Raw genomic sequence first — 239,996 nt, 5'->3', positions numbered from 1 at the left:
ATAATTAATATTTATGAAACCGTTAATGTAATCGTCTTTGCTATGTAATATGTGTTTTCTTTCGATTGTCAACTTACTTATGTCAGAAATACGGATCTGTGATGCTTATTTGGCAATTGGCAATAACGATTAATTATTATTAATTAATTAAGTCCTTAAATATACAAATGAGCGTTACAGTAGTCGCGTATGCTGTGTAACATTTCACCTTGGTTAGCTACCAACATTATATCCTCTTGGAAAATGGGTTGGTACCATCTAACGGTCAACTATAGCACCGAGCGCTCATTGGTCAAATTAAAAACTACGCGCTGATCCAGCTTCCTTTTACACAAATCCGTTCCTTCTCACGAAATCACAGATTGCAGAAATTTAAGATTTAAGATGTTATACGTCAAAAGTTTTGCAGTTTTTTTTAGTATGGTTTTTAATATTGCTTTCTAATCGTATCCCAATCTATATTATACTCGCACATAATAATTCATTTAAAGCAATGATAAGATTCTACGTATTTTAAAATAAATTCTCGGTATTGAATTTTGGAGCGATAGCCTTAAGCTTTGAGATATAAGCTTGTAATCAACCTACAAGGAGTCAAATGTGGAGTGTAGTAACTGAATATCAATCGTGCCTCAATTTGCTGTCTCTACTAATATATATTAATTCTATATTAATATTATATATGCGAAAGTAACTCTACCTGTCTATCTGCTTGTTATTGATGACCAAACCACTAAACCGAATTTGATGAAATTTGTTATGAAGCAAGCTTGAGCTACAAGAAAGGACATTGACTATTGGCTTTTGTATTAATAACACCTGACTAACTTAACTTTGCCGTTTCATAGATTCAAGTCAATTGTAAAAAATACATTGGTAAAGGAGATTTTATATTGAAAGAAAAATATTTTCGATAAGACATTTGATAATTGATGTCTGCAGAAATTATCGCAAGAATTCATCGATAAAGTAGTCAATGATGCGCCGGCTTCCAACTAAGTCCTTAGAATGATTCGTGGGCGTTATCGTGAGTAATTGAGCAATATTGTGAGATTATCGGACGTATTTAGATTATTTTTTAAATAATTATTACTTCCTGGTTTCGATCACATAGTTCAATTTATAGCTTTAATCGTATTTTTGGAAAGGCGTATTAAATTATAAAATCATTTTAAACTTGTCTCAACTAACGCATTCATATTGTTTTTGATATTAAAACTGCTGGAAACAAACACCATCGGTTTTTTGTATTATTTGATGTGTTTAATTTTTCTTTACAATTCGCCTCGTGTTAAACGGTGAACAAATAAACCTTGTTCGACAAGTTCCAAATTATCTCCTGAAATAGAGAAGATGTTATTCCAGTACAGAGTTTTTTTTGTGTGTGTGAAATTGTGATTAAGATTTTTATAATATTACGACAAACAATAACAATGATTTTTAATAAATAAAGTAAGTATTATTAACTATATTAATAAAGCTAATATACCTTCTTTGTGTTTGTTAAATATCTGGAACTTAGATTTGTGACAGTAGCATGTTCGATTCCAATTTTTTTTTTAAAAGACCTGCTTTTTTTATGTACCTCCTTAGTCCTAGTATTTAGTCTATTTTTTATGACAAACAATAAATTATTTTTTATTAGATATAGTAAGTATTATTTATATATAGTAATTAAGCTAATAATTTGGCTTTTTATGTTATATATCTGTATATTCTTAAATATCTGAAACACGGAATTGAAAAAAAAAGTACATTATATAGATAGCCCAATTCTTTGCTGTTTAACGGTCTATGGTCTGAGGCGGGTAGCTAAAGACATAGACCTCACAGAGTAGGTATTATTTGCTTCGTTGTAGGGATTTGTGCCAACCCGTCTGGGTAGGTACCACTCGCTCTTCATATATTGTACCGCCATACCACAGCACTTAGTATTGTTAGGGACCGGTTCGAAGAATACGTGAACCAGTGTAACTACAGGAACACGGGTCAACATCGTAGAAAAAAATTATGTCCACATAAAGGATGGACAGGATTAATGATTATGTCTAAGGGCGGTGACCACTTACCATCGTGTGACTAGGTTAACAGACTGCAAATCGAATATCAAAAAGAATACTGTAAAAAAATGTATCTGTCATAAAACGCTCCAGTGAGAAACTTGCGCCGGAGACGAAGTACAGTCGGCCGCGTATCGTAATTAATACGTCAGATATGGCTCGGGTGGCGGCGCGATTGACAGTACATGCAAAGTGCAGGAAGCGATCGCCGAACCACTACCGAGCGCCGACCGCTGTCGACTTGCGCCAAATTATTTAATATTTACGATGTTTTTATTATGCGAGTCTGAATCGGCTGAGTCATACGAATTTCACTAGATTTTACGTTCCGTACAAGCAAGTTTATATCAAAGTGCTGAATTCAAATCCAACTCTCTTCAAAGGATTGTCTAGAAAATAATAATTTATTTAAAACCATGAAACCCGTAGACGAATACAGCTGACTTAGGTCATTTTGAAGTCCTCGTACAAACTGGAATGACGACTTAAATAAGACGGTGGGTAACCGCTGGCTGCAGGCACAGGTCCGGTCGCGGTTCCATTTAGGGACGACCTATGTCCAGCAAGGACCTTTAAAGGCTGAATGATGAGATACAATGTTTTTTGACAACCAAAACATTTTTTGATGTTTCATAAATGCGGCGATGCTGGTAACAGTACTATATACCACATACCGACACGATAGGACCCAGTAAATGTAGAACCGTAGTTTACTGGTTGAAAGGCAAAGAAGCACCAGTGATTTTTATGTGAGTAATTATATCTTGCAGCAGCTTGGTGGACTAAGCTCTAAACCTTTCCCAACGGTGGGTTTACAGGCCGTCACTTTAACTCCTACTAAACTCTTTTAACGGCAAGATTTGATGGCTGTAGAATTATCACGCCATATTTAAAATATAAAGGATAGTATACACGTAAAAAATTGTAGTGTTTTATGTTTAGTTACTTAATATTTATTTATTTATTTGGCAACAACAAGTAGTACAACAAAAATACACAGTAAACCAAAAGTCATAAGTAAATGGGTAATTGCCTACTTTTTTACAGGTGTTCTAAGATTACTTGGAAATTGAAATATATGTCAACATTGTAAAAAGCTAATTGATAAAATAAAACATTATAAAATTAATAAAACTAATAGACAATAGGAAAACAGTCTAAACACGGTTTTATGTGAAAATGTTAAAAATAAATTAAATTAAGTAAAATTATCGATTGTGAGTTTAAATACAATGTTAGAATTTGTAAAATGTCATAATGAAAATATAAAGTTTGAATTATACATAGGAATATTAATTATCAATTTGTATGTAACATCTTAAAACCAGGGTAACCATTTGGAATTACTGAATTATTATAGGCTATGAATTATAATTTATATACACACGTATATTATCATTAAAAATGTCAATGTCTGGATAGACCGTTGAATTATTTTCGTTCTTATTATTATAATGTAAGGAAGTTGCTATTTTATATATGCTGTTGTAGTTAATAATTAATCTGTTCATTGGGGATAGACGACCATAACGTGAATGAGCAAAACTTTCGACAAAAGGTGTGTAAACAGATGCTCTGAAGGATCTAGAAGGAATACGAAACATTATTTTAGACAGCAGATAGCAGATAGCAGATGATTCAATTGACCCATTGACTAATTTGAACATAAATGAGTTGTCTAGAACGCGTCTACGGCGAAAGTAGTTGTTATTGTGTAGAAAAATAAATATTACATTAAAATAATCAAATTGAAAATACACTTAATGTTATTTTGATTTCAAAATAACATTAAGTATATTTTCAATTTGATTGACAAAGGTAGGCTTATCCTTAAAAGGGATCTCTTCCAGTCAACATTAGAGTAACTTGTGGGATATTCTAACAATTTGATATGAAAATAAATAACATGTGCGTAAAATAAATCCTCACTAATATTGTTAAGGCGAATGTTTGCATGTATGGATTTTTGTTACTCTTTCACGCAAAAACTACTGAACGGATTTTAATGAAACTTTACAATAATATAGCTTATACATCAGAATAATAGGCTATTTACAAAGATATTGTGTGAATAAAACCTGACAACCAATCCCTAATCCCTAAAACCAGAGCGTAGCCGCGTGCGAAAACTAGTACATAACAAATATATTCAAATGATAGTTAAGACTGAGATCAACGTCCTTGTCAGTTGAGTTCGCAGATTTGTCTGAATAAAAATTTCTAGCCAATTTAGTGTTCGTAGTGTGTGTATTGATTAATAATAAAGAATGGCTACTAAGTTTCTTGACGGTTCTTTTTCATTCTGACCGACCGGCGAATGTGCAACCTTATGTCACCATCACCCATAGACATTGGCAACTTAGAAATATTAACCATTCCTTACATCGCCAATGCGCCACCAACATTAGGAAATAAGATGTTATGTCTCTTGGACCTGTAGTTACACTGGCTCACTCACCCTTCAAACCAGAACACAATAATAATAACATAGCTGTTTCGTTGCAGAATACCTAATGAGGGGGTGGTATCTACCCAGTAATTTCGTCATATAAAATGAAAAGAAAATCAAAAGAATTTTTAATGGCTTACTTGAATACAGTACTTTTTAATTTTATTTTTGATTCAAATCAAAGATATCCAGTAAAATAATGAAAAAGTATTCAACAGAGTCGAATTAAAGATGGAGAGAGATGCAGTGTAGTAAAGAAAGTTCCGCGCCGGAATTCTCCTTTAAATTATTAATATATATACAAAGTATTTACGTATAAATATTATTTAAAGTGGGATTTGTTAAATAATGGAGCGTTTTCTTCTTTTTCATGTCATATTAATAATGGCAGAAAGAGATAAAACATGATTTAACTGAAGACCCGCTAAACATCGCTAATAAATAAGGTCGTTAATTTTGAGCGATGAACAATTTAGATTGAATTAGAGCGAAACGGTTTAGACACTTGAAATGGTTTACAGAAGAGAAGCAATAAACCCCTAATTATCATACCATAAATGTTATTCCAGCGGTATTAGAATTAGCGGGAAGTGGTCAAAAAGCTGATTACGAGACTGGCACAATTACCGCGCGTTTGACGTGGCCCGGGGTCGTAGACACAATTAAGTGAATTTGCCAGCGAGTGGCAAAAACAAGGACGCTCGCTGGACGTGTATAGAGACCACACGTTACGAACGACAAAGAGACGTCGAACTGTAGTGTTATATTTCAAAAACTCACTTCGTGTCTCACTCGTGAAATATTAAAAATCCACTTATAGTCTATTTCAATCGAAATAGAAATAAAGATAAACAAACCTTAGATTTACGTATATCACGCGATTTGCTAATAACTCGACTATATTGTATTCTATTAAGATTTATGATTAATATATTTTTTATTTATAATACAACACTATTACACTTAATTACCTACATCCACTTTAATTTGACTTCCAAAATTCCGAAAACAGTTTCGTTGACGTTCAAAACGCCATTTTTCGCAAATCCATAGTGAATATCATAGATTAATCAAGCTATCATAGCTCAACCAATCACATCACGCCAATTTGCTATCAAATGTTGTATAAACGGTTTTTCTCCTCTTATGGTTGATATACTATTTTGACGCGTGTCTTTTTCAAGTATCGTATATATTATTGTCACTTTTTGACATTACACGATCGTTTTGTGCGTTGAATATCGAATTCATTCCTACAGAATAGCACTATAATTTAGAATCAAAGTTATACTAGATTTTATTAAAAGTTAAACTCTATTGTCGGATAAAATAAATATTATTAATATCATGAGTAATATTTTTTGTTTCCATTTTAAATATTTTTTATTTACTTTTGCAAATGTACAGTCAGTCTATATTTCATGAATTATAATGTAGTTATAACATATAATTAATTACGTAATTTTTATTTATTTTGTTTTTATATATTAAAACAATAATTCGAAATCGTGGTTATCCACCACAGGCAGTACAATTTGGACGGAATGCCGGCTCTCTTCACGTAAAAACTGTAACGTCGGAACAAGTCGAAATTTTTGTCGCAAATATAAGTGGAGTTTTGTAAACATTCGAAAAATAATGAAACGTATTTTTCTCGAAAATTATTATCTACTTATTGCGTTTAAGTTTTTAAAGCTATATATAACATGTCGGGTTCCAGCTATTTATAATAAAAATCTTTTTATTATTTTGTCTTGACTAATATTATAAATGCGAAAGTAACTGTGTCTGTCTGTCTGTCTGTCATGGCCAAACCAGTGAACCGAATTTGTTGTAATTTTGGTATGAAGCAAGCTTGAACTACACTTGAAAGGACATTGGCAACTTTTTTATAACTAAACTAAACTAAACTAAAGCCTGACGACCAACTCATAAAATGCAAAAGTGCGAATACTACGGGCGCCAAGATATGGTCTATAAATTGTCTGACAAAACAGTTAAGCACCCTTTTCTCCTATAGACGTCAATTCTACACATTTATAACGGTAATACGTTCCTGATTATATTTCGATCCAAATTCGACTATTCCTCACAAAAATAACGTTAGCTAAATCGTAACTAAAGGCTAATTCTACTGAAACTAAACACTGCACTCCTACATGAATATATCTTTAAAATGTAACGAAAATATGAAAAATATATACATAGACATAAATAAACTATAAACGTACCTCAATATAAAGCCTTTTAAAGTTATGAAACCTATTGACAGGGTATAAAAACAGCGTTTTTTTGTAGTCGTCCGTATCACACGAGGCGTCATGGTGGGCGAGTAGGTGTTAATACAGGCTCCCGCTGCGCATGCGCGGCGTCGACATGATCCTTTTAATGTTCATGCCGAATGTATGATATTGCGAGATAACATTTTAGGCTTAATTACAATGACGCCAAAATTAAATACTTACCGGTGATTTTAATGATATTTTTTTCTGAATGAACGACCAAATTTGAAATTTAATATTTTTTTTCCTAATAAAAGTCGACTTTAAGCGATTTTTGATCGAATTTGTCTGAACGTACGCTATAAATAAAAACTTAAGAATATTAAATATTAATGAAATTCAGATCGTTTGTACCGTGTCTTGGAGTTGTACTTTCTGAACGCTACGCAAAAAATATCATCAAAAGCGATTCATTATGTAAAATAATTCTGTCTGAATTCAGTTAAATATTGTGCTGATAACAGTAAATTAATAAATTTTGGACAACATCACATACATTACTCTGACCCCAATGTAAGTAACTAAAGCACTTGTGTTATGGAAATCAGAAGTAACGACGGCACCACAAACAACCAGACCCAAGACAACATAGAAAACTAATGAACTTTTTCTACATCGACTCGGCCGGGAATCGAACCCGGGACCTCGGAGTAGCGTACCCATGAAAACCGGCGTACACGCTATTCGACCAAGGAGGTCGTCATTGACAGTGACATTAAGAATTATTATATATAGCAAAATTATTGTAGGTATATAGTATATATTAATTGGAAATTTTTATTTTATACAACACAATATGACTAATTTCGAATATCAGTTTTTTTTCTTTGGAAATTGTATACCAAGCAGAACTTATTCATTTATTTATTAACTCTTTATTGCACCCAAACTTAAAACTAAAAATTACAATTTTGTTACACAAAAGTTGCACGAGGCATGAGGCAAGTTGCAACATACCGTTTCGTTTGACATGTTTTGATACTTATTGTCGTTCCCCTAAGAAGCGTTGCCATTGTGTCTGAAGAGAAAGGGGTCGAATGTAATTCGATAAAGTTGCAAACTTACTTATCCACATAAGAACTTGTAACTATTGTCCGCCATATCAGATTTCCAGTGACATGATACTATTATACTCGAGAGACATCCTGTTATTTGACGATACATTATTCAAGAAATATTAAAGGATAGTCTGTGAGTGATGAGCAGGATTATCAAGCAATTGTCGTAATAAAGGCTCTAGAATATCAATGCCTCGGATCAGTATAGTGGCTTATTAGTGTCAACGAACTTTAATCCTGTGATCAAACCCCAAAACAGACCTTTAAAAACTGACTCGGTTTCGTGTAGAGAAAATTTCAGTAACAGCCCAATATGACTTCATTGTACATTTAAAATGCTATTGGTAAGTTTTCGGGTAAATAAACCACCTAGTATCGTCAATGCGCCTCCTTGTAACCTAAGATGTTATACCCCTTGTGTCTGTATTCAGAATAGCTCACTCAGCCTTCAAACCGGAACACAACAAAACTAAGTATTGCTGTTACGAAACATATATCAATGAAATAATACAGAATTTCAAGACCAAGTATATAACTGGCACAATACAATAAGGACATCACAAATAATATAACTATAGAAAACAAACTGTAATTCTGATTTTTTAAATTGTGATGATGTCTGAAATCAAAATATAGAGACACTTCAGACCTAACTTCACAGAGGAATAGATGCAGCAAAAGCAGACAGTACGTCTGTAGAAACTATAAAGACTGGATATAAAGGAATCAAGTACATATCAAAGATAAAGCATAACTAATAATAACTATGCCTGAAATTGCTTTTTGGTAAGAGCACGTGATAATAATAATAAACATTACAGTAATGTAGACAGATATCTTTAAAGTGAATCTGTTTAAGTTCTTAAGAGCCTTATAAGAAACTATTAATCATTAATATTGTTTGTTTTTCTTTTTTTGCTTGTTAAAGCTTAAAACACTTTTTTTTTTTTTAAAATACTAATATTATTAGATTTACTCCATGTTTTAATGTAACAGTGGACACTTTGTTGGCTTATGGAAGACTTTTTTTGGTATCAAATGTTTGTGTAGTTATGTTGTATGTTTCCCGAAAATAAAATAAATAAATAATTATATACTATAGACATATTTGACAGTACATTCAGGTGGCACGATACAGTCAATTGGGAGGCGTAATAACTAACAATGGTACCGGTGTCACGGGCCAGACTCGCAGCCAAGTGTATTCAAATGAGCATCACCTGACAGGCTCCTGTTCATGAATAATGTCACTTGGAATACGATTAAAAGTGGTACAGATTAACTTCCAGTTTTTGAAACGCTGATTGGAGATAGTTTATTTAGCTGAGATACTTTTTCTGAAGATATTAATCTTATTTTTCATCATAAAACACATTGATGCATAATCTCAGCCTACTAAAAGGAGAGAACTGGTCTAAGTTACATTTGATTGAGATAAATGTTGAATAGAAAGTAATGGGCCACTGCCAAAGGTCTACCTATGGGGAACGTTTGGATTTCTTTCCAGCTCGCTGCTCCAGAAATGGTTGGTGGATACATACGTGGCAGAATTATATCCGAAACATTTAAGATAAACAAGCAGATTTCCTTATTATGTTTTCCATCACCACGAAACACGAAATTAATTTTGTCCGTATAATTAATTTCGTGATTCGTGTACACGAACACTCAATTATGCTTAATTTTTTTTTGTTGGTATATTTATGTCTCCGAAGACATATTGTTGCCTTTGGGGTATTTTTTTTTTTAATATCAATATGATTGTGTGATGTGACTTTGCATGTTCCGCGAGGTTATTTAGAAAAGTTTGCAAATTACATAAAATTGTTCAATAAACAAGGTCAACGACCTATCGCTAAACTTTTACAACCTTCAATCATAATTGATACAAAGATATTAAATTGTATAATAGTTTATTACGGGTCGTAATCAACGCGATACAAGTTTTACTCATTTTCTAATTGCTCCTATAAATGTGAGAGATCTTTAATTACATTTAAATAATGATTTTATGATTTTTGTCTATGTTATTAAGTAATTATAGTATACATTTCAATTGGAAATATCTTAATTATAAAATTTGATATTGATTGATTGACAAAATTATATCGGCCCGTCCGATTTCGGCCTCGGCGAGGCAGACCAACTACTCAGGACATATAAAAGTGCACAAATTTGTGCACAAACACAAGTGCACACTTAATTTCCTCATTCTCATACTCGACCGCACATCTGAACTACTTTAAAATACAGATACAATTGAAATTTTCCATCTGTCAAATCAATTAACAACATACAAATAAATCTATTGAACTCTTATAGAATAGACAATTTGAAAGTTATATTCCCATTCGAATCAATTCAACCAGTCGCAAGAAGTCCCATAGTCGATTTAAGTTCACCAGAGCGGAGTTCCTATGATTACCTTCCGGCCCCACGATCATACAGCAATTTCTAACGAAGTATTATTATTGTATCAAGACTACAAAATCTTACAAGTCCAAATGCAGGCTGAGGCCGGCGACGGCACTTCCCGAAGGCGGAATTTCTTCAACGGCAATTCTTTTTCGATATATGTGTATATATTATTACAAAAGTATTTTTGCAATGTAACATAAATTGCAAAAATTGTCGTTCTAAAAAATATTTGCATAATTTTCGCATTCTTTGAACGTGTTACAGGGTGTTACTATTTGTTGAATATTTTTGTCATATTTTAATTTTGTAATCTGTTAATTTATTTATATTTTTTGTATTTATATATTTAACAAATATGTATAATTTTAGTGTGTTAAAAATTAGAGCAAGGTCGCTTTGTTGGCGGGCGTTAATAACTGCACCAAAGTTTTACACTATCGCAGTCAATCAGTTATTATCATTCACATCTTGTTTTGGATGCAATTTGATGCTTAAATAAATAAGCTATTATTATTATTATTCTTTGAACGGACACGGAACGGACACGCCGTTGGCATCACTGATTTAGAGTATGCTTGCCCGAAAATTGCACAATCTTTTTTTTTTATGTTAGAGGTGGCAAACGAGCAGGAGGCTAACCTGATGGAAAGTGACTACCACCGTCATCACAAGACTTTAAGAAATGTCTACACTTTTTTCTTGAAGGTTTCTAGGTCATACCGGTTCGGAAAAACCGCCTGCGAAACCTAGTTCCACAGAGCGGTTATTCGAGTCAGAAATTGCTTGAAAAATCGCGTTGTTATGAATTTTCGGACATATCGGTGGTTCGGAAGAAACTTAGTTCTATAGATAGAACCAAAAACTTTTTTCATATGTCTTTATATTTTTCATAGACACTAGATATTCATAATAAACTACTACGTTTAATAGGTACACAGTTACATCAAAGTAAAAATTAATTATATCACCGGAAACAGCGCCCGTTTGAGTGCGTGTAACGAATACGTCGACGCGGGTGACACAACCGCCAGCAATAACATCGACATCAAAGAAATCACTCAAATCACATTTCAAAACTCTTTTAAGCCTTTCCATTTGTGAACAACTTAAATAAGGGTTGTAAAAAATACAATAGTCATTGCAAAAAGATATATAATATGCTTCAACACATTCGTATAAATATTTATATGAATGTTTTAAAGCAAAATTTCTTACTTGGTGTTAGGTCTTTGTGTAAGCCTGGGTGGGTACCACCCACTCATCAGATATTCTACTGCTAAACAGTCATTACTCAGTATTGTTGTGCTCAGATTTGAAGGGTGAGTAAGCCAGTGTTACACAGGTATAAGGGACATAACATATTAGATCCCAAGGTTGGTGGCGCATTGGTGATGTAAGAAATGGTTAATTTTCTTACAGTGCCATTGTCTTTGAAAGGTGGTTACCACTTACCATCAGGTGGCCCATTTGCTCGTCCGCCTACGTATATTATAAAAAAATAGTTATAGATATTAAAAACCGTGGTTAGAATGAAATTCAAATTACTTTAATAATTTTTTCAACACGTCTTTTAGTCGGAACCTTACATACCTACAAGATTAATAATATAATTTAATCTGAATGGATATTGGTCAACGGTAGTCGATGACGTAATAAGCGACCAATGAGCGTACAGAACTAAAGATTTAAATATTTTAAAATTATTTACAAAAATGAAAAATCAAATTGTCAGAAATTAATTCACGAATGTACTTAATAATTGTTTATATATACTTACGTAAATCCTTTATAATATGACTAGCGATCAGTCCCGGCTTCACACGGATGCAATTTATGTGGTATGGATGTACTTTATGTAACTCAGGCACAAAGTTGCTTTCTACCAGTGAACAAAAATATACAATTTGATCCTTTATAAGAGTAAATACAAAACAAACAAAAACTTAATCTTTTTAAATATTAAATTGTTCAATTGTACGATTGACAACCCTTAGAAAGTTGCATAAATGAAATTGATTAAAAAAATCCATTCAACTTTACCCATTAACGCCTATATTATAAAGACGGTTATTGCGTAACGAACAACGCCAACACAAAGGAGACAATTTCAACCTTAATTATAATAGGAATAATGTTCAAAATATTACAGCAAAATTATATGACAAAAGGAAATTATGTGTATTAAAACAACACGTGGGAGACAATGGCGGCGCAGTTAAAGGGTTACAATAATGGCGGCGCCTTTGATGTTACCGACTAATTTTACACCGTCTTAGCCCACACCAGAATATTTATGGACTTAACAGTTACACACCTTGCATTAAAGGCTTATATTTTTTGACACCCTTCTAAGTTAAAAATTGACGTACAATATAATTAGTTGCCTGTTCCAACTTCGAACAGATATCAAGAAAAGAAGAAAAAAAACACATTCGAATTGAGAACCTCCTCCTTTTTTCAAATCGGTTAAAAATTAGATTTAATCATTCACCAATCAATTTGTTCGTAATGTCGTAAAGTATCGTATAACACGGCCACTATTTTTCCACCAGTTTATATAAATATATCGTAATAAAAAAACTGCTTATGCACGTCTCGTTGTCCCAGATGATCAGTGGGGCTATTAAGCTTAGAGCATAGCCACTGTTGCTAACAAATATTTGTTGCGGATTGATATCAAATCAAATCAAATTATATCATTATAATTTAGTATTATGGAACTATGCAGTAGCATAATACTCCATAATACTGATGTATCGACTGCAACATTTATTAATCCGCAACAAATATTTGATAGCAACAGTTGCTACGCTCTAACCAGGGCCGGATCTACCATATGGCTGTTTGGGCTTCAGGCCAGGGCCCCGTGGATTCAAGGGGGACCCAGCTAAGTCAAGTCAAAGTCAAAAATAGATGATAATGCGAAAGAATCCATAATTTTATTAAATAAATTCGTATGGTTTGCAGCCCTGTGAGTTCTGCAATTAATCAAACCCATTTAATTAATTTAATTCAAGTCTACGTTCAGATATGTCTTAGGTGGGCCCCTAGTAGTGTTAGTTATATTAATATTATTTATTATGGACTATTTATATATTATTTTAAAATAAAAAAAAAAAAAATGACAGTGTGGGCCACGTCTTCCAAGAAGACGACAAGGTCGAAGTCCAGCGAAGATCTGCTGATGTTCAGTAAAAATATAAAATAACGCCATAATTTATAAAAAAAAAAATGTAACGTGGATGTTGTAAAGTAAATAAAAAAAAAAAGAAAAAGTAGTGTTAGCCCAGGGTCCTAATCATACGGTTCGGCCCTGGCTCTAACCGTAATGGCCACACTGACGATACGACTGATTACTCGTAGATGTAAACTTGTTCATATGGAGCTTTTTAATTAAACTTACCAGTAGATATCCATCACATATTTATTGTAAAACATTCAAGCAATTATTCGCTCAATTATCGGTTTTGCACATACGCACTTTTTATTGTTACTTGTCGAACATACTTGGATAAAAGTAGCAATATAAATCTAAGCCAATAATGCATCTTAAAATATTAATTAAAATACAAACTCACGCACACATACATAGAAAGTATTCTTGCAGGTATGTTGTGTAGTTTAATTATCACTTTTATGTTATTAGTCTTGTTTCATTAATAATTTACTATATAAGTAAATAGATATTACCCACTCGCTTTGTTGGGGTTTAAATAAAATAAGGGAATATATAAAATATAGTTACGGACGATTCCGCGTTGATTGGTGATAGGGAAATGATGCTAAGTTCAGTAGTTTTCACGTCATAGACAGGCATTTTTTTATGAATAGTATTTAAACCGCGAATCGGTTTTTGCTTTATATTTAATACAATAAGGTAACGTAACAATTCAAAAGTGATCTATGTGAATTTATTAACAGAAAAAACAACATTTATAAGTCGAAATATCAGTTAGGTATTCCTGTATGGATGCCTATTTACAATATGACAGTTTGAGTTTTCTTTTGTCGCTCGTTTACACGAGAATTCGATAAACAATTCATATTAAATTAATATAGATTAAAAATAATATGTAAGACTTTTAAAGTGCTTTAATGAGCTTCCTAAAACAATTATTATTTAGATTTTGGTCTTATACACAACTCATACGAATTCCGATTGTATTTTTGTGAATGTGAATTAGATTTAAATGAAATAACTTATGATTTATATATTTTTTTAACGTATCTTGTCAGTGTCAGCCGCGACAACAGGATATACCACGTTTCGCAAGTGACATTGGCGAAATTATCTGTGCAATCTCGGTACAATAAAAATAGAAGCCAAAAAAAAAGATTAACACGTTGAAAATTAGTGTTGGATGTCAGACACCTGACTCATTTAGAGTGGTAGCTCCCTGGGCTTGCCATTGGTGCAGATATGAAGTTGTTAATCCAATATTCGTTTGAGTAAATATATTCGTGTTTATTTTATTTTTACTTCATCTACTAAACTGATTTAAATTAGTGTCTCCCTCATTAAACCGCACGCAACTGAATGGATGTATTTTCCACATTATAACAATTATAATAATTTCATTTAATTACGGCATATCAAAAATAATTACAAATTGCTACGCAATGGCCGAGATCCGCTATAACTCTCCCCCTAAAAAGTAAATGAACTTAACTTATACATATTTCAGCGTAGCCTGCTTAATTTGCGAAGGGACTTTTATAATTAAATATTTAATAAAAACAAGTCATCGAGGAGGTGCGTTTATCTCCGACGGCATTCTCGGACGTATATTTTTGACCATCTTTACATGAACCGCGATTAATCCGCTCCACGAGTTTCCGCCGGCTCAAAAAGCGGTGGAGTCGGTTTCGTAACACTGGAAATGAGCTACCAGTGGAAAGGAATTACAAGCAATTAAGCTATCATTAAGGGTATTCACGAAGGCTGCAATTTGCCACGCACGCCGCTGCGCCCGCGCACGCGAGACGCGGCGTTGGGTAGAGGGAGGGGGCTTAAAGCTAATTAAGTGAATCTTCGGATAGACAGATGGGAAGTTGCTTTGAAGTGCCGCTTTGTGTTCGAAGTATTTCTTTGCTTTGTAATTTTTTCATCGTCACGTATAAGAGTTACTAGGTATGTCTATTTGTAACGAAACTATCTGTAATAGTATCAACATAAACAGTCAGTAAATGAGAAGTTAATTATTTTTTAACACTAATCACCCTTCCATAAAAATAAAGAAAATTGCCTGTTTGTGATCTTAAAAGACTTTTTTTAACATTACGTGATTATTTGTAGCTATCTGAAAGTTACTAAACCAACAATTGTTTTTATTTTAGTCTGTCTGTTTGATTGTCCGGAGAAAACAATAATTACAATTGTAAATAATTAGATTATTAGTTTAGCATAATCCCTGTATTGCATGGTACCGTTCAGTCTTTATTTCATTAAAATCGGTCGAGTGTATTAAAATGACTAAACTGGTAAGATCAGGTTAGGTGACTTAGTAGAACGTCACGGTATCATGCGAGAGTGATCCTGTGGCGCCCGCCGAAAAGACGAAGAGGGTTTCGCTGGTTTTTTAGTTTGTATTCCGGTGCACTAGGCGTCCTGGGCACCGGTGAGTCTCATATACCTAACTTCACGTGGGAAAATTGCGTAATGAGATTTTCCAGCGAGAAAAAAAAGGTAAAATATTAGTAACGGAAGTTGTTTGAAGCAGTTCTGAAAAGAACGACAGCTGCGATGGCTTCGAATTGGCTAACGAGGAGTGTGAGGGTTACCTCTCAACTAACTCTCGCCCCTTGAGGAAAACTCCACTGAGCAACGAGCAGCACGGTGCAGAACGTATGTTAAAACGATCCACAGAGGTTTAATGGGAAATATCCCAGACAACCCTCTTTCAAGGTCCAGGTATCGAAAATTACACCTGTGACTATAACGCGGCTGTCTTGGAAGGCAAGTCAAACAATTATAGATTTAATTGTATTTAATTGACATAACTTCGTATTTCAAATGTTGGAAAAGGGTAACTACTGAGTTTGTTGCCGGTTCTTATAAGAATTTACATTCCGAACTGGTGGTGGCTCTACGTTTAATACAATTATATAACATGAAGATTCAAAAGTACACGTAAAAGCCTACTTGAATAAAGTGTGTTTTGATTTCATTGAAGTTATTGAGTTTTCCGTAAATACATTTTCAATAGCAGTCTAACCTAGGAAGTTGGTTTGGAGTATCGTGTCTTGGAAAGCACAGTCAAGTGGTCAATATAACATGTACAAACTTATTAAACATTTCATATAGGACCTCCTTTAAAATAAAAAAATAAAAAATCGAAAATTCTATCACGCGTAAGCAAAAATAATTTCTTAAAAAAGGGCATAAGTCACGCGTATAATCGAACATTTTAATGTAGTTTTTTAATTCGTAAATTTAATAGAGATGTAGGAAATTTAAAACTAATTCCACTCTCCTTGTCTACGAATGCTTTTACATTTCGATTAGTGCACAACATTACTCGTTTTAACTCCTAACATAAAAGAACCATTAAATCGATTCTAAAACCGAGTTCGGAATTATATTGAGAAGCGAATGGTAATCGAATTGATAGCAATTAAGAATGCGTGGGACGATCGGCCGCTAATGGTTGCCGGAGATAAAACGAGTAATTAAAGAATCATTCGATTATGACCGGACGCTTTGTATCGCCGATGTAAGCCAGGAGATGAGAACTTAGATTAAAGTTCATAAGACAAATTGATTGCGTATTTTTAAAATAGTACTTCTATACTCGTATTTCAGAGTTACCTCATATATAAATACTGAATATTACCTTGAAAAAAAAAAACATATTTTTTTTCTAAAGAATGTCTAATGATCTCTATAAATAGTAATGAACACAATAAAATGCAGACAAGTTGCAATTATGCAAAATTAATTGCACTATCTATTGAATGAATGGAAACGGTTGGAAATAAAAAGGGCATCTGACGATACACTTTATAATAGCTTCTGCCCGCGGCTTCGCCTGTTTTGAAGTGTGGGGCAGATGTTAAGAACCCTATGTCTTTTGTACCCCTGAAAACGTGTAATATTAAAAGTCATTTTCAACGAACTAATTTTGGAATTTATAATATTTAGTAAAGACAGTAGGTACCTTGGGAAGTTGGTGCCGGTGGTATTATTACAAGCTTCTATGGAAATAAGTAATGGGCGGCCACCACGCCATCACAATTTTTTAGTGCAGGTATGTATATATAGTACATGGAGTACCTTGAGTTTTCAACGTAGCATAAACTTTCAGTAAGATACCCGGACCTCGTTTAATATGGGATAGGAATCCCAGTAGTAGTAATCTCAGTAGGAATCTCATAGCAGTAGATTTAGTGGGTAGGAAACCACTAAAACTGCTGCATGATCGTTTCCACATAACGCATAACTATGCTCCACTCGTGGTTTGGTGGAGCACTACTAAGAGGGATACGTACCTAGCCAAACCTCCCTCCCGCCTCACACACGTTTGAACCAGTAAAATGTAGTTATGTCAGTTTAAGCGATTTTGTAAAGTACACAAATTGGACATAAGACTTTTAGCACTAACAGTTTTGCAGAAACAATTAGTAGTAATTGATGTTAATAAGAGGGAGAACTGATGAACTCGTTTCCTTAATTACTTTTGGCTATGTTCTATGAGAACCGAGATGACGAGTGGATAAAAGGCCTAAAACTTATTCGACAAATGCTAGTTCGTATCCTTGTAAGTAGGTAGGCAGTTAGTAGATTTATTTTCCTTGACAAAAAGTAAGTGTAGTGCTTCTATATTGAATTAAAGAGTTTTGACTTTACCTTTAATAAGATTTGTTTGTTGTGATGCTTTTTCAAAAGAAAACATTACAATAATAAAACTCTTGGACTACAAAGGAGTTCAAAACAAACTCTTTGACCTAAAAGCTATTGAAATTTATTTCTGAACTTCGGTTATCTCTCGCTTTTTGACATTTCTGATGGCAATAATTCTTTCATCGCAACGCTAATGTTCGCGCGGTGGGTCGTACGGATATTCGTGTGCATTTTGTTTTTATATCGATTAGAAAATTAAAAGTTTATTCTATCGACTTGTGTTTTGTTTTGTTACTTGATATATATGTCTTTATTTGAGACTTCTTTTTGTTTTGCTTCGAGACGCATAATTAAAACCATAATTAAATTATTTGACGTCTTTTACTGAATCATGTTTCTGACGTAACGCAGTCTGACTTTATCACAGGTAACTTAAATATATAAACTAATATAAAAACCTTAATAAATTTGATTGAATTCTACTTTATTTTTCATTTTTAACTGAATAAGTAAAAAAAGTAACCGCCTGTTAATATCCCACTGCTGGTCTTAGATCTGCTTTTGAGGCAACAGTTTGGAACTTCGTTCTCTACGCTGTTCCAATGTGGGTTGGTGTATATAAATATATAACATTTGCATCCTACCTGCCTCAAAACCGACAAGTTGACACTTGCCGGTTTAGACAGGCGTGCACGGGATGAATTATTAGCTCAAATTAATCACAATGGAAAACAGTAACATTTTCGTGGATTTGATCCAACAATCTTAGACTAATATTCTAATCATCGTAATATCTCACGTCTTGTGCAATTATACGGATGCTGTTTATTTTAAATCTATGGAATATAAGTCTATGAACATAGGATTTTTCATTTCCCTAAAACCTAAGGTCCCTCCCAATAACGTGAAACACTATTAGTGATTGTGGTTCTGGCTTTGGCCCTCCATTTTGTCCTGTTATTATTAGGTTATTATTGCCCTCGTACATTGTCTAGATGATCTTTTAGAATGTTTTATTGTTGTAAATAATTGTGGGTCCGATGGCACCACACGGCGCCACATGGGCGTGACTCGGCGTTAATTTATATTGTGCGCACTGATGATAGGTTGCGCTTGAGCGTAATGTTCTCGACAAAGTTTTGAGAATAACGGCAAACCTACGAAGAATTATTCATTATTATGATATAATAGAAACATTAATAGATGTGTTCTTCTATACAATATTATAAGGTGTTCGTAGATTATCACGAAAGATATAACAGAAGACTTAATTGTAAAGAATTAATATATTATTTATCTCTTATGTGTCTTTAGTCTTATCGGTTCTTCTCGATGTACATTCTCGATCCAAAAACCACTTCCGTAACTCCGATTTACATTCTTTACCACATGGTAATTTAAATATAACAATAGATCCATACCACATACACGCGAACTGCATATTTGAAAAGTCGAGACCTGTATACATATATACTGCGTTGAACCAAACGTTAGCGCGATTCAGGATAGTGTTTATACAATTTTAACTTATAAAAGGTCAATTAAAAGGTGCTTGTAAAACTCGTGTTTAAATATAATCTTTATTTATTGTAGTTCATATTAGAAAGGGTACACCCTTAGCCAACAAAAAATATGTGCAGCACTAAAGAAAGCCTCGTCGCTTTCAGCTTTAGGCTAAAACAATTGGAGAGGGGCACAATTCTACTAATTTGTAACGGCTACGATACGTTCTAGATAAGATACTTATTCAACTTCAACTGTTCTTTACCAAAATCAACCTCAAATTAATTGTAGCCGGAGGGCAATTCTACTAATTTGTAACGGTTGCGGTATATTCCAGGTTATATTTCCAACTTCAACCGAACCGCAATTGACCAGCAACGATAACGACTTGATTACGATAAGTGACAAATTGTTAGTGGAATTTCCAGGACATTACTACATACACAATTTATTTAGAGGTTGTGTGAATATTGACATCAATTATATTTTGATATGATTGTTTTCGTAGAAAGCTAAAAAACCCCGCTTTCGTCGGAGCCACGTATGAAAGTAAACACACAGGGTTTACCTGTAGCCATCGATGAGTTCAAATATCCTTTTTGTCCCCACCTTCAGCTCACCATATCATCAGACCATACCAATTATCATCAGAATGACACATTGCAAAGTTTTCATCAGAAATTAGAATCGACAAAACAACAGGAAGTAGAATAAAATCGACTTATATATAATTTATTTATATTCCAAATTTGTTTGTTATATTATATATATTTTATTGGTAATATCAATAAATAGATAATTGTTGGTAGGGCTTTGTGCAAGCCTGTCAGGGTAGATACCACCCTTCATCAGATATTCTACCGCCAAATACTTAGTATTATTGTGTTCCAGTTTGGAGGGTGAGTCTGATATTGTTACTACAAGTACTAGGGACGTAACATCTTAGTTTCCAAGGTTGGTGTTGAATTTCTTATAGCGCCAATGTCTATGGGTGGTGGTGACCACTTACTATCAGGTGGTCCAATTACCCGTAAAAATGATGCACACGAAAGCTAATACTTTCAAGCCGACCTCCAATCGCGACACAGGTGCGGATTACGTCACGGTGACAGATATTACAATTTCACATATAACTAAATTGTTTATTATATCTTTGGTCTTTTGATATTGTTTTCAGTATATATATATATATATATATATATATATATATATAGAGTTTTGTAATCGTTGAAATAGAAAATGTACTCGGGGACGTCACGATACGCTCGTCTTGATTTCCACATCCATGTCTAATTCTATGTGATCTTATAAGTCTTATTAAAATTAAAAAAAAAAAAAAAACGAATTGCAAGGCGGACGCTACACATCCCGTTTAGTTAAAATGAAATTGTTGAGAACAACCTCTTTGAAAAGGAACTACATTAAGATGCGCTTAGACATCTCTCGATGGTCAAGTGAATAGTGAGCCAGATCGACAAATCTAGATAGACATGCTTGGTTCAGAAGCAGGTGGAAATGGGATAGCGCCGAAAATACACGACTGGAGGCAGTTAGGCCTGGGACCAACAGCTTAAAGTACTTTTCGATCCAGGGAGCGTAAACACAGCCGACATAAAAACTTCGAGAGTCTAAATTAAAAAACTATTTATTATATTCCTTTTCGAATCTAGGACCTCGGGGACTATAATCTTAATAGCTAGCTATTAAAGATCAATGAGCTAATCAATATATTATAAATAAATTATATAATATATACCGTAATAAAATCTTAATACCCAAGACGGTACATAATTGGTCGAATGTGAAAGTCGAGTATTTAATTGAAGTTGTGTTACATAAGTAAATTGTCAATTACACAGTGAATGTGGACAATTAACGTTAAATAGATCACATGTTTATTGCGATACAATAATTATATAACTATAAAGTAAGAGTTTTATCGATAGACCTCATTTGCGTAATAATAATGCAATGGAAACTTAAACTGAAACTTTGAATGTACATAAAATTTAAAATTTTGTAGTTGCGGCCAGCGTCATCGCTTGTTTTAGGAGCTGGTTCGATAATAGGCCTAAAAAAGTCTGATCTTTCTTGGAGTTCAAGCTTGTTTTGTATCAAAATTTCTAGAAATTCGTTAAGTGGTTTGGCCGTGATAAGGCAACAAACAGACGGACATACAGTGTTACTTCGACATTTATGATATTAGTATAGATTCTGTTAAACCGTAATAAACTATTAAATGTTTGTACTGAAAATTTGTAAGAAGTAGCTGGTTTCTGAATTTCGCTACCGTTTGGCTTGCCCCAATATATACAGTGTGCCAGGTTACGGACTAGATATTTTAGGTAGAAGATATATAGCCTAGATAAGAATAAGCCTATTTTTATCACAGTGAAACCCACACTTGTACAGATATGATGTTTTTTGTACACACGTAGAGAAATTTCATTAAAAAAATCAAAATGGCTGCCATTTAGCATGGAGGTGGGTTGGACCCAAATTTATACTGTATTTGTATATTAAAATAGTTGTTTTATTAGTATCTAGAATTTCGCTAGTCCATAGCCGGACACACTGTATAGACAATGAAAATATTATGATGTTGTCATTTTTGTAAATTTGTGTTTCATTGCAATTATTACGTAATAACAATAAGACGTGTCATTCGGAACTACGACAGCGGGTTTTTGGATCGTGGATGTACAGATTCAATATTTATGATTACATATTCGTAAATCCTACATAAAAATCATTGAATATTTATTTTATACCATTTAATGTCTTCATAATATTTTTGTAAACTAGTGTTTGTATTTATTTGTTTGCACGTAGGGGGTAATCTGCAGAACTAATAAACCTTTCAATTTTTCTTACTGGTAGAAAACTGTATTATTCCTGAGTACTGTAGGGTATAAATTATATTTATGTGATATAATTTTCTTTAACTATAATTAGCATCTAATAAGTACTTTATAAATAGTATGTACCTGTTGTAGTATACTTTTATTCACGAAATAATATAATATCTCGTTCATAATATCTGGGCAGTATCAATATTTCGTATGACACGATAAATTTGCAAAATTAAAAAAAATCGCTTCACCCAATTTGTTGCTGGTTTACGTTATGTCGATAAGTTGACTTAACTTTTCCCAAGCGAGAATTTTAATTAGCCAATAGGAAATTACAGATGGTAATATTAATCCAATGATATTACGCTATTTATGTGAACATACGCGTTAGTTCTTTAGCATATTAAATATTATATTAACGCGCTATGGTGAATTAAAAATAATAAATTTTATAAAATTCTAGTGATTGCTATAAAAATACTTTTATTATAATGTTGTACAAATGACACAATTTCAACTGCCGGCAAAAGCCTAACGAATACGAAGTATTTTTTTTATTAAACATAACACAGAGTATAAAATGTTAAATAGAAGTGAGATACGGCGTATATATGCATGTAAGCTGGAGGTCGCTGTCATCTTGGAGTGAAAATTTTCAAAATAAAAAAGAAGTATCCGGATGGAATTAAGAATATTTTCTTGTGTAGCATTTGAACGATTCTAACGCAAAAAAATAACTTCTGTTATGTATCTATAGTTTGTTTTGAATGCAATTAAATATATTTTTGAAAATAATGTAACGATTTTTTTTTAATTATATTCAAACTATTAATTGTTACCGCATTTAGTAGCCATATCACAATAAAAATGTTGCCATTAAAAAATATATGTATTATTGTAAATGATATTGTATTTAAAGTCAAACTCTTACTACATTTTAGAATTAAATACATTACTTTGAGCGAGTTCATTTTCTTGTTTTTCCAATAAAATTAGATAAAACATTAACTACATTGAAAAATATACAAATGACTGTTCCACTTAACATTACCGATAATACAAACTGTATTTTAATGACGCGTTAGGTTTAAAATTTATGATAACATTTGTAGTGTATTATTTATTCTGAGTTCATATCTGAATGTTGAGCTATCTGGAAAAAATTGATTGGCCACACTTCCACAGACTACGCCGAAAGCCAAATTGCCCCGCTGTCAATGGCGGTTCCGAGAATTAGGCTTGGTACATACGTGCTTCGTCATGGTATTCGCCTTAGTGTAGATGTGAGATTTATTGAAAACTCCTTCAACGTCAGTTATTCTTCTTCATTTTGATTGGTTAAAATTTGGCGTATACTTCATGTTATACTCCTAAGTTTACATTTATATTGCTATAGAATAATATGTATTATGTATATGGAGCCGAAATAGCTCAGTGGTTAGAACGTGTGTATCTTAACCGATAATTTTGGATTCAATGGCGATCACTCTCATCGAGCCATCTCGGCTCAAAGTACGTAGTACATTAAAAGTTAATCAAAAACTATCAATAGAGCGGGAATAAGTTTGAGTATAATTACAAACCAAAACTATTGACCGTCGGTATGACATGGTAAGCTTTCAATGAAGACTAATGAATACCGTCTTCTTTCTTTTATCTCAGCTTGTCAAAGAAATAAATAATCTGGATGAGAGAGAAATATTAATTAATATTATTTAAATAATTTCGTCAAAGTAATAATAGTTTTTATAGACATTTTGTCTTCATTTAATGTGGGTAGAACTGCAAATGGATCACCTAATAGTAAGTAGTCATAAAGTAGTCCTTATAGTCATGGTCCATTGACATTGGCGCTATAAACAGTTTTACCCATCTAACATTTTTAATACGCAACCAACCTTACTAACTAAGATCATGTGACCCTTGTAAACTAGCTCACTTACCCTTCAAACCGGAACATAACAATACTAAGTAATACTGTTTGGTGGTAGGTAAACCTCGTCATATATTACGAGTGTTACCTACCCAGACTTGGACAGAGTCTACCCCAATGGCAGTTAAAGTTCGCGGAAACAATTACAGAAATACGAAATAGTTTTTTGTTATGCCACAATTGTCTTTCTATTTTAGAGTTGAGTTCGGCTAACTAAGGTTCGGCTAACTATTAGATACGCGTAATTGGCAAATTTTGATTTAGGACCAGCATTGGTGGCAATTGACAAAAGCTACTGTAATTATCTTAATTTTATCCAGAGGATCGGAATTACGATTAAACGGAGGAATAGGAAGAAATACCTAGCATTATTGCCGCCATATCAAGCGCTTATGTCTTGTTCAGAATTTTGTTTTTTATAATTTAGGCATTTATGTAAATAAGTGTTATATTTTCTTGGTGGCAGGGGTCCGTGCAAGCCCGTCTGCGTAGGTACAACCCACTCATTGGATATTCTACCGCCTAACAGTAATACTTAGTATTATTGTGTTCCGGTTTGAAGCGTGAGTGAGCCAGTGTAACTACAGGCACAAGGGACATAACATATTAGCTCCCAAGGTTGGTGGCGCATAGTGTAATGTAAGGAATGGTTATTATTTCTTACAGCGTCAATTTCTATGGGCGGTGGTGACCACTTATCACCAGTTGGCCCATTTAACCGTCCGCCTACCCTACAAATAAAAATTAAAAAAAGAGATGTAATGAAATGATTAAAATGGAAAAAAAGGCGAAAGTAAAATGTCTTGTTATTATTATTCAAGAATTGCAAAGTTGCAAGCATAAAATATATTAAAGTGGAAAACATTATTACAAGGGATATAAAGCATTCAACATTAATCTTCACACACAAAAAAGTATTAGGCAAGGAATATTTTAATAATAGGGTCTTGGGAGGTGGCTCTTCCAGCTCAATTTCTTTAAAACCATGTTCACAATAGTGACGTAAGCATATTTTTTTATCGATGAAAAATATCTCAGCGCTCTTAATATCAATATCTTTTTAAATAATTTTTGAGTATCGGAGTGTTTTTTGCCTGTGATTTTATACCGGATATAGTTGGAAATTAGTTGTTTTTGCTTACATAAAAACCCGTAATGATCGCTCGGTATCCTGGTAGCGACTTATAAAATAGTTTTGTATCAAAATTATACTTTTAGCGATTTGATTGGAATTAATTCCAGTTTAAATAATTATACCACATTCGAATAACAAAAGAACTCGCTAAGATTTTTAATGATCGCTGTGTAATAATAAGATATACACAAATAAGAATTCAAAGATTATTTCCGAAGCATTTTAATAGTTTCCAACGACTAGAAATACTGGAATGGAATGTGTTTTTTTCCTGTCCACAGATAATACCTTGTTCTCTGGAAGCAATCATCTGGCACCGTAATCAAATTGACGGCACAAAAAAATATTAAAATCGTAAAGGTGGCCTTTGGACGCGGCCATTTGCGGTCGAAACTATACCCACACTATCAAATATTATACAATAAGTAGATTTTAATTCAATAAATATGTGAATATTATCTGTGAAATTTTTAATTTAACTTTGGCTTTTATTTTCTGGTTGGTTACACAAGGTCATTTAAATAGCAAGAAATCGTGACAAATATTACCAAATGTACGTATTGTTTTATATATTTGCTGTAAAAATATATTTTGGATATAGATGAAGGGGACGACCAATTAAAAGAATGGCTTGTGTGAAAGATGATATGGCTGGAAAGAATGTTACTTGTGAGATGACGTCAGATAGAGAAGTATGGAAGAATAACATGCTGCACCGACCCCACGAAAATTGGGATAAGGGCAGGAGGATGATGATGCTGTAAAAATATTTATTTGTAAACAATTTAATTGTTTTAGTGCTATCACGCGTTACTTATTTCCTTAGTTAAAGTTAAACTCTTACAGTAAAGTCTCGTCTCAATCTAACTCATATTAAATCGCATGTCACATGAAAACATAAAAACACGATACTACTTACACTGTTTATCAATAGAATTTGTAAACATTAACATTACAATAAAGTACTTAGTACGATTTACGCCGTCTTTGAAAAGGATAGCATTTGCCAAGTATTTTAATCTTGTCAAATTAATGTAAGGCACAACAGGATCGAGCATAATTAATTCACATAAATCGTCTTAAATTTATTGACATTGTAAAATTAATGAATTTAAAACAATTAGCAAAATCAATTAACTTCACTTAGAAAGCGAAAATAATATCCTATCTCTGTTTACACTTTGCATAAATTCAGTTGAAATAAAGTATATCTACATTATCTGTGATACAAATGTACAACACAGGACGCAAGCGCCGCGGGAGTACAGATAAAAAAGGAAAAAATAAAGACAAAATGGACGCACCGCTTTGTGGCCGGCCGCCATTACTGGGTCCATTGCCTCGATCGTAATTACGAGTCATTAGAGTTCTCGCTCCCGGGAAATTAATGCGTCGAGTGAGATATAGCCTTTTAATATCTAGATCGGTATGGCATGTGGCACTGTTACGTCAGTATTTATTTATAAGACAGGACAAAACTTATTTATTATTTAATATTATTAATAATAATTGCTTTTCGATTCGTCGCTTACTCCTCAACATGTTTATCTATTGGTTTTGGTTTTGATTGATATTGATGCAGATGATGATTCATCATAATTTATGGAATGAATTTTGGAAGGTCTTAGTCTGATTTTAATGATAATTCAATTAAAAATAAAATTTAAATAAATAAATAAATAGCACGCTATCGAAATGTTTAAACATCGAATCGTTAAAGGCTCTGATATTACCTACGCTGTCTAAAATTAACGTTCAATTTGATTGTAAGTCTTAATAATAATTTAATATTAATTTTTATATTTTTTAAATTTACTTGGTGGTAGGACTTTGTGCAAGCACGTCTGGGTAAGTACCACCCACGCATCAGATATTGTTAACAACGGTACTCAGTATTGAGTGAGCCAGTGTAACTTACAGTCACATGGCACATAACATCTTAGTTCCTAAGGTTGGTGACGCATTAACGATATAAGGAATGGTTAATATTTCTTAAAGCGCCATGTCTATGGGCGTCGGTGACCACTTACCGTGGTGACCCATATGCTCGTCTGCCAACCTACGTCTGCCGACGATAAGGTTTGAGCGTATTTTTATTAAAAAGCCAAAACAATCATTATGATGGTAAAATAAACAATTTAATATATGACCCGCTAAATAATCTCTTTTGAAACAAACAGGATATTAATTGTAGGCCATTTCAGGCAATAAAACTGCCGTTTACACTTTGCAGCTAGCACTTAAAGAGATAGTACGAAATACATTTAAAAATATGAGTCTTAAAGAAGTGGGGCGTGCGCGTGCTGACGGTAGACGGATTAGCATAGTACACGAGGATCGATCGCAATTTTATAATTATTGTTAAATAATGTAAATATAAACTTTAATTTACACTTTATTTATTTTTCGGGAACCAAACAGCACAATAGAACAGAGACATTAAAAAAACAATAAAATGACACAAAAAACAATCAAGATTCCACAAATAAGAAGCAGAAAGTAATTAGGGAGACAATAATAGTTAAAGTAAATTAATTACAAAAACAAAAACCAATTAATAACAGTCATTAAAAATTAAAACCATAAAAAACAATTACACAAGAAAATTAACATTCATAGATTGAATACTTTTAAGACTTAAAAGAGAACATTAATATCCATAGTATGTTTTATTGTACAGATTACACGAACGATGGATAAAATTATTTTGGGCGTATTCCGTTTTACTTTATTATATATTTTTAGTATTTGTGTATTTCAAAAGAACCAAAAGATTTTCAGATCTAATAAAAATTGTAACACACATAGAGTCACTAATAACACACAATAGCTCAGTAATTGTTATGACATAGGCCTACCTACTAGAACCAGGCTTTTACAGACCTAGAAAGTGTTAATAAATGTCATACAGACATATTAACCATTATAGAACTGACTTTATATTTCGAAGTATTTTTTTCTCGGATGTCACTGTGTTGTCTCAGTTTTATGCAGTCGATGCTCAATCGACATATTCGACCCAAACATGTTATCATTAAACCGTGTATATCAACACAAAGGAAGTTAAAAATAATTCTTCCATTAAAGTTCGTGTAATTACAGTCACAAGGGACATAATATCTTAGATCCTATCGTTGGTGGCGCAATCAGTGTGTGGAGTGGGTTACGTTTCTCACAGCGACATTTCCCAAACCACATTGGAGCGGCGTGGCTGTTGTTTCTCCTCAAGAGTCTATACGCGTAGGTGACAACATCAGGTGAAACGTCAGCTCGTATATCTAAAATTAAACAAAATAAGAAAGTGGTTTATTAAGTCAGTGTTAATTCAGACACATTAAATACGTTATGAGGTTTATCACCAAAAGTCATTAACGATCTAGGTGAATACGCATTGTACAATCATCATTAATGTTTACGTATGACAACTTCTGACATATTGATGATTAAAAAGTTCTTGAGATATTTGTTAGCAACTTATTCAGGTTACTTTTTCCACTATTCGATATTCCATTATTTACGATTTAAGGCAGATGTTCCCTTTGCTAGTCTACTATTTATCTTGTAAATATAAAAAGATAACTCTGTACTTGATACACTTTAAAAAGCCTTCGTAATAGTTTGTACAACTTCTAATACAAACCGACTCACACGATGTCTAGCAAATAATTTCAGATCAATTGACGCGTACACAATGGCTTAAATCACAGAGATAAAGTGTATTAATGAAGGAACAGGATCTCCGGACATCAAAGCGTTGAGAGTCTATCTACGCATAAAGATATTGTCACGCACGACTTGATGGACGGACAGCACAAAGCGACGCAGGCGCAGCGGCCCGCTTTGTATTTGTTGGTGCGTGAGGGTTGTCAACTTATATTTCGATAATCATTTCTTATGCAAATTATATTCTTAATTATCGACTTTACGATCGAACTATAAATAGAATATGTTTATCATTTAACAGCGTTAATATTACTTTAAGCATAAAGTAAAATATTTATTTTTAAAAAGCTATTAAAAGTAATCGATGGTAAGCATTTATAATTACGGTTATCGTGTAGACTCGCCTTCTTGATAAAGGCGTCGAATGAAGACGAGTTCGGGCAATTTTTTACGGGCACATTGCATTTATTTGACAACGCGTTTATGAAGCAGAGCATAGCGTCTATGGTAGAGACGCAGCCATTTTGATTTTGTTTATGAATAAATGTGAAGTTGACATTCAACTGGCACTCAGTGGTAATTCGCTGTCTAGTTATTGGTTTAAAATTGATTCAATATGTTTGTTAATGACTATAAGATTGTAATAGATTGTTGCATAAAAGTTAAAAGTTGTAATGAGTTTTTAGGCCGTCTTGTGTCTTTATATTTATGAATAAAATAAAAATATTTTATTTATTTAAAAACATTTCATTCACAACCCTAGAGTCCCCTTCATCAAGTAGCAGGGTCGACATAATTTGGACGATTTTCGTTCATCGCTGCGTGACGATCATCTTGACAAACTCGGTGAAAAAAATATCTAATAACCCATCGGATTACGATCTACTATTAAGAGCTATTCAGAGTTGTATAACGTCCATTTATGTATGTTTTTTACACGATACATGTTAAAAAAACCTTTTTATTGATATTAATTTAAGTACTTGTAGTTTAGAGTTTTGATTATGAGTTTTGTAATTGTAAAAATAGCGTTTAGTTTTATAAAACCAAACATTAATCATCAATCATTTAGTAACACACGTCGAGCAATTACACACTCATGATTCTAGGAGATTTCAAAAAAGTATTCCAAATTTTAAATAAAAGCTTTTTTTAAAATAATTTTTAAGTAATATTAAATTTTTAATTTATAATATAAAATTTGCTATAAATTAAGCCGTATGCAACCTTACCTGTGTCACAAGTAATTTTTTTTTACGTTAACGTGTCACTCAAACATTACGCAAAAACGTTGCAATCAAATATGACCTATTACATAATAATATACAAAATTGTTATTATTAAAAGTAAAACCTACTTCGAACACCATTCAGTCCGTTAATAACTAAACATTATATCCTTATATGCGCTCCTCATGATTTATTATATTAGCAACACATTTTAAAAACCTGCCCATGACTTATTAATAAACATAGAATAAATTTACATCCATACTTTCTCTCTATCTCTTCCTATACATACGACAGAGACGAGACACAGTTAGTAAACTTTCGTTTCATGAAACGGCAGAACGTAACGGACAGTTGAATGTATATACAACATCAAAGCGAACCGACTTATTATAACGACTTCCATTCAAACGGCAACATTACAGAATATTAATTAAAAATAACTTAATATAAAAAGGCGTTCAATGAATACAATGCAAAAAGCATTTGCAGTTGCATAAAGTTTTACTTTAATTTAATTTATTTCGGACTGGCAGTTAGACAGCTGATGGGAAGTGAGCACCTGGCCGGGCCCGTAGACACTGGCACTAAGGGATAGATACGACTTCTTATAGCTCCAATACGCTACCAATCACGGGATCTAAGATTTTATTTGTAATTGAGTTGCAACTTTAAAAGCCATCGTCCTTTGGTGGCCCAGAAACCAAGGATGTATAGCAACGCAGAGAACGACTTACGATTATTATTAGTTATTAAGGGAATTCTTACATAAATTCATAAAATAGGCGGATGGGGAAATGGTCCACCAGATGGTAAGTAAGTAAGGTCATTCCTTACATCGGCAATGCGCCACCAATCTTGGAAGCAAAGATGTTAAGTCTCTTCGGACACACAACAATCCTTAGTGTTGTTTTTTAGCGATAGAAAATCCTATGAACTGGTGATAGATACCGGACGAGCTTGCACAAAGCTCTATTACCCAGTACTTATGTAAATTTAAATAATTCATTAATACAATCAAGATATTCCGAAAAAAATAACATACACTCAAAAATGTACAAACAAACCGTCTGTGTTCGAGAAACAAAAAAAATCATGATGAAATATAAATATTCATTTGTTTATTTGAAGCAAACAAAAACTTATTCAAAAATGTAAAACATCCGAAATGGTAACTATCAATCGTATTCCTGATGACCGTGAGGCAATATCCAGCGAGGTTTTAAGGATTTTTTACCCCTTCACTCAGAAAAGATGTTTAAGAGACTGTTGGCACCTTACCGTTGGTGAAAGACTTGATCATCATCACTGCCGCGCCAAACGCGTTTATATAAAACCTATAATAGGCTATTTGACAATGCGAAAAATAAAGTATCAATTATTGTAATCAATACATTATGAGATTAAAGATGGGTATTTATTAACGAATGTTGAAAATAATAATTAATTTATTCAATAATCCATAAATAAAAATGCATTTTTTTAAACGTTTGTCACGTGACACAAAACGCTCCTGATTGGTCGGGCTTATGATGACGTCACTTGCTTGTTAACCTCGTTTGCCTACTGTATGTGGATTATATGTGCCACAGATTACAATACAGGAAAGTGACGTCACCGACCCCATTGCATCGCCATATTGTCAAAGTAGCGTTTTCGCGCGCTATTTAAATATGGAATTTTTAATTTGATATTTTTCAGAAAATATGTACTAGAATGAAAAAAACAACTTTTACTGGGCTCCTTAACCTCTACTAGATAATATAAAATGGATTTTAAAAACAAGTCAAATAGCCTATTGAACGTTAATCAAATAAAATCTCAAAAAAATGAAGCTCACAAAATGAATAAAACCAAAATTATTAATTAGAGATTATACATTATATAGATTCATTTCAAAATTAATATAAACCGATTGCTGTTATTTGCAATAAATATCTTATTAAATTATGCACCAGAAACTCGGCTACGATTGTATGATACCTTAGTATCGTTAATGACGATAAATGTCAGCGAGATAAGAGCTTTGGTCTCACCGGCTCCGCTCGCCGACGATTTGCATAATCTAAGACCGTAATCAATGGTTTTTATGCTGATTATGGTTAAATTAAGCGTGTTTTGATTTTGAGACTGCCCATTTGTTACTGTTAAAATTATGCATATTTTTGACGTTTTTTATTTTTTTTTATTTGTTCTTTTGGATTTTGTGGTCGTATATATTGTTGTATGCTTACATTAACATACATTAACAGCCTGTAAATTTCCCACTGCTGGGCTAAGGCCTCCTCTCCTTTTTGAGGAGAAGGTTTGGAGCATATTCCACCACGCTGCACCAAAGCGGGTTGGTGAATACACGTGTCAGAATTTCGTTGAAATTAGACACATGCAGGTTTCCTCACTGTGTTTTTCTTCACCGCCGTGCACCAGATGAATTATAAACACAAATTAAGCACATGAAAATTCAGTGGTGCTTGGGTGGGTTTGAACCCGCAATCATCGGTTAAGATGCACGCGTTCTAACCACTGGGCCATCTGTTATCATCTGTGTCTGTGGGCTGTCTGGGCTGTATGCTTAATAATGGCTCTTTTTTGGACTAACCAAGACGCTTTGGTCTTGAAACATTTTATGGATATTTTGGTAGATATAGAAACAACTGCATTTGTTTTTTTTTGCTTGTAGATGAGAAAATAAATTATAAAGCGTTATCATAGTACATTCCTTAATTAACGTTTAATTTTTGCTTATCTATTTTATTTACACAAAAACCCATTAAAAAGAACTAATTATTTTACTCTTTGTTAATATTACGAGTTAACTTTTAAATAATAATTGAATATACATATTTTAAAATGCATCTTCACAATTAACCTAAATTATATCTATCTAATTTACATACAAATAGAATATGTTTAAAACGGAGAATAACTCAACCTTATGTAAAATTATAATTACGTAACGATCTAATTGTAAAAATCCTTAAGATGATTTTATAATCTGTACTAAAAACAGAGAGATTAGAGATTTTTTTATAGTATATAATATAGTTATATAAATAACTTCGAAGTTGCACCATTTTAAATTTAGACTATTGATTAGCGAGAATCTCATGTTCTCTTAGTGTCTATAACACATTACACAATATAATCACAGTGTACAGTCGGCTGCGAATAATTTAAGCGGTCGTATTCGTCTTATCAACGTCCGGACGGAACACGTCACTCTCCGATGATATGTCTAACGTTCCGCCTATTATTAGTGATTCAGTGATTCTAACGGATGAACGAAAGTGGCAGCTAATGAGGAAACTGTGTTCCTAGCTTGAGATAGCTTTTAACATGTTTTTTTTTTTTTAATTATTTTGACGTGTACCTGCACTGAGGCGCAAAATATTCTGCCAATGGTATTATATGTGATGGAAATGACACTGGATTGAAAACTTTGAATTATAATTGATTAGTTATAACGATTTTTTTGCCGGAAAGCCGAAAACAGAGAACACAATCATGAATAGAAGGACAAAGTGTGCATAGCACCACATAATAAAAACTTGCCACAAGTGGCTATATTTATAGTTACAGTGTTATTGGTAATTCGACGTATTCACGTCAGGAGGTGATAGGGGTGACTATTTGCTATAATTTTAACCCCCATATGCATAATGCAAAAGTGAACTATTTTTGAGTAATCACGTTTTTTAGATTTTTTCAAAATAAGTCAAAATTGCAACTTCAAAACTTATTAAAAAAAAAGTTTCGATTAAAATATACTTTTTTCTTCTGATTTATAAAAACGATTAAACACTGGATATTTTTCAATATTTAAACAATAATTATCGGTCCAAATTTAAAAATGCGAGACTCTCGCTTGTTGAAATTATTTTAAAAATTTTAAAAATTGGAATATGGAAATATGATCATCCGGTATGTATAGATTACGAAATACGAAATTACGAAACGAAATTTCGGCGCTACAGCAATGGAAATTGTCTTAGCGGTAAATTATCTAAGACATTTAAAAAACTACTAAATAAGTTACCGTATCATGGGAATTAGTTGCCACTTATTTCTTCCGGCTACCAAAACTGAGTGATTAACCCTAATTAGTTGAAACTGAACGATATAAATACAATCTCAAAGCAATAAAATGACCATATACGATAAGAATACTTTTATTAATATAAAATAGTAGATTAACCAATTTATAATATGGCAAAACGAATGTTACTGTACTAATTTAATATTAAACTTTCACACATATAAATACATATCTACTTACTAAAAATGCTGTATAATTGATTTAAAACATTTTTTCTAGCGAAAGCATCTTTAGTGGAGTTCTTGACTATATTACAAAGACACAAGCATATTTTATACAAGCTTTTAATTGTATAAATATATATCTATAATTAATAAAATTAATAACAATAATGTAACGGGTCTTAAGATATCAATCTATAATACAAAAAAAAGTACAGACGCAAAAGTCTATTGTAAAAGAAATATAAAGATATGCATATTATAGATATAGATATTTAGGAGATTCCTTTATCCATACAATAAGGTTAGAACTACCTAATAAATAAAAAAAAAACAAAACAAAAGCGCACTAATCTGAATTAAACTGCCATGTATTTTTCTTTTTGGACTCTGACAGTGCGGTCGATATCGGCGTTAAAAGTGTTTGTTCTGTGTTTTATTTGGACTTGTAAACTAAACTGAGTAAGTAGTTTATTTATCATCATTACATATAATAAAAGAAAGTCGCTTACCGCTGTCTGTCCCTATGCATGCTTAGATCTTTAAAATTACACAACGGATTTTAATGCGTTTTTTTTAAATAGATATATTGATTCAAAAGGAAGGTTTATATGTATAATACATGCACAATATTAATATAATAGTAGAGAAACACTGATAATTTTAGAGGTTTCCAAAGTGTAAACACATTTTTGCGCTTACATTACAAATGCTTTTTTTTTTAAATATATTTCACTTCTGGACGCTAAATTGAATTGATGGATTTCTTAAACATAGCGTAAGTTTCAACAAAATAATTTTAGTTCAAACGTGTTACTTTATTTAAGCCGTCTGGGCTACCACCAACTCGTCAAATTTTCTACCTGCAAACAGCAATACCTAGTGTCAGTGTGGTCCTGCTTGAAATGTGAGTAAGTTTAACTACATTTTTTTTTAATAAAATAAATCTTGGACAACATCACATACATTACTCTGATCCCAACGTAAGTAGCTAAAGTACTTGTGTTATGGAAAATCAGAAGTAACGATGGTACCACAAACATCCAGACCGAAGATAACATAGAAAATTAATGAAATTTTTCTACATCGACTCGGTCGGGATTCGAACCCGGGACCTCGGAGTGGCGTACCCATGAAAACCGGTGTACACACTACTCGACTACGGAGGTCGTATAACTACAGGCACAGGGGATTACATTTAAGTTCCCAAGTCTGGTGGCGCATTGGATATATGTGGCATTTTTAATATTTTCACACCTCCCGCCCATTAAGTCGTTTGACATTTGTGATTTTTCAGGAGAGCGATTTTTAACTTTCATCTTTGAATTGCTCAGCCACCAAATACAAGTTTGTGATTAATTTTGGAACACAGCACTGATTTAAGGTTAGAGAATATAATAAGGCTTTATCATTGAATTAAAACTTTATATTTTTAGTAAAAACGGGTAAAAATAAAAACTTATGACTTTATTCTTCTTGTCACAGGGTCTTTCACTTTAATATGAAACGACGCAAATAATCGTAAGTTTTAGTTACGACGTATAATCCTAAATATATAATCACGCATAAATCATCGCATCATCCGTGTTGCAAGGTTTTGCGTCGGACATCTGTAATTTTTTCACAAAACATTAAAATATAAAAGACAAACAGTTTCTTGTATTATTATATTTTTAAACACCGTAGTAATATTTTTTTCTTTTTACGTTGTACGACGTCGGAACTGAACCATGGTTCACTTGTAAGCGCTCTACTAGATCAACGCAAACCCTCACCGACTACGTTCTGAGCCGAGGTGCGATCTTATAGGAGACACCCTCAGGACGAACGTCACTCTCGAGCCCAAAAGGGTTCACCTTAAGGCAGAGTCTTAGCACTCGCCCCAACGTTCGGTGACGCTGTAAAGGCCAGTAGGGCCAACAGCAATACACAAATACAGATAAAAAAAAAATCAACGCAAATCATGGCAACCGAGGACTCAACTAAGTATATAGACGCAGCGCGGGACTTTAAATATGACCATTAGCGAGTTAAAATCTCGATATTCAGAGAAAATATGAAAAGATGGTTTTCACGGATGTGTAGTATTTATATAATATTACATGATAGTACCAAAATCGCATTTTGCCAAAAAAAAGGACGTGCTTTTTGCGTGGAGGGTGTCGATTTTGTTACAGTACCAATGTCTAAAGTGGTGATCACTTACTTTCAAGTGGCTGTTTTGTCAGTCGGCCTACCTGATGACATCTTAATATTGCCGCTTCAAGCCCGAGCAAGCACAGCTGGGCTTAATTTGAGATAATTATTAATGTCATGCACTGAAGTGAAGGTAAACGTAATTAAACCTACATTTGTCACCAATCAGAATGTAAGCAGGGTGTTGTAATTATTTCCAAGCCCAAAAGGAATGAAAGCCTTTAAGAACATAACGTAGAGTTTGAACCTATTCAAATAAATAATAACTTTCATTTCTATGTAAGGCGAATTTGATGAAATTTGGTACGAAGCAAGGTAGAACCCGACAGCTTCTTGGATTTTACGAAGCTCAATCCCTAAGACGGTAATACGAGGGTTGGAAGTTTGTGTTTTATAATTTTTGCACGAGTAAAGCCGCAGGTTCAGCTAGTATGTTATAAAAATAAGGAAATAATTATTTTTTTCGTTCCTTGTAAAGTTAATAAATAATAGTAATTTTGACATACGATTTAACTTAACAATAAATTATTTTATTAAAGCTTCAGATAAAATAATATACGTCTTCAGTTATATATTATTGAATGTTAAATATATTATATTATGTATATTAAGACAAAACGACACCAACAATTTATACTACGCTAACTCGAAAGTGTGCGCACTCTCCGCTAATAATTGTTAGCGTAATTTAAATCGATTGATTTCAAAAATTGCCTTTAGTTAGCGTTGCATAAATTTGTAACTTCGTTAATTTTGTATATTTCTTCACGATTTTATTAATACATATAAAATAACATATTTTAAGCAACTTGGCACAAAAAAACGATTTTCACTAAAATTCAAGTTAGCGTAGTATAAATTGTAGGTGTCGAAAAGACATTTTCAAACAATGATTCTTCGTCCAAACCGCAAAGTTGTAAGCGAGTAGTAATTCGTAACAGTTGATATATTTTATGCGCCGGCGCAGAACCAGCTTCGTGGAACAATAATAATAATCGACGCAAGTACACTGAATGGGAAATAAATTATACCCGAAGGAAAAATAGGGTTGGGTTGTGGTCGGTATTAAATATCGATAATATCGATAGATTGTGAAAATTACAATAGTATGTATTTGTAATTAATATTAATCTTCAATAATAACATCTTCCTCATTACTTTCTTTTTTTGCTTCATTTCTTGCATAATATTGCATAATCATTATCATTGCATTGCAAAATACAGTAAATTCTTTCATAGCATGAAATGTCATTCATATATGATAGAAAACTATGTTTTATTATAAAATATTATTTGTTAAATTTTAAAATATAAACATCGATTAATGTCGATGAATTACATCACTCGCATCGCCTGCAGCGACGTGTAGGGAACGACGATCGCAATTTTATCTGTGCCTCTGCGCCTGCGCCGCTCGCTTATTAAATCCTTCCGTCCCGCCCTAATGCCGCCATTAGGGGCAATATAATAAAATGCACCGGCCAAGATCGATGAGCGGCCCAGCGATGTTATTATATTGACATTAACATTACGAACAGAAAACGATGAACAAATGACTGAATGAAAAGAAAATAATATTTATACGTAATTCATTACATATGAATTGTAATTTAATAATTAAAACGTAATAAAAGCAAGGTTACAAAGCGAACAAAGCGCTAGGAGTTTTTCAATAATGCTACGGTCTTATAGTTTTCTACGGTAATGTTTTTAACGTCTCGACACAATCGGTAATGTTACGACACTATATTTGTCACATAAAATTTATAGTTTTAAAGTTTGAGGGATGTATGTGAATAAACAAAATTAATTCTTGGAAATATTGCCTTATTGTTTGTCGATTGAATGAAAATGCTAACAAGTTTGTTCGTTTGTTTATATAATAGAAGGCGTTAATCTTAGGATATACTAGTCCGATTTGAAAAGGGAATTCTTATGTTATAATGTCTATTTATTGAGAAAGAGTATCTAAAATTATATACTATATAACATAACAGGCAGCGTAGCAGCTATAGCAGATCCGTCCCTTAAAAGGATTAAAAAGGCCAAAGCGCCAAAATTATAATTTTCAGAAATGAGGTTGACTGTTAAGTAAACCTCATTTCTTAAGTAGGTACGATATGCATATATTGTCACAGGATAGCTGACCACCGTCAATATACTATAATATCAAAGTAAACAAGAATCTAATAAAGACTGAATTATTAATAACGATGACTTTAAAATGTCTGCATTTATGTTTATAGTTATTCAATTTATATTCATCGACTGTAAATATTATAAATTGTCAAACATTAAACAACAAAAATAATTATTCAAGACATTAAGCCGACTTGAGAATAATGATCACGCTAGCTTCATTGCGAAGTTTATGCTCTATGAAGACGTAGACATAAAGTTATGGCTATGCAAGAACGGTTTTACGAGCCGCGGCGTCTCTTTGAACTAAAGGTTAGCACTTAGTGCTAGAAATAGCGTGTATTGCGTGCAGTAATAAATAAACATGACCCAATTCTTTAGTCAAATTATTCTTGTGTAATGAATTAGGATAAAGCGGCATGGTCCATACGAAATAAGTTCCGTTCGGATTTGGAATAAGGTAAAAATAAGACAGTTTTGAATATTTTTAGTGTACCTTGATTGATGAAGCCATTACCAAAACTTTAAAAAGTAAAGTATTAATGAAACCCAGCCTCACAGTTGGGAACAGAGTTTCGCTCTTGCATACTGTCATTTTATGAATCTTGATCTCTGTATCAAATGTCATGACTTGCAGCATTCCCGATTTCGTGGGTCAAAATATAGGTTATTTTCAAAATTATTTTTAAAAACATCTATAATTTTTCACACACAAATACTTATCTTGTGGAATATTATCTAAAACTTCTGCTCAAAAGTACAAACTATAACCATCAATTTTTACATTAAAAGATAATATAGTTTTTAAACAAATTTTAAATACTAGATGAACCTGCGTCTTTACTCGCGCGAAATTATAAAACACAAAATTTCAAGCCCCGTTTTACCTCTTTTTGTAGTTTCTTAAAACCTTTTACCAACGTTTCAAGTCTGTAGGTGTTATAGTTTCTGAGATTTCGTGATAAATCTGTGCGTTGTATTTCGTTTTTATATATATAGATTTGAAGTTGTATATTCAATGTTGCATAGCCCGCTGCGCTTATGACTATAACTAAAGCGACTCAACGCCGGTGTCTCAAAGATGAGCTATTGCAATTCTGAACACGCCCGTCTATTCATAGCCATTTCGCGCTTGTATCAGCATATTATATAAATAATTATAATATGTAAGTATATATGCAAGTTGTGTAGCCGTAGCGGCGATACGAACGAACTTATAAGTATATTAAGTATTTATGGTTTCAATATTTATATTAAAACATGTGAATTTTAACTGTTAGGAAATGAAATCAAAATCCTTTATTCAATATGAGCACTTATTGCTTCTATATTGATTGATAATTGTCAATTTATAAACTGCTACTGTTTCGGAAAAGAAATAACATGAAAAACCTGAGAGGAACTGGAGAAAGAAACTCAGCGGTATTTTTTTGTCTGTTTGTCATTCCAATTCAATTTAATAAAGGAATAGTCAGGAGGCGATCATTTAATTCAAAAGGTGGCTATCTACCATGTACTTAACAGGTGCGTAACCTTTTGAATACAATCATTATCCATTATTATTTTTTACATTCTTACCTCAACATTTTTTAAATTTGGCACCAGAGGCATTGTGAACGTTTCCTGGGATCCTGTTGTAAAACGTACTTACATTGCTCGGCAAAAGAGTTATTGACTCTATGCAATCGAGTTATAGACGTTATTGGTTTGCGTTTTTTCCACAGACACATACTATTACCAAATATGTATAGAGAAGCAAATGTAGACATTGTGCTTTAATTAAATTTGTTATTGTGCCTTAACAGTTCTTTAGCTTCTCGGCAATAGATTACACGATAATCCTTTTCTGCAGTACTACCGTAACGTACCGCGTAGACATCATACTGTAAAAGAAACTAAAATATACTTAGCGAGCCGTGTCAAGTCTTGGTTTTTTAACTGCAAAAGCCGCAGAGCTAAGTCTACTCGCCATTCCGTCTATACGGGGATCCCATTGCAACTTGATATCAACAGTGGGACCAATAAAATCAGCTGACTCAACTGAATCTATCGATTCCCAAATAATAAGTACATCAGATTTTACTACTTTTGAATTTCATTGCTAATATAATAAGTCAAAAGGTCGAGCACAAGACCTCTAATTCCATTTTGATATAGTTTCCGGACCAGAATGTCATCAAAAGCTTTGGATGAATCACAAAAAAATGCCAAGACATCCTGTGACTCTTCCCAGACTTTATATATTCTTAATAGGCTTGAAAACTGCGTCGGGACCCGTAAACACATATAAAAATAACCATACATATGTGGGTCGAACCCACTGTAGACGAAGAATTATATATACTTTTAATTATATTCTGTAATTGTAGACAATTTGCAGGTACATCATTAAAAAAAAGTTTTTAATAGCAAATTCTCATATCTACGAATAAGTTATATTTTATTGTAAATCGTATCCTCATATGTATGTATGTGTATTAGTAGAATTGAGTACAAAACTATTTTAAACTGTTTTCCGAGTTCATATAAAATTGGTATTACTTAATACATTTTATACATAACTCATATATCTTTATACGAACATGAACGACCGCATTGAGAGAGCATCATTTTTGAACTTTGATCGAAAAAAAACTAAAGTTCAAAATTTACTATGAAAAACTAAACACGATAAGCGGTTTACTGAGCTATATGATTCCATGTAACCAAATTCTTCTTGTAATAGCATACGTTCACGATTTTGTAAAGTATAATAAGATCGACGATCGTTTCCGATGCAAAATTTTTATTCTGAAGTACTACACTAATATAAGAAAGAATATATTACTTATTTATCCCATAATATAGGAACGCATGTACCATGTGAGTATTTCACCTTATTCGTCATTAAGCAATCTGTCGAACATAAACAATAATCCCTACTAATATTATAAATGCAAAAGTAACTCTGCCTGTGAACTCTTCACGAGTAAGCCAATTTAGATGAAATTTCGTATGGAGATAATCCCAGGAAAGGAAATAGTTTAGTTATATTACGGCAATAATCTCTTAAGGGCGTGAAAGTTTGTATAGGGAATCAATCATTTCTTAAGTAAGGAATATATAACTTATTATTGTGAATTTTTGACCAATCAGCTATATTAGAATATACCTACTTAGTTTTATAAATTTCGCGAAGGTAAAGCGACGAGTTCAGCTAGTATAATATAAACTTCATGAAACCTTTAAAACAGAAATTTAATTAGTTTAATTAGTGAATGAAAAATATTTTGAATGAGTTCCAACGTACCGAATGTCCGACAAATTCCAAGTTAGTTATTCATTACGCAACTACTTTTGTTTATCAACACAGTAAACCTTAAATTAATATAAAATTTTATAGACCTTGCTAAGATCCAGTCAGGGTAATGAACTTTATTCAAGTAAGCTTTTGTGAGTACTTTTGAATTATAATTTTACATGATTAAGTTAAATTAAAGCTACTCTCTGAGCTTATTGATCCGCGCTTTTTCAATAGGTGTATTTCGACATACGGGGCAGGATTTCATTCAACGCACGCAAGTTACCTAGTGGAGTGTTGTCCAGATGTTTGGGTAATATCGGGTGGGTTAATAAAGAACTTCGGATTTATTTTATTTCAAAGAATTGAAGTAAATTTATCATTTCATTGTCTCAAATCACAACATTTACATTCTAGATGACAACAATAAACAAAGAAAATAACAATTTAATTTAATTCCTGTAAAGCGAATAAATAGATAAATAAACATAATTTTATATTACAAATATATTTTTACACTGGCAATACATTTTATCCATTAGTAACACTACGACGGCATCATGCCCTGACTCCTCTTCCACTGGGCACCTTGTCTCCTATTGTGGTTGCCTCGTGAAGATTTGTGTTTTTCCTTTTTATCCCGGTTCATGAGGGTTTCTTTCTCCTGACCATGACCTTTAGGTTTACCGATTACGTCAATATTCCTGTAATAGAAATTAAGTTTAAATATATATTTTTTAAACTAAAGCATAAAATCAGTCTGTCTTTTTAAAGTTTTAATAAAAATTATTCAAATAATTACAGACTAAAATAAAAAAAATCTTTCATAGGAATAGATTTAAGTGTATATGATTACGTTTACTAATATGAGGAATTTATGCATTATTACCAAGGAGTCTTATTTTTTTTTAAACCAAATGCATTTAAACGCAAAGGAAAATTGGATGCAATAGTGTTTTACCGATCGTAATTAATATTATAAATGCGAAAGCGAATTTATTTATTTGATTACACTTTCACGTCTTATCTACTCGACAGTATAGACACTAAATAATCCCCCGCCCCCCTCACACGCGTGCGAAGTCGAGGGTGGAAACAAGTCTATCTACAAGAATAGTAAATAGCTAACTTGCAACTTATAACTGACAGCTATTATGAAATTTCAGTCGGCTTTAATGACCGTTTCTAAAACCATCTGTCTCATCGTGGTCCTCACCTGGCGGGCGGCGGGCGGCCCCCCCTCCCCCGCCGAGCCTGTACGTTGGCTTCTCTGCGCGCGCGCAACTCTTCTGGATTTACGCAGAAGTTCATCTTACTTCTACTGGGCGTTTCCTCTTCCACTTCTTCCGATTCTTCGGACTCCTCCTGCTGAAAAACATTTCTATACATCCTAATATTTTAAATGCGCTGAAACAGAATTACTAATTAAAGTATCGGCCGTGACATATCTATCCAGTGGTCAGAACTTGCCGGCTTACCCTTGACGGGGCCGCTGGGCTGTGTACTTACTCATATCTGACTTTCAAATATATATTTTACGAAGTTTGGTTTTACAATTGCAATTTTATTCATAATTATGATGTTCTTCTTACTATGTTATGAAAGTACCATCAACCCATTCCAAGAGAACTATTCAACGACGATTAATTTTCCTAATTTTGGGCTCTGAGCGTCCGCTACGGGCGCCGATGGCTACTCACGGGCGGCCCGGCGGGCGTGCGCAGCGCCCGCGGGGTGACGAAGGGTCGGCGGCCGTCGTCGGTGGCGTCGGCGGCGGGCGACACGCCGTCCGAGTCGTACGTGTCGTCGTACTCGTCGGAGTACATCGCTTCTTCATCGCACACCAGACTGTTTTATATTTTTTTAAATAATTATCATAGCTTCTGGTATTCTTTACATATAAAAAAAAATGAAACAACAACGTACAAAATCAATTTCAATTGAACTAATGTCTAAATCTTATTACATCTTCACTTATACCCAACCACTAGAAGACAAAAGCCAAACCAAGAACATTTGACATCCAATTGACGCGATATCATTCGACGTCGAATTCGATGTCGAGAGCCTGAATAGTCTATGATATTCATTATGGCTTTGGGAAAAAAATGCGTTTTAAACGTCGACGAAGCGATCGGAACTTTGGAAGTTAATTTTAAGTGAATTAAACTTGTTAAGTGGTACAGTGTTGTAACATAAATAAAGATATATTAATTAAGAATGTTGTTTAATGTATAACAAAGCTAAGAAAATTGGATGGAATATGTTTATATTAATTCTTATTTTTTTCAATTAATAGGCTATAGAATTAAATATACATACATACAAACATTACTTTTATCAGGACTGTACACAATTACACACACGCACACAACCTAACGTCGGACCGGCACAGTTACGATATTTGCATATCAGCAACAAAATTAATAACAAAAATTAACTCACTTGTATTTGCTGTATATATCTGCTCTGTTTTTAACTTCGGTCTTATCGTTGAGCATATCCTTTAGATCTTTGTACTTCTCCTTCTTCTTACCCACGTGTATCTTGGACAGGTCCACGTCATCTCTAGTCATGATGTCGAACTGGTCTCCGTCGAAGACGTTCAATCTCTCTATACCAGTTTCCAAATATTTCCGGTCCACTGGGTCTTCTGGTATAATTGGAAGACTTGTATCTAACCCTATAAATTATAATGGTATTTAATAAGATATTAACGTTTAGATCAAACACACTAATCTATTCCAACAACAGAAATCGTAAAGACAAATAAACAGGTATTAAATTGACGTGATGTCATTGGTCGAGGTCTTGAAAAATCTATGATATTCATTATGGATTCGCGAAGTAATGGAATGCATGAAATGCACGATAACCTATCGTAAAATCGGCAATTACCAATCAAAACAAAACATAATTTTATTTTTTAATTAGCAAGGATTGTAATATAACCGTTCAAACGTAATTAAAGCCTTATAAATTTCTTAAGGCCTACTCGACTTTCAGAAATTATAAAATTAAATACTAAATTAAAAATCGGTAAACAAGCAAAATGTAAGGAAAATATAGATAAATAATCGAACATACGATGTATAAATGTTGAAAACTGACGATCTTTCTCTGGACATGAGCTGCGACGAGCTTCTACCTACGCACTCATTAGAAGACTCACCTCGGAGAGAATCAGCTAGATTATCTTCTAAGATCGCATTGATAACTCGCTCGGCATTATGCCCGTAATGCTGTAAACATTTCAATATAAACCCATCTCCTAAATGAGGTAGGATATCCTTCACTTCGCATATCAACGACTGATCTCTGACGTTGTCTGGTATTTCGTTGTCTCTGGAAGGTCCCGGCTCATTGTCTACGACCTCGACATTGCCATTGGTTAATAATTTGTTATTATCATTAAGTACTTCCGGTATCGGATCATCAATGTCGGAATAGACAGCTTGGAGAATATAATCGGTTTTAACGGTGTCTCTGATGGTAAGTTTAGGAGATATAATTTAAGTAATTTTATTTGTATCTTAAAAACTATTTTGTTTATAACCGTACATGGCCCAATGGTCAGATATCATTAATCTTAATAATTATTGTAATCTATTTAAATTATGCGGCGTTTACCTATAACCAGCTTATAATTTTGTTTTAGTAGTTTATAAGTTTGTAACTGATATACATATAAACATAAGTTGTTGGTAAATATTCTAAAAGAAAAAAAAATGCATAATCATTATTCATAACGTTGATATTCATCTTGTTGAATTGTCAAATGATTTTTATAGGCATAACTTAATCTCTTGTAAATAGAATTTTATATGTATATTGCTATAAAAGATTTGCCTACTACTGATCTGTAATACTTTGGTTGATTATCAATTTAACATTTTCTGTGACAGTCTCTTAAAATATTTATTCGGTGAAATAAATTTAAGCGAGGCTCTCCTTTATTCAACATTAATCTCCTATACATATGCTTGGAAGTGATGGGAAATATCCTGAGGACAGATGCATACGTCGGATGTTCTGCCACCTGTGTTGTGTATCCACCGTACTCTTAAGAGAAGATGTAATCTTGGCCCAGCGGTAAGTAACTTTGCCTTTTATTAAGCTCTCAATCGTAGCGAGATATTTTAAAAGGATACATATCAGGATATGCTTGTTTCAGCAGTTCCAAGTCCTCGTGGACCTGGTAGCAAGCATGGTAGTCCTTGATCAGCAACCGCTCGGACAGAGCATCCATCATAACAGACAGATACGCTTCTACGTTGCTCGCTATATTGCCTCTATGGAACACAAAAATGGCGTTAATTTAAATTCTTCTACATTTAAAATATAGTTTATCCTGACTATCAAAACTACTTATTTTAGAAAGCTGTATTAGAAATGTAGTTTATTTTATAACGGAAGCATCTACTATGAAAGGTTTTTCGGATATTTCTAATATAAGATATTCCCTTCTTTATAGCTGAAATATCTGAAGATATAGGAGGTGTAACTTTGTATTCACTTTATAATTTATTTTGTATATTATTTTATTTATGAAAATAAGTATGATATAATCGTCCTTATTATAACAGCATAAGGACCATTTTTGTTAACAGTATTAGTGTGAAATGTATTAATAACATAAATAATTATGTAACAGTCAATTTATATGTGATTTTTTTTTCTTATCTATCAAGATAATTACTATAAAACCTTATACTACTTTTACATATCCCTTAATTCGAAATTCAAAATAACATTTGATTACTCACTCGCAATTTAAAATAGCATCCTTGTACACAGCCAGGATTTCCTTCAAAGTGTCTATCAGTTCAGCTCTAGCCAAATCTATATACCCCTCCACTTCCGTGTAAGTTACACTGGTCTCATCCCCCACTTCTATAAGCTTTTCATATAGCTGAGGTATTCCATACTCATAAAGTTGGACTATACTGAAAACATGAATTTTTCGAAGAAATAAAATAAAATTATGCTTTATTCAAGTAAAGTCAATTTACAAATTATATTTAAAGCTACCAGTTCGAAATCTTCTGAGACGAAATGATAAGAGACTCAGCAGAAATATGATATTGAATAATCATTTACATATTTGTTATATACCTACTGTATGATACTGTACTGTACTGTATAATATCTAGTCCAATGACTCAATTATAATATTAGTGTACACTTGTTGAAAGTGCCAATTAATATCAATTTTACCTAAGTATCTTATTACGTATGATATAGGCCGACAATTCGATCTCCGTCCAACCGACTAATCGGTTAGTCGGCTAGTCGGCCAAAGTTCTAATCGGCCCACCACTAATGATAATAAATGTTTTATGGCTTATTTATAGCTTTTAGTTTTAAAATATTAACAAAAGTTAATCCTTTTTAAAAGGCATAACCTTCCATATCAAATTTTAATGAAAAAGCTGTTATGAATTGTAGGGGTTACGTCCCTTGTGTTGTGCTGTCTCAGTCACCATTCAAATCAAAACAGAACACATAAAGTATTTAACAGTATTAACATACTGTTTTTACCAATATTACGTCACCAAAATGACTGACAGCATATTTGCAAAAGGGTTTGAAATTAAATTAAATTTTATGGCTAGAAAACAGAAACCTAAAACTATCTTACCTCAAAACAAAATTACTCTTCATCATAATTTCAGCAGTCTTTGGATAGACTTCAACGAATATCCTCAATGTCATTGCTGTGTCGAGCATGTGGATTATCAGGTCCCTGAGTACATTGAACGTGACTTTATCGGTGGGCTTGTTCCCTGAAGGCCGTCTGATCTCCCCGAAACCCATGAACGTTTCCGGAAGATTTGGTGGTTCATCGCTCTCATAGTCTTTGTTCACTTGTAGAATTATGTATTTGAATGCCTAAAACAACTGGTTATTTATACTTTTTATAAAGCTTTATTGATTGTAAGCCGCTTTGTATGATTACTTTCTATGTGAAACATTTATTGGCGCGTTTAGGGGGCAAAATCGATTCACACGCCGTGGAGTCAAACAATATGATACTTTTTTCTGCAGGCATGTCACCTCTAGTCTGGTAAATCTGCGGTATGCATTGAGAATTCTTGAGATCACGTCTTTTCGAATGTCGGCGATTATTATGAAAGTAAAATGTAAGCGAATATAAGTATAGTCTATTCCAATTGAAGAAGGAATAAAAATGAACAAACCTTAAATTTACGTATTTCTTGCAATTTGCTAATAGCTCAGCTATATTGTGCACTACGAACAGTTTTTAATTAATATTTAATTATTTATAATACAACACTGGTCCATTTAACAACTTACATCAACTTAAATTTTACTTCCTAAGTTCCAATAACAGCTTCGTCGACGTTCAATACACAATTTTTTCGAAAATCTACATTGATTCGATTATAAAAGCTCTCTACCTTTTATATCGCGTCTATTCAATATTAAATGTTATTTTGCTTTTTTCCTTTTCTGGTTGGAGTATATAATAAAGGTATAATAATTCTAGTGTAAAAATTTACAGCAAATCACATGGAATATGTAAATCCTTCTTTAATTGGAATATAACATATTTAAGAAATATAAGGACATTGTTTCACCAGCCAATATCAGCTCTGGGCTGTTATATATTAATACTTTTTAGAAAGTTATAATACATATTTACCTCCTGGACAAATATTAATGCTTGTACTACGTCATTCTGGTACTTTGGCTGTATCGAGAACACTGCATTCATTAAATGTGATATGTGCTTAGAGTTGTCCGCGCCATACATCAGACATAAGTCCCATAAAACTGGTATTGTGAATATAAAATTATCATATATTAGATCAGCCAGATACTCTTTGCTCATCCACTGGGTCTGAAAATATAAAATTTCAAATAAAGAACTGATGTTTTTTTTTAATCCAAAATATGCTGATAACTATTTACTACATTAAGAAAAAAAAATTGTTTTTTTTAACAAATAGTAGAATTGTCTTATTGGCTATCACAAAAAAGTTTTGAATGAGTACATATTATAGATATAGATAAAAGACCCACATCAACTGGATTATCATTTTTTGGGTGAAACCAGAACAAACAAACTAATCTTTTATTTCTAACCTCTTTATAATATAACTCATTTTCACTAAGTGCGATATTTGTCTATATTACATATAGAAATACCATTTTTATTATATACAAAAGTATTTTACAATGAAGTTCTCAACACTAATTAGTTTCATTGTCAAAAGAGGAGAAATAATCACCCCCTGGCACCCCCCTAGACCTCTCACTAGTGTCAAAAATCAGAAAGAGATCCAATGCATATTTCCTATTAATAATTAAGAGTAATAAAACCCACCTTACTCTCTTTATTTGTGATTAATCTACTAAAAATGACGAGAATTAATCTTCTTATCTCTTCATACAGCTTTTGAACATCTTTACTATCTTGGGACGCTATGTATGGAGGATTCGCTTCTTGTATAAAAGATATTACCATATCCATACACATTGGATGGTATAATATAGTACTCCAAAATCTGAAAGAGTTATTAGTTTTTTAAATATTATAAAGAAAATTTATGACTTAAAGCTAAAATATATTAGTGGTTAGACCATGTGAAATTTATATGAAGCATGCTCAATGAAATCATTTAAAGCAATTCAAAATATAATATATTCATAATTAAATATTCTTATTTACATACAATAAGTTCATGAGCACCCATAATGGCTATGTTAAAACTAGTGCAGTTGCATGGAGCAGGTGACGGTGACTTAGGACCAAGAAATCAATGCATCTTTCAATAGATTTGAAGAATCAACCAACCAAGCCAACCGCCAAGTGTCAGATAACCATTGCATGCAACCCCACCCCTTATACTCACTCTCACAAAAGTTTAAACAGTGGAAAGAGTTTGTAATTCTTGAATCTAGAGTCATATATATTATCATTTAAAACAGGCTTGTTGCCAGGAAATATGCTACTCTAGTCATGCTGTGCAATATAATAAAAAAAAGTAAAACAAGAATAATATTATGATTACATTTTTCAACATAATTTATATTTTTGTTTTATATTTCAATGTATTAAAAATACTTTTAGCTAATAATATAAATTTAGTTTAGTTTGCAAGCATTTGATAACTGCAACTAAATATATATAAGTTGTAAAAAAAATATATGAATACCTATTTTGTTCTAATTCAAGTAACCACTTGAGATTATCTAAATAAGTCTCCATTTTAGATCTCCAAGCATCCACTGCACCCAAAAGTAATTCAGCACCTGATGGTGGTCTTTCATAGAGTATCAAATCTTTTTTCTCCACCCAATAAGGATCCTGAAATCAATAAACAGCATCTTAATTATTTTTCCTTAACCAAGTAATACTTTAACTTCATATATAAAAACGGTAATTATTAAAAAGTAATGAAATTTATTTAATTTAACAAGTTGTGCAATATTATGAGAAGTCAAATAAAATATAAAAACACATAATTATGTTAAACCTGTAATAATAATGATTTAATTAAAAAAAAATACTTACTATTGCTTTAATAAGCTGTAAAACACCGGAATCGCGCACAGACACTGTTACATTTTCGGCAGGCAAATTTTCAGGATTCTGAAAGACATTTGAAACTTTATTATGTGGCAAATATAACTAAAATATAAATGCAAATAAATTAGATGTTTAATACTAACATTAAACTCGACGCGGCTGTTACTCATATTTGTAAATTATAAATGTATAAAAAGGTGCAAGATGCTAAAAGTTATGTTAAAACTATACAAATTACAAATAACTTGAAATTCTAAAAACCCTTCAACTTTAAACCTTTCAGCTTTTACTATTACTGACAGTGACACTTGACAGCAAAGTATAATTATTATTGTAATTGGTTGATAGTCCAACTTTTATGCCTATTGCCCCTTGACAAGTTATACATTTCCTATATCAAAGATATAAAAATAAGAATATATATCAAAGAAATTCCCCTTAAAATAAAAACAATGCTGCTTTTAGGATAAGTATTGTTATATACCATTTATATTACAAACATAAATGATTATACAATCTTTGAAACACCTTTTAGCAAAAATTTTGGAAAAAAATATACTTCTAAAGCTTGACACCTCCCTCATTATTGGTAATTAAATTTTGGTTTTAAATGTTTAAATAGTTACCCTATGTTATCTTATTATAAGTTAATTCACTTGGCATCGATATAATTTTAAAATTAAGTTTAATTGTATTGATAATATATTTCCATAAGATTTTACTTTAAATTTGATTTTTTTTAAATAATGCAATGAGAATCTCAATTTATTAATATCTGTCTAGAACCTGTCAATTTCAACGGTTATCAATTTGAATTGCTTATGTTTGTAATTTGTATTTAATAACAAAGAATATACAATCACATCGCTTAATTTAATGTATTTTTTATAATTTAATTATGTAGGTAATATTTTTCTAATGGTTTAGATCCCATTTTCATGCTTTCTATTCTTTTAAATATAAAATGAGAAAATCGGGATCTGATCCAAAAGTAAAGAAAACTTTGCTTCGCAATTACGAACAAAGAATTCTCAAACAACCAAAGGCTGTACATGACAGTGATTCAGGTCCTAAATTGGAAAAGCCATCGTATCAAATAGAACAAGAACTTGATCAACCTGCGCTATGCTCAAGCGAGTCACTAGCTAATTACTTAACTGATGTGCGAAAATCTGTTTCGTTACCGCGTCCCGAAGAATTAAATATTGACCAGGTTCAAATAAGTGCTAAGGTAAATATAGAATCTGCCCTCTTTTTAACATAGATTTCTTAACATATAGATTTTAATGAGATTAAAAGTTTTGTTTTGTTTTTAAATCGATCGATAAATTTAATTGTTATTATAAATAAATTTGTGATATACATGTGATTACAATATTATACGAAAGTATTCACACTCGTATATATGACAAAAGCACTAATTTTGAATTAAATTAATTTACCAAATTAGAAATAATATAATAATAAAATTTAAAAGTATCAATTCATTATGAAGTATTTTCTTATATTCAAGTTAAACATTAGATAACTTTTAAATATTTTTTTCCATTTAATTTATATTTTAATCGTATTTTATATTCATATGATTTACTTCACTTTTAATGTATGACATAACTCCCTTTAAATATTATTACTAATAAATTAATAAATATTGATATCTACAAATAATATGGTCACAAAAATAAATACACAACATAAATAAATAGATCTTTTTTTACTAATATTTTATTTATAAATTGTGTACATTTGTTTTCAGATCACAAAGAAACTTAATTTTCATTTTAATGATAGAATATACAAAAATTTAGTTGAGTTAAACACAGACATTGCAAATTTAAAAAACAGACGAGATAAAAAACCCTTTAAAAATATAACTCCCATGAAAAAAGACCTTGAACCGAATATTGATGATTTTTGTCAGGATGAGAAAGAAAATGATGTGTGTCCAGAGATACCTGTCGTCAAGCAGAAAATTAAACCTATAAGAAGATCGGAAGACGGTGCAATACATAGGCTCATTGCTTCTTTTGAAAAATTATGAAACTACTGTTTTTAGACAAGTAGTACAAGCTTAATAACACTTTTAATAATAAACTTAATTTATAATTCATTTTATCTTTCACTTGGTTGACTTTTTCCACTAAACACAGGTCTAAATTGTGTGATGTACAAAACAAAGTCCTACTCTGATAGATATATTGATGAAGCCTATAGTTTCAAAAGAATTTGTAAATACTATGCTAAAAACAAATTTTTAGGTGTGAATGACTGAATTATCAATGATTCTTGTGAAGTTACTTGTGATGAACATAATTTTGGTAGGTAACATTATTGAAGATTAGGAATTGAGTACAAACCATTTAAATGTAAATTTAATTTATCTATTAATATTTAAAGTATTATTTCGTTTATATAAATAATGAGATAATAAATTATTATTTTTAATAAAATTACTATATGTATCTCCAGATTTATGTCATAATAAAGTATAGGTTAGAAATTGATTATGGTAACATTCAATAAGAGATAAAGATGAGCGGTGAGTGACAAAAACAAAAAGTGACACTTGACAGTGAAACGAATAAATTCCCATAGCGTTTACCAAATTGACTCATTCTAGTTTTTGGTTCGGCTTCGGAACGCGCGCCGTCGCCGACTCGCTCGCTCTGTAAGAAAGAGAAGTCTTTTATATATCTCCTCTATCACCTGCATTTTGCCAATAATTTTGTTTCATTCAGCTGATTCAGACTTCTCACTTCAGTCAACTTCAGACGTTGATACGTATTGGCTGTCGACATTTTTAGTAGAGGAGAATTCAATATTTTTCATAAAGATACGTTGTTGATATAATATTATAAAATATCGCAATGGCTGGAACGGAAATGATATCTAACAGTGAAAGTAATGATAAATTTTTTGAAGGTGTCGAAAAATTAATTGAAATTTGGTTTACGCCGGTAAAGCATGCGGACTTAAGAAAAATCACCCGGTGAGTATATAGCTATATACCTGCTATTACGAAATAGAAATAAATTATTTAAAGTTTATTTTTTTACGTGACGATTATAGGTTACCGGCATATTTTCTGGCTTGTTTCTCTATTATTTATGTTATAAATCTAATAAGTTATTCTTAATTATTATTATTATACGTTTAATAATTGAGTTACGATGTGTAAGAAATACATTGTCCTCAAATAATGAAATAGTAGAACTGAATTTTACGATTGTTATTGTTATGGAAGCTTCTAGAATCAGCTGTTCAGGGCGATTGCTACCGGTAAGAAAATAATCCCACCATGAATTTCAAGGAGAACCCATTGATTAATAGAGTCACGTGATTCAATTTTTTTTTAAATATGTTCTAAATTATTAAATGCTCCTGACAATTTTTTTAAATGCAGCCTTGCTGAAAATCCTTATATATAAAATTAATAAAATCAACTTGTATAATCAGTAAATTATTTTTCCTCCAAGCCTCAGAGTTACAGGTCAACTGGCAAATTATACGAATAACACCCCAAAAACTGGTTTAACATAATTAAGTTCCCGAAACTCTCAGAACTTGTATTTATAAAAACTACACTGGCCTGTAACTGCATTTTTAACCGGGCCAGTTAAACTTTTAACTTAAAATTTGGTGAAGCAAAGAATCCTACTTAAAATGCCTAAGATTTTTTTTAAAATTTTAATTTCATGCTCAATTTTGTTTTATAATTGGAAAATAAATATATTTCCAACAAGAGTAATCCATTACAATATAATTACTTACATATTTTTTTAGTTAATTTCTAAAAGATAGTTTTTAACTTGAGTAAATGATAAATACACAAAATTGGCTAAAATATTACTTATTCTTAGTTGAGCTATTTTGATGCTGTATTTGAATTTCAAATCTTCATATATTGAGAATATTCAGGTTACCTCTTGGTTTGACATAGTTCTTTAGTTAATTTTTAATATTTGAATTGTAAAATTAGCCTTTATTTAATCAGCTCAAGAATATTAGTCTTAATACTATTATAATGTGCATTAAATCAAATTGAAATTTCCATATTTAAAATCTTTTATTATTTTATATTTTTTCATTATTACATCATTTTTTTTAAATAAATTCTGCCTTCTACTAACATGACCTGGGCTGGAGTGGAATGGTAGATAAGCATCATCTGTAGTCATATAGAAATCAAAGGAAAAATTTGAAAATCCTAATAACAGCTTTATATTTCTATTTTCTAGAAAAAGTCTTGGCCATTCCCTAATGTCAACGCGGACCTTAACATGCTGAGGAGTTTAATATAAAGATGATTAAAAAAAATGACGATTTTGTACATAATTCGTAGAAATTCGAAAAAAATACTGTCATTAGTGTTTATATTAATTTTCTTTACAATTACTAAAGAAAATTTCACGATTCTATATCGGCGCGAACCAATGACGTTAAGAGTAAAATTAGCAGTCAGTTGATAAAAAAGTACTACTTTTAGAAAAGGCGGAAAATTAAAACAAAAAAAAAATTCCAAATTTTCCGTTCCATAAGGTTGCATAAAAGTAATATAGATATTTAAATAAATAATCAGCTTAGGCACATAGTTATTAATATTCTAGAATAACTTGTACTTTTTTGTATTCTAGAATAACTAGCATCGAAACTCAGCCAACAAACAATATGTAATAGTTATTTATTATTTACAGAGTAAAAATCCACTTCAAAAGTAATAAGTTTGTTTTTATATTTGTTGACGGCATCTCGTAAATGGCCTGACGGATCTGGGTGATTTAAACCTAATTTTATTATGGTATGGAAGGTGCACAGGTGGTGGTGCCGTATATTCTTCGTTGACGAATTGTGGCAACACGCGATGTGTAACATAGCTGTAACCATGGGAGTTTCTCCTTTAGAAATAAGTTATATTATTGTTTGTGATAGTGTAACCTGTACTTTTTTTCAGACAACAATGGGAAAATGTATTGAAGATAGTCCGCTGCGAGATTATATCTTTCACGCAGAGCGAGCAAGTCGACGCCTATGTCCTGAGGTATGTTGTAGTGTTTTAAATAATACGGATATGTACATCATTTTAAAAATCGAACAATCCCATTATTAAAAAACAAGAATTTGGTGTGTTGTCATAGAATTTACCTACTCGATTGATAAAAAAGTGTATTGTTTTTATTACATGTAATGGCTATTTCAAGAACCACAATTCCTCAAAAAGTAAGGAAATGCTAAAAATATAATAAATTCGGTTAGCCCCCGTTTAGGAAGGCTCGAAAAACCAGTACCGTTTTTTGCACACCTCAAAGCGAAGCGGTTTGGTAGACGGTAGTGTCCTTTTATCTCTATAAAATAAAATCAATATTTCTTTTTAGGGTGCTTTTCTGTTTGGCAGAGATTGGCCACCAGTTTCGTGTATGCCTATTACTTGCGAGACAAAACAGTTTGTTGGTTCTCCCGATTGCAGTCCATTCCCTGATGTTGAGCAGCCAAAGTTTTCTTTTACACCCTAAGTTCTGTTACTGTGGTTTCCACCAGAGGATTCTTAGCACCCCTGTCTCATCTAAGGGACCAGGAACTCTGGGCCATCTTTTTCTTTTCTTGGCCTTTTAAGTATTTTCTAACAGAGAAATAGAATCCTAACTGACCCCATTACGTCTGCATAAGTGCTTATAGTAATTAGCATAAGTATTTAAATCGACGATTATCAAAATTGTAATCGCCGTCATATACGCGTTCGTTGTTAAGTTTCCAAATTATTCCAACCGAATTTTGTTCTCTTAGAATAGTTTTTGTGTGTTATTAAGTTTACTTGTTTCGCGTGTAGTTGAAATATATCCTTTCTTGCCATGCGACTAATTTTTGTGTACACAGACATCTTCGGCATCTGGCCAGTGATGCAAGTATCCAAACACAAACCATTGATATTAAAATTATGTGCGACAATTTAAAATGCTCATATTGATGGAACAACTTTGTAACTATCCTATATATTATTTAAAATATTGATTTAAATTTATTATTTATGCGTTATTTTTATAGTATTACTGTGATTAGATTAGCAACAAGCGAACTATTTATGAATTTCCATAATATCAAAACTGAGTAATAATAAACTCTGCTTGGGCTATTTTAAATCTATGTGGGAGTTGGTGTAAGTTCCCTTTGATCTCACTCTTGTTTATAAATAAAACTGCCTCTGACTCGTTGGTCTAGTTATAAAGCTGCAGATCCCGAGGTTCTAGGTTCACTAAGGGTCGGGCCAAAAGTAACTGAGGTGAAATGTCAGAAAATGAAATGCTTTATGATAATAGTATCTATAACATTTAAATCATCCATCAAAATAGATTTATAATTTATTTATAGATCTACTAGTTGCCGCTCGCGGATTCGCTTGAATTTTAGGGGTCGGTCGTTATATGTTGAGTATAAAAAAGTAGCCTTTGTCCTACCTTGCGGTTCATACTTGGTTCTTACCAATTTTCATTAAATTTGGTTCCGTAGTTACGAAAACCGTAACAGATAGTCAGAGTTCCTTTCGCATTTAATACATTAAGTACAGATAATAATTTAAATGGCTCATAATTAAGGTTGTGTTTTCAGGGAATAACCTTTACGTATAGTACGTTATAAGTAACGTACTATATACAAAACACTATATAGCATTTTCGGAAAATCATTGAGGAATATTATGAAATTATATAAATATTCAAATTTCTATGATTACACTTTTCGGAGTGCATCAGTTTTACCATCAGGTGTGATAATTATTAAGGGCATGCTTTGGTGTCTATAACAAATCACGACAGCATAGATGCTAGCAATATTTTGCCGTTGAAAATTGAAATGCAATTCCGATTTTCAAAACGAGCCATCCTCCGTGTTTCCAATTTGTCGAAGTCATATATTCATATAGGTTTTTCACTTGAAAGCGTAATTTAACTTATATCTATCAAAATGTATGCAACAGTAACTACTGCAAAATAAGATATCAGTCTAATGTAAAAATAAGACTAATTACGTTGCCTGAGCCTGAAATATAAAAGTGAAAAACATGAGAAAAGACAATAAATGCAAAATCAATCGTCGAACGAATAACTAAATCAAAATATCGTATATAGTCGAGACAAACAACACAACTGAACTCTGAATTGTACCTGGCAATTTATTTATCAAGCAAAACTGTTCTAAAAATATGTATATTGTCTTAAAGGTCTTTATGAATTGCGCAATAACTATAGTACGATGCGAATAGTTTTGATAGTATGACACCTTTTTTATGATATTGGTAGGCGGACGGGCAAATAGGCCACCTTATAGTAAGTGGTCACCACCGCCCATAGACGATCAGCGCTGTGATATTAAACATTTCTTACATCGCTTATGCACCATCAACCTTGGAAACTAAGATGTTATGTCCCTTGCATTTGTAGTTACACTGGCTCACTCACCCTTCAAATCTGAACACAATACTAAATATTACTGAGTGGCAGTAGAATATGTAAGGAGTGGATGTCCACCGAGTAAACCTAATATTACAATAGTTTTTGCGCAGTTCTTGTCCTTCCTCTGCTGTCCTGACTCCTGTATTTTATGATGATAATAATGTCTTTCTGATCGATTTAAGCTACAGCGATTATAAACAGTCTTCCGTTGATGGAGTGACTGTCAACCGAGATTTGTTTAGGTGCACAAGTGTATGCACTATCAACGGGTGCACTCTGTATTCCGTCATTCTAATAATCAGACGGAATCTGATATGATCAGTGAACATTCTTGCAAGTTTGACGGGTTTTCCGGGCACACGAATGAACGGAGAGTAACACTAGTAACATTCAAATGTTACCAAACCACGAGACACTTAAAGTACCTGCTGTAATAACTGTTAACTTTATACCGTCATTTCACCATACCTTTGTGTGGATAGATAAAAATGATGTAGACAGCTAGACAGATTGAAAGTACGCTGTACGAAACGACGTCACGTAAAATATTTGGCAAGAACTGTAGACTTGTGGAATGGAATGGTTTAGAGAAACACTGAACTATTTAGGGATATGCCAAACTAATTATTGATAATAATAATTTCCATTAATGAATTAGACATAATACTTTTAAATAAATTATAATTGATTTCATAACTATAATTGGTTATCGTGTGGTTATTCCTTTAATTCATTGGTTGGTTTTATTTTTTTTCCTTTTTCAAATGTACCATTCGATTTTATTTGCGTTATTCGTTACTGCGTTGTACTTCTTAGGGTCTTAGTGTGATGATTATAATAAATAAAAGCCTTATTCAAGAAGAGGTGTATCTTACGCTATAATAAACAAGTGAGACTCAAAAATTGTATGAACTGAGAGTCATAAATTTATCAAGATGAAACATGCGTCAAAGTTATGATTTTTATTCAGTAGCAATTTGTATTTCAATGGCTGTAGTCTTAAAGTCCATATGACGTGTATCGAATTCGTCACTCGCCTTTACCCACTCCTGAGGTCAGGAATATTATCAATAGGTTATCATGCGTAGTAAACTACGTTCAGCTACAGATATATCCACTTCATTGGTGTTGCCATGTTACTTAATAAACTTGGAGCCTCTCACCTTTTAATAGCTAATAATAAAAACATGCCCAATCAAGTTTTTTTCTGTATTATCTAAACTGTTATTGTTAGGAATTGATATAAAATCTTATGTAAAGTAAAGGTTTCAAGCGTAATTTTCAATTCGTCCGTTTTATTCATTGGCATGTCTGTTTTGGTTTGATGAGGAAATGTTGTGACAAGGAAATGGTTTCGGAAACCAGTTGTCTATAGGTCGTTTGTGCTTTGCCATTATTTCGTACAATTTAATATTCACGTATTCGTGTTTTGGATATTTGATAGAAATAATCAGGTACTTTATATTAAACCAATTCAATTGGCGTTTTCCGTAAGTGTCGTGCCGGAAAAAAAGACTAGTCTAATCAAGATTAGGAGAAAAATAAAATAGTCAAGACTCTTTTATAATGTATTTTGTCTCGTAATTTCTAATCATTTGAAAATATAATATTATATAATATAATATAACATTGAATATATAATCATTGTAGATTGAAGATTTTTTTACTAACGAGCAATATAATTGAAATCAATTAGTTGTTTTAATTGTGCTAGGAAAATAAATAAAACTTTAATTAAAGGCAACCTCGGGTATAAAATCAAAGTGTATCATTATTTTTTACAAAATTGATGTTTTTACTAGATCACCAGAAAGCTGTGCATAGGAATTTCAAAGAAGCTATAGTTCAAGACTCTAAGCTATAGTTACGTACTTTGGCGAATTCTAAACCTAAATACTTACGTGGTTTCTTTAACGCATTGAATTATCTGCCAAAACAAAGTCATCTAAGGTTAATATTTTATTTCAATTATTCAAGCTTGAAAAAATTACTTTGAATACGTGAATGTTATCTTATTTTTCACCCAAACTGTGATTCTGTACTAATATTTACAAACCAACATTATCTCGAGGTACAAAATAAATAGATTTTTACGCACACCAGCTGTTACGTAGTGTTTCGTAAACGTAGTCGCTTCGTCTTGACGTGGACGCTTCCCGCGTATCTCTGACGTACTATCCTGGGCATGGAGCCAAAATGTGATAGTGAAAGCGAACCAATAAAACGAACAGCTTCAATTCAAATCGTTCTGAAATGTCCTCAATCCTATAATCACAAGGAAGAAATATATCTATTGTTATCAATTGCTGGATATAAAAAGAAGTACGAAGCATACTACGATAATCAATATCTGACATCCAGCAGATTAATTAACAAATAACCAGTATTTGATGATGAAACAATTAAGATAAAATCTATGACATTATAATACACTTAAATAGCCACGAATAAAAGTTCATTTGTATTCAAAATAGTTGATAATTTTTTTTTCTTTTCCAAAAATTTTGGCGCTGTAATGTTGTCATGTTTCCTTAAACTTCTGATATTAAAGTATATCAATTTAAACGAATACGTGCCAGATATCTTTAAACACAATTTCTCCTGTCCACTGCTTCTTAGACGTCCTCGTTTAAGATAAAAAAAAATATTTATTTCTACATAATACAAGTCTTTAAAGCCAATTGTGTCTTGCGTTAAGTTATTGTTTTCCACTTTTATTTTCAGAAACACTTGCACTGCTCGAGGCTTGTTATTGTGTTGATTAGTAGCGCCACAGGTGATAAAAGATAGAACTAGTTAATACAATTTGACGCGGCAATTTTAAACGGTTTTGGAATCCCTATTTAGTTTTCATGGACTATTACAAAATGACGCGTATAAAAATTTTACTTACAGGCGAATGTTTGAGCAGACGCATTTTGCATAATGACCAATCGTACAATCTTCTGACTTCGTATATAACAGATAGACAAAAGAACATTCTATAGAAGATCATGGGTTTTTATTATATTTTTAAACTCATAGCAAAATCAGATGGGCTAAATGACTTTTATGAAAATTAACCACACATGCGCTAACAATATCTTATCTAAAATCGTTATTATTTGTAAAACTAACTCACTCGCCCTACAAATTGGAAGATCGATTTTTTTTTGTGATATAAATACGAAACCCTCTGATATGTGATTTGTTTTTGATATGTTTGGTTCTTATATACATTATCAGCCTGTTAATTTCCCACTGCTGGGCTAAGGCCTCCTCCCCCTTTGAGGAGAAGGTTTGGTATATTATGATAAAGGATATGCGTTGGTGGATAAAGGATATATGATATTGACCATTCTTTATGCAAGTGCGCCATCAACATTCAGAACAGAGATGGTTAGTACTGGTTCACTCAATTTGGTTCTTATATCCTAGATATTATTATTTACGATTATTACGTTAACGGTGGCGAAACATTATTTTGTTTTTCTTTTATATAATCTGTCACATAAAATAGATTGCCCTATCAAAGTAGTATGTATGAAGATTGCAAATTCAAATTACGAACCAATGTTACCATATATATTATTCATTCTAATTTTAAAGTCAACAAAGCATGCTGCTTGTATAGCATCGAGTCTGGAAACGTCCATTGCACTGATCAATTGTCTGAAATCCTTTATTTATGATTGTCTCAGTTGACAATGTTTCGCGTTTCATTTGATCTCATCGATCTCGGCTAGTGTGTTGACGCCTTTATACTGTTGTGATAATAGAGAATACTTGGAGACAGAGCTTTGTGCGAGACTCTCTGGGTAGATGCCGCCCCTCATCCGCATACCGTCTCACAGCCATACTTAGTATTATTACCAACAAACTTACCATCTTAGTTCTGAATGTTGATAGCGCATTTCCATAAAGAATGGTTAATATTTCTTACAGCGCCTATATCTTTGACGACGGTGACCACTTACCATCAGGTGGCCCGTTTTCCCTTCCGCTTACCTATTTTTATATAAAACATCATTCCCTATATCATGTTCGTCATTAAAAATGCATTTAAAAATAATCTTCATTAATGTTTATTAATAGTGTTATATTTATATCATCTTAATACACGAATGACCTATTGTGATTCTTTAGTGGTATCGTTTCGGACACGACCACGAGCTAAGAGTATGATTATCAGCTTGGCCTAAATGTCAATTAAAAATATCTACTATATCTTGATTTTAGAATTCATTCTAATAAGTATAATACTGATGTAAATGTAGAAATGTTTCTGATCAGATTTTATTTTTTATTTTGAACGTGCCCAAGTTACACGTTCGATCGATATTAGTGCTCATAAATACCCTTTTCGTATACTTGGTCGTATGTCTTTGAATAGGCGACGTTTATCGAAACACATTTAAATTTAAAAGTGTTCGATTCTGTAATTATGTCGAAGTGGGATGTTGGATTTTTTTTTGGTCAAAATAATCGTCTCTTAATGACCTTTATAATTATCTGTGTATGTTATCTCACCAGAGGCGTAGCGCAGTGTGTCGGTATTCGTCCGGAAAGCTAAAATATATTATCGTATCCTCAGTGCGAATTTTTTATGTATGTATTTTAAATGAAATATTATAAGGATTAAGTTTATGATTGAAGGTTTGCACTGTGCACTTCTTCTCAAATATTTTTAATATAAGAAGAGTTTGGGCTTTCAAGACGCATAGCGTAGCGTTGGTGTATGTGGTGTAATAAAATTGTTTACTCACCAAATGTTCCGTAAATCCTCTTTGAATTCATTCGACCTTCATTTCAGATTTCTCATATTTACTAAATGTTTAATGTATACTTCGTTAGACTCGTAATATTTAACGATGAATGTCATTTATATTACAAACAGTATATAATAAAATAACCAATGAATTAAATAGGTGGTGAAACGCTAAATGTTATAAATAAGGAAAATAAATAAAAAAAAAAACACAAAATGAGCCATAATATATAATATTATTCATAGAATTAAAAAAATAACATGAGAATATATTTATATTGGTGTGTAGGGCGTTCAGATATTCTACTGCCAAACAGTAACACTTTGTATTGTTGTGTTTTGAAGGGCAATTGAGCCAGTGTACGTAACTACGGGCACAAGGGACATAACTTAGTTCCCAAATTTTGTGGCACATTGACGATGTAAATATTTCTTACAGCGACAATGTTTATGAACGGTGGTGATCACTTACCATCAAGGGGGCCTTTTCCCCGGTCCGCCTACCTACATTACTTTTCCACGAGCAATGTGACGAAAATAATAACGTTATTAGGAAGTTGAGTCGTGTTCAATTTTGTTTAATGATTAATAGATTGATGAGAATGAAATCATAAAAAATGATGTACTAAATGTTTTAAACTTTTAACCTAAACTTTTAACTGTTAACCTAACTATATTTTATTTTTAATGATTTTTTTCGAAAACATTCAGTCGTCGTAATTATAAATTTAATATGTTTTTATTTTAAATGTATAGACAAACATACATCCTTTTCCAAATATTATTATTTTTTATATATACCACAATTATGTTTCAAGTGAATTAATTTAATCTGAATATATTATAATGTTAATTGAATCATGGTTAATTATGGATTTGTATTTCAAATTCGTATTATATAAAATCGGTGTGATTAAACTGGAGAAAAAAAAAGATCAATTGACATACAAGTCAAGAAATCCAGACGATGTTCACACAAACAAATCTTTGAATTTGTAACGGTTTTATAAATATAAAAGATTTGAAGAATATACTTTTAAAAAAGACACACCTACATAAATGACTTTCTGGGGATCTAAACGGTGCGTGCACCTATAGTATTTATACCATTATTTTTCTGTCTGGTCCTTTTTACGTGCCCTTACCCTTTGTAGAAAGAGAAAAATGCCTGCCACTTTAAAGCCCACCATTTTGAGGCGATTTTTTGTTTCCCTAACAAAAGAGTTGAAGACTGTCTTTGAAATTAAGTACCAGATTTCTATTTGACGCTTGAAGATGCTTCCATTAACTTTATAAATAATATTGGTATTGGTTTCATGTCTACATAACAAGCACGAAATTAGAAAATAACAATTAGCTTGTATCCAAATTCTTCCATTACAGTAAAGGGTTTCAAGTTTATTATGGAAAGTTGTTACATTACGAGGGTCGGTCGGAGATTCGGTCGGTATTAATTTAAGAGTCAGACAAAATAAGTTATTAACAGTTCCAGCCATTGAACAGTCGTAAACATTGGCCGTTTTTCTCAAAATGGCGGTGATGGCTCATAGGAATTGGACAATTATTTCACGTAAAGAGATTCTACCTTATAAAAATTATATTTCTCGTTCACTTGCATTTATGTGGCATTTTTCCTGACTGGACTAAATGGACCATCTCGAACCTAGAGTTTAACAAGCAATTAATTATTTAGAAGTTTAACATACTGACGTCAAAACACGTGTTAATGTTTACTTGATATTATTTACCAATTAGAGGGGGTCGTTGACATTTGTTATCAGTTTTTTTTATCGAGCTAATGATTATAGGATTCGATATCGAGATGTGCAATTAACACGTTCTAGTTTTTGAACACAAATTAATGTATTAAATTAAAAAAAATTGGTAAGATGTTTTTTTGTAGGTAATTTATTGTAGACACTTAATCCTACTTCTCTTTAAGAGAAGAGGCTTTTGCCCAGGCGTGGGTCGTCCAGGGATTTTACTTAGTAAATAATTGGGTGTTCTTTAACTAAAAATACCCAATTATTTACTAAGTTCATAACAATGTTTAGTGACGTGAAACATACTTTAAATTAAAATATGGTCACAACAAAAATACTAAGTAGGTCATTTTAACTACACAAAGAACCTATTATATTCGTTTTGAAATAGAATAGTAATCGATGCTTGAAGCTTCTAACTTAAGTTTTTAATTGAATGGTGGAACGATCATCTATAAATATCATATTGTACTATTAACGGAATTAGGTCACGACGCCATTTGTATTTATAAGATCGTATTATGGTTTTTTTTTCTTACGTTGTAAAGTATAGTGTTTGGTTCTATATGTCGCTACTTGACAATAGAAGTCGAAGTTTTCCCGACATATGCCGAGCGTTCCTTGATTAATAGCGTAAGTGAAATCGGTAGTTTCGAAAATAACTTAAACACTTTTATTAACTACTATCAAGTCAATAAGTGGAACATTGTTCTAGAATATTCTATACAGTTAAGAACGATTGCGCTATCGATTAAACAATCTATTAGGCTAAGCTACCTCTTTGCGTGTTATTTCAGAGTAAGGGTGACTGGAAGGTCAAGGTGGAAAGTTTCACGCATGCGTAGTGCACTCTATGCCAGATGCGGATACCGTTAAGTCGTCTAACTCACTGCATATTTCATTAAATACTGCGTACAAAGTACTAACGAAAGAAATTTTAATATAAGGGTTTTCTCTGAGTAACAAAAAATGTATCACGGTGTAAAGTTTAAAATTTAAATTTATTTATGCAATATAGACCATTACACTTGCTTATTGATAGTCAAAGGACATCTACTGATTTGGAACAAATATCGAGACCTGAGATTTTTGGAGGCTTTGTTAGTATGTAGAATCTATCCGATAAAGATAGTACAACAATACGATCTAGTATTTATACTATAGTAACTGAACCTGCGAAACCCGCGCGAAATCTATAAAACATTTAATATCCACGCAAGAGGTAAATAAAAAAAGGTTCCGGGTCCCCCAAGTTCTCTCCGCATCAAATTTCAAATAAATCGGTTCGCGGTTTACGCGGGAAGAAGTAATGGACAGAGATATTTTGCGCATTTATAATATTAGTATAACTTATTATAGACGTTAATCGCCATTATGAGTATTGACAAGATATTTGTCATTTTTTGTGTCGAGTCATAAAATCAAATCGTTTGTTAAATAAACATTTTAAATAAAGCACAATATGTAACGAAATTACATTGATGATAAAAAAGCGTAGAGCTAATACTTGTTGCCTTGAATTGTATTTAACTGATATAACTTTGTATGTCAAATGTTGAAAGAGTAACTTCTGAGTTTCTTGTTGTCGGTAGAATCTATTTTGTGAACCGATGATAGCTACGTTTAATACAATCGTGTAAAATGACGATTCAAAAGTATTTTTAAAAGCTTACTTGAATAAAATATATATTTGTTTTTTCATACTGGTGTCTTGATCAATATTCCCTGGGATTGTTCTTTAACTTCATACGAACCACAGAACCCATTTATGTACCTATGTTTATATTTGATATTTTTTTTCAAATGTTTACTGGTAATAATATCTACACATAAATTGTTGAGGTTATTTTCGTCTCAACCGCAAACATTAACCAGATAATTGTCACAAACGTGAGGTTTCCGAATATTTTCCTTTTAACATATTGTGTATATCATTAATTCTAGATGAATATAATTAATGGTTTCATAATCTTTATAAACTTTCTACAAATCACATAACGCACTATATCTATTTAAATATGTTACTGATTTTTTTTTCCACATAAATTGTTGAGATTGTTTATCTTTAATATAGAAATCTAATTAACATTTATTTTATGTTACAGAATAAATTAACACGTACATTATATATTAAACAAAAGTATATTACATAAAAGACAAGGTTCAGTGGCCACAATACAATGATAAATAATATATTAATTGTTTACAAAAAGTGGTCATGATTGGTCGAGATGTTTGGCCTTTTGCAACCAATATTCAAGGTCGATTGCCACAGACGAACATAGCCTAGTCAAATTGTGACAAGGATACGCCTAACTAAAATGAATGTAATCAGTCTGGTTTTATAGCTCGGATATATTATCTTTATTTGTTTTTGACCAACGTCTACAAGGAGTATTCTCTCAATTCGTTTCGTAGAAAGAAAGGCTGTAACGCCAAATTAGTATATTTGGGAAAAGAGGCTTAAAGTTTAGTTATGAGACGTCATTTTCCAAAAGTATCAATTTGGAGCTTTTGCCTTTCTTCGTGTAAAGGACCACGAACCTGACGATTTATATGTTTATGTAGGTATTTATATTAACGCGTTTAACTTTATTGGTGATTATTACGTTGGGTTCAGTATGGCTCCAATGTGGTCCAAGTAGACATTGGAAATTGATAAGATTCCGTTTTAAGTGTATATTCGTGCCAATTTTTGAAGTTGGAATGTAAAAAAAATAATTATACCTATTTAATAATTTATTAAATAGGTATAATTATTTTATTTGCAGACTACAGTGTACTAATAAATTTATTTTTAATATCGATGTTTTAACTTTTAAATGTCCTCGTTTCTAGGTTTCGTGGCTTGGTCGATAGAATAACACGTTTGATTTACCTTAAAACACGTAACAGTATATAATGTCCCCGATCCAGGGCAGAGGACAGCCGGCGTCTATTTACAAATTGTAAATAAACATTATATAAGGTGCGTAGACGGAACATATCGATCGATCACCTATTTCAAGTGAGTTCAGACTCCGTTCCAAACGAAATGCGTTTACAATTTTGTGATTTATCGTTAACGATTGCGTTTGCCTTGCGAAATTGGATATAATGTAAGTGATAACAATGGTATCTTTCTTAATATACTCGTTACATGGCGCGGTAATGTCTACAAGTTTATGCACGTGGTCTGATTTTAGGTATTTCCCTATCTGTGACATCTGACACAGTTAGCACGAGAGCGTAACAAACATATAAACACTCACTTAATCATTCTCAATAAACGAGTTAACTAAAGCATAATAGTAATAAGTATAAGTATTAATCAGATCAGAATTTTACATCCGCGTTATTATTCTTATCAATCTTTTGATTAAGTATCCCGTCAAGAGATCCAGCTCAGTTTCAACTTAAGAACGCATAGTGTGGAAATCAAAGAATATCGGAGATTCTGATACATTTGTAACCCCATTGACAGCGTGCTAGTTTTAGTTCCAAACCTTAGCTGTGGAACATTTGAGGGTTGTTACTGTAATCAATGTTCAACGTTTCAATGAAGTGTAAACAAAAACTACTTCATACGTCTCCAGCAAAGCCTTCAATACATAATTATCAATTAAACTTCTGTGTTTATAAAATATCTCATGCGAACAATCCTTATAAACTGGCATTATGCCGTTCCTTTTCAAATATATATGTTATATATTATGTAAATTTAATATACATATATAATTATAAAGTAGTTTAGTATAGTAGTAATAGTAAACTAAATAAACTTAAATCTAATTATTCTTTATTCAAGTAGGCGCATAGAAGCGCTTTTGAACCTTTGTTACTCTATTGAATTAGTGCTTAGAGCTACCCTCGGCTCGGAAAGTAAATTATATAAAAAGAACCAACATTTAAATCAGTTGTTACTCTATAGCACTTCAATTACAGTTTATATCGATCACATACAATTTAATTTATAATCCTACCTGGAAATCAATAAATACTGACTACCCGGCTTTTTTTACTCTTCATTTAATCTTGTATTGAGTAATATGTCTTTTACATCAATGTGTTTTTTACTTGAGACTCATATCAATTAGCCGAGTTAAAAATAACCGTGGAATCTTATTACCGGAAAGAGGAAACCTTGTCACAGGAAGGATGTATTTGCTCTATTTATAACGTTCTATACATCAACAGCCGACAGTTCTATCATTAACAGCCTGTAAATTTCCCACTGCTTTGAGAAGGTTTGGAGCAAATTCCACCACGCTACTCCAGTGCCGTTTGGTGGATACACATGTGGCAGAATTTCGTAGAAATTAGACAGATGCAGGTTTCCTCACGATGTTTTCTTCACATGAAAATTCAGTGGTGCTTCACTGGGCCATGTCATCCAATACGAGTTCAAAACAGGCGAAGCACTAAATATGTCATGTGTGTATCCGCCAACTGGTTCTTCAACAAACAGCAATACTTAGTATTGTTGTGATCCGGTTTGAAGGTTGAATTAGCCATTGTGATTTCGGGAACAAGGGATATAATATCTTAGTTCCCAACATTTGAATTTATTTGTATGTACAAAAATAATCATATTAATTCTGAAAATCATGGCAAATAGTATAGTTCAGTTCAGATATTCATCACGAATGTCTGTGTTCATTAGAACTGAAATATTAAAATAGCAGAATCATTCGATCATATAAAACCTTATGTAACCTGCAACCCGAACCAACAAATTGCAATGAAGCGCTAATCTTGTCATTCGACCCGTTCACCTTGATAATGTTAAAGCCGTGACGATTTCAAGCTCACATTTATGGTCATGTCCATTCAAGATTGTTGAGCTTGAATTTTTATATGATATCATAAATGAGTTCTTGGACATTTATTGATTGTATAATGTTACCTATTCAAATAGGTTAATTATTTACTTCTATCCATCTACCCATGTGAAGCCGGAACGGGTTGCTAGTATTACATAAATTGTTTCCTGGTTGGTTTCCGAACGTTTTCCATCGCTGAGCGTAATGTTTACAAATGTTTACCATTTTAACGACTATCAATTCGAAAATCAATTTTATGTATGTTAAGTTTTTGTTTTATATTAATAATTTTGTAAATAGTATCATTGGTGACTTGTGATATATGTAATTTATATATATGTATATCAAACCGAAATACCATATTTATGAAACTCCAGCCCTAAGGGGGTAAAACGAGGCTTGGAATTTTATTTTTTATAAATTTCACGCGGGTAAATCGGCGCAGGTTCAGCTAGAATTGTATATTATTAGGCCATAATGTTTCACTAAAATAGAAATATAAATTAAAAAAAAAAGTTCCAAGTAATTTACTAGCTTATTTTTAAAGGTTTGAAAACAGAATACGGTACAAAAGAGTAACTACTGAGTTTCTTACCGGTTTTTCTCAGTAGAATCTGCATTCCGAACCAGTGGTAGCTTAACTTAAAATAGTTTGTTAAATGACGATTCAAAAGTGCTTGTAGCCTACTCGAATAAAGTATATTTTGATTTTTTTTCTTATAAAGATGTAATAACATAGCGGAATTTCTTGCGAAGTAAATAATTAATATAAAACATGAAAAAATATCTACAATATATATAATATAACAAAGTCGCTTACCGTCTCTATGTTTACATCCTTTAAACTACGCAACGGGTTTTAATGCGGTTTTCATCAATGAACAGAGTGATTCGAGAGGAAAGTTTATTTGTAATACTTGAATATTGTACAGAAAACACACCCTTATTGCAACCATGTGAAGCCGGAACGGGTTGCTAGTTTTACATAAATTGTTTCCTGGTTGGTTTCCGAACGTTTTCCATCGCTGAGCGTAATGTTTACAAATGTTTACCATTTTAACGACTTAGTGAAGCTTGCCAAGTTTTAACTTTCAGTTAGTCCTATCAGCTTAGTATGGTAAACCAAAGTACGGTTGGCATCGTTTTGGCAACGAAGGGCACGTTGAATTCATAGACATAGAAGGCATTAATTCTATGTAAATACAAAATGAGGATTTGTTTAAATTTATTCCAACGGATAGCATTATTGTCAACGTAAGACGTGTCGATATCAGAAACAATGACGCTACGTATAATCTGAAGTAGATACTACGAAAGTTTTGCGAACATATCTCTACGACTGGCTTCGTTTTGGCAACGCATGGCATGTCCATTTAATAGACAGTGAAGACATTAATCCAATGTGAATACAAACTGGCGGAAGTTTTCTAACTTTGTTTAACACCTAGCATCGTTTTGGCAACGCGAGACATGGTCATTGCAAAGAGACACTGGACAACGTCACGTGGCTCATCCTATCGGCTTGTGTCATCTGTAAAAAATCTCGATTAATATATTCACTGAGTTTAAAATAAATTATGATCGTTTGCCAACTTCTGGTTGTAATATTATGAATTGTAAATATGCATCCTTATGAATATTATGTTGTTGCCACTAATAAATAAATTAATTAAAGTAATTATTTATTTATATATTGCCTTGAATATTATACAAAGATAGTGTATCCAGATATTTCTGGCATGCAACATTCGTTTTAGTGCGTTAGTCTAAAAACGAGATTGAAATTTGAATGTTATGAAATGAATGAATTGAATGTTTATACTTACTTGGAATATGATAATTGACAAAGCGTTGTGTAAGTTATTGTTGAGAATGAAAATAATTTCATTCAAATAATAATTATCGAAAATTATTATAATGTTTGTTGATATTGCCGATACTGGCAGCCAATAAAATAGTTTTTTTACTGTATTGACGTATTAATGCAATTTATCAGTGTTTGGTAATAAATTGGTACTGGCGAATGTATTTTTTATTCTGAATTTAAAAATTATATTATGTCATCAATACAAGGATATGAATTTAACGCTTATCATGTTCAAAGTTTAAATTTAAAGCTGGTGGAACTCTGAACCTTTTCAAAATCGCAAAACATCTTCTGATTTTAATTTTATGTATATTGGTGTAGTCGTTTTATATATTCTTCTTTATTAGTGTCTGTTCATTATGATTAATTTCCCTACAAACACCTGTGATTTCGCTCATTCTAAATGTATTTGTTAACGATAATGGCAACACTTCCAAAAATATCTGCTGCTCGGAAATTAAATTAATATTTGTGTGACTAAATATTTGTATGGTTTAGCATTTTAATATTATTATTTTTATGCTATTATAATTGTGACAAAATCGTTTTTTTTTAAAGAGCTCTAATAAATTTTTAAAAGGTAATTAAATTATTAAAAATAAAGAACTAATTTTCTCTTTTATAACAATTACGGATGTATTAGGTAACCATTATGATTATTGCCTATGACGTGATTTAAATTAACTTGAGTCGAATTTTCATCGGGCTATGAGAATATTTTTTTTTTTTTATGGAGTATTTGGCAAACGAACAAGAGTCTCATGGCATACCTCATTATGCACCTGTGTAGGTACATATTTGTACACACTAATATCTCCCGCATTTTTATCAAATTTTTGTTGACAACATTCGCCGTGACAAATATCAACTAATAAGACATAAAAATTTATGATATTTCTATCAATATATTGTGTTTTATTATGTATATAATGCTAGACGAATATAATTAACAGTTTCACGCGCTTTATACACTTTATCGCCTTGAATCAATTAGTTTACAATAAACTTTATGTATTGACAATGTTTGAATTCAAACACCTCATTAAGTCTTCAAACTGTTTCTAGGGTTGTCACCTAGACGTGACACACATTTCATAAATAAGGAATTTTATTTTAATTCGATTTTAAAATAACTTGCAATATAAGTAATGTTCATTTAGTCGCTTAAACTGGAATATTATGTTTTATATATTAGTTTAACGCCAACATTGGGTGATATAACAGTGGAAAATAAAAACGCGCAAAACGTTTTTGCTTTTTGTGGCATAATCAAATAATCTTCCGGCGTTTGTAGAATTGACAGCCCTAATTGTATTTGTTTTGCAGAAACGCGTTTTGGCCACGGTCATACAGCGTGGACGTAACACGTGTTACTTGATAGATCGCCGTTATAAGCTTGCATGTTTTTCTATTTCTATCTGTCTTGTCGGAAGTTTTGATGATATTAATGATACGGTTAACGAAGCCGTATAAGAGCCTTTGATAATGATTTTAAAGTTTATATTGAAAACTAAAAGCCTAGTGTCTTAATATTGTAGACGCGAGTTTGTATTTTTGGCGATGGCTGCGCGATTTTCGTTTCCATATATTGGCAATTTTAATGTTTATTTTTTTACGTGTCATATAAAGATGAGAGATGGTCCAGTAGTTAGGACGCGTACATCTTAGCCGATGATTGCGGGTTCATAGGCTTTCGGCATTGAGGCAGCGTGGTTAAATTCGCTCGAAACCAGTGAAGAGGAGGCCTTAGTCCAGCTGCACTACAGGGTTTTATAGTATAGTATACGAGTATAATAAAGATTAATACCGTAATTAATATTGCTATTCGTTCTAGCTGGTATAGAAGCTATTGTATAAGGCTGTGGAAAGTCACTGAGTCTATCTGTTAATAAAACATCAGCAGCTTGGAGTTCAGAAGACAACAGTGTGATGAAATAGAGAATGAACCTGAATTTGCACACTCACTAATGTGCAGGACATATTATTGAGCACACTCACATGTGGCTAGTCCCCCAGAAGCACGGCTGTTATGTCCAAAATCTGCCGTGAGGACATGGTAAAGGTCAAATCTTCATAATTCTCTCCTATATATAAATACTATACAAATTATAAAGATTACGTATATCATATGAATGTCATCTTAATTACTTTTGTATATTTTTTTTCATCATAAGTACAATGATGAATGCTTAAAAACAGTTCAGTGTTGCTAGATAACTAAATGTGATATATAATGTGAAACTATAAAATTAAATCACTTTGATGTATAAAGCGCTGCTAATTTTAAATTGTGGTAAATTTTAAAAGGATTTTAATAAGTGTAAAAACACGATAGAACATTTTAATAATATTAATTATGGTTATTGTTGAGGAATTGAAGAATTTTTATTAATAGTTTTGTTAACATTACAAAATAAATAAATCTTACATTATAATATTTAATTTTTAGTGCTGGCAATACATACTCAATTACAGTCAATATCGCATATCCCTTTCTGAAACGCGATGTGTTCGGCGGTGAGCTTCGAGTCGGTTACAGAATAGCTCTATTGATTTATGACAAAATGCATGTGTGCGTTATAAATTGAATGCTACAAACAAGGAGACCCATCGTATAACCTAATCAGTGTACCGTAGTCCGTACCTAGTGCATATATGAGACAATATTGATCGGAGCCTGCGCGCTCGCTGCACGAGTGACGCAGTTATACCATCGCCAGCCCTACTGTTGCGACTTACGATCTGATTGATGATTCCATTTCTTTTTTTTTTTTTAAGGCAAAGGGAATAATTTTTCTATTGAAAATATTACTGTTAATTTAAAAAGGTTACATATAAATTCTGCAAATTAATACTCAACTTTATTTATGTAGGTATTAGATACAATTTATTAAAAAGTTGTTTTATAGGATATGAAAATTATAAATAGGAACATGAGTAAATGAGTTTGTTTGTTACGCTTTCATGTTTCAACTACTTAAACGATTATCATGAAATAATATTCATCGGTGCTGATAGGATCATAACGTTGACCCCCACTTCCCTCACAGACGGCTAAAACTGCAAACGGTAACTATTGGAACATAAACCTAAATCCGGCTTAAAATGTAGATTCTTCCGACATGTTTATTCTACGCTATGATACAATTCTGGCTGTTTCTCCTTTTTTATAACATCTTGAGTCTCGAGCTTCAAGAGTCATGTCCTAAAGTACCAGGTTCAAACCTCGGGCCAGACAATAAAAAGTATTACGTTTTTGATCTAGACTTTCTCAGTAGCTTGGTGTTCTCAAGTTGCTATTGTAGTACCGTTTCTCGGAAATCACTTACAGTCTTACGCCTGAACTGTTTCCGATCGTGTTGGATTAGGATTATAGGACTAGCTGAGCCCGCGGCTTCACAGGGGTTGAGATTAATTTGTGATAAAAATCTTTCAAGAACTTAGGTACAACCCTCTATCCTTTACATAATCCGCTTAAGGGGTAGCAAATGTAGATTATGTCAGTCCTTGGAGTTCAAGCTTGCTTCGTACTAAGTCTTAGTCGTGAAAACCTAACAGACAAACATACTCTCACATTTAAAATATTACGTATAATATATTTGTGCACACGTTGGTGCACTATATTATATGATGAGCAGTTGGCAAGTCTCTCTAAAGAATGGCCGATGTCGGCGAAATCGGCCAGGATCTTCGTCATCATTATCATTATTGTCTATTTATTATATTATGGGTGTAATGACTATTCACAAACTTTAGAGAAGGTTATAAACAGTATAAGCTTTTAGTAGTTCATTAAACATTGTATTTACGACCTCCGTGGTCGGGTAGTGTGTACACCGGTTTTCATGGGTACGCCACTCCGAGGTCCCAGGTTCGATTCCCGGCCGAGTCGATGTAGAAAAAGTTTTCTATGTTATCTTGGTTCTGGGTGTTTGTGGTATCGTCGTTACTTCTGATTTTCCATAACACAAGTGCTTTAGCTACTTACATTGGGATCAGAGTAATGTATGTTATGTTGTCCAATATTTATTTATTTATATAAATATAACATGTGAGTATCTATTTTCTTTTTCCTATATTTGCTCTGATTTGCGAACGTACTTAAGCCAGCCTTCCTGCTATACATTATAAAGACTCGTAGCTACAACATTATACATTCCTTATCGTAATATGCCGTTAACTCTCACCGTCGTATTATCTCCGCGTGTCCTGTTACTTTCCACGTGGTTATACGACTTACGTGAGTTTATCACAAGTGATAAGCGATGCATAACGAGGTCAACCGATTCATTGCAATGGGATTAATAAGATTTAACTGATAAGCTATTGTATATATATTATCTCAGTGAATCGGATACTTTGATTTAGTTTTCATTTTTTATTGAATGTTTATGCCATTGGCAACACCAGTTTAAACAAATCACAAATTTATATTATCTATGCGCTTTGATAATAGTCCCAATAACACAATGGTTTAAGAGCCATCAGCGATGTTAAAAGACGCAGGATCGATCCTGACCCCTTGGGCTATTGTCGTCCCCACTTCTAGCACAAGCTGTAAGTTTAAATGGAGGGGTAAATAGGAATATTAGTAATGCCATTAAATTGGGGAGCTGTTACTATGGCCATTTTTAAATATAGGTACTACAAAAGTTTTTTTTTTTACATATCTTTATTTATTATGTTAAGTTTACTATATAACAAATAGCTCGTAATACATTGTTCTTCTCAAGTACTTATATACAATTTAATATTTCTCCCATGGTTCCGACAATAACTGCGTTGACATTTATGAATCCATAATCGTGATGTCACCTCGATTCAAGGTCAAAGTTGTTTATTATTCTTTAGTCCTGCCATTGGAATAAGCTATAGATCTTCGATACCGAAAATATGGGTAGAAGTGTGAGAAAATATATAAGGATGTACGGTATCTCGGCTCCTGAGTATGCATATATTATATACAGGTTTATTGGTAATTCGACGTATTCCCGTTAGGAGGTGATAGGGGTGATTATTTGCGATAATTTTAACCCCCATATGCATGATGCAAAAGTGAACCATTTTTGAGTTATCACGTTTTTTAGATTTTTTTAAAATAAGTCAAAAATGCAACTCACATTTCAAACCGGAACGCAACAAGATATGTTAAAAAGGAAATATATTTATATAATACTAGTTTCAGGCGTTTATAATATTAGTAGGATGCATCGAATACAAAAAAAATCTTGTAGTATCTAGATATGATAAAGCATCACAAATAGGCATTAAATACCCAGACATAAACGCTCAGACGGTCCACTCGAGTCAATAGCAATTGATTTGTTTCAATAAACGATAACAACGTTACGCAATGCTGTTTAAAAACTGATAACGAATGATTGATGTCTATTTAATATTTACTCATTTGAATATTAATAAGAGATAAGTATCACTTAAAAAAAAAAAATTAAAATTTAGAAGCCAGTTTTCTTACATAAAACTTAACATAATTAATAATATGAATTTTTGAAACTTGAATAAAGTATAAAAGAAATAGAAAATTTTCAAAGTACATACATGAACTAAAAAACCGCCGGTGAAAATATTCTGGAGTCAGCTACGAAGCTGACTTTCAGTCCGCACCTGTACGCATATTGTTAATATAATTCCTATATACATACTTATTTACATTGAAATATATGTACAAATAAAAATATAAATAGCTACTGCAGTCTCCTACTAGTCACGTGTTCGTTAATTGACAATGGTGGGTTTTCTCGCAACATTTCTCCTTTGAATCGCGATTCCTCTATGGAATGTTTTAGACTACAACAAGTCCACAGCTACACCACAGAAAGAATTAAAGTGAAAAGTGAAGCGAATACAAGTTCTCGGTTGAGCGTTCCTGATATCCGTTTTGTTATTATGGCGAGATGAATAGTACTGCTTGGCGTACTTGCGTAACCTTCGATTAAGATAAAAATGTTATAAACGCTTATAAAAATATTATGTATAAAGAATATTACCTATGTATGTATTCATATTTATTATTAAAGGCAACAGATACAATACATTTTCCTTACTCGTGTAATTAGATTAGCATAGTTCAAAAACGACTTATCTCCACACATTATATGCAATTATATGCAAAAATATGTTTAAACACATCTACTCTGCGAGACAAAACTCCTCTATCGTTTGGACCATGTTGTGCAGAAATGTTCCAACTCAAAGAAACTCAAATAAAAGTTATTAAGATTTGAAAGAAAAACCAATGTTATGAGAGATATCTTTAAAATATTATGTAAAAAGGTTGACTGTGATCACAAAACAAATGTCCGATTTTCGATGTAAGGTAATATTTATCACAGCGGTAATGTCTATGGTTCCTTATAGCACCGTTAGATAGACTGAGAAATAGGCCACTTGATGGTAAGTGGTCACAGGTGGTCCATAAACCCGTCCGCCTACCACATATAAAATACATATAAAAAATTCAACTGTGTAACATTTCACACTTAAGACAAATATTTTAGAATTTTGATGTCATCGCATGTCCGAGAGTTCATGAATTGGTCGCTAATATCCAACATCTAATTAAGGAATGCTCATTTTGATAAGACTCTTACGTATATCAATTAAGAAAAAAAAAATACTATCGTATACATTGACGAACGATTTCAGAGTTCAAATAGCACTGATCGAACTATTATCGGCAATTTTATTTTGGTTGTTCGAAACAGATTATATATTTATCGTGAATAAACATTATGTTAACCTTTGTCCTCTACGTTATCAATCCTAATTTTGCTACTGTTCCATATCGGTAACATTTATGTAGAATTTAGTCGAACTTTGAGGACCAGGATATTTTGTTTATCATAAATAGAGGCCTTGAACCTTCTGACTTAGATTCATTATCATCTGCGATTTTTTCTAATTCGTACAAGATGTTCTACATTATATAGTCGAATACGTTTTTTAATTTTATTAAAAATTGTATTTTTCAACTCCTAATTGGGTTTAACAAGCATTTTCGAATCGTCACTTTACTAAAAGTATACAAGTAATTTGTTCGGAATGATTGATCGTCAATGATTGTCAAGGAACTCAGTGATTACTATTTTCTACAAGCTTTTATTTAATTTCACCTGTTAGTTTATGGACCAACCTTGCAACCGAACTTTAAACCATTATTATAATGTTACATAAATAACGATTTTTTTATCTTATGAGAGTAATCTTTGCAACCTTTAAAAATAATAAAAAAAATGTTTGCGTGTTTCTGAATATTTACAGTGTGTACAAGGAAAAAGTGCAGAAATCTGAAAATTATACATAATATGTGTTACAAATGCATTATCCTATTCTCTCTACTAATATTCTAAAGAGGTGAAATGTGTTTGTTTGTATGTAGGGAGTAATCTCCAGTACTAATGATGCAATTCTAAAAAAAAATCACGGGTAGATAGCTACATTATTCCTGAGTGCTTTAGGGAATATATATTTATAGCATACAATTAGCGCTGATGCTAAGATGGGCGGGCATTAATCTTGCTTTCTAGTATTGAATAAAGTTAATCATTCCTTGTTCATGGTCATACTAACAATGTCAAACCCACAATAGCCCCTAGTCAAACATAAAATCAATCTACTCCTGTTACGCCTTCAAAATTAAATTGAGTCTGTAATTTCGACCGTACCGTGCAATCTCCATCGCACGTGACATTGGCGAAATAATCCCTCTCGGCACAAATAAAAGAAACATTAAAAAAAAAAAAAAACTTAAAATCAAGTACACGTTTCATGACATTTTCTTGTTTCTTTTGCTACAAAAAGTGACTATACTTTTATAGTAGTATTTTACTATTTTTCCGATTAAAACATAGACAGAATGCTATATAAACGTTAGCAATGAATTAAGATAGGATATCGACCGACGAACACTAGTATATATAAATATACATACATCAAAACATCAATAAGTTTTAGGAAACAAAGAAACAAGGTCAGAGTTCTTAGCCCAATTACTCTTAATTGGAAACGCCTTGGAATTAGTGCACTAAATAAGTATATGACGAAAATTATGAAACTAATGCTGTCTTGTTTATTTATCATATACAACAATAGTCAATACATAAAGTTATCTAAGTGTGGCATACATAAGAACGCAAATAATACCTCATAATAATATTGACATTACATACATAGACGCCTGATAGTTTATTTTTTAGATAAAGCTATGGAAATAACATCTTAGTTCCTAAGGCGATGTAGGAGATGCTTAATATATTTTTACAGCGCCAATGTCTTAAGGCGATGGTGATCATCTACTTACCTATTTTCGATAAAAACAAAAAAGTAATTGAATGACCATGCTTAATGGGTTTTTTTTTTCTTTTAGTGAGAGTAGCATGTTCGTCTCCCGTCGTCGTTGGATCCTCAAGACCTGCGGTAAAACAACACCGCTCCGCTGCGTGCGTGCTGTGCTGCAGCTGGCTCAGGAGACCGCAGGACACTCCCGCGTGCAGAACGTGTTCTATTCGCGCAGGGAGTTCGCAAGACCTACTGCGCAACTGAAGCCGCATGACAACTTTGATTCGGAGGTGAGTTAGTATGTAAATTTGTTTTTGACTAAGTGCACATTTACACAAGGTCCGTATTTACGAGATCGTTTATAACGCGCCCGTCGCCGTTGAGGTGTGTGTTTACTGTGTGTGCTATAAGTCTATAATTGCGACGCCATCGCCTGTGTCTTCGTTTTTTCGGATACGACTTCTGTATATTTTGTCGGCTCGGTTTTTTTTTACTGGATCTGGAGTAATGTCGTGTGTGAACGTTTTCGTACATATATACACACTACGTAATAAAAAAAAAACTTTGTGCGCCCCGTTTGTATAGGACGCGTTTTATTTTGATACTCGTAGCCTTCGATTTTCAGATGGAGCGTATCGAAAATTAAAGTGAAGTATCCAAAGCGAATACAAAACCAAAAGCGAATGAAAATTCCCGCTAGTGCAGTTCACGTCACAGCACCTTTAACGTAGATATTAACTAAAGACGAATCGTTTCGCACTACCGGGAACTTGTACGCTTTATTTGCTTTTTGTTTTATAAACTAGCTGTCTTGTTTAAATAAATACCTACACTTTACTAACAAATCCCTAAATATTTTCTAAAATTGGTTTTTTATCTATAGGCGTGTGCGTAGTGGTGAAGCGGGAACAAATAACAATGTCCACAACTTGATAGTAACTCGTATAATACGCACACAATGATCACAGAAATAAAAAGTCAGAAGTACAAAGACTACGGAAGAAGAAAGCAACAGTTCCGATAGAATCGATAACACATATAAATCACTAAAACTAAATACGAAAACAATTTGATATTAAAGGCTGGTAGACGAATCGCATCGAGCGTGAGAGATCGACTAACTAATTAGCTATGCACTCTTTGGCGACTTACGATATTACGCGGCGGCGGGTAGACGCGGAACAAAAGCGTCGCTGGGCCGATCCGCCGCGTACTACGGGTTTCGCCCGAGTACGCTTGTGTATTAATGTTTTGTGTTAACATTGCTATGAAAATAAATAAATGAAGTGTAATGTCGGTGTGTATTGTTTATGTATATTATATTATTACATAAATAATAAATAAATATCATAAATTAATAAACTAATTATATACACAATAATAATTCACCTACAAATCATTTAAAGTGAGTTTGTGCGCAACTTTTTTCTGCTTTAATTAATGTTCATTCTTCTCTCGGCAATTTAAAGGTTAGATCGAAGAGATTAAGATATGTCCACCTCTGTGCACTTTCATTTCATATTATGATATCAAGTTCAAATAAAATATAATACTATAGTTGCCAATTACATGAAACAGAGTTATTTATATGCCTTCTTCATAATTTCCTAATAAGTCATCACAAATCGTATCGCTGAAACGAATTGAGTATGAAAACAAATTTAATAGTGACCAGTGCTAATCGCCTTTCTTTATTTATTTAAGGCCAAAATATAAATACAAAAATTGTTTTGATGATTAGCCTTCAGTTTAAAGGTATATAGGAAGCTGATATTATAAAAACGGATTTTTGAGACAAATTGCATCGTGATTGACCATTCATTTTTAGCGTTACGTATCTCTAAAGGAAAATTGTAGCCCTTATAGATCTTTCCCGATCTACCCTTCATTGTCCGTCTGTCTATCCGTCCGTCAGTATAGACCCTTTTTCTCCGGAACGCATATAGGTATAAAGTTGAAATAATACCAGATACTAAATTCTGCGGTCCCTTGGAGCCGTGAAAAATTCGATCACATATTCGCTAAGGGAATAAAAAACCTATAATTTCCGTTGATCTAAAATCACGAAATTTGGCAAAGAGCAACGTCCTGTAGCACAAGCTGAGGAAAATTCCTGTTACATCAGTGTCTGTCTATCTGTCTGATGGTACGGAATACTCAGTGCGTGAGTTCGAATCGCACGCGCGAGTTCCCGTTTTTTTTTTTAATAACTTTGATGTAACTGATTCATGGTATTACATCACATCAAGCTTATTTACCGTTTATCCGATACCCCTTGACTATTTTTTTTTTGCTAAAATTATTAGCAAAAAAAATAGTCAAAATATTGCTATTAATAAGTATTAATAGTAACTGGAAACTAACGGCCAGTTTCGTAATGGGATATTAAAAGTAATAAAAAGTAAATATCATTAGCCGATACATTTATTATGATGTGACGTTTACTTTTACAGTTTTTAAGCTGAGTGCAGAATATATCAAATAATTACTGATTTTTTAACTTATTTGACGGATTCGATTTTAAACATAATATTCGTATTAATTAAATATGAATATTATAAAAATAAACAAACTTAGTAATCTACTAATAAATATTATAAAAAGGCAATCAATTGATAACGATACGTATATATAAATAAGTACAATTAAATATATCAGTGACGAACATTCCTATCAGCTAGCAAAGATCAGAGAGCAAACTGTACTAAGTTGAAAATTCTAAGAATTGATAACGTAAAAATTACAATATGTAGACTTATGTCTCGTACTCGTGTGTTTTATCATCATTTCGGGGCGACATTCAAGCTGTTGAGGCGATATGATTTAAGATGAACACGTGGATCTGTAGTGATGCCTTTGTTCTTAAATGGTTGGCAATTCAGCTCGTGATATGTTAGAATACTATACTGTAAGGAATTTTGCGTATTGTTTTTTGTAAAACATGCCTTTGTCACTGCAAGGGTGTCCACTGTCCAGTATATATTCTATTTACGCGTGCATACAAACGCCATTCTTTTCAATTATACAAATACTATCTAATTGAAGACATTAAGATATTCTCGTAATTTCATAGGGCTATATAAAAATCAACACATACTTCATTCAAGTAGGCTCTTATAAGACCCTCGTAACGTGATGTTACGGGTTTAAATTCAATATAATGCTTTGGAATGAACTCTATCCCGATAGAAGATTCAGTAGTTATTCTTTTTTTAAGTTGATAACTGTATGGATAACAACAATTAAAAACTCCGCTTTTGATATCATCTGTATGTCGGTATTGTGTAATGTAAGGCTCATTATACACGCACAAGTATATGGTCTTGAAACAATAATCTTAACTGAAATCTTAAATAATATTTTAATTTATCACAAGAATATAAAATAATTAACAATAAAATACTTTAATCAATTTTGGTTTGCTAATATTATTAAAAAAAAAAACAGTATAACAATGATACACCTGAGTCCTGATCGTATTTCGCGTTGTCTCCCGCCAAAAGTGAATGAAGTTAACAATCTGACAGTTTGACGTATGACGTTCGGAAAGTTACACTAATTCCCCTTATGTATATATAATACACACACATGTATATATCATTCACATACAAATAAATAAATTATTAAACACTTAATGTAATGATCGCTTACAATGTATGCAATTTTAATATTTTCTCGCCTCGTAAATTGGATTCGAAACTACGTGTGTACTTAACTTAATATATCTGTTATATAATATGTTTATATAACCGTTATACATGTTTTTTATCACATGACCGACAATGTGTACAATTATCATTTCATTCGTATGATTATCCTCGTATATTTCATTATGGAAATTACAACTTTAAAATAATTCTGAGGATTAAAGTAATTAACTTTATTCATGAAGTCTGGCCTGCGGTGTCTGACGTGATTAATTACAATATATACACTTGTTATATGTACATAATGGAGTAGAATTTCATGATTTTCCAGCGCTGGGGTAGCCCAGCAGTGACCTCCCGTCCTAAAGGCTTTGAGGCTATTAACGCAACCTTCCGTTAAATTATGCGATATCTCTATTATGCGTACTCGTAAATTGTATTCTAAATAAAGGAACGCGCAAGGAACTTACATGCATTATTTACGTGCCCGGAATGTCCAATTTTTATTAAGGAGGCACATTTTTGTAAAAGAAAATGCTGCCCCCTAAATTAGAGGGTGACTCAAACATACGCCCAAAATCGTCTAATTTAGTTTTGCTCATTGTTTGCTCGTGGGTCAATTAAGCCCAAAATCATTTTACGTCGATATTATTTTACGCGGCTTCGTGATGATGTCTCCTCCAGGCGTCAGGCTTTCTCTCTCTGTCTGCGTCTCCTTCTCTTGTATACGGTTTATTCACACGGAATGTTTAATAACAATTTTGTCATTGAATTATTCTCAAAAGTTGGTAATATTTTATTGTGTGTGTTATTTTATATGTATAACGAAAGCAACTTCGTTCCGATCTCGACACGACAACTCTTGTTTTTTTTTAAAGGAAATAATAGAACGTTATGCTCCCATGAGGTCATAAAAATATTGTATGGAATGTTGGCTAATAGATGCGAGCGTCGTGTTGCGTTCCTTGAATTAAAACAATTAAATATCTAAACAAACTAATTTATGTGTAATATAAGATTATATATTATCCATCCGTTTATATACTAATTGCTCTTTGGTAGGAAGCTCGTTGTACTTAGTTTTATGTAGTATTTATGAAGACGATTTTTGGATCAAACTGGTCAAAAAACCAGTCCAAATTCGACTGTCAACCAATGTCTGAGTAATTGAGAAGGCTGTTAGTACTGAAATTTATACCAACGGAATGCTCGTGAATTTAATGTCAGAAGTTCCCATTTAAAGTTCGCAAAAATAAGATCACTATGAAAACAGTTTCGCGGCGTAAGAATGCTGACACTGAAAATTTAATAATTTTCTTAAGGATTAAAAAAATATGCAAATTTAATGCTTCAACCGCTATTACGTCGACTCCTTTGTCCAAAGAGATCACTTCCTTAGTTATAAGCTATAAACCTTTCCGGTTTGTTTGTTTTTTATGGATTGTTGGTTTATAAACAGCCTAGGGATGTAAAATTTAATACTTAATATGTGAATTTTCGTCATGTTTAATATACTAAGCTAAAAGTCTTCATGGTTAAACCAATTTAAACAGTCCAATCATAACGAAGTATTCTTCGTCTTTTCAGGTTGAACTGCTGGACTCATTCTTCGGTGACGGACGCGCGTACATCATGGGCCCGGAGAAAGATTGCTGGTATCTCTACACGCTTCTACCTCTGGAAGGTAAGTCACGTTATCTTGATGGAAATATCCTTTTATCAATACACCTCTAAAGGTTTAGTAGTGTAAGTTTTTGAGCAGCAATAGTTTTTTATTTGGTGACCCTTACTGGTCATACAAGCCAGCACCGATACGGGTCAAGGAAATGTAATATGAAGACTATACATGACTATGCATTGACAGCGTTCATAGGATCACCAAATTTCTTAGCAGAGGTGAGATCGATGCAAATTTCAGTCAAACTGTTTACTAACGGAAAAGTAATTTCTGGGTTAAGTCACGTCATCCTCTCATAGCCTTAATTCCGACGTGCTAAGGCGAGGTGCATTTTCGCAGAAGGGTGTCCCGTCTTCCGTTCGACCTTCTGAGACTTCACGTGGGCTCACTTTTCGCCGCTGATTCTCAGCACTTGACTCTAACTGGTGTCTAGATCAGTAAGGCCAATATGACATGAATAAACAATTCAGAAAAAGAGTCACATATCCGTATGTCAGATGATACGTTTAAATAAGCGTTGCAATACTTGAAGCAATACTGCAATACTTGCTACTACTATCTATTGATCCTACCTATTCGGCGCTGTGATTATCCCGTTAGCCTAGGGGATTGAAATTTTCATTAGTAGCCCAAAGTCTAGAAATTGCCTGTATTTATACCTCGTGCGCATCAGAAGATGCGCTTGTTGAAGTCGCTTGTCCAGTGCCTAACGAAATTCTTGCAAGAAAAAACTGAATAAATTAGACATGACTTGAAAATTGAACCAAGTCCTCATGTCCTGCTACTTCAAGATAACGACAAGGCAATCAACAATAAAAAAAACATCTGGAGTAGCCAATATTATCAAATCAATAATATATTGTTAACAGGTACAGTTGACGCTTTGGAGAAAGAGCAACAAAACGTTGGCATCGGATGCGAGTCTTTGGAGCCTGATCAGACCATCGAGATCCTTATGTCTGACCTGGATCCCGCGGTCATGGACATCTTCACTAGAGCTGCCTCCGCGAACGCTGCTGAAGCCACCAGGGTGAGTTAACAACACAATTTAAAACAGAGTTCAATTATAATCATAAGAGATCAAACTAAAACTGATGATATAATGTTTAAGCTGATGAGTCGGGATAACAGTAGAACTACAAAAAAGGTTACGTAGCAAAGTTGGGAAAATTTGACCTTGAGGAAAGGTTATTTCAACACCTTGTTCCAGTGTCTGTTGGTGGATTGGAATTATTAACCAGTGTACTTATATCTCAAGATTAACTATGATTAATTGGCAATAGGACTTTTTGCAGGCACGTCTAGTGTACCTCCCTAGATGGGCCCACATCACATTTTATACCGCTAAACGGTAATACTTGGTATTGTTGTGTATCGGTTGTAAGGGTGAGTGAGCCAATGTAATTACGGGCACCAAGGACATAACACCTTGGTTGGTGGCGCGTTTGCGACGTAAGGAACGGTTAATATATCTTGAGGCGCAAATGTCGAAGATGGAACAGTTGCTCGTATACTCGCTACCCAATATTTCAATTACAAATTTTACTTTGAATAGGAACTAGACAAATTCTATAAATCGTAGTCATGAAATAAATATATCTATGAATTAATCAGCATGTATAAATCGTTTCAGGCGTCGGGCATCGACAAACTGATCCCGGGGATGGTGATCGACGATTACCTGTTCGATCCTTGCGGGTATTCCATGAACGGAGTGGCTAAAGATGTGAGTAAATTGACAGAATTACAGATCATTTCTAAAGTAACAAAGCCCATTTTAAAATATATTTTATATGCATGGAATTCATTTATAATAAACAGCAGTTTCTGCTCTCTGGAATCAGATATAATGAAGTTAGTAAACGATCCAAAAGAATTAAAGATTTTCTTGTCTGTTTTTTTCTGTGTAGAATTAATATTGTATATCGGTGTTTGTTATATAAATTTCTTAAGTTAATTTTGATCGTTTGATAAAATATTACAGCATATTAACTACTAAAGTTTTTTATGTTGTGTTGTCATTCAACATGAATAAGTAAAACTCATTGATTCGCAAAACCCTTTTAACTTTCCTGTATACACTAGATAGTCTCGCTGATAGTGTATCATAGCAGCGTTTCCCAAACTTCTTGGCCTTGCCCAGTAATTTTTATTCTTTCACCTCATGCTCCACTAAAAGGTTTCATTTCACCAGCTTATGGTATGATACCATACCACATCATTAGCTTGATACAGCTTAGTTAGGGCGAGTATCTTGTAATATTGTTAAAGCTTTCTCGTATAGCATTCTAATGAGTTTATTTTATGTTTACTTTTTGCTTACGAAGAGCGATCTGGAACTCCCATCTGTAAGTTGGTGTTGACACATGTTTGAGATAAACTTTTAAATATTGGTAACGCCGAAATAATAAAGTAACTCCTAGAGGTAGCTCAGCTCGAGTGAAAATATTTAATCATTGCCATTGTAGTATTGCTGTTGGCAATTTAGACCTCGGCTTATTAGAAAATATTATCCAAACGATAGATTAAATTAAAATTAAATTAAATCAAATATGAGCGATCATAACACGGGCGGCTGTCTCCCAGGGCTGCTACATGACCATCCACATAACGCCCGAGCCGCAGTGCTCGTACGTGTCGTTCGAGTCCAACGTGTCGGCCGCCAGCTACGACGCGCTGCTGGCGCGCGTGCTGGCCGCCTTCCGCCCCAACAAGTTCATCGTCACCGTCTTCGCCACGCCCGTGAGTTTCTTGTGATATTTATTGTTGACCTTCCGTTCGGTCGTTGGTTCGATCACTAGTTTTATAACTTTTTCAATGATCTACCTCGATCCAGCTTCCCCATTTCTTCCCGCCGTTCTTTATTCGTATTACTCAAATTCCCGTCGCTGACTGCATGACCACGTATTTCCCGCCAAAACTTTGATTGGGGGTGACGTATAATGCAATGTTATAATAGTAACTTGGAATGTATTAATAAGATATCACACGATAATAACCATTTCAAACGAAGACAATATACTTTTCCACCACCTTCTCCGATATATATATATATATATGCATATATCTATTGAATTCACCGTTCTCTACGTAAAATTGAAATAAAAAAGTATATAAATATGTATAACGTCGCAGAACTCCCCGGGCGCCGACGCGTCGCGCCAGCTGAAGAAGTTCTCGTCGCTCGGCACGTACTCGCAGAAGGACGCGCAGCACTGCCGCTTCTCCGGCTACGAGCTGCACTACGCGCTGTACTGCAAGTTCCCGAGCTGAGCCCGCCGCGCCGGCCCGGCCGCGCCGCGCGCCGCCCGCCCCCTGCCGCGCCGCGCCGCCCGCGAGCCGGCCCGCGACCTGGCGCGCGCGCTGGCCGCCCCCCGCGCGCGCCCGGCCCCCGCGCCCCGCGCGCGCCCGCCGCTGCTGCGCGCGCTGGCCCGCGCGCTGCTCGCGTGCCGCTGCCGCGCCGGCTGAGCGGGCGACGCCTCGCGACGAGAGGGTTAATGAAGAATTCTTCGTGTGGATGATGAGTGATGAGAATCGATTTTACATAAATGTACAAAATTAGATTTAATAAAATGTCTAGAGTGAGGTATTTCTACAATAGATTACTGTATGCTTATACCTAGGAGATAAGTATCAGATGTCAGTTTAATGATTATATTTACTAAAGTGATAAGTGATTAATGTTTAGACGTAACGCGACGGTCCGTCGCCGGTGAGAGCGCTGCGGGGCAGGGGGGGGGGGCGACTGCGGTCGGTCGGGGCGCGATAACGATTGTCGGAGATTTTAAATCAAATAAAAGATTTCTTCTCATTTAAAATGTCTTTTATTAACAAATTTGTAACATAGTACCACATACGTTTTCATATAAAAATATTATTCAAATTTACAAACAACCATCACCTACGGTAAATAATACTTTTTTTGTATAAATAAGTTCATCGGAAAGCGAATTTATGATCAGTCTATCTTTTCGAGTCATTAATTCAAAGATCTTCAAACATAACAGACATTTGAAATTTACACTATATTATATAGCTTTCGATAAATTTTCTTCAGACAATTTTTAACTGTTTATGAGTCCTTTTGAGGGACTTTACAAGGAGGAACGAATCCTCCGAATTGCTTTTCCAGATGTTTGGCGACAGCTAAGCAGAGAGCTTCCTGACGCGGCGCTGCAACCACCTGGATACCGAGAGGAAGGCCTTCGGAGTTCAGCCCCAGAGGAACCTAAACACGTTAATGAATTAATTAACTGTACAACAACCTTATCTCTACGGTTAAATAACATTATTTATATTACAAATTAATTACATCTACATTCATTAAATTAGAAATAATTAATGAGGATAGGGGCACTGAATTATTTTTAATGAAATTTAAACTTTCAATTATCTAGGAAGCTCAGGAATTGTGTATTAAAAAACGTAGCATTCGTAAACGTACTCGATCCTGTATTTTAACTGTCATCGTGTCCAAAACAATCCTACCTGAACAGCGGGAAACTTTAGCACGTTGAAGACACCCCAGATCGCGAAGTTGTACGGGCGAAGCAGCAGCGCAGCGTGCGGGGGCGCGGGGGCGGGCGCGGCCGGCGCCAGCAGCACGCCGCCGCCGCACAGCACGCGCTGCGCACACGCACACACACACGCACACGTTATTGCCATACGTGTAAAGCTGGTCTCGATTCGCTTTGAGCATGGCCATTATACTGTGTGCAAATCCGTAGTCCATTTCAATATCAGAATTAAAGATCTTATCCTGATATAGATAGTTCCGGTAATTTTTATGCTACAAACGACTCTTTAAGTAATATACAAGTCATTTTACCGGACTGACGTTGTCAAGCACAGATAAGTGCAACTATTGACTATAATATACTCTATTCCAATGAGAATAGGAAAGAATCAAAACAAACCGTTCTTTTCAATATCACAAGTGTTTTGTTGATAAGTCCGCTATATGATTTACTACAATCAGTTCTTGATTAATATGTCTTCATTTTTAGTACAATAATATTTCACTTAACTACGTAAAACCACTTTAATTTTACTTCCAAAGTAACGAAAACAGTTTTGCCGACATTCAAAACGCCATTTTTCGATGAACGAACAATTCAAATGGAGGCCTCACTAAGGATGTTCGCTAAACGAATGGTGAATGAATAAATTTATACAGATAAAAAATATATTATTTTAGTTTTAACGTACATTTCAGATTTTTTTTTTAAATATATATTTATTTAATTGGATATAATATGGATAACGAATATTTGTAAAAAAATTTAGAAAATTACATAATGTTCGATAAAAATGTTATTATTTTATATAATAAGGTATAGACAAAAAATTTAAAAGAATTAATTCATTTAAAGAAATAAAATAATCTCAAAACATAGATCAGCTTTATGCAAAGCACTACACATAATTTATAGTTTTGAAAATAATACAACATATTATTCGGAATTATCAAAAGTTTTTTTTCTTATAACTTGGCTATGTTTAAGCGAACTGTAATTGTAACCGTTTAGTATTTACGACCTTTTGCTTCTGCCTACTGACTTTTGATTTGCCTTCAACACGGACTACGCTGATTGAACATTACTTTTTCAGTTTGGAGATTAAGATAAGATGTTATTTTTAATTATATTTTTTTTTTTCAAAAAACGTAATGCTGATATATTTATTTTAAGTTAATATTATAGAATATGTCATATGTCTTAAATGCCACTTTATTGTTGAAACATAGAATGTTTCTTTTTATTAATGAGGGAAATTGTGAGTGTGTTTCTGTGACTTATCACTGAAAATAACTACCTCTTTATAAGTTAATAAAACTATTTGTGAATTACCACGATCCAAATCAAAACTAACGACCTTATTTTTATTTAAGACTAAAAATGCTGCTACCTAAAAATTTGAATATGTACCTTACCTGCAATTTATAAAAAAGATATTTAAAAAAAATTACGTAAAACCAATAAAATACATCGTTCCTTAGCATTCATTACTCATTCACTCAATAATTTTCTCCTCACTAGTGTAACTCAAATGTCATGTCAATTCAAGGTCAAAGTTGTTTATTTCCATTCTTTCCTATTCCCATTGGAATAGAGTATACGTAATTATTACGTTTGTTATAGACATTACTCTAACATAGCCTTCTGGCATCCTGTCAAATATATAGTTATCAAATACGATGGTCATAAAGATTTGATCATAAAGAATTTTTTACAAATTTGATAAATTCATAACCAAATCTAACTCTTGTTGAGTGAATTCTTAACATGACAAAATTGGTCGAGATCCATGAAAAATGGAATAATATATTTATAAATCATAAATGCGTACAATGAGATCCTCTCGCAGGCTCTCCGTGAGCTCGTCCGCCCAGGCAGCAGGCACGGGCGGCATCAGCTGGTCGTCCAGCAGCTTGAGTATCGCAGCCACCGTGTAGTCGGACTGACCGATGAGCTGGAATACGAATTTTTGAATGTTAGTCATGAATAAAATAAGGCTTTAAGTCAGTAATAAATAAGTAAATAAAATAAAATAATCATAACCTGTACTTATTACTGAGTATTCGAGTATTAGTAGTTAGTATTTAAAGTACATAACCCTATATATTAATATTTATACTATTTAGTGTTGATATTTTTTAATTAGTTTTTTTTTTCTAATAGAATTAGTCTTCAAGAATCCTTTAAGTAAAGGCCTCCACCAAATTGTGCCAAACCTCTCTTGACTTTGCAGTTTGTATCCAATTTATATAAGAGCCGAGATGGTCCATTGGTTAGAACGCGTGCATCTTAAACGATGATTGCAGCTTCAAGTCCAGGCAAGCATCATTGAATTTTCATGTGCTTAATTTGTGTTTATAAATCATCTCGTGCTCGGCGGTGAAAACATCGTGAGGAAACCTGCATGTGTCTAATTTCAACGAAATTCAACACGCATTGGAGCAGCCTGAAGGAATATGCTCCAAACCTTCTCCTTAAAGGAGGAGAGGAAGCCTTAGCCCAGCAGTTCGAAATTTACAGGCTGTTAAGGTAAAAAAAAAAATTTTTGGCCCCGCTGTGTGCATAATTTCGACCACTAAATTTTTCCTCAATAGCTCCCTGTCCAATTAGCGTACACAATAGTTGAACAATAAGCATTAATCATATGTGATGCCCATGAGTAAAAGAATCTCCAATGCTGCGACATCGAATCAAGTTCATTAAACTTAAGACAGTTGTAATGAAAATATTGTATGCCTACTAACATTAGGCACAAACACTGTATGGACTCGGCCTTTTAAAAGTAAATATTTATTATACTTATTACAACTGTTTTATATTGAGAAATCAGGCATTCAATAATAAGAGTTACTTGATTAGTAGAAATTTGGGTTGAAATGTATTTGTGAGTTACTCGTTCTTTAGCTTTTGGCGTTGCTTAGGTATTTTATTCGCTGAAGCCCGTACTTCGATATGCAGATCTTGTTCTTTATGTGAGGTCTTGCATTTATTTTTATTTTTGATAGTTCCTAAGTGTCTGTACCTTCTTCCCCAGCTCCAGGAGCCCGACGGCCTCCCCCGCGTTGTCCGTCAGCAGCTTGGCGAAGCTCTCCGCCTCGCGCGACATGGCGTGCCTCCACAGCGAGAAGCAGTGGTCGAAGCCCTCGTGGTAGTAGGGCTTCGGCGCACTCGCTGTCGACGTGGCCTGCGCGGACAGGTTCGACACCACTCTGAGGGAATATAAATATCAATACAATGCTTATCTCAAACTAATGAACAAGGGTATGAACTATTTTTGTATATAATTATACAATTTATTTTTAATTTTAAATGGCCATTTCAAGTTTAAAATTAACATTGTCCTAAAACACTTTAAAATCGAACAAAATATACTTAAACAGGCTTCAATTCTTACAAGCACTTTGGAATCTAATCTCTATTAAATTAAATCTAAAATATGTATGAGTTGTATGTAGATTCAATAAGAACCGGCAAGAAACTAAGTAGTTGCTCTTGTACAAATGTCATAGATACGTTTGTTAACATTTTAGTATCTATACTAGTGATTGGTTCCAGCTTTACACAAGTGCAATTTATTAAGAACAAAATTTTATTGTTACAGACATTAAATTAAATTTTTTAGTCGCACTTAATTTGGAATTTATGATACCATCTAATTTTATTCTCTATTAATAATAATAATTATTATTAATTTCCGACTTGTTAAACAAAAATTGTGACAGCTGGGCCAGTATGATATAAATGTACCTTTTACACTGCAGCATATAGGATCAATGTGGCTTTCTACTAGTGGTTTTTTTTAACAGAAGATTAAATTTGTAGGTTTGTATGAAGGGGACGAAGGGGGGGGGGGTCGTGTCGAGGTGACAAACAAGTTTTAAGTCTTTATAAATTGAGTATAGATAACTCTTAATGTTAAGGGTAATAACATATACTAACTTATTCATAGCCTTCCTCAAATCCGAGCATATTGGACTCACGCGGAGATCTTTAATAGTTTCCATGTAGTAGATTTGAATATCCTGGAAAAGTTAAGGAAAAATTAAATTAAATTAGATAAGCAATTAGTTCACACCGTAAAACCATGTTATGACTTTCTTTGACGAAACTCAATGAAATGTGGAATATTTTTTTCAATCAATATTTTATGCTCTTTTTTTAAATGGCATCGGTAGGCGGTCAGACAAATGAGCCGTCTGACGGTAAGTGGTCACAACTGCCCATAAATAATGACGCCGTATGAAATTTCAATAATTTCTTATAAACTCGGGAACTAAGATGTTATGTCCCTTGTTCCTGTAATTACACTGGCTCACTTACTCTTCAAACCGGAACACAATTGTAAGTATTATTACCTAAACAGGCGTACAGAACAGCGTACACAAATCTAACTCCAAATTCCAATATACTTTTGAACATCTATATTAAGATTTCACCAAACAAAATTAATGAACAAATTTAAAAATTAATGAAGATTATTGATCCATAGAATGGAGAATGTACATGTATCCAGGTTAGCACAAAGCTCTACCGCCAGGCACCTGTTCCAAACATCTCGTACCTTCAGATGCACCTCCCTGTCGAGCTGCAGCAGATGCGCTTGTTGATCAGCGACGATCGCAGTGAGCGGCGCCAGGTCGGAGCAGTGTTTGCTGACGAAGCCCACGGATGCCATGGTGGGTTCTGCGCCGGAGCGCAGTCCAGAACCTACGACACAAAACATCTTAGCAAAGATCTTTATGCAACCTCAATATGATATACATGATGTCACAGAACGTACTGTAAGAAATATTAATCATTTCCATATCACCAATGTGCCACCATCCTTGGGAGCTAAGATGACATGTCCCTTTAAATCAGAACAACAATAGTATCTAAGCATTGCTGTTTGGCGGTAATATATGGAGAGCGGGTAACCCGTCGGGCGTGCACAAAGCCCTACCAACAAGTGATTCAATTGTAAGGCTATACCTTTTAAACTCGTATGCCCCGCCGTGGGGTTGAGACCGAATAAGCCGCAGAAGAACGCCGGCATCCGAGTTGAACCACCAATATCGGAACCTAGGATAAAAAGAAATAAATAATTTAAAAAAAAAGTCTCTTAAGTGGTAATTTTGTATTACAAAGTATTTGCATATAACCACGCACACAACGATATGGGACTAGCGATTGCGGCAGCGAGGGCCGCCTCCCCTCCACTGGAGCCCCCAGTAGTGTGCCCCGTGTTGTAGGGATTGTTGGTCTGCCCGAACACCATGTTGCGTGTCTCTTGCCTGAAAATATTTTACATTACATTTTCTGAAAATTTGACTTCAGTTACCACTTGATGGCAAAAAAACAAAAAATAAAAATATTATTACAAAATTGACCTGATTTAATTAACTTTCCTTAAAAAGTTGAAACTTTCAAACCTTAAAAACACATATTAAATTTAGTAATAATATTACATAACTAAGACTATTTCACGCGTATTGTTGAATGTAACATTATTTTTAAACGCTACACTCAAAAATATGGTATAACGCTTGGTGGTAGGGCTTAAAACAATAACAGCCTCATTCAGGCTCGTTTTATTAAAGTAAGTATACTCTATTCCAACCATAAGGGGAGAGAAGTCAAATAAACAACATTTGACAACAAATTTACGCGATATCATTGATGGAGAACTTAATCATCTATATTAATATTTATCATCTTGATATTCACTATGGATTTGCGAAAAAATGCGTTTTGAACGTCGTCGATACTGTTATCGGAATGTTTGCAGTAAAATTAAAGTAAAAAAAAAACTTACCTCGCTATGAATTATTTTACGTTTTCTTTCACATTTGAGGTTTGACATGCTGACCGTACTTCGTGAACAATAGCGACGCGGAAACAATAAGGACAAGTTACCCGAGCGAAGGCTCACTCGCTACTGATCGCTCCGTCGGTTACACACACTAACGCAATTATGTGTTTACGGTTACAAACACAAATAAAGGCCACGCGCGCTCGTAGATTGCAAGAACTATATGTAGTTAAGTCCAATAGTGTTCTATTATAAATAAAGATATATTAATCCAAAAATCTTAGTAGTGCACAACACAGCTGAGGTATTAATACAAATCGTATGAAAAACGTAAATCTAAGGTTAAAGGTAATGACTATATCGTATAAAGATTTTGACTTTTTAGACAATTATTTATTTTCATATCGTTTTTAAATGGATTTATGCAAAGTACTACCCTGACACCTGCCCCCTTTGTCAAGTGACTTAATTTATTTTATATAAATATACTATTTTATTAATTTGCATAAAGTTTGCTTAAAATTTGCATAAAGAGCTCAAATTATTTATCAAGAAGTACTTGCAGTGCACAATATAGCAGAGCAAACCAATTGCGTGGAATATGCTAGGTACATAAAGATTAAGATAATTAATTTTCATCCATCTTCAGCCATCAATTATTTATCTTGACATCAATAAATTTAACACGTTAATATATTCAGCAGTAATGCAGTTTACAGTGAGCACGGTACGCCGCGCCGGTCGAGTCGTACGTTGACCTATAGAGTCAAGGCTCAACGCTAGGGTTAGGTTTAAAGAAGTTTATTTCCAAAAAGAACAAAGTTCGCTTACAAAGGAAATTTTAAAATTATAACTACAATTAAGATATTACAAATAATAATAAACAGTAGTGATATCAAACAAGACCAGTGAAATCCTCTAATATATGGGTTCTTAATCGTTTTTTAAATATATTTAGAGATTTTGAATTTACAACACTTAGAGGCAAAGAGTTATACAGCTTGGGTTGTCACTTGATTTATATTTGTCGAATTATTAAAATATATTTTATATCTTAACTTAACAGTTCTCTACCAATATGGCCGGGATGCTAATCTTAACACTAGATTACGAGTTCAAAGAAAATTAAAAGCACTGTACGTGTGTATAATTTGTATCGATAATAAATCATTTCGTGTTCAGCGTTCAGAACATAATACCTACAAGTGTCAGATTAAAACTAAAACTGAAACTAAAAATTGAGCAATGACAACTTCGATATGGTTGAAAGATCCTTATAAATATTTTAAATAAAGTATATCTTGAGTTGTAATTATAAATTGGCAACGAGACCGACAATAGCATTTCGATTATATATTTTACTAAACTAATTTTACTTTAAAGTGACAACCCTAAGTAACGCGTTATTATACTTATATATATTATAAATAAATGAAATATTGTGTAAGTTTAATACGTTACGTGTACGTATATAGTGTACTTGAATTCAGCTTCGGTTAACCGCGAGCATTGTGTAATAATTACGAAGTATATTTTTGTAAGAGTTTAAACCTCGTACGATCACATTTGTTAACAAAATTTCATTATGTAACATTTCTACTTCCCGAACCGGTGGTAGCTGGCGGTGGTAATTATCTTATTCATTGTAATTGTAATTTAATCGTCCCTTAATAAAGTTATTGATTTATTATTAAACGGTGTTATTTAATGAACTCTTAAAACCAACGAACAACAAAGAAACGCATTAAGGACACTATACTTTTAGCTGATCGTTTACGACGTTGCTATATATAACTCGGTAGTAGGTTTTTGTATAGTGAAGTTGTGTTCTGATTTGAAGGGTGAATGAGCCAGTGTAACAGGCTCCAGGGATTCGAGATTTATCCCCAAGGATAAAAAGGTACCAGCTAAGACCAATCTTAGCTTAGCTGGTTTAGGTTGTTGGCACATTGGCGATATAAGATATTTCAAACAGCGCTAATTTCTATAGGCAACTTTTCACTAAAAACTAGAACACACATCACAGACAAGGTATTGAAGAATTGCAAACAGTTGCAAATACATAAACTTCGGACAGTTGAAACTGTCGATTTGAATATATAATTTATCTTAACTTTTGCTTCAATGTTCTCTACCTGGCCAATTCTACTAATTTGAAACGGTAATGATTCGTTACGATTTTAATCCGATCCAAATTCGACTGTTCCTCACAAAAATAAACCTGAGCTCAATCGTAACCGAGGGTCAATTTTATGATTTTTGATACGATCCCGATTATATTCCGATACAACTTCAACTGTACAGCAATAAAATAAAAATATAAAAATATTATTACAAAATTGACCTGATTTAATCTTAACTTTCCTTAACAAGATATTTTTTTAAGGTTTGACCCTTAAAACCTTAACCTTAAAAACATATATGGCATTTAGTAATAATATTATTATATTATGTCTTAGTTAAAAGACAATTTTACGCGTATTGTTAAAAAAGAACATTATTTTTTAATGCTACTTTCAACAATATGGTATAACACTTGATGGTAGGGCTTTGTGCAAGCCCGTCTGAGTAGGTACCACACAATCATCAGATATTCTACCACCAAACAACAGTATTCAGTATTGTTGTGTTCTGGTTTGAAGGGTGAGAGAGCTAGTGTAATCACAGGCACGAGGGACACAATTCGTGACCAACCTTGGGAACTAAGGTCCCCAGGGTTGGTCACGAATTGGCGATGTAAGGAATGGTTAATAATTCCTACATCGCCATTGTCTATGGGTGGTGGTGACCACTTACCATCAGGTGGCCCATACGCTCGTCCGCCTATCTATGCCATAAAAAAAATGTGCCATTGATTGGCACAGAGAGCTGGGGACTAAGTATAGTGCATTCGAAAATTGGACCGTATTTTGCAGAAATGTTTTAATTCCAACATTTTTTTGCTCTAAGATAGTCGACATATATACATACTTAAGCTTCCCATATAACCTCTTGCACTAACAGTGGAATCAAGTCACGACGAGGTTATAATCGGAATTTACTTTTCACTTACGACCTTTGTACTTTGCACAACAGTAGTGTATAGGGTGTATAGACCACAGATGTTTGAATACGTATGTGATTTAAATTCATTTCGTGATACTTAGTGAAGTAATTTTTGAGAATTGTACTAAAATCTTATATCTGCTACATATTTAGAGATATACTGGACGAATATATAGGTAACGGCTTGGTGCGATTGAGCGTTGGTACTTTTAAATTTAATTAATAATGTAAATTGACGATTCAAATTTGCTCGGAGCCAACTCGAATAAAGTATTTGACTTTACAAGGGTTGTTAAGAGACTCAAAAACATGTTTTTAGCAAGCATTACACTACACTTTGTAGTCTTTATTTAGTTAAAGGCAACTCTCAGCGGACTCAAGCCCCTTCCAAAGGATAGACCTGAATCCGCCACTACTCTCATAAATCGTTGGGAAGGGAACCCTAGAAGACCAGAGAGAAGAAGAGAGAAACAAAACTTACCATTTGTTAATCTCAGGTACATTGGTGACAGCGACGGGTATAGCGCCGGCGGCGCGTACGAGACGCACGCATTCCGCGTCCTCGTCCGCGCGGGCGGACTTACGCGCCCGTACCCCGAGAGTGTGCAACATGCCTTTAACCGCGTGACTCTCCTTCGCAGTAAAAGGAACCCCTAGAATAACACTTGCCATAATTAATATATAATAAATTAAAAAAATATACACATAAATATTCACATGGGACAAATAAAGACGGCGGTTACTGCAACGGTATATACCGAATCGGTGGTAGATTTAGAGTCAATTAATGTTTATAATAGGCCTACTTTGATAAATAATCTTTTGATCTCTGACATACCACGATACTTATCACTGAAATACATGGCTTTTTCAAGGCATAACATATTAATATAATGACGATTATTATCTGTGCTCACCTAGAAACGGTTTCTTCTTAAATTCCTCTTCGGACAATCCATTTTCAATCATCTTGTCAACTTGCCGAGCTTCTTTAAGCGCTTCCTCGTATCTCTCATCGGTGACCGCATTAAGTATCGGATTTACCTGCAATACATGCCGAACTATATTGACCGAATCATTACTGCTGTGTCACTGCTGGTCCTCTTCTCCTTTTTGAGGATTTGAATTTATTCTCTTCGCTGCTCCTTTAAATTTTCATTTGTTTAATTTATTTCGGCGATGAAGGAAAACATAGTGAGGAAACCTACATCTGTCGGATGCACATCTTCCACACTTGAATCACCAGCATTGGAATATCATACCTTCTTAAAAAAAGAGACCATAAACCGGCAGTAGGACACTTACAGGCAGTTACTATACTTGAACTTTAAGGAGTAAAGGTACAAATATTATTATGAATACATAATCTCTCTCTCTCTCCCTCCCCGTGTTACGTATATCTCTATCTATCTCTGTTACTATTGGATTTATTATAATTATTAAAATCATCGGAAATTAAAATAAAGTGTACTGTTACGTCTGTAACATGAAAAACAAAGGATCACAAATACGATTTCGGTAACGTCACATGATAAAATGATAAACTAGTCGTGCAACAACCCATCCGGTGGAATGTTAACCTTAACTCACTGCTTATCGACGCAGTGACATCCTCGTAAGAATTAAACGTTAATTAATATAAAATTAAATTAAACAATAAAATAAATCAAAGTAAGGATTAAGCTTAAAGAAATGAGAAAATTCAACACACAATTTATAAGATTTACAGCACCGTCCGAAGTGGTGCTGGACAGGATATTTGATTACAAGTCACACAATGTGGACTAATGCTGTGACCCTTTGCCCTTTCTAACTTTTTAAATATTTTAATAACATAACATAAAACATACATAATTAGCCTGTAAATTTCCCACTGCTGGGCTAAGGAGTTGCTATTTAATATTTTAATAGCAACTCTTTTTTCGTAATTATGATATTTCTTTACTATATGTCAAATCATGCCATTAAAGTTGTATAACTATCTGATGAATAATTCGACACTGACGGCGGCTACTCCGACGGAAAATGAGCGTCGAACTTCGGAGGACAAGCGGTCTAACTTGTAACCTTATAAAAACAGTTTCTTAAAAAAAAAAGTGAAAGTGCAGGCAAAGAGATAATTAGAGGTCCAAACCTCGAAAACACGAAGACAAAGCAAGGTATGTAATTATTTAAAAATTTCAAAAAAGAAGCGAAACACAGACAAAAAAAAATTTTTTTTTTTTAATTATGAACGCAAAGACCACCTCAAATATCAAGTCGAGTTAGTATAATATAAAACTTGCAGCCATTCTCTTATCTTTATGTAAATCCATTGTTTATTATTCACAAGAACGATAAAGGTTAAATTATTGATAAATGCTGATTTTGCCAATTCTTTACTTTAGTAATTTAACACAAAAAAACTATCTTTATTCCAATTTTTTATTCCAATCGAAGGTATTAAGATGAACAAATGATAATTAAACAAAAGTTATTTAGACTTAAGTATTGCTATTACATATATTTGCTAATAGCTTTTTTGTATGAAATAGGTAGGTGGTTTGGCAAATGGGCCATCTGATGGTAAGTGGTCACCACCGCTCACAGACATTGGCGCCGTAAGATATTTTAATAATACCTTGCATCTCCAGTAAGCCACCAACCTTCGGAACTAAGTCATTCCCTTGTGCCTGTAGTTACACTGGCTCACTCATCTTTCAAACCGGAACACAACAATACTAAGTATAGCTGTTTGGCGGTAGAATATACATGGGTATATAAATGGGTGGTACCTACTTTTTACAGTTTTAACAGCTTCTTTTACATTCAAAATACCACTTTTTTGCAAACAATTTGAAAAGATAAATAAAAATTGTTACTATAGATCACTCAAGCTCGACCAATGATATCATCTCAATTAAATTGTCAAATATTGTTTATTTGGCTTTTGTCCTCTTGTGGTCGGAATAGGCTATAAATTCATGTGTGAATTTAAATAGGATAATAATTTATTTTGTTCCTGTCGGACAAATGTCTATATGATCTTTGTTCCATTAAATATTTGGACAATATATAACATGAGAGCCTAAGATATGTTAAAAGCAGCTATAATATTTTTTTTAGTTACTTATAACAGGTAAGTAACTTATTTATAATTTTAAGAGTTGACATTCATTTGTTTTTTTTTTTTAATCAGACTAAAAGTGTATTCAGTTTAAGGTTTTACATTAAATACAGATAACTAATAAGCAATAATAGGAGTTTAATATAACTTGATGTAATTATTACAATGTTTGTCCAAGAGTGTGTGTGTGTGTATGAACACATACATCATACATAAATCTTTAATGATCTCATTAAAGATTTACATTTTTAATGTATTTATTTTTACGATTTTAGTTTCAGATTATAACACAGTAAAATCAAGGTTTTTTATAAAATATTAGATAACCACATATATTACATATTTATTATAAATATAAATTCCATAAGAATTTTACTAATTCACACACATCTTTGAATATATTTTTTTTAATATATGTTATGACTTATGAATAAATATATAATAGTACAATATAATACAATGATGAACGATTTACACAAAGCCACAAACCTGCTTAATCCTTTCAATACATGCAGTCACGAGATCCTCCGACTTTAATTCATTTTTCCTTATTTTCTCTGCCAATGTTACTGCACTTTCCATAAGAATGGCATGTTTCTTCTCCAAGTCAGGAAGTGCATGCCGTTTACCATCCCAGTATAAAGAGAATAGGAAGTCAATAAACTGGTCTAAGTAATAACGGAATAAAAAAAATAGTTTCTTTAATAAATTTATCATCACATCTTTACATATTCTGTTTGTTTTGGATTTTCGTCTCTGAAAGTAAATAAAATAATTGGTTTTTGTCTTTATAATAACACTAAAACAATGCAAGTTTAACTTCACCAACAGAAAAGTATGTTAAATGTAAGTACTAGTGTTTTTTTTTAAATATATTTCGGATTACATAAATACAAAGGCACATCCTTCTTCCTTCAATATATATTATTTATTAAATAAATATTTAAATAAGGCTGTTTACGTAAATACGTTAAATTAAAAAAATAATAATAATCATAAATCATAAATATTTATAAAACTTACTCCTGATTTATCTTTTTTAGAAATACTACCAGAATGTTTGTCAGTTGCCATTACTAATATATTTTTCTGCAAATAATTAAATATCAAACGAACATTAAACTTATTAATATTATTGTTTTTCACTTAATACCAACACTGGTAAAGTTCTTACTATGAATATGAAACTAATTCAAGTTAATGACAATTCCGATTTCTGACGTAAAATGAAAGTCAAAGCTGCCAACTCCTAAAATACCACTGCACCACTGAAGCAATGCGCGAGTGCGTGACAGGCGAAAATAAAATTAAAATATAAAATGTATCATTTAATTGAATACCCAAAAACTTTAGAGAATTTTAAATTAATGAAAAAATATTTGTGCAATATATGAAATTAATAAATATGATCGAGATTATTGCTTACATTTGATGATTTTTATGAGTAAAATAAAATAAGCCATCTGACCTATTACTAAAAAACAATGGCATTATAATAAAACGCTGATTTGTAGAGAGCAGTATTGTGGAATGCAATGGATGAATGAATGAAAAATTAGTGTTTATTTAGATTTTTGTATCTTGATTGAGTATTGTTGTTGGCCCTACTGACCTTTACAGCGTCACCGAACGTTGGGGCGAGTGTTAAGACTCTGCCTTAAGGTGAACCCTTTTGGGCTCGAGAGTGACATTCGTCCAGAGGGTGTCTCCTATGAGATCGCACCTTGGCTCAGAACGTAGTCGGTGGGGAAATTTATTTAGATAAATGTTTCGGGTATATATACAAAAGTTTCAGTAGCAAAAAACGACCCCTTCCAGTCTCAAACGTTTCAAACACGCAGTTTTTTTGTGCATAAATGTGGTATGCGTTTGGAGTAGCCTGTAGAGTTATTTACGACGTAATGATGGCGTGCAGATGTTGCATACGCTTGGAGTGGCTATCTAGTGGCTAGCGTCGTAACGACAAACAGATGTGGTGCTACAAATGTGTTATCTTAAATTAGCATTCTTAATTAATCAATTAAAACGAACTTAAAAAAGATTTTATTTAATAATATCAACTTGTATTATATTAGTTTATTATCTACCAATTTATAATATATTTTAATTTATATATTAAATATCTATTTCATAAATTTTAAAAAATATTGCAGGTTGGTATATAATGTATTTTGTTTTTAATTTATTTAATGATTCACAATACATTAATGGCTGGGTCATTTACAACACTTTAATCTTAACCGCAAATCGCTGATTCAACCGCTGACATAATATGCTTCCCTATAACCGTTTACTTACTTGTAAGGCTTGTTTAAGGGGCTGGGTATCGCATATACCATGTATTCTGGGTAGGTATAAATTACTCATCATATATACTACCGTCTAGCAGTATTAATATATATTACTCAGTACCTATGGTTGTGCATAAGGCACAAGCGACATAACATTTGCAGAGGTGACATAACATTTGCAGAGGTGACATAACATTTGCAGAGGTGACATAACATTTGCAGAGGTGACATAACATTTCCAGAGGTGACATAACACTTCAGGTGATATATTTGCCCGACTGTTTACCAATGCTAAAAAATACCGACTTCGTCCAAATTTCAATGTTTAAATTAATGATTAATACTAAAAAAATACATAATAGAGTTTTGAATTACTTTTTTCCACCGCAGTACTCATTAATACAAATTAGCTTACCTAATATACAACTTTTTGTTTTATTTAAGGGGACTACATGAGCTAAATGTAAGTTTTATAATGCAAAAAAGTATATGATCCAACGCAGTAAACTAAATAAAAAAAATATATGATAATCTTCAGGATACATGCTAGTTATTTGCTATTTTGAAAACATGATGTAATTAATTTGGTTCGATAGAAAAAAATCACAAAGTTACCTCTAAAAAAAACTTTTAATAAATAATAACTATATTTATATACATTCAATAATTCTGGTTTTTTGTCAGATTATTCTACAAGTAATATACTACTTTATCTCTGCGTCACTTTTTTGGTAAAATCAATAGATTTCTTTTAAAATCAGATATTCTTATTTTCGAACAAATAGCGTACGCATGTGTGCGTAAACGCCGTGTACAGACATTGCCGGCCGAGGCCTGATGCTATATAGACGTGTCGATCTTTTCGTTACGAGCATCATTACGTTACGAGATAATTTTTTGTAATTTTAATTGTAAATTAATTGTTTCATGTTTTCTTATAATAAATATTATTCTTTCTTGTAGATAAATATATTAAGTTAAAATAATGTAGTAGTAATTAGGCATTTGTTTTTTATTATATTATTTGTTATAAATTTTAATTGTGTAAATATAGGAAATAAAGTGAAATGCGTGAGGAAAACTAAAAAACGTTTATATAAATTAAGCGCCGAACATACATATGAACGATATTAAAAGGTAAGAGTATTTTATTAGTAAACATTTTTTTTTTATAAATTATGAATATTGAAAACATCTATTAGAAAAAATGTGCAATCAGTTCACATAGAATCAGATTTTTCGAGCTGTTCTTCAAATATTATGATAGAGTATTTGGTGAAAGTAAGGAAATAATCAATTGAGAGTGACTACGTTCGATCCCCATGAACTCGAAGCAATTTGATATTTTTCATTAAAATTACTATGGGGCATATTTAGATACATATTTTTTAAATACATACTTTTATAATTAATAAAAATATAATTACTAACATATATTTATTTTTTACAGAATAAAGAAAGTCGAAAACAATAACACGGAAGCTATTTATATTGCGAAAGAGTTTAATTTTATCGATTTTGTTTATAATAGGAATTAAAGTTATGTATGAACTAATATTAATAATTTAAAAAAAAGTAAAGTCGTAACAAAAAAAAAATGTAATTGTTGCGAACCAGAGAACTAGAATATTTAGAAGTGTCATTTGTACGTAATTCAAAAATTGTAATTTTTAGTAACGTCCGCCATATTGGATTGAATATGGAAGCAATTCATGAATCGTGGATTGTCATGGAGACTAAATATGTGTGCCAACTTTCAGCTCCATAGCTTCAATGGAAGTGGGTGTAATATTGATTGCAAGATTCCAGGACATACGTACATACATTCATACATACAAGTGAAATTAAATAAAATATTTTAATAAAAAAATTAACACTAAATGTTTTTTTTTTGGTAGTACCAAATCTAAATATTTTAAGTTTAATTAAATCAGTTTTATTTTTTAATCATTTTCGAATAACAGTCAAAAGTAATACAAATAATTCTAATATCCTATCTATTTTTATGAGATTTATAATTAAATCTAGTATGATTAACCTAGTTAACTAATGATTCAACCAAATCGACTTGACGACATTTTTTTCTTGTAAATATTTAGATTTTTTTTTTTTTAATTGAATATATTTTTTTTTCTTTGTTAACCGATATTAGTAAAACGAACAAACACTACGCTATATGTTACCCCACGGTTACTACACTACAGGTTTCGAACACTTACGATTTTATTATATAAATAGATTATCAAACTTTTATAAAATGTTAAAAATTGGTATGTTTTAATATTTAGTATAAGAACTAATTGTGGTATAATAATATAAATAAAAGGTTAAAACTAACTGTCTATTTTATTGTGTACAAAATATAAATAAAAATATTGTAAGTTTAATTGAATCAGTTTTTTTTTATAATCATTTGTTAACTAACATCGAAAGAAATAAAAACAATTCTGTTGTCCTATCTATTTTTATGAGATTTATGATTGATCTTACTTCGCTCGGTTTGGCGCCATCTATTAGAATATTTGGGCGTAACCTCGTTACCTCGCTTAACCCTTAGTTCACGGGCTTGCCGTTTTTGTCGATTTTGTAAGTGTGTGCGTGCGATTCTCAAGGGCACTTAGCTCTTGTAGTCCTCTTAAACTACTCTCAAGATTTTTAACGCTCTTCATACACAGACACAATTTGGAAGACCTACGACGTATATTTAAGATTGTTATAGAAAAGTTATTTTTGAATAATAGTATCTGAAATCTGAATCATAGTCTACTTATCACTTGAAAATAACAACACAATACAAATAAAATATGATAGAAGTATCCAATTTAAGGTTAAGGCCACACACACAGTGATAATATCGTGGTATAGGAAGTAGCAAGAGCTTCAGGTGAATTTTCACATTGCTCACTAGCCCAGTCAAAAATAGTAACGATTTTGTAGATATCAGCATGCTCTACAAGTTTTGCAATCGACATCTTTTCAATATATACCACGAGAAAGATGAAAATAGCATATAACCAGTTACGATGACTTTATTTTTCAGTTTCACGCTCGATATCTCAATAACCATCAACGGATTACAAATTTAAAGTTACTTAAATTGTAGAGCGTAATTGAAGCAACAAAAAAGTATCGTGTCATAATTCTCTTATAACGACGCACAGCCGAGTTATTGTAAAAAAACTAAATTACCCTTTTTTCAAGATGGCGGCGAACGGATAGGAAATCTAGGTCGACAATTTCAAGTTAAGCTTTTCTAAGCCATCCTACAATGTATCCAAAAATCGGCCTTCTCGGTTTATTTGCATTTCCAAAGGTATACAATTACTGGACAATTACTGGACAATAATCATACTATCATATTTTTGGATTCGGAAGAGGTTTTGCACTTTAATTCTATATTATCTGTTTAAATCTTACCGTGGTTAAAAATGCTAAGCTACAGTAATTACGTTTTACGGTTATAATAAATCCTCCTGCTCAGAGCTGAAGGAAAACTTTGCGCGGAATCCTGCTAGTGTTGATTCAAAAGCTGCTAGACGAGCACCGTGGTGCTCTAACGCATTTTGGTTATATATTCCAAGTCTTCTTCTAAAAAGCTACCATAATATGAATGCATTAAAATAAAATTCGTACTGAAATTGTAAAATATTTATATACCTATTTTGTTCATAAAAAAATAACGTAAAGGCAGTGTTATGTTATGTCAATAAATAAAAACAAAAATATATTTCGTATAAATTTATTTTTAACAGTCTTAATATAAGCTGACAATAATTGACCTCATCGACCATAAAAAATAAAAGCAAAAATCCATTATTGTATATATGTATTTATCATATGTCTAACTTGTTTTAACTTTACAAGCTGTTACGGCGCCACCAAATTCTGTTTCTAAGTATTTCGCAACGGTTAAGCAGAGAGCATCGTTATACGGCGCTGCTAATACTTGGATGCCAATCGGTAGATCTTGACTATTCTTTCCTATAGGTACCTAAAAATATATATATATATTATAAAAAAAGGATACACATGACGCATAATTATTCAGCCCAAGAATAACGTTATTAAAAAAAAAAATTCTGTCGTCGTCAAAAAGCTTTTTACGTTAAAATCAATGTAGTTAAAGTTTATATTTTTATTTTCATTGATATTAAAAAGAGCTTGAGTCGACATATCCGTCTTCTGAAAAATATTTTTTACCTGTGTAGCGGGACATTTTAGTGCATTGACGATTGCCCAGTATGCGAAGTTGTATGGACGGAAGAAGAAAGAGTAGTGATAGGGAGCCGCTTGAGGCCCACTCGGAAATAGCAATACACCGTCATCTCCTAGCTTGGTCTGCAATTACATTTTAGTATTGACGTATAGGACTGAACTATACTGTATACAGTTTCATTAAACATACTGAACAATGTATTTATAGCATTAACAGTTTTAATTGACGTTATGACCTTTTATTATTTTAACATTATGTAAAACAAACGGTCTGCAATATATGATTGGAATATTATAGATGACTGAATTTATTAAATATTGTTGACATATTATGCCTTAAAGACGTTTTAACCAAGAACGCAATACTTTATGATTAATTCGCATATCTGAACCGATAGATCTTTGTATACTGATTTCAATATATTAAAATGAATTGAAAATTTCTAAGAGACTAATTTGTTGGAATTTACTGCTCATTATTCCATATTTCAAAACAACATCATGAGAAAATGTGTTAACTGAAATTCCGTCAGAATTTATCCACGAACAAACTAGATGAGAATTAAGCATCAGTGGAATAAACTACGAAGCCTCTTGACTTGCCAGTATTTAAAAATCTACTTACAAACAAATCATCCTTCAAGCTTTTCGTTATCTCCTCCGACCATTCCTCTTGAGGTTTTGGCAACACTTGCTTTTCTAGTACTCGTATTATACTAAATAAGCAAAGCCTGCTGAGGCCGAGCATCTAAAACAATGTTAAAAATAATCTCGTAACAATGTACGTGTCTATTAACACAATCTATTATTTTATTAACACATTTTATAGCGCTATTAAAATTATGTTATAACAATAAATTTGGTACTAAAATTTATAATAAATTACTGAAAATAATGTAATGTTTATTTGAAATTTATAATAATTATATTTATTTATTTCCTACATAGTTAATCTTACTTAGTAAAGGAATACAGGCATCCGAAATTCGTCGCAAACATTCAACTAAACGCTATTGGTTTAAATCTAGAGAGGAATTTGGTCAAGCATCGGTTAGTCACAACAACACTAATCTAACTGTCAATTTCTGTGCTAATTTTTTGTTAGAAAAGTTTAATAATGAATCTTTTTTATATGAAACTATCTATCAATGAGTTGTTTTAGTAAATCCTATCCATAAATTAGATAAGTAGTTGGTTATATCTACAGCTTACTGTATTAATATGTGACATTGGCGCACTTTTTATGTAGACCCGTTCAATCAGCGAGAAGTTCGTTATTAATAATAATATTTTGTTATTACGCCTGGACTCTCCTTTGAGTATAAGTAAAACAATGTCATTTTTATTTATTTTGTAAATAAAATAAGATATATTCGTATGAACAATATTAAGTATTTTTTCTTATAATCTTAATAAATAAAGTATTTTACTTTATAATGTTGCATTATAAAATAAACCTTTGATAATAACATTTTAAATTATTTAAAGCTTATAAATTATGAAAACATACCTTTTTAAATAGTTCTAGAACACCGTTTACTTTACCAGCGTTATTCGTTAGCATTTTTGGTAAATCTTCTGGTTCCTTGGACAACCAATAGTTCCAAATCTTGTACATATAGTTGAAGCCCTTGTGGTAATAGGGCTGAACAGTTGTGTTCAAGTTCTCATTGATTTTACAAATAACCCTGGAGAATTATATGTCATGGGAGGATTAAGTTGAATATTAAGCTCGTTAAAGTAAAAGTTAAAGTTTGAGCTGAAGACTAAGAAATCCAACTTATTTTGTAGTTAAGCTATGGTGAATATTTGGTATGGTGATAGGGCTTGGTCCAAGCCTGTCTGTAGTTACCACCCACCCATCAGATATTCTACCACCAAACAGCAATATTTCGTATTGCTACGTTTCGGTGAGTGATCCAGTCTAAATACACGCACATGGAACATCTTAATTCCCAAGATTGGTTGGTTGCATTGGCTATGTAAAGATTTCTTACAGCACCTATGTCTATGGGTGATGGTGATATAAACTACATACGTGCTCGTTTGAGATTGAAGAGTATGATCTTGGTAATGTTTTATAATAGGTATTTGAAGGACGCCACACAGTGACATGATGAAAAAACTCACCTCTGCATAGCGTCTGTCATTTCTGGTCTCAAGGGACTCACAAGACAATCCTTACTGGCATCCAAATAATAAAATTTTATGTCCTGCAAATATGAGTACGTGTTGTAAATGACAAGGGTTATAATTGTTTTATTTAATGCAATTGATTACGTAAATCGAGTAATAAAAATGAATTTGAGTATAATTGAACTAGCTCAAATAATTCGATACAAAAACTGGCTTTAGTATTTTTTAGGCAGTTGCAACTGTTAACGCATTAGAATGAAATCCAAACTCTCCTCTTTAACAACAGACGAAGCCTATTCATCCATATCAAGAAAGAAGGATATTTAGTTTTACTTTTAGGGCAATATTTTTTTATTTGAAAGTGAAATTATAAATAATAAAGACCTTTATATCTATTTTTCTGTCTAGCTTTAACAGGCTAGCTTTGTCTCCTGCGACAACTTTTGTCAATGGAGCAAGATCTTCAACGTGCTTCGATATGAACCCTAGACAGTACATGCTGTCTTCTTCACCTGTTCGATAGAAGGATCCTGAAACATAATCATTGGCTATTGAACTGAGTGCTTAGACAAGATGAAGATTGAAATTTGTATCAACTAGAAGTAGGTTCTTTTTTTGAGTACGAGTAATTCACATCAAGGGTCAGTCAGTCAGTCACTTTATGGAAGTTAAGTTGAATATCCCATTTCCCATTTCCCATTGACAATGAGCCGTAATCCAAATTAAATCTAAGAATTATGTTCAATTGTACCTATGAGAATGGCAACCTTGAGATCTGTCTCAGATTGATTGATTGATATCCATTCTCATGGATAGAGAGAACTGATCGACACCTTGAGATCTTATCTTGATGCTGCCTTTTATCAATGTTGTTACTATCGTCATAAAGTTGAGAACTCATCGTAAGAGACAGAAGACATTACTGCATTCCTATTTTTCATAGAAACTCGAATAGAGAACTCGCTTCATATCTCACTCGTGAAACATTTTTCATTCGTCAAACACACTGAGTGCATTGACCTATGTTGCTTAAAGTACCTTTCGTGTTAGTAGTACCAGCCGTGGGATGGTGGCCGAATACTCCACAGTAAAAAGCTGGCATACGCGTTGAACCGCCAATGTCTGAACCTATAGAGAAAGACAAATATATATTTGAAATAATGTAATTTGAATTTACTTTAATACTTACCCCATTTTATTTAATTCAGACAGACTTATTGCGAACATTACTGGGGAAGGGTTGGTCCAATTTACGTATAATTATTTGGACAACGATTAAATAGGGAATTTACGACCACTTAGTCATTATTTGTACAATATAGTATTTTAAACATTGTTTGTATTGAAGGACAAATATACCAAGTAAAGTCTGAACTAGTGCTGGCTTACGGACAACACCTAACGTTTTATCACAATCGGATATAGTTTGGGAATGTTTAGCAGAAAACATAGAAACATTAATTTTTATTAATTAAGATTGAGACTATTATTAATAATCCGATACTTACATAAACTTACAATAGTAGCGTAGCTGGCAGTTAACGCAGCCTCAGCTCCACTCGATCCTCCGGGAGTGCGCCCGGTGTGGTGAGGGTTGTTTGTCATACCATACACAGGGTTACGAGTTTCTTGCCTGTGAAATATCACGTTTACATATGGTAACAGCCTGTTAATATCCCACTGCTGGGAAAAATCCTTCTCTAATTGCGAGAAGGTGCTCAAATGCGGGTCAGTGTATACTTATCCGTCAAGTGATATTTTATAAAAATGAAGTGCATGAATTCAATGCTGCTTGCAATGGTGGTTTGAACTCAGAATCATCGGTTAAGATTCATGTCTTATAACTGTTTATAACTTTATTATATTATTTAAATATATTTTATTTAATTAGACTGTTACGAAAACTTTTATATTTTGTCATTAATATTGTTATTGTTTAATTGTATTATTATTTTGTTCTAAATAAATCGGAGAGATCATTATTTTCATTAAATGAATACATATATCCTGCATAAAAAAAGCGAAAATTATTAATTGGTAGAAGTAAAAGTATGCGCAGAACTTAATATAAGCAAACGCCTTGTAGAAAGAGATTTAAATTGATGATGCGCACACGGAAGTTTGAAATTTTCTTGTCTTTATTGAATGTGTCTTGTCACATGTGTATAAATATAATTATTTGTACAAATTGTTTTGAAAATACTGTGATGCCACGATATCTATTGCTACTTTGTCAAAAACATCCCACAGGAAGCCTCGAGCTCTGTGATTGTAAGTACAATCAAGAATAATATATTGTTTCTAATTGCATATAGAAGAAGCTTTAGAGTAATTCTCATTCCTCGCAGAACGAAGGAACTCCTGTGAAACTTCGGGTCTCCTTATACCAAAATATTATGTCTATTCAATACTACTACTATGACGTTTCAGTAACAACATATAGTAAATTGTAGTACTGTCTGTTTCTACTTATCAACCTATAAATATTCCCATTACTGGAGTAGGACTTTCTCCCCTGACTCTTTATCAGGACTTTTGGACTTATAGATATCACTACGCTACACCACACGTGCCTGGAAGTATTTGTACGAGTTCTGCCGATGTAACGAAATAAAGTTATAATATACATTATCACAATTTTCTTTAACATAATAACATAATCAGCCTGTAAATTTCCCACTGCTGGGCTAAGGCCTCCTCTCCCGTTGAGGAGAAGGTATGGAGCATATTCCACCACGCTGCTCCAATGCGGGTTGGTGGAATACACATGTGGCAGAATTTCGTTGAAATTAGACACATGCAGGTTTCCTCACGATGTTTTCTTTCACCGCCGAGCACGAGATGAATTATAAACACAAATTAAGCACATGAAAATTCAGTGGTGCCTGCCTGGGTTTGAACCCGAAATCATCGGTTAAGATGCACGCGTTCTAACCACTGGGCCATCTCGGCTCAATTTTCTTTACGTTTTATAAATTGCTGTGTGATTCTTAAGGAACTAACTTCGTGTCCCAATCGTGAAAAGTTTATACTTTGTGTAGGGCTTTGTGCAAACTCGTCTGGGTAGGTGATACCCATTTATCAAATATTCTAACGACAAAAAGCAATACTTATTATTGTGGTGTTCCTATTAGAGGGTAAGTGAGCCTGTGTTACTCCAGGCACATAACATCTTAGCACCCAAGATTTGGTGTATTGGTGCAAGGTACGAAATGGTTGGAAATGTTTCATTAATCACCTGGGCATCTTTTACCATAATTTAATGATTAATTTTATTAGAATTTATTGAATATAACTCTCGATCTAATTTACGTCTTGTCTAGAGAAGTTTTGAGATATTAGATAAACATAATCTTAGCCTTCGCAATTGATAGGATGTAAAAATGCGAGATTAACATTTTTTAAATTTTATTTATTGGCATAATTCTGAATCATTATTATTTTTTCTTACCATATAAGCATTTCTGGTAAATTCGTACTAGCAATGGGTATAGCACCAGCTTCTTTCAGTCTTATGACAGCTTCACTGTCTGCTGTCGCCTTCTCATTGCGCCGGCACCAAAGTCCCATTGTCAATGGCATTCCCTCTATACCCTGGCTCTCTTTTGCCGTGAATGGAACACCTGTTGAATAAGGCCAGAAAGTATTTAGTAGATAAAAGCATGGAAAATACAATATATATATATATCTAACTTAATTGTTACAAATAAATTAATTCACTTTTAATTTGGGTTTTTTACTTTTAAATAAGAAGAATTATTCAAGAATTTTAAAAATGACGAGATATTCTGTAAGACTAATTTCGAAGTTCACCTTATAAAACGTAAAAGATAATAATAAGATCGTAAAATAGAAAAAAATTATATGCGACATTGTTTATAACAATTATATCATTCAAAGGATACACGCAAAATGGCGTATCATCAAAAGTGGGTTTATACATTTCAGAAATGTATTACGAAGTGACTTATACAGAGTAGCTTGGCTGATCTTCTTACCTAAGAACGGTTTATTCGCAAATTCCTCCGAGAGCCCTTCAGCTATTTTCTTGTCAATTTCTCTCGCTTCCTTCAGTGCAGCATCATACCTATCCGCCGCTATTGCATTCAAATGTGGATTCACCTACAAGAAGAAATAATAAATTGTGATTTAACAAAATTTTACATTTGTTTGCAATGCAGTTAGCATCACATAATGTTCTTCCACTAAATTAATTTATTAGATAATTTTATTTTCAAATCAATTTTACATTTTTAAATCGTTCAGCTTTCCTAACGATTCGGAAAGTCCATTATACCAAGAAGAAATTTCTCCTCGGTAGAGTGCCCGTTTTTCTGTTATGTTATGTTATGTTCTGTATTTTATGGTATATATTTGAAATAATTTAGTTCTTTGTGTTAGTAGTCTGGGTAGTTAACAATCGCTTATTAGATATTCCACTGTCAAACAGTAACACTTCGTATTCATGTTTCCGTTTTAAAGGGTGAGTGAGCCAATGTAACTATAGACAAAAGAGAGAAAACATCTCCCAAGGTTGGTGGAACCAATGTCTATTTGTGGTGGCGACCACTTACCATCAGGTGACCCACTTACATTCCCTTGTTTACCAATATTATATTTATCGTACAAACTATTTTTGTATATCAAGTTTGTCAATAAATATTTAAATAAGTATATTCATTTAGTATTTCTACCTGCTTTATTCTCTCAATAACTGCTTGCACCAATTCCTCTGATTTCAATTCCTTTTGTTTAATCTTACTCGCTAAACTCGTTGCGCTTTCAGCAAGGAATGCGTGTTTCTTCTCTACATTTGGTATGACAGCCTTTTTATTATTCCAATAGAGAGAGTAAAAGAAATCGACCACACTGTCTAAGAAGATTCTGATATAAACGCAAATCGTCCTTAGAAGACCCATGATTTTCTATAGCTTTTGGAAAATCTGTAAAAAAAAAACCACTATAATTCTTATTATAAGTGTTTATTATATTATTATTAGTACTAGATAAAAACCCGACTTCGCTCGGGTCAAATAAATAAAACTAAATACGGTTTATCATTTATTAATTAATTTATTGTGGATAAGGTTCCATCGAGTTTACCATAACCCTGCACCAAATTATTATTTGGAACACACTTACTGAACGCACCCGATAACGTCAAACATTGAATTTTATGGATTTAATATAGAAAGATCTCGATTATACAAATTTTGGGGATATATGTTGTCGGCTAAAAAAAAACATATTTTTTAACGATCTATAATTGTGGATAGGCTTCGATCGGGTCTATTGTAGACCTACACCAAATTATTAATAACAAAATTGGCTAAATTAAACATAATCTATTTTTAATTTAGTCAAATTAAACATAATCTATGTTTAAGTTAGCCAAATTTGGGTCGATATAAACTTAACATTAATATGAGAAATAATTTCCACTCGAACATTAAAACGGGTTACTACGTAACGCTGTAATGCAGTTACAACTTCGCGGTTAAGTATTATTAGGTAACGTCATGCGCCGTGAGTCAATATAATGTAGGCCTCAGAAAAAGTTGCACTCATAAAACTCGATGTAAGTTAAGCATAATATTTACGTCAAATAGTTGCGTACACAATGCGTACGTGTTTAAATAAAACCTTTTTGTTTTGACGTAGCCATATTGTTGAAATTTTTTTATTAAGTTTTGAATATTTATTTTTACGACATATGTATTATTATTGTTGTTATTTGGATTTTTTTATGAGAAAGTTAATTTGTAACGATTAATACACAGATTTTTCTTTGTTAATTAAAAAGTAGAACAGTTAGTCCTTATGATATCCAAAGTATATAATATATTAATTTTGATTCAACTATTGTATCATATATGGATAGATTTTGGTGAAAAGCCAACTACGTATGAATTATTGATTTATAGAATTATTAATATCTGTGGTCAAATAAAAAATATTTAATGAGAAGTTAAATTCTGCCATACACATGTATCGCCACGTGGTGAAACGTACGACGACAGAAGCGTCTCCATCGAAATATTGAATAAATTTAAAAAGTTTTAATCGAAAATATTTTTGAACTTTATCTTTTTCAATTTAGACTTTCGTCCATTTTACGGACTACTACTAAGAATAAGATTTATTTTCCCATTGTCTGTTAATGTAATGAAAACGATACCATTATGTCATCTTAATTTTTTTGTAAACGGACATAAAAAAAATTGCTGCGATATATACTTTTGTCAGTTGTTTTTTTAATAATTGATATACGTCAGGAAGTATGTATAATTGTATACTCTCAGATAAGAAAATTCATATAGCCTTTAATGATTCAATTGGGATTCTTAAAAGGCTATATTATGAATTTTCCTATCTTGATATGACGTTAAGGGCTCACATATAAAATAATGTGTCTTTGGTGTTACTGTAATCGTATTATTTTATTATACGTAGTAATGCGTATGCTTATATGTGTAGGAATGTGACCATTAAGTTGTCTTAACTTAATAGCGAATCTTGACGTCTTTCGGTAAGACCGTTGGATGATATGCTCTGTTAGATGTATTGTTATGCACAGAACTGCTTGTTACCAGACAAACAAATGTTCGTAACGCACTCTCTAGCTAAAGTTGTCGAGTGTATCTTACGCAATTTTAATTAGTAATTACGATATAAGTAGGTCCTCGTAAAGTCATTGATTTCGACTGGACTCTGTCCAAACAGTTCGGTTGAGAGTCCCAACGGATTATGAGAAGAGAGAATATAGGGTGCAGTATCCTACGCAATATTTACCAACTGTTGGTTACTTTCATAAACATATATCTAGCAATAATAATATTTCCCGAAACAACAGTTACCAGTTAAATACATCGTATAAGTCATTCAGACTTGAAGGCTTCATTTCTACATTTTATTGTTATTTTTTTTAATGATAATTGTTGTTTAAAGAAGTAATTAAGAAGGAGTAAATGGTGATCTTAAGATCACAAACATATTATCAATAAATATACTTAAATTATGTTGTAATACCTACTTGCCCATTGCATATTCCATACACTAGGAGTTAAGACAAATAAAAAACATTTGACGCAATGTTATTGGTCGAAATCTTAAATACTCTATGATGTTCAAAATGGCGTTAAGCTAAGTCTAAATTTTTATCTTTATTCCTTCTAATAGAATATCATATACTGTATAATAATATTAACATAAAAAAATAACGTAAATAATTGGTTTCATCACATTTATAATTATTTAAATAAATATAAATAAATATTGGACAACATCACATACATTACTCTGATCCCAATGTAAGTAGCTAAAGCACTTGTGTTATGGAAAATCAGAAGTAACAACGGTACCACATACACCCAGACCCAAGACAACATGGAAAACTAATGAACTCTTTCTACATCGACTCGGCCGGGAATCGAACCCGGGACCTCGGAGTGGCGTACCCATGAAAACCGGTGTACACACTACTCGACCACGGAGGTCGTCAAAATATTTAAAGTCAAATTAAGTCAAATTATTTAAAGTTAAGGTTAAGTTATCTATTGTTCTTCACAATTAATTACCATAAGCAATGTTTTCGTTACAAAATTATAATCATGAAAACTAAGATGAATAAAATAGTTTATTAAATTTTGTCTATATTTAATGTTTTATTAAATATTTAACATGTTCTCGACTTAACAAAATATATGTTTATGTATAAATATTCTACGTACGTGAGTATGTAAGTGAACTCCTATGTGTAACCGATTTCGTTTTTTTTTTTTGTGTATATTTGAGTCCCTGGATAGCTAAGATTGGATCGGGAAGATGGCGCTGCGATTGAGAAGTATTTTTTTTTATTTTATTTCATTTTCAGTAGCCAGTATGCCTATATATCTCTTTCCGTCGACGAAGTAACGACGCTTACTTCTAGTATACGAATGATATTGTGTCATAGACAATCTGTCTGATTAATTATCTATACCTAGACAGACTATTTTCACCTATTGCTAAATATTACAGATCATCCAAGGTTTCAGTGCACATTCATCAACGTTGCTAGATTTTATTTTGGCTAACGCAGGATTGTGCTGTCGTGAATAAAAATTGGGGATTTTCACGGCGAAAGCGGGACAAAATAAAAAAAGGAAATAATCAGTTAATTTTATAAAACAGATTACTTTAATTGAGCTTCAAATAATATTTACTAATATTGTTGATAGAAATAGAGTCATAGATAAATAATTTATTAAAGTGAAACCTCTTTAGAATCGTTGTGATTCAAAAATAGATAAAACGAAAAAGCGTCACGACAAAGAGACAAAAAATATATCTAATAACATAGTTTTAAAATAGCTTTTTGTGTCTCTTTATCAGTTTAACTTTCAAAGAATAAAAATGCTTCTTCATTCCCTACTTACTTACTTATTTATTTATATTCACAAAATTATACTTAATTTAAATAATTCCTTTATTTTTTTAATATTATAGATGAGCATCGTGGACTAATCGCCGAAAAGCGGTACAAAGAACGTCCTGCGCGGGACATTTAAATTTTAGTCTGGCAACACTACTACCTACTCCCGAAATTATAATATTTAAAAGTTAATGAACACATATTAGAAATATAATGCCGAGATTTTTATAAGAATATTAGCAATGCCCCATTTTAAGGAAATAGGTACTACTACACTGTATTGTTAGTAGGTACTATTCCTCAAGCTCAAAGCTTGTGTTAGGAGTGGAGACCACACTAGCCCAAAGGGAATCGAACCTGCAACTTTTTACATCGCTAGCTGGTAAACTTAGCGCGTATCGCTATTGACGCTTCAATTCAAAACATCTAGTATTATCTCTTATATTCATCAGTATTATCTTTAAAACGTTTATTTAATTTTTTGTGTCTTCCATCACTTACATTATATTCGGGCTTGAACCGCGATAATACCTTTTTTTATTGTTTTCAGTTAGAGCTGTGTCATAATGTCATGGCCATGACGCCAAAGAGCAAATGGTATTTTAATGGTAAATACGGTTTGGGTAGGATCTTGTTTAACGTATTTGTCGTCAAACATAGATGATTTTGTGGATTACTTTTATTAGTGCTTATGTGAACTTAGAAAAAATATATCAATATAATTATTTAATATAAAATTTGTCTGTTAACACGTTATTTTACTGTGCACCAAAAGTCTCGTCAAAAGTCTCCTCTCCATTCAAAGAGGTTTGGTGCGTCTTCCAAAACGCTGCGCTAATGCGGGTTGGTGGACACATGATAGGTAACCGATTATTCGACACATATAAGTTTCATCACTATGTGTTCCTTCACCGCCGAGCACGAGATGAAAAAAAAAAATTAAGCTCGTACATATACATATATTCATTAGTGCTTGGGTTTAAATCGACAATCTTAGGTTAAGATTCACGCTCTTACCACCGGAATGGTCCAGTGGTTCGGTGTCCCAGACTTACTCTTAGACTTACTGTTCGACTATTTAATGTCAGTTAATTAATTAATTAATTAACTGACATTAAATGTCAGTTAATTAATTAATTAATTAACTGACATTAAATATTGCTGGCAATATTGAAATGTGTTTTAGTTAACTTTTTTATTTCGTTAAATAAAAAAACCAAAAAATTAATTATGTTTGATAAATATTTATTCCACTCTATCAGAATAGTTAATTGTAATTAATATTGGAACTTGGATGACAGGAATTTCGAGTAATGACAAAATAATAATAATAATTTTACTTATACATTGTTCTTGACCGGTTAAACGATAAATTATACATTCTATATTGTATAAAACTATACGTTCAAATATATATAGAATACAATTTACAATAAGTGAAATATAATAAATTAATTTTCTAATACTCACTATTTATTATTGGTTAATATCCAACGATCCGATAATTAATAAGAACTCTTTTGACTATCGCAATTGTAAACTATAATTAAATTAAAAACCGAAAGGACGACTGCCTACAGCACAACAAAAATTGAACTGAACGCACGCGTAAGCATATTAAATAGTTAGTGAATGTATTTATCATTCTTTCTATTAAGACGTATGACATATATTAAATATACGCGTAATACTTAAAAAAAAAAAAAAAAGAGATATATATTTAATAAGGTAGGTAATTGATCTGCATTATCTGCAAGGATCATGCCCTTCAACATTAAACGGGGATTCGTAAATGTATTTTCCAGTAGTAACAAAATATAATACATACATATTATTTTTTATGATATTATACACCTAATGGTAATTGGTCCCTGGCCATAGATATTGACACTGTAAGAAATATTAACCATCCTTAACACCGTCAATACATCACCGACCTTGGAAACTAAGATGTTACGTCCATTATGTCTGTATTCTGTAATTGCACATAAGAATTCACTTCATGTCTCACTCCTGAAATGTTGACAACCGGTGTACGGCGATAAGCCATGTTGATACATGTATCCTATATTTTTTTAAATCAATATATTAATCGCGTAACACATTCTAAAACTTCACGCTCGTGTTCTGCGGCGAGTTTAAAGTTTCTTAGAAAACTGCTTTTGTATTTTGCGGTACAACATCTATTACTATTAAAAATAGTACATACTTTTTCATACCCTGCTGACCGATTCCGGCCAAAGCGGCCAATCTCAAGTGAGACTAGCTGACTATGCAGGATAGATTATAGTATACAGAAGAGTGCGTGCAAACATGACAAATTAACATTTCTTGAATGAAAGGTTCAGAATTTGGACGGTTCAAACTAAAAATGCCGATTTTGTATCTATCTTTATCCATAATACGTTCTACTTACGCACCTGTGTTTGGACATATAGTTTGTTGCTAAAATATTTACAATACCTAATATATATATATATATATTAGGTATATATATATATATATGTGTACGTTACAGTGTGATTTTTCTTTGCTGTTGTATTAATTTATTTTTGTTTTAGATTATAAACGATCGTCCTCCCACGTATGGTACAAAATGCCTTTTGCGTTATATCCGCCTTTTGTAAAATATATATTATGTGTATGGACGTAAATACTTAAAATATTTTCTATACTAAATAGTTGGCTAATGAGTTGGATCGCTTAAGCCCAAATTCGATCAGACGGATACTGCTTTTATTATTTTAAATACTTAATATATTAATGAAGTAACTAAATAAATATATATTTTAATGCATTAAAAAAATTGCCGTCGAGACAGACGGCCGAGCCCTGGACCTGCAGTGTTTAATCCGCGATCTGGTATCTCCGAAGAACAAGACGTCACACTCGCACCAATCAGACCCCGCCCCGTCGGTTTCATCGAACCGACAGGCGCAGTCAATGAGGGAATTCCTGATGGTCAACGACCCGGGAAAGCCTAAAACACCACGCGCCCATCTAACAAGGGCCGATAAGGGTCAAGTAATACCACCAAAGCTTACAGCGCTGCAGAACGATCCGTGGGCCTGGTTGAAGATGAGGGGCGAAAAGACGCATTCCCTAGGTTAGGTTAGGAGACAGGAGACCCAGTGGTAATAGTGGCCAGATGGCACGAGACTAATGCTAGACGACAGGATATTCGCGATGGTAAAGACCATTTCAGAAGGTCCGGGGGTCGACGTACCTCTCGTGGGTTGGGAACTGCCACAGATATATATACAGATATCGTGGATAAACGGGGTACCGGGATGCGGAAAGACGACTCACATTGTCAGGAATTTCGATGAGGACAAAGAAGTGGTAGTCACCTCCACAATCGAAGCCGCCAAAGACCTGAAAGAACAACTTACACACCGATTTGGCGAAAAAGCTAAATCAAGGGTACGAACTATGGCATCCGTGCTAGTGAACGGGTTCAACGAGAGCATAAAATGTAATCGTCTTACGGTCGACGAAGCCCTCATGAACCACTTCGGAGCCGTAGTAATGGCGGCACAGCTGTTCGGAGCTAGCGAGGTGGTCCTCATCGGAAATATCAACCAGTTGCCTTATATCGACAGAGAAAATCTGTTCGAAATGAGGTACTGCCGACCAAGCCTGACAACAAACTTCACCCGTGAGTTATCTGGAAACCCCCTGGACGTCGCATACGCCATTAGCGAGGTCTACCGTAACATCTACTCTGCAAGCCCCATCGTCCACTCCCTCAAAATGGAGAGATTCACTGACGCCAACATACAATCCGACCAAACCAAAACCCTATATCTGGCCCATACGCAGGAGGAAGAGAAACTCCTGATGGACCAGGGATACGGAAAAGGTGAAGGGTCAAGCGTCATGACAATCCACGAATCTCAGGGACAGACCTACGGCTCTCTGATCGAGCACGGAGCGGGGCCCGCTGGATTGCAGTAATTAGGATAGCAAAAAAAAAAAACAACTACTATATACAGTATTTTTATATATTATCATATATTATTTATTATGGATTATTTATATATTATTTTAAATTGAAAAAAAAAAAGTGTCGGTGTGAGCCACGTCTTTCAAGAAGACGACAAGCTCGAAGTCCAGCGAAGGTCTGCTGATGTTCAGTAAAAATATAAAATAACGCCAAAATTTATAAAAATAAAATGTAAAAAAAGGCACGGGGAACTGTGAGCCCGTGGATGTTGTAAATTAAATAAAAAAAAATGGATTCAAAATAATTATTTACCGTCTATACGAATGGTAAAAGTTTTTAATCGTTACGGAACTCTTCACAGTGATTAGCCCGACACGCACTTTGCCGGTATTTTTTAATTATCAAGATGACGCGATCAAGATTTATGGTTGTGGGCACAACTTTATAACAACTGACTACTAAGTAATTATGCAATTAACTATTTTATAATTGAATTGCGTCAGAATGACGTATGACTGGAAGACCGAAAAGGGGTTGATTCGTCTCCTGCTACCTTATATTATTAATTCGGCTTGGATGTCACGCACACATCTACGCTTGACACTTACCAAACGTCATACGACATGCGTGTGCGTGTACTTAGAGGCCAACTGCTGGCCACATTTTTTTTACAACGCGTTAGTTTCGAGCTTTGACAGCATATAAATAATAATCAAAGGCTTTTGCTGTGGTTTGTTTTTGTTTTTTTTTAAATAACGTGTTTTGTGTTTCTTTCGCCGATTCTTCGCATAACCGTGGTGTTTCTTTCAGAATGATGATAAATTTATATTTCGTATCTCAAATTCACTCGTGAAATGTTGGAAGCTGACAATAAATTCTTTTATTACGCATACCCTTTATAATCTGTACCAAATGTTATAATCATTATGAGATTATTATAGTCATTGTTCCATATCACTATCTGAGATTACACAATCGTGTTCTGCAGTGAGTTCCTAGTTTGTTCTTACAGAATAGATCTACGTAACAATACGGTTTGTTTTATAAGCTACTAGCGAATTTAACTTATTTTAAATACTAACTACTGTTTTTTTTTTGTCCAATGGTTTGATACTACTCCATATAATGAAGGTACACTGCATTATGGCAGAAGTAACAACAGCTGTATATAGTCCAAGAAAACGACTCAAAAAACTCATTGAACACGCAACTGTTTGAGCATGTTTTATGATAAAGTGAGAAGCATAATATTTATAATTTTTCATTCTATCGAAGTACCTTGTTATGCTTCCCTGGATACTGTCTGAAACACGAAACCAGTTGATATTTTATGCTTTCTTAGCGCAATACTTTCATTTTGCTTAAAAATGTATTTATACGAAATCAATATTTTTATTGAGAAATGACTAAACTACATATTCTATTTATTTGAATGTGTTGTCTGATTTCTTCAGAAAAAATGTACGTACGTATTTTTTCGTCTTGTTCAAGGCCTCGATGCCTAAACAGTACACGGGCCGGCTAGTTATGTCACTAGATAAAATGATTCAATCCTGAGCTTGGGGTATCGTACCCTGTCTAACGATTTATGATTTAAAGATACATAAAACACTAGAAATATTAAAAAACATTGCTATTATTCTTTAAATTAAAGTGTTTCAGACAATCAGCACTAGTCTCAGCCCTTAGTGAAATTATTTATCTTATTATATTAGAATAAATACTAAAACCCGTTAGATCAAGTGTTTTAGCATCTTTCTAAATAATAACTATGAGTTTACTGTTATTAAGTCTAAGTCCTAATTGTTGCAGATTCCGTGATGCAACACAACAATCTTAAAAGATGTTTACATTTTCTTTTTCACCCCCTTTCCATTTATCATTGCTTACAACGATTTATCGCTCTACCCCCCAGGCCAAGCGCTCAAAATAAAAATAAATAATAAGCATTAAAATTTGCCGATCTCCTTATCTCATAACCGTATAGTGAAGATCAAAGCTTTAAAGAGTTACCTTAAAATGAATTCATATTTTTTTTACAAAATAGTTTATATTATATTAAATATATTTATTTCAAGTTACTATTTACTTTTAAAATTTTATAAAAGTAATTATCATCTAAAAACGGAACGTAGTTTCACCGACCTTGCTTTGACATTGTATTGACATGACAGCTATTGTAGTATTGCACTCGTATTTAATTTGACCTTACGACCGTGATATCAGGTTCATATTTACGAAGTGGTTAGCTAAGATACTTCGTCCGAGTCCCTAGAATATTCTTTAATTCATAAAACATGTCTAATATCGTAATAGTTAACACAAATCCTTACGAGGGACAAAAGCCGGGAACCAGTGGTTTACGTAAAAAAGTTAAAGTATTCCTTCAAGAAAATTACACTGAAAACTTTATACAGAGTATTTTGGATGCTAATAAGAATGCGATAGTTGGTTCTACGCTGGTTGTCGGTGGTGATGGCAGATACTTAGTAAAAGAAGTCGTTGATAAAATCATAAAGATATCAGCTGGTAATGGGGTAAGCTGTAAAGTTTATTAAATTCGTCAAAAATAATTTGTAGTAAATGTGAAATTTCGTTTGAGTCAAATATTTTCGTAGGTTTTCTTAATTTTTTCGTGATACTATAATAAAACTTCTATTCCATTTATAAACAAAAAAATAATTGTATAATAATAATTAATCTTTTAATTCCTACTCTATACACCATGATAACTGAAATCAGGTCACTAGTAAATATTAGCGACTTATTAATTATAATAATCCTTTGTAGTATAAAATTTTTAAGCATATTTATTTTCAATATCTTTCCTAAAACTTTTGCTGCTATGATGGATTTCAACTCTATTAAGTATATCTTTTTTAGGTAGCAAGACTGCTCATCGGTCAAAGTGGAATCCTTTCCACACCAGCTGTATCTCATATCATCAGGAAATATAAAACATTAGGTATGTGTTTTAGAATAATCATAAAAATGTAAAAAAAAAAATATCTTTGTTACAATTAAAACACAGAATATAAACCATATAGGTACCTCATAAGACACTTTGATCTCTACAACAGATCTTTTCCAGCTCTTAAGAAGTAACAAAAACAATTATTGCTTAAGGAAAATTTTAAATACAAATAAGATTTACAAATTAGAGTGTACAGGGTCATGTTTAATCAATTTTCGAGGAATTAAATCAAACACAGAAATATTTTTAGTTGCTTATGCACCACTGATCTTCGGAACTAAGATGTTATGTCCCTTTTGCGCACTAAAACTTACAGTGGCTATCTCACTCTTTAGACTGAAACATTAATATTAAGTATTGCTGCTTGGCGTTATAATGTATCACAAGGTTGGTGGTACCTACCTAGACAATCTCCATTTGTGGTAGGGCTTGTACCACTAAGTTACAAATTAGTTACTTTTGTATAAAATATGGATATATGTTACTCGTATTCACTACTACTGATATTCTCAGTTACTCAAATATATAATATTTTTCAATGGGTATGTTAAGTATCAAGTTTCTTGTACAAAAAAACATGATAATTTTATTGATTATAATCAATTTAATGTTAAATTATACCGAGTATCTGTATTATAATTGTTCTAATTATATATTTTATCCTTATCTATGATAACAGATGATGAATGTAGATGTTTTAATGTCAGTAAGAATACTTAAAAACAGTGCTTCTATTGTAAATAATGTCAAAATGAATTTCACTGTGGCGAAGGACTATTTAAATGTTCCGTGTAACACGAACACTTGAAGGGTATTCGCCTAGTGATGTTAAACCGTCACAGGATCATACTGGATCTTTTGTGCTATTAACTTATACAGTTTAATATTTAAGCTAAATGGAGGTGGTATTACCCTTTAGTTTGGATATTATGTATACATTTTTAGTATGACTGTGTCATTGGTATAGTGGCGAGTGGTATAAGACCAGATCCCAAGATTCTGGGTTCAATCTAGTGTTGCATATCGATAGTCCACTATCGATAGACTATCGATAGTTAAGGTGTAAGCGATACTATCGATATTCTATCGATAGTATTGTCACGTGTCAATACTATCGATAGTATCGATAGCTTCCCATGAGCAATACTATTGATACTATCGATAGCTTCCCATGAGCAATACTATTGATACTATCGATAGTTTTGCAAAAACCAGTAATTTCCGATAGTATTACTTTCTCAAGATAAGTAATTTAGTAGGCCAACTATAGTTTATATTTAAATGAATGAAATTAAATTTACCACAATATTTGTTTTTAGAATTAAGACATTTTGTGCGGAATAAGGAATAATGAAAAATTTAAATGTGAAAAATGTTTTCAATATTTTTTGTGTTTGATTTATGAATAAACATTATAAATACTCATAACATTAAAAAAACTTTTAGGAGGACGGTGGCATTACAATGAAATTTTTTTGTAGTAATCTTGAGTGTAGCGATTAGAATACATTACGAATATATTACTTACATTAAAATACTAATACTATAAAAAAATCGCTGCCTGTCGATAGTCTAAAACTATCGATAAACATCAATACTATCGATAGTATCGATAGTATTGATCAATACGATACTATCGATAGTACTATCGATATCCTGAATAGTTTTCGAGGTCAACTATCGATAGTCAAACTATAGATAGTTCTGCAACGCTGGTTCAAACCCAAGGTTGATTTGAATTGCTATTGTAAGAAAATGTGGATTTTAAACAATGAAAATAAATAATGTGTTAATCCTGTTTCACAACATAATCAACATCTGTTTATTATTTAACAAAATCAATAAGATATATATATTTTGATATCTCATTTTTATTTCTGCTATTTTAATTATAAATCATTGTTTTATGGGTAATTGTTGTAATGTCCTTAAAATAAAGGTTTATCTTTGTAATTTCTAATTATTAAAAATTAATCATTAATTTCAAACAGGCGGCATTGTACTTACCGCTTCCCACAATCCTGGCGGCATCAACAATGACTTCGGCATCAAGTTCAATTGCAACAATGGTGGCCCAGCGCCTGATGGTACCACCAACGAGATATACAAGCTAACAACGGCGATTAAACAGTATAAAATAGTTCCAGACATTAAGTGTGATATTGAGACCATTGGAGTGCAAAGATTTAAGGTGGGTCATTATCTAACCTTACATTGCCAATGCGCCATCAACCTTGGGAACAATTAGATCTTCTGTTCAGTTACACTGGCTCACTCATCCTTCAAATCGAATCACAACAATGCTGAATATTATTATTTAATGGTTTTTTAGAGTATATGATGAGTATTTTTGGTACCTACCCAAACTGGCTTGCATAAAGTTATTTATTTGAGGACGGTGTAGTGTGATGATGTCAGTAGAGTGAAAAAGGATTTAGCCGATAAGCTGGTTTCCAATATACGAACAGATGAGACTTTTTCGTGTGGAATTGATGAATGCGCTTAGCAATCTCTCCATAATTTCCATTTACAATTAGTGTAATAGGATTGTCAATGAAGAGTAATTCAAAGGCGTCCCAATAAAACGCTTCATGAGATTCGAATTCCCATGAGAGATGTCTGTGGTGTGTGACGTAATGACTTACAGGAAAACTTTTAACGGCTCGTTACTTGTAACTCAAAAACGATCGGTTGTTGATAGTGATTACGGTACAATGACGATTTAATAATGAAACTCTGTAGGTTCCGTACGAGATCCACAATTATGGATGATTATATTTTATTCCACTGGACCCACATGGCAAATCTGATAAATATAGTTTCGGGACTGTAAAACAAGTCATCAAAATGTATAAAACGCCGAATCAGGAGATATTTGTGCAAATGTAAATTCTGTAACGTCATGATGAGTTGTACTTCTTATATGTAAAGTCATGTAATTATGGCTGTCGGTATAAGTACAGTATATTTACTACTTCTGATCTGTGACTGGACAATATGATCAGATCACGTTCTAGATTTAAATTTTCGGGAGGAAAAAAAATAGTTTTTAAAAACCAACCCTCATTGAACTTTGGAAAATGTTGCTTATAATGTTCGATTTATAATAAAAATTGATATTTTTGAATACATACAATTAAAAAAAAAATTGACAATTATCAGTAAAGTTTATTAAGGATTTTTTATAAACATTCTATTAAAAAGAGACTAGACTTTTGTACAGTATTTTTTGTTTGAGTAACTGATAAATTTTTGCCTCACAATCCTTTTCAAAAGTGTCGTAAAAAGGACTAATCCGACATAAGGGCTCTTAACGCAGGATGAGATACTCATTCCAAATTCCTGTTAAAAGCGTGACTAAGCAGAGCGTTTGCCTTGTGTTTGCGAACACTCAGTCACGTCAGCGTACTTTATATATATTTTTTATTTAAATAATATATTATTCTAGGTGGCGGACAATGAATTCGTCGTGGAAATAATAGATCCAGTAAAGGATTACGTAGACTATATGAAGGAGATCTTCGACTTTCCGAAGATCAAATCTCTCTTGCAGGGCTCTGAGCAAAGGAAGCCGTTCAAAATTCTCATCGACTCGATGAGCGGAGGTAAGGTTAAATTAGTATAACCAGTGACTTTGACTCGAGGGTCAACTAAGATGCCCACGATACACACGTAAAAACTATACGATTATGTTCTAATTAATTACATACATCTCATTTTATAATAAAACATAGTACCGTGCAAATGGTTTAATTTATTTATAACCAGCTCAACCTGCGGCTTAACCGGTGCAAAATTTATAAAATACTAACTTAATACCCACGTTTTATCCCCTAAGGGGTGGAGTTTCTCAAAATAAATAAATAATAATAAAACCCACCCGCCAAATTTCAAGTTTGTAGGTGGTATAGATTCTGAGATTTCGTGATTAATCAGTGAGTGACATTTCGCTTCTATACATATGTATAGATACTAGGGTTACATAGGAATATGTCGATGACATAATCTCTATTTCGAATTCGGTACCCGATAGAGAATAATTTCTTGATAAATAAAGAATTTAATAGTATAACAATGAGTATATTTTGTACGCATGGCCAGTGACGGGTCCATACGTGCGGCGCATCTTCGTGCAGGAGTTGTGCGCGGGGGGGGACAGCGTGCGCCGCGCGGAGCCGCTGCCGGACTTCGGCGGCGCTCACCCGGACCCCAACCTCACGTACGCCGCCGACCTCGTGGCCGCCGTGCAGCACGGGGACTACGACTTCGGGGCCGCCTTCGACGGCGACGGTGAGGCCAACCGGAATGACTCGGGTCCTACTTTGGTTTCACTTCTTCGATCAGCAAATGACCATAATTCGATGGTTATTTTACAAATTACACTAAATTTGGAAACAATTAAAAATGAATTGTTTCTAATTTGATTTGCAATGAATTCTTATAATCATTAGTAATATTTTATAGACATGATTGCATTTTTTTGTAGTTAAAAACATGGACGCTCTCTTTTTAGTATTTAGTTTACTCGGAACTAACTTACCGTTGTGACCAAACGATAAAAGAGAAAATCAAAGAAAGCGAGAGCTCCCATAGTGGCCCCCCGGGGCGAGGCCCCCCCCCCCCCGGGCTCACGGCGGTGTGTTGCAGGCGACCGCAACATGATAATCGGGCGCGGCGCGTTCTTCGTGACGCCGTCCGACTCGCTGGCCGTGCTGGGCAGCCAGCTGCAGCACATCCCGTACTTCCAGCGCACCGGCGTGCGGGGCTTCGCGCGCAGCATGCCCACCGCCGCCGCCGTGGACCGCGTGGCGCGCGACCTCGGCCACGAGATGTTCCAGGTGCCCACGGGTGAGCTCGACTCTTCCATCCGCATTCTTCGATTGTTCCATGTATTCGCTTCAGGAAGGTTTTGGTGGCTGTGACGCTCTGATTGATGTCACCAAGATTGGAATCCTCTGGTGAGTTGACGTTACCGTGCTCTCGAGGCGCCGCTGGTGCTGGTATACTGGTCAAAACAATAATTTTCTTTTAAAGAAGGCTATTCCCACGCGTACCCGCTCGTAATGAAATCCGTGCCTCAGGCTGGAAGTACTTCGGCAACCTGATGGACGCGGGGCGGCTGTCGCTGTGCGGGGAGGAGAGCTTCGGCACGGGCTCCGACCACGTGCGGGAGAAGGACGGCGTGTGGGCCGCGTTGGCCTGGCTGTCCGTGCTGGCCGCCAGCGGGCTGTCCGTGGACCAGCTGCTGCGCAACCATTGGCAGAAGTACGGCCGGAACTACTTCACCAGGTATGTAACAAACTTAAATTTTGTACAGAAGTTGATTTGCTCAGATACACTATATGATCTTATTTAAATTTAAAAAAATTGGCGGGAAACAGCTTTCAAATAAAATGTAAATGTCAAACACCATTATAAAATTCTTCATTTCAGATACGACTACGAGGAGTGCCCCAGTGACCCCTGCAACGAGATGATGCAAGAGCTGGAGAAGAAGATAACTGAGGCTGGATTCATTGGCTCGAAGCACACGTCAGGAGACAAGACATACGTCGTGGCCGAAGCGGACAACTTCTCCTACATGGACCCCGTGGACCGCAGCGTGGCCATGAAGCAGGTAATAAGGAATTGGACCACTATAAACAAATTATTAAGAATACCATAGCCTGATAGTTAAATGTATTCCCTTGTATTCCCAAATAGAGAACATTGGAGCCCAGATGTAAAGAGTGGCAAGAAATCTTACCCAAAGATTTTGTAATGATCTCGGGGAGAAAACACCAAATTTACAATAGTTTAATTTGTGCTTAAATTGATCGTTCATTCATTATTTTGCACGGCGGTAAAGAGACACTTTACAAGGACACCTGTAGTTACCACCATATTTTATTAATCTCATCACCACCGGTGTTGCTACTGTACACTATAGATCACAAAAACATTATTGGTACTACGAATATGGTCATGTATATTAATATGTAACAACTTTTCCAGGGTCTACGTATCGTATTTGAAGATGGTTCCAGGATAGTGTACCGTCTCAGTGGAACAGGCAGCTCCGGAGCCACTGTGAGGTAAGATTATATATTAATTCATTTAGGATGATTTGACTGTACATAACCCTATAGAAGCAGACTCACATCCAATCATAGTCATTCTATAGTACTTACCCTATAGAAATATAAGCATCCGAAGAACTAGATATATTTTTGTTATTTCATAGAGGTAGGTGGTCTGGCAAACCATCTGATGGTTAGTTGTCATCACTGCCCATAACACACTGTTACTGTAATTCATCCTTGGGAACCAAGACGTTAGGGCTCTGGCTCACTCACCGTTGAAACCGAAACATAACAATACTAATAGCATATCTGATGAGTACCACCATGTCTCCAATTTTTTACTCGTTCTTAAGGTTAAGAGTTAGTTTTTGTTTATTATATTGAAATTAAAATACAATAAATTTGAAATGGAACGATCTTATTTATTAAATATTGTAAATAGTTTCGCCCGCGTGGGAGCGGAAGGGGTTTGGTGCAAGTATTAGAGATTTAAAGTGGTGGTGGCTATGATGTTCGTATACTATAATCTACCTCTGTGTCAAGTTTCATTCAGATTCGTTCAGCCGTTCTGGCGGGATTAAGTAACATCCATTCACCCATTCAAACTTTCTCGTTTATAAATATTAGTAAGACTCATTTAAAAAATTGTCATATTAATACAAAATAAGTACTAAAGGCAGCAAGTAGTTTAAAGCTCAATCCAAAAGGTAGTTAATAAAATTTAACAATTATTATGTCTCAAAAGTATCTCGGAAAATAATTTACTAATTAATAATATAATCTTATGTCAATATCAGATTATACATAGACTCGTACGAAGATAAGGACGTACTGGGCGACGCTCAGCTCATGCTGCGCCCGCTCATCCAGCTCGCCCTGGAGCTGGCGCAGCTGCCGCGGTACACCGGCCGGGACGCGCCCACCGTCATCACATAGGCACACCTCACGAGTGTCTTCCGAATCGATCGTCCAAAGTGTAAATAAGAACCAAATAAGATTTTATAATCTGTTTGAAAAACGATGTAAATTTTTTTACATTAAAGTAATACGGTACGTAACATAATCATCACCCTCAGGTCACATAGGTCACGTGTTACGTAAATAACTGGTTTAGACTAAATTAATCTGGAATCAATGATAAGGATATTAAAGTGTTGTTCAAATCTAAGAGAAAATGTCATACGCCACTATTTTTTTGCCATTTTTCTGTCTATGTGTTTGTCCTGGATAATCTTCAAAATTCATATCATATTATTTAACATAAAGTTTTCCTGAATATTTAATGACCCCCTTGATGATGGATCATTCCTGAGTATGTGTATCATAATATGAGTTTCACTAATAAACATATTGAGAGTAAATGTAACAACAAATCCTAAAAAATAGATTTGTTGATATATTGCAAACTTCAGAGCGGTAAAGTAAAAATGTTTTTACTTTTTATAATTATATTTTTGAAGGAATCATATCGTCAGTTTATTGTTATTTAATATAAGATTTGACTGAACTTGCAGCTTTGTCAGATATTTTCGTTTTGTTATAATTTTATTGCAAATAATCCCTATTTTTGAAATATATTTTTATATACAAGATTATAAACTATTTAATAAACTTGTATTAATTATGTATTTGAAAAAAAAAGACATAAGTTTATCAAAAAAAAATATTAAGTTTATTGTGATTTTATCAATGTTTTTTCCAAAGAGATTTATTGAATAATATATACAATCGTGTTTTAATAAATTGTTACTTTTTTTATAACGTTTTGAGAAATAAAATGCGTCATTTATTATCTGTGTTATTTTATTTTTCTCTTCCGGTAGTATATTTGGTGCGAGATGATTTTATCCCCCACAAATCATACTTCTTATACATGTCACAGACTTTTCCGACGCTTTACGAACATTTGTACACCTGGGACACCAGTATGATACTGAACACGAAGTCCTGACCGATTTCGGTCACACCATACATCCAATGTCAGACTTTTCCGACGCTTTACGAACATTTGTACACCTGGGACACCAATATGATACTGAACATGAAGTCCTGACCGATTTCGGTCACACCATATATTACAGGGCAGATTGTTTGCAAGGTGCCCACTATTCCTTCATTCTCATAATTTGTTGGAACGGCAAATCCGACACTGCCAGAAAGAGTTCCGGCCAAAGGCCAACCAGTTACGTGGTTGCAGAGGTACGGGAGTGTACACACTTCCAACATCCAGACTATGACTGAGAATTTTTCGGCAGAAAAACTCAATAATTTGTTATCGCCCCACCTTCCAAGCCACTAGACCAACTACACTATAAAAATCACAGTATTTTTATGATTATTGTATGGAATGTAGATGTAAGGAGACCTATTTCAAACGAATTTACCCAAAAAAGTGTCCATCGAAATGTATTTAATAATTTTCATATCAAGTTAGATCTCCGTAAACGTAATTGAATCCGATAAAAAGTAAATATTTATTTGAATTTGTTTTTACACAGTGTTACACTTAAAGCGAGTAGCTAATGGTTTTTGAGGCTCCTTTTTTGTGATTATACCTTATAACAAATTATAGCTTAAATATAAAGTCAAATTTTTATCTGAAATTATCTCTTATACAATTTATAAATAATCTAATATTTGTTATTTTAATTACCCGTGTCCATATCCAGATCTGAAATTACATAACATCCCTGAGTTTATTGCATTTATAATTGGAATTCATTTTCACCTTAATATTTATTACCGACAACACTAAACTTGCAAACAATGACACTATACTTGCAAACGACAACAGTAACATTTAATGCAATGCAAAATTCATTTTAAATGACTAATGTTTTTGTAAATAATAAAACATCAAATAACAATTAAAACTTTATTTACATAGGTATAGGGTACAAACGTGAGATCCTTTTCAATGTTATTGCAAAACGGAGACAAAATATTGAATTTATAAATAATTATCAGTATAATATTATGCAATAAAAAATTGCATCACAAGATTAACAGTCCCGAAGACTATAATGAGAGCGTAAAACAGTGCTTTCCACCAAGTCAGCTTCCCTCGTAGTCGCAGAGACTGCATCTGTAGCAAAGCCGGCAACGCGAACACGTGCACCAACCCGCTCACTGCGCCCGTGTATCTGACAACCGAACGTTATTTTAAAAATCTATATAAAAAATAAATGTTCGTCCAGTTCGATATGAATCTATTTAGGAATAGAGCGTTCCAAAACCATAAATAGTAAATACTTTTGTGACGAAAATTTGATATAACGCCCCTGGACAATGCACGTCCTGTTACCCTTTTCTAACTATCTGATTTTTTTTTTCTGCAACTACACATTTTTTTTATAGAATTATGATGTTTTTTACTATATTACGTAGGTATGCCGTCAACCTATTTAATTGGAGCAATATTTGGTCTTAACAATTTCGTTATGAATGAATTACAAAACCTTATTTTAGTTTTTTGCCTCGTCTAGGAGACCTTAGTCCATTCAGGGTCCCTGTAAGTTGCCTATCCTGCCTCATGGATAATCCGGGCCGGATTATTCATCAGGCAGAGTAAGCAAACTGATAAATTTAATTAATGGTTAAATAAGACGAATATCTCACAGACTGTGGACGCATATATTCTTAATAGTACTCATATGAAGTGCGACAAGGGTGGGGCTCCGTCGGTACCTTATGATGGTGCCGATGTCGGGGCACAGGCACGCCACGAGCACGCAGAGCGCCACGGCGACCGCGTTGACGAGCGGCGCGGGCGCGCGGCACAGCTGCGCCGCCTCGCCGCGCAGCATGAACGCCACCAGCGGGTACACCGTGATCACCTGCCACACCCGCACTCCGTTTTGTCACTAGATCGTGCTTGTTTACCTTGACCAGATGGAATCGCTTCGAGTTATTTTTTACAGAGTGAGTTTTACAAAGGGTTGAATTTGTAATTATCATTTACAAAAAAAGTTAAACGTAACGGTAAGATATTCACAGTATCTCATTTGAAGCTTATTCCACCACGCTGCTCCGACACGAGCTGGTGGACGTACAGAATTTCTCACGATGTTTTCCTTTCCCGCCGTGCACGAAATAAGTTATAATTAATACAAATTAAGCACATAGAGATTCAGTAGTGCTTGCAAAGGTTTGAACCCGCAATCATCAGTTAAGATTCACGTGTTCTAAAGATTTACAAATTAGTGATAAACCGAGGCGGCCTGATGTTTAGAAAACATTACTCTTAATCGAAGCAAAACCAAAGCAATATAAGAAATATAACTCTGCCTCTAGGTCCTTCAAAAACGTCATTGCTAAGACGAAGACATTAGAAGCGAAGCGACAATGGCAGAATTGGCGAGAGACTGGTGCGCCTCTCTTTAGGACAACGTGCGTTCTGGTCTCTCGCTAAGGCTCTCTTAGGAAATTTGTGTCAGCATTATTTTCAATCTCTGCACAGGGACGGTGAGTCACTAAAGTCACCATCAACAATCCCGCGGTGTGATACTACCATGCCGAAAGTTAAATTCCGGCAAAGTGCAGTTTGTAAAGCACGTCTTTTCTTGGATATTCATAAATCGAATGGACCCAATGGCATCACTTCAATCCTGCTACAGACATGTGCTTCTTTTCCGGCGTTCCGCATTCAGCGTTCGCATTAGGCGTCGTCCCGAACTCCTAGAATACCGTTTGGGTGCACCCGCTCCCTAAAAAAGGCAACCACTCAGACCCGTCCAATTATAAGCCCATATCCATCACCTCCTTATTCTCCAAGGTAATGGATTCCATTATAAACTACCAGCTCTTGTACCTGTACTTTTAAATATATTACATTTGCCAAAAATAACGATTGAAAAATATATTAACTCACTTGGAAAAGAAGTAACGCCCTCGCAATGGCTGTCATTACGTCATGCATCTCGAAATTGTTTAAAATATTCTGTAACAGAGTAACAAGGTATTTATCGAAATAAGCGACGACACCAAACATTAACTTTGCATTGATTACTTGAAATGAAACTATTTATAAAAGCGAATTACGTCTATAACACGAGCTGCCCGTACCGACTTCGTCTGCGTGAATTAATTATTTACCTTCTGACCACACCGCCACCACATAGTAACAGCCCGAAAATTTACCATAGACTAAAGCGTCCTCTCTCTTTGAGGAGAGGTTTGAAGCATAATACACCACGGTACTCCAATACGGGTTGTTTGATTTATATTGACATTTCGTTGAAATAAGACACAAACAGATATCCTCACGATGTTTTCCTTCACCACCGAACACGAGATGAATTATAAACACAAATTAAGCATATGAAATTTGAGTGGTGCTTTGCGGGTTCAAACCCCTGGGTTTAGATGCACGCTTTCTAACCACTGGGCCATCTCGGCTCTACCGCCACCTATCGGGTCAATCATCCACCCAGTTACCCTCAAATACACACAAAAATAAAATAAAATATTTCATCGACAACGGTCCATCCAACCGTACACAACACTTATTTATTATACTAGCGATCCACCCCGGCTTCGCACGGGTGAATTTTTTTAATAAAGAAAATATGATATAAATAATTATCTTTAATATCCTATAGAAATCTAGTATAATATAGGTTTCTACCGGTATAAAAGTTATAGAATTGGATCATTAGTTTCGGAGATAATAACCTACTAACATACAAATTACACACTGGCTCAAACAATCGTCAGACCACGAGAGAAATACAGATTATTTAATGTTTAGCGACAAATTATATACTGGATGGTATTCACAAGAGGCTCATACATAAAAGAAATAAATGAATACATACATCTTCTATACACGACTTGGAGAGCGGGAAGCAGATATAAAAGATGGCGCCCACGAGCGTGTAAGTCACTGTCACCAGCAGGAAAGCTACCGTTAGATCGCGACCCTGAAACAAAATTATACTTAGACAAGTTTTACTTATATGTAAGAGCATTTTTCGGTAAAGAACATAGGTAAATATTATTGATTTTATAAGACAATGTAGATTTGAATGTAATGAAATAATTTCACCACTAATCATTGACGCTTTTTAAGAGGGAGGAGAGAAAGGAGGGAGTAGACTCTGAAGTCGACGTACATATATTTTTTTTCATTACATGTGTTAAACTAGTTGTCGCTTGGTTCATCATCAGGTGTTAAGTATATAAAAGAGTATTTCCTTGAAGTTCAAACTTGATTCAATACGATACAAAATTTCATCAAAGTCGGTTCAGTCGTGAAAGCGTTACAGTCAGACAGAAAAATAGAGCTATTTTTGAATTTATAATATTATTATAGAGTATCGATGAATAATAATAATGATCGTCTATTGAGACTACGTTTGCCATAAAGTTACTGAAATGTAGAACAAAAGCATAACGGACTGATTAAAATATGGCAATTACAAAATGATCTTTATCTCCCAAACGAAAGTCCAGGAAATATACAAATGTTCTTGTACGCATAATATAAACATAATTAAATACATAGACGGGGTAATTGTACAAAAAACTTAATTAAAAGTATAACACCTCGCCTTATTGCTTCCACTGGTCAATCGGAACTGTGATTCAACAGGGCAATGTTGCACCATCCCACGCCCTCATTATATGTCCAGTAGCCATTTTTAATTTATATTCGTATATAATTAAGGCCTTAATGTAAATAATTTCTATATAAATACACATATATTCTACTTAACATAATAATATAACCAACATTCATTAAAAGCTGATAATATATCAACCGTGCTATTAGCAATAATAATTAAGCAAGTTTAATATTAGGGAGAGTAACATTTCTTTTAGTTGGAGAAGAGTTGTGGAGTAGAGCTAGAGTAAGAGTAGAGTTATAAGAGGATATTTCAACAAATATAGTAAATATATCCCATAATGGTAGGCAGTTAGCTGGACATAAAGAGCTAATTATAAATAGTATTAGGATCGGCATTGTCCCTTACATTTTTGTCTTGTCTCGCATTATTGCCCATAATGGTGATTATAATATTATGGATGTAGAATGAAAGTGCGAGCATTCCACTGAGCACGGCCGCGTCACTGCCCCCTTTCCGCTCCGTCACCTCCACTTCCCCCATGTTGATTCCCCAAGTCCAGCCCTTTACCATTACGAACAGTAATAGGTAGAACACCGATAGGGTTCCTGAAACGATTTTTGGCGAAGTCTTAACACTAAATGCCTAACTAATATAGATATAATATAAATAAAAGTAGTAAATGTCTATGAGTTTACCTCAATACCTGTGATGTACCAGTGTATTAATATCTCGATTAGGTTTACAACTCTTGCCAAACTTTTATTTAATATATATGTAATTATTACGACATATTTATTTGGTATAGATCCTACTCGTACATAGTTTGTTGCGTACTGTCCAACTAATGATAAACAACAAGTTTAGAGGAGATAATGTCACAACTTATTACTAATTTTATTTACTCCTAACATACAGAATGCCAGAGGACTGTGCGTGATATACCGGAAACTCTTATATAATTTGTGTGTATAGCTTTGTGATATTATTAAAAAAAGTTAGGTCTACGTATGGGTAGGTGAGAAGAACAAATTATTCAACACATATTCTAACGATAAGCAACATTTTTTTTTCTTTTTTTGATGTTATTGGAAAAGGCATGTAGTTTCATAATACCCACTCAAACTACCTACATAAAACAAGTTAAATAGTATCTTACGACAATGGCTACTTCTAAGAATATTTTATTAAATTCTAGAATGGAGAAATAACTCACCTAAAGAGTTGAATTTGGTGAAAAATGAGACATTTTTAAAACAGAGAAGTGGAAAGACGATGATAGCCACGTAAAAGGGAACCGTGGTGTGGAGACCCCAATACGGCGAGGGGTCGACTATCGGTTGGTCAGCAGGAGTGATCAGAGGGTCGTGCTTGGGACACAAGAGGCTTGCGTTGTAAACTGTCGAGTTTGACGTATTCACATCTGTAAATTGAAATAGATTAATGAATCCCAAGTAAGCACCATTTGTATTTTCATGTGCTTGATTTGTGTATGCAGTGAAAGAAAAAATCGTGGTGACACGTAGGTGCCATGCCAAATAAAAGTCCACCACATGTCCAAAAGACGTCACACGTCTAACCGCCATCGGACCGGACTGAGTAATTATCTTTATGAATACATTGAAAAGGTTCAAAACTATAAAACACATTGTTTTTAACATAATTGATAAATTGACTTTTTCGTTTTTATTAATAATTATTACTACTTATTAGTTCCAGAAATAATTTAAATTTTCACTGTTTTCCAAAAATATATTTGTCTCGTTGTACTAATGATTAATTTGATTGTCGTTACCCATGAAGTAGTTGACGGTGTGGTAGAGGAAGTTGGTGATGAGCAGCCAGTAGACAATGTTGGCCCCGAGCAGCACGAGCAGGCTGAAGGCGTGCGCCAGCCCCGCCGCGCCCGTGCCCAGCAGCGAGCGGCACAGCGCCGGCACCTCGCAGCTGTCGCCGCCTGTGCGCACGCACATGTTATGTCATGTCTCGACTGATCTACTCTACTAGCCGTTTCGTCGGATTCGCACGTTAGCAGAGCTTCATTGATGAGCTTAAATTTTACGAAAGACTAGTAATAATATTTAGGTTATTGAACTTTTCGATGTATTCATTACTTCACCTTTTCTTTAATACGTCGCCTATAATATTTATGAGGGAGATAATTTAGTATTTGTACTTAATGTTATTGCAATAAAAATTATTTTTATTAATTTAATTTTTTAAGAAGGAGATATCTAAAACGTCACAAAAGTATCTATTCGCTGGAATCCGTGCCGTTAACTCGTTTCCTACTTCCCATATCTGGTTTTGCTAACGCGATTCTTCGTTTTGGTATTTTCTTATAATTTAAATAATAAAATCAATTACATTTATTTTAAAGCTTATAAATTAATTATTTCCTATAATTAATTTATATTATTCATGACGTACCGTGGTGAACGTTTACTCTGAGAAGAATGTAAGCCGTATAGAGACACAGAGCTGCCATGAAGGCGAGCAGAAAAAGGGCGCACGGCAACCCCGCGCGCTCCACGCCCCACGCCATCGTTAGCAGAGATGAACCCATTATTGTGTTCCATATTGAGAAACTGTAATATATAATACTTGGTGTTTTTTACTGGTATAGATTGACGGACGAGCATATGGACCACCTGATGGTAAGTCACTACCGCCCATAGACAATGTCGCTGTAAGAAATATTAACCATTTCTTACATCGCCAATGCGCCACCAACCTTGGGAAATAAGATGTTATGTCCCTCACTCACTCACCCTTTAAACCGGAACACAGCAATACTGAGTACTGTTGTTTGGTGGTAGAATATCTGATGAGTGGGAGGTACCTTACCCAGGCGGGCTTGCACAAAGCCCTACCACCAAGTATCTTATCATAGAGCTTATAGCAATGGCTGGTCTATTATTTTATAATACAAAATGACTTATATTAGTGATGTGATCATAATATGAGGACTATGAGAGTGATGGAGAACACTCTTAATTTTCTGTGCAGCTGCCAGTCCTTATCATTATGTCACCAATAAAGGACTCACATGGTTACAAGAGAGCTTTGCTTATTCTTCTCTGATTTGACATTCTTCTCCATTGTTCGTTTGTAGGTTGCTAAGATGTCACTCCCGGATAAATCCGCCGGGCCCTAAAGAATATATAATAACGAGCAATAGAAAATATTTAAACCCGTAATGTTACCTTTAAATTCGCCTGTAATTAGCTACCCGGGAGGAGTAGCTAACTATACTGCACATTCGTACAATAGTGTCTATGTACAACTCTCAGATTAAAGAAAAAATATAAAAAGAAAAATTATTAATTTATTTCCGGCTAGGAACGTTGAAATTACTCTTATAATTAATTAATTAATTAATAATTCAACCTTCTTATTGTATCACTCCGTTGATTGGTAAAAACCGAGTACTTTAATACGAGTAAAGCGTATACACAGATTACGGAAAGCGACTTTGTTTTAGTTTATACGGTGTAGTACGGTTGCTGTGGTATTACGTTCGTATCCCTTGCTGCAAATTCAGGATTTTTAGAGTTTTTATTTATTCTATTAAAAAAACTCTTTATATTAAAATTAAATAATGATCTTGGTTGATTTAAAAAGTGGAGGATTTAGAGTAAACAATAGACAACGCATACATGTATACACAACACTTCGGACAGGTGAACATCGTATTTAATTAAATTATAAAAACAAAACATACATTGAATTTATGAAACGTTACTCGACTCGTTAACTGCTGACTGGAATTCAATGAGATTTAAGTCACAGTTAATAGTCATAAGACAGGATACACCCTGCATCATAACAAAATATTACAGGTTAAATGTAGGTACTACTTCTATATAGCACTGAGCTGTCACGTGAATAGTTTTTACGCACATTTTATCGTTACGATATCAAGTCTCCCGTTCTTCCTACACAAAATTGTATCGGAGCAAGATAAAATGCAAATAATTCACGATACTATATTTACGTTCATTTATCTTTTGCGTATTAATAACATGCAATGGTTTTGATTGTGTAGTAATTAAATCGGTCGTAAATCACTGCATTCCGACCCCAGACACAAAGATCGTTTATATTTCATTCCATTCGCATATTTTTTAATTGTTACTGTTATTTAAATTTCTTACAGTGCTAATAGTACATCAGGTAAACAAAAAAAAAGTTTTTGAAGAAAAAAATGTTAGTAAAAATATATTACAACAAATTTAATGCCTCTGCCTGTAAATTATAAATATTTATTTAAAAAAAAAATTACCAATGTGTCAGAACTTGAGCTGATCGTCTTATAGGTACTAGTTAAGTTAGCTGCCATCAGCAGAGGGTAAGCTTCGTGATCAGCCGTGCTGTGGAAACTTGTGCAGCTGGTCGATCTCGTCGTCAGTTTGCTGATAAATAGACTTAAAGTCAGGGTCTTAACCAAAATATAACTTAAAAGTTAGTCTGCATACTCTAATACATCTACGAAATGTCTATGGTAAAATTGCTCTACTTCCTTAATTCATCATTTAGCGTCTGTATTCATATTATTGTAGACCCTTTTTAGTTCCTGAATAATAATATTATGGAATTGTCTTTGAAACTAAGCTGTATTGTATAGTCGCTTGAAAAGCAATATAGCCGTTACAGAGAACCCTAAAGTTGATTACATTTTAGTTAATAAGACTTATTTTTAAATTATAGTTTATAAAAATAGAAGGCACATTATAATATATTATGTTCTGACAATGTAGTTAATTAATATCAGAAAACTTGTGCATTGTATATATCTGTCAAACCTCAGTGGAATCAAGATCTCACCATTGAACATCTTTTCCCTGCTGAGAGATGATTCCGGGTTAATCAGGGCCGGATTTAGGTGAGGGCAACCGAGTCAACTGCCTTGGGGTCTCAACACGAGAGGGGCCTCCACAACAGAGGTTCCGTCGAGTTAACAAATATCATAATGATACTAATTATCGTTTTAAAAGTTACCGATACAAGTAAATGCAGTACTTACTTACTGATTGAAATTAAAATATTCAAATTAATTCATAATATAATTATTAGGGTCTCCACGCCTCTGTTGCTCTAGGGCCTCCACTCCTTTGTGGCCCCAGGGCCTGAATTTTAAATCCGACACTGGGGTTAATAATAGTCAAATTTTTACTTACTCATATTTATAAATTCGTTTCCTGTCTTCTCCGCCCTCACAGTCCGAGCAATCGGAACATCCGGTGCCGAACACCCTATAAGAATTATATGTTAAATCTTATCTCACGGATAAAAAAAAAAACAATACTTTATAATATAAAATAATCAAACGGTTATTTTCAGTCGCTAAAAAAGAAAAACATAATTTAAAATGAATTTTCCTATAAGAACATAGTCCAAGCTCTAAAAAACTAAATGAAAAGTCAGCTTGGGCAAAATCACGACCGGATTAACCATGTTGGGGCCTTTCAGCCTTTTCTAACTTCTTTGAATATATTTCTACTATGACTACTCCTACAGTTTCATTTGCAGTTTTTTTTTTCAATATTCAAAAACAATATTTAACACAAAAACATGTCTTGATTTACGTATTTTCTCGATGCAATTGAATACATAGGTACCCTATAACCTATTGTAAATAAATACTTTTGTAAGCATGGTCTTTGTCAATCGTTATGATACGATTTCAAGGCGACAGCGAGAACTCCCTTGATCCCACACCCCGAGTTTAGATAGTGTAATTTACAATGTACGTGTATAACCATTAATGTTTATAAATAGACCAATCAATTTCATTTAAGTGATATGCAACAAATTAAATAAAAGGCTAATATGAATTATTTGTGTGTAAACTTAATACCTACTATAAAATTGCTCTACTAAAATTTTCATGGAGTAATTTTTAACGTTCTTAAACTTTTTGTAGTGTAAGAACAGGACCGCCTTAGCCAAGTCTGTTTCTAGGGACACGTCTATGATACCAATTACAGACTGAGACCAGCAGTGAATCGCCCAGAACATCTCTTAAAAATATTTCTTGCCGACAGAAAAAAATCGCTAGAACACTGCATGCATCAGTACCTTTGTTGTGCTTAAGACAGAATTGTTACTATTATTACTATTTGTAGTTTGGGTGATAAAACTACATGCCATTTTACTTTCCTCGGGTTCAATAGTACGTATTTTTGAAATATAGTGTATCTGCGCTCGTTTTTCGTATATTTTCTTGAATATACGTTAAACGAGCTATAGGATAAGCTTATTACGCTAAGTTACGCTTACGCTAGCGTAAGCAGCTCCTTCTTGGGGCAAGGTATTCGTTCCTATAATAAATTTCCACAGATATTATTAAAGCTGCTAATTTATAAATTTAAATCATTTGTTAAAAACATTAATAAATAAAACATAACATTATATAAATGAGAAAAGCGTGGAGCTAATACTTGTTGACTTTCAGGCAGGATAGAGGCAAATGTATAAAAATTAATCCCTATATTACTTGGTTATGGCATCACGCGTGAACGGCTAAACCAGTTTCGCTTATATTTTTTTTGATTTATGTTCGTTATTGTTAGTAGAAGGTTCTTATAAAAGAAAAAAAAATTGTAAGTTGCTCGGGACATTAGAAAATTAAAGAAAATTTAATGTGATCTTCATTCACTTTTCTAATATAACCTTTAATGCAACTGTTTGACGTAGTTGTTTGACAGTTGGTGCAATTGACAGAATGCGCACTGCAAATATCATTTATAACAGATGCATGGAACGGAACTATTCTATAGTAATAGAATAATTATTTTTTGATTTCTTAGTGCTCATTTCATAGACGGCTAGCCTTTGTAATGACGATAAATAAATCGCATGGATGTACCTAAGTGTTAGTGGCATAAATCTTAAAATCCGCGTTTTTCGCGTATGTTATAATAATAAACAATACGTTTTGAAATAAATTTTCTTTTTTTATGAACCTATAACCATTCCAATTGAATATTCATAGCAAAGGCAGGATAACGTCTGTCTGGTCAGCTTGTCTGTTTAACTGTCATAGGTAATTTACTTCCAATGTTAGAAAAAAGTAAGCACTGCGTTTCTTGCCGGTTCTTCTCGGTAGAATCTACATTCCAAACCGGTTTTAATATATTTCTGTAAAATGACGTTTCAAAAGTGTTAACGCTTACTTGAATAAACAATATCTTGATTTTGATTTTAATATCTTTTAAAATTTACATTTTAAATAAATATATGTTATTTAAAAAATGCGGCCCAAGAACTTTCAAAATCAGTAGGTATGTCTTTAGAGTGAACTCAACGCATTGTCTACTCCATACCCCATGTACGTCCCTAATTGGGTAAACAAACTCGAAATTAGTGTTTTCGTGCAGTCAATTATCTATGACAGACGGACATTTTTTTTTGTCGTAAGAACGACAAGTATGCGTGCGTTCCGTACATAGAATAAAAGTACAGATGCGAATATTAGGCAGTAAAGTCATCTTTACTCCAGAGTTCTCTTTTTCTTTTAATAACCTTTTTATAATTTTGTTTGATACACTTAATTATAAATTAAACTTGTCGAATATAAGAAAAGAAAATATAAATAGTTTATCATTAACATAATATGTTAAAATAAAGCTACCACTGAAATCAGGCTTCAAGAGTGGATCGCTATTGTTCGTAAACAAAGAAATCATTCGTTTATATTACCTTACTGTGTGACAACAGCGAGTTTGACTATTTACCGTCTTTTCTTCGTAGGTTTCCAACTTCCGAGATTCGGCTTCAAGAATGGATCGCAATTGTTCGTAAACAAAGAAGTGCATGCAGTTGGACGCCTTCAAAAAGTAGTAGAATTTGTAGCAATCATTTCAAAGCTACCGATAAATATTCTTCAAACAAAGGTCGTACACTTCTCAAAAAGAACGCTGTTCCCGTTATAGAGGTAATAAAAAGAGTAAAAAACTAAATGAAATATATATATATATATTTCTAGCCTACCTCAATAGTGACGAGATATATTTTACTTATATTGTTTTATTTCCCAGGAACACATCAATATAAATATTGAAAACTCCCCGACAAGTCTCGACAATGTCAGCATACTGGATATGGTAGATATTTTTGAAACACCCAGAATAGCAGCACTTAAAAAACGCGTACGTGAATTAACATGCAAGAAAAAACTGTTGCAGAAAAAAAACAAGGTACTAGCTCAACAAAATAAAAGACTGAAGAAAAGTGTTGCCAACATAGCCGTGATATTGAAAGATTTAAAGAAAAAAGATTACATTTCGAAAGAACAGCTTAACAGAAAAGAAATAAATTGAAACTTTTCGAAGGTGTATGATTGTTTTTTATAATATGTGTATTTCTTTCTTTTTAAACGTCTTAAATTTTTCACCTACCTTTTATACTATTTATTTGTTATATAGGCATAAATCCCGGCTACAAATTCTGTACACGTGGTTTGTACCTTCTGCCTAATGAATTTGTTAGTCTATGATGGCAACGTGCGGTGATTGGTGGCCCGAATAATATTTGTTTACATTCACACGCAATTAAAACATATTGTCTCTTTTATTGTTATTGTTTTTATCAAGCTTTCCTTTTTACTTGAAGCGAAATGTAAAATAAACGGCCCCCGGCGCGGAACACTTTTTTCTGTTGTTTAGTAAGTGTATAACATATCTATTTATTAGAATATCATTGCCTACTACAGTTTATGTTGCACTGTTTTAATCGAGTTGTAGATAAGCCTATCGTAGAGACTTTTTTATAAAAGTATCGTTAAGAATACATTTAGGCATATAATGCGAACTTTGGCAATTTGTTAATATTGATAACAATTAAGGAAAATATTTCTCTCATATTTGCGTTCTTAGCTTCGTTCGTAAGACACAGAATCTTTAATTCTTGACGTTGACAATTGAAGGTTTTTTTTCGTACATATTTTCCTTTATATTTTATACATTTTTTTCCTCTATATTTTATACGGATTTTACATACTCATACATAGATATTTTTCATACTCTGAGATATTCTAATGTATGATATAAGAACAATGTTTGTGTAATGATCTATTCACTGAATTACAAAAATAAGCACGAAGCCACGAATGTCACTGATACTAAAGCACGCAGATGTTTTAACGTGGAGGGGTGCGCCTTAAAACAAGATCCAGGTGTCTTAGTGTGCGTGAGACGGCATTAAAGTAAAGAGAGAAAAAAAGGTAGTCATGAGGACAGATGTGAAAACTCAAAACCTTGGAATTCTTTTTTAGTCTGAATAATTTCAATTTCCACATTTGTTAATTGAAATACTCAACTAATATCAGTCTTACTAACAGTATTTATAACGGGGATATTTACCATGTTTTTTATTTTTATTTGATGGAGTTCGATATTTCGACATTATCTACGAATGTCTTGTTCACGAGACTGAGTCTTGTTTATTCATACTGGTTGGAAAAGAGTGTCAATGGGAGTTGAACGGCGCTCTAGTGAAGCGTCGCGTCGATGGTAGCGCGGCAGCCATCTTGGATCGACAGTTACTTTCAAGATTTCCCGCGCACCACGTTTGCGACGAATCGCTAATTTCCAACATTATCTTTATTCTTTTGTAATAGATTCAGTGATTTATGTGTGTTTTTGTAAATGATTTATTAACGAATCGATTTTGATGACAATTGTGAATATATCTGTGTAATTGATTTGTTTAATTAAAAACTAACTAAATTTGTGGCTCGTTCATATAAAATCGTTTGAATATACGCCCACTTATCTCGAATAATCCTGATATTGCTAATAAAATGTCTATATATAATTTTTTATATAGTTTGTTTATTTATCAAAAAATATGATGGGCTACAACAGCGCAATACGTCACGCATGTTTGACGCGTACTTATAAATTTTTCCCCCACCAAAAATCACTTAACGCGGCTAAAGAAGACATTACACCAAAAAAAGTTAGTTTATATAGTTAATATGAATATGTAACAACACAATGTGTGTAAATACATCATATTGGAGAAGTTGATAACATCGACACAGATTTCAGTGTGAAGATAAAATAGGATAACTTGATGGGATATCACATTTTACACGGCTGTGATATCCTATACGAAAATACGGTAATGTTTGTCTTTTACTTATAAACAGAAACTTAAACACTGACTCGCAGGTTTCTAACTTAAATAAAGACTAGCTTTTATACATTCATCCCAAATTTCGCCCTCTTGGGTGATGAATACATTATTTAGATATTTACTACTACTACTATATTTGACGGTAAATATATGTGAGTATGGCCAATGGCGGATTAAATAAATCATCGAGACTAGTCTTTAAGCTTTGTTCAAGTTATTTTTAAAGCTTTCAAATAGATCCCTATCACAAATGCGTTTAAGGAAAAGGAAACTTAATATTTGATGAAATTCTGTCCTTCGACAGAGTAGTCGTTCTGGGCACCGGCGATTCCAACGCTTAACGTAGGGCAAACGCGTAATTCCAGCGAAAAAAAAGGTTTACTCATGATGCTTTCCTTCGCGTTCATTGTATACACAATTTAAACTCTTGAAAATTCAGTAGAGACTCCCTCGTTTGGGTTTTAACAGGTTATCTTCGGTTAAGGTTCACCATTAGGATATCTCCTTCTTTGATATTTTTGTTCCTTTTTATGGTTTTTGAATACCTACCTAAACAATTTAATATTATTCAGGTAATAACATAAGAGCGATAGCTCTACTTCAACCACAAGAGGACAAATAAACGTGTGATGTCGAATTGATGCGATATCATTGGTCGAAATCTTGATTAATCTATGATATTCACTATGGATTTATGAAATAGAGACGTTTTGAACGTCAACGAAGCTGTTATAGGAACTTTGTAAAGTGGATATAAGTAGTAATGGAATAAGGTTGTATTATAATAATTATGGACCTGGGATGAACTGTTAGTAGCTCACAATATGGCTTGGCTTTTATCCAATCGCATAGAATACATTAATCTACGGTTTGCTTATCTTCATTCCGTCTTCGTCTGAAATAGACTATACATAATTTGATATAAATTGATGTATGTATCACGTATGATAAACAAAGAAAAATGATTCAGTTTATTGAAGTGAGTAATAAAAACAAATGTTTTATAGTTCTGTTAATATATAATCACTGTGTCAACGTTTTAGGGTCAAGCGCAAATACCTACAAGAACTCAGCGTGCGTAAGGTTTTTTTTTTTTCGTATGGTACAAAAATATTCTGATTCAACCGAGACCTGTTTATAAATATCTATTTATAGACAATATCCAGTTTGCTTATACAATTATTAAGCTCTTCGTTCGTGTACTAACTATAACTACGACAAATCTAAATAATGTATTTAATTGAAATCTAAATTTTTTATTGCAATTGCTAACATTTAGAAAAAGTAATAGTATACTCCGACAAAAAATTGCAATTTTACAATTGTTCAGAAAAAAACAATTTAATTTTTGTCAGTTCACGAGACAAATAAGCAACAACACAAAATGCTTAAAACTATTTCATTTTACTCACCCATAACTGTCAACTGATTTTACCGAACTTCCAGTGGTTTCGTTGTCGCTGTTTTGAACTGAATCTCTTTTTAAACGCATTTTACAAAACTAAATACATTAAAAAAATTACACCCAATAAAATACAGTTTATTCTTGCACACGAAACATTTATGTTTATGATTTAATCCTCAATCAGAGGAAATATTTTCTTATAGGTTATAATGATGCGTCTCCCGACCAGTGGGGACATCTAATAAGAGCGACCATTAACATGTAACTGAATTACTGAACCCAGTATTTACGCAAGTTTCAAGATTAATCGTAATTATTGTAGTGTGATTTTGTCTCGACTCAAGAATATAGTTAAAGACCTATTATTCACTATCATAAGTTTTTTTAAATATTATTCTGGTATTGTTTTCAAAGTTTACTACCTGTGCCCGCGACTTTGTGCGCGTTTAAATTTTACAAAAAAGTTATTGTTCAGTTCGCAGATTTTACTATAACTTATTAATTCTGTATTAGGTAGCTTTTTTATATTAAGTCTTTGATGGAAGGAACTCGTGGTGACGGCGGCGCGAGGGCTGTGAGCGGTACTGGACAGTATTTGGATATTGCAGCGTGACTTTATTATTATGTTATCTATCATTCTAAAATATAAGCCTAAGTTATTCCTTATTCATCAGCTATCTGCCAGTGAAACTCCTGTCAAAATCGGTCCAGGCGTTCTAGAGATTAGCCGGAACAAACAGACAAAAATTGTAAAAAATGATTGTATGTGTACCGTGTATATACAAGGTTATTGGTAATTCGACGTATTCCCGTTAGGAACTGATAGGTCAAAATAAGTCAAAAATGCAACGCCCTATCTTTCAATCCCCGGGCAACCGGTGCAGTGGAAACGCTAAGACGACGCCTCCATCGTCTCCACCAGCAGCCCTTTCCCGATCCCACTCCATCTCCTTCTTAAGGTCTCACAGGCTCATGTCCTTTCCCGAGACTTTAACCATCTCGATAAAATATTTCATATAAATCGGTTCAGTATTTTTAGCGTTAAGAGGTAGATTTCAGTGGAGAGCATAAAGATAAAAAGACACTGCCTACCCAGGCAATATGCTAATACGGTTTAATTCAATAAAGAAATAAACGCAATGTCTTCATATTACAGCTGATGAATAAACTATTTTGTTGTAGTTTCATTCAAATCCATTCAGCGGTTTCCGTGTGAAAGAGTAACAAACATCCATACATCCTTACAAACTTTCGAATTTATATAATTAGCAGACCGAACTGTTTGATTGAAAGACTACAGAGAAATAGTCTGGCTAAACTTTTATGTCTGTTTGTAGTTGTGCTGTTGGCCCTACTGGCCTTTACAGCGTCACCATGCGTTCGGGCGAGTACTAGACTCAGCCTGTCTGGCTACATGTTACTTGTGCCTCTTTAAATTGACAGGCTTACAACATTAAATTTAAGATGTAGAGATCGATTACACATCTACCACATACATTATATCTCATCCCTCTAATATTCTGAGACAGAATTTTAATATTTGTTTGTAAAAATCATCAATAAGTTTCTGCTTTACTAAAATATATAAACAAATGTTACCTACGCTTTTGATTAAATATAACAGATAGTATACTTAAACATTTGAGCGACATGCTGCGCTAAGCGCCAACGCGTCACCTCAAAAGGGCCCTTTAGCCTAACAGTTACATAGACTTGAATATATATTTTTTTATAAAAGTACTGTACTTTTAGAGAACTTTAAACAAACATTAAAATTTCGTTTCGTTGGCGTATCGCTAATATTTTTTTGCTTTCTCCACAGCCATGTGTCTGTGAATTTATAATGTTGAAGCACAAAACAGTGATTTACTCACGTCCACCTTGTACTAAAACTATTAAATACTTAATACTTAAACTATACTATGCTACATTCTTGATTTTTTAGAAATGTAATCTCTTTCTCCTAAGTAATCACTCAAAGCTAATGTCTTAAATATTTTGCGTGCAATAATTTAACATTTGTTAAAATATTTTAAGAGAAAAAAAAAAGAAACAATTTAACAAAACAATACTTCTTATTATTTTTATTCCATTTTTGTTTTAACATCAAAATGCGGCAGATCCTTATTATAATTACTGATAAAGCAATTTTTTTATTAATTTTTTGATAGTATTAACAAATAAAATACGTTATTACAAACAAAATGAGATATTATATCTGTTTGTATAATCGAGCCAACAACCAAACATCATTCTTAATTTTAAACTAAACATAATACTGTACTTATAAAAGAAAAATGTACAATTTTGAATTTAGAACAGATTGGCTGACTGTCAAATGGGCCAATGGTTACTTCCAGAAGTTTTCAAATTATGAACCACTTCTTTATTTCTTTTCAATAAATCTTTTATGTGCCAGTTACTATTGTGCTTAAGTTGTTATGTCTTGTACATGTAATTAAACAGGCTCACACTCCATTTATTGTGGATCTCCGACATACATATTAGTGGTATTGCTAATGCACTTGGTTTTCATAAAGCCCCATGAGTAAAATTAAAATAACAAACTTTAGATTAACTATTCCACTACAAAGTAATTTTATCAAAATTTTTATAAGTTGTCATAATTATTTTATTAATAGGTACTAAAATATTAATGTAAATTAAACAATAAATCACAAACATCTACAATAATGTATAAAATGTAGTAATGACATGAATATCTTTGGCTAGCGCCTAATAAATAGTGAAAATGAATGAAATGTGTGAATGAATGAATTAATGATCCATGAATGAAGATGTATTTAATCACATGAATACTATTTAAACATAAATCGAAAAATATTCTATATCTAATTAATTTACATTTAAAGTTATATTCTATTTTTTAAATAAAATTATGAAATGTTTTTTTTTTAAATGAGAACAAAAAGCTGCCATTAACATACCCTACTTATAAACATGTTTAAGCTTAAAAATGAAAACATATTGCCCAGAACATTAATATGGCTTTTTTTGGTAATAGACATTGTGAGTTTACTTTTTAATTATAATTTTTCTAAGCTGACATTACTAATCTTTACAATCATTTAATTGTCATAATGTTTACCACGGAGTATTTTTTTTAAGCAGTAATAAGAATAACATTACAACGAAAGCCATAAATGAATGTTTTTCTACAGGTTATGTACACCATAAATTAATTAAAAACCTATACTTTGGAATTTTATATGTTGAAACCCATTTTTCGCATACAGGCTTTGTGTTCTTCAATCAATGGCCCACAATTTTCTTCACCATTCTCAATAATACTGTAAAAAAAATTTTAATATGAGATTGTTTTTATTTTAAATTTTAAAGTTCACTTAACACTTCTGCTGCAAGTGTCTAGAAACATGAATGAAGGAAGTCAAAATATGCTAATAGTTTAAAGCTACAACAGCCTTGGTAAGAAAGAATTAATAGTGACATGGAATCATTTATTTATGATTTAACCGAAAATTAATATGATGCAATAAATAATTAGTATAGACCACGTTTTTTTATTTAATATTAAATCAGAATTAAGATTTTTTCACGAATTCTTAAATTTGAAAAAGACTATTAATATACAAATATTATATAATTAAGGACGAATGAAAATATCAAAATAACCTCACCAGGCATCTCGCACTCTTTTTGTTTCTGGACAAGCACAGCACGGCTTAAGTTTAGATTTCTCGACGTTTGACGGCGCCGGTGTTTCAATCACTTTCACTTCCGCGGCTTTTGCGCTAGCATTCCCCATCTTATTTGCTTTTTAAATAATGATGCAATAGAAAAACACTTTCCCAAGTGTACTGTCAAGTGTCAAAGTCACGTTTTTTCTGATCGATGTAAATTGACAGATAGTCATTTCACAGATGGAAGAAGAGTTGCCAACTTATAATAAAAAAAAAGTATAAAAACACTTTACTTAAATAAGCTTATACAATTTTCCAAGCGCCATTTAACCAAATTTATAGGATCAAAATCAAAATATATAGATTCTACTAAGAAGTTCTGGCAAAAAAAATCTTTAATTACTCTTTTACAGGCGCCAGTTTTCAGATTAATGAATTAAATACAATTTAATTAATTAGCTGTGCTCCTTGGCATTATTCGAGCTTAATTTATAATAAACATGGAAAAATAAAAAACCCTATAATCTATTTAACGAAAGTAAATAATTTTAGTTATAATTACTTACTTTTTAATATTTATATTATAAGATATAGCAGTAAATAAACATGTGCGTAAACTATAACTCTTGATAGACTCAACAGATTTTGATAAAGTTATGACAAAACGATATCTTCGTAAATTATTTTTTTACCAGGAACTAGAAAAAAAACTAGGAAATAAAAAATAGTGGTTGTGATCTTGGTATTACCAGTAATTGACATATCTTTCAAAACAAAAACAAGTGACAACTTCACAGGCTTTCTACCCGAAATCCAAAGCTAGGGAAAATTACTTCATAAAAAAAAGTGTCCCAAAGATAATCATTAAGTTCATATATAAAATAATAAGTATAATCGTTTCATGATCGGCGAAGCTATCGAAGAGCACTAACAAAAAGGTCGAATTGATAACCTTATTTCGCCCAGAAGCGTTCAACGTCCACGAGACAAATCATAAAACTACGAATTAGTACAAGACTACGAATTAGTAGTAAAATGATTTATTGTTCATTTGTTCATTAATTGTTCATCGAGATAGCCCAGTGGCTAGAGCGCGTACATCTTAGCCGATGATTGCGGGTTCAAATCCAGGCAAGCACTACTGAATTTTCATGTTGTGTTTATAATTCATCAATTACTTGGCGGTAGGGCTTTGTGCAAGCCCGTCTGGGTAGGTACCACCCACTCATCAGATATTCTACCACCAAACAGCAGTACTCAGTATTGTTGTGTTCCGGTTTGAAGGGTGAGAGCCAGTGTAACTACAGGCACAAGGGACGTAACATCTTGGTTCACAAGGTTGGTGGCGCATTGGTGATGTAAGGAATGGTTAATATTTCTTACAATGCCATTGTCTATGGTGACCACTTACCATCAGGTGGCCCATTTGCTCGTCCACCTACCGTTATCATAAAAAAAAACTCGTGCTCGGCGGTAAAGAAAAACATCGTGAAGAAACCTGCATGTGTCTAATCTCAACGAAATTCTGCTACATGTGAATCCACCAATCCGCATTAGAGCAGCGTGGTGGAATGCCTTCACCTTCCTTTTTAAAGTAGATATTATAAGATAGATAGAGAGGAGGCCTTAGCCCACCACTAGGAAATTTACAGGCTGTAGATGTTGGTACTTGTTGTTCAAAGTTTCTAGCATAAACGTTTCTAGTAAAGGTTTGTAGAAGTTAACCAAGTCTGGGAGTTCACAGCCAAAATTTCATTTAACCAATTTGAACGCATTACCGGGTTTCTCATTGTTTTCTTACGATTACTTTTTACAATATGGTAATCGAATTTGCATGTATATTCTGTACTCTTATATTATTTTATAATATCGATTTGGGGGTTTACAAATATTATACATTAAAAATGCGATATTTTTACAAAATTTAATCGTACAGGCAAAACTAAAAACAATCGTGCAAAAACTTTCTTTTAAACTTTAAACAAATTATAAAACATAAATGGGCGAATGCATGACCTTAAATAAACATAACACCTAAGCTTACATAACAATTAAGCATTAAAAGTTATTATTTCATAATCACTTACATAGTAAAAAACAAGTCTTTCTAAACATCTCATAATCATACTTTAAAACGATTGACCATAATCACAAGTTCATGATTAAAAAAAATTACATATAAAAAGAAAACTATATAAAAAGTATATGGATTGATACATAAATTCATGGTTGTATAGGTGTTTTATAATGTACTATCGCATTCATTATGTACCAAAACATTACTAGAGTCTAAACACGAATTTTAACGACACTGCATTCAATAAATTAGCATGTTAATATGGTTAAAATCAAAATGCACTTATAAAATAATAAGTAAAAAAAAAATCACAAACACAATGATTGAATAATACATGTTAATCGATTAAAATGGTTCAGCTATATGTGACTATATGTACGGCGTCACTGATGTAACCGCTGAATTATTTGGTTTAAAATGCGTCCTATTTAAAAAATCAAGTCAAATAATGCAGTCCAATCCCCTTTAAATTTCCAATGCTGATATTAAATTTGTCAATCGCCAATATTAATTGTCTTATTAAAACATATTATTCAAAATATGATGATAAAAGAATCTGATAATAATTGGCAAGAATCGATAAAAGTAATACGAAAACAAAAACGATATTCTTTTTTTGAGTTACATTAAAATCAAAAATTAAAACTGCATGTGAATTTAAAATGATCATATAAAAACTTAGTCCGGATATTCTGTTTTGTTAAGATGCATATAAAAATGGGTTAAAAATCATAAAATAAAACATGCCCTCGATAATAACTATAGATTAATTTAACTAATAACTTAATACTAGCGGCGATTATGCCGGTTTACTTCAACAATTAACTTGTCTATGAATTCTATGATAAGAGATCAAAATTGTCGTATCGCTTCGAGCTATAAAAATCTATATAAAAATACATTTTTTTAAATCTCATAAAAAATCAACGCAATACCGACAAGCTCATATCAGTCACTGTTCTCAATGTTGCCAATAACAAAATGTAGAACTCACGATTGTCATACATCTTATTTTCGATACATTCTACCAGTCTTGAGATTTGTTCCGTCGAGATCAACTTGTAACTGATGTTACGATAACTTACTAGTCAATAATTAGTCTTGAGCTTGATATGATTGCTAGATATACATACAGTTGCGTCAAGTATCAAAACTGTTGATGTTGGAATATCATTTAATTTTTGAATAAACGTCTCATAAACAGTTTTGATAGTAGACGTTCCTGGATTTAGAATATTTTATAATAAATATAACATGATAACAATGTATTGTTGCGTATGAAACTAAAAGCTTCTTTATTTAATATTCGTGTCTCTTAGACAATTGCACCTAATAATAATTTTCGAAAATGTTATTTTTTTATAGTATTTTTGAAATTTCGTTTTAAACCTTACGGTATTGATCGCTTACGCCCATAATTAAATTTTTACCTGTTAATTTATTAGACTTATATATTATTTTCAGTCTCATAAGCCGTATTGTAATGTAGATCGTGTATAGATCTACCACTTGTCCTGCGCCAGCGCAGTCGTATTATATTGAGGTGGGGAATTGATGATTTTTCTCTCCGTCGATGGGGCGTTACCTTTATAGGCGCTCGACTGTTTTTGCAGCTCTGTGGATTTGATATGTATGTTTGTTGAATTTTTTTTTAAGCATCAACATAGTATGAATTATATAAGATATATATTACCCGCAATGACCAGCAGCATCTTCCTGCGAGCGCCAAAGGCTGTAACGCCAATCTCTGTAAGATCCGCTTCATTCAGCGACGCGAACGTAGACATGTCCAGTTCATGTTTCTTGAATAAATCTGAAATATTATACTTATATTATATGGGGTTCTCTGTATTATTTATTATTTATATCAGACTTATACTCGTATTTAACAAGTGGCACTTCTGAAACTGCGAACTCTTATTTGTTCTTAGAGTTAAGATATAAACGCTTTTTAAATATTAATACCGACACCAACTATATTAATAAAGGTTTAGCTACTACAGAAGGTCACGCGATAATATAATAAATCTGTTACAAAATATTTATTATATTAATTTTGTTATATTAATTTATTCGTGGTTGATTTTTAAGAAAAAAAAAAAACTATGAATTTAAATGCAATAATAATTTAATTTTAATACTCAAAATCGAAATATTCTTTATTATAAAGACTTACACCCACCCAAAGGGAGTCTTTGCCTCCAAGATTATAAAGAGACCGGACGGATCCTCTTATAGTATGAAAACAGTTTCAATATCTGTAGTTACTCCAAAGCAAAATGCCGTAAGACATAACATTATGAAAGTATCGAGCAGTATCAACATCAGTTTGTTGTCTAACTTTTCTAACCGTGCATGCTGCGGAGATGACTCTCCCTACCTGACCAGGGACGATAAATGAGGATTCCACTGAAGTTTTGAGTCTTAAAGTGATTCCCAGAAATACTGTAGTGTCAGTTACATTTAGATCACTATTGTTTACAGTTAACTTGAATTTTTTTCTTACTTTAGGTAAGGCAAAGAGTACGCATTTTGTCTTGTTAGCATTTAGACGTAATAAAAATGCGATTACCAATATATTTATGTAAGCCGATATCCCTCAGTAGCTCATACAACTGTTGGTAGCGGCATGGTTTGTTACCAGGCGGCGACGGAGCCGTTTCTACTATGTTGGGACGAACTAGATCCATTCTGTTTCGACTTTTTTCAGGCTGAAAACATAAGATAGGTTAAACAAATTCATTTTATTAATAAAAAAAAACTTTAATTCAATAGCAATCTTCTGGTTTTTACCAAATCTGGTCTACCAATGCACTATTTAATCTATTACCGTGACCATTCCTCCTTCGCCGTCACTCAAGTTAAGAGGTCCAGGTGATGTATGACTGAAGTAGAAACCCGACCAACGAGTTGTTGGTACTCTGTAACCACTGCCGACGTTCTCTCGCATGGCCTGGAAGATAAGGTTAACTTTATAAAAAATCTAAAAATTTAAATGAAGTTCTTTAAAATGTTCAATGTACTTTTTTTTTATTATAACCGACAATTCAATAAAATGTATCGTATTTATATCAATGAAATGTGAATGTATATGTAATGAATATGTAGATCAATGAAAGTTGTACATAGAATATTTTTCAGGAATATCTTCCTTAAGAACTATATATATAACTAAGAAAGCGATTTCTCCTAAGAAACTTTTAGGATCTACTTTAGTTGAAAAGTTATAAATGTGAATAGGAAAATTATGCTATTGTATGAATAGGGTCAGCGTTGATTAGCCTTACAGTATTTAATACGTATATTAGAGTTATATAATAATAATCAAGACTAAAGACTAATAGTTATAATAATATAGGAAGTTTTAGTTGAAGGAAAGAAAAATAACAGTTGATACATTAGTTGCGTTGTACCTTGTTGGCTTCAGCCTGCATCTTTCTGTAGTCGGACAGCGGCGAGGGTGACAGCTTGGTGAGGGTCTCAAGGGTCTTCTTTTCGCAGCCCACAGCACGACGGTCAGATATCGGGAGCTCGGATATTATGTTCGCTAGTTCTATTATAACATTTCAAGTTTTAATCGAAATGTATGGAGGCAATTTTACTAATTTTAGGTTTGTCAGTAATATGTTTACTCTTTGTATCAGTAATTTTTAAAACAGTAATTCGTAATATTATAATAGATATCTAAACATACATTACATTGAAATTGTTAACTCATCAGATCTCTGTTATTGGGCCCCCTCTTGTGGAGGCCCCAGGCCAGTTGTCCCGGTTGGCCTCTCCTAAATCCGGCCCTGCGTGTTGTTATAGGAATGGAACTATGTACCGTGTTGTGAGCGATCGTTTTCCGAGCACGGCGTGGGACTGTGCGTCTTGCTGATGGGCGACACGGAGGGGGAGCCGACGTTGCTGCCATCTCCTCCTATTGGTGAGAAAACAATAAAAACTCAGGCGTCTTTAATTATATTACAGACAAGAGATTGCTTAGGCCAAAATCTGAATCGAAGCTTCCGGCCGTTATAATTTATATTTACAAATCATGGGGGGTAAAGAAGATCATCGTAAGGGAAACTTTAATGTATCGGATGTAATTAGACCAGATATTCGAGCAAGATGATGGAAAAATCTTCAAACCATTTCCTCAAGACGCGAGTCCAATATCTACCAATGAGACAGGGTTTTAATATTTTATTGAACACGAAAAGCCTTTCGAGTTTATTTGGCCTAGACTAATCGCCTGTAACCATTATAGATAGTATTTCGTAAAGAAACCTGTATTAATACTTTTTATATTACCGGATATGTTTTGGGCATCAAGCGACACGGAGCTGCCAGTGAAGTTGCTTTGGTAACCGCTGCTAGCCTGTGAGCTGGAGTTCAGTAGCGATACCTGAAACACATTTTATATATCTGTAGCTAACCGTTCCGACTTCACACGACTACAATAAACGTCTATATAAGACTTTTAGATTTATATAAGATCAAATCCTCGGCTTTCCTCTAATATAATATCCAAGTATTATACATATAAACCTTTTCATTCTTTTCGATCACTCTGTTTATTGATGAAAAACGCATTCAAATCCGTTGCGTAACTAAAAGATGTAAGCGTTCAGGACGACAGGAATTAACTTTATAGTGTTTTTAATGGCGTGTTAAACCAATAAAAAATTCGAATCTTTTGTAAGTGGAATTTTACATGGGTACAATGAATATTTTAGACTCACGTGTCTATGGTGGTCGGGAGGATGTTGCAGGCACGGTGCTACTCCGCCCTGTGGAGCGCCGGAAAGCGCTTGAAGAAAAAAACATATTATAAGTAGTTCTAATTATATAATTAATGTTATAACATTTTTGACAAACGCATTTAAGTCATATTTTTAATAGCGGTTTTACCATGTGCTGTTATTTCTCTAAGCTAAATCACTGTTGTAGTTAAAAATAATATATAAAAGTTATTTTATTTAGATTTTTTTTTTTTTATTTTATGTTTATTTATTTTATAAATTAATATTATTAATTAAAAAAATGTCGAGTAAAAGTAGGAAACAAGTTTAGTGTATAGTGTGATACCACTATTGGCGTTAACATTATACATTTATAACAACAAAACTTAACATCAATAGTTAAACTCCTACGTTCGTACATATGTATACATATAAACTTATTTTAAGTCTATATTTATACATAAACAAAACTATATAAGTATACAATATATATTATGTAATTTAGTTTGTGAGCAATTTGGATAAAGTTTAAATAAATAAATATATGTATACTCACGATGCCAGGAACCGTGATTCTTATACATCACTGGACCAGAGTTTTGAGTCAAGCTCGGGAAGTGGAACTGTCCAGGACGAGGCTGTGGGCTTGGCACCATCCAACCACTTGGAAACACTGGCGGCGTCATCGCCACCGGAGACAAGGGCGTAGGGTACCCGCCAGGAGTTGGAGGATTGTGACCAAACATTGGGCTACCAAGGTTGGCGAAATTCGTTAACTCGTTCAGTTGAAGATTGTATGGAGAGCATGGCGAGTTGGTGATGCTGTTCGCGTGCGACGGGGAGAAGGGATTGAACGCGCCAAAGTTGGGCATGGTGTTGGTGATAGACGGAATATTGTAGGATTCGGGTATTTCCGCTGTAATATTTGGCTCCTTCCCGCCGAGTAGTTCGCGGCGCGCCTCGTATATATCACCTGACAGATAGTCAATACAAAATTTAATTTAATGTGGACAACAGGCGTTCAACTGAGTGCCATTTCGTCTTCATTGCTATTGCCAGTATATTTTATTTAAACGTAAGTATATTTTAATTGTACGTAACGTTTCCAATCGGTAGTTATTGCCGACGACAGCTTAATATTAATGACAATGAATTGCGTTCTAGTGGTATTCGCATATGAGAAACGATCATTACCCGGTACGTTTAGACATATTATCATTAACCACTTGCGTTTATTTATTTCCACGTGATAAAATTCGTCGCGACAAATTTTGTACACATAAAAAAATTATAACTATAACTAGCTATATAAAAAAATTGTTCGCACGTCACACTTCGAAAACATACCGCACCGATACTTCCTGGGAATGTGACCCAAACTTAAGTGCAAACACAGAAACTATTTAAGGAGTCTCAGTCTCGTCTCGTACCACGACCCTGCTATGAACAATCTCCAATCTTTCTCTCCGCACAATATCCAATATTGGAATTTGGAAGCCAATTTCTCGGTTCATTTGCATTTCTTATCCTATACGTAATGACTAGACAATACGGAAATATGCAAAACACGGAATACTATGCCTACTCGAAAGGTTCTCGTTCTACCAATTGCAGTAGTCGACTGTGCTTTCGCGAGAGGAATATGACATGACATGAAATGGTGTGAGGCGGTGTATCAGGCAGACTAGCTCGACTCACCGGCAGTGATGCCATCTTTATTTCTGGGGGTATTTAATCGACATAGAGCGATTAGAAGGCGGTTCTAGGGTATCTGCTCACCGGCGCAGCGCTCGATGCCCTTGATGACGACCGAGGCGATGCCCTGCTTGGGCTTGCGGCGCACGCTGATGTACACGTTGTGCTTGGCCATGAGCCGCGCCGCCGCCTCGCCCTCCACGCGGCAGCTCTCCTCCGCCACGTCGAAGATCACCACCAGCGGGAGGCTGCCCTGTGGACCCACGACTTCGCTTTACGAACATACGGACGTAACGACCGTTGGTTATCATCGATATTGGTTTTTTGCTTTTACATAATGATAGTTTTACGTTACGTATAATGAATAATTATTATTGTATGGCACACTTAAGAATGCTTTTTTATTCCTTACTTAAGTAAGTAAAGTTTGACTAATAGAATCGAGAAGTTGATACTAGTAGCCTTAGAAGTCACAGCCTTTATTTATATACTTTTTCATACAAATATATGTACTTATATATACCTACATATAGAGCGCACAGCATAGTAGGAATGCTATACGTGATATTTAAGTGATACAAAATAAATATAATATAATTTTATCATTTAAATTATATTAAACGTTAAATTACTAATTGTCTATAGTCTCGTCTTAAGATCTATGAAGAGAAGTGACTATAATACATATATGTCGGTATACCAGAGTTATATATGTAAATTTTATTATTATATTACAAACTTTTAACACATAATCGATATTAAAGGCTTAATATATAATCACATTAACATACTAAATTTTGTTTGACTGTATTTTTATTTGTTTATAGTGTCAGTGGTGTTGATTTAATTACAGTTTAAAAATTATATTTATCACGTAATAACGAGAGTTCCCGTATAAATAATTTTATCTATCCAAAACACGTTATGTGTTGAGGCTGCGGTTTATTGTGAGCGCGACCTTCAGACGTCAATCTGATGGATCGCTACGCATTGATTCGTGTACGCGACCGAATTCGCACTTATAAGTGTGTCATAAGGCCATTGCTAATATACATATTTTTGTGTGCGCACAATTGCAAGGAAAAAATATATTCAATACCAGTTGTTAAACTCGGTTTTGCTTACAACGTTTCTCAACTGAAAATGCGTCACATTTTTTTTTAATCTTAAAGGGGATTATCAAATATATAAATTGAACTTAATAAAAGTATTCGTGTATTCTTATTACACTATACAATAATATGGACAAAATCCTAACAGTTTAGTCAAAGATTTAAAGTCATTTCTAACCCTTTTTTATTTATTTATTTTAAATTGCTGTAAATTATTTTTTATTTATTCGGTAATTCGACGATTTATTTATTTTCATTCAAACGATAAGACAATTTGTTTGTTCAAATTACATCACTAGGGTTGAATACATGTATTTTCCACTTACCACCAACTGCTGCCTCGCGGCGTACACGTCTTTGATCTGTCCGGTGATGGTCACACAGCTCTTGCGTAGAGCGGGTATGTTGGGGTCGTCCGCGTCGGGGAACATGATCTGCGTGGCGGTGCCCTTCATGATGACCTTTAACTGTTCCGCGCCACGACCCACCACCACCGAGTGATGCATCGGCGATATCTCCAGCGTCATCTGGACTTGGGTCTGGCTCTGTTGGTGTTTCAGAAGTTTTTTTGTTAGCAGTTCCAAATAAAAACATAACATTGATATTTTAACTTAGTGGACTTAGTATTTATTGATTTCTAGGCAGGATATATAAAATGGTTGAAAAGAGTAACTACTGAGTTCCTTGGTTTTTATCGGTAGAATTTACTTTCTGAACCGGTGCAATGGTAGCTTCACATTTAATTCAACACTCTAACATTCAAGAAGTTTCGATTCAAGAGTGTTTTTATTAGCCAACTTGAAAATTCAATCATCAAACCCCAAACCCTTTCAAATTCAATATTTGCCTGTCTGAAGCATCTACATTAAGCTTTGTACAAATTTTTAAGACATATCTATCAATAATTGTAATTTATTAAAATATCCAATAATGAATATATGAGTATCGGGGGTCCTACCGCGAGCGGGCCGCACATGTAGGTCATGAGCAGCGCCGTGGCCTCCATGGTGGCGAGCACCTCCCACTGCACGCCCTTCACCACCACCAGGTTGGCGTGCAGCTTAGGCCGGTTGCGCAGCATCACCTGCACACAGACCATTCATACATCGGTCGGATGTTTTATTTATAGATAAGAAATATTCCATATTGAAGTTCTCCTGGCAGGATTTCGTCAAAGGCGGCATATATCAGTCGCTTTTCGATACTAGCCTGATGCACAATAGGTATTATAAAACGGCTACTGCAAATTTCGGTAAGTCTTGGGATCTGAACCCTGAACCTAATGAGAAACTTTAAAGCAAATCACTAAACAAACGAGACACGTTTAATAAAAGTATGACATGAATAATCAATTATTCTGGATAGAAGCCAATATTGTTGCTTGACGTTGACGAAATATATTAATGAAATACGTAATGGTGGTACAATCTTAATTTTACTCTTCAATATATAAGAGCAGACTCGCGATCGGATCACCTGTTGGCAAGTCGTCGCCGCTCCCTAAAAACTATGACTATGACAAATATTAATCAACCCATGCAACGAAAATCACATCAATACTTATCAACTTAAAAGTCTCTTGGGTCTGTAATTAAACAGGCGCCAATTCTACTAACAAATTGACACTACGAAACGAAATAACATCGTTGCCGTTCAGGCGTTTCCTATTTTACTAACGATGATGCGATTCGGTGGATTTATCGATGTCAGTGGAATTGGTATTTGGTACCCTGTCCCGCTCACCTCTCAAACCACAATAATTTGGCGATACAATCATTTTTCTCAGATCACATCAGAGTGCTAAAAAATATTGCCTACAATGCAGTAAAAGGTTTTATTTTATTATTTAAGCTAATATTTAAGGAGCAATTACATTAATCTAAAATAGCTATTATTTTCTTTCAGGTACCTTCAATTCTCCTTTCTAACTGTATTTATACATAGGATAAATTTAATCACTAAGATTTATATTTAGATTTATTTTATGTACAAAAATAAACTCATTTTAAACGACTTATTAAAAATGTTTTTATAGCGTATACTACATATTCATTGGCGCAGGTAGGCGGTTCAAGGGGTCAACATTTTTATTATTAAAGTAACTCATATAACAAAAACTTAAGTCTGAATTTTCTAAATTGTTCAATAGCTGCCATTCTCTACTCTTTACCAGCGATAAAAATGGACATGCATTGGTCGCTTAGCGACGTGTCTTCGATCGTTGACTATAATAGTATTATATAAGAAGGAACTCGAAACTCACGAGCGTGAAATATCAGAATGTGCTAAGCGTTATTGAATATAATAATTATAAAGTTAATTTCGTCGTTTGTCAACATTTCACATCTGATATACAAAGTTAATTCTTACAGTATCGTACTTTTGATTAGCGTCATTAACGTCTAGTTTTGTAACTTTATAAGGTAAATCCAACTCGCATTGGAGCAGCGTGCTGGAATAGGTATGCTCGAAACCTTCTCCTCGAAAAGGAGAGGAGGCCTTAGCCAAGCAGTGGGAAATTTACAGGCTGTTAATGTAAGGTAAATTATTGTAATCTGAGTGATTAAATTAATGTAATTGAAACTTCAAATTATTTAAACGTAATTAGTAATATATATGGTGAATAATAACAGACTAGTTTAAATAATTATGTTTATTTTTACTTTTTATCTTAGCCATTCGAAATTTTATAAATAATAAACGAGTATGCGATTATTTTAAAATTCAATTTAATTCGAAAGTTAAGTTAAATTATTTCGTTAAATATCTCGTTATCTATTGTATTTGGTTGTCCTGTTGTTAAATTTTTACATTTAGGTGTTAAGTTATATTTTCCGGATAGAAGACGTTTAATATAATAAATAAATAAATATTGGACAACATCACACACATTACTCTGATCCCAATGTAAGTAGCTGAAGCACTCGTGTTATGGAAAATCAGAAGTAACGACGGTACCACAAACACCCAGAACCAAGGCGACATAGAAAACTAATGAACTTTTTCTATATCGACTCGGCCGGGAATCGAACCCGGGACCCCAGAGCGGCGTACCCATGTAATAATATGTAATAATATGTACACACTTCTCGACCACGGAGGTTGTCAAATATCAATTATATTTGTATCTGGACTTATAAGTTTCTAAAAGGACAATACGTAACCTGCACGTTGTACTGCTCCTGTATCTGCTGCACGTAGGGCGAGTTGATGTCCGGCAGCGGCTGGGAGGGCGCCACGATCGGCAGCTCGAAGCAGAACACCAGCGGCGTCAGCGCCTGAGAAACGTACGGCGATAAAATTACATAAACTGAGGTCCGTCTTTGACTCTGGAACAGCTCATTTTGAGGGCATCTTATAAGTTTTTGTTTTGTTTTAGTAAGCAAGTATGACGATGATTTATATTTCCATGATTTTTTCTTATTCTAAAAGAATAAATAATTAGTTCTTAAGTTCGAAGTCTCAAAATCAGTGATGATTTTTATAAAATGTTGTTATTATTTTATACAGTATAAAGTACCTAAATAATAATAATTATTTTTGTGTCATAAACGCTTTCTGGGATCCTGTTGTAGAACCGTATAAATTGCGCCACCAAAGAGTTACTGACTCTATGCAGTCGAGTAACAGGAGTAACAAGTTTGTTCCTTGTACCAATGCTGTGAATATCACATTTTCCCATAAAATCATTAATATTTTTCCGTACATACACAAAATTACAGAATATATATTGAAAAGCAACAGTTAATATCTTAATTTCTTTAAATTTATATCTTATGATTCTTTAGCTACTGGGTTATAGATTGCGCGAATTATAATAGCCCTCTTTTGTAGCACAAATATAATATGGATAGCGGCTGCGTTACCCACTAAGTAGTTACTTTCGTTTATGCAAATTAAAATTAACATATTAATTATTTACATAAATAAAACAAATTAAGTTTGTAATATATATGTTTAAAAAAGGAAAAGAAAATACTGTTAAAGGCTTACAAGTAAGACTGACTTGACTTGTCAACTTGTGTGACTTTTCAAGCTGATTGAGTACAGACGTATAACTTGACGTGATACTGACTGACTGAATTTATAGATAAGATTTGACTCGTGGAAACGGTAGTTATATATAAACGAGCCCAACATGTGTCACTTATGACGTGAACATCTCACGTTGGTAACGAGCAACATTAACATTATATCCTCTCGGAAAATGATTTGGTACCACAGATTTATAGCCTATTCCAAAGTAAGTAGGAATAAAGATAAACAAACCTTAGATTTACGTATTTCATGCGATTAGCTGATAGTTCATCTATATTGTGCGCTGCTATGAGTTTATGATTAATGTAATTTTATTCATAATACAACTCTATTACACTTAACTGCTTATTTCCACTTTAATTTAACTTTCAAAATTCCGATAACAGTTTGAATATCATAGATTACTGAAGCTCTCGACCAATGATATCGCGTCAATCGGCTGTCAAATGTTGTTCTCCTGCTACGGCTGTAATAGAGTATAGAATATCGGTCAAATCGAGTAGCGCGCGCTTCCGCAGCTTCCCGGTACAAATTTCCATCCCTTTATTTTCACCAAACTAAAGGAAAGCGAAAGGATTCAGTGAAATAAAACACACACACACACACAGCAACAGAGCCGGCATCTACACATAGAGCCGCTCGAGCGGCACCCACCCGCACGCGCGCGCGCGCGCGCTCCACGCGCTCCATGTCGCCCGCGATGGACACCTGGTTGCTCTTCTCCTGCGTGCTCGTTCGGTTGGAGTCCGGGAAGTGGATGTGGCAGCCGGTTTCCTCCATCACGCGCTTTATCGTCAGACCGCCCTGATCGACGAGTAATATACAAATATAAGTATATAAAAATAAGTTACTTCTAATTTAGTCTTTAAATTTAAGCGGTACCGACCGGGAGGTACCTTTCATAGAATGATGGAGTTCTGGGGAAAGAAACATAAAAAAGTATAAGCTGATTCTCTTCCTTTTTGTGACAGGATGCTCTAATGCGACTTAGAGGGTACAGGTGTGACAAACATTCACAAAATGAATTTAAACGCAATTTAAACTGATTACAAGAAATCTTAGCGGGTTTGAACCCATTAGGTTAAATATTGGATTAAAATTTCTACGTTCTAACCTCTGGACAGGATCGGCTCTTCATTATCTTTCAGATATCTACCGAACGAGATTTTAATGTAATATATAAATACAAATTATTTTAAACATTGAAACGGTTAATTTTTTCACGAGTGCGCCAACAAATTTGGAAACCGGGATGTCTCTTATAACTTACACTGGCTCACTCACCCTACGACAAACGGACACAACAATACAGCTGTTTGTCCCTGCGATATATAGTAAATTATGTGTATTAATAACCATGTTAAATTATGTTTTACCAGTTTAATCTAGTATGCCCCACATAAACGAATACGTACCCACATTCAATTATCATGTTACTTACATAGTTTTCAAGGATAAGGTAAATTTATTGCAATTCATGGATCATTTGTGAGATTGGCTGTATAATACAATTAAGAATATCTCTATTAAGAATAGTGAGTGAACTCGATCTTGTAACGTAAGTTTGTATATAAAATTTAGACCGTAATGAGTATAGATTTAATTTCGAGAAGTTTCTCAGAAATAGACAGGTAAAGGCCAGTGACATAAAATATTCGTAATAAAACATAAGTAAAAAAACTCACCTTGCCGATAATATGAGAGTGGTCCGTGTAGCTGACGTCGATCTTCATGGTGACACGGTTACTCTGATAGACAGACATGTGCTAATTAATAAACATAATTATACAAAAAAAAACCAGATCTCATTTAAACAACAACGTAACGTTCCCAAAGAAGAAAAAAGTTTTTGGTTTCATAAAATGTCAGTATGAATTTATTGAATAAAATATTTCAAGTATAGTTATAGTTCACAGGTACATGGTAATTTATTTATTAGAATATTTTACGTTAATAGTTGAACACTTACTCTAGTATCCAGCAATTGCATAATTTTCTCCCTTGCGAGCTTAACATCATCAGGTCGACCGGCGATACGCACGTGAGGATCTATATAGATTAAGTAAATCATAATATTTTACCACTTTACACGAACATCATTATATTTCACTTTGAATCTTACCAAAAAAATCATATAAATCGGTATAATTATTGTTACGTATATTTTTAATAACTTCATAAACAAATTCATTACAACTTTCATTAAAAACCATTTTTAATTCATTGAGTATAATAAAAAACAAAATTCATGTATTACTAACGGACGCGCGAATGCATTATAACATTTTTTTAAAACGAAATAATAAACGCGCCAGACGGGCGCCGCGCACTGGTCTATTTGGCGCCATCCCGCCAAAAAATAGTTCCGATTACAGGTGAACGTTGAATTTTGAAAAATTTATGTGCGTTTCACCATGAAGACAAATCACGGAATTTTACTTTATAAAATGAATTAAAGTCAAATTGTTTGTGTTAGAAACTGATTACATTTTCTTCAAATAATTAAGATGATTTTAAAATAATAATACGTTGAAAGAAAAAACAAATGAAAAACGCATTATTTGCTTTTTTTTTTAATTACCTTTTTTTGAACGAGCTCCAATTTTAAGACGAGCAGGCCAGTTAATTAAAGTGTTTGTTTCATTCATGACCTATGAAAATGTTCATATTAATTAATACAATAATACATCGCAACTGTTACAGACATTTATAAAATTCAGCTTACCCTATGGAAAAATGCTTGAGCAGTTTGAGATTCTTCCAAATTGTCTGGAATTGTAAATATGGCAGGTAAGTTAAAATGCAACGAAATATATATGCATAAAAAATAACTGTTTAATTACCAGCCAGCATCGCTTCCAATCGGCGCCTGTCAACTCGAAATCTTTCCTGGTATACATCTTCAGCGCTATTCAGTCCAAGTATTACTGCTAATTTCTGTAAGTCTTCTGCTGACGTCACGGAATTGCTCGTTCCACTTTCGGATGCCTATTCGTACATTAGATTTTATTTTAAACTAAAATTTTAATGAAATACCTGCGTTTTATCTATGAAGAATACACTAAACCATGTTATTGATTATTATTAAAAAAATGTATAAGTGTTTCAATACCACGCTATAAATCAAAATGGCGGAACACAATCAGTTTTTATTTAAAAGATTTGAAATAAAAAACTATCCATTAATAATTTAAAAAAAATGAATGTACTCACCTCGCTCATTGTATCTTTATCGGAATTACCTTTAAACTCCGAGAGATGAGTTTTTACTGTTAAGAAATTCGTTGACGCCATTGTGGAAATATATAAATTATAAAATAATGAAATTATTTCAATTTAAAGTCATTAATATTTACAATCGATTAATGAATAAATTAATGCATAATTATTATCAAAATTTAGTAAAACTTTAATAAGTTTATCTTAACCACCTCTACTTATTGATATACCAAGCCCAACTAGCAAGAATAATTATCAAATCTCCATAAGACGTAAAAAATAATGTTTGGAGGGTAGAATTCGATTTTTTTAAATTTTCATATCAGTGTTACGTGTTATTCATGTAATTAATAAAAAATAATAAGTTTGGTATAAATAGATTACAATCAATTTAATTTATAAAAAAAAAGTTTTTATTTTAGTCACGTATAAGTCGATAATATTATTCGCCATTATAATGCACATTTACGTTTTGTTTTCACATTGTAATTTCCAACATGGAGGCCTGTCACGGATTAACCAATGAGAAGTCGTCCCGCCACCGGACGTTGGCGTCAAGACGGCGCCAACCAGTAAATTTCTTTGAACTAATTTATAAGAAAGTAGATAAAAAACAAATTACGGTTATTGATAAAAATATTATTACATTATTTTCATATATATATTATTAAAAAAAAATGCTAGTTTATAATTTATTCGTTTCTAGTCTTTTATTAAAACAAATGATAAATAAAGTAAAGAATAAAAGAATCGTACATAGTAGGTATATTTTTATACGATTATTAATACGACCAAAATGTAGAAAAAAATGGTATGTTGGTGCTCGTATGAATGAAACCATTATTACGAACGGAACGTAATCCATTGAAATGTATTTTTGGCGTTCGCCACATGAGGTCGCATTAGTCGGGTTTCTGCGCTTGCCGGTGTTGGGTCTGTGTAACTCTTGACTCGAGTTCACGTAGCTAATAATTTTAAATATTTTATTTATTAATTAAAAGTGTAGCTTTATAAGTCTAGATTAATTTAGAAGCAAGTTTAAGCTTCTTAGTGTGTTTTGATTTGTATGTTTAGTGAGTTTTTAAGTTAAGTGATTTTTAAATAAATCAACGGTGAGTAATAGAGTCAAAAGTTATTTAAGACTTATGGATATATTATTGTTATGGCTATCAGTAATAGCGAAAATATTTTGCATAGTCAAAATTCCTATCAATATATTAGTAAAGTATTAATGTGAGATTTAACTTTTTTTATTATTTAGTATTTATCATTTCGTGATTTATTTCATGGGTAAGAAGAAAACGAAACCCTATTAAATTCATATGTACTAGGTATTTTTTTTTCTTTAAAATTTTCTTATATTTAGTTTTCGGTTTATATGTATAAAGTTCAATTTGGCGTGTCGATGTAATTTTAAGGGCGTGCATACCCCCATTTAATAATAATACCGTGTAAATAAAAAATGTAAACAAGCATAAGATCGATGGTAAAGGATTATGGTGTATGAAATAGAATCAGTTCTTTGAATTAATGTTGTTGGTAATTTTCATACGTCATATATATTTTTTTGTAATATTGTTCGATTTATATTCCCTTTAAAATTGGAATAGCAAATTAATAAAATGGACATTGGCATTTCGATACTTGAAAACGTTAAACATATTTAATGAGATGTAAATACATACAAATGTAACAAAGTTACATTTATATTAGCGATATTTACATGTTAACAGTTGACGTATTAACAACCGATCGAAATGTAGTATACATTTAAATAAGGATTTAAAGAAAGTACCTACTTATGTAAAGTTGTAATTCTTTATGAGTTTCTATGCATTTGACTCGCATCCTACCGAGGCGTCTGATATATTTAAATACATAAATCATAACACTATGTATTTAATTGTATATATATTTTTTAGAAGTATGAATATAGATATTTGACACCAATATATATTACTATAAAAAGAAGTATGATTTGTTTTTTGTAAGTGGCGTATACAGAAACCTATTTTAGAATGCACATTAGTTATGAAGTTATAAATTGTAACATTGCGAGATTGTTTTATTTCAAACTATTTTTTTCGCAAACCCATAACTCCCTTATGGGTATTATTATTAATAGGATAAAACATTACGCATATATTCATACCTTATTATTATAAGACACAATTAAAAGTTCAGTAAAAAACTAGACTTCATTAAATAATACAGTAGATACGTAACATTATATTAAGAATAACTGTTATTAAATTCAGAAACTTACAGGAACTTGTCAAGTGCCGATTGATTAACATAAGATTAACATAACAATTGTTGCTGGGACATTGTTCTGTGTTATTCCTACGCAGGTAAAATGCAAAATGGCGGATTGATTGATTTGTTTCTTCGTAAACTTGTGTTTTAACGACCATGTGTTACTCATTCCATACAATGAGCGCGTTGAAACAAGTGACAGACGCATATAAAGTTACGTTAAAAACTTAACTATATTATACAGATTATAAAAAGTAGTCATAAAATGTTTATTTCTACCTCTTTCAAATGAAAATTTTACTTATCTAAGTAAGATCCTTTCAAAGTAATTTTATGTTAAAAAGTAATTATAATATATGTCTGATTATAAAGTGCATTTAAACGTCAATAGTTATTTACTTACTAGATAAATTAAAATTATGACCAATATAATTTAAGTAAGTTTGTGCACTTTACTAAATTCAAAACTAAAAGCTTACCCTCAAACGACCTTGCACTTGAATTTTTCTAATCAATAAACCTTGGACAAGCACACAAAACAAAACTAGTGACGAGCCTACATATAGATTGACGTATCATTTAACCTTGAGCATACCAAAATAAATTGGCGGGTGCGAATATTTTTTAGATCACGTTCAGCTATAACTTTCTTTCAAATAGTTTCGAATTATTAATTCACTGTGCATTGTAGTTTGTATGTTATATTTACGTATTGGCACTTGGGTACTAAGGCAATCAAAAAAAGTTATTAACCTATGTTTAAAAAAAAACCCTATCCAGACAATATATATTTTTTTAATTTTATAAAGTTTTTAGTTCTAAAACATTTATATAATTATTGAGTAAATACTTTTATCTAGTCCCCTAGTGTCAATAAAATATAATTATCTGATTTTAATCAATTTGCATAAAATGGAACGCAAAGACATGCCCCGTTATTGGCGCCAAAAGAAGTTGTATGTTTAACGGTGCTCGAATCAAAGTGAACACAGAATTAAAATACTCGATATGAGCACCTAATTTGTAAAATGCAACAATTCATATTGTTGTTTTAGTTTTCACGTGTTAGTTACCATAATAACCAACGGCCAATAATTTTTATGGATTTATTTAATTCCACTCAATTGAAATAATTTTAATTCTGGCTAATTTTTTTTTATGTCTCATCCATTTTTATTAAACTTTATTTGAACTAATTACATAATTGTCTTTATGTGATCTCATCTGATAATATAGTGCATAGGGCAACCCAGGGAAAACTTTAAAAAAGTCGTAGCAAAAAGTGTAGCATAACAATAATGCCCTCACGAGTGTTTTAATAAAATAATAAATACTACAAAACTTGGCTCTTGGCTGGTAATGGAGCTAATGAAGCGATTAATACATCAAATCTACTTTCTCGGCGCGCTGAGACATTTAGCGACTTAATCGACGTGATCAATAAAATTTGCAATCCAAACGTTGCTAATAAGGATAAATTACATACACATAATTCTTACCCATTCTAGACAATACATAGGATATGTACGAAAAATGTTAACACCGTAGAAATATTGTTTCGATTATTCGATGACTAATATAGGATTTTTTTTTCCAGTCAAGTTCATTCCAATCATGGCTAAGACCGAGAAGTCCTTTCCAAGAAACTTTACAGGTAAGAAAAAAAAAAATCGTATTATTCTTAAAAATATTTTCCACCGGTTTAAACCAGATTTACCTCGACACAAAATCTGGTTTAGAGCGGTTTTTAGGATTATGTAGCTCATTAATATGTTGAATAAATCATTGTTTAGTATTCAACATGTTAATGAGACATTTTTTATGTTATTTGTTACTATTATTTACTATAAATTTGGGTATACGTCTATTCTATATGAATTAAAAAAACAAATATAATATCATTATGACTACGACTGCTGACATGATCTAACATTTATAATTGTTATGTCAGTAGTTTGTTTTAAAATTTGTCTACAAAAAATAATCATATTTCTATATTATTTATCCGTATGCTCAGTAAATAAATGAAAAATGTCACGTTAGCAACGGCATTGATATAAATATAAAATGCGCATTTTAATAATAAAAAAATGATACAGGAAAATACGATTATTTTGAGATGAATCATAGAAATTATTATAAGAACGCAGTTGGTCGTGAAAGGTTAGATAATATGTTACTTTATAAATAAAATTTATGTTTATGTTAAAACTTCGAGAATATCCTGCAACTATGATGACGTGTTACGTTTACTCGGCAAATAACGGCATTAAAAAAATCTAAAATATTATTAAATAATAATTTGTAATAAATTCCAATTACCAGACAAGTGATCATTCGCTAACAGACATAAATTCTATGTCAATTCTTTCAAAAATGGAATATATTCGCAAACATTGCTGGCGGTAAGTTTTAAATTTAGCGTTACATCGTGCAACTCAAAAGAATTTTTGTAGCACTAAATGCTACTTATAATTAGGGATGTTAGGGAGCTCCGTAACCGTAACCGAAACTATCGGATATCCGATATATAAAAATATCCGTAACCGTAACCGAATCCGAAATTAAAGTTTCGGATAATATCGGATAGGGGCGGAGCCTAATTGAGACACGTTATGTCAAGTTGTTTTGATCGGCCGGGGGCAGCCGACACACAAGCCACGAGCATTGTTTGTTTTCTTCTGTTGTCGCCTTATCCTACTTGTAACAAACTAACTTGTGAGCAATTTTACATTCACAAATAGTTCTATAAATTGAAACAAAGGTGTTGTGTTACGTAATTAATTGAATTGATACAAAATGCGTCCTAGCTGAAATATTAAGCGCAAGTGACGAAAAAGAGCAAAATATAGGTATTGATGATGATGATATAGTCCACAATAAATTAATTGTTAAAAACGAATTGTTAAATGAATACAATACAGAGAAAAGGTTGACACTCAGTGAAAATCTACTTTTATGGTGGAAAATGCATACAGAGTACAACAGTTTAGTAAGTATAGTAAATACTTTAGTAAGACAGTACTACCTCGGTATTTTACTTTTAAAACTCCTTAAAAATTTAATATCCGTAACCGAAATTATCCGAAACTGACGGATAATCCGAAATAATTTAATATCCATATCCGTAACCAATCCGTATCCGAAATTTCATATCCATAACATCCCTACTTATAATGAATGCTCGATGATTTCCAACATAATAATAATAATGTAGCTATTAATATTTGCACAACTGTTCGCGATGTGGTGTTCACGTTGCAGTCGCGCCCGCTGTGACGTTGGTGCCTTGGCAGACGGCCATTTTGAAAATAAGCGCGCCTATCCTACGTGTAATCGCGTTTCCGCTTTTTAAGGCACAGACTGTAGATATTATGAAAGCTTTTATTAATTTCAATTTAAGGAATTTTAAAATATAGATATATCTTCATACGTCATTACATAAATTACGAATATGTCTATACGCCTTTCAAAGTCAAAACCAGAATAAGACACGTGTCAACGTAAATACACTGGAAATATGTTGGTAAACAAATAAAAACTTGTTGTAGAATGAGCGAAAATGATTCTTTAAATCATGCCAAGGCTGATCAACTATCGCGAATAGCGCTTGGCATTTCCTGCGATTTTTTTTTTTTTAAAGATACGTCAAATGTCTTTACACAGTATAAATAGTCGCATTGAGAAATTTGTTTGTCATTGACGATTTTTTTTAATATTCGCAAGCAAAAAGCAAAAAGATCAGCCAGTGAGAAGAGGCTTTTTAATGGAGTCTTAATCCATTTCAACTAAGATGTAAAAGAAAAAACAAAAAAAAAAAGGTGTTTAAAGGAATTATCGCTCGTTAGTTCGTCTAAACTGTTTTTTTACTTTCTCTTCTGTCATAAATTGCTGACCTACAAGTAACTATTTGCAAAATGAAAAAATAACGTGCAATTTACTCGTTTAATAAAAAAAAAGGTTTTGATTTTTTTTTTAACGTCAATTATTTACTCAATTGTCGATTGTTATACAAACACTTTGTTTTATAAAATGTTATCTTATAATTGTTAATAAAAAAAAGTTGTTACTGGATATTATTAATATTTTGCATTAGTTTAATACTTATTTTCATTCAGCATTAAGGTTTGGCTTTATAGATTAGGATTTCGATAACGTTTATTTATAAAAATAATATTATTATTATTATTAAATTTAATTATTAAACATAAAACACAACATACTTTCTTTTCAAAATTGTCTATGAATGATATTACTAAATATATTATCACTGTAAAAATCACTTCAGAAATACTTAATCTATGACATCAGCACTGGAAACCGCAATAACAAGATCGTAACCAATACTTTTAAATAAAAATTCCAATTCTCACTGTCAAAACAGTAATGCATATTTTTTTTACAAATAATATCTGTAGTACAAATTAAGGTTAATTAAGTACGAAATGGAGCATTAATTCTAGCATAGCTTCTCAATCAATATGGATAACATATGTGTCTTAATTCGTAATTGACATCCATTTAAAACAGATTAAAAAAAAACATGCGAATAAAATTGAAGGCTGACTGACATTAAACTGTAAGTAGATCAAATTGCCATCTGTCAAGAATTTGAGATCAGTAAACAAGAATTTAATTTGGGGCTGCTTGTTCTTATTATTGGGTTCATAGATACAATACTATATATTATGTATGTATGTACATATATATAAAAATATACCTTGTGTTTACTACTCATTATATAAATTATATTTATACTAATGTGAATTTTGATAAATTTCATTGATACTATGGTAGGATCTCTTTGTTTCGCAATTGGTAGCGAATTTCGCAATCAAATCAAAATGAGTTCTTGCCGACTAGAATAATCTCGGTAGTATCTACGTAGACCCTACATTTCGAACTGGTGGTTTACGTTTAATACAGTTTTATATTACTTCTGGTTACACAATTCGGAAAGCTGGGTAATTTTTCTCCTAAAAAATCAGAATCAAGCTTGTTGTTCTATGAGTCTAGTATTCTTTTGATATACACGTAAAACAATCCTAGACCTAAATCCTCAATGTAAACAATAGCTATGTATAGAAAATATTCGTTTTAGATTTAATTGAATCTGGTTGAAATGTAAAATTTCAAAGCGGAATTTAGTTTTTACATTTGTAAAAATTGAAAAAAAAAAAAGTAATGTTTTTTTAATGTCTCTTGCAAGTTTACAGTAAAGTCACTAGGAACGATTAAGCGCTTAGTGCTATATAAAGTATAATATTAAATGTGTAGGTGAATTTATATTCAAATAATTTTTTTTTATATTATTCTCTCTAGAATAAATAAATAAATTCGTCAAAGTATTCAGTCGTAGAATGCTATTATATCTCTCGACGTGGGCGTAACACCCACGGCGGCATATTTCACGTGGTCCTTTCCAGCGTGCCTGGTTGATGTAAGAGAAAGTATAGAAATCGTCACTGCATATAAACTGGTTGGGCTTCTAGATATCTAATTTCATTACCTAGGCTCCTGTTCAAACATATCTTTAAATCATCCCCTTTAACATTCATTTCATTTTAATATTCGTCAGTTCTGAAAAATGTGTTAAATCAATACTATACTAGTTGACTTTTATACCAAACTGTGTTATTTCGCACCTTTGAAATGTCAAATAATTCAAACAAGTTCGATTTGTTAAAGTGTGTACGAAACATTTTTAATAAAGGTTTATGTAAAATATATTTGGAAAGCATTTTCGTAGTTTTTCGATTCTTATCTAGCTTATGTATTTGAGATTAAACCGAACTCGGGTGCAGTTAGGAAGTTTGTACAAACGCTTCCAACTAATGTTCGACACGTACGGAAAGCTGTTAAGCATGTCAACAGCTAGAACCGTTAAGTGTGCTCAGCGCATTACGTGCGCACGGGAAAAGTGCATGTTAATGAAATAGTAAATTGCACAACCGTGTGAAATGTTTTCAGTGGGATTATCAATTGGGAAAATCATTGATATGTAACATTCGTGTCCAATTTAATTCATAATTATTTGCTAGTTTCTTGGTGATATGACTTTGCGCAAGCCCTTCTTTGTGCCTTTAAACATCATTACTTTGTATTGCTCTAATTTGAAGAGTGAGCCAGTGTAATAAAGAATGGTTAACATTTCTTACAGTGCCATACTATGGGCAGTGTTACCATAACACCAGGTAGGCAATTTAAAAGTCCGCCTAACGATTGTTGATAAAAAAATAACTAGCAGAACTTCGAATAATTTAAGAACTACTACATCTTACTAAGAGGTGACTTCAAGTAAACCTGGATAGAATATTGGTAAATATCAATACTTTATTTCGATTTATCCATATAAAGAGTGAGCCAGTGTAATTATAGCTACAATTCAAACATCAAAGTATACAATTCAATTCTTAGTACCGATATCTATGGTATAGTTTGTTCGTCTTGTTTTCTATGATAAACTTAAAAAAAAAAAAAAGTGAAAGTGAAGCTGTCTGGATGCGATCGGTGTCAATAATTATATGATAAGATCAGGTTAGCCAGCTGTCATTCGCCCATGTCATAAATATTCTTGTCAAACGACCGTTTACACTTGATATTGACCGATTAGATAGCGGGTCGCTTGCGGATTACTATTTAGGTCACGTGTTTGAATATATTATCGAAATATGTTTCGTTGATTTAAATTTAACACATGGGTTTTTTTTTTATGGAGTTGAGTTGAAAGTTGAGTTTTAAATTGTCAAAATATATTCATAGTCTATTTAGCTTTTGTCCTCTTGGGTGAACCATGAGGACAAAAGCTAAGTAAACATAATTTGACATCGAATTGACGCAATATCATTGGTCGAAAGCTATGACATTCGTTATGATTTGTGAAAAAATATCGTTTTTGATATCGACGAAGTAGATTTAATTTAAATAGTGAAGTGAAAAATCGTTGTATTATAAATAAGGATATATTAATAAAGAACTGTTAGTAGTGTACAATATAGCTGAGCTATTAGCGAATCGCATGAAATACGTAAATCTACGGTTTGTTTATCTTTATTCCTACTTCAATTTGAATAGACTGTGGTTTTAAGTGTTTGTTATTGTATTATGTGGTTATTTATTTGATTATTATTACTTGTCCTATATGATATGTAAATGGCATCAAAATATATCGAGTAGTCCCCATAGAATCCCCATTTTACAAGATCATATTAAGTATGTTAATTTATTTACTATTTTTAATTTTGTTCTATTGAATTAATATTGTATTAGTCAGTTTATTAAAGCCCTATTTGTTTATGTTATATTTATATGTTTATGTTATGTTGACGTAATGAGTTGTAGGTACGTCAAAATCAATACATTCAATTAACATGGAATGACTTGCATTACATAAATCTATTCATATATTATTTAACCCTAGTAGGAAATAAGGAAAAAAACAATAAATGATTAAATCTTCTATACATGAATTATAATTGAAGGAAAACCTTGATTTTTGTGAAAAATTATTGCATTGATAATTATTTAATTGTGGTTTTATGAAAAACCCAGTTAATTTTATCGATAGACGTAGATTAAGATTAACTTAGATATAGTAAAATAGTATAATATACATATATAGTTCATATATTATGATGTCACGACTTAGAGGTTTTATTATTTCCTAAATTACGGGATTTTCAAATAGGACTACTATTATTATTGATGGTGTTAAAAATTGTCCGACAGGAACAAACAGTCTGAAAACTTTAATAATAATCAAATCAAATCAAATCAATTTTATTCAAGTAAACTTCACAATGAAGCGTTTTTGAATCGTCGATATTTAAATACTACCACCGTTTCGGAAAGCAGCCTCCAACGAGAAAAAAACGGCAAGAAACTCGCATAGTTGCACTTTTCATATAAACAGATTTACAATGCTGTTTTTTACAATAATTAGTGTCCTGTGTTGGAACCCGAGCCTAAATCGAAGCGTATTTTTTTTAAAGTATTCTTTTAATGAATAATAAGATTTATTTATTAATTTAGTCTTAATAAACTTTTTATATTTAGTAAATGGTAAATTGATTATATTTCTCATCTTAAGGAAAACCCCCTGTTTCAAAGCGTTCCGTGGACCACTGTTTAAAACTGTACTCTAATTCGTGGTAACTTATCCTATGACTGCTCGAGAGCTTCAATAGTCTCTGATATTAATTGAAAAAATTGTACTTTGGAAATAAAATAACAGTGGACTTAAATAGTTAATTGGAAAACTATTGTATTATAATACATATTAACTAAGAACTGTTAGTAGTGTTAGTGTGAGCAAATCGAATGGAATACTTCGATTGGAATAGACTAGTTTGTGTTAGGTGTGGTTCCGTATTAAATCGTTCAGGATACGCATTAACGATTTCATTTCACGACCTTAGTTTATTGATAAATACGAACGAGTTTCTCTTATCTATTACTGTTGATATATAATTAAATTTGTCTTAAATGTGGCAACACTTAATGTTGCAAGAATTTAATTGAATCTTTAATAAACTTTGTTATTTAGTAATACTACTTGTAATGTAATAATACTTGGCTGAATATATCTTAATTGTGCTTCGATAAAAATGTAGGTATATTAAAAAAAATAAAAATAATCATGGAGTTAATTATTATCACAACCCCGTTCTACTTGTCTGCATAGTTGCATACATATATAAAATTTCGATCACACATACACACATACATACATAAAATTACGATCCTAGCAATTGATACAAGTATTTACTATAAGTAAGTACTATTTATAACATTTAATAATTAATAAGTAATCAATGTGTTCTGTGATAAAAAGTTTTCACTTTTCACTGTCAGACGACCGCCATATAAATTAAAACTCATTCCATTAAATTTAAGCAATATTAGTATACAATTGTTATCTATACATATAATGAAGAGTTGTACTCTATTTTTTTTTTTATTTAAGTATGTCCTCAAATAAAGTCGAAATATGTAATCGTATGTATGTATTATAAACAGGGTTAGCAATTAGCAAACATTTAGAATTTAATCGCGAGATATAACACTGCTATCTAAGATACACATATGGGTTTACTTGTTACCAACTCATTAAGGTACCTTTTTTTTAACGGTACAATTTTCAATTTATCTAAACGTCAGGGAATTAAAACGTAGTCGCCAACGGCACCTGATTCAACTTCCGGAATTATATTTACCGTGGTAAAGGTTAACAGCCGTTTGTAATGAGTATTATCTGATAGAATGTCTATTAATATTTTACCTATCATATGACTAGAACTGTAGGGAACCATATGGCACTTGTCTTGTATTTTACCATACCTACTTATTTAAAAAGTAAAGAAGCTTTGTTTTGCCCGATCTAGAAACAATGCTAGATTTACTAATCTGCCTAAATACTCAAAGCTCATTGGTCGACACTTGCGTCATGGAAGGGCCAATTATAATTCAGATTTCAGTAAAATATACGGTGAATTTTAGTTAGGTTGTACATTCGATAAGTCTGAATTTAATGAAAATTGCTTGCTTTGGATGATTTTTTCCTCTACCCGTTCTGTACACACCAACAGCAGCTGCTGCTGATTAAATAAGCTCCATATATTTACGGATATTAATGACTCATAAAATTCGGTCTAGGGCGTCTGAAACTCGCGCGGGTGCTCGCTCGCTTGTCTGTAAGTAAAAAATAGTATAAGGACGGGTTTTAGACGCCCGGTGTGTGCACGGAACTGCTTGTTCCTTTAAATCGTTTATGCTCGTGTACAAGGTGAGCGTCGGGAGTCCGAAACTGACAGCCGCGCGACGTTTTACCAGACGCCCTTAAAAAATATTGAAGAAGTTATTAAAGGAATAAATGTGACTTAATAAATCATATTTTCAAAAGACTGCAACATAAAAAAGTATAAATAGTCTATTAACGGCCAAGTACAAGGTCGTAACATTGGACATAAGGTTGTATCAGGTTGTATATCGTGATGTAGTGATAGATATTTATCTTAGAATTACATCCGGAAGTGAAGTACATATGTTCTTTTATATGTAGTCGTGTTATTGTGATTAATGATGGCCATCGCATAAACACGGTACGAGAAAAGTGAATGCTATGGATGCGGAAACTAATAAGTATGATAAACGTTTCATTGGAAATAAACTATTAGTCAGCGATATTCCTGGGTCACCATATAAGATACTGAATATCTTGTCAATAGAAAAAGTTCAAAGTTCAAGAAATAAATTTAGGTTTTAAACAATCTTTATTTCAAATTTCATTCAAATCTAGTCACAACTTTTCGCCTTTATAGTATAAGTAGAATTAAAATAACTTCTGTAACTTCGTTTTCGTTTTTGTCGCTTAGAAACATCTTAAGATTTGGCATCTAAAGCCTGAACTATGTCGTAACTTGTAACTTTGCGTTACGTTTGTTTACAGTTATGTAATATTGCTAAGAATTCCTTCGCATTGTTCATTACAAAGTTGTTAGCCAGGAGTGCCAACTTTATAATTGCAAAAATTATAAATATTTTTTATTTTAAATCTTTACTTATGACATTTTTGCTGGAGTTTAAAAAAAATTATTTGCTTGTATTTCTTATAAGATTATTTTATTAGTAATTAAATTAAAACTACTATCGGATAAATATATGATAGATATTATATCAATGCTAATAGGGAAAAAATATTATTATTTATTAATGAAGTTGCTTTTATTTGGAGCGCGAAATATAACTACAGGCACAAGGGACACATCTTAGTTCCCAAGGTGGCGCATTGGTCATGTAAGAAATGGTTAATATTTTGACAGTGCTATTGTCTATGGTTGGTGGTGACCCCATACCATCAGGCATCCCATTTGCTCGTCCACCTACTTATGTAACAAAAAAGAAAGACGAAAGAGAAAAAGATGAAAACCCAATCAAAATATATTTTTATGAATATTAATTTACTTCCTGTAACTATAAAAACCTGTATTATATTATTAAGTTACGAGAAATTTGAGTGTATGGCAACCCTATACTCAACAGCTGGTGCGCAAACTAATGAACCCTGCATCCATGATGTATAGCTGTAATCACTAAGTAGTATCATTATAATGACGAACATAATTATAAGTTACACAGACTTGCCTCAAAACGTTTAAAATAATACTACTAAGGTTTTATCTTTGCGTTAATATTCAAGAGACTTGGGACTTCGTATGGAGTATAGGATTTAACCGCGGTTTATTTAAACTACATTAGTTAATATCTAACAGTACTGAGGTTTGATTCGGCTATACTGAGCCAGCTACATAAATGTGTGACAATAAAAAAAAAACTTCAAATATATGAATATTCATAAATAGCATTTACTGAATTCCGATAGCATAGCAACCCTAACCCCACAGCTAATACCCACTCAAATGGACCCGTGATATTTATCTATAGTCGCTAAGTGCTTATACACACAGACGAATGTTTCGCACATTCGTATAAATACATAGGCTATTATGTCATTTGTAAGAATCAAATACATTTATTGCTTAAAAAATATCAATAAAAAACGTAAACACAACTTTGACAGGTTATACAAAATGGCGCCTACCATTAATCATAGTCGTATTATTTATCAAATTAGCTGAGTTTCTTTGGCACGTCAATGAAAATGCTATATACTTTGTAACTAAATAAATTATACAAAGTTCAAGGGATTAGCAATTTAAGCAAACGACAACCCTATCCATGACCCACCCTACAGCTGGCACGCACACATCCAAAACAATTCGCAATGCACGCGTAATCTTTAAACAGTTCGTTGTGTATGCATTTTAAGAGATATTGCGTCCGTTATTTTGTAATTGTAAGACTTTAACATGAACTGTATTTGGCGCTAAGAAATCCATGCTATTTTAAGGCACATTATGTAATGATATTAATATCAATAAATTGATTAATCAATTTTGATACGATAAATTCTTGAAGTAATTGATCGAAATGTGTTTTTCTTAAGGCAAAGATTATTTTTTAAAATGCCACAATATTAAAGTATTAGTTTAATATTTTGGCATTTGTATTCGCATTTGGCAGTCTGCAAAAATTTATCTGCCGGTAGTAGGGCTTTCTATAAGGCCATCGGGGTACGTACCATCAGACATACCAAATAAAAGTGCTGTTTTCCTTCATACAGAGAAATTTTAAGAGTATAATATTTACGAAAACTTCCTTTGTGCAGCTTTTTTTGATGTTATCCTTCTCACCCCCATCACTACCATTATAGTCGTCAGTTTCTATACTTCGACCTAATGGTGCTTACTACTGATTACGACATGCATTTGACAGAATCGGATTATCTATCCTTTTTTGGTCACCTGGAATAGAAGAGATAGCAATACGTTGTGCTGTCAAAGTAATTTATCGTACGGGTATCTGTGATTAATTCGCGAGTACCGTCGCGCTCAGAAGACAGCTGCTTTAAATATATGTATGTATGTGTATCTGCAGTTACGTGTGTAACGGTATTCGTGTACGCGGTATAAATAACGTATTTTACTTTCGTTTTCATTACATTCTCTGAATTTTTTTGTTTCGTTAAAATCTACCATTATTTTTTCGTGTGGATAAGTAAATACAGACATATTTATTTACTAAGGGTAGACTAATTATTATAGTTAACGTATCATATCACTTTTCGATATTTCATCTGTGGTGAGTTTCGAGTTTATTCTCACAGAATGCTCTACAGATCAAGGTATTGTATATTCTCACATTGGTTTAAATCAATCACGCCACCCTGTCGTCGTATATAGGGACAGTACTGTTATCTCACTTCCTTTTGCATTTGCGGTTAATGTACGATACGAATCAACATATTTAAAGTAAATTTCAATGAAATATTTATCTCTTTAAGTTAATTTAAAAATAAATTTCATTAAATGCCAATAAGTGTAGTAACAAAACGAAACCAGATAAAACTATAAATACTAGAATGGAAGATATATTTGGTGTTAGGGCATTCTACCTCTACAGCAATTCTCTTATACAATATAAATAACTCTAAATACAGCCACAAGTGGCGTACCATCTCAGTTTCCAAGTTGCTGGTTGCATTAGTGATATGATGAGCGATTTATATTACTTATAGCAGTAATATCAATCAGTTCAACTAAAGAAATACTTAACCAGTAAAAATGTGACGATATCAAATAATATTATTGATATTGAACGATGTTGATACTTCGTTGACACAGCTCTAGTGATGTGTAGTATAGTAAGATCTAATACCTCCCTACTTATTTCCTTTGCTTACGATCTTGTTTTTGAGAGGGAGCCAATTTTTTTCGCGACTTGTCCGCACAATGACGTTGTTCTACGATGTTGTTCGACCTTGGCGTGCAGATTTACAGCATCCGTTAATGTTGATTTGAATAATGGCTAATAATAGACTGCATTAAACGATTTAATCAAAGTATTATTTTGTTATATTTTTTTTATTGTTATTATATATCTATTGTATAAAAGGTACTCATTTATAAATTATTCAATCATATTTTTTTGGCTTTGTGCATACTCCTAATGAGATTTACTACATCTTTACATTGCCTTACTTATACCTTTTTGTTTATTTTATGAAAGTACACACGCAAAGTGTGTACTTTCATAAAATAAACAAAAAGGCATAAGTAAGGCAGACATACAGCTACTTTTGCATTAATAATATAAGTATAGTATTTTTATCGAATAATATATGAATGACTATTTTATACAAGCTGTAAACTGTTTATAACGCGTTGCGTTAAATAATGAGTTATTTATAACAGTAGGTAGTCAGTATGGTCAGCAAAAAAAATTGAAATTGTATTTCAATTTAGTTTAACATCAATATAAATTATGTGAACTTTTTCAATTACCTACTTATGTAATAAATCTGTTATTGTTTTGGCGTTATTTAAAGTTGGGAGTTGAGTTATGCTATCAACCAATGGTCACAATAATACGTGTATCTTTAATAAATGATTACCAGATCTGACTAGATTATAATTTGTGTTTATAAGTGTCGTACTTGACCAAGTACTTAAAATGTGCCATATGTGTATCTACCAACTTGCAATGGAACAGTGTGGTGGATTAAGCACTTAAAATTCTAATAAAAAATAGAGGTGGTCTTAACAGAGCTAGTTAAATCGTTGTGACCAGTTTGTTATGCAAGCGTACATACAAATATGTTAATGTCATATTTACATATGACCACATATGGTTTTAGATACAACGACCTCGTCTTATTAATTATAATTTTATCGATATTATGATTAGCGCAGCAAACAGCTGATTTTTGACTTTTACGTATTTCGAAATGCTAAAATAAATGTTATTTCGTAAAAAAATTACATTCTAAATATGAAATTCGAAATCGTTTGGGTGTTCTTAAAAAAATTAACTACTTGAACAAAAATTATTGCTATTAAATATTAACCAATAAAATTCTAATTTCATTCTAAACAAAACGACGGCACCTTATATAACTACTAGATAAACTTAAGTTCTCGCCATAGATCGTACGCACAGAAATCATATTATATGTAACTATACTTATCGAGAATTTTGACGAGTCCGATCTATGTAAGTATTATAAGTACGTATTTAAGACTACATAGTCTTCCCTAAATAAATATCTCGATAAATAACGTAAACCGAAGTAGTTAGTCAAAATTAAATCTTCTTTATTCAAGTAGGCTCACAAAATCACTTAGAATCGTCATGTAATAATCTTGTTTGACAAAATTGCGACTTTTTCATTATTATACGTCGTAATAGTCACAGCTGATAAACAGACATCGATGCGTCAATCCATAAGTTTACAAAACAGAAGGACTTTGCAGTTAAAACTCTTCCTGTTGACATTTCGCGTGCGAAATTATTTTTCCTTGATTTTAAATCGAGTATAATGGTATTTGGTTCCATCTTAATCAGCTCGGTTCAACTGGTGCAACTGTTCCTTCCAGGGCACGCCAATAAGACCGATTTTCGTTTTTAGCGTCTAACTGCCACCAGCTATTTTGTGTTAGGCCTGAGGTTATAGGCCTTTCGTGTGCCAAAATGCGGTCTCAATTCACGAAATCTACTAGCTTGCGATACAGAATAGATAACTGCTTATGTAACCTCAAAATTGGTACGTTAGAAATATTTCAGGCTATAGACACTTAAGTGATCGTAAGGTACATCGTTTTGGTACAAAAACTGCAACAGGTAAACGCATGGGCAGTTCATATTTGTGTAACTAATATTATGGTCTGTCGCTGTTTGTAGTCTGACCACATAAAATTGACGTCAGAGATAACAACATTATACATACCTACACGTTACCAATTTGATAGTTATTATTGTGTTATGATAATTATTATAATTTACGTAGTAATCTTCGCCGTCTTTAAATTTTTAACGTCAGAGTACGTCAATCTTAACTTGATTTGTTTGTACAGAAGTTTAGTTACTTATTACATCACTCTCGCCGTTGTTAGACAATAGATAGATAACGCTTACGGAAAAATATATTTATATGACGTATAGGCTGTTACTAGCCTTAGATAATTTCGGTAGACGAGTAAAATTGTTTAAAGATAATATTACTTTGAAATGTTTTGACTACAGTGAACTGTTTGGTGTAAATAATCATATTATACGGAAATAGATCTAAAAACTAAAAATATGTTTATAGAAGTTTTGACTATTGATAACCTTAGTACTACTGAACTGCGTCGTGATCATTTTTGAATTTATGCAATGAATTAAAATAATTCATAGAAATAAGATTATAATACGACAATATTAAACTATGGCAAAAAAATTAAAAGTGAAGTTAATACTTGGAGTAATTAGAGTTTGAATTAGTAATTTTTTTTGCAGGTTGTCTAACATGCGTCCAAGTGCTGAACATCATGGTACTCCTCGGGTTCATGCTCAATTACGCTCTCCGAGTGAACTTGACTATCGCCATCGTCGAGATGATCTTCGACACCAAAGACAACCACACCATTGCCAACCTTACACATTCTTTCAATGTCACACAGGTAAGACTTTATATTCCAAAATACTGGTTTCAAATTCTAGGTCGGGTTTATTAAAAATATTGAGTTGAAATATTAATACATTCTCAGTCACTCAGTGATTTGGAAGTGGACAGTAACACTTCCACGAGAGTCACACGAGACGTCTCTCCGGCCGACTAAGTGTATCTGCCAAGTCTTTGATATTGGCGAAATTATGTTAGTAAGGAAGTAATTATAATTATCAGTACTTCTTTTGGCAAATCGTCTCTTTGCCCACATTTTATAATATTTGAAGACGCTTATGATTGTGTCATATTACGAACTCTTTTTTGAAGAATGATATGATGTGATATGATATGAATGTACATTGTCTCGTTAATATTTTAATGATCTTTGTATAAATAAAAACATTTATTAGGTATAATTGAAATTGTGAGTCAGACGTTATCATTAAAACCACATCTTAATTTTTTATCAAGGATTTAATAAAGTGATCATCTTTAAAAGCAAAGCGGAATTAATTATCAGGATTAAATAAACTTATCACGGTTACATGAATTAAAATTTAAATGGTCCTCAAAACACTTGATGGATCAACAATTGCATATGCTACTTAATTTGGTACTATAAAGGTCAAACCTATGCGATCTTAACCTTTCATTTATTTTCCTCAAAAATGTTGTAGCTTGTAAAGTTTGAATGTCAAATTCTTTATTGGCCTTGTTTTGATGAAATTAACGGTATCAAGAACATCGCACGTCAATGTTGTAAAATTCGAAGAATTTAATAACGACTTCGATTCAGTTTACATTATTACAGTATTCAGTTTTTAATAAACTATCTTTTAAGGGACTTAATTTTTCGTAAGGTTTACACGTATTAAATATTTCAATCAATGTGGAGTATCAAAATTGTGCATATAACTAAATCATGACCAAACTTGTCAAGTATTAGAAATGTCCACTAACTAAACCGTAAAATAAAGATTTGTAATCTGTTTAGTTTAGTTAAAGAATATTAACTAATTTTTTTGTTTATATGTATTAAGTAATTTAAAAATTAGTTAACTGCTTGACAAATTAATTCGCGTTATCTTTAAAGTATTTTTTGTAACGGCCTTGTCAAATGCTTGTCGTACATCGTTCACAATTTCGCAAACCAATTAATTTTAAGTCGATGTACTTAATGAATAAGATAATAAACTGGAAATAAACATATTTCAAGTTATTTACTTGGAATAAAATGTAGACCATGTAAGATAAATAAAACTTCAAATATAAACAACGAAATAAAATAAAATTATAATAAATTTAAATTTAACTCATTTGGAACAGCAATTATTTATTTGACAATTTTTTTTTCTTTTTTTTTTTTTTTTATGTCATAGGTGGCAAACTAGCAGGAGGCTCACCTGATGGAAAATGGAATATCTTTGCATTATAAATATCGAGGTGTAATTAAAAGTTTTCAGAACTTAATCTAACATAGTATGTATATTTTTTTTCTTTATCAGCACCCAGAGCACATAGAACAGACTCGCTACCACTGGGACACGAAACAGAAGAATCTCCTTCTGGGCTGCTTCTTTTGGGGATACGTGCTCACAGAAGTTCCAGGCGGTAGACTAGCGGAGGTCATAGGAGCACGGTGAGCTATTATATCTACTAGGTAATCCAATGTGCAAAATGATGGACAAGAAGGAATATACATAACTAGTTGTCGCCCGCAGCTTCACTTGCGATTTAGGGGTTTAGTCGTCAAGCGTTATGCATAAAAAATAGTATCTATGTCTTTGCTTTGAGTTCAAGCTTGCTTTATAAACAAATTCATCAAATTAAGACAGAGGTAATTCGGCATTTATAATATTAGTAAGTATATTAGTAGATATTCTAAAAATAAGTATACTAGGTTTCCTATCAGAGATTGGTCCAATGGAAGCAGTTAATATATATTCAGTAGTCGCTTTGGACAGCATGTATAGCTGTTGGTTTTAAGACTGATCTCTCTATATTCGTATCTGATTGGCTATTGCGAGGGAGGGATTGATAACGCATGATTAGATAAATAGATATATCAATACTCATACTATAAAGAGGGAAAATTGTTTGTTTGTAAACGGTAATACCTGTAAAAAAAATTGTGGAATTGGTTCATTAGTAAATAGCCATTAAGAAACGAGCGGTACCCACTCAGTATCTACGAGGGGCATTACGGGATCGCTTGATCATTCCACTGCGACGCGTCGTTGTTTTAGACTTAAAATTTAAATGAAAAAAAAAACTCAAGTGAAAATATGAATAACTTACACAATTATACCAACTGTAAAACTCCTTTTTGTAAGGAACAATAGTATTTCTATGTCTGCAATTGTAACTAAAGCTCTTATTTTCTTAGAAATAAAGATCATTATGCATTGAAATTGTATGAATTGAATTATGACAGCGTTATCCGGTATGTCCTTTTCGAAGAATTAAGTTCGTATGAATCATTACGGGGCGCTGACCGAAGGTTTCTTATTGAAAAGGATGTTAATTTACCTTAAAAATAAATCGATTATGATTGGCAATAAGTTTTTTGCCAACCAAGAATTGAAGGTTAATTTTTAAATTAATATTGTTAAGATAAAACATTGGGTTCTAAAAATAATCCTCCATCCTTTTACATTTTAAGTTATACATCATTTGAAAATGGAATTAAAACTTTTTAATCTTAAATAATGCTAGATCCTGAGACCAGCGCGTTCAAACAATCTTACAAACTCTTCAGCTTTATATAGATACTATAAATAGATTTAATACAATTTCTTAGCCGGTCGTGCTTTATTTTCATTTTATACAGAACACTATTTCACGATATAGTCTAAGAATTTGGGATAAAAATTTATTTAAAGATAGCCGATATCAACTTCGTGCAGCTAAATTTAAACAAATACCTACCCTTTTAACTTATTTTATAAAATAATCTATGTTCGAAATTTAATTATTTTAAACTTGGAGTAGAAATTCGGCTGTGCGTTGATTATACAGAATTTTAACTTCCCAATTCGGAGTTGCTATTGAAATTTATTAAAAAAACATCAAAGTAATATTTCCTATCAGATCCACGACTCAAACGAGGATCGGATCCTCGTCATCTAAAGCTCGATTAAATGACCACTCGAACAACTAATAATATATCATGTAGATATCAAACACGTGGGAAGGCAGGGTGTGGCGTTTGCTAACAGTAAGCATATTAGTAATTGCATATAAGCATTCCAGATGGTTTTAATTAAACCTGAGTATGTTATTAGCGAGAACCCACCCATAAGCATGCGATGAATTAATTGATGATTCCGCGTCGAACTTTCTAGAATCATAATAGATGGGTCGATTGGGTCAACTAGGAGTGATGTATGTACTTTTTGTCCTTGGGCATTTGCGACTATTGTATAATAATAGCTGTTGCTAACTAGTGGCCAGATTGTATTCTATTTATGGACATTATGTAAATAAAAATTACGATTGTCAAATGTCATTTGTATTTCTTTATACAAATTATTCTAATTCATAGTTTTGATTTCTATACTATATTTATAATAATTCGAAATTTGAATTCTTTTTTGTACTAAAATATGAAATAAAAAAAATAACGGCAATATTTAGGTAAAAAAAAAAAAATGACCACAGACTTACAATTGTCATATGTATTATCGATATATTAACAACAATATTTAACTAACACAATTAAACTGAACGAACAAAATACACATAAAAGCAGCCTTTTTCAAAATTAAACAATTTCTTAAATCACAATAAAATAATAATTTGTATAACTGACCAGATTATATCGTCAGCGGGCCTGAAATGCATCCAAAAATTCAATTCAATCGGATACATACACTAGCATAAACTCAGTAGTAAGATTTGACCCATACTCAAACAGGTGAAGTTAAATAAATCCACGACAAGGTCTCGTTTATATATATACATAGATATCGAAGCTTCACAGGATGTCTGTGTCAGTTATTTTATCGTACTTGCATAGCGTCAGCTGTCGCAATCAGGGGACAGGTTTTATGACTAACACGAATGAATAAGTCGTGTCGGATGATATTAAAGCACATTATCTTTTATGTACGTGATTTTAATTGTTACTTTATGTGTTCTATATTCCTTTACATTTTTATCTGATTGTGACAAAATTTCAAGGTCAATAAATATATTGTTCGTATTAGTATGTCATTTAAACTAATATTATAAATGCGAAAGTAACTGTTCGTCTGTTGCTCTTTCACGGTCAAACTTCTGAACCGAATTTGATGAAATTTGTTATGAAGCAAGATTGAACTTCAAGGAAGGCTACCTTTTATACGCTTAACACCTGACGATCAACCTCTAAAACGCTCACTTGAGCTGGAGGCGACAACTAGTTGTTAGTAACTTCAATATTAACTTGTAATTTAGACGGTATTTGTCATTTTTAATGATTTTAAAGCGGTAGTGTCTCATATGACATTCCTCACATTTTCGGTGGTATAATATTTTATAACTGTTATGTGCAAGCCAGTCTGGGTGGGCAACAGCCACTTAACAGGTAGCTAAGACATTAGTACTTTGTGTTGCTACTGTTTTCTGGTTTGAAAGGTGAGTAAGCCAGTGTAATAGGAGACGTAACATTTTAGTTTCTCTGCAGGGTTATTACGTATATACGGTTAGAGCATAGCCAGTTTTGCTATCAAATGTTTGCTGCGGATTTATATCAAACCAAATCAAAAAACTATAAATCAGTATTATGGAGTATGGGCCTATATATTAGCATAATACTGATTTATCGTCTGCAACAGTTCCTATGCTATCCATCTACTGTAATAGCAACACTGGTTACATTATACTATAATGTGGCGTAAATGAATTAAAAAAAGTATGGCTGTCTTAATTCAAATAAAACGGTCATAGTAATAAAAAAAAGATCGAATGAGGTTTTGGTGATGACGTGTAACACGAGACAGACAGTTTTTTCATGAAATTGTGATTTTGATACAAAATTCTGTCACGTACAGACGACCCCGTTACATTTTTATCACATGTAATGTATGTATGTAAATATCGAGTCATGTTTTTGTTAGTTACCTACTCCATCAATTCAACATTTACTTGTTCAATTTAGGAATGTTTAATTAATTAATAAATTATTTATTTATTTATATTGCAAAAACTGTCTGGTACGTACGTTTAGCGATTGAATATTTAGATAAAAACAAAAATGATAATAAATTGTTATAAACATTAAGCTATCAATATAATTTTATTGATTAATGTGAAAATTAGTTCAGTCCAATAATAGTATTGCCGTCTCTTTCGCTTGTACATAGTTAGAAAGAATAGCAGTCTTTATTAGTTCTGTTCATACAACCGAATGCCACCAATTACAATTAAAGAAATATTTTCCTTTAAGCATTCATTTCTATCAACATTTACAAAGAAAGCAGATTATAATGTGTAGTTTAGTTTAGTAGCGACGATCTAAAATTCAAATTCATGTAATAACTACGTTTTAAGCATGTGGAACGTTCTAGATAACGTTAGAGCTGTCAATACATCAATTATAAAGTATGTAATAATGACTCCATATAATATGCAAAAATACCTCATTTTAAATATGTTTTTATTTAATATGTTTTCGTTTACACGATTTATTTTTGTGTGACGTGATAATAGAACGGTAAACAAGCGCAGTATTAAATTAATTTGTTATTAAACTGCACGTCACATAGAAAGTGAAATTAATGGAACTACAAAAATAGGAGTAGAAAAACATCTTTCATTGTGAATCATTTATTTGTATGATTTATTAACTTACTCTAATAGTCTATAGTCTCTCACAATCGAAAGTGGTTTCCCAAAAAAATTGATTACAACAAATTATAGCGCTCGCAATTCGAATCTGCGCCAGAAAGTTTTCATTGCGATTTTAAATATAGAAACTTTTTTTAGCCGTCCAATGTAGTTTCACATTAACACATTGTTCTATTGGTAGCACTCTGAGTTATATTTTTATTTATAATACAATATCATATTACATTTCCTAATTGACAACCCTAGATAAAGTTACAAATCGTTTAATACCTAACTTATAAAGTACAGCTCAATATTGTATACAAAAGGTTTCAATTTAAACGTGGAACGTTTTACGCTTCAACGAAAACTTATGTCATTTAAGTATTTAAATTGCAGATTAAAACCTTTTTTTAATAATTTGCGTGATGCATATTGTTTTTTCTTAAATCATTTGTACCGAAAAAAAAAAAAAAAAATTAATCTTTGTTCGTATGTTATGTATGTAGTATACAATTGAATTATAAATGTATTTAGTTTAAATTCCAATTTCAAATTCCATCGATAACTGATATGTATCAAATGGGTTTATTGACAGTTATTTTTTATATTGTAGTGTAAGTGTGAGATGTATTTAAACATTTTGATAACGGTAATCGTTATCAATATTTATTGAGATAACATAGGTACAGAGAATGTGACAGTAGGCTTGTAGGTTAGTTACTGTTGTATGAATGTAATATTTGCGGATGAATCATTATGCCCCACATCCACATCTGTGACTCGATGTGAACGTAAAAATCTTCGCTTAGAACTATTAATATATTTTTATGATGACCATATTATTTGTAGCTGTAAGGTAATAGGTAATAATTTGAATACTAAAAGATTTTTTAATTATCTTCTCCTAGGCGAGTGTTCGGCTACAGCACTCTTCTAGCCAGTGTCCTGACTCTCCTGTCGCCTGGAGCCGCAGCTGCCGGCTTCGGATGGATCGTGGCTCTCAGGGTCGCCCTCGGCTTCCTCCTCGGAGCCACGTGGCCTGCAATTCTGCCTATGGCGTCGAAATGGATCCCACCAATGGACAGATCGAAGTTTATGTCCAACATGATGGGTAAGAATCGAAATGATCTCATTCGTTTATTTATATCGTTCACTTGATAAATTGCGGTTAATTAATAAAACTGTTTTGACAGTCGTTGCGAACAACATCTGACAATGAGCCCCCTCACCCATGACGTAGTTCACAAATTGACAATTAGGTGGTATAAGACGCAATATCCAATGAATTCGCCTTGACCGGAGATCGTTTCCATTATTACTGGTCTCGTTATCGACCAATATCCGACGTCAAATGAACTGGCACCGAACTCGATTGTTATCGTATACGGCGTAAATGTTTCGATATGCTTTGAAAGCGGGAACATGGCGTCGGAGGCGCGCGCAGGCGTGGTCGCTGACGTCACGCGAATACCGCGCCGCGATTGGCGGTTAGTTTGCAACCGCGTGAATTAACCTTGCACAACTATTGCTATGCGCGGTTAACCAGTTCAGAGAAATGTTGCTTAGTGTTATTTTAGTGTGGGACACTCGGTGCGGTGACGATGAGTTCGATAGCAAGGTTATGTTCGGAGCTCGTGTTTGCGAAACGTGACGCCTTATTGAAAACTTCGTTTGGCTCCCACTTGCTTCAAAACGAGGTTAATGGTGTCATATCCATACAGCATCATTTCAACATATGCTGTAAAGTATTGGCAATTTTTGCATAATCATAAACAAATGATCACCGTCGCGAATAAGAATAATTTAATCAGACGCGCATGTTTCGCAGACATCTTTATTATCAAGATGGAAGAGAAATACGCTAGACAAAATAAAAACTTAACATTATACTTAAGATTTAAAAATGGAACAGACGAGCAGAGACAACAAAGAGCTCCTTGCATTAAAAAATTATCGTAGTTATCACTTTTCAAAGTCTACTCTTCACTTAAAGACCCACTTAAGACATTTTTAAGTGATAACCTATCAAAATTCTCATTCCGAATTAGGACAGAGGTGAACTGATACTTAGGTCATTAGGAAAGTTTCACAGACGACTCATTGATCGAATACCTCCGACACAAATCACTTTAATATGTAATCAATAAATCATTGTCATTATTTATGTTTGTAATAAACAGTCGATACGAATATGACGATTCATTGATTGTACGTAATCGCTATATTTACGTAAATCGATGTTTTTAATGCATGACAGATAACGATTAAATAACAAGGAAATATTAATATAACAATTAGCAAATGTTAAGATAATAAAAAACATGAAACATTAGCAAATTATAAATAGAAATAATATAAGTTTTTTAATTTTGAACATTTGTTATTACTATATAGATAATTGCAACATTGCAATTTTATATCTCGAGTAATCGATAATCGAAAGGATTATCGCAACATCAATGATTTAATTTTCGAACTGTCGAAATGTTAGTCATCGGCCGTTAGTTTTACATGCAACCGAAAAACAAATAGGAAGTAAAATTCAAATACTATTTAGGCTGAACAAAATAACACCTTCGGGTCTTTTTAAATGGTAATATATTGTATATAAATATGTCTTTTTAAAATGAAATTAAAATTTTGCACATTGTTACAATAAACCCTAGAAAATGAGGTTAATTAAAAGTGCCTGTAAAAGACTACTCGAATAACGTATGTATATATACGTGATTTTGATTTTGCAACTATAGATTCTATTAATAAGGAATTATGTATATAGAAAAATACATAATCTAACTTCTCGTAGGTTTAATTGTACCGAAAAATTCTACGATTCAGTTATTCCGAGAACACCTTGAACGTGAGTTCAAGTTTTTCAAGTCTCGCTTCGCATTAGGCTATTTGACTGGTTTTTAAAATCCATTTTATTTTATTTAGTAGAGGTTAAAGAACCCAGTAAAAGTTGTGTTTTTTAATCCTAGTCCATATTTGCTGAAAAATATCAAATTAAAAATTCCTTATTAAAATAGCGCGCGTAAACGCCACTTTGACAATATGGCGCTGCAATTGGGTCGGTGACGTCACTTGCCTGTATTGTAATCTGTGGCAGATATAATCCATATACAGTAGGCAAACGAGGTTAACAAGCAAGTGATGTCATCATATAAACCAAACCAATCAGGAGCATTTTGTGTCATGTGATAAACGTTTAAAAAAATGCATTTTTATTTATAGATTTTTGAATTAATTAATTATTATTTTTAAACTGAAAAAAACATAATATATACTGATTACAATAATTGACACTTTATTTTTCGCATTGTCAAATAGCCTATTCTTAAAATTATTAAATTATCAAATATTCATATCTAGAACAAGTAAGTTTGTTAAAGTAACTATCTACACGAATAGGAATACCACTGTGAATATTAAACAAAATGCTTATTTCAGACCTTGGGCCCGTATGTACGTACGTATCTACGAAACTATGTCAGTAAAAGATTAAACTAGAAAAAAAAAAACAAACAATATTTCAAGTACCTACTCTATCATCGGTATAAAATTAAAATCTCATATTACACGAGAATTATAACTAATACTGTAAATGCAAAAGTAAGTTTGTTTATTACGCTTTTATGGCTTTATTTGGTGGTAGGGCTTTGTGCAACCCCGTCTAGGTAGGTACCACCCACTCAATACTTGGTATTATTCTGTTCCGGTTTGAAGGGAAAGCGAGTCACTGTAACTACAGGCATGAGCGTTATAACATCTTAGCTCCCAAGGTTGATGTCGCATTGGTGTGATGTAAGGAATGGTTATTATTTCTTACAGCGTCAATGTCTATGGTTGGTGGTGACCACTTACTATCAGGCGGCCCATATGCCCGTCCGCTCTAACTATACATAAAAAAATGGAATTTTGCTCGCACGTTAGGGTTTAATAATAGACATAGGTTACCCAACACCCGACCACTTTGAGAAGGTTCCACCTACACGAGAATATTTAATCAATGTCTGTTCGCATAAACTAAATAACAGTAACAATTATAATAATGATGATAAAATATACACAGATACAACAATCATTCAGAAATTTGCATTTCATGAATATTGACAGGTTTTGTTTATCGATAATTCGTAATTAGAGTGAATAAAATGTGGCCACTTTGTATTGTAATCTGCTTTGTACTTATTATTTGTTATACTTTGTTTTACAAAAGTGTTCGCCTATATCAGTTGTTACTTAATAAGCATTTTGACATAAAAGAATCGAATAACAAATGTTTTGTTAACGGTTCAATGTGTTATTGTACCGTTAACAAAACAAAAGCACAGTAAGAATAGGTATATAAAAATCTAAGTAATGTCTATCTTTATTCCTTCTATCGGAATAGATTATATGTTTCCTCAATGTTTCCCATTCACCACGAAATAAGCAACATAAAGAACTACCAGTAAGAGGGCGTACCAAAAAGGGTTGGACCTTATCACCACCAGTGCAAATTGTCGTTAAATGTGACAGATTATTGTCTGATACAGATAAATTACCTCTCGTTAACTGTCACCAGAAACTAACGAGAGGAATTATATATTAATGAGGCAATCAACTTGTCATTAGAACCCACCGATCTTCCACTCAGACCCACGTGATCTATCCATTGCTAATTCACTAATTACTGTATGAAAACATTTCCAAGGTTACGCGTCAATCTATATTCATCAAATGTCTTTTAACTAATACTTATTATTCTTAGTCTGTCAGATTGATCTTGACAGTTTTTAAGAGCAATTTGATTGGTTGATTTGAAAATAGATCGATAAATAATTAAATAATCACGTTAATGTTATAAATAGAAAACAATTTAAGTATTGAAAATTTGTTTTATTTTTAAATTAAAATTAGTGTAATTTTATAGGTAATTAGTTTCATTAAAAACATTATCATAAATCAAAATATTCCTTATTCAAGTAAGCTTATATAGGCACCTTTGAATCTTCATGTTACCGTGTTGAATTAAACTTAATGCTAACACCGGTTCGGAAAGCAGATCCTACCGAGACGAACCGGCAAAAAAACTCAGTAGGTAGTAACTCTATTTCACCATTTTTATTCCAGAGTATGTCGGTAAAGGACAATTATTTTTATAAATAGAATTCAACAATTACTAAGTCAACGTTTGTTATCATTAATATTCCTTATTTATCAATATTTTTTTAACATGAGCTTCAAATTTTTCAATATCTTTGGTCTGATGGTCTGATAGTGATTATGACGAGGATGATATAATTGATCTTTGTGATCTCTGGTATGAATTTATAATTAAATTAATATTTCTCATCTATTACAATGTTTCCTTGCAAATATTGCGACGTATTTCGTAAATACATACCTACATATGTGTACAATACAACTCAATTTATTATACAGCATTTTCCTGGAACAAATTTTTACCGGATCTCTGAAATGTAAACATTTATTTGTGGGAGACAGCTCAATGTTTTTGTAAAGTATATTTTATATAAAAAGTACTATCCCAGACTATAATCTGAAATTTGGCACAGAGATCTCTGGCAAATTTCATTCGCATCCGTTCAGACGTTCTCGCATGATTGAGCAACTAACATCCATCAATACATATTTTCGTATTTATAATATTACACAATTATAGCGTTATAACATCATTTATGAAAATACTCTTATCAGGGTGACTCGTTCTGTCATGTCTAGATATATGTATATATATTAGATTAAAAGTACTGCTCAAAGTATAACTAAACTAATTTTGGCGACGGCTCCAATTGAAGAAGGAATAAAGATAAACAAACCTTAGATTTACGTATATCATTAGCTTTCCTAATTACTCGTCTATATTGTGTACTACCGTCAAATGTGACAGATTATGTGTGATTGTGTAACACTATGAGCCGAGATGGCCCAGTGGTTAGAACGCGTGCATCTTAACCGATGATTTCGGGTTCAAACCCAGACAGGCACCACTGAATTTTCATGTGCTTAATTTGTGTTTATAATTCATCTCGTGCTCGGCGGTGAAGGAAAACATCGTGAGGAAACCTGCATGTGTCTAATTTCAACGAAATTCTGCCACATGTGTATTGCACCAACCCGCATTGGAGCAGCGTGGTGGAATATGCTCCATACCTTCTCCTCAAACGGGAGAGGAGGCCTTAGCCCAGCAGTGGGAAATTTACAGGCTGATTATGTTATGTTATGTTATTATTGTGTACTACTAAGACATTTTGATTAATATATCTTTTATGATACATCACTATTCCACTTGACCACTTATATCCAGTTTAACTTTACTTCCAAAGTACCGATAACAGTTTCATCGACGTTCAGAACGCCATTTTTTCGCAAATCCATAATGAATGTTATAGATTAAACAAGTTCTCGAACAATGACTAGACTATATTATTTGGTTTCATATACATATATTTTCGTATGTTTGTATATACATATGTGTGAAAAATGTTTATCTGTAAACTTTTTTTGTCTACCTATCATTTTTATCAGACATTTCTTAAAGTTGCAAGATACTGCGTAGTGAGAATGCCTTTATACGAAATAAAGGCTATTGTAAATGAAATCACTTAAACTCAAACTCATATCACTTAAAAAATCGCTATAAAATGAATAACACATTTGCATCGAGCCCAAGGTCTTTTAAAACCTCAACCTAATACTAAGTAATTAAACATGTGACTTTATCGGCCTATGTCCTTTCCCACAACTGGGTCTAGGTGCGTTTGAGGAAAACTAAATACCTCTCACGCCTTGACTTATCCATAGTGTTTTCGCTAATGGTATTCCTTATATGCTAATTTCAATATTTTCCTACCTATACAATTACGTTAGTTTAATGTAGACAGGGAATTCTATTGTAGTAATAATTATGCTAAGAGTATTAGATTAATATTTTATATGAATGTATATCATCTGTGTAATTATGCATCTGTCAACTCGAGTGACATATATCGCAAAGCGCGGGAAAATGAGATGGATAAATTGGCGCGCGGTGAAGCTGAAGACGGTACGTGTACAGCGAGCTTTATATTTTATATCATTTATAAATCTACCTTCACATCGTGCGTTAGAAGATGAACATTCACTAACTCAGATATGAAGGAAAATTGTCGTGAAGCAAAAAAACCGACTACAATATCAAATGCGAATTAAAATTCCCGGTAGTGCGAAAATCGACGTTTCTTATTTACTACCGTCATTAATTAAAGTTACAGCACTCCTTCTGCCATCTGTATTAGAATCTAAGGATGTAGTAGAAGCTTATTTTCAGTAGTTGTATATATATTAACATCACATCACAATCACGTCACGTAAAACATTTTATCCTTTGAATTGTGTCTTATCTTTATTGCGTTTTAGTTGAATCAAATAAAGTACAAAATAAAATATATTATGATTATATAAAAATACTATAAATATTAAGGAATCGTCATTTTATAAATCTTAACCAGTTTAATGTTAGATAAAGTATAATAAAAACATACAATGGCTTATATTATGCTAATTACATTTTTTTCAAATAATGACATTGAATGGGGGGAAATCTATTGGATGTTACCAAGAAATGTTTGAAACAAAGCAAGAATCGGAATTGCGTTTATATCCTTCTAGAATTCTTGTGTAATTTATAAAACATGCACACAATAATCATCCCCAATTTTATACCCCGTGGGTGACTTTAAAGGAGTAGCCATTGTTCTTTCTTATAGTGTACTCCACTCGTAACCAAATTTCATCAAAATCGGTCGAGCGGTTGAACCGTGAAAGATTAACAGGCGGACAAACATTGTAACTTTAAGAATGTATACTATTATCGTTGTTAGCCTAGTTATTTGAAAAGCTATTCAACACAATGCCACGAATCAGGGTATAGTTGTTAAGAATATCGCAGTTGAAACCGCACGGAGCTGCCAGTTAAATTATAAAATTGTATTTGTTTACAGCGTCATCTCTGGGTGCGGCCATGACGATGCCAATCTGCGGTTTTCTGATCGCACATTTCGGATGGGAGTCAGCGTTTTATTTCACTGGTAAGTTAGTTTTAGCATATTTTATTTTATATCTACTCTTTCCTGAAAGGCCGGCAACGCACCTGCAAGCCCCCCGGTGTTGCAGATGTCCATGGGCGGTGGTAGTCACTTTCCATCAGGTGAGCCTCCTGCTCGCTTGCCACCTCTAGTATAAAAAAAAAAAAAAAAAATCTGTAAATCAGACTAGAGTCGTACAGGTTTTATAATCAACAGATTCAAAATTCCTTCACTTTTTTATAGACTAGGAAAATAGCCGGGCAATTGTGTATAATATTTGCTCGTGCTGAAGAGCTTCTGAATAGTCGTTACAATCGTTACGGTATGGGAGTCGAAAATAGAAAAAGAGAAGATTATCAATGGACTAGGTTTCTCCTTGGTCTAATTTATTATTATTTGCTAGGCCTGCTTGAGAACCCGGAAACCGTGTGTCTGACTAAAGAGGCATCTTGAGGGCCGGCATGGCGAGGACGACTAGTGCAGTTCATTCTAGCTGACTGTACTGGCCGTCTTCGCGTTTGGACTCCACTGCCACTTACCACCAGGTGGAGTTGAGTCATGACTACCCGGAATGTACAAAAAGAAAAACTCTTCCCTTCAGATTGAGTGATGAGTGTACATCTGTATTTACCTCCTGTTACTCTCCGTGGAGAAGGGCGAATACGATTCCAGGCTTAGAATTTGTCTGAATGTAATGATTACTTAGGTCTCCTAGGAATCGAATTCTGTCAGTGTTAGTCGGGCGTTCGTTAAGCTATTCGCGCCATATGCAGTTGATGTCATCATTTGTTGTCAAGTTATGAGTGACGACACACGATGGACAATACACGCAAACATTAACATTTACATTCTTCTAAACCACAGTCGTATATATTAATAGCGTAAGTCTATTTTTGTCCCAGTGATTATGGGGCGATAGCTGCACATAAAAAAAAACGGTTATGGTCGCATTTTGAAGAGGTCCAGTCGTAGATCTGCAGAAAAAAGAGGATTATTGATTACAATTTAGTAAATTGTTACGATTTAATAAATAATTAATTTTTGAGAGCGGAGAAAAGTTACAGTTACCTTTTTTTTTTTTTTTAAATAGTAATTTAAAACGTGCGAACAGACGTCGTCAGCTTAGAACACATACAAACACAAAGTCTGTGCTTACATACTTTGTGTTTGTATGTGTTACCTAGTTAACAAAATTGAACTGAAATTTCTTTAACGTTTTCATATGTAACGTATAAGTGAAACGTTTCTGACACAGAAGGGATTGGCTTTAGTAAATGATGCACTTTATTTTTTTCTAAATAAGAAGTGGAACTATAATCCGGATCGAACCAGCTTACAATACCATAGTAGTTGAATTTAAAGGCTATTGAGATGTATCATGTATGTGTGTGTGTGTGTGTATCAGGTATAATCGGCGTGATGTGGTCGGTCGCGTGGTTTGCGGTGGTGTACGACTCGCCCGGTCAGCACCCGCGCATCTCCGACACCGAGAGGAACTATCTCATGAAGGCCTTGCCTCAGGACACTAACAAAGGAGTACGTATAACACTTAAAGATATGCTGTTTTAGAGCCGAGATGGCCCAGTGGTTACAATGCGTGCATTTTAAAAGATGATTGCGGGTTTATTAAACGCAGGCAAACATCACTGAATTTTCATGTGCTTAATTAGTGTTTATAACTCATCTCGTGCTCGGCGGTGAAGGAAAACATCATGAGGAAACCTGCACATGTCTAATTTAAACGAAATTCTGCCACATGTGTATCCACCAACCCGCATTGGATCAGCATGGTAGCATATGCTCCAAACCTTCTCCACAAAGGGAGAGGAGGCCTTAGCCCAGCTGTGGGAAATTTACAGGCTGTTAATGTTATGTATGATATATACTGTTTATTTATATATGTAACACTATATTATTTAACGCGCAAAGGGGTGGTTGTAGGGCTTTGTGCAAGCCCAGTAGTAGTTTTATCCACTACAAAAATATTCTATCGCCATAAAGCAAAACTAAATATTGTTGTGTTCTTATTTGAATTTTACACTATTGAACATAAAAAAATAAAACTGAATTGAGAATTACCCTTTTTGAATACCCCCAAACTTGGTTGAAACCAATTTAGCCTAATTCATCAGTCAATAATACTGTTAAGTCTTCCCAGTAACAAGATAATTTAACTGGAAAATAATTCTCACTGCAACGTATGATATACAATATCATTGAGCATAGATATATACCATTCAAACTTTACATCATAATAAATAAAATATTACACATATAAAAAACCATATGTAATATATTTGGAAGTTTTTCTATAACAATTAAAGTTTTAATATATTAAAATGTCTGAAAACCCCGAAATAAAAAACGTACATACAATTCCATTGTTTACTAAACCTGTTTAAACATCGATAAAATAAACTCAGGGTCATATGAAAATGTATTTTTTCAAAATGTTATATTATGAATCAAATGAACGATGTTACCTTGGTCGTTGATATTTAAATTCTTATCAGTCCCTACATAATGCATTACAATTTGTAGCCTTGGTAGATTCGCTTCCATGCATTTGTAATTTGGCATATAATTGGCGGTTATTGCCATCAGTATGGCAGCTAATGACGATTGGCAATAAATGGTAAAAACAAAACATTGCTTTTTCATTCGATCAGTAAATTGCAAGTGCTAATGGTTTGATTTCAATGAAAAATAATATACTTTTTTTATATAAAGCTGGCAGTCGAATTGTCAATTTGGTCGCCTGCTGATAAGTGGTCACCACCGCCCATAGATATAGGCACTTTAAGAAATATTAACCAGACCTTCATTGCCAATGCGCCACCAAAGCCTGGGAACTGTTCATACTCACCATTCAATCTGGAACACAACAATACTAAGACTTTTGAGATTATTGAGGTTTCGCGGGACAATATGTGTTGAGTGGACTGAAGGGAAAACTTGATCAATATCTTACCTGGGCATTCTTGATCTTAACCAGCATAAAATAGCAAATGTATGCGTCCGCAGCACTCGGCGGTCCCGTGGCGCCGCATGCTGCTGTCGGCGCCCGTGTGGGCCATCGTGGTGACGCACGGCGCCTCCGTGTTCGGGTACTTCACCGTCGTCAACCAGCTGCCCACCTACATCGAGAGCATCCTGCACTACGACATCAAACACGTGAGTAATTAAGTTATATAGTTGACATGAAAATTTGGATAATCTGGTAACTTAATGCCCGTCTAAGAAAGATTTCACTGAACTATCGATGGATCCTTCTATATAAGATCAAAATATACTTTATTCGAGTAGTTCTTACGAGCAATTTAGAATTTTGCAATGTTAATCTATAGTATTTAATATTAAAAATGCGAAACTATATCTTCCGGTATGTCTGTCTGTTGCTATTTCACGACCGAGCCGAATTAGCGAGCGAACTAGTTTAATATAAAACAACCACGGAATATTGATTCTATCTAAAAGAACCGCCAATAAAGTCTGTAGTGAGTATTTTTCATCAAAATTTACAAATATGATATAGTCATAAATCTGTTGAAAAGGAGTACTAACGTATAGGCCATTATAGTAACGTCGTGTTAATATACTCGTAATAAAGAATCGGTCACATCTTCGCTAAAATCACAATCAAATATCCGATATCAAAGTTACTAAGCGACAGTGGCTCTTAAATAAAGTAATAGTCCAATAATTAATCATATAATTTATTTAAATAATACTAGAAATAAACGTTATTTCATTTGCAATCAATCTAATAGACCGTAAAATCGACTTAATTTACATTTTGAAGATTCAATGAATATATATTTTTTTATTAATATAATTTATACAGCTGGCAATGTAGTCATCTCAGGGGACCAACTTGTCGATCAATTGAAATAATGAGGCGTCTGTTGCATCCGTAGTCATACTAGTCTGGGGAGAGGGGATAATATTGTCTATCACTAATAATATTATTGATTCTTAGTGATTTAAATTTATACAATTAATTAGCATGATTTAATCCACAAATATTAATAATAAAGTTTAATAAATAATACATATTTTTAATAATAATATGTTAAGCATTTTCCGCGTTTCTTTTACTTCATTGTCACTAGACGATTAAAATAAATTCGTCTGTGTAATCTTGACCGAAGTTAATCGTGACATCCTTTACGAATCTTTAAATAAATATTCCAGTTCATCGCCCACGATTCGCGAAGGTTTCAGTCATGGTACACGGTTACATTTACTTCCGATTTAATATGAATCATTTTAAAGTAATGACAACTCTATTTTTATTAATCTAAAGTTTAAATCAAATCGAGATGTAATAAAATTCACAATAACGAATTCGTGGCTCGACAATAATAGGGTGACCATTAAGATATTAATTTTAGACAAGTCTCAGATTTTATTTATTTTTATAGGATTTTGTGATCGCACACAAATTAACGTTTAATATCATGTGTATTCATTTTTATTTTTAGTTAGTGTTATTCTTACTAATACTAGCTGTTAATGCAGTTAACGCTTATAAATTTCACAATAGTTTCTTAGCTATTGTCCAAATTTTAACCGCCCTTTCGCTCGGCGTAAAATGAATTTATTAAGATATTTTTAATAAATATACAGCTAATACCCGATATGCGTTGCATTACATATTTTTAACGGTCACCTGTTGTACATTTACGTCATCTTCACACTAATATCAACAACAAAATACAAAGACAACGTGACGATTTTAAAGCGCTTTTATGATCTGCCTTACTTGAAAGAATATTTTAATCTGATTTGATGTGAACATAAACCTATATTTGAAAATAAATTTATAAAGACATTTTTTTTTATAAATAAACTTTATGTCGAGCGCGATTGAGTCTAAACAGAAGAATTAAAACATTATCATCTATAATTTAATATCGAATAAATAAGAATAATTACATTTAAGATTTTTATCAAATGAATATATTTATAGACTTACTCATTCCACGTGCATTTGTATCTCAATAGTCGTGATAAATTATTTCTAAGAAAAATCAATAAGTGACGTCTAATATTGACACGTGTCGATTATAATATAAGGTATAAAATTAGTTGCTTGTACGTGACCAAATAATTGTACTTTGTAATTTCATGTCGTTATAACTAATAACATAGTTTCAATGGCGATATTTATATATTTATATGTAAAAATATATCCAATATATCCAGTTAAAAACAGTTACTGATTGCTTGTTATTTGAATTATTTTACGACTAACGGTATTAATCAGAACCAAATTTATAATGTTTGATTTTATCTTGTCGTTGTAATACACATATTACAACATATAAGCTATAGAATCTTAATGACATATAGTATAATAGTTTCTTCTGGCTCTCACTCGTTGTATTTAAGTATATATATGTACACAAGTTTGTATGTTTATAATTCGATAAAGTTCCAATCAAATATATCTCGGAAAAGAAGTTAGGTTATTTTGTTTAAACTTAAATACTAATTATTCAATTAATTTTACTAATTGTAATAATTTGCTAAGACTTAATATTAATAAATATATTATCAAAGTTTGAATTTTAAGCATAATCATAAGATCGTATTTTTTAAATATTTTACATACTTCTCTACTACTCGAATCAAAGCCAACATCTGCATATGGAGTTGTTAAAAACGTAATTTATTAGATATTTAATTTATCTGGCAATTGTTCGAATGACTTTAAAGTTAATTAACGTTGAACATAAAATTTACATACATAACCTATTTACAAAATGCTTAAATTCATTTTTGCTTGCTCTCCATAAAAATGATTGGAGATAAACAAGTTTGATGCAAGACTCTTACTCTATTGCATCAGCCATGTGGACAACCTCAGGTCTTATATAAAATAGCAGGTTTTCCCACCTTGGTATCTTGTATGAAATACTTATAAATTTTGTTTTGACTATAAAACGCTAATATATCTTATATTTTATGTATTTTTGATAAACATCTATTTATCCTTCATATAAATCTGTTATATTTTAGTGTATTTCAATAATATTATTTTTTATTATCTGTTTATAGCAAAAAAAACCATGAACAAATTTCATCACAAATAGGCTTTCCTCCAATTGACTAAAATATTGTTGTAAAAGAAAAGAAATGACTCTGACAGACAGACACTAAAATTATAACACGTCAGTTAACGCGTTTAGTTTCATCTCTGCAACATTAATTTTGAATTCAATATTAATTTAGTTCGCATATTTGTCATTTGATAAACTTGAAATTAATGATGTCCAATATTGTATCGTTGTATAATCTTTTAAGTTATAAGTCATATTTTGTTTTTAACAATAAATAATGTAGTACATATCTATCTAATAGGAGTAAATCCACGTTGCATGAGAATCGTTTCACTCGAACGTTACATGTTTAAAAGTTGCACAATGTTTGCCATAATTATACATTTGAAATAGTTCAAAATTTAATAATCTCAAAGTAACAGACATCTATACTTAAACATTCTATATAGTAGTGTATCCTGCTGATTTGAGTAAAACAAAGTTCAACGCTTAGAGGTACAAAATAAATACTAACACGTCTCTGGTATTTTTAACACTTTTATATTTGGAACAGTATTACATAATTGTTTATCCGCTACATTGTCCCTATATGAAATAAATAAAGTTCTTTATTCGATATAGTGCGGTTGCAACAATTGTTTGTCGTATGCCTGTGTTGAATTTATATAGAATTAAAATGATAACTGAACAAAATATTCATACTACAGGAAAATTTGTAGTATAATTATTGAGGATTCATAATTTATTTTGCAGATTCGTTTTTTTATATCACATAGGTAGGTGAATTTGGAAATGGGACATCTGTAAGTTGTCACCAATCTCCATAGACATTGGTACTGTAAGAAATGTTAAAAGATTCTCATATCACTAATGCTCCTCCGACCTTGGGAACCAAGATGTTATTTCCCTTGTGCTTGAACAGTTTTGTTATTAAGGAATAATTAATTTTCTACATGTGCCATACGTATGGTCACCCTAGTGCCGGCTGCGATACGGTCGTGTTTTTTTCGCGGTCCTTACCTCAATGATTTTATAGGATTAACGAAATGATTTAAAAGATTTAGTGTTAACTTTTTTGGACAATGTATGCCTATAGACGTGACAGCTATTACTTATCCATTGTGTCAAGTGTTACCGACCATGATAGTGTTAAGTGACATTATAAATAGTATATATTATCTGTAATTATTTATTTTACTAGCTGATAATGACGTAGGGATAGAAAAACAATTTTATAAAAAGTTTATTTTGAAGGACACTCGTACATCGACTTTATTTTGGCTAGGATCCTTCGCGATCTTTCAAATAATAAACCTCCAAATTCTTATCATAATCGAATCAAGGGCTTAAGAACACAAAGAGAACAAATATGCAGTCATTTTTATTTATAAAGATTATAAATATAAAAACTATACTTTATACAATAAATATTTTATTTTATATGTAACGGGTTTATAATGTAGTTTAAAACGAACTATACGTTTTTAAATATTCTTTCATTTGCACGTTCATCTAGACGACCTAAATGTTCTATATGGCTCGCAGACGCTATAAAATTCCTTCCTAACTGTCGTGTTGTGAGGTAATCGTCTGGACTTGGCGTCGACTATACTAAGAGTGGTACAACCTACAAACGCAATCAGCTCAATTATTTAAATTTCACACATATTACATGTATGATAGAATGACGTCATAAACTATTAAAAGATATTTTTTGATGTTAAACGTCTTTGTGTACGATGCGAGTAAGATGTCAAGATGAATATGTGTCCAAAATACCTATAGCCTATTTCAATCGGAGAGAGACGTTAGGTATATGTTTCATTAATTTATCTTTATTTATAATGTAACACTTTTTTATGAACTACCTATAACCCTCTTTAATTTTACTACCTAGTTGCGATAACAGCTTAGTCGACATTCGAAAGGCCTTTTTTATGGAAACCCATAACGAAAATTATAGATAATTCAAGCTTCCGACCAATGATATCTTTAGCTTTGACTTTTGTCCTCTTGCGGTAACCGCATAGAGATATACTATACAATAAATTTTTTTGTAAATCTACTAAACTTTATGCGGTTTGTAGTTCGTGTGGAAGTTCGTAAAGTAAGAATCATCACCATCATCATCATATTCAGTCCTTATTCGTCCACTGCTGGACAAAGGCCTCTCCAAATGCACACGACTGTGGTCTTTCTAAGAAAGAATGCCCTATGAAATTAGCGAATTAATAAACACACTTTTATAACACTCAGGTCAAAGACAGATTCATTAATTTAGCTTTTATCTGAACGCTCATTGGTCGGTTATTACGTCATCAGCAATCGACTAATAGCCATTTAGCTAAAATGACTTCGATCAGCGTTTCAGAAAAAATACGTTACTATTTTTAGATTTAACATATTTATCAATTCGACATACTTAATTGTACTGTTTCTTTAAAACGTATACATATTGTGAAGCATAGTGATGGTGCCGTGTATATGCAATGGTACGTTTCAGATGATTGTTATGCAACTCTGTTCCGCGCACGTAATTGTAAGTTACGGCTGAATGCGGCTCTTTGTTGGCTTAAAGTTAAACTATTTTATTCTAGTAACATTTCAATTTTTACCGCAGTGAGATGATATCAAGATCTCTGTGTCTGGAATCTTAATATCTAATCGAGTCTATTGTGTGTATAGTGCTATTCTCCTTAAAAAAGCTTTCGCTGTTGAAGTCATTTCCGTTCGTAGTTACAATTATAATTCTTGTCAACTAGATTCCATTACTGACCCACATGGGGTCCAACACGTGCATTATTTGTGTTTCTGATTGATCTCGTGCTAGTTGGAGAAGCACCATCTTGATTTCTCACGTTAATCGATGGATCATACCAAAACCTACATTTTTCGAATTATATTCTGTCTGTTATATACCAGCCTAAACTACTTGTAAACACTAAACACTTATGATCTATTCTATTTAAAACAATTTCATCATTTAGTCTCATTTAAAACAATTTTTAATTGTGTACCTTTTAATTTACACGCGGAACACCCTCGAATTCCATAGACCGGATTAAGAACCACAATACTGGATTCTAGAGCAACGATCCCGATCATGACTGGTTGAACCTTTTAACCAGTTAACGATGGCGGAACTACGTAATCGTAGAATGAGGACGCAGGATGCAGCATCCCATCTCCAATTGATCGTATTTGATAACATTTGTGCCGACAATCACCTTATTACAATTGATAGCTATTTGTTGACGTTGACTATTCAGACTGTTGCACGAATTTTTGTTTGGTCAAAATTGCTTTTTGCAAAAATTTTTTTTTTTATTGTATAGGTATCATTCAAATCAAATTATGCTCTATTTAGGTAGTTTTTTCAAGTTTCAAATTTACCTACCACTGATTTGGAATGAAGATCGATAGACGATATGAACTAGCAAGAGACTCAGTAGTAACTCTTTCCCGATGGTCAAACTGCGAAGCGCATCTGTTTTTATAAAGAATATTAGTAATGCCCCTAATTAATTATTAAGGAATTACTAATATTCCTTACTTAATTAGGGGCACCTTTTACCCCTACTTTTAAGCTTATCATTTGTGTTAGGAGTGTGGACGAAAACAGCCCAAGGGGTCAGTATCGATCCTGCGACTTTTTACATCGCTAGGCGGTCCGTAAACCATTGCCCTATTGACGCTTCAACTTTGTTAAAGTCTTAGGCATTACAAATGATACGCCTCCTCATTGATAAGTATAAGAATTTAATTGTATATAATTAATCTTTATTTATCATGTTCACCTCGTGCTCGACGGAGGAAACCTACATGTTTAGGAAACAGTGAAAATTTTGTTAGCTTATGTAATACTTATTTTGGTATCAAATGTTTGTGTTATATATATGATATTTCCCGAAAATAAAAATAAAATAAATAAATAAAACGATAGAGTTGCGGTTCGGTCAAAATTCGATATGAGTATAATCATATCATAACCGATATAAATTATTAGAATTGATCCTTATTTATGATTAGTCTTAGATTCATTTTTGTGTGGATTTGATTGAAGTTGGATCGAAATGGAATCGGAAACGTATTAATTTATAAGTTAGTAGAATCACCCGTGTTCGAATAACCCTAAGCCTTCTAAAAAGGGAATGGGCTTAGCCCAGTAGAAATCGCTCCTTGATAAATACAGTTGAGAGATTGACACTTAAACGATAAGATTTATCCTCATTGTATATCTAAGCAGTAATTAGATTTATTTACAGATAAATATAGAATTAATTAAGATAATAATTTAAGCATATTTTGTCATTGCATGTTTAATCTCTTTAAGGAAAAATTCAATAACGTTTCCATGAAGCGATAGAGCAAATTACTTTAAAGAGGCTCACGTCAATGTCACGATTTGTATGCGAAGATTTAATGTCATTGACATTCTTCAGACAAACCTTCATTAACACGGCTTTACGCGCTAAAATGATAACGAATATACATCTATATTCATATTATAAATGCGGAAGTAACTCTGTCTGTCTGTCTGTCGCGGCTAAACCACATAAGCGAACTTGATGAAATTTGGAAATATGCATGCTTGAACTCCAAGGAAGGAAGGCTACTTTTATTTGCCTGGCGACCGAAGCCGCGGATGACAACTTGTATTTAATAACTAGCAATTGCTAATAGTAAATATTTATAAACTTGGTATTACAAAAATTCTAATTGTTTATAAAAGGAAGCAAAACAATGACTTACATTATGATATCACGTGTTTTGTCCGGTGGGAATTCCGGAATAACAAGACAATCCGATAAATGATGCGTGTACGCATTAAATACGAACAAAAATCCATACTTAAATGAAACTGAGGTGTCTGTCTGAAGTTATTTTCAAAACAGATAAAATTACAAATACCTACTTGGATTATTAAAAAGATGCAATATACGTTGTACTTACAGCGTTTTTCGACAACATCGGCTGGGCTCTCGATCGTTACAAGTTACTACAAGGATAAAGTTTACGTACACATTTGTTTACCACTGTTGTGTAGTAAATTCCAACCACAAGAGGACAAAAGCCAAATAAACAATATTTGACATCGAATTGGTCGAGAGCTTGATTAATCTATCGAAGTTTCTTCGGTCGTACATAGGATCCGAATCGAAAGATTACCAGTCCTTGGCAAGAGATTCCTTTTATCTACAAAATACTAATATAATTACTGTGCGTGTAAAATCGCGGGCCACAAATAGTTTCTTTATATTATAAATTTTTGTATCGTAAACTCAAATCAAGATAAGCGAATTAGCATTTACTAAAACAGTTTTTTAAAAAGTTATCACCGATTATACGATTCGACAATTTTAATGATTTTTTTACGCATTAATTTGAAAGTTCGTGGCGCCAGATTCACTAGACGTAGTCACAGCGTAGGTGTAGAATTATCGTCTTTATTGCCAAGTAATTAAGACCTGTTCGTTCAATTAGTCAGATTAATCAAAGACCCGACGCTTATCTTTTCTGTAATCTTGGCTCCGGTAATTCCCGACGTGTACATACGACCACAAGTTAAAATTAAAAAATTAAAATTTATATCATACTAAAATTTTAGACTTTTAGACTTGTAGACGGATAAACCTCCGTATAATGGTACCTATCGTCTATGATTTATGATAGCTATTTAAGTCTTATCAAAAATAGTCCCGTTAAAATAAATATGTACGTACATAAAAAAAGAACTAAATTAAATAAATGACTTCAACTACATATGTTATAAATAAAATTAAATATTAAAACAAAATAGTTCACATATGTGCAATAAGATTTTTTTTTAAAATTATATTTTAAACTAGTTTTTGCCCGCGGCTACGCGCGTTTTAGGGTAGGGTAAGTAGTCGTGGTGTTCCAAACTTGCTTCACTTGTTTGGCCGTGATGGAGCAACAGATGACAGGCAGAGTTGCTTTTGCATTTATAGTATTAGTATAGATTGTGATGCCGAATGTACTTCTAAAGGTTTAGGTACTCATAAAGCTATTAACACTTGATCACTTGAGTCGTTTCAAGATCACTCGTAAACTTATAACTAATGAGTGGTATAAAAGTGTTAATTCTTCGTATTACAAGCATGGCGTATCGTAATAGCCATTGTTAAGAGATTCTATTAATATTCTTGTTATCATGATATAGGTACTTGAATGTTTGAATAATTAAATGGCAATTGTCTTATATGAGGTAAAAGAAAAAGAAAAATAAATAAAATAAAATTTATAATTGTATTCAATAATCTGTGTAACTGATTGTCGGAAATAAGTAACTGCTGAGTTTCTTGCCAGTTCTTCGAGGTATTTACATTCCGAATCGGTGCCGGTGGTTGCTTTGTATTAAATTAAATTATGTAAAATTACGATTAAAATGTGCTTTCAAAGGCCTTCTTGAAAACATACTTTATTTTGATTGGTCGTTTTAATTATTTTGCTAGTACCTACTAAGTTGCGTGTCGTCGCTTCAAGTTATACTGAAACTCGCTTAAATTTTTTAAATAAAATATTTTTAATTTATTACAAATTGTATCATATTGCGATGAGGTAGTAATTTTAACATATTTACGATTTTTCGAAAACGCTATGCAAAATAATATTTCTGAGGCTAATTCGAAAATTACAATTTTTAGAGCTATAGAATAAAATTTCTTACTTCCTAAATAAACACATTTAAATTTCAACTAATATTAATATCGGGCTGACAATTACACGGACAGAAAATTTAAGTGATTTTTACTAAACGCTTCCCTCCCGAAACATTTAGTATAAAGAATACTTGGTTACAGAAAAATAAATATTATTTCGTAATAACGGATAGTCGCCAAAACATACATTAAATATGTATATTATTGTTAGGTAAATTTTCAACTAATTCAATCTAGATATTTCTTATTTACCTAAATATTCCTTAAATGGAAACGTGACGAAACATTTAGGAAGTACATTCTTAGAAAATATTTATCATCGTATCGCTAATCGTACTAAAATTTTGATTCGCAAAAATATTCCATTCGTGAATTTTTCTGTCACTGATTTCAGTTTGTATTTCGTTTTAACATTAAACGTGAAATAAAATGATGTATCAAGAAACTAACTTCCATTGCAACGTTGCCTTATGTAACGCTAGAGAGAAACGATTCCTAGGCAAAAAATTATACTGATTGAACATCTTGCAAAAAATACTGAATCAATTTTAATAAGGCGGCGTGGCAAGCCTTTGAAATGACAGGAATACAGAATAACTAAAAATAGGTACCGGCCACTTTACCTATATTTTTCTGGTATCAGAGTTAAATGTATTTTTTGACAAAGGGGGCTTACCCCCCTTCCCCTTAGGGAAAGAGAATCCCTCAAAAACTATGGAATTCCTTATGACACAATATATATTGTTCTAATAAATAACAAAAGTTGTACGACACCGCGGTTTTTAGTTGTGCTACACACTTCGTCATGGTCGGCACGTTAGAATCAGCAGTATCTGTCGAACAAGAAAGTCGACCCGGCTCGGCTTAGTCGCATGCTGTAAGTGGGGCCAGCCGAGCCTTTCCGAATCCAATGAATATTCGTATTGAATTTAACCGCTCGTTTGTGCCAAGTCCCGAACCGCCTGTGTGTCGCTTACCACTCAGGCTTAGCATTACCACGAATTCTACTATCATTGAATGACATTTAATTTATTTTGTGACGTTATTATCTAAATACATGATTAACAACACCTTGAATTATAATGAGGTTAGGTTATCAAAACACGTGTTCGCAGCGAGGTTTCGGAAGTATTAACGCTATCGAGCGGAGGATACAGTTTCACGCGACCAAATGTATATGCGTAAATTACACGTCGACGTGATGATTGATAAATCGTCGCTGATTAATTCATTTAATTGGCCGCGTGGGTCGAGGTGGGCGAAAAGGGCGCGCTGAAAGCCGGGAGAGCACTGCTTTTATGTACTTAATTTTTATTTATTCGTCTTGTGTTTGATTAATAAAAACGTCGCTAGGAAACTCGCACGTGTAACAACGGGCACAAGGGATATAATATCTTAGTGCCTAAGGTTGGTAATTTGTTATTGTTGGCGCCAATGTCTGTGGACATTGGTAATCACTTATAATGAGGCCCGTTAGTTCATATTAAAAAGAAAGAGCGTACGTGTTCGATGAAGCTTGGCTGTATGTGTATTTACTGTCTTTGATTAGATGTATCAAAATAGCCACAGTCGGATTTTGATAAAAAAAGTCCTTCAATTAAATTAATAGTTTTTTTTTTAAAATATAAACCTTATTTGATAAAATAGTAATACACGTATATATCAAATTAAATCAATGCTAAACATCATTTTTGAATCGTCATTTTACAATTGAAATTTAATTTAAAATTACCACCGATTCGGAGTAGATTCTTGGGAAGAATCCTTATAAAACAGAAGACATACTCTTTTTGGACAATTAAAATGACTGGTTACATAATATGCAGTTATAATACACAGAAATATTTTACTAAAATATAATTTACTCTTCGCAATAAAACACTCGCGTAAATACGTTTAGCTGGTAATGGCATATCATACGTTTCGATCTCCTGGTATTGCCGCAATGTGTGGCGCTCACATTCCATCGTATCGTAAACCTGTTGGTATCATACGGTCTATATTTAGCACTAACTGTTTACAATAATTACAAGCGTCATTCCCTTGTAATTTGCAAAGGCGGTGTCAATCCCCCGTCTGATGACCCCTTTACGATCCGTGAGAAGCTCCACTAGATATCCGATCGCAATACAGGATGACTGTCGTAAAAATATCTGACGCCTTTCTTGGTTTTCAGTAATGGTTATAAAAAAATAATTGCAAATTGCTGCAGTTTTATTTGCTCTTAGTTCGGTCTTTAGATTAAGTTTTATTATGTCCGTCGGATTCCGTCAATGTGTTTTAGTTTTGGACCAAACCACTGAAACTAATTTGATGAAATTTAGTAAGTATGAAGCAAGCATGAACCATAAGAATGGACATAGGCTTCTTTGTATCTAACAGTTGAGGACCGATCTGAAAACGCGAGCGGAACCGCTGGCGACAACTAGTAAACACATATTTTAAAAACATATCTAGTTGATGGTAATTGTTGCCCCTCGCCCTCAGACTGGCTGCCGTAAGATATATAAACAATTTCTTAGTATTGTATGTTTGATGGTAGAGTAATCTGTGACTCAGGATCAGAGGGGAGCACTACTACCAGCACGAAGCCCTAATGCCATAAAAAAATCAATAATAATGCGATCGTATGTGCTTTACTACAGCCTAACGTAGCTTTTGTGTTGCCGTAAAAGGTTTATATGATTCATAGTTCGATCAGCAATAAAAACGAGTTAAGAAGGTATACTCAACATCGGGTATTGGCCTGTGGTATAAACCACACCTGAAGTCATCGAACTGAGCCTGTTTTAAATAAATAATTAATACATTTTATGTTAAATTTAAATTACGTAATAAATTATTGATTATATATAAAACCGGTAGCTGTGACAATTTGCTTAGAAAGCCATTATTTTTATCTCAAACAGACCTACAAGGTTAAGCGTTTTAACGGCAAGCGGTACAGGTAATAATTTAAACGATTGTCTATATGTTTGTTTATTTTTTATTCATTCAGTAATACTTTTCGCCGGCGTGTATATCATGGCGGCGTCGTATGTTTTACGTTTAAAACATTTCCTTTCTTGGAGTTCAAGTTTGCTTCATAGCAAATTTCATCCAATTCGACAGAAAACAGACAGACGGATAGAGCTATTTTCACGTGTATAATATTAGTATCGATTAAGGAATTTATTAAATAATAGAGAATTAATAATATACATTTCCGCATAATACAATAAAATTCGACAAAAAAAATATATTTACATATCAAACATAGCGTTCATAATAATAATATGTTATACATTCCGGAATAATAAATTCATAATTAATATATTTAAATTCCATAGAATAACAATACAATCACTTACTAAACTAAATGTAATATTACAATGTTAATATTATTAAATGTATGTTCTAATAATATGTCATCTATATTCTTTATTGTATTCGTTATGTTATTGGAATCTTTACTTATACAAAACATCGACGTCTCTTTCGTACGCGCTCCTCTAAAAAGCCGCTGAATATTTTCACAATAATTTGTACCTTTATATTCAGCGTCTTTTTAAAACGTTTACGTATAACGTAGCCGGTTCTGTCAGTTAAATATATAATTTTATCCCCTAATTAATGAAAATTTTAGCCGACGAACAAGCATCACAGAATTTTCATGTTAAAGAACACATCGTAAGGAAACCTGCATGTCTTCGATGAAAATCTGCCCCATGTCTACCCATCTCGCATCGGAGCTGTGTGGTCGTCTGATGAAAAGTGGTCAGCACCCACATCGATACTATGTGTTGCTGTTTGGCGGTAGAATAACTAATGAATGGGGCGGGCTTGCGAGAACCCACCGTAGTAAATCAGAGAGTAAAGATTATAACAAATTACATAACAGAGTTATCTTATCGTAAACGTAACCAAAACTATATCCAGCTCCGAACGAGGTGAGCGACCCGCATTGCCTCTGATTTGCATTTACTACTAAGCAGTTTTAAACACATCGCAAAAAAAACATACTATGGCGCCTGTCGCAGATTCCGAGTTTCTAGGAGCTATTTTCAATGCATTCCAGGCTATTTATAGACGCTTAATAATAGTCACTGGGTAACTAGCCGCTTGTTTTTATGGCGGAATAAAACCTCATTTTAGATTGAAAATTATATGTCGTAATAAGTAGTCAGAGACTTCGGTCTGGATTAAAAGTTAACTCAAATTTAAACCTCTTCAGAGACATTTACATTAATCTTCGTTTAACGAAGTTTTTAGTACAATAATGAGAGGATTTTCTATTTACCTTCTGTATATTTCGTGGCACTAATTCTGAGTAGCCCTGAATTCAGTGAACTTCTATATAATTTTTTTCCTTAATTAATAATTCTGCTATTTTTCAAGTGTTGGTTAACTCAAGCTGTTAATACTTATATTAAGCGTTTACTTGTTCTATAATAACAAAGATATATGTGTATATTTTTTTATAACGTGACTTTGTCTCAATTATGTAATTGAAATACATAAAAGTTAATGATCGTTTTTCGTTATAGAATGGTCTGCTGTCATCCCTCCCATATCTCGGCAAGTATCTCTGCGCGCTGGCATCGTCCGTGCTGGCTGACTCCCTCCGTCGCAGTGGACGTCTCTCCACCACAGCAGCGAGGAAACTCTTCACTGGATTCGCCGTTGGATTACCTGGTAATTTGAAAATCGAATTTATTATTATTTTTTTATTTATATTATATACGGTCTATTAAGTCGGGCCAAATTTTATTGCGACGGTATTATAATTTTCATTTGAAAATCAATAGTTCCTTTTTATTTTAATTGACTTCAAAAATGAGGCAGTATTCTCAAGGTCTGATAGTGGTTTCCACGAGAAAATTTGTTTAGATTTGAAAAGCGACGTTCAGATCTGATGACACAATCTATGCAGCGAATAATCTATTTATAATAACTTGTACATTTGTTTATTAGGTTTAATGATGATCGCTCAAGCGTTCTTCGGTCACGACAGGATCTGGTCCATTGCGATCTTCACAATGGCGCTCACCATCAACGGCGCGGTCACCGCCGGCTACCTTGGCAATGGGCTGGACATAGCACCTAAATTCAGCGGTAAGATTTTGATACACGGAGACATGACTTGAATGTTCTTAAAACTCTTATAGTTAGGTGCAATACTTGAAAAAAAAAAACTGGGCTAACGCGATTGACCGGCTATCCTAGAAGAACAAATTCTAAAATCAACGCAGAAACAGATCGAAATGTCAAGTGACTTGCGAGATTGACCATTTTGATTACGAGCTGAACCTGTGGCTTTACTCGCTCGAAATTTAAACTTTACCTCTAGCACACGAACCATCGTCCCCCTCGAGTGGTAGATTCATGTAAATCGGTCTGTAACCTCTTTACGCTTAAACCAATCACAGGCACAAGGGACATACCATCTTAGTTCCCAAGGTTGGTGGCGCATAGGTGATGCAAGGAATGGTTAATATTTCTTACAACGCCTTTGTCTATGGGCCGTGGTGACCACTTACCATCAGGTGGCCCATATGCTCGTCCGCCAACCAATGCCATAAAAAAAAAAACCGGTAAGGCTTAAGCGTGAAGAGGTTACAGTCAGAGTTAATTTCGCATTTATAATATTCGTTATATTTAAAGGGTACAAATATCATAATAACGTGTCACCGTCAGTCGATTGCCAGTATGTTAGAGGAGACATACGAACCGAGTTCTTTCCTAGTCATAAATATATATTATACCTTGTAATAAATATATTAGCGATTTTATGATCTAAATGTTAATTGAATGGAAAATAAATACGTCTATCTTATGAGATCTGAGGTCAAACTCAAGTTTTTGACGTGTAATAATTAACATATAAAAAATAATGAATGTTTTGGTGTATTTACGTGTTTGGGTCCATCGGTTGAGTTGAAGCTTTGATGTTATGGCATTTATGTAAAGATTTCTGGCAATACATTCGACGAATTATACATTAGTTTTTATCCCGCATGTTGGTGCTTTGGAAATTTTAAGTTTACCAAATTTCTTTAAATTCGGTCTAGTGGTTTGGCCGTGAAAGCGTAACAAACAAACAGACAGACAGAATTACTTTAATTTCGCATTTATAATAATAGTATAGATATATATTTTTCATCGGAGGCGTGTCTGATAATATCGACACGTACCTCTTTGGGTTCATTGTATGAAATTAACATCAGGTCAGCGCCTGGAATGTTTTTGGATAGCTCATACGAACTGACGTGAGTCATGGTTCTTTTCCATAAATGAAACAAAAGATAATTTTATTTACGACGATCATTTTAACGAAGTATTCGTTTTTTATATTGAAATAATGAAACATGTCACGCTTAAATCAGTAAATACATTTTACATTACATTAGCAGCCTGTAAATTTCCCACTGCTGGGCTGTCCTCTTCTCCTTTTCGTTGAAATTAGACACATGCACTATTGGAATTTTGAAAGTAAAATTAAAGTGGAAATAAGTAGTTAAGTGTACAAGTGTTTTTTTATAAATAAAGATATATTAACCACAAACTCTTAGTAGTGCACAATATAGCTGAGTTATTAGCAAATCGCGTGAAATACGTAAATCTAAGGTTTGTTTATCTTTATTCCTACTTCCTTTGGAATAGGGTGTATGTCCTTGGGGGGCTCAAGGTTGATTCAAAACAAATTTCATCAAATTTGGATCGTCGGTTAAGCAGTGAAACCGTAACAGACAGACAGAGCTTCTATCCCATTTATAATATGAATATATAATAATCACTTAAAGTTTATTTAATTTGTTTGATTAACATTCAAAAATCAACCAACGAGATAAGAACTGCTTCCGCGTCTAATTTTAATCAACGCTGATAACATCAAAATACATTCAGGACATGTTATTCAAACTTTACACGATAAACATGTTAATCATACATTATTTTGAGAGATTTATATCGTTCATAACTCTATTTGTTTCAATTTAAGGTACTATCTTCGGTATCGCGAACACGCTGTCTTCGTTCGGCGGCTGGCTTTCCACTTTCATGGTCGGCGAGTTAACTAAGGAACATGTAAGCATGTTTATTAATCTATTCGTGACGGCACTTCGTTTTGTTTGACCACCTCGTTGGTTGGTTGGTAAGGCCGAGGTTCCCGAGGCCAGATCCCTAGGTTTGTTAGTAACAGCTCGATGGATGTTGGGAGTTTGTACACTACCGTGTCTCGGAAAGCACGTACACTAACTAACTTTAGTAACTCTTTCCGTTCGTCTCGGATTTGGCGACCCATCGAATTATATTAATATTGACGACCTCCGTGGTCGAGTAGTGTGTACACCGGTTTTCATGGGTACGCCACTCCGAGGTCCCGGGTTCGATTCCCGGCCGAGTCGATGTAGAAAAACTTCATTAGTTTTCTATGTTGTCTTGGGTCTGGGTATTTGTGGTACCGTCGTTACTTCTGATTTTCCATAACACAAGTGCTTTAGCTACTTACATTGGGATCAGAGTAATGTATGTGATGTTGTCCAATATTTATTTATTATTTATTTATTTATAAGTGACGGCGGTGATTTCGGTCGGACGGCATCACATCATCACCAAGAATATGAGTCTTCAATAGTAGCGCGATCTGAAACTTAGTGCGCAATAATTAAACGAGATTAACTTATATTGTGTTTATTAAATATGTTATTCTTAGCTTATTTCAAATTATGGTATGATTTAGATATTAAGGTAAAATAATAAACCAAATGAAAGTCTTGGTTATTATTTAATAATCGTGTCGACTTATTTGCTACTCGGTTATATCAAACTGAATAATAATGATGTCTTTCACAGAACACATACGAACAATGGCAAATAGTGTTCTTCATCCTAGCCGGTACCTATGTGTGCGGGGCTCTAGTCTTCGTCGTATTCGGCTCCGGTGAACTGCAGCCTTGGAATTCCCCTCAATCAGCCGAAAACAACACAGAGAAACACGAGGAACAGCCCCTAAACGAGGAAAAAGTATAAATAGTAAGATGTAAACCAAACGACTTATAAGACTGCAAATTCATACACCCAACGCCGTCTAGCGGTGGCGTTGTGAAACTTAGTAAATTTGACGTCAGCTTGCACGAGTTGTTTTATTGGTAAAATATTTAGAATCTCAATCACAAAAACGGTTGTACTGCGTTGAAATTACAAGTCTGCGAATTATTTTGTGCTAGAATGGCTGCGGCAAGTTTAGCTACATTGTCATTTAAATAGTATAAATTTTGTGTCAAATAGTTTCGTTAAAGTGTTTTAAAAACCTTGTGATCAATATCCAACGGGCATAAAATATATAAATGTGTAATATGTTCATAATAAAATATAATAAATACTGATATCAAATATTTTATCATAAAATGATGTTAAAAAAAATTTCGATTTTACAATTATAATATTAATGAAATATTTTATGAATATTTTTACACTTTACAAAATATCGTCGGAAATATGCAGACTTATAGAAATTGTTAATTATTAAAATAACAAACTTTAATAATTGGTTTTAAATTAATTTTTAAATTTGGATAAAGTTTAAAACATTGAATCAATTTTGCTTACATTTTGAAACGAAATATCGAGTAAGCCTTCTTGTTATATATATTCAATAATAAAATTAAAAAAAAAAACAAAAATATAGCAAATAAATTAGTAAGTTGGCTTATATGCAATATTTATTTGCAAAAATAAAATAAAAAAAAAAAACATAAATATGGTTACGATTTTGGCGGAAAAAAAAATCAAAGGTTTTAAAAAAAAAGAATGCTTAGTTTCTTCGTTAGCATTTAATCCGTTAACTATAGATGTTTATTTTCACATATAATCTCAATGTGAAAAAAAAAACCATTTTTGATTTTTGTTTCAAACATTTTCCCGCCAACGTAACCGTATTTATGGTGATTAAAAAAAAAACAAAAAAAGGCTGTTGATAACGATTGTGATGTATTTATAACGTGCCGGCAACGCGCAACGGACTCTCCTTATATCACAATGTTGGAAACCCGACTCATTGTTAAAGGTTTAGCGCTTAGGGCTTAAGATATCTCGCAGGTAATATTTAAATAAATTAACAAAACAGTCCTTAAATATATATGTTATAAATACGTTCAATATGTCTTAACTATGAAATGTGTCTTTTCTCTCGACGTATATGTATCTATGTAACGAATTCTTTTCTGATGAATTTTATAACTGGCACACGTATTACAAAAAAATATTGGTATTACAAGTTGTCTACGTACCGTCTCCTTACAGTCGGTGACAGTTTTCCGCGTGTTTTCTTTAAATTTTATTATTTATTTAGTGGTATATAAGAACCCCGACTATATTAAACGACATACATGTAGAAATTTGACAAATAGAAAACATTATCTATCACAATATAAGAAATTGTCGAAAGCGTTATATTTTGTAAGAATAATTTTAATTCAATAAGCGTTCTTTTAATTATGTATTGAAAGTTTTGTAAGAACATTTGAATATCTGTTTATAAACCTTTGGCTCAGAAATACAATCCTAGAGGCCAAGAATTTATGTCACATAAATTTTAAGGCTAAAATCCACTAGTGATGTTTATTTTTCTTACTTAATCGTCGAAGATATCGTTTTTTAGACGATATAAATTATTTTCGGGACCAAAATCTATACTGCGAGATATCTTAAGAGTTTTATATAAAAAATTATTAAGTACTTTGTAAGTATTGATTATTTATTTTTCTATATCGACGGTTTAGGAAACACTTAACCATTTATTCAGCTTTGTTAAACGCCTTTTATATGGAGACTGACGGGACACGAGACTTATATTACGATTTCTTAATATTACTAATATTTCGGATGTTTGATTATATTTTTATCAAAAGGATTACGTAGTGTGATTCTTATTTTAATTTTATAAAATTTAAAATATTCATGGTCACAGTGCCGGAAATAGATTGTTTACGATCGTTACTATAAATACGTTTGAAGTTCCGTTGGCCTCCATTAAAATTTGACCATAGACAAGTCTCGTTACGTACCGTAAGACATAGATAGTAAGATTAAGCCATGTTCGCACTTAGCTTTATTGCAAGAGATAATGCATTAGCCAGTATTTACACGAATACTTTTATTCATAAACAACGACGTTTCATCAAATAAAAAAAAAACAGTTTTGGAGTCAATTTCTCTAAGTTGTAATTAATGTTTACAAGCTTAGTCTTTAGTAATATTATCGTTCTATGATCAGTTTTCATTTTCGTTTAATTCATCTTTTTAAACCGTAACATTAATCTCGTTTAATTTACACATAAGTACTGTTTCACCCGCATGCAGTATCATACGTTCATGTAAGAGACTTAGCTCATTCAACGCGATGATGGAAACTGTGCCGACGCTGTGTTAAGTTTTCCTTAGTCCTTACCTCAATTAATTATAAAACAATAATTCGTGATATTTTCTATAAAAAAATATATTCATATTTTGTTGGCCGTCGTCCGTAGTATTCTTGTAAATAAAGGTTACTTTATTGCGCATTTCGACAACTGTGATAAAGAGATTTGTCTATGAGTTATCGGCCCGCTATTTTATTTTATAATTTCGGAATTAAAAATAAAAATCCTAAAATGGTTATTATTAGTTCCTAAATTACTATCAGTATTTCGTAACCGTTCGCTTGTTTTAAAACTTCATACGTCCACAGATGAAACATAAATATACATTTATTTATAATCTGTATCGAATATGTTGTCTGTGGATTGTATTTCAATGTAAGTAATTTCATACCATAATGAGCCGTTAGGTAGTTTACTTTTAAGTGCCGAGTTGTGAATTAATCTCACAATATATTTAAACAGATGGACAGTTTTATACTCGGTAACAAACTGATTTTTACAAATGGCAATAGTATTTTTTAAATATATCGTGATCTAAATAATACTAGCAATAGTTTACTATTTTAGGTTTTTAAACGAGTCAAGATTCTGTCCACGTGTTTAATGTAGGTTCTTTATTAATTAGGTAATAATTACAACTTACCATGTATATTTAAATAACGAAACATTAGTTAAATATCAATATAATATGACAAAGTCTGTAATAAATTTTATAAAATTCAAATGAAATATTATATAAATGTGTTTTTTTTACATTTGTAACAATTTTTGTGCATGTTTATCTGCATTTTAATGCCTAAATACCAAAACGCGTCTATCGATGTATCGAAGCAGGTTTCAAGACGTATTCCGCGAGTGCTAGCGAGTGTATAATTAAGTATTTAAGAATATCATTTATTGTAATTAAATTAATGTAACAATTTGTTAAATGTCACTTTGACTTCTGTACTTTTGTGAACAATATTTTTTTTTAAATAAAGTTTTCGAAAAATTTTACCTGTTTGTTTTATTTTATCACCATTATGGTAATTTTTCAAATGATACTCTATCTTAATTTACAGAATACCTTGATGATAATCTTAGTTCAGTGGGCGTGGCGCTTAGTTCTGCGTATACCTCGGATCTCCTATAGGTCTTTTACGTTTAGATGATGTATCAGCCTGTTAATGTCCCATTGCTGGACTAAGGTCTCCACGCCCTTTGAGGAGAAGGCTTTGGAGCTTATTATGCCACGCTGCACCAATGCGGGTTGGTGGATACACATGTGGCGAATTTCATTAAAATTAGACATTAGACACATGCAGGTTTTCTCACGATGTTTTCTTTTACTGCCGAGCACGAGATGAATTATAAACACAAACTAAGCACATGAAAATTTTGCAGTGCTTGCCTGGTTTTGAACCTGTAATCATTAGTTAAGATACATGCGTTCTAACCACTGGGCCATCTTAGATATCCTTAAAGTTGATTGGTATTTTTGCGTATTAGTTTTCAGTTATCAAAAACTAGGACATCGAGCTGAAAGCCAACCGCGGGCCTTGCCATGGGTATTGCACATTGTTTGATAGATTTGTTAACAAACTCAAAAACGTGAATATATATTTTGTAATATCACGTGAAAATAGAATAACTAAAGGAATGCATTTGTCTGAGCCCGCTGCCACTCGCCGGAACTCGCTCGACCGTGACAGCTGTAGAATTACTTCACATAGGCGCTAAACATTTTAGTTACTATTAAAATTTAAGGTATCAATTTCACAACCGTTTAAAAGTATTACTATGATTTAAAAACGGATGAGAATTTACATCGAATCATTCCGTTTCTGAATATAAAATTTGAACAAAAAAAACTACGTAATTTTTTTCTTCATATTTAAACTAGACTTAACACTGTTTGTAGTTTGTGTTGTGTAGGGATGTACATATGGATAAGTAAATAAAACAACAAAATGTAACTTACGATAGTTTATTGAAGAAACATTGTAGCACAGCCTAGCTGTTCCTACGAAGCTCTCACTCCCTACATACAAGGCAAGTGACGTTAACTGCTCCAACGAAATTGCTTGAAATTTTATTAAAAAAAAAAACTCGAACGCCAGACATTTTCATCATGGCAATTTTATTTTGATATTTCGGTTGAGCTGACCTTTTATATTTTTTTTAATAAATTTCCAAGCAATCGACAATGACCATCAGCTTGGTTACGATTGGCTTATCACAGGATGCCTATATTCTTAGTGACAAAAGCTTTACATAGTATTACATGTAACAACATTTCAACACAAACTCCAACCCTTTTATTATTAATAATATTTGAATTAAGAACATTTTGGTGTTTGATGTGACGTCATAGCGGAACTTGAAATTTATATCGAAATGTCATTTAATTTAAAAAATATAAGCGAAAAATCTGTCTGCATAAATATCACATGAATGAGTGCTTTATTTATAATAACTTATTAATCTTAATCTATTTATTTTATAATTACATCAATAAATACATCACTTAAACAGATGCGAACTAAAGATAAACATTTTGAATTATTAAATAATATAAGTTATTAAAATAGAAAACTTTGGGGAAGAACTTGAAAGCGGAGTTAGTATATCTATTTAAGGGCAATAACTACCATAAAATGGCGTCGATTTTTTCATAAATTACGTACAGTTTTTTAATCTGAAGTTATACATTGAAACGATATCTATTGAATGATCTATTTAAACGATATCTAATATTTCTGTACATATATTATTTTCATTCGTTGTGTACAGTTCAACTATTGCCTTTAAATCCAAAGTTTATAACTAGAATATTAATTCATGGCAAAAAAGGGAAGCCTTTTTTATATAACATTCAAAACATTTTTTATTTTTAAATTACATACTTGCAAATTACTTTTTTTGTTTATTGCAACACTATACAGGTCTAAGTTAGTGAGAGAGCAATACTTATCATACATTTGTCTCTTTCTAATTGAGCCCATGATTGTAGAACACAAACTAAACTATTATAATAATATTTAGAAAGTGCAAATATAAATGATTAATTTATAATTATTGATAATGAAGATTAGTTGTATATTTACAAGTTAGAAATAAGTGATTACAGAAGAATTACATATCGTAAGGCAGTAGTCTGACACTCGACAGGTCAGTTATAAACGCTCAGAAATGCTGAATAATATAGACTTAATTCACAAGGAAGAAATTAAACTATATATATTTAAGAATATTTCAAATTCTTAACAGCAGGACTTGAAACGTTCAAGAAAGTACGATCAATGTCATTGAAATTATTAAATTTGATTTGAAATATACGAATAAATAATACAAAAAAATGGCATGTAGCACTGTATACGTTATAGTACAGTTGCGGTACGGTTAGCACATTTCGCGTATATTCAAGCTTTAACACATTTTCAAGTTACCTACGACCTTATTTAGTGTCCAGGCAAGCTCAATGTGTAATTTCATTACAATGGCTTTAGAGATTTAATTGTGACGCTATATTAAACATTCAACGATAAAACATGGTTATGGTTACGTACAGTGGTTACTACCGTCAACAAAATATACATAATTTTATTGTATTTTTTTGTAATATTTCGTTTATATTCCATTACAGATTATATAACATAAACGATGTGTTGTTATGATGACTTAATCACCTAAGATTACTAATTAAAGTCCTGCTATTATGAATATCGATATATTTTTATATTACCAGAAATGCAAGTATTGACTGAAGTAATATATTTCTGTTTAGTTGTTTCAATCATCATAATAAATCAAGATATATTTTTTAAACTCTCTCATATTGAACTGTCTCTATACAGCTTTATATGATATCAATCGATTCAAAAACTTTCCTTTTTGATGTAGAGTTATTCTGTAACAGCTATCTCTAAACTCACGACTCAACACGATGGTAAATTGTAATGCAATGATGAAAACAATTATAACATTATTAATATATTAAAATTATTCACGAATCAAAATATTGTAACATACATCGTTAGCTGTTTTTTTCTTCAACATTTCACTTGTCAAACGTGACGTGAGTTTATCATTATGTATTACAGATCGTTTTCAGTATTTCAAGGTATTCGTCGATCGTTTGTTCAAATTAACGGTAATTTACGAAGATTAATTAATCGTTGCCAATGATGAGATACGTCCTGTACGATGTCGATCTAGCTGTAACCGCTTTTGTCTTGAATTTTCTGAGCATCACGGACCGGAAATAATTATATTCAAATCTTTACATAAATAATCGGTTATTTGTTGTATGAGTTAATTAGAAGACTGTTACGTAGGCATACTTGTTTTGAGAGTAACTGAGAGTTGATATATGTTTGTTTACAGGGTACGTACGGTTTGAGCTTAATTGATGTATCTGATGATCGAAATAACTAGTCTCTATAGATCATTCTGGAGACATTAGTCGACGTCGATTTTAAAAATAAATAAAAGCGTGCAGTATATGACCAATAGGAGTATGTACAAATCGCGACACATCATGCAATAATATAACCACAGAACATTAATCAAATCAAATAGAAAAAGTCCGAAAATTTCCCACTTTTGGGCAAGGAAATCTCCCCGTTTAGGAGGAAATTCCATCACGTGCTTCCCACACTTGGACAAAGGTAACTCTCCTCTTGAGGAGGAAATTTTAATCATACCATGCTCCAATGTAGGGTAGAATTTAATCTAACACATGCATTAACTCCGAGTGTTTGATACACTATGATACCTCGGCTGTTAACTGAGACGATTTTCGGTAATCTTTGTCAAAACTCTACAATACTGGGGTTAGTTAGTTATCGTATAATGTAATCGCATTTTAATTCCATCAAACTGCCTCACAGTCTTGAACCGCGCCATCAAAAACCGCATCCGTAACATTTAAAACATTTAAAACTAGAAATAATCCGAAAAATATCAAGAGAAACAACGATTTGGTCGATTTCACTAGAATTACACAACAATCAACGAACGAAGATGAATATACACATATAAATACATATTTATGTCGAATAATTGACATTTACCAGAATATACAAGAAGGGCTTGAAATATTTAAATATCGAATTCATAAATACAGATTATAATTCAATTTTTTAAAGACTGGTTTTCACTGGTTTTTCGGCTTAAAATAACCACCATGATAAATAATGTTTGCTTTTTTTTAAATTTACATCTTGTAATTTTTTCTTTATATAAATAGAGTAAATAAAAATATGGTAAATGATGTTTTTTTTTTTTTAATATTTATCTAACTACATTACTTAATGGTTACCAATTTTGTTTACACACAAAATAAGACGCAATCATGCAATTAATAACAAGCATTTAAAGGTTTTTTTTTTTTACACAATATGTTTAACATTTTTATTTTATATACTGCTAGAGATTCGATTTTCAAAACTCTCGACTCTCTGTCTTACGCATATATTTTTTTTTTTTGTTATTAATAATCATTGTGTTCTGAATCTTAAAATATCTCATTAAATTCAAAAGAACTCCATATATCGAACAGTAAAATTGTTATTTTTTCTGGACAAGGCAGACATGGTCAAGGACTTGCCCATAGGTAGTGTGTGTTTTAAGTATCAATGTGTGAGTTATCAATATTAGTTTTATTACGTTTAATAAGATCATGGAAATCAATTTAAAATCTATTAATTTATCTTTGTCAGTCATTAAGACTTATTTAATGTCTGTGAGAGTAAAGAGAATTGTCTAAACCTTACCATACATGTATTTAAACTGTATAAACACTTAAATGTATGGTGATCGGCGTGTCGAACAATCGTATGGTGTAAGCTTCTAGCCAGTATTGTTTAAAAAAAAAAAAAAAAAACTATTTTAAATAATGTTCGAAATTTAAAAACAATCTTTTCCGCACTAGTACAATTTGTAACAAAACAGTTAGTAATCTTTTTCAAAGATCTCTATCATCTCTTCGAGTTGCTAACAATTTTTAAAACAAATTTAATTATCAGGCACCATTATTTGTTCCGATCCAACCTTTTCTCATTATTTCATTAAATGGGCCGCATTTCATATATCACACTAATATACACAAATGAAACCATTATTTTGTGCACGTTATACTATTAAGAAATGATTTTTGAACCTGGCAACACTTTACAATATACTGGTGTTACCCATAATATTGCGTCCATGTTTGAAAATGAGGGAGACAGTGTAATTAGATACACATCTGATAGTATTATAATAATGATCGTTACACGTCAACACAGAGTATGTACGAATAGAAATGAAATCTCATAATTATAATTTAAGATATACAAAATTAAAAAAAAACGAACGCTCGATATACATATTAAATATATTAAAAAAAAAAAAAAAAAAAACTGAAAATTTTATAATAAATTCAAATGGAAAATTCGAATGTCCAAAGTTCGTAACGAAATTTGAATTTAAATTACATACACATAAAGTCGACTTTTCAATGTATTTAACATGCGGCCCATTCCCCCAGACAACGCGTCGGCCCACCTACGACTAAACGCAATTCCTATAGGAACTATAGTGATCGTGCAAATGAATTACACCGTGTTGCAGCGGCGTGTACTACACTATCCTTATTCAAACGAAGGCAATGCCGTGAAGCTATATTAATTAACTATTTACGTACGTATATCTACGATTACAGTGTGATTTTTTATATCTGTGTGTCTTTATGTTTCATAACTCTTAAACGTTTTTTTTAACTGCTATTACATTGTTAACATGTACCACAGTAATATATATCTTGTACGAAAGACAGCTAACTAAACATTGAACAATGAATTGTAAATAAATATTAAACATTGTAAATATTCGATATTTTATAATTAAATTAAATTGACAGAAAATAATTGACAAATAATATTGAGGTAGAATTAATATCTAACGACAACTAAATCTAAGACATAACAGTGACATCGCTAATGTTACAATTGAAGTCGAACTTTTACTTTCTAAAAATCTACAACACAATCAAAATCAGTTTAGTTTTGTTTTCAGTGTGATAGGTCATTTCTATCATCGATGTATCTATGGTAATGTTCACAAGAGAGAAATTTCCATTGGAGATGTGCAAAAGTGTGCAAGTACAAAGGCATTCTGAGACCATTCAATTCGACAAGAAAAAAATATTTTAGCACGGTATGCCCAAGTAGTACCGTCGGCATGTAAAATATCGGAGATACAATATTTAATTTTAAATTTTTAATAATGTACAGTATTAATTGATTATTAATTACTCATGCGATTAGACATATATAATATATAAATGGTCTCCTGACCAATTTTATCTGCAGCGGCGATGATCAATGAAGACTTGCCGACTGCGGAGGAAATAGCCCAGACACGCCTGAACCAGTAAAATACGGAGAAGAGATCCGGCGTACGATCCGGCTTTATATATGGACCGAGGCACGGAAAAACTTCCCGAATCTACTACTGAGAATTTTTTTTACAGAAATCTCAGTAGCCTTAACTGGTCCAATACATGTTAAATTATAATATATTATTTATATTCTAAGCGAAACTGGCTTACATTTATGTCAGAAATATATAGCATTAAAGATGAGGATATTGTTATTGATTTTAACTTTGCCGATTCATAAATTCAAATCATTTGTAAAAAATACATTAATAAAAAAAGCATATTATTCAATATAAGATTACTTAGATGATAAAAAAGCATGGAGCTAATACTTGTTGACCTCTAGGCAGGACCGTGACGATTTAAAATTGCATTTAAAGCTTACTCGAATAAAGTATATTTTGATTAAGTAAATAATTTTCAGGTCACGTTAGTGTAAATTGATTATCGATAGTAACACAATCAGTGCAGCACTATCTCATGGAATAATTTGTACACGCCAGGTAGTCTTTAACGTACCGTGTAATTTCTCATAAAAATTAAGCTCGCTTAGTTTTAATATTATTTAGCGTTTTGTTTTTAACCTATAAAATAGAACAATTGATATATACAGAGTTTCAAGATCGGATTTAAACCCAACGTTTATTAATGTAACGTTTCAAAATGCAACATTTCTGACGCTAAAGTTCGATTTCCATCACGTGCACTAAATTACACGCACTCAGATAATAAATCAAAATATCTTTAGCAATGAAAGAAAATCTAGAAAAAAATGTTATAAATATACGAATAACACTGAATATATTATTGTTGTTTATTTTGAGTTTTGTTTATGACCGACTGCATTGTAAGATCAGCGATGACATTTCATAGACAATAATAAATTAGGACTAGAATATTATTTGATAAAGTTTTAAGAACTAGTTTGGATAAATATGAACATATATATATACGGATAACGAAATTTCTTTTAATAACACTAGCCTTTCGTACTCTGCTGCCGTCGAGACGGCGTCGGAGCCCCGACCGGCACTATGGGATACGCACCGACTGCAGGACCTTGCTGGCCTGGAACAAGTTTGGCACAAATATATTTATATATGAATTTATGGTATTTATAAAATTCAGGGGTATGCGAATAACGCCCTAAATATAAATAATGAATGAAATCAAGAAAGCACGGAGATGAAAGAGCCAATGTGTACATAATATTATAGAAATAAATGGGACGCTTCGTAGACGTCGCCAAACAGACCTGGTAGTCGCGGTCGTCCTGCAGCAGGCCGCGCACGCACAGCAGCTGGTACTGCCGCGCCCGCAGCGCGCACGCGCCGCGACGCAGCAGCCGCAGCGCGCCCTCCGACCCGCACACCGCCTGCCGCACCTACACACACACGCGCGCCGTGTACTCTGTATACCCGCACTTACACACATCACCACGACACTTCTTTTATTTAGTTACAACAAAGTTACCAATAAATAATTGTCTTCATAATATTTTCCCCCTTCGGTCTCATACGTCAAATACAGACCTGAGCCGGTGAGTGCGATGGATCCAGCACGAGCAGCGTCGCCTTGCCGTCTTTGTGCTTCTCGTAGCCTATTATCGTTCTGGAGTGACCTGAAATATAGAAGACCTTTTTGTGATTACATTTTAAGGTTACCTACTGGCTGCCCGTCCCAACTTGTTACTGGTAAAATTCATTCAGTCACATGCTTTCCAATCACCAATACGTGTTTAAGTCATTTTTATAAAAATAAATATTATTATGAAAGATATTTCACCTTGATGCTGCAGGTAGAGAGGCGGCTTGAAGGCGTTCGGTTCATTCTGAAAGTACCTCAGCACCCAGTCAAACAGTGCAGGATGGCTACCATCGGCCGCTGTCGGTTTGTGGAAATCTATCAGCTGGCATCTGACGAGAGACATTCAGAGAATTAACATAATTATTACTGATATATAGGGCCAGACTGGCCTTATTATCTATATTTCAGTCCAGTCATTAGAAATATACCTGCCCACATATATTGTTAGCATTTATTGTATCTATATTTCGAATTTCTCTATTTCAATGAAAGATGAAAGTGCGTGTAATCAATTTTGAATGTACAGATAGAAGATAACAGACGACAAAAATAATATATATCTATGAACTTATGTTCCAATTACAGCGACAAAAGTTACTTAAGGGAATTAAAGCTAAAATGAAAATTTTCAAAGATAAAACATACATTAAAGTTAAAAAAATGAAAAGTCTTAGGGACATTTGTTTTACTATCCTTACACTAATTCATAGAAAGTTGATCATGAGATGTTGGTGGCGATTTTTTTTATAATTAATAACATTTCAAAGTGTTGTCTTGAGAATTACAAAATTTGTAAACACATAAGATACCAACTATCAATGAGATAGTTTTTATACTATAATATATAATATATCTACTTAGTTATCTTAAAGTTTCAATTGTCTTATATCAACAGAACTAGTATATGCATTTGTTTTTACCGTATCCTAAGTGACGAGAGTACTGTAACAACTTCACAAGCACCGATCCACTTGCGTGTATTGTGTAATTTACAGCCCAGCTGTTCTGAGCCCTGTAATAGAGATGCCACTTAATAATAATATCATTAAGGTTCATATTTGACGTCACTATGGTTGTCATAGGAATCGACTTGAGAAATTTTCTAAAGGCGACTGGAGTGCAAGCAAAATAAGTAGGTAAAGGAAGGGCGGGCGTTAAATGTTCTGTTCTTATAGTAGTATTAAACACTCTATAACGACCCCAATTAAATATTATAAGGGCAAGCGAATGTACCTTACAAAAACTTCCAAGAACCATCTTAAGCTTTTTTCTAGATTTTTAACGTCTTTAGTGTTTCGTATTAATGTGTAATTCCGTACTACGGAATTCTATTACTAAGCCCGTATCTGTCTATTTGTTTGTTACAGGGCTATATTATGTATATGAATGTTTCTAACTATACCTACTATCAATGATAAGTAACAATAATTAAATTAAAATCAAAGGTGACGGTCGGACTTGCAGTTGGCCGTTTTTTTAATGAAATACATCGCGGCTTAGTTAGTTCACTAACCACAGCAACGAGATTATTATAAATAGCTCAATAATAATCTAGTTCCCTAGACTATGAGCTGAGGTTCATCACAAATGAGAATCATAAGTTACATCTGAGTTACTCTTAATTATATTTTTTGCCAAATCTGTGTGATTGAGTCTATGTTTATAACAACTCAGTAAAATAGTTTCTCTAACCTGAGTATCGAACCCCAGCTGCCAAGCTCTTTCCACTAAAAGCTGCAGACTAGGTATGGAGGGCACACAGTCGCACTCCTTCTCCGTGACGCCGCTTAACAGCGCTGCGTATGGCGGGTGACGTACTAACGATGATAGCACCATTTGCATGTTCCTGTTGAATAGTGATTAATTAAAAAATATATACTAAAAATATTTTTAACTTTAAATTTTTTTGTATTATATTTGATATTAAAGAATAAACCCAGCATCAAACTGCTCGTCTATATGAATGCAGCAGAGCAAAACTATTGGACCGATTTTTATAGAACTTTATATATGTGATAGATGTGGATGCAAAAATTATTTATGTGTAAGTTCTCACCTGTAACCGCACCCCCAACCCCTGTCTCCATATGTGCTGGCATAGTGATCCACAGCGCTGCATAAGTACGTCTTAACTATGCTCGGATTCTGGGCATTCAGTTGAGCTATCCTTTCTAAAATACCTTTAAAGAACAAACATTTGTTGAAAGAAAAAAAAATAAAGAATATATTTTTTTAAACCTTTTTCCCATCATTTTATGTTCATTATGTCATAATAAATAACAGTTACAGTTAATTTTAATAAATTAATAAATACTGTTACTGTATTTTTATTCTGTTTTTTTATTATGGAGGAGCAAGTCCATCTGATACAAGCATCTTCACACTTAAAGTAGGGGTCTCAATCTAAAATATATGTATTGAGAAACTCCTATTGTAAGTCCTATCAATGAACTCAAATTCCATTCTTTTTATAAGCTGTATTATATACAGTGTTATTGGTAATTCGACGTATACCCGTTAGGAGGTGATAGGGGTGATTATTTGCGATAATTTTAACCCCCATATGCATGATGCAAAAGTGAACCATTTTTGAGTTATCATGTTTTTTAGATTTTTTCAAAATAAGTCAAAAATGCAACTTCAAAAATGTATTTAAAAAAAAGTACCAATTAAAATCTATTTTATTCTTCTGATTTATGAAAACGAATAAACACTGGTTATTTGTCAATATTAAAACAATAATTATCGGTCCAAATTAAAAAATGCGAATAGGGGTTAAAATTATCGCAAATAATCACCCCTATCACCTTCTAACGGGAATACGTCGAATTACCAATAAACCTGTATATGGTGTAGAGTTAAGTACTTTTATTGTTTGTCAACATACCATTCGTTTTAGAACATCCTGCATCGAGACCTTGAGCGCTGGCTTTACGCAGACCGACACTACGTTCATAGTATCCCGCAACTGATAAAGCTCCACTATACACAGCACGCTTGAGACTGCTGGCAGCTCGACTTGTGTAGCCTTCCTCATCTTCTTCCATTCCATATTGGGCCTTAATTCAAATAGCAAGGATTTAATTTATACTTTTAAGTTTAAGTATATAGTAGATTAATAAAAGAAGTAAATTACAGATATTTACATCCATAAATAATATTTTACAAAAAATATTATTGTTTGCTTAGTATTAATAATAATAATGCTTGCGAGTAATAGTCATATAAATAATATCTACACCTGTTAAATAATGTTAGCATACCCTGAGCAATTGGAATTCATGTTCCTCTCTGTTCTTCTGAGCTTCTTTTTCGGCAGCTGTAATTGTTGAGGAGGCGCTCTCTTCTCCTCTTTCAAAGTGTTCTTCTATATGCTGAATCTAAAAACATTTTTGACATTTCCTCTTACTATATTTATTAAATATAAATTAAAAGTACTGTAAGAATGGGTCATATCTATAACTTAATATCTTATGTGCTATTTATGTTGAAATATCATTATTAGTATCTGGCAAGAGATACACTTTATATGCCGACTGTACTTCATTAATTAATATAATTATGCATTTTAGATAGAAAAAAACTTAAAAATTGGGCCAATGTCATCGTAATTGTTTATATTATATGATAATATAAAAATCTCAAATGCAAAGACATTATGTTATATTAAGTGTCGTAGAAATTATGACAAGGATTAATTGAATAAGTAAAAACTTTCAATAGATATATATAGGTAGAAATAAGGGTAAGAACCAATATTACTAAAAACATAACAATCACTAGATAATGGCCTTAGATGTTGCAATAGACAGCCAATGAGCATTTGATATTTAAGTAAAATATCTCAAATTATTTTTACGAGTCACAAAAAAAAAAATGGATGTTTTCGGTTCCTGACTTATGCAATAATTTTTTTTTATTGTTAGATAAATTTCATACCAACTCATGTTGAGATAGAGGCAAAGGCTGGCAGCATACAGGACAGTTACTCACTGGACTTTCTTCCACCATTACCACATCATCACAAGATGCATTATCCACTTGGTCCTGAGAAAAGGATAGCATGTTCCAAGCACAAATGATTGTGAATAATTTATAATAAATAAATAAATTTAATAGTTGCCAAAGTTTTGAAGAACAAGCAATTACTAAAATGGTCTATTAATTGCTTACTTGTCTTTGTGTTTCGGATTCCCTGAATAAATTTAATAAAAAGTGGTCTTTAATTGCTCAATTTACATTTATGTTTGTACTGACTGTAATCTGTGACTTCGTACATATGCAATTTATACTTTTGCAAATACACAAACCAATCAGTTAACAATCATAGAAAACAAAAACTTTTTATTGTAGATTTTTTCATTTACAATATTTTAACACTTAATTTTGGAGCCAATTTTTTTTTATTTAAGCTTAAGACCTGTTCATACTAAACTTCATCAAAATAGGTTAAGTGCCCTTAAAAAATACCCTCGCGCGATGTAAGTACTATATCATTTTCACTTACCGATTTCTGTGGACTCAAAATATCCCGATGTTCTACATTTACATGAACCTCAACTTCTGTGCCATTAGAGAACTCTCTTTCACAAATAGGGCACTGATATGACGAGGTATGTGGTCCAGGGGACATGGCCATTGCGGACAGCGCCAAAGTCGGGTTGTTAAGTATTACCGTCGCGTTACTCAGCCCAAGGGTCGCGTTATTAGGTGTATTGGAATTATCATTCGCATTTCCCAAAATAGAAGGTGATGTGAGGTCGAAATGAGCTCTGTTTATATGTTCTTCTAATTTTCTCGGACATGTTGATGTAAAATCGCACAAAAGACACTAAAAGCAAAGTATTTAAGGGTAAATAACATTTGAATAAATTTAGTTTAGTTTATGAGTTTTTTTAAGTAAAATTTTGTAATTAAAACGAAACTGTTTACGATAAAATTAGTATAGTTGTATAAATTTAAAATATTGGCGCGCCGTTTAATTTGATTCAAGATTTGACAGTCGAAATTGACATAACAGGTAATGACAATGAATTGCTAGATTGTATTATTTTCTATTACAAGGCAAAGGCACTCATTCGTGGTCCTAATATAAAAAAGAAATGAAGACAATATTGTTTACAATTATTATTATTCAAGGTAAATATTAGATTATTTTATACCTGCACAGTAGGGCTTGGTGTGGGTGCAGATTTTTTAGGTGTATTCGATTTAAGTTTAAGGGCCAGTTGTGATCGAAGAGGCGAACCTTGACCTGCACTTGCCATCGATAGCTGTAAAAGAAAATTAAATTCATGTCAAAAAATACATTTTACTTGCTAGTTCCTTAAAAGGTGAAAAATGTCATGAAAAAAAATTACCTTTGATTTATTAGGTGAATTATCATTGCTATTATGATTTGAGCTCGAATGAATAGCTGAAACAAATAGTATTATTTTAT

General features: G+C 32.9%; 10 protein-coding genes and 1 long non-coding RNA gene across 14 annotated transcripts in view; 4 read left to right on the top strand and 7 right to left on the bottom strand.

Annotated features, from left to right (window-relative positions):
* Window positions 1-4,474: 4,474 nt before the first annotated feature.
* On the bottom strand, window positions 4,475-153,585 carry LOC135193734 (uncharacterized). The gene is made up of 3 exons (XR_010309402.1): window positions 153,365-153,585; window positions 152,158-153,016; window positions 4,475-4,494 (listed from the first exon to the last, which is right to left on the bottom strand). It is a non-coding gene; the product is annotated as an uncharacterized LOC135193734 (long non-coding RNA).
* On the bottom strand, window positions 42,733-51,151 carry LOC113400407 (activating signal cointegrator 1 complex subunit 2). Of its 2 annotated transcripts, none has more exons than XM_064217486.1 (13): window positions 50,995-51,151; window positions 50,837-50,914; window positions 50,478-50,629; window positions 49,646-49,826; window positions 48,962-49,159; window positions 47,936-48,186; window positions 47,061-47,240; window positions 46,446-46,586; window positions 45,467-45,780; window positions 44,740-44,977; window positions 43,995-44,142; window positions 43,511-43,662; window positions 42,733-42,998 (listed from the first exon to the last, which is right to left on the bottom strand). In XM_064217486.1, the coding sequence occupies exons 1-13, from the start codon at window positions 51,019-51,021 to the stop codon at window positions 42,842-42,844; spliced, it is 2,217 nt and encodes a 738-aa protein (XP_064073556.1). In that variant the 5' UTR covers window positions 51,022-51,151; the 3' UTR covers window positions 42,733-42,841. The 2 variants fall into 2 exon arrangements, with proteins under 2 accessions (XP_064073556.1, XP_026495747.2); XM_026639962.2 differs by having other exon boundaries at window positions 43,511-43,659.
* LOC113400378 (uncharacterized) lies at window positions 51,666-52,961 on the top strand. The gene is made up of 2 exons (XM_026639934.2): window positions 51,666-52,082; window positions 52,608-52,961. Exons 1-2 carry the CDS (start codon window positions 51,816-51,818, stop codon window positions 52,890-52,892), a joined length of 552 nt encoding a protein of 183 aa, XP_026495719.2. The 5' UTR covers window positions 51,666-51,815; the 3' UTR covers window positions 52,893-52,961.
* LOC113400229 (S-adenosylmethionine decarboxylase proenzyme) lies at window positions 53,459-88,375 on the top strand. Of its 2 annotated transcripts, XM_064217618.1 has the most exons (9): window positions 53,459-53,840; window positions 55,803-55,889; window positions 79,859-80,060; window positions 85,005-85,101; window positions 85,965-86,125; window positions 86,729-86,821; window positions 87,423-87,443; window positions 87,682-87,837; window positions 88,231-88,375. In XM_064217618.1, exons 1-9 carry the CDS (start codon window positions 53,719-53,721, stop codon window positions 88,366-88,368), a joined length of 1,077 nt encoding a protein of 358 aa, XP_064073688.1. In that variant the 5' UTR covers window positions 53,459-53,718; the 3' UTR covers window positions 88,369-88,375. The 2 variants fall into 2 exon arrangements, with proteins under 2 accessions (XP_064073688.1, XP_026495506.1); XM_026639721.2 differs by lacking the exon at window positions 87,423-87,443 and having other exon boundaries at window positions 53,460-53,840.
* LOC113400226 (fatty-acid amide hydrolase 2-like) lies at window positions 88,981-102,784 on the bottom strand. The gene is made up of 12 exons (XM_026639718.2): window positions 102,578-102,784; window positions 102,044-102,310; window positions 99,366-99,492; window positions 98,930-99,101; window positions 94,761-94,885; window positions 94,584-94,673; window positions 94,174-94,319; window positions 93,552-93,634; window positions 92,635-92,821; window positions 91,444-91,566; window positions 89,584-89,721; window positions 88,981-89,323 (listed from the first exon to the last, which is right to left on the bottom strand). Exons 1-12 carry the CDS (start codon window positions 102,626-102,628, stop codon window positions 89,168-89,170), a joined length of 1,665 nt encoding a protein of 554 aa, XP_026495503.2. The 5' UTR covers window positions 102,629-102,784; the 3' UTR covers window positions 88,981-89,167.
* On the bottom strand, window positions 107,571-120,207 carry LOC113400228 (fatty-acid amide hydrolase 2-like). Its single transcript, XM_026639720.2, has 12 exons — window positions 120,080-120,207; window positions 114,891-115,139; window positions 114,195-114,318; window positions 113,648-113,819; window positions 111,705-111,829; window positions 111,235-111,324; window positions 110,581-110,726; window positions 110,191-110,273; window positions 109,571-109,748; window positions 108,686-108,808; window positions 108,046-108,183; window positions 107,571-107,836 (listed from the first exon to the last, which is right to left on the bottom strand). Exons 2-12 carry the CDS (start codon window positions 115,113-115,115, stop codon window positions 107,687-107,689), a joined length of 1,554 nt encoding a protein of 517 aa, XP_026495505.2. The 5' UTR covers window positions 115,116-115,139; window positions 120,080-120,207; the 3' UTR covers window positions 107,571-107,686.
* On the top strand, window positions 124,710-132,749 carry LOC113400575 (phosphoglucomutase). Its single transcript, XM_026640211.2, has 10 exons — window positions 124,710-125,092; window positions 125,439-125,520; window positions 127,521-127,720; window positions 128,978-129,134; window positions 129,631-129,819; window positions 130,177-130,377; window positions 130,611-130,818; window positions 130,963-131,146; window positions 131,524-131,603; window positions 132,389-132,749. Exons 1-10 carry the CDS (start codon window positions 124,853-124,855, stop codon window positions 132,525-132,527), a joined length of 1,680 nt encoding a protein of 559 aa, XP_026495996.1. The 5' UTR covers window positions 124,710-124,852; the 3' UTR covers window positions 132,528-132,749.
* On the bottom strand, window positions 134,453-149,976 carry LOC113400577 (sodium-coupled neutral amino acid transporter 9 homolog). 2 transcript variants are annotated; one of them, XM_026640213.2, is made up of 12 exons: window positions 149,713-149,976; window positions 143,338-143,412; window positions 142,443-142,572; window positions 141,207-141,310; window positions 140,588-140,745; window positions 139,953-140,114; window positions 139,374-139,580; window positions 138,566-138,765; window positions 137,408-137,512; window positions 136,462-136,530; window positions 135,279-135,427; window positions 134,453-134,734 (listed from the first exon to the last, which is right to left on the bottom strand). In XM_026640213.2, the coding sequence occupies exons 1-12, from the start codon at window positions 149,790-149,792 to the stop codon at window positions 134,566-134,568; spliced, it is 1,608 nt and encodes a 535-aa protein (XP_026495998.2). In that variant the 5' UTR covers window positions 149,793-149,976; the 3' UTR covers window positions 134,453-134,565. The 2 variants fall into 2 exon arrangements, with proteins under 2 accessions (XP_026495998.2, XP_064073519.1); XM_064217449.1 differs by lacking the exon at window positions 136,462-136,530.
* A 3,063-nt stretch (window positions 153,586-156,648) lies between the features above and the next one.
* Window positions 156,649-170,484, bottom strand: LOC113400453 (protein bicaudal C). Its single transcript, XM_026640009.2, has 20 exons — window positions 170,230-170,484; window positions 169,860-170,004; window positions 169,742-169,785; window positions 169,598-169,667; window positions 168,986-169,065; window positions 168,702-168,764; window positions 167,671-167,820; window positions 166,143-166,256; window positions 163,937-164,062; window positions 163,305-163,523; window positions 161,951-162,119; window positions 160,728-161,144; window positions 160,172-160,239; window positions 159,741-159,834; window positions 159,271-159,366; window positions 158,858-158,997; window positions 158,275-158,397; window positions 158,017-158,155; window positions 157,138-157,257; window positions 156,649-157,059 (listed from the first exon to the last, which is right to left on the bottom strand). The coding sequence occupies exons 1-20, from the start codon at window positions 170,308-170,310 to the stop codon at window positions 156,947-156,949; spliced, it is 2,571 nt and encodes an 856-aa protein (XP_026495794.2). The 5' UTR covers window positions 170,311-170,484; the 3' UTR covers window positions 156,649-156,946.
* Window positions 170,485-171,122: 638 nt separating this feature from the next.
* Window positions 171,123-223,509, top strand: LOC113400576 (sialin). Its single transcript, XM_026640212.2, has 12 exons — window positions 171,123-171,347; window positions 174,089-174,145; window positions 188,386-188,549; window positions 190,042-190,175; window positions 195,256-195,458; window positions 202,336-202,422; window positions 203,825-203,955; window positions 205,444-205,593; window positions 219,694-219,841; window positions 220,121-220,261; window positions 222,147-222,232; window positions 223,001-223,509. Exons 2-12 carry the CDS (start codon window positions 174,106-174,108, stop codon window positions 223,175-223,177), a joined length of 1,461 nt encoding a protein of 486 aa, XP_026495997.1. The 5' UTR covers window positions 171,123-171,347; window positions 174,089-174,105; the 3' UTR covers window positions 223,178-223,509.
* Window positions 223,510-233,759: 10,250 nt separating this feature from the next.
* Window positions 233,760-239,996, bottom strand: part of LOC113400574 (zinc finger-containing ubiquitin peptidase 1-like) — an 8,355-nt gene continuing 2,118 nt past the window's right edge. The window contains exons 4-16 of the mRNA XM_026640209.2: window positions 239,917-239,972; window positions 239,719-239,829; window positions 239,064-239,387; window positions 238,496-238,603; window positions 237,820-237,936; window positions 237,444-237,615; window positions 236,613-236,736; window positions 236,249-236,402; window positions 235,477-235,568; window positions 234,755-234,885; window positions 234,502-234,590; window positions 234,225-234,353; window positions 233,760-234,037 (exon numbers count right to left, since the gene is read on the bottom strand). Coding sequence (XP_026495994.1) covers window positions 234,002-234,037; window positions 234,225-234,353; window positions 234,502-234,590; window positions 234,755-234,885; window positions 235,477-235,568; window positions 236,249-236,402; window positions 236,613-236,736; window positions 237,444-237,615; window positions 237,820-237,936; window positions 238,496-238,603; window positions 239,064-239,387; window positions 239,719-239,829; window positions 239,917-239,972 — 1,643 coding nt within the window. The 3' untranslated portion in view covers window positions 233,760-234,001. The remainder of the gene's footprint in view (window positions 234,038-234,224; window positions 234,354-234,501; window positions 234,591-234,754; window positions 234,886-235,476; window positions 235,569-236,248; window positions 236,403-236,612; window positions 236,737-237,443; window positions 237,616-237,819; window positions 237,937-238,495; window positions 238,604-239,063; window positions 239,388-239,718; window positions 239,830-239,916; window positions 239,973-239,996) is intronic.

Source organism: Vanessa tameamea, chromosome 17 (assembly GCF_037043105.1).
Source record: "Vanessa tameamea isolate UH-Manoa-2023 chromosome 17, ilVanTame1 primary haplotype, whole genome shotgun sequence".
Lineage (NCBI taxonomy): Eukaryota > Metazoa > Arthropoda > Insecta > Lepidoptera > Nymphalidae > Vanessa > Vanessa tameamea.
This window is presented reverse-complemented; position numbering and strand designations above follow the sequence as displayed.

Coding starts and splice junctions, on each gene's coding strand:
- LOC113400407 (XM_064217486.1), bottom strand. CDS start 51,021: ATGAGTAACAGCCGCGTCGAGTTTAAT. Junction 49,827..50,477: donor CTTGAATTAGAACAAAATAG/GTATTCATATAT, acceptor TAACTCTTTCAG/ATTTTGGAGTACTATATTAT. Junction 44,143..44,739: donor GATATATACAGCAAATACAA/GTGAGTTAATTT, acceptor AATATAAAACAG/TCTGGTGTGCGATGAAGAAG.
- LOC113400378 (XM_026639934.2), top strand. CDS start 51,816: ATGAGAAAATCGGGATCTGATCCAAAAGTAAAGAAAACTTTGCTTCGC. Junction 52,083..52,607: donor AGGTTCAAATAAGTGCTAAG/GTAAATATAGAA, acceptor ATTTGTTTTCAG/ATCACAAAGAAACTTAATTT.
- LOC113400229 (XM_064217618.1), top strand. CDS start 53,719: ATGGCTGGAACGGAAATGATATCTAACAGTGAAAGTAATGATAAATTT. Junction 86,822..87,422: donor TGAACGGAGTGGCTAAAGAT/GTGAGTAAATTG, acceptor TTGCTTACGAAG/AGCGATCTGGAACTCCCATC. Junction 87,838..88,230: donor TCACCGTCTTCGCCACGCCC/GTGAGTTTCTTG, acceptor ATAACGTCGCAG/AACTCCCCGGGCGCCGACGC.
- LOC113400226 (XM_026639718.2), bottom strand. CDS start 102,628: ATGGCAACTGACAAACATTCTGGTAGTATTTCTAAAAAAGATAAATCA. Junction 99,493..102,043: donor GTATTGAAAGGATTAAGCAG/GTTTGTGGCTTT, acceptor CATGTATTGCAG/GTAAATCCGATACTTAATGC. Junction 94,886..98,929: donor GTACCTGAGATTAACAAATG/GTAAGTTTTGTT, acceptor AAATATTTTCAG/GCAAGAGACACGCAACATGG.
- LOC113400228 (XM_026639720.2), bottom strand. CDS start 115,115: ATGGGTCTTCTAAGGACGATTTGCGTTTATATCAGAATCTTCTTAGAC. Junction 114,319..114,890: donor TTATTGAGAGAATAAAGCAG/GTAGAAATACTA, acceptor TTCTTCTTGTAG/GTGAATCCACATTTGAATGC. Junction 110,274..110,580: donor ACAGAAAAATAGATATAAAG/GTCTTTATTATT, acceptor TCATATTTGCAG/GACATAAAATTTTATTATTT.
- LOC113400575 (XM_026640211.2), top strand. CDS start 124,853: ATGTCTAATATCGTAATAGTTAACACAAATCCTTACGAGGGACAAAAG. Junction 125,521..127,520: donor CAGGAAATATAAAACATTAG/GTATGTGTTTTA, acceptor AATTTCAAACAG/GCGGCATTGTACTTACCGCT. Junction 131,604..132,388: donor AGCTCCGGAGCCACTGTGAG/GTAAGATTATAT, acceptor TGTCAATATCAG/ATTATACATAGACTCGTACG.
- LOC113400577 (XM_026640213.2), bottom strand. CDS start 149,792: ATGCGTTTAAAAAGAGATTCAGTTCAAAACAGCGACAACGAAACCACT. Junction 140,115..140,587: donor CAGAGTAAACGTTCACCACG/GTACGTCATGAA, acceptor GCGTGCGCACAG/GCGGCGACAGCTGCGAGGTG. Junction 137,513..138,565: donor ATGCGAGACAAGACAAAAAT/GTAAGGGACAAT, acceptor ATTTTGTTTCAG/GGTCGCGATCTAACGGTAGC.
- LOC113400453 (XM_026640009.2), bottom strand. CDS start 170,310: ATGGCGTCAACGAATTTCTTAACAGTAAAAACTCATCTCTCGGAGTTT. Junction 170,005..170,229: donor ATAAAGATACAATGAGCGAG/GTGAGTACATTC, acceptor ATGTACGAATAG/GCATCCGAAAGTGGAACGAG. Junction 161,145..161,950: donor GGGCATCGAGCGCTGCGCCG/GTGAGCAGATAC, acceptor ACTATCTGTCAG/GTGATATATACGAGGCGCGC.
- LOC113400576 (XM_026640212.2), top strand. CDS start 174,106: ATGGCTAAGACCGAGAAGTCCTTTCCAAGAAACTTTACAG. Junction 188,550..190,041: donor ATTCTTTCAATGTCACACAG/GTAAGACTTTAT, acceptor TTTCTTTATCAG/CACCCAGAGCACATAGAACA. Junction 202,423..203,824: donor GTCAGCGTTTTATTTCACTG/GTAAGTTAGTTT, acceptor TGTGTGTATCAG/GTATAATCGGCGTGATGTGG.